General features: G+C 39.8%; 1 protein-coding gene across 1 annotated transcript; it reads left to right on the top strand.

Annotated features, from left to right (window-relative positions):
• Positions 1 to 93,023: 93,023 nt before the first annotated feature.
• Positions 93,024 to 284,397, top strand: LOC149162600 (SCY1-like protein 2 B). Its single transcript, XM_089435235.1, has 8 exons — positions 93,024 to 93,760; positions 141,572 to 141,676; positions 164,187 to 164,297; positions 238,511 to 238,693; positions 239,782 to 239,908; positions 283,682 to 283,743; positions 283,963 to 284,111; positions 284,328 to 284,397. The coding sequence occupies exons 1-8, from the start codon at positions 93,266 to 93,268 to the stop codon at positions 284,395 to 284,397; spliced, it is 1,302 nt and encodes a 433-aa protein (XP_089291361.1). The 5' UTR covers positions 93,024 to 93,265.
• The last annotated feature ends 3,961 nt before the right edge of the window (positions 284,398 to 288,358 follow it).

The raw sequence follows: 288,358 nt of genomic DNA, 5'->3' as shown, positions 1-288,358 counted from the left end.
AATTGGAAACTCCCTTTCCACATTTCTACTGATGCTTTAGATACGGCTCTAGGAGCTGTCTTGGGACAAAAGGATTTGATCCCTTATGCCATTTATTACACTAGCAAAAATTTGACTCCCACTGAGTTAAATTACACTGTGACTGAAAAAGAATTTCTAGCCGTTGTTCATGCAATTAACAAGTTTAGACATTATATAACCGGCTATGAAACTTTTGTCCATACTGATCACTCTGCAATTAGATATCTCATGAACAAACCTGTTACTAATGGCAGAGTTACAAGATGGCTTTTACTTTTACAAGAATTCAACATTACTGTGTTAGATAGACCTGGGAAACAAAACACAGTAGCTGATTTCTTGTCTAGAATCCAAAACACTAATGAAGATTCTCCAGTAGAAGATAAGTTTCCAGATGAATACTTGTTTGCAGTAACTACCAAGACTCCTTGGTATGCAGATATTGCTAATTATCTAGTTACAGGAAAGCTACCTCTACACTTATTTCCTAATGAGAAAAGGAAAATCATTCAGGAGAGTTCACATTATTCTTGGATTTCTAATGAATTGTTCAAAACAGGGCCAGATTGTATAATCAGAAGATGTGTTCGGGAAGATGAAATGCTTGACATCCTTAAGGCATGTCATGATGAACCATGCGGCGGACACTTTGCTGACAAGAGGACAGCCTATAAAATCCTTTCTCTAGGATATTATTGGCCTTCTCTCTTTAAAGATGCAAAGCAGTATATTAGAAGGTGCGACAGCTGCCAAAGAGTTGGGAGACCAACTCCTTCAAATGAAATGCCACTCCAGCCACAGGTATGCATCGAACCCTTTGAGAAATGGGCTCTAGATTTCGTTGGACCTATTAATCCACCATCAAAGCAAAAGAAGTATATATTGGTTTGTACTGATTATGTTACTAAGTGGGTAGAAGCCAAGGCATTACCTTCTGCCACTGAAAATTCAGTTGTTCAATTTCTTTTTGAGGATATTTTTACTCGTTTTGGTGTCCCAAGAGAAATTGTGACAGATCAAGGAAGCCAATTTACATCTAAATTGATGGAGAAGCTGATGGAGGAATATAAGATCAAGCACAGAACATCTACTCCATACCATCCGCAATCAAATGGCCAAGTGGAATCTACCAATAAAGTTCTTGAAGGCATTGTCACCAAGACTGTTCATCTTCATAGAAGAGATTGGGCGGAAAGGCTTCCTGAAGCCTTATGGGCCTATAGAACTACATGGAGGAGCACAACAGGACATTCTCCCTATGAACTTGTTTATGGGAAGGAAGTCCTGCTCCCCATTGAGTTCCAAATCAAGACCTTCAAGATGGCAGTCCAATTGGGGATGAGCCTCTCGGAAGCCCAAAAACACCGAATGGACCAGCTAAATGAGCTAGATGAAATAAGACAAGATGCAATTCTAAGGACCGATCTAGTTCAGCACCAAAGAACTAAATGGCATGATCGACACATCAAAGAAAGAAAGTTTCAGAAAGGAGATTGGGCTCTATTGTTTGATTCAAAGTTTAAAGACTTCAAAGGAAAATTTCAAACTCATTGGCTTGGGCCATATGAGATTGATGAAGTCTTTAGCAATGGAGCAGTTCGAGTGAAAACTATTGATGAATTTCATACTCCTCTCATTGTGAATGGCCATCGCTTGAAGATCTACCAGAAGCCACTCTCAAAAGAGGAATTTGTCAAGTTGTTTAAAGAAGATTCTGCAATCAGGTTGGTGGAGAAGGATTCTTCTCCTCCATCAGCCTAATCTTTGGTTTTTGAAAAAAAAAAAAAAAGAATAAATGTATAGGCCTGAAAACCAGTCTCTGATTGGCAGTCCTATGCAGAAAATCTGAGGTGAAAATCAGGGTCACCTGACACCTCACATTTTCCAAAAAAAAAAAAATCTCTCTCTTCTCCTTATTCCATCTCATTTCGCCATTTCATCCACTTCATTCACCATCTCATTCATCCAATCACTCTCACTCCACCTCATTTCTTTCCATCCATCCATCCATTACATTCCATCTCACCAATAAAGTCATTGTCAGATTTATTTCACACAGCTAAAGTTGTTTTGTGCAGACAGAAGGGTATCACTGCAGTTTCCGCAGCTGAGGAGCAATTCCGCAGCCAACATCCCAATTCCGCAGCCGATACACTTTCTGCACCTGCATAAAAAAAACACAGTCTGTTTTAAGAAGGAATCTGCAGTCCAAAAATCATCAGCAATAATTGAAAAAGGTTAAGTAGCAGCAATAAACAATGAAAGGTTGGTGTCAGATGAGAAAAAGGAATCAAAGCGCGGATACATAAGGTACGATCCAATTTCTAAACCTACGGTTATAACATTTTGCATGGTTTCCGGATTGTGTTTTTAGCCATTTAATGTAATGATTACCAATCCTCTCCATTACTCGACCGAAAATCCACGTATCTCTCAGCCTTAACGGTCCCTACTCATTAAACCCAAACACGGCTGCTCGTTCATTAAAACCCTCATACCAGAGTGACGTATACAACTGTACTACGGCTCTCTGCGTTATGATTCCGCAGCCAAATGTACACTCATGACCGATGTCTAAGGGACTTAACCGTTTCTTCCCATTATTCATAACCCTCCTACGCATGTATAATCTCGTTCACGCTGTTGATTCACTTCCGCATTTCCCTTATTTTCCACTGCTCTGCCTTATTCACTACTCTGCCACCGTAACCATACTCTGTTTCATTTTTTTCTTTCTCCTTTGCTAAACTTTGACCACTGTTGTGAGTGTATTACGGCTGTTATGTTGAAGCCGTAAATCTATTGTGTTGAAGCCACTGTTGAAGCCGTATAACCCTTTCTCCAAAGTATTAAAACAGAGCTGTAAGACAAGCCAGAGAGCTGATGGGTAAACTTTTGAGGGCAGAGCCAGAGGGCTCCAAATTTCTGGAAGGATATCCCCAAATCAAAGACGCTTTGCAGAAGGCAAATTGGCTCCAGTGCATCCAAAAATTCAAGGGTTACCATAGAGAGGTCACAAAGGCTTTTGCACGTTCTTTCAAAGACAAAGACAACCAAGTGGAGATAGGAGATCTGAAATTTACAGTCACCGAAAGCAGTTTAGCACAGGCCACTTCACTACCACAAACTGGGGAGAGATGGTTCAAAAACCGATCAGTAAAAGACCAGCAATGGAAGCAAATTCTGAAAAATCCAGGTATGGACACTAGCATTTTTACAAAGGGAATCCCTGTTAGTCTTGTCAAAGAAGAATGGACAACTTTGCTTCTACTAGTACAAAAATTCTTTACATGTGAGGGAAGGTTTGGAGTTCTATATGTTTACCATGCCAAAATTATGATGCATTTCTTAGGAGAGCATGACATTAACCTTCCATATTTCTTACTCTCAAGCCTTAGAAAAATGTGCTCAATAGTCCAAAGAAACCCAAGAAACATTGAGCCACATTTGTATCATCATGGGCTTGTCAAGATACTAGTTGAAGAACAGTTGAAAGCAAAAAGAGATACATGGGACAGATTTCTTGTAAGAAATCATTTCCAAGATAGGGGAAGCCTCTGGAGGTTCACCTCAAGTGCCTAAAAAGAGTAGAAGGAAAAGAAGAGAGGAAATTACCCCAGAAATTGTTGTCCAATTAGAAACTGTTGTCCCTGAAATTGTTGTCCAAGAAGAAACTGTCCAAGACCTTGTTGAAGAAGAAATTGCTGCACATCATTCTGAAGAAGAAAATGACCCTGAGCCTGCTGTAGACATTGACCAAACATCCCAAGAAATCATTACAGAAACCCTGCAAGAAATTGTCCAAGAGGCTGCTCAAAAGAAAAAGGAGAGTAGGAAGAGACGAAAGAAAGATAAAGGAAAAGCTATAGCCCCAGAAACCTACCTTACTCCTGAAAATTACAGTGAAGAGGACACTCAGCCATTGGCACATAGACTGGCCCAACTTCATGAGGCTGCCCTTTCCAAGAAGATGCAAAAACAAAAGCAAAAGCAACAAAAGGAAAAACAGAGCATCATCACCGTGAGGAGGAGCAGCAGGCTACAAGACAAAGTGGGGGCCACAAAGGATAAAGAGTCACTCATTATTGACTTGAGCACACCTGAAAAGGTTGCTACAAGACTTGACTTTGAGAAAAGCCCTCCACATGTTGAGCATGTTGAGACTAGTCCTCCACGTGAGGAAAGTCCTTTTGAGCATGAACCCGAATTTGAGCATGAGCCTAGTCCAAAGAGGTCACCAGAGATTGACCCAGATCAGCAAAAAGTTTATAACTACCTGGAGACGTTAGAACAAGCTGCTGCTGGTCCAAGCACTGTTCTACCTCTTGAGCAGCAAGTTCACTCACTCAAACAGGAAATTTTTGAGCTTGAAGTTTTAAATCGCCATATCATACAAGAGAATGAAAAATTGAAGGAGGAAGCTAAAGTGGACAAGATGGTCCACGATAATACCATGCTTCATCTGGGCCTTTGGCAAAGGAAAAACAGGAAGCTCAAGAAGAAATGCAGGAAGCTAAGCAGAGCTTTGGTCAATCTAAAATTCAGATGCTTGATGAGGAGACCAAGAGTCAATGTGGCCACACAGAGGAAGAGGAGAAGACTGGATGTCCTAGCAGAGGCATCTCAGCAAGTGGATTAAACAATGTTTTCGTTGCATGAGGACATGCAACACCCTCGTAGTGGGGGTATGTAGAGCCTCTAATTTGCACCTAATTATCTATCATTACCTACAGCTTTTCCTCACTTATCCCTCTCTTTTGCCCTATTTTCCTCATAAACCTATCCAGATCATTACATTTGATGTCTTTAAGCATGATTGGTTAACTTTGCTAATGTTTGACTGTTTGTCTAGATTTTTGACATATGCACAGAGATTCCGCAGCTGTCTGGCAAGTCCGCAGCCATTCAACAATTCCGCAGCTATCTAGTCATTCCGCAGCCTTTTCATTGATCTCTATGTTCCACGTGTCGTTTTGAAAAACGAATCACATGGGCACGTGGGAATGAAGGTGTTAAAGGTTCCTATGCTATTGGTTCGGTCAGCAACGCCACGCACACCTCTGGTCAACGTGGATCAAACTTCGGTCAACAAAGCCAGCTCAAACGGTGATGCGTGAGCTGAAAGGTCACGTCACTCCAGATGGCGATTCCTCCACGCTACGCAGGTTATGGGAGACAGGATCCAACCTTGGATTCAACCTCCATGACGATCGTACCCTCCAGATAACACACGGACCTGTTTACGTGTTGCTGTACCATTTAATTAGCATGACTGTCAGTTAATTTCTAGTTTCATGTTTTACGCAGTAGGCAGTTGTTCATACGCCTATAAAATCCAGCGTCTGCGCACGCTTAAGGATTAGTTTTTAGTTGCTTTGTTTATGTAATTGCTGCAATTTTAGTGTATACAGAAACTCTGTTTTGAAGTTGTTGTTTCAGCACTTTTTACTGTAATTTCTGCATATGAGTTAATAGAAGACTGTGCTGTTTTGATCCCTTCGAGTCGCTGATCTTTCCTTGGGTTTTGTGGATGGAGGGCCCCCATTCATAACAGCCTTTGTACAGTAAATTTACCTTTACGTTCTTGCCATTTCCTTCTTTTGAATTCAGCAATTTTCCTTTTCTTTAAAACATGTACAGTTTTGATTTACTTTCACTGTCATTTCATTTCCAGCATTTACTTTAACTGATCAGGATTGTTTTCTGCAGGTGTTAGCCCGGGATTGTGTGTCTTTGTTGTATTTGCTTTATCTCTAATGGTATTTTCAGTTGTCATATTCATAGTTGCTGCCTTTATTCTGTTTTTTTTCTAGCTTGATTTCTAGTTTAGTTTCTCAAGTTGTGTGCTAACATATTGATGGTCTCCTTATCATAAGTTGTTCATCTTTAAGAGATCAGAATACTAATAAGTTACAGCTTGCTTTGAGTAGTTTTTGACTTATATCACTAACTCTTTCTTCACTTGTTACACATTACAATGTATGTTGGAAGCAGAATGTTGGAGAAAGGCACAGTGGTGTTATAATTTGTCATCTTAGAGCTTGATTACTTTTTAGACTTATATCTAACTACTTCTTAATCGTGTTTCACATAGTACTATATGTTGGAAGCAGAGTGTTAGGAAGAGATGAACATTATAATTGGTCTTTAAAGTGGTTTTTCTGACCTTTTTATTGCAGCAGCATGAGTAGTGACTAGTGCCATTAGAAAGTGGCTTTTATGCTTTGCTTTCAGTTTCATTTCAAGCTATTTCTTTCAAGTTCTTTCTTTGCAAGTTTAGAAGGTAGTTAGAAACCACCAGTTACACACACTCACTCATTTAAAAACCACCATACACACACAAATCACCCATTTGTTTATAAAATCATCACTCCATCTTAGGAAGTTAAATTGACCACAACACCCCAAACGACAAAAAGATCTAAGAGGTTACTTAAGTATATATTGTACACCTTCACTTCATCAGCGTACGAGCCCCGGGTTGACAATTTATGATAGCAATTTAGACAACACTAAATTGACTAAACAGTTTATACGGGCCAATCCGGTGCTGACACGTGGTAGCCCGGATTTGCCCAATGTTGGCATGAAATCCCAAAATTTTGGGGTTAGGGAGGATCGAACCCCTAACCTCCCGGAGTGGCAATGTTTTCGCCGAAGGACCGCACCAGACGGGCTACTTTGGGGCTTGTTTAGATTTGCGATGAACTTGTATTTAAGGGGTATCGAAGGTTCCGCCGGAAAAAGGCCAAACGGTCGGGGTCAACCCCATGACCGTCGATCCTTTGATTTTATGTATCGCATATATCCCACATTCATCACAATCTCAACAAACATATGGTATATTATACCATACAACTATGGTATAAACCAACGGATCAGCAGAGTTAACATATATCATATCGCATATCCAATATATAACGACGAAAGGGTCGAGCGGGGCTTTTGAACACTCGACCCTTCCAAAATTACATATATGCTACGACTTCGCATACCTCCGTTAACCATCATGTCAGCAGTTCGGGCTTGAAACAAAGCCCAACCCAGTTTTTAATAAACACTTCAGGTGCCAAACCCGCCTTACCATTGGCGCGCAATCCGAGGTGGTTTTATGCAGGCAGAGGGTGGTTTTTTCCAAACGGAGGGTGGTTTTGCAGGGACAGAGGTGGTTTTGGACCATTCCATGGGGTCTAGAGGTCGCAGTGGCCAAATATGGTTGAGTTTATTCTCATTTGACTCGAAATTTCACGCTGAACACAGTGGTGAGGTCCATTTTCTTATTTAAGACTTGCTTTTCGAGCTCATACCTGTAACAGCAATTTGAAGACAAAATAAAGAGGTCAGCACTGGAAGCGAAAGGACCAGGAGACGTAGCTAGAGATTCTGGTGAACTCTTTTATTAAATTTGGTTGTGTCGATGTGTTTGAATGAGTTTTCAAATTGTTTATGTGTTTATGTTATTTGCAATCTTTTCAATCCGTTGCACTAAGTAACATAAGAAAATTCACACATAGTCTATAATACCTTTTTCATTAACGGATCACTGTCGACCCAAACACTAATTTGTGCTTCAATTTTCTTAATAAGACATGTATTAGCTTTGAGGTATGCATTTAGTTTTAGGAAAAAACCAAGATATTTTAATCCATCATCCAAATACCGAGTAGTGAAAGTGAAAAATCTAGGAGTGATATTCTTTAAAGTTTTTGAGACATCGACCCATGCAATAATAGACTTTTCCACATTGATCTTCATACTTGTTACCAATTTGAATTTGTCAAGAATGTCTGTTATGGGAGACAATTTATAAGCCTTTCTAGCTAGAAAGAGTAGAATGTCGTCTACAATAGGAGATGTGTGAGATATATTATCTAAAATCTTAATTCCCTATATATCTCCTTTCATAATAACATTTTTTATTAACCTTCTCAAAACTTCAATAACTAACAAGAACAAGAGTGGCGACAAATGACATCCTTTTCGTAAGCCACGAGATGCTTTGAAGAAATGGGAAAGCATACCATTGATAAAGACTACAAAGTTTACATAACTTATGCATCGCATAATCCAATTTGTGATCAAAAGAATTGTTAGGCCTAAGAATTATCCTTAAACTACATCCACTTTCACTCCATTCAACATCCACTTTCTCTCCATTCATACATTTTCTCACCTCTATTCCACCACCATGTCATCACATTAGCTTCACTTTCATCATTAAATGGGTTATCATTGTGTTTTCCAGAACATTATTAATTCTTAGTATTTTTAAGAGAATTTGTGGTTAAACTTTAGAAAATAATCTCCTTATATTTATACCTAACAATTGGAATGAGAAATTTGACATGTGTAGGTACAAATGAAGCTTCCAAGGCATCCTTATGTGGCACTCTATCTTCAAATTCGAATTTGAGGAGATCATGAACCTCATAGATAAGATCATGGACCTCATGGAGAAGATCATGGAGGATAGAGTTATGTGTCACCATTGGTTGAGAGATATGTGGATTTGAAGAGGGAATAGTAGATGTACATTTATGAGTTTGTTATCATAACTTTTGTATAAATAGGAGTGTTAAATCCTTCATTTGTAACTTTGGAATTTAGAATTTAGAATTGAGAAGTTAGAATTTAGTACCTTAGGATCTTATAATTTTGTAATAAGAAGTTAGAATTTGGAATCATTGTAATGGAGATTTTAGTACCTATTGGAATGTAGAACTTGTAATTGCAATTTGCAATTGATGATAAATAAAATGGAGCTTCTTTGATCTTCTACATTTGACTTCTCTTTTGATGTGCTTGTGAATCCTTGGAAGGGCCCCCATTGTCTAGCAAGTACACTTTTGTTTTGGTAAGCTTTCATTTTATGTTTGTTTGTAAATTTCATTAGGTTCATATGTTTGAAATATTAATGAATGACCTTTCGTAAGAAAGTATTAATGTTTCTTTCAATGAATCTGATTTGTTATTTAATGTTTGATTTCATTAGTTTAAATAGTTTGTTGATTAAGATGATTAGAAATATTAATGAACAGTCTCCTGTAAGGGAGCTTTAATATTTCTTACACTTGTCACAATGTCTTTAGATTTCATTTTGATTAAATGACTAAATAGGTGTTGGAGATCCCAATGAAAGACCTCCTGTAAGGGAGCTTTGGCATTTCTTCACCTAGCTTAGTTTAGTTTGTCTCTAAGTCCATATATATTGGATGATCCTCGAAGTTTACTTACCCGGATTGATAGTAAATGAAACTCTAATTTGCATCCGCATTTTAGACCAAACATTTTGGCGCCGTTGTCGGGGAGGATGATTTGGAGATAGACTTAGGAAGTTAGTTTTATTGCAATTTCTTTTTATGGACTAACTTGTGAAACCTGGTGACAACAAGATCTTCATAAAGGAGTTCAAGTTTGAGCTTTTTTAATTTTTTCGTACTTAGTTTCAAATTCAGTTTTTAAACCCCCCATTTCTTACTAATCCATCTGTGGATGAGAAAATTGAAAATGTCGAACAGGTACTTCTTGGAAAGCAATAACAATATTGAAGATTGGTTCCAAAAGAACCTTGCGCCAACTCCAAAAATAAGATAGGTTACTCACATGTTTGCAAATCATAAGGTAAAAATTTTAAATCTTGATATGAGCATTTTCAAATTCTTAGTCCGTAGGTGGCTTCGCTGGAAGCATTCTTTTACCGAGGAAAAAAAAAATCTTTCAAGTTAAAGGTAGAATAGATTAGAAAAAATAAAACAAGATCTCGCTAGAGTTTTTAGTTTTGTTTTTCTTTGAAAAAAAAACATCAACATTTCTCACAAATAAATTTAGGTAAGAGCCACTTCATCCACGCTAACCTGCAAAAATAAAAATAAATCAATAGGTTAGTATGCTCTCTTCCTGCGCTTTGAGCGATCAGGAAGATCAGAAAATCTATTGATTTACTTTCGAAATTAAATAAAAATCTCTTTCTAGGAATTTGCACAAATCATTAAAACTACAGCATTATAAGGAATTATAAGGAATCAAAATCATTTTTTTTTTAATTCATTTACTTTCGATTTCAAATTTAAAAATTAAATGTGTAGTTTAGTGATTTGATAATTGTGTTAGTAAGGACGAAATGACAGATGGTCTTTTCCACAGCATTTCTCACTCATTTTCCTTGACTAAAAGATACAATTTTTCACTAATGTTCCTTGACTTCAAGATATCATTACTGTAGATTGATAGAGATTATTTCAAATTTGTTCAGCTTCTATAACCAGGTTGACTCTGTATTATACTGTGAAACCCATATAAATAAGTATTATGAAAAAAAAACATTAAAATATCAAAGTAGTTGGTAACCTAACTGTTTCGTTGAAATCATATTAGGTTGCCACTATCAAGACTTAACATGAAAGACAGTGAAGAATGATAAGAATATGGTGAAATGCTTGAACTTGACATTTTCTTTTGGCCCATTTCAATGGAGTCCACAAGGCACTAAAAATTGAAAAAATGCATCTTATTAATAATATACTGAATAGATGTCTCCCAGTGCCCAGTACAAATCAAATCCAATGGCAGTATATATGAGTAGAATATGTGAAAGCGATGGTCATAGAAAAAATTGAATAGAATTCTTCAATAAATAGTGTACGCCTGATGCGTGGTCTTTCAAAACATCAATAACAACAAACAACATTCTTCAATAAATAGTGTACGCCTCATGCGTGGTCATTCAAAACATCAATAACAGTAGACAGCAGATCAAAACCTAGCAGCAGAGAGATGAAGATCTATGCCCCCATGAAGAAGAGGAGAGGGGAAGCAATTGCTAGGAAGAGGTTGAGGCTGCCCAAAACCCCGACGTTGAATGTTCTCATTCCTCCCCTGGGCATTCCAACATTATACCAAAGCAAACAATGTGATGTTCACCTGAGAAGAACAACAGAGCAGTCAATCAAGAAGCGAATACGGCCCTCTTGAGAAAAACGCAACCTCTATAAAAACGTCAGTTTTTAAAACACAGTTTCTAAACAAACCAAGGAGAATTTGAAAAAACTAGGACATGGGTTTTCTCCGAAACAAAATGAATTACATAACCCAGAAATCGTTTGCTTAGATTCCTAATGGTTTGAGAGGAAATCGCAGTTTTTTAGGACCCTATTTTGGGGACTACGTGAAGAAAAAACGGTTTTTAATTTATTTATCTTTACAGAAACGGGTAGTGGATATATTAGAAACTTGGCCTTAATGCCAAAGAGCGGATTACAAAAGGTGAGTCTAAAACGATAAGTGCCGAACAGCCTTGCAAGACCGTGACAATTATGTTTAGCTCACATCTCTTCTTAGCTGCAACTATGTGATCAATTTCAGAGATTTTCCCAAGCTTGTGGGTACAAACAAACTGATTTAACAGAAAGCAATAAAACATGACAATGTTCTAAATTAAGGAATTGGTTCCCATATTTCCTGTCCGCCTCTGAGTAGAGCACCAGCCGTAAGAAGGGCTGCTTTGTTAGCTTCAGTGTCCGCCTCCTTATTATTGGCTCTCAACACATGATAGAAATTTAAATTCTGGAAAGAGTCACCAAGGTCTGAAATTCTGTGAATCAGCCTTGCTAGCCTTAGGTCCATTGGCTTAGAATGAGTCACCATAGTGTTAATAATAACCTGAGAGTCTCCAATAACATTAACCTCCCTGATGTTCAGCACTTTCAGAATCTTGAGTCCTTGAAAAAGAGCCAAAGCCTTTGCTTGAATGCTGGAAGCGATGCCCAAACCCCAGTGGAAACTGTGAATCCTAAAACTAGCTAGGTTTAATATAACTCCTCTAGCACTAGCTCTTCCAGGATTGCCCTTCGCAGCCCCATCAAAAAATAGAGAGTGCCTCTGATGGTTTGCAATCCATCCCTGGAGCTCTTTTGCTGTAGCCCTTATTTGCCAAGCTTTGCGGTTAATGCACAGACAATTATGGGTTTTGCTGGTAGTGAAGCAAATTTGCTGGCAGTTTTTTTGGTTAAAGCACCGGTGTCTTCATCGTAAAACTCCACCAAATGTGGTCAATGTTACCAATTTTCATGCATTGTTACGTGGATCGTGCCAAGAACTTGGCATGTCAATGGTAATTTGCCACCGATTGTGAAAAAATATCATTGAATCAGGTATGACCTAACATTGATCACTGATATATGATCTATTGGATAGAAACCTTGCACTATTATCAATTTCGTGGAGAATACTCATAGAAAAAAATCTACACAAAGAGAACAAGCTGGCATGAGAGGACGATAAGGAAATGATTGGCTTCACATATACGTCACTCTAGAATCGATTGTAGTCGGAGGTAAGAGGTAAGCACACATTAAAATTTCTGTGCAATAATGACTGAAAATTCACCTACATTTTGATTTCTTCCGTAACAATGGTATACATAAAGGGCAATAATGGGAGGTACTATGTATTGGAAAGAGGTAAGAGGTAAGCACACATTAAAATTTCTGTGCAATAATGACTGAAAATTCACCTACATTTTGATTTCTTCCGTAACAATGGTATACATAAAGGGCAATAATGGGAGGTACTATGTATTGGAAATTTTGTAAATATACATATAAATATAATATTTTATATATGAAAAAAAAAATATTTTGATTCATTAAAAATTTCAAAAAGCCATAACTGGAATAGCTCATAGCTCCTATATTCTTCTAATTCCTTTATAATGTAGATTTTCATAAATATGATATTATAATCATAACCCTTATAATTGCTCGATCACAATGTAGATTTTTGCAGAATTTTAAAAAATATAATATTCTTAAAAAAAATGATTTTTGAGGAAGAAATGAAATAAGATTGGACAATTGCTCAATCAATCAAATAAGCAGTCTAACATTTAGTACATTGACATGCAATAAAAATGTTGAGAATGGCACGTCGATCGGCTATAATGAATTGTTGACAAGTGCTCTGCATTATAATTGAACAACAAGTCAAAGTGATTCAATACGTTCATAGTTGGACACACAGATGGTAACACACTTGAAAGTTAGGAGGATTCATTTATAGAACATTTAAAGGATTAAATATGGAATTAACAACTGTGCTTTTATTCTTGTTGTATGCTTTTATTTAACGTACTAATCTGCAGGACACAACAAAACTCTAATGCCAAGCTTTTTGCCATGCACATTCCATGAACCATCTGACACAAGTAATTTGTACTTCAGGGGTATTTATTAAAAATGGATTGTTATCAACATCGGGAATTAGACTAAAATTACACTTTTGAGTCTCCTTAAATTGTTTCATTTGGCATTAATTTTTGCGTAAGAATCATTAAGGAATTGGCCATTTCTTTTTTAACATACCTATGTTCTTTATGCCAAGTTTTTTTTGCAGATTTCGGATGATCAACTGATCATTAAGGAAACTAATTGTGCACACAATTGGTCTTCAAAAGACTAATTTCATGAGAAATTCTAAAGAACAAGTCCATGAACATAAACGAAATTTCCAGAAAATTACAAGTTCTTGCAACTTCCTGTAATAGCTTAATGGTTTGACATGTTGCATGACAAATTAGCAAATTCGAAGATCTGGGGTTTGTGCCTAAATGTCCAAGGATGGTGAATTACCTATCCACTCATCAATTCGAAGTCTACAGGTGGCTGGTCAACGCGTCTCAAACTCAGCGACTTTAGCATAAATTCCCAAATTCATGAGATTTGAATCCCTTGAATGCCAAAATTCACTTTTTCCCAGCAAGAGTCATTATCCACTTCTCATTATCCACATACACTTCATTACATTTTCATCAATCCTAACCCACTTCTCATTATCCACATACACTTCATTTACAAGCTTTTTGTTCCACGTTACATAATCATTGTCAGTTTCCGTTTCACTACCCTTGCAAATAAAACCTTGCTTCCATACACCATTGAGTCCATAGTCCTTGAGTCTAAATATTTTTCTAAAAACACCTTGAAGCTTGCATGCCTTAAGGGCAAGCTATCATGCCGATAAACAAGGGAATACATCAATGTCCCTCGTTCGTCGGATCTTCTAAGTATTCGACAACAACAAATTCATTCATACTTAGAAAGATGTGTTAGGGTCACCTTGACTCTCGTCCACATCAAAGATGGGAGCTCTCATGTTAACTAGTGGCATCCAATAATGGTCATTAAGTTAATAACTTCTTGTTATGTTCGACACCGAAACATTTATTCACATGACAAGAATTGTGCCAAAGAGCGTTGAAGACTTGAAGACCATCATTTTGTAGCAGAGGAAGCAGAATTACTTTCATTACTTTTCAGTTTTTGATGTAAATGACTTGAGGACAAGTCAATAAATAAGGCTGGGGGGGAGTGTAAATTCTAAATTTTGTATACCTTCCAAGCCTTATACATTTTCAACCGCAGATTCCGAACATTCAGCAGAAGATCCAGTAGCAGATGCAGCAACAATAAAAGATTCACTTTTTCAACTTCATCCACCATTTTCACAGCCACGTGAAGAAGACTATGATCAGAATTTTGCAGCCACACATGCACAACTCTCATCCATTTTTGAAAGGGTAAGTTGTGGTATGATATATTTTAACTTTTAACCATTTAATTCCTTGAAAGCTAGAATGATAATTTTTGGAAAAAAACTTCATTTTCTCATTTCATAAAATTTCCAAAACCATCAATTGGGGGGGGGGATACATTTACATTCATACTTTGTCATATTCATATTTTTCCATCTTCAAATATCACATTCTAAAACCCACATACTTTCAAAATATATTTACTATTACATCATCATGAGCATAAAAATGGCTCTGTAAAAGTATTTAAAAGTTAATTGGATGGCAACGCAATCATGGTTGTTACACAAGAACCAACCATGATGCATTCCAACAAAAATACTTTGCAATAAAAATCACATTATCAATATGCAAAGATCATACATTAAAATTGAATGCAACAAACAAAATATGGTTGAAACACAAGAACCAACCAAGTTGCAATTCATCAAGAACACTTTGCAAAAGTTAATTAAATGATATCATGCAAAGTTTAAGCCAAAGCTCAAGTATCAAAAGTAATGTAATAGATTGCATGAGGACATGCAATACTTTCAGTTTGGGGGTATGTTGGGCCTAAGAATTATCCTTAAACTACATCCACTTTCACTCCATTCAACATCCACTTTCTCTCCATTCATACATTTTCTCACCTCTATTCCACCACCATGTCATCACATTAGCTTCACTTTCATCATTAAATGGTTTATCATTGTGTTTTCCAAAACATTATTAATTCTTAGTATTGTTAAGAGAATTTGTGGTTAAACTTTAGAAAATAATCTCCTTATATTTATACCTAACAATTGGAATGAGAAATTTGACATGTGTAGGTACAAAGGAAGCTTCCAAGGCATCATTATGTGGCACTCTATCTTCAAATTCGAATTTGAGGAGATCATGAACCTCATGGATAAGATCATGGACCTCATGGAGAAGATCATGGAGTATAGGGTTATGTGTCACCATTGGTTGAGAGATATGTGGATTTGAAGAGGGAATAGTGGATCCACATTTATGAGTTTGTTATCATAACTTTTGTATAAATAGGAGTGTTATCTCCTTCATTTGTAACTTTGGAATTTAGAATTTAGAATTTAGAATTTAGAAGTTAGAATTTAGTACCTTAGGATCTTATAAGTTTGTAATGAGAAGTTAGAATTTGGGATCATTGTAATGGAGATTTTAGAACCTCTTGGAATGTAGAACTTGTAATTGCAATTTGCAATTGATGATAAATAAAATGGAGCTTCTTTGATCTTTTACATTTGACTTCTGTTTTGATGTGCTTGTGAATACCTGGAAGGGCCCCCATTGTCTAGCAAGTACACTTTTGTTTTGGTAAGCTTTCCCTTTTATGTGTGTTCGTAAATTTCATTAGGTTCATATGTTTGAAATATTAATGAATGACCTTTCGTAAGAAAGTATTAATGTTTCTTTCAATGAATCTGATTTGTTATTTAATGTTGGATTTCATTAGTTTAAATAGTTTGTTGATTAAGATGATTAGAAATATTAATGAACAGTCTCCTGTAAGGGAGCTTTAATATTTCTTACTCTTGTCACAATGTATTTAGATTTCATTTTGATTAAATGACTAAATAGGTGTTGGAGATCCCAATGAAAGACCTCCTGTAAGGGAGCTTTGGTATTTCTTCACCTAGCTTAGTTTAGTTTGTCTCTGAGTCCATATATATTGGATGATCCTCGAAGTTTACTTACCTGGATTGATAGTAAATGAAACTCTAATTTGCATCCGCATTTTAGACCAAACAAGAATCATCCCCAATTTATTCATGTAGATACTAAGGAAGGCCTAATTGACCTTGTCATAAGCCTTTAACAGGTCAATTTTCATAGCAAAGGTTGGGATCTTGTGAAGTTTGATGGTTTGCATGGATTCTTGAGTTAAGGAAACCACATCGTGTATCTAACAATCCTGAAGAAATCCAAATTGTTCCTCAGAGATAAAGGAATTGAGGGTTGGCTTCAGCCTACTGGAAATTATTTTTGTGGCCACCTTATAAATCACATTACAACAAGGTATCAGTCTAATATCATCATATGATGTTGGATCGTTCTTCTTAGGAATCAGTATGGAAGTTTAGTTCATAGAACCCGACATATAACCCTTTCTCATGGAATCCCTTACAACACTTAGCAAATCCATCTAAATCAATTCATAAAACCTGAGATAGAATTCAATGATATACCCATCAAGTCCTAGACTTTTTTTTTTGGCATCCCTCATAAATCTGAAAACAATTCTCCCTTCGAGATCTCCCCTTCCGACTCCTCATTTATCTCCTCCCTGAACACTTGAGAAAAATAATTCAAATACTCTATAATTTCTAAGATAGGACATCCTGATGTTTTACAAAAAAATCCACTAAACTGTTGGACCGATGCATCAGATTTTTCAGCAAAAAAATGAAACCTTATTACTAAACTGGTTTTTGATTTTCCATATAGAATTAGTTATTTTCCTAAAATTTGTCAAGTTATGAAAAAACTTCATATTATTTTTCCCCTCAATGATCCATACCACCCAACTTTTTTGATGCCATAGCTCTTCTTCCCTTGCAAGGAGTTCTCGCTTGGAGGATTCCAACGAATGCAAGGTATCACAATCGTCCTTAGAGAAAACACTATTGCATTTTTTTCAATTGTGGTTAACTGTCACTAAGTGGCTGCTACATCCGCAAGAAATAATTCGGGAAGATCTATCCATCGACTTAATATGTCGGGCCTAACCCCAAGTGTGTCAAGGAGATTTGACCCCGTGACCTCCCAATTGGAAAGGTACTTAGCAACGGGAACTTGACCAACTAAGCTATCCCTTGGGGCTAAAAACACTATTTCATTTGAACCAAAAAAATTGTTAATTTTTATTTCACTTCCAAAAGGGATGCTTCTTGGTTTTTTCTGGTGAAATTAACTCTAATTGTTTATCTTAAATTTGAGATATTTAAGACAGTTCGAGAACTGTTGCATGCATGATATTCCCACGTTTGGGTTGACATGAATGCAATTGGACTTTATTAACTCAATAAATCGATATTCCTTGAGCCAAGATGAATTAAACTTGAAAGGTTCAAGGGGGCCGGCTGTAGTTCTTTGGAGCTCCCCCCCCCCCCCCCCAAGAAAAAATTAGATGAAAATTTTCCTTAAAATATTGTAATTTCGCAGTGAATATGGATCGTTCATTAAGTGGAAGATCTGACTGTAGAAATTATGTTAATTTAGGGTTTTTTTTTCCTGGAAGAAAACCCTCAATTTATATGAGGGAATTGTAATGCGGTTGGGCATTATTCTATGCGTGAAGAAAAGAGGAGAAACTATGTAAGAGCGAAGAGGATATTACAATGGATTTTTTGTAAGTTGTATCTCTTCATTTTTTTCGATAATATTAAAGGAAGGACTAGTTGTTTCTCAATGGACGTAGCCGAAATTGGGTGAACCATGTATATATGTGTCTCTCTTATTTTATGCTTTTTTGTGTTTGTTTTTCTGCAATATTTTATATGTTCCATTGCTTTTTTATTTAATTTCTAACAACGAGCATTATTCCTAAAGGTTATAGTTTCTTGCATCAATAAAATGTTTGGCTTATGAATGGAGAGAAGCCTCTTGTGGGCAGCCCTGAATCCCCTCAAATTCAGTGATAACATAATTATTTTAGAGCCCGTTCCCGGGGTTTCTCCGCTCTAAGTGCCCTGGCGAAGGTATTTTGTTTCCCTGACAAGATGTCATCCTTGGCACGTTTTTACACCTTGGAGGTGTGGGCTTCCTCCCTGCATGTCCCACCATTGGAATGTCAGAGGCAAGACCACCATGGGAAGAGGAACACTCTTTAAACTTCGATATGAAAGCATAACTTTTGCATTCAGTAAATGCTACGATAGGGCACCTATCTATTAGATATATCCTTCCTTGTTTAATTAAAATGAAGCATTCGAAGAATTTGTGGATGAGTTTGAGTAAAGAACAATTTGGGAAGGGGGACAAGGGGATCTATTCCAATTCGTGAAGAATTGGGTGCAGGAGCGGATGGGATAAGAGAAGAGATAACTACAAGAATTTTCAAAACATTTGACAAAGATAATACATTTTTAGGAGATTTTACAACATCCACATGTGATAATGAATTGACTAAAGGGGAGGCCAAGATACTACCTGATTGCAATTGAGTATCCGAGATAGGAGTTCATTTGATAATTTCACCTACCAGAGAAAAAACCATTTCCTTATTATGTTGTTTCGAAGAATTATGCTCCTAGTTCGCCAACTTGGTATCTATATTTTACATGGAGGTGCATAATAAGCCAGTTTCTAGTGACGGTCTGTGGCCAGATGGCCTACTTTGTGATAATAAAAAAACCGAAACAATATTTTCCAACAATCAACAAATTGATTGCATTTCATCCCTCTGAACATGAGTTCTATCTCTTCATAAAGACCACATTTCATGTCAACCTTGATATCTATCAATGCAAAACGTCGATCTGCCTTGGAGAAATAATCATCTGAAACACCAATAAATTTACCTAGCTTATTTTCGATGGTTTCAAAATTTGCTTTAACCAAAATACTAGTGGGACCCTGTTGAGGCCCCGAAATCGGGTCGACAACAAGGGGGATACCCACCCGGTTCGGACCTTGGTTAGCAGCTCCTTATCCGTTTGGTATAGCGGGTCCGACTGGGGATAATGGGACCAGTTTCCCAATCTAAGGGGTGTGTGTGTGTGTGTAGAGTTGGATGATGCTGATCTAAGAGTATTTTAAGCTAACTTAATTCAAACTTCTAAACTAACTCTATGCTATTGTAATCTAATAAGAAACAACACATCTAATCTACGCTAACCCGGGGTGTATTTCTTCTATTATGCGATCTAAAGAGATTTCGAACAATAACTGGTAATAAAGATCATTCAGCTAACATAAGAATAGAAATCAATTAAGATAAACCACTTTGCATAAAAAGTTAATTAAAACAGTTGTGAACAGCATACCGCATAATAAGTTATTCATATATCAAGCACAAATAAATGACTCCACCGTACAGAAGTGCCAAATGGTAACCCACACATTCATGCATTAACATATAAACAACTGAAAACTGCATATCACTTTAAGAATATAAGCAGAAATTGGTCAAGAGATTAAAGTACCATTTATGACTGGTTCCACTCATAAGCTTCAAGCAATAACGATTTATCTCTACTTGTTCTAACATCTACTAAGAGTACAAAAGTGCAACATCAGTAGCAGACATTAAATGCAAACATTGATAAATCTCGATCCATCCATTCATCAAAAACCCCCTCCGAGGGTGCAAAAGTGCATGTTCTGAGGACAAGTTTTTTGACAAATTTCCGGACCCTTCTCCAAATGCCAGAGAAGGGTTTAAATACTACTAACTAATTAATCTTAATTACATAAATTTAGGACATGGCTTCAAATGACCGCCCTTCTACTAAAGCAAATTTATTTCTAAAAATTGAATCTAATTTCTAACCGTTTCTGTATTTGCTCCTTAGTGTTGTAAGCAATGCAACGTTCGCCTGGGAAGAGTCGGCTGGTTGTCTTCTCCTTTCGTTTGAGCAATGAAAATAGAAATAACAAGAGCTGGCACCGTTTTCTGACAAACTAGAAGATATTTTCGAAAATCTTCCTCTGGCTTGGTGTATTTGCTGTGCGTATACTTGGTATAACCCAAATTTCTTTCAAACTGATTGTGCTGTTGCTATTTCGGTTTCCGGCCGTGCGAATGACTGAATAGGTTAGGGACTTTGCTCTCTGAACAATTTTTTGTATTGAAAATTGCTTCCGTTCTTTGTTCCAGGCTTTTCTGGAGCGTCTTCCCTCTTTAGCGTTTTTCTTTTTGCTTTACCCAGTCTGAGCTTTAGGATCTTTTGTAAACATGTTGCTTTTGTGCGCCTTTGACTCTGAGTCTTGGATAGTCTATTTCCATCAGTATCTGTTGAGTGATACTCTGGAATCCGTGGTCCTGCTGCATGCGGCATCCGTTTGCGAAGGCATCTCTTCTCTGTTCTCCGAGTATTGATGCTTTCCCCTTTTCCTTAGATGTTTCCTGCACATTGATTTATATTAGTTGCTGCCTTACAGTTTACGCAAAGGAAAAGAGTAATGACGAAAAGATTGACATGAAAGCTTTAAGTTCTAATGAATGCATAATGACACTCATAATGACTTGACTCTTCGAAAAACACAACACAATCCTTCTTGGATACTTTGGCGTACAATCATTAATTTCTCTTAAGGCGCGCGCCCAATTTTGGTCTACAGACAGCTTTTCTTGAACACTATGTCGAGGAAATTTTGCGATGAGTGATTTCTGCAATTCGCATCGCAGTATCGAGGATTGCGATTTCAAGATGTGTCATCGCAGGAATTGATGGTCGCATTCATCGCAGATCGCAAGATCGCAGATCGCGAATCGCAAATCGTGCTTAATCATCCAATCACTGTGTGCTGCTTACGCGATGTTGCGATATGCGACGTCGGATATCTGCCGTCGGCGATTTCTTAATTTTTCATTTTAAGAGCGCTTCTCAATATATGCGATGCGATGAATTTCGCGTCGCTCCTTCGCAGCTTATTATTGCGCATAGGAAAACGCTTCACTCTCTCTTCGCGATGCGATACAGCTTTAGGGAGTTAAAATACAAAAATTTTGATAAAATGTTTTTTGGATTTTTTGTTAAGGGTCCCCATTTGCTTGGTGTTATTGCTAATACCAAACAAAGAGGGGGGTTGTTGGTGACCACAACAATGGCGATTCACTGTGAAGAACCAGTTATCTCTGCTTTTCTATTGAATTTCCACTTCCGAAGTAGAAAAATTTTCATATGTCTAAATTTTGTTATGGACAGATAGAGTACATTACTCCTTATCCTATCAATGATACTTTGTCTCAACCTTTTCATATTCCAATTGTTTGTTTCCTCAGGCTTAGTTCTTGTATTCACACCAGACATTACTCGGTCTTTTTTAAAGATAAAACAAGGTCTTCTCTGCGTGCTGGATTTTAAAATATGCTCATTTGTCGTAGGTAGAGCCTCTAGTGCCCGCAAGCGTCCATAGCCTCGACAGGGTTACCTGTTATCCAGCAATGATCCTTTATCCTGCTTGAGGTTATTTACAACATTTCAGAGAAAAACCCTTTTTGACACTTTTTCCTTTTTTATTCTCTAAAGAACAATGTCTTGGTTTGGTGGCCAAATTATGACACAGTCATTCACTCGATTTACACTTTTGCTGAACAAGCTGGCTCGTGATGAGACCCCTTGTCTTTTGATTGCAACAATCTTGAGTCGTTGCCCTGTTTTGGTAGACAGTATTGGCAAAGTCAGCAAGTTATAATATCTGTGATCATGATAAGCCAGCTCGTGATGAGACCTCTTATTCTTTGAGATATAGTGTTTTCTCGAATTGTTCCTCTGAATGCTGCGATTTCCTTTAGCAGGGAGGAAGTCATTGTTTTTCCTTAAGAAAGCTCTGGACGACAATAATAGAGTTTGAAAACAGCAGCTTTACAAAGAATATTTATTTTATTATTGATACCTTTCATTGTGTTGATATAAAACAATTTCTTACCAAAGGTTGCTTTCATCAAATTTTTGAAGTTGAAACTAGCATCATGTCTAGGCTAAAGTTAACTCTACCTGTCAATAATAAAAATCAGATTTTTCGAAAAATTTTGCTACTTGTACAAGCGAAAAGCCCAAAATCCGATAGAGAATTGGTGTCTTTTTCATGAACCCTTTTAGTGACCATATACAACTGGTTTTATTTATAAGAAAGAGAAAAACAAACAAAAACTAAAAACTATCCTACAAAAACAGAAGAGTGATCTTCTATGGAAAATACATTTTAAGAATCTGTCCATTAACAGGCAAAGAATCTCTTCTACCTGCCAAATCCTGCAACACAAACGTCGATGGGCCTATGACTTCTATAATCTGAAAAGGACCAAGCCATAGCTTCTGAAACTTCATATGTTTGCCCTTTTCTTCATGAGCCTTATCCCATTTCAAAGCTAAATCTCCCATCTGAAAGTTTTTTTTGGTCATTATGCTTGAGTCAAAAGAGGATTTTATCAGCGCTTGATGATGGGCATGGGTTTTCTTAGCTTGTTCTCGTTGTTCTTCTAATTTTATTATTTCCATTTGTCTTAGTTGTATGGAGGAGGTAGATACCTCATCGATGTGTTGTACTAAAGACAAAGAGGGAATGACTAAGTGAGTTGGAAGAACCACTTCTTTCCCATAAACTAAATTAAAGGGAGAAGTGTCGATTGAAGCTTTCTTCGTTATTCTATCTGCCCATAAAGCATTTACCAACGCTTTGTGCCAATTCTTTTGGTTTTGGTCGACTGTTCTTTTAATAATCCTGATCAGGTTTTTGTTTGTTGATTCAGCCAATCCATTACCTTGCGGATAGTAGTTGGCCGAATATTTCAGTTTGAACCCTCTTTTAAGTGCAAACTCAGTCATTGTATTTCCAGAAAAGTATGAAGCATTATCAAACATTAAGGCCGTTGGCAATCCAAACCTAGTGATTATAAATTGATCTATGAATTCAATAATGTTTTCAGAATTAGCTGTCTTGAGAGGAACTGCTTCTACCCATTTAGTAAATTAATCTGTTGCCATGAGGATGTACCTATGCTGCTTAGAAGAGTGAGGAACGATCTCACCTATTATGTCCAAGCCCCATTGACTGAATGGTTGCTCGATGTTAACCGGCTGTAGTGGCATGGACGATTTATTTTGTTTCCCTGCAGCAGTCTGGCAGACTTGGCATTTCCTCACGTAACTGTGTGAGTCTTTGAACAGCGTGGGCCAATAATATCCTGCACGTAAGATTTTATGTGTAGTAGCGTCTCCAGCATAGTGTCCGCCTGCTGGCCCATCGTGGAGTTCCTGCAAAACCTTTTCGGCTTTAGTTTTCTCAAGACACCTAAGAAGCACAGAATCGTAATTCCTTTTAAACAGAACATCATTTATGAGCTGGTATTGTTTAGCTTTCAATCTCGGAGCTTTTTTCTTGGTGTGATCCAGGTGTGATGGAGCATACCCGTTCTTAAGATAATAAATGGTATCAGCATATAATGATTCTGCGTCGTTTAGGCTTACCTCATACATATGTACCTCTTCAGATGAGTTCTCAGGAATTTGCGATGCTCCAGCCAACATCTTGCAGAAGCCTTGACCTCTTACAATGTTTGCTGGTTTGATCTCAAGATCGTATTCTTGTAAAGCGGTGATCCAATTTGCTCTTTTTTCGCCCACATCCTTCTGTATCAGAAGGTTTCTTACCGCTGGAAACAGTACTATGACTTTGGTATGGGTTTTAAGTAAGAAAGGTCTGAAATACTTGATCGCTTTGAAAACAGCATATGCCTGTTTCTCCACGTCTGAATAGTTGAGTTCAGCACCTTGTAAGTTCGAGCTAAAAAATGCGATTGGAGCTTCCGCCTTCTCTTGATTTGCTTGAGTTAGAATCGCGGCATAAGATTTCTCTGAGGCAAATGTGTATAAGATAAAAGATATTGAAAAATTAGGGGTCGCTAAAGATGGAGCGTTAATGATAGCTTGTTTGATCAAGTTGAATGCTTCATGCTCATCTTGACCCCATTTAAAATTTGAATTCTTTTTAATCATATTTTGCAAAGGAGAAACAATACGTGAGAAGTCTGGGACAAATATCTTCACAAAATTGATTTGACCAAGGAAAGATTGCATGGCTTTTTTGTTATGAGGCATGGATATTTCGGAAATTTCTTTGATTCTGTCAGGTTCAATGTGAATACCAGATTTTGACACTATGAATCCTAGCAATTTTCCTTCACTTAATGCGAAAAAAGATTTCTTTGGGTTAAGTGAAATCCCATACCTTAAACATCGTTGAAAGATTTGTTTCAAGTCTTTGAGATGGTCGCTTCGCTTCTTGGAGTACACTGTTATATCATCCAGGTAAATCACTACAGATTTATTGACTAAACCTTTAAATGCGATGTCCATGGCTCTCTGAAAGGTAGCGCCGGCATTGATCAGACCAAATGGCATCTTCTGATATGCGTATGTGCCCCATTTAGTTCGGAATGTGGTTTTTAACTGATCATCGGGATGTACCAGCACTTGATTGTATCCTGAAAATCCATCTAAAAAAAACCATTAATTCTGAGCCTGCTACTGCCTGTAATATCTGCTCCATAGGTGGGAGGGGAAAATTGTCTTTTTGACAGGCTTTGTTGAGATTTCGGAAATCGATACAGATTCTAATATCTTCGTTTTTCTTTCTAACGGGTACCATATTGGATACCCATTTGGAATGTCTGACGGGGAAAATTATTCTGGCTCTCAACAACTTATTTAGCTCAGTTTTTATCTGATTCTCTAAATTGGGGTGGATTTTTCTGAGTTTCTGCTGGACAGGTTTTTCATTGTCAATCATAGGGATAGTGTGTTGAATGATAGAAATGTCGTATGTCTTCAGCTCATCGTAATTCCAGGCAAAAACATTTTTGTATTGCCTCAAAAGATGGATATACGCTAATTTTTCTTCAGGGGCTAGGTCGTGGCCTAGATTAACATTTTGTGGTTTCTCATCAGTTCCTAGGTTTACTAATTCGTAGTTCAGAGTCGAAATGTAGAGTTTAGAATTGGCAAACCTTTTAAACCGACTTTTCAAATCATATAAGTCTTCTAACTTAACCACCGATTTAGGTATAGCATTATCAGTGCTATTTTGTTGTAATTGGTGATCATGATGGTCTTCGTCAATTATTTGATTTGAGTAGGATCCTTCAGAAGTGAGGAAATTTACAATGTCAGGATCGTCATTGAATACTCTCCAGCTTGTAATGTTGTGAGGGATGGATGGTCTAAAGATTAATTCTATTGAGAATCTATCTAGACTAAAATCTTTGGAGGGAATAAGTTTGGAGGCTACGTTAGCTAACAGGTCTGCGCTCGCATTTTGAAGTCTTGGGATTGACGAAATATTGAATGCTATGAAATGTGCAGTCAGATCTTGTACTAAAAATTGATAGTGTTTCAAATGACATGATAGGCAATGTATGGTGTTACGTACCTGTTTGACGACGATCCAGAGTCTCCGAGAACTTGCAGGTACTTAACGTTCAACCCGATTGCTTTGTATAGGTCTTGCACCAAGGCCTCGTATTCCGCCGTATTGTTTGTGCATCGAATTCAAGTCTGCATGTAAGCATGGTCTTATTTCCGTCTGGGCTAATCAGAACGCATCCTGCTCCTGCTCCCTCGTTAGATTTAGAGCCATCAAAATATAATTTCCAAAACAAAGATGTATTTACAGGGTTATCTAAAAAATTAACACACTTTGAATTATCAGTTTGGGAAAAAATTTCGACTTGGGACAAAACTGAATTTTCTAAGTAAGGTGAGATATGAGCATTGAAATTGCCGAGGAAAGAATCTACCGAGTAATTGCCTATGATACTGCTGTTGTATGCTATTGCTTCATTTTCTCCCTCCAATTCCGTCACTATGTACTTCTGGTGTAACTCTCGTTCAACCTTTATTTGATTCGGTTTACCATTGTAGGGTAACCACATGTGCGACCAGTCGGTTGAGAAGTATCCATGGAGTTTTTCGGACCAATCCCTGCTAAGAATTAAACCATAGAATTCAGGGATATCAGCTACTAGAATGTCAATAACCTGACATACCTTCGGGTTAGACGACAATCTTATGGTCACTTAATTAAGTTCACCAATCACTTCGACTTGAGATCGATCAAGCTGAACTATGCGCACCGCGGATTTTTGTGGTTGAACATTCAACTTGGCACATATTGATCTGGGTAAAATATTCGTTGAAGCACCAAAATCCACCAAACAATTGTGCACGTTTTTATTGAAAATTTCATAAGTGAGAAGAAAAGGGGGAGTGTGAGACCTTGATCTTCCTCCAATCAAGGCGATGTCATTTGGGTCAATCTTATTGATCGTGTTGGTTGGAGGTCTTCCCATGTTGTGGGAAGCTACAGCTGTAGGTAAAGATGTAGTAGGCACGGCATGTAATTCTTTCATCATTATCTTCTGTTGATGTTTCAATTTTCTCAACTCGTAAAGAGTGATATTAGCCCTAGTCTTTTTCATGTCATCGATAATGTTGTACTCCATTTCATCCGACACAATGAGTGTTCTTGATGGAGGTGTTTGATCTGATTGGATTGGGCTATATTGAGTCACTTTAGCGGTTGTTTTCTTTGTTGCGACTTTATCTTTTGCTGCAGGGCTTGCGCCCTTCTGCTTAGGGGTAGTTTGGGGAGGATCAAGTTGGTTTTTGCTTCGTGTGCTAACCGGAAATGCTTCTTGATCTTCTTCTTGTGGGAGGATGAAATCCCACATTCCTTGTAGTTCCACAACTTCTTCGTCATCGGTCTGCCCTTCAGTGGTATTCTCTTCTTCTTCCTCTTCTTCGGATTCGACGTTTGAGATAGCGTTGGGTGGTTTCACATCCATTGAAGGATTTCTTTTAAAAGCTCTGTAGGGCTTTTTTGAAGAAGTTTCTGCTACTTGTTTTTTTATGTCAATCATCTCATTGGACATGGTTTTTAACACTTTTTGTAATCCTTCCAAATCGAAAGGATCTTTCGTTTGTTTCTTCTTGGGGTCTTCTTTGTAGGAGACTTTCTTAGATTTGCGTTCCTCTATCGCAGATCTTTTTTCCAGGGCTACTACGCGTTTCTCTACTGCTATCGCCTCTGTCAAGTTTTCAACTAAGGTTGTCTTATTTGCCCTATCGACGAAGATTGCCAAGTTTGATGGTAAGGCTGTAATATACCATTCACATCTCACTTCTTCGCTGGGCTGGGAAGCAGCGGGAATTTTGTTGAGGATTTTATTGAACCGTAAATTAAAATCTTTGATGGGTTCTCTAGCCTCGGCTTTAAGATTGGATAGGTCATTGATCAACGTCGCTGTTGATCTGTCATCCCCAAACTTGGTAAGGAATTGAATTTGAAAAATGTCCCGACTTGTGATAGACCCGGAAGGTAATGAAAAGTACCATGACACAGCTGTCCCTTGCATTGTGTAGGGAAAAAGCCGGACAACAACATCCTCGTTGGTAACTCCATTGAGATTAACAGAAAGCATGAAATTATTGATATGCTCTTCAGCTAGCATGCCTGTTTCTGGATTGAATTTGGGTAGCCATTTCTCAGGATGGGCTGGTATTGGGCTCAGGGGTGGAGGCATTAAAATCGCCCCGGGATTGTTCCATGGAGACTGGGCCATCGTTGAGCTGCTAGTGAATGAAAGTGCAGAGGATGATCCCTGATGCTGGGAAGATGAAGATATTATGATCTTTGATGATTGAAGAGGAGGGGCTGTGGAAGATGGATGAGTGGTTTGGAATGAAGACGTGGGTGGTTGACTTCGTGGTGATGGAGTTGAAATGGACGACATGGATGAAAGAGTCTCACTGTCAGACTCTGGTGGTGTTTTCCTTGCTCTTTTCGTGGTGGGGAGAGGGAATTCAGTTGGCCTGATGCCAAAATTTTCGTTCTTTAATTTGGTCAGGGGATGAGCAGGATTGTACTGCGAAGTCACGCTGCTTTGAGATTTATCAGACCTCTGAGTAAAAATAGAGAATCCCTGGAGTTTACGAATCAGAGTTTGAATTTCAGGGGGTTCAATGATAAATTGGTCTGAAATATTAGGGTATGTAGCAGCGGTTGATACTCGAGCGACTTCTGACTCTGGATTTAAACGTACTAGGGAAGTCGGGGGAGTTGATGAGGGCGATTTACTCTCAAAATGGTATTTAGATTTTGATTTAGGTGCCATTCATAGTTCGGGCCCTCCTTCTAGCGCCAAATATGTTGAGGCCCCGAAAATCGGGTCGACAACAAGGGGGATACCCACCAGGTCCGGACCTTGGTTGGCAGCTCCTTATCCGTTTGGTATAGCGGGTCCGACTGGGGATAATGGGACCAGTTTCCCAATCTAAGGGGTGTGTGTGTGTGTGTAGAGTTGGATGATGCTGATCTAAGAGTATTTTAAGCTAACTTAATTCAAACTTCTAAACTAACTCTATGCTATTGTAATCTAATAAGAAACAACACATCTAATCTGTGCTAACCCGGGGTGTATTTCTTCTATTATGCGATCTAAAGAGATTTCGAACAATAACTGGTAATAAAGATCATTCAGCTATCATAAGAATAGAAATCAATTAAGATAAACCACTTTGCATAAAAAGTTAAACAAAACAGTTGTGAACAGCATACCGCATAATAAGTTATTCATATATCAAGCACAAATAAATGACTCCACCGTACAGAAGTGCCAAATGGTAACCCACACATTCATGCATTAACATATAAACAACTGAAAACTGCATATCACTTTAAGAATATAAGCAGAAATTGGTCAAGAGATTAAAGACCATTTATGACTGGTTCCACTCATAAGCTTCAAGCAATAACGATTTATCTCTACTTGTTCTAACATCTACTAAGAGTACAAAAGTGCAACATCAGTAGCAGACATTAAATGCAAACATTGATAAATCTCGATCCATCCATTCATCAAAAACCCCCTCCGAGGGTGCAAAAGTGCATGTTCTGAGGACAAGTTTTTTGACAAATTTCCGGACCCTTCTCCAAATTCCTGAGAAGGGTTTAAATACTACTAACTAATTAATCTTAATTACATAAATTTAGGACACGGCTTCAAATGACCGCCCTTCTACTAAAGCAAATTTATTTCTAAAAATTGAATCTAATTTCTAACCGTTTCTGTATTTGCTCCTTAGTGTTGTAAGCAATGCAACATTCGCCTGGGAAGAGTCGGCTGGTTGTCTTCTCCTTTCGTTTGAGCAATGAAAATAGAAATAACAAGAGCTGGCACCGTTTTCTGACAAACTAGAAGATATTTTCGAAAATCTTCCTCTGGCTTGGTGTATTTGCTGTGCGTATACTTGGTATAACCCAAATTTCTTTCAAACTGATTGTGTTGTTGCTATTTCGGTTTCCGGCCGTGCGAATGACTGAATAGGTTAGGGACTTTGCTCTCTGAACAATTTTTTGTATTGAAAATTGCTTCCGTTCTTTGTTCCAGGCTTTTCTGGAGCGTCTTCCCTCTTTAGCGTTTTTCTTTTTGCTTTACCCAGTCTGAGCTTTAGGATCTTTTGTAAACATGTTGCTTTTGTGCGCCTTTGACTCTGAGTCTTGGATAGTCTATTTCCATCAGTATCTGTTGAGTGATACTCTGGAATCCGTGGTCCTGCTGCATGCGGCATCCGTTTGCGAAGGCATCTCTTCTCTGTTCTCCGAGTATTGACGCTTTCCCCTTTTCCTTAGATGTTTCCTGCACATTGATTTATATTAGTTGTTGCCTTACAGTTTACGCAAAGGAAAAGAGTAATGACGAAAAGATTGACATGAAAGCTTTAAGTTCTAATGAATGCATAATCATGACACTCATAATGACTTGACTCTTCGAAAAACACAACACAATCCTTCTTGGATACTTTGGCGTACAATCATTAATTTCTCTTAAGGCGCGCGCCCAATTTTGGTCTACAGACAGCTTTTCTTGAACACTATGTCGAGGAAATTTTGCGATGAGTGATTTCTGCGATTCGCATCGCAGTATCGAGGATTGCGATGTCAAGATGTGTCATCGCAGGAATTGATGGTCGCATTCATCGCAGATCGCAAGATCGCAGATCGCGAATCGCAAATCGCGCTTAATCATCCAATCACTCTGTGCTACTTACGCGATGTTGCGATATGCGACGTCGCATATCGACTGTCGGCGATTCCTTAATTTTTCATTTTAAGAGCGCTTCTCAATATATGCGATGCGATGAATTTCGCGTCGCTCTTTCGCAGCTTATTATTGCGCATAGGAAAACGCTTCACTCTCTCTTCGCGATGCGATACAGCTTTAGGGAGTTAAAATACAAAAATTTTGATAAAATGTTTTTTGGAATTTTTGTTAAGGGTCCCCATTTGCTTGGTGTTATTGCTAATACCAAACGAAGAGGGGGGTTGTTGGTGACCACAACAGACCCCAGGAAAGAACACCCATATTTTCAAGGGTTTTAATGGCTCTTGATTTGAATAGAAATCCGCAAACCATCTTTTGAGATGGAGGCCCGATTTACACCATTACCATTCCTTACCCAAAAGGAATTTGATTTCTGCACTGGATTTTAGCAAAAAACAAAACCAACCTCTACACAAAATACGAAATAGAAAAAGCAAACCAAGTAATGGGGACCAAAATTCCTATAGCCATGTTTTCAATGTTGTGACCCTAATAATCTTCCCCATGAACCTCCCCACAAGAGTTATCTCCATTAGATATGGAACTTCTTCTAACCTATCATCTTTCCTAGTGATCATAGACACTTGTTTTTTGTTCATATTTATACAGTTGCCTTTCTTCCTGGCAGGGAAATGAGAAGGCCTTTAGTCATAAATCAAAACAAGCGACTATGGCTTGGGGTTCGAAAAAATCCCCTCATTACACTTCACTTTAGAAACCACTCACACACCAATAACTACGATATTGTCAGAAGCTGGGTAAACATGTGGATCTGCAGCGATAATTCTCCTGAGGAGTACACAATTTATGATACAAAAACGCCACTGCGATTAGGGGTGACAGTGACGTAATCCACCTCATCCTCGATCATTGTGGTGGCATCGGTAGGGGAAACCTCGCTCCTAGTAAAATATAACACCAATCCAAAGAATATAGGGTATACTTACATCATGGAGGGAGCACAACATTGGTGGAGACCTAGGGAAAAGTGAGTATATGCAAGATCCCAGGTTGTCCTTCATCACAAAGTGAAAGAAAACCCCTGAAAAAATTCTATCCATTGTGGTTGGTGAGAGATCTATACCTGAAAACGTCTAAAAAAAAACATTATTGAAAACCCTAATCACAGAGACCCCCTCCCCCTAAAGCTCCTATATCCTCCCTTGCTAATTAATAAAGTGTTTCTAATACCCACCAAAATTTATATGTTATGAATCCAGCTCACAAAAAGATAGAAAATATAGATCAACGCCTTAGAATTCAGCCTCTTCGAGGGGGCAACCTTCTTTACATTACACAAATGAACAATTCTTGGATGAGACAAATGACAAGACCTCCTTTCTATATATAGGAGTCTAAGGAGTCATAATATAATCAGAGCCAACATAACAATAATAATGTAAGGGCACAATAATAACAATAGTGGGCTTCTATGGGGCACAATAATAACAATATGGGGACTACATGGGCACAACAATATAATAAGGGGGTTGTACTAATAACAGTAAGGGGTTACACTAGTAGTATAGGGGCCTAACATGCCCCTCTCCTTCAAAAAGTGTTGTCCTCAACGCTTGAGTAGTTCTTGATGCTTCTATTTAAAATTCTTGTCCTCCCATGTGGAATCTTCAGCGGGTAAGTTCTTCCACTGGATGAGATACTCTGCAATTGATCGATTTCGTAGCTGTCGGGTTCTTATTTCTGTGACTGCTCTAGGTTCCAATATGATTTTTCCTTCATCTTCAAGTTCTGGAAATATTGTTTGAATTGGGATATTCTGCAACTTTTGAATAATTGGACACACTTCTTTGCCCTTCTTCCATTCATCCCTTGCCTCATTTATCCAATCTGGTTGGATAATAGAAATGGCACAAAACAATGCTTCCACATCCTCATTCTTTCTTGAGAGTGCATCTGCAACAAAAAATTTCTTCCCTTTTCTGTAGATGATGTCAAAGTCATAACCCAACATATTTGTGACCCATTTTTTCTGTTCTTCTAATGATAATATTTGTTCTAAAAAGTATTTAAGACTATCATGATCCATTTTTACCTTGAAGTGTATTCCCATTGGGTAAGGTCGCCATTTCTTAAGTGCATGTAGTATTGCCAATATTTCCTTCTCATAAATAGCTTGCTTGAGATGTAGCTGTAAAAATACCCAATCACTTGCATCAAAACTTTTTTCACTGCGATTTTTACCTACCTGTTGTTTCATTCGATTATGCACCAAAGTGGCATTATCCTTTAAAAGTTGGAGAACTTGTTGTTGATGGTTGATGTGATCTTTCACTGCTTGAACCTTTTTCTTCTTGATATGTTCTTCTATCTTGAGAGTTTGAGGAGTGGTAATTTCTTCCAATGTTTTACAAGATATGGTCGGATTCAATTCTTGTTGCTCGATGTGATCTTTCACTTCTTGAACATGTTTCTTCTTGATATGTCCTTCTATCTTGATAGTTTGAGGAGTGGTAATTCCGGACAATGCATTACATGATATGTTTGGATTAATTTCTTCTTTCTCGGTGTGATCTTTCACTTCTTGAACCTTTTTCATCTTGATATGTCCTTCTATCTTGAGAGTTTTAGGAGTGGTAATTCTTTCCAATGCTTTACAAGATATGGTCAGATTCATTTCTTCTTTCTCTGGGGTTGGTTCCTCGCGTATATCCTCTTATTTTGATGTTTCTTGATCCTTTTCTTCCTCCTCTTCATACTCTATGTAAAATAGTTTCTTCTTAGCACACTTATGACCTTTAGTGCATTTGCTATCACAATTGTAACAAAGCCCTTTTTCTCTTTTTTCTTCCAATTGTTGTGGTGTAACCCTTGTAGGTTATGGAAGGCTAGGAGAAGAAACACTTCCATAATTACAGTTGTGAGTGGTGGGATTCCTTGTTTCGATACTTTCGCTTTCAATTTTTCTTGCCCACCTAAATGCCTTCTCCAATGAATCAGGTTCCCAAAGACGAAGCTCATGTTGAATGTTATCCTTTAAAGTACCTATGAAGACATCAATCCTTTGCTTCTTTGGAATATCATTTACCCTTATATTCAATTTTTGAAAGTCCTCAATGTGCTCTGCCATTGAACACTTTTGTTTGAGATTTATCAATTGGCTAAAGAAGGTGTTTGTCTTTGTATCCTCGTAATGTGCTATCATTTCCTCTGTGAAAATTGACCACAAACAAGTTGTTTACGAAAACAAAGCCCTTTATACCATAAAAATTCATCTGGTTCTAAATATGAAGATGCAGTACATACCTTTTGTAACAGTGGTACACCATGTAGATCAAAATATTTCTCCATCTGTCATATCCAATTTACCAGATCCTTGCCATCAAACTTCCTCATATCGCCTTTTCTTGATTTTAGGAGCTCGATATTGAAATGACTATAACTCTATAATTTCGGCTCTTCCAGTTCTGAAATTGCGACCTGCAGTAGCCCTCTGTGTCCTCTTTCCAATGCCACCTGTATGATCAAATTTGGATTCTCTAAGAAAGAGTTATCCACAATCTCCCAAGATGACCTGATTATATACCTTTTCAGAAGAGCGAAGTTGTATGAAGTGCCACGTGTCACTGTTTTGACCTTAGGATCTAAAAAATAGATACATGAAACTACAGTCCATCCGCTTTCTGCAACTTCTTACAAAATTTCAATATGATGCTCAAAACAAAAGTTATGACGATTTTCCCCAGGCCACTTGTTTAGAATGTAATTCGGGAGGCTGCAAAAAGGCCAACTTCCTCAGATCATATCTCCGCAAATATAGTGTGAAAAACTCTGAAATTAGGACCCGAGGTTTAGAACAATTTCATCCCAAATGGGTTTTTGTTTTAGCATCTAAAATGTCGCAGAAAACAAGTTATAGCACAAATGCCACGATGACCTGTTTGGAGCAGCGAAACCCTAGAATCCAAAGCTCTGATACCAAATGTTATGGAACCAGCTCACAAAAAGATAGAAAAGATAGATGAATGCCTTAGAATTCAGCCTCTTCAAGGGAGCAACCTCCTTTACATTACATAAATGAACAATTCTTTGATGATACAAATGACAAGGCCTCCTTTCTATATATAGGAGTCTAAGGAGTCATAATATAATCAGAGCCGACATAACAATAATAATGTAGGGGCACAATAATAACAATAGTGGGTTTCTATGGGGCACAATAATAACAATATGGGGACTACATGGGCACAAAAATATAATAAGGGGGTTGTACTAATAACGATAAGGGGTTACACTAGTAGTATAGGGGCCTAACATTATACATCAGTATGAGTAACAATTAAAAATGCAAGTTACGAGAGGCTACTTCCCACCAAAATTAATGCAGTTCTTTACATAAATTTAGGGAGGAAGATTATGTAATTAATTTATTTGCTTCATACATCAATGACTCCTAACATCCTCTTGTTATATGGGATTAATATATATTAAAATAAACATTACAAATTTTAGTCTCCCTCGGTAATAACTAAGTATTCTACCAAATTTACCATGCCTTCATTAATTATATTATCCCTTGGTGTATATTAGATATTTGGGGTTATGCATTAATATATGTTTATTGTAGCTATACACTTACACTTCCAAGGGTTTCAATGAGATTTATAGCAAGACAGATTTACTCCTCATACAAGCTCAATGGTTCGCTTACACTTCTATGGGTTTCAATGAGATTATAGCAAGACAAGTTTACTCCTCATACAAGCTCAATGGTTCAGATTACACCAAACCCAGATCTTACCCATGTAATCGTGGAAACATAGGAGGCGTGAGGTGACAGACCTATACACCTTTATATCACCACACTAGAATTGTATGATAGTTTATAAATGTACCAATTCTAAATTTCATTCAAGAAAATACATGTTTTTGTCATCTATAATTTTACCAACAAAACTCAAAGAGAAAATGAATAATAATCATAAGAATCAAAGACAACACTTCTTTGTAATTTCACACTAGAAATTGACTTGGGAAGGAGCATTTTCCATGCAACCGTAGGCTCAACCGCACCAATTTTCTCTATAGTTTGGCACCCCCTGACTAGGTTATGATACCACAGGGGGAAATTATCAACACTTACATATTTGGGATAGGTGAAGGAAACTCTCTTTCACAAAACCAAAACATTAGAGAACTATTCTACTTGTTGATCACAAGGTCTCTACAAATCTTATATGCCTCTCAACTAGCCATCATAACAACACAAAAAACTCTCCACTGCTCTACTGCCCTTCAATGGTTTCCTTGCTTCACTACTTATTATATTGGCCCAATATGCATCAATTTATAATTTCGATTTCTCAGCTAAGTTCCAAAGCTCTCTAGTGAGTAACAAGCATGCAAAATTCATCTTTTGAGAGCTCAAAACACACAAGCAATGTTCCAATATGTCATTGGCACATTCTTGGGCATATCTGGGCACACAAAACTTTGTACAAACACTCAAAATAGACAAACGGGCTTCTCATTCGACAATGGTAGCTCTTTGCTCACAAAAATCACCACACGAGGCACCTATGTGTCTCTAATCTCTCTCATGTGGATTGAAATGAACTCGTGGATGTTTGATCCATAGGTTTTTCGCCATTTTCAAAGACCATTGTGGGTCAAACCTTAAATTCCAAGATGGGTACTTGCCCATTCTGCCCAATTAATTATGAGAGTACTCGATAACAACAATTCAACCCCCACAAATGTGGCAAGTGATTGCTTCAACTACCCATTGCTTCATTTGATGAATTATGGGCTGGTGGGAAAACAAAGTAATAAAAGTTTGAATTCAAAATTAAGCACAAAACATTGGGTGAGGTTTTTCTTACAATAGCAAGCATGGTTAATTTCTTGTTAGCCCCTCACCAATTTCCACTTGTGGTATCATAGTTTGTATCAGTGCTCACGTTCTCAATCAATTGCTCAATATTTTTAATTCTCAAAGAAAATGTGTACACATGTATCGTTTTTAAATTATTTTATTTAGTCTATCGCTATAATGACATTTGAACATTTTTATATTGACATAACTAGTTATAGTAATTTCAAAATTCAAAATGAAGCTATTACATTGCTATGTTTAATATATTAAATGCATTAACAATAACTTCTTGAAAGAATAGTAAATATTTTCTTTAATAAAATGTATTAACTTACCTTAAACTAATGCAAACCTTAATTTAACTCATTAATACCATAATATTTGAAGAAAAAAATCCGCTAAAACTTTTACTTATCCACCTCCACAAAAAAATAGAAAGTGAAAAAATATTTATGTAAAAACCCTGGCTAATTGATATTTTCTATATAATAGAAATACTTTTAAACACATAAATATAAATATATCATTGAATAATAAAATAAATATAATTTATTATAATAAAACTTTAAAAATAACCAACACGTTGAAAGCAATTGCAACTCAAAAGGCCAACATCATATGTTAGGGGTAACTTCTTAGGAAAACTTTTCGCAATTGAGTGCTTGGTACAAAGGACACTAAATAAGTCATTAAATGCATTATTGACATCAAAATCCATGATGCCTTCGCATCTTTTAAACATTCATTCCATATTCACCTCGGTTAAAATATTGACCGTTTTCTTTCTCTCTCCTTTTTTTCTTTTCTTTTTTTGAAATAATATTTTACAATGGAGAGGATTATCAATGTATACACAACAAATAAGAATAAAATATTAAATATTAATTGAGCCTTATTGAATTATATAGTAATATCATAATTATTATTAGTTATTATTATTTTTTAAATAAACAAGTAGATTTATATTGATTTAATTGGAAACATGTCAACTCTTTTACAATCAGAGATTGTTGTTCATCATCTGAGCTCTAGACTTGTTCACAAAAAACTTACTACTAGTTTTCTTGGTTCTAACTATGTTATAAATGCTAGTCAACTTCTAGAACCTCTAGAAGACTCCACAAATTACCACATATCTACATAACATTCAAAAAAAAAAAAATCATATTAAACTTAAAATCTACCTGCTTCTTGCCTTTTTAGTAGCAACGGATCATGTTGGCGCCTCCTAATCAGTTTCCATCTACATTCAGATGTCACTCCAAGAGCTTCAACAGGTTTTCAAGCGTCACGTTCATCCTGAGTAAAAGCTTATGCGATTCCAAATACCTCCTTGATCACCCCCAGGGCCGCATTTTCCATTGTAACATAAATGTTGTCCACTTTCATTGTCAAATTTTCTAGTTTGGTGGCCAGGTTATCCATTTTGCTCTAGAGACGATCAACATCCCCACGCATGCCCTCCAATTGATGAGTGACCCAAACAAAATGGGAGCGGCCTCTGTGATGATTTGTTCGTTGAACTTGTCAATCAAAGTCGATAATTTAGCCTTGATAGACTCCAATTGTTCCTCGATCATACTTCCATTTTCGTTACTCACAAAAGAGGCCATTTCACTATTTGTAACATTCTAGTGAGATGCGAGCATCCTTTATAAAACATACCATGATCCAAGTCACCTTAGAGTTTGAGCCTTGCACATTGAATGATGACATTCCATCTTTGTACTGAATTTCCTCAAAATGTCATCTCTACTACCGTCATTCTCTCCAAACTTACTTGCATAATTAACTTCTCCAAATCGAAAATGGTACCTACCATGCTTGGTTTGAGTTGAGGATTTAATGCTGCCAAAATTAGAATCCACATGTCCTTTGGCCTAACATTTTTATAACTTTACTTCCAAATGGAGCATTTCTCCTTGTTGTCCAGCACATGATTAGTTTGCTCTTTGAGGATCTGCGTGTTCTTGGGATTTGGGGAAATCATTAATAGCCTGGCATCCTTTGATTCTCCTTGTTGCCTCGTAGAGTGGAGCGCCATCCTTACACCTTGCATAATCATGGAATATGAAATATAGATTTTTCACCTTGGTCATTTATAATGACCCCTTGCCCAAGGTTCACTCTTATGTTAGCTTGCTCATCCGCTTCTTTATTATTCTCCCTTTTAACATGGTAGAAATCAAGTGCATCAAATCTCTTTGAGAGCATCCATATTCGATAGTATATCAGAGGGAGGTTCTCTTCAAGGGTTTTGGAGAGTTTATGGCACTTTTTAATTGTGATTATTGAATCTCTCACTACACATAACTTCCAGATTCCTCTCGAGAATGCTACATTTAATCCTTATCAAAGGGCTAAGACCTTTGCTTGGTTATTTTATGTTGTTCCTAGCCCCCAAGAAAATTTTCTCTCCATTTTTCCATCGGGACCATAAAGCGCCCCTCCCGCTCCCGCCTCCCATGGATTTCCTTTCAAGGCTCCATCAAAGAAGAGTTGGTGTTTTCCTAAAGAGGCTCGCAAATCCAAGAATTTATCCCTCGTCAAATGAATCAGAAAGGAGGATAGTTTTGATTGGGCCTTGAAGCTGCCATCATGACCAGATAAGATGCTAAGTTTTATCCATTCTTTTTCTTCTTTCGTTAGAGTAGCCAAATAGTTTAGATAGAACCCCCTTGAGGAGACGACTCCAAAAAGTTATTGGCTGGCCTTCGTAGTTGTTGTGGTAGAATTCGGTTTGATATTTTAGAAGATTGCCTGATTGCGAGAAATCCAAATTTCCCAATAGAGGTATTTAGGGATGCTTGTCCAACATCTAATTAATATTGAATCAAACTTTCTAGTAAGAGGGTAGGAGGATTTCCATTTTGTTGAAAAATGTGTAACTAGGTTCGGTCTTCATAAATATGAAGTGTACTTTTTGATTCTTGTAAATTGTAAAATGAAAGAAAATTAGATTTATTATTTTTGGAGCATGGGTTTCATTCTCAAGGTCTTTTATTTTATAGGTCAAGCACCCATTGAGTGCTTATAGGGTTTTTCCTAGGTCAATAATTCAAAAGAATCATTGTCATAAGTTGAAGACCCCATTGGGCACATTGTAACTTGTAAATAAAATTATTTTTGTCCTTAAAAGTGTCAAATATCATCCAAGATAAAGTTGGTCCGGCAGCCAGCAAGTCGGCCTAATTGAGAAGCTTATATAAAGGAGGAAACTTAGCCTCCTTGAAGCACATTCATCTCTCACTCATTCAAGCGAAGAAAGAAGGCAACAAAGAAGGAAGAGGATGAAGAAGACTTGGTTTTGGGCTATTTCTCTCTCACTCGTGTGAAGGAAGGCTAGGGTTTTTGCAACAGATCTAGGGTTTTCCTCTACAAGTTCGATCTTAAAGAAGAGAAGGCAAGAAATTCAAGCGAAGGTCACAAGAAGCCATCCTCGATCTCTGGAAGTCAGAGAAAGTTAAATGAAGTTCTAAGAAAGACCTGGGAGGCTAAAAGAAGCTCACATGTGTGGCAACAACAATTGCAGGAGGGTCAAAAATTTTAGGTCTATAGTGGAGGCCGAAATTCTGCAACTTGAGTTTGAAGTTGTGCTACTAGAATAGATTTGACTAGGTTTGACTTGGGCAAGGAAAGCACATGATCCGAAAAGGTTGGACTTGGTCTAAATGTCTTAGAATTCGTCAATTGAAGAAACTATAAGGAAGAGAAGGGATTCGCGGGTTTTCCTCTCAAGTAGAGAGGTTTTGGCCCTGGCTTCTAGCCTATATTCTGTGTTTTTGTTGTTCTCTTTTTGGTAGTTGTTTGATGATACACAAACATAATAATAATAAGTGAAGCTAATAAGTAAGATACGTAGAAATACATCACAAGAAGTTATCAAAGAAAGAGAAATCACTCTAATCATTGCCCTTTAGATTTCTCAACACATTTTTCAAACATGTCTAACCAATCCAATGGGATAAATTGGATATGACCCACTAGATGCAAAGAAAGACTCCAAACATCAGTAGAGAAGGGGCACTGATGAAACACATGATTGATGTCTTCTTCAGCCTCTTCACGGAGAACACAACATGATGGCCCTTGAATTTTCCTCTTTTTCGGGTTCTTTGTAGTCAAAATCTTCCCATGAACCAATTCCCAACAAAAGATGTTGATTTTTTTTTTTGAACAGAAACGGTTGAGTTTTATTTATAAGAAAAGCTTGGGCCTGAGCCAAACAACCTTTATTACAGTCAATTGAAATATTTCTGGCTTTTTAGATTCCACATAATTTGGCTTTTGAATTGGTATTTCGTTGTCGCATTTGATTCTTTTTGGATGGCTGAGAGTTCCTTGCTTTGCTCTTAGTTTCTGAATTACCTATCTTTTCCTTTCCGCTTTTCTTTGATGATTTGAGACATACCTGACTTACCCAGACTCATTTCCAGCAACTCGAACCTGTAGCCTTTGACTTGCTATTCGAGCGCAATAGTTGTGGCAAGGCGCAATGTGTGGTTTGAATTGTGTTGTTGGAGCAACGATGACCGTAATTGAGTAGCGTTTTGGGCTGTTGGAGCAACGTTGACTTTCCAACAGCGATTGTCAACTTGTGACGGGCGCATGAGCTGAGAAAGCCATTGCGTGGTTCTATTTGGACTGATGGAGCAGCATTGTGTATGACTTGCAAGACTGCGATGCTTATCTTTCCCATCAACATTTGTCTACCTGTGCCAGAGCCTTGGTTCAGCGTCATTCTTCTGCAATCAAATGTGGTTTTGGTGGATGTTGTGATCTCTAAGGTTTGCACTTTCATGGAGACAGGACTAATGCATAGGGATTGCGAAACAGGCCAATTGCCTTGGCTGCCCTATCCATGCTCAGCTTTCCTTCTCTGTTAAGGAATTGGGTGCCTTTCAGTTTCTTCATCATTCTTTGCTAGAATACCTTGTGCTAGTAGACATCCTTTATTAGCCATTATATCAGCTTCCTTGTTCAGAGTTCGTAGGACATGGTAGAATGAGCAGGAAGTGAAATTTTGTATCATCTTTCTTATTCTTTCAAGGGTCCTGTTAAGAGCAGAGCTATTGAGTTGGTCGCCTGTGTTAAGGATTTTAATCAGGATTTCGGAATCCCCGAAGATTTGAAGGCTTTCCCCTCTATTCCTCTGAGCAAGCTGACATGCTTTGAGAAGTCCGAGAATCTCGGCTTGGTTATTAGTGATCTGTCATAGGCCTCAACTGAAGCTATCATTTTTGTGCTCGTCTGAGGATTAGATTGTTCCTCCTGCCCCTGATATCCCCGGGTTTCCTTTGGAGGCTCCGTCGAAGAATATCGTGACTTTGCCCTGATTTTTCTACCACTTTTTAAAGTTTGCCTCAGAGATCCGAAGCCACCACTCTATATTGTGGCTAGGCAAGGAGAGGTTATTTCTTATGTTGGCCCATCTAAGGGATTCACCTAGCCAGCTAAGCTCTTCAGGGAGTAGAGAATTGTCAAGCTTGTGAGGCCTATTTTCAAAACTTTCCAACAGCAGGGCTTTGGCCTTGGCAGTCACTATATTGGTGGATTAAAGTTTGTTGTTGAAGATGGCTTCATTCCTTACCAACTAGATTCCCTAGTAGATGTATTTTGGGATTGCATTCCAGATTTTAGCCCATGTTGATTTTCTTTTCAGAGTGTGAGGATAGCGTTCTTTCCATGAGGCGAAGAGACTATCTACCGAAATCTGCTCAGGGATTTGGGCGTTGAGCCCCATAATTACTTGCAACCAGACTTCTTGAGAGAAGGGGTAGTCTATGAATAGGTGTTAGATCGTTTCCTGAGCCTTGCAACAGAGAGGGCATCTATGGGGGCCAATGGTTCCTCGTTTCTCTTAATTATCTCTAGTGGGGGTCCTGTTGTGCATGAGAATCCAGCAAAATAAGTTGACTTTGAGAGGCAAATGGATCCCAAACACGCTGCCAAAGCTTTATAGTGTGGATCTGATGTTGTTGATCTTGAAGAGCTGCCAAGCCCAGCCGTGCTGAGTAAGCTCCGGTCTTCCCCCAGCCCCAATTGTCCCTTGAATGGAGATGCACAGGAGCCAAAACATAGAGCTTAGCTAGAAAGAGATGGAGTTGAGGGAGCATTCGGTCAGGGGGGTGATGGAGAGCCCAATTACTCCAGTTTCCTGTGGAATCCTAAGTGCATATGTCAGCAAGTTTGTGGATACCTTTTTGGATGAGCCAATTATGCAAATCTGCAATTTTCGGTGCAAGATTTAGGGGTTGAAGGCCCATGATCTTGTCTTCCCACAATCCAATTCTTTTCCCATTTCCTAGTATTTTGTAGAGCTGGTCTTTAAATAACTCCCAACCTTGGCTACACAACTTCCACAGCGTGGTTCCTTTGTGGGAAGCTCCTTCTTCCATATTCTTTATTGAGAGTCTGTGCATATATTTTTTAATTAGAACTTGACTTACAGGATGTCTTTGATTTGAGAATATTTTCCAGAGAATGTTACCTCCCAAATCCAAATTGGCCAACTCGGGATCTCTTACTTGTAGTCCACCTTCGGATATTGGCCTTTTCACTATGTCCCAACGTACAAAGTGAATTTTTTTTTTGGTTCCCCTTTCCTCCTTGCCATAGAAAATTTTGAATCAGCTTTGCTAGTTGTTCAGTGATCATTTTTGGAGCTAAAAGGAGCGAAGCCTGGTAGATAGGAAGGGATGAGAGAACTGACTTAACCAGAGTGAGCTTCCAGGTTGTGGTAAGCCACTATCTGCCCCATGTAGTCATTTTTGCCTTGATTTTGCTGATAATTTCCATCCAATGAGGGGCCTTGCTGGTTCCCAAAGTTAAAGGCAGGCCAAGATACTTGAATTTTTCCCAAGAGACATAGCCGGTGAAGCCCAGGGCTTGGGAAATCCTGAGAATAGTTTGTTGGTCTACCTCCCAGCCATACACTACACTTTTCCTCTTATTGACCATAGCTCCAGAGACTCTGTAGAAGCTTTGGATTACTCCATTGAAGGCCCTTGCTATTTTAATGGAGGCTCCTCCCATAAGGATAGAGTCATCGACGAACAAGGCATGATTGATTGGGGTTGTTCCAGTTATCACCCTGATGCCAGGAAGTGTCCCATTGAGCTTCTCAACTGAGAGATTTCAGCTCAGAGAGTCTGCCATCAGAATATACAAAATGGGGGACAGAGGGCAGCCTTGCCTGATTCCCCTCGAAGCTTTGAAGTATTTTTTTGGCCTGCCATTTATCCAAGGTTCTCCACTGCATGCTTTTATCAATTTTACAAATTCAAAACTGAAACCAAATGCAGAAAGAACTTGGAGGAGGAAAGAGTGCCTTACTCAATCAAAAGCGGTCGCCATGTCCAGTTTGATGAGCATACCTTGCTCTTTGCGTTGATGGCTGGAATGGATGATTCCCTGCACCAGTATCACGTTGTCCAGGATATGCCTGCCTTTGACAAACTCTCCTTGGTTGGGTGAGATGAGTTTTTCTAGCAGAGGCTTTATTCTATTTACAAGTAACTTGGTGAGTATTTTGTAGGACGCGTTACATAGCGAGATTGGCCTGAATCAGTCGAACGCCACCGGGTTGGCTTCTCTGGGAATTAGAGCTAGGAAAGTGGAGTTTGTGCTTCCTCCCGCTTTGGCTTTTAGGAGGAATCCTTTGATCATTCTGTACAAATCAACCTTGATGATGTCCCAACAGATTCTATAAAAGTGTATGGAGAACCCATCGGGTCCTGGAGCTTTGTCTGGTTCCATCTTCCATATGACATTGTTGATTTCATCTTCAGTGAAGGGCTTTAGGAGTGTTGCGTTATCCTCCTCGTTAACCATCCTTGGAACATGCTTAAGGAAGTCATGAGCTTCCTCATCATCCTCCACACCTTCTTCTTTGAACAACTGCTAAAAATGAGAGGTTTCTGCCTCTTTTATCATATTTGTGCCTTTGAGAACAGCCCCATCTGGCGAGGTGATTTCAACAATGTGATTTCTAGAAAGATGGGTTCGAATTTGCTTGTGGAAGAAGGCTGAATTTTTCTCTCCAAAGGCAAGCTAGAGATTGTGTGACTTGAGCCTCAAGGATTCTTCCTCCTCTCTGAATGACCAGAGGGTGATGATTTGGATTTCTTGCTCGCTATGAATTTCTAAGCTGGTAATGGCTTGCATCTCCAGGCCCATTTGCAGATCCAGCAGCTGCTTTGTGCTCTGTTTTCGTTGGGTAGTGGGAGAGTCTGTGGGCTTTTTTATCCATTGTTTCAAGGCTGATTTGGTGGCTTTTATCTTTTGCTCCCAGACATAGTTGGGTGATCCAAGAACATGGATGGACCAGGCCTTCTTGACTGTATCCATAAACCCTTCTCTATTTTCCCAGAGAGGGCTGAACCGGAAGGGGATTGGCCCCAAGTTTTCTTCTTCTTCCAGCAGAAGGAGGATGGGTTTATGGTCTGAAGTCCACTTTGGCAGAATTTTTGTGGAAATGATCTTCTTCTCGGAGAGGAAGGTACTCTGGAGAAGGAATCTGTCCAACCTGGCTGAAATATGTTCCACCCCTACTCTGTTATTTGTCCATGTGTAAAGCCCTTTTTTTGGCTTGAAATCCAATAAATCCCATTGTTGAATCAGGTCTTCCACTAAGGGAAGAAAGCGGTCCCTGCTGCTGGTTCCTCCTCTTTTTTCCTTTGGGTCGAGGATTAGATTGAAGTCTCCCGCAATAATTATATTCTTGAGGGAGTAGGCTTCCAGGAAATCGGTCAGAGTTTGCCAGCATTTTTCCTTTTCTGCATAGAGGATAGGTACATAGAGATTAAAGAGAGCAAAGTTAAGCTTACTTGGGAGGTGTTGGAGTTCGGTGTAAATCCAGTGTTGCGTCTGAAAGGAGCTCTCAAGCTGAAACTTGTCAACCTCCTAGAGAATGGTTATCCCAGTGCATGTACCTCTAGCACTCATCATTTTTCCAGCTTTTGTTTTCCATTTTACTTTGCTAAGTTTGAGAAGGGCTTCGCCTTCTATTTTAGTCTCTTGGAGCATGAGGATCTTAGGGAGTTCTAATTTCAATAGGTTCTTGAATGCTTCAAATTTTGAGGGATTCCCTAGTCCTCTGCAATTCCAAGAGACTAATCGCATTATTTACTGGCAGAAGGTGGGGCAGCACCTCCCTTGGGAGGCCTGGTTCTAGTATTTCTGCCAACAGACATCTCAATAGTGGGCTGACTACCTTGCATTTTGTGTCTCTCTGCCTCTTCTTCTCTAGCCTCTCTATGAGATTTCCTCCCCACTCTTTTCGAGGGCCTCTCAGTTGTCTCATCTTTCGAGGATCCTGAAATCTCTGGGGTCTTCTTCCTTGTCATATTTGCATAGGTTGGGGGGCTATAGACACCTTTTGGGGTTTCGATTTGGGGAGGGACTGTTTCCTCTTGCCTTTTGTTTTCTTCCATGATGTTGGCCTGTTGTTCAACCTCTTTATCTGTTGGATCTTGGAGTTTTTCTGGTGTGCTAATTATTTCAAAGGGATTTGTCATATGTCTGCTCTTGGTGGGACTAAGCTTTCCTCTGCTTGGGCTTCGAGAGGAGCACCCCTCCCCGTGGACAAGGCTTTCCCTTTGTTCCTGTTGCTCTACTTAGTTGTTCCTGGTTTCTGAACCTGAATCCATTGATCTCCTTTCTCGTTCTCGGCTCCATCCTCTGATTTCTTTTTGCAGTGCCTGGCAAAGTGCCCATAGCCATGGAAATGTTGGCATTTAAATGGGAGTTGCTCGTAATCTAGCACTTGTATGTGTGTCCAGTTAGCCTCCGTGAGTTTAATAGCTTCAGGGAGACCTTCCTCCAGGTCTACTTCTACACAAATTCTTGCATAGGATTACTGATCTCTTCTTTCTGCTCGATCGATGTATTTACCAAGTTTATTGCCTATGGTTTCTAAGGATTTAGGGTTCCAACAGTGCAGAGGTAAATGGGGCAAGCACACCCGGACCGGGACAGCTGAGGGCACATCCTGTGTCGGATCAAAGTATGGAGTCCATTGATTCATATACAAACCCCGAGGCCCCATGAAATACAGGTCGTTATTGAATATGAGGTTCTTGTCTTTTGTTGCTTCAAATACAAATACAAAGAAACCTTTGCGACGAAATGACTTTTTATTCCTTCCTTGACCAGAGATCACCAGTTCCTTTGCACCCAGGCATCTACAGCTTTAGATGAGGGCCATATACTTGTGAACTGTCCAACAAGCCCTTGTTCTGCTAGGTTCAATGCCGCTTTGCAGGGTTCTTTAGTCGGCAGAGCAACTGTGGGGATGGATTCCATTCTTTTGACAAACTTTTGCTGGTTTTCAGTTGTTGGTCGTTTATTGCATGCCGCAACCAGATCCCGGAATGCAACTAGCTCAGGTGGAAGGGGAGGATCCAGTTCGCGGCCCCCTCCTGGGGCCATGGCTTTGGAGCTGCACGCAGTCTCATGGTTGGCTGTGGCTCCTCACGCACACCCCGGGCTCCCTCCTACCGACCTCGGAAGTAGCACCAGACTCCTGCTGTCTGGTTCCTCTCATGCAGAGCACTCCACTACCCTGTCTCCTCGCTCCGTAGATCCGCTCTTTCGAGTGCAAGAACTAAAATAATTTAATATTTTCTTTAAAAGATGTTGATTTGGGGAAGCCCATATTTGTTCCAATTGTTACCCCACAACCTAGATGGATGGGGATGAGGGAGATGCTTCACCAGCATTTCATGCCCTTCTTTGACAATATAGTATACATTCTTTCCTCCTGTCCAGATCCAACGATCAAGGTGTTGGGAAGATATAGCTATGTATCCTTTTAATGAGTTGACCAATGAAAGTCAAGATTAGAAGAGATGTGCCAGGCAGTTTGGGTAGTGCCATCCTTTCCAAATGCCACCACCATCTTGAACTAAGATGTCAGCTATATTATGTAACCCATGTTCCTCCATCCAAAGTGCAAGTTCTCTTACTATGTGATTTTCATTGATCAGGTTAGCTGATGGCACCCAATCTTTCCAAATAAGTATGTGTCGACTATTCCCCGTTTGCCAGCTGAGATGCTCTAATACTATTTGGGTTGTTGCTTTACAAAGATTCCATATCTTTGTTCCCTGCCCCTCCCATGATTCTTTCTCAGGTATGAGAAAATGATTTTTATGGAAGTATTTCCTTAAAAGGCTTGCTTCCACCACTCTTTGGAATCTAAGAGAAGCCTCCATACCAATTTTCCCCCATAGCTAAATTCATATATTCAAGATATTTGATTTCTAGACCTCCCAATTTTTTGGGCATCCATACTATATTCCAGTTCACCAAGTGGAATTTACTTTCATCCTTCTTTCCTCCCTGGCATAAGAATTTCTAGATCATGTTGCTTAAGTTATGAATGATGCTCTTTAGAGCTAGAAGCCCTCATCCAATGTATAGTGGGAGGGAGGAAAGCACTGATTTTATAAGAAAAATCTTCCCAACCATGTTCAACCAATATGCTCCCCAATATGCTCGCCGCAACTAAATCCTCCTTTCTATATTTTGGATTACTAATTCCCAATCATCACCATTTGAAGGGTCGATTGAGATGGGAACCCCTAGGTAGGTGAAATATTTCCAGTCTGTAACCGCTAGGATGCTCAGAACTTCAGATATTTCTTGTAACATTGCCTCAGAGCAGTTCCAACCAAACAATTGACTTTTTCTTTTCTTTACCAAGCCACCTGATAAATTCAAATATGTGTCCAAGTCTTTTTAAAAATGGGAAGCAATGATGTGAGAGGCACCACCCAACAAGAGAGTGTTATTAGCAAACTGTGAATGATTGATACATTTTACATTGCGGGCTATGCAGAGTCCGGGAGCATCCCTTCATGCCGCGCTACTTCCAAATTTATGGACAACCTTGGCGAAGTCCTCTTGGGGTGAGAAAAATGATGTTTGATGAACATTAAACAACGGGGCTATCTAAGGGGCCCCAATGCAAGCTTTTACCCATTGTATAAATTCTTGGTAGAACCACATTTTTTCAAGAATAAGAAATAAAAAGGAGTGATTTACCCAATAAAAAGTGTTTGACATATCTAACATGATGACCATGCCTCCTTCACCTACTTCCTTGCTAGAATGGATGGGCTTCTGCACCAAAATACTATTATCCAAAATATATATATGCTATAGAAAACCCCCTTGGTTCTTTGAGATGAGAGAGAGTAACAAATTTTTTAATTGATTAGCAATGGTTTTGGTTAAAATTTTGTAAGAGGAGTTGTAAAGAGAAATTGGGCAAAATCGAGAGAAATTGATTAGATTTGTTTCTTTCAGAATGAGGGCGAGAAAGGAGGAATTGTTTCCTCCTCCCAACTTCTTTTTTACCGTGGAGTGATTTAGCATGCGAAGCAAATCCCTTTTGATTGGATGCCAAAAATTACAAAAGAAGCTTATAGAGAAGCCATCAGGTCTTGGTGCCTTGTCCGAGTCAAGAGACTATTTCCTCTAAAACTTTGTCCTCCTCTATCACCTTTATGAGTTTGCAAGAGGCGAGATTGCACTAGGCATGACCCTAAGAAACTCTTGTGCCTGATCCATTGGAGTTGATTCTGCATTATATAAGGATTGATAGTGTAAGAATGCCTCTTACTTAATATCGTCGAAGGTGGAGACTTTCGATTGACCCTTTGGATTTATTTCTCTAATTTAGTTTCGTTGCTCTCTTAATTATCTGAAATTGGAGGAGAAATTCTCCTTCCTAAAAACTAATTGTCCTCTGACGCTTTGCAAGTAAAAATGTGTCTTCTGAAAAAAACAAGTTTTGTGGTCTCTTCAAGGATAATGAGTTAGTTTTCATGTGAAGTTTAAAAAGGCATAATATCATCATGAAACTCATAAAGGTAAACAAGAAAAGAGAAAAAACAAAATTTGGTGACAGAGTTCACCCCTCCTGGGCTACATCTCCGGGCCTGCTAACACAGCTAGACTGCTCCATATATTTCAGTGATAAAAGAGTACATGAAATGTGTTGAAAAATGAGTGGCTAGTTTCCCCTTCAAGGAAACATTCTCCTGCAAATAAATCTCACTCTAAAAAGCATGACAACCTATAGCCAGTCATGAAACAATCAACAAGAAAAGGGATTTCACATCAAGACCCTGTACTCCATCTCAAAATGAGAATACCTTTACAACAATTCCACATTGAAGTACTCAAAGAGAGCATTCCTAAAAAAGACATAATGAGAAAAGACAAACATGAGCTACACCATAGAAGTCACAATTGTTGCAGATAACATATGAAGGCTAGAAAACCCCCATAAGGTTCTCTTCATGATCAAAACCTTCAAAAATTGATTCAAACCACTGATTGTACCTGGCACCCTATGACTCAAACCTACAAAAATTCCTTCCAAAAGTGCTCCAATCAGTAACCAAAGGCTTACATTAGATTCAAAATCTCAAAAAAAAACCCTATATGGGTTCTTGTTGGGCTCAAAAAGACCAAAAATTCCTCAAGTTATGGCTCTCCCAAGTTTCTTTTGCTATATGTCCTACAAATTGGTTGAACCTGCAAAGAGAGCGACATTTTTGCCCTTTTCTCCGCTTGGGAGGCGAAAAATTCGCCCACATCCGATGCATTCTGTCGCTCCTTTAATTCGCCCAATAACCCTTATGAGCTAAACCAGGGAGACATGGGTGCCATACAACCGAGGGTTGGGCCAACGGTCCACCCCCGCTGGCCTGGGCACCTGATCCGTTGGACTGGTGTTCATGTGGGGTTAATGTGGCTGGGGGTCGGGGCTAACCACCCGCCCCTCATCACACTGGCTCCCAATTTCTCCACCTTTGATTACATGCCATCAATGTGGCTGAGGGAGAGGCCTAAAAATTTGCCCCTGTCACTATCCCTTACCTCCTTCATCCACAATCGCATGGACTGTAATGGAACCTGGAGCTAGGATCTACAACCCGCCGCCTCCGCCAAGCACCTAATCCTTACACGTGTATTCCAATGGGAGTTCTTGTGACCAAGGGATAGGCCCCATTCCTTGGCTTTGTACGTCTCTGTTGTGGTCGTGTAGAGATACCCTTGACCGAGGTTCAGGGCTCACTGCTCGGCCCCTCTCCCAAATGCACCAACACCATAACTTTAAATAGATGTGAAGAATTATATGGGTAAGAACCACCATGTAGGAGAGATGGTAGAGTGCTGGAGTTTGTTGTGGTAGGTTACTAGTTCGAATCCTAAAGAGGCCATTCGGCCCATAATAAAAAAAACTAACCAAGGTGGAGGTGCCACGTGGCGACCTCCAGTTGGACCACGTGGCAACCTCCCATTGGGCCACCAAAACAAAATTCGACCAATGAAAATGTGCCTACCTACACCTGTCCGAGCCCACCACTTGGCAAGCCGTGATTGGTCGGCCGTATGCCTAGTAGGCATGTTGACATCAGCATTACTGACTGCCCAATCAACACTCTAGTTAGAATACCTACAATTGTTTTGGTAGTTGAGCCAAATGATCAGAACATCATAACTTTGTCAATCGACATCAAATTAAGGTGATTCAGGTGTCGTTAGAATCAGAACAACGAACACTACGACTTGACACTAGTTTAGAAACATTATTGGCACTTTCATTTTTTAGCAAAATTTTGATCTCCGGATCATACGTACCCACTAGGAACTTTTGGACGCCAAAAGTTTATCTTCTCCTAGCAAACAAAATGAGGAAAATAGCTCAAATATTTCTAATTATAAATCCTCAATGTTATGTTTTCTATTGGTGCCTTCAAGCTATAATCAAGGCTCTCCACCTATCCTTTGCGCGAAGTCCTCACCTTGCTGTCAAGAACCGAGGCACAATTCTTAAAACATGCAGGAAAAAAAACATTGATGGATGGAATCTAAACATTCTATCCAAACCCATCTTTCATGGCTCAAACAACTTCATCTTGAAGTTCCCTTGTTGAAGATAAACTTGAATTTCCATCTTGGAAATCAAAAGAAATTCAATGCTTTCCATGCATTGATTCAAACTTTGCTTTACTGTCATCAAACTGTGCTTGTACACAAAAGTACTATGGCTGCAATAATTTAATGACACATTTGGCTTTGTCCATAAAAACATATCCATTCCTTATACATTGTTTATCAAAGATTACATTCACAACAAGCCTCATCTTGAGACACTTGTATCAATGAGTACATGACATAATTGTAGACATATTCGACAACAAACATTGTTCATCCCAAAAAGTCCTCAAACAATTAGACTCATAAACAAGCCAACATAACATGACATGTCAATGAAAAACATACTCTTCCAAATAGTGATTATTCTTGTTTCACTTTACAAAATACCCAAAACAAGGAATGAACAACAAGTATTCACAATTTACAAAGCAACACACTATACAACTAGTATACCCAATATTTGCCTCTCCTAGGCCTATGGGTTCTCTTTCTGCATCTTCTTTGCTTTGATGGATTCCATAGGAACCATGCCAGTATCCTCTTTTCCACCTGTTGCTTTCCTTACATTGGTGTGCATAACCTCTTTATCCTTCTTGGGATGAAGTTCTTGATGAAGTTTCCAACACCTTTCATTCCCATGCCCATTCATGTTGCAATGGGTACAAAAATACTTTCGCATGCCCATCGACAAGGAAGTCTTCAAATATGAGGGAGGTTATTCATGCTTGATGCTAAGAATTTATTCCATTCTTTTGACCATCACTTTGTGTTGCTCACAATCAACCACACAACAACTGCATTACAAAAAGTGCAAGGATACATGTCCCACAAATAATCAAAATTACCAACATTTGGAAAATTCCCATGACATTTATACCTGTCCCTTGGGCTGTAACTTTGATGATGAGGATTGGATGATGACATACAAAGTCTTTTAAAACATTCATCTCTCTTGGGAGACAAATTACCATTATCACTACCATCTCGGTGTGACATATCACCATTTGACGATTTCTTCACCTCAAAAAGTTTAGAACACTCTCCAAACTCTATATGACCATAACCCAATCCTTCATATATTGGTCTCTCCTTTACCTCGATAGGATTGGTAATACCTTGGCCATTGATTCTGAGGCCTCCTCCTTCATAACCCATCTGAGCTAGCAACTTCATACCAATGCCTTTAGTATGTTGTTCAAAGGCTACAAAAGATGTGTTATTAACATAAACTGAAGGATTTGAACTAGAGATGTTGATTACCTCCTTGGATTTGCCACCCATATTTTCTGCTTCAGATGTTGATGACGAATTTGAAGATGACTCAAGCCACCCACTTTTACCAACAGGCATATAATGAGAATCTTTGAGATGCTGACAAAACTCGCAAGCATCATTCTCCACATAGGGTCCATAACCTATGTTTGGACCATGCCCACAAATTGGTTTCACTTTGGAGGAATTCTTTGTTGCTTCTGGAGTGGAACTTTCACCAACTTGTTCCTGAAGCACATGCTACAACTGAAGGTGCATATGCCTCTTCAGTAACTTCAAACAATCTCCTCAATTAAACATTATCCATTCAAAGAGACAAGTTCATCTCCTCTAGCTCTTAGAGACTTTCAATCTTCTTGCACATACCTGCAACTTGGTCAGAACCAACTCTGATACCATTTGATCTGAAATTCTAGGAGAACTTCTCCTTCCTAAAAAATGATTGCCCTTTGACGTTTTGCAAGAAAATAATACGTATTATGAAAAAACAAGTTGTATGGTCTCTTCAAGGATAATGAGTTAGTTTTCATGTGAACTTTAAACAAGCAACATATCATCATGAAAATCATAAAGCAAAACAAGAAAAGAGACAAAACAAAATTTGGTGACGGAGTTTACTCCTCTTGGGCTACATCTTCATGCTTGCTAACACAACTAGACAGCTCCATAGATTTTAGTGATAAACGAGTACATGAAATGCGTTGACAAATGAGCAGCTAGTTTCCCGTTCAAGGAAACATTATCCTGCAAAGAAATCTCACTCTAAAAATCATGACAACCTACAGTCAGTCATGAAACAATCAATAAGAAAAGGGATTTCACATCAAGACCCTGTACTCCATCTGAAAATGAGCATACATGTACAACAATTCCACATTGAAGTACTAAAAGAGAGCTTTCCTCAAAAAGACATAATGAGAAAAGACAAACATGAGTTGCACCATAGAAGTCACAGTTATTGCAGATAACATATGAAGGCTAGAAAACCCCTACAAGGTCCTCTCCATGCTCAAAAGCCTTCAAAAACTGCTTCAAACCACTTATTGTACCTTGCACCCTATGACTCAAACCTGCAAAAACTCCTTCCAGAAGTGCTCCAATCAATAAACAGAGGCTTCCATTGGATTTAGAATGTCCAAAAACCCCTATCTGGGTTCTTCTTGGGCTCAAAAAGACCAAAAAATCATCAAGTTATGGCTCTCCCAAGTTTCTTCTGTTATTCGTCCTCCAAATTGGTTGAACCTACAAAGAGAGTGACATTTTCACCCTTTTATCTACTCATTAAGAGACAAATCCACCAGCATCCAGTGCATTCAGTCACTTATTTAATTGGTACAATAACCCTTATGCACTTAACCATGACCACATGGGTGCCATACGGCCGCGAGTTGGGCCAACGGTTTGCCCTTGCCAGCCTAGGCACTTGATTCGTTGGGTTGGTGATCATGTGGGGTTAATGTGGCCCAGGGTTGGGAATAACCGCCTGCCCTCGCCGCATTGGCTCCCAATTTATTCACCATTAGTTTCGTGCCATCAGTGTGGTTGGGGGCCAGGCCTAAAACTCTACCCCCATCATTAGCCCTTAACTCCTCCGTCTGTGGTCGCATGGACTGTAATGCGACCTAGGGCTAGGGCCTACAACCCACCCCCTTCGCCAAGTGCCTAATCCTTATGCACACGGCCATGTGGAGGTTCTTGTGACGAGGGGCTAGGCCGCATTCCTTGGCTTCCTTTTCCTCCTCCGTGGTTGTGTGGAGATACCCGTGACCGGGGGTCGGGGCTCACCACCCTACCCTTCTCCCAAACGCACCAACACCATAACCTTAAATAGATGCATACAAGTATATGGTTAAGAACCACTATGTAGGAGAGATGGTAGAGAGTTGGATTTTGTTGCAGCAGGTCACTGGTTCAAATCCTGTTGAGGAAATCTGACCCATAACAAAAATTTTGACCAATTTGGAGGCACCACGTGGCGACCTCTGGTTGGGCCACATGGCAGCGTCCCATTGGGCCACCAAAACAAAATTCAACCAATGAAAATGTGCCAACCTGCACTTGTTTGAGCCCGCAACTTGGAAATCTATGATTGGTCGACCGTACACCCGATAGGCATGCTGACATCAACAGTACTGACTTTCCAGTCAGTAGTCTAGTCAACACACCTACAAATTTTTTAGTTGTTCAACCAAACGTTCAAAACATCATAACTTTGTCATACGACATTGGATTGAGGTGATTCAAGTGTCGTTGGAATCAGAAAAATGAACACTACGAGTTGAAGCCAATTTCAAAACATTCTAGGCACTTTCATTTTTTGAGCAAAATATTGATCTCCCTACTAGGAACTTTTGGAATCCAAAATTTTATCTTCTCGTAGCAAACAAAATAAGGAAAAAGGCTCAAAATTTTCCAAATCTCAATCCTTAATGTTCTATTTTGAACTTGTGCCTTCAAGATCCAATCAAGGTACTCCACCTATCCTCCACGTGAAGTCCTCACCTTCCTGTCAAGAACCGAGCCACAATTCTTAAAACCATGCAGGAAAAAAAACATCAATGGATGAAATCTGAACATTCTCTCCAAAACCATCTTTCATGGCTCAAACAACTTCATCTTGAAGTTCCCTTGTTGAAGACAAACTTGACTTTCCATCTTGGAAATCCGAAGAAATTCAATTCTTGCAATGCACTTATTCAAACTTTGCTTTATTGTCCTCAAACTGTGTTTGTACACAAAAATACTATGGCTACAATAATTCAATGAAACATTTGGCTTTGTCCACAAAAACATATTCATTTCTTGTACAATATTTATCAAAGATTTCATTCACAAGTAGTTTTATCTTGAAACACTTGTATCGGTGAGTACATGACATAATTGTAAACATATTGGACGACAAACATTGTTCATCCCAAAAAGTCTTAAAACAATTGGACTCATAAAAAAGCCAACATAACATGACATGTCAATGAAAAACATACTTGTTGCAAATAGTGACTATTATTGTTTCACTTTACAAAATACCCAAAACAGGTAATGAACAATAAGTGTTTACAATTTACAAAGCAACTATACAAACAATCTACCCAATCTTTGCCTCTGCTAGGCTTATGGGTTCTCTTTCTGCATCTTCTTTGCTTTGAAGGTTGTCTTAGGAGCTATGCAAGTATCCTCTTTTCCACTTTTTGCTTTCCTTGCATTGCTTTGTATAACCTCTTTATCCTTCTTGCAATGAAGTTCTGGATGAGGTTTCCAACACCTTTCATTCCCATGCCCATTCATGTTACAATGGGTACAAAAATACTTTCGCTTTCCCATCAACAAGGAACTCTTCAAGTTTGAGGGAGGTTATTCATGCTTGATGCCAAGAATTTGGTCCATTATTTTGAACATCACTTTGTGTTGCTCACAATCAGCCACACAATGGTCAGCTGCATTACAAAAAGTGCAAGGATACATGTCCCACAAATAATCAAAATTACCAACATTTGGAAAATTCCCATGACATTTATACCTATCACTTGGGATGTAACTTTTATGATGAGGATTGGACGATGACATGCAAAGTCTTTTAAAACATTCATCTCTCTTGGGAGACAAATTACCATTATCACTACCATCTTGGTGTGACATATCATCATCTGATGATTTCTTCACCTCAAAAAGTTTAGAACACTCTCCAAACTCTCTATGACCATAACCCAATCCTTCATATCTTGGTCTCTCCTTTACCTCGATAGGATTGGTAATACCTTGGCCATTGATTTTGAGGCCTCCTCCTTCATAACCCATCTGAGCTAGCAACTTCATACCAATGCCTTTAGTATGTTGTTCAAAGGCTGCAAAAGATGTGTTATTAACATAAACTGAAGGATTTGAACTAGAGATGTTGATTACCTCCTTGGATTTTCCACCCATCTTTTCTGCTTCAGATGCTAATTACAAATTTCAAGATGACTCAAGCCACCCACTTTTACCAACAGGCATATAATGATAATCTTTGAGATGCTGACAAAACTCACAAGCATCATTCTCCACATAGGGTCCATAACCTGTGTTTGGACCATGCCCACAAATTGGTTTCACTTTGGAGGAATTATTTGCTGCTTGTGCACTAGAACTTTCACCAACTTGTTCCTCAAGCACATGCTGCAACTAAAGGCGCATATGCCTCTTCTCCTCTTCAACAACTTCAAGCAATCTCCTCAATTCAACATTCTCCATTCGAAGAGACAAGTTCATCTCCTCTAACTCTTGGAGACTTTCAAGCTTCTTTCCCATACCTGCAACTTGATCAAAACCAAATCTGATACCAATCTAACATTGGAGGAGAACTTCTCCTTCCTAAAAATTGATCGTCCTCTAACGCTTTGTAAGTAAAAATGGGTCTTATGAAAAAAACAAGTTTTATGGTCTCTTCAAGGATAATGAGTTAGTTTTCATGTGAACTTTAAACAAGCAACATATCATCATGAAACTCATAAAGGAAAACAAGAAAAGGGACAAAACAAATTTTGGTGACGGAGTTTACCCCTCCTGGGCTACATCTCTGGGCCTACTAACACAACTAGACCGCTCCATAGGTTTTAGCGATAAAAGAATACATGAAATGTGTTGAAAAATGAGTGGTTAGTTTCCCCTTAAAGGAAACATTCTCCTGCAAAAAAAAATCGCTCTAAAAAACATGACAACGTATAGTCAGTCATGAAACAATCAACAAGAAAAGGGTTTTCACATCAAGACCCTGTACTCCATCTAAAATGAGCATACATGTACAACAACTCGACATTGAAGTACTAGAAGAGAGCTTTCCTAAAAAATACATAATGAGAAAAGACAAACATGAGTTGCACCATAGAAGCCATAACTGCTGTAAATAACATATGAAGGCTATAAAACCCCTACAAGGTCATCTCCATGCTAAAAAGCCTTCAAAAGTTGCTTCAAACTACTGATTGTACCTAGCACCCTACGACTCAAACCTGCAAAAGGTCCTTCCATAAGTGCTCCAATCAACAACCAGAGGCTTCCATTGGATTCATAATTTCCAAAACCCCTATCTGGGTTCTTCTTTTGCTCAAAAAGACCAAAATATCATCAAGTTATGTCTCTCCCAAGTTTCTTCTAATATTCGTCCTCCAAATTGGGTGAAGCTACAAAGAGAGCAACATTTTCGCCCTTTTATTTGGTCGGGAGGCGACAAATTTGCCCGCATTTGGTGCATTATGTTGCTTCTTTAATTCGCCCAATAACTCTTACTCACAAAACCAAGGCCCCATGGGCGCCATTCTGCCAAGGGCTGGGCCAACGGTCCGCTCCCGCCAGCCTAGGCACCGAATTCGTCGACCTAGTGGTCATGTCAGGTTAATGTGGTCGAGGGTCGAGGCTAAACACCCGCCCTCGCCATGTTGGCTCCCAATTTATCTGCCATCGATGACGTGCCATCAATGTGGCTAGGAGGCAGGCGTAAAACTCAGCCCCAATGCTAGCCCTTACCTCCTCCGTTTATGGTCACATCGGCTGTAATGGGACCCGAGGCTAGGGCCTACAACCCATCCCCTCGGCCAAGCGCCTAGTCCTTACGCTCACGGTCCTGTGGGGGTTCTCATGACCAGGGGCTAGGCCCTATTCATTGGCTTTGTACGCCTCCATCATGGTCATGTGGAGATACCTGTGACTAGGGTTCGGGGCTCACCACCTAACCACTCTCCCAAACGCACCAACACCATAACCTTAAATAGATGCGGAGAAGTATATGGGTAAGAACCACTGTGTAGGAGATATGGTAGAGCACTGGAGTCTATTGTGGCAGGTCACTAGTTCGAATCCTTCCGAGGCCATCCGACCCATAACAATTTTTTTGACCATTATGGAGGCACCACGTGGCAACCTCCCACTGGGCCACTAAAACAAAATTCAACCAATGAAAATGTGCCAAACTGCACCTATAGGAACCTGCCACTTGGAAAGTCGTGATTGGTTGACTGTACTCCCAGTAGGTATGTTGATATCAGCAATATAGATGTTATGTAACCAACTCACAAAATAGAAGAAAAGATAGATCAACAACTTCAAAATCAGCCTCTTAGAGGGGGAAACCTCATTTACATTACATAAATGAATAATTCTTGGATGAAACAAATGACAAGATCTCCTTTCTATATATAGGAGTCTAAGGGGTCATAATATAATCAGAGCCGATATAACAATAATATTGTAAGGGCACAACATTAACAATAGTGGGCTTCTATGGGGCACAATAATAACAATATGGGGACTACATGGGAAAAACAATATAATAAGGGGGTTGCACTAATAACAATAAGGGGTTACATTAGTAGTATAGGGACCTAACATGCCCCTCTCCTTCAAAAAGTGTTGTCCTCAACGTTTGAGTAGTTTTGGATGCTTCTGTATAAAATTCTCGTCCTCCCATGTGGAATCTTCAGCGGGTAAGTTCTTCCACTTGATGAGATACTCTAAAATTGATCGATTTCATAGCTGTCGGGTTATTGTTTCCATGACTGCTTTAGGTTCAAATGTGATTTTTCCTTACACGTCAAGTTCTGACAATATTGTTTGAACTGGGACCTTGTCACCTATAGCCTTCTTTAAGCATGAAACATGGAAAATTAGGGGCACTAGGGAAGATGCAGGAAGCTCCAATTTGTATGCCATAGTACCAATATTTTGTAGCAATTTATGAGGACCATAGTACTTTGGTGATAATTTATTGTCCTTCTTAGCTTGCTTAATGGACATTTGTTGTATGGTTGTAATCATAAAAATACCCAGTCGCCTATGTCAAAACTTCTTTTGCTACGATGTTTATTTTCCTGTTGTTTCATTCGATTCTGCGCGAAAGTGAGGTTATCCTTTTTCTTCTTGATATGTCATTCTATCTTGAGAGTTTGAGGAATGGTAATTCATGCCAATGCATTACAATATATGGTCAGATTCATTTCTTCTTTCTCTAGGGTTGGTTCCTGGTGTATATCCTCTTCTTTTGACGTTTCTTGATCATTATCTTCCTCCTTTTCACAATCAATGTAAAATAATTTATTCTCAGCACACTTATGACCTTTAGTGTATTTGCTATCACAACTGTAACAAAGGTCATTTTCTTATTTTTCTTCCAATTGTTGTGGTGTCAACCTTTTAGGTTGTGGAAGGCTAAGAGCAACAACACTTCCATCTTTATAATTGTGAGGGGGTAGGATTTCTTGTTGCCATAATTTTGCTTTCAATTTTTCTTGCCAACCTGAATGCCTTCTCCAATGATTTAGGTTCTCAAAGATGAACCTCATGTTGAATGTTATCCTTTAAAGTCCCTATGAAGACATCAATCCTTTGCTTCTCTGGAATATCATTTACCCCTATATTAGATTTTGGAAGTCTTCAATGTGTTCTGCCATTGAACCCTTTTGTTTGAGATTTATCAATTGGCTAAATGTTTCTCTTTATATCCCCATAATGTGCTATCATTTCCTACATGAAATTTGACGAGGTGACAAGTGGTTTAAGAGAACAAATACCTTTATAGCATAAAAATTGATTCAGTTCTAAATATAAAGATGCAATATGCACCTTTTATAACAGTTTCACATCATGTAGATCAAAATATTTCTCCATCTGTAGTATCCACGTTGTTAGGATATTCCGACACATAGGAAATAATTAAGTATAACTTGGTCTAGTGTAGAGTTAGGTAAAGTGTGTTTCTTTACTATGTACTTTCTGTAACTTACAATCCGACGGTCATGATATGTTCTAGACACGAAGTGATCTGACAATTCATTCTCTCCTTGGTATTACCAACACTTGATCTGTGGCTTAACACCTGATTGGTCCATGATCTCTATTTAAAGAGCATGGAGGGTCACTTGTAAGGTGACTGTTCATGAGAGAAGCTTATGTAAACTTTATTTCTTTTATTAATAAATTGCTCAAAGTGGTCGCGTTGGCTCAGGCCGTGGACTATTTCCCTCCTTGAGAGTTTTAACTACATCAAGAATACTAGTGCATTTATCTGTGATCTGTTTGTGAGCGGTGTCCTTTGGTGTTCTATTCAAGGAACTTACCCTGTAAATTCCTACATGGTATCAGAGCTATTTGAGGGCTACATTCATTGGTGATCCAAATCTGAAGCCAGTACAACTGCATCCGATTGTCATTTCCTAGATCTATTGTTTCTTACTACTTTCGGGCCGAGAGGACTGCTCTATTGTGTTAGGAGCATATGTTCCAGTGAGGAACCCCTTTCGTTTCACACGAAAAGGTTTCTGGTAGCCCTAGCTATGTCATTTTTAAGATTTGGAGGTATACAATGTTTATTTGTAGTTTTAGTTATTCATCTCTCTGTTTATTTCAGTTTATTTAGTTCTCTATTTTTTATTACCAGATCTATACCTTTCATTTCTACATATGCCCTTTGCCCCGTGACTCTGTGCGATCTAGGCAAATCAGAAACAGAAAGAAAGAATTTTTCTCATGTGTATGCTCTTTTCCGCTGCGCCTTAGTGTGATCTTGGAAAATCAAAAACATTGAGTAAAATATTTTGTTTCCGACGAAAGCTAACTTCAAACCATAAGGTTTGGTTTTTTTTACATGTCCATGTTAGGTTGTATGTGTGCTTTTCTTAAGCACGCACTCCAAAGCTTCAGTGACTAAAAAAGAACCCATCCCACTTTCCTCTTTTCCAAAAATTTCTAGCTTTTTAAACTAGCTCACTTGGTCTAAAGTTACTTTATGAGAATAGAGGTTTTGAGTTCAAGTTTTTCTTTTTGTTGATTACTTTTTAAAAAACACATGTATCTTATGTTTTAAAGTTACTTTATGTAAAAGTGTTCTCACCCACTATAAAAAGTGAGTCACTTATAATTCTAAAGTTTTTTTTATCTTTTATTTAAGTTACAATTTAGTAGGTAGTTCATAAAGTACCATTGTAAAAGTGACTTTCACTTTCTTTTTGTTGATCAGTGTTTCAAAAAACACATGTATTTTATGTAAAAGTGTTCTCACCCATTATAAAAAATGAGTCACTTATAATTCTAAAGTCTCTTTATCTTTTATTTAAGTCACAATTTAGTAGGTAGTTCATAAAGTACCATTGTAAAAGTGACTTTCACTTATTTAAAAAAATGGGTCACATATTTTTTTTTAAGTGAGCTAATTAGATTAAGTTTGGAAAGAGGAGAGATTTTTTTTCTTTTCAATATAACATTATCACTCACTTCCCCACATTCACGTACTTCGTTGACATATTCAACAACTCTTCTTCAAAAAGCCATAACTTTTTCATCTGGAAGCCGTTTTCAACACCGGTTTTTTTTAATCGGCCTAACTTTTTGAGATCTTTCCACTGAAACTCTTATTTTCAGCATCTACTGTCAGAGCCTAGATTTACCTCAGGTTGAAAAGGTAAGATTCTAGGTCCACATCAAACCACGCTCAGCCTCGTAGCTAGCCCTACGAGGACAGGAGAGGGCTCTCTCTGGGTCAATCTCAGCAAAAGATAATCGATGGGGCTTGAGGTGACTGAAATACAAACTAATTTTAGGCTAGGTATGAAGTACAAAGATTTGATTTAATTTTTTGGGAGTTTTGTTGGAATCAAGGGAAAGGCAAATTTGGGTTCGGGGATCAGGCTAAATTTTCACAGAGTTCCAGTTGGGGCAAGCTAGGTAGTAGTTTTGATGCTTTAGATTAAATGAATGGATAGAAAAGACCGCTTAGGAGCTGAAGAGGGCAAGAGGGTACCAAGAATCCTCTTCAAACTGAAGAAAACATTGAAAATTAAACAAACTAACAGGCATAGCACATCAAGCTAATGAATTCTACCTTTTGTCACTCATTTGTTTAATTCAGAAGCAAAGAGAAGGGAATTGGCATACATAAAACATCAATGATCTTACAATTACATGAAGAAAAACACCATCAAAACACAGAGTCACAAGGATCCCAACAAGTGCTGCAAAACCCTGGTCTTTCCTTTGCCAAAAATGCAGAAATCAGATGTACAATGCAGTGCCAAGCAATCCCAAGTGTCCAACCCTGAAAATGACTGAGAAATTACATGATATAGACAAGCCTAACTCCTTCCCATGCCTCTAGGGGTCGAGCTCATCATTCTAGGAGTTGTTTTAACCATATCTAAACAAGGAACTGAAAAATAGGTAAAGAAACAACTTACCTCTATATGCTAGGAAACTGATTCATTCGCTCACATTTCACCTTTTAGTGAATGAATCTACTAAAACAAGTAAAAATGTGCCAAAATTACATCATGGTCATGAAATTATATCAAGTTAGATCAAGAGTAACATCAAAAAGTGAAACTAGTCAAAACTGGCCGAAATTCTTAGGCGGAGAGTGAAAAATAGGCCAAAATTCTCTATGTGCTGCGCCCAAAATCTCTATTCGTAGCGCAAATTTGGAGCTGATTTTGAGGCCCTTCCAAAGTCCAAATTGAGCTCATGATAGCTCATTGGAAAGCCCTGCCTGTCTACTTTCCAACCCAAGTGGAATTTCTGGATTTGGTGTCCATTTGCCCCTCCAAATGTCCTTCCTGTGTGTCAAAATAGGGGCAGTGAGGTCATTTTTTGACCTTTTGAGGGCTCAAAACCTGCCCAAATTTCTTGGCCATAGGTAGGCAAACATAATTTATCATGAAAAATCTAGAAATGCAAAATTTTTTGGATTTGGATCCCTCTAGCGAAAGCGAGCGCCATGTGGTGCGCGCATAGGGAGGAAAACCTTGTTTTTTAGTGCAAAAAATTTTCAAAATGCAAAAATTGCTCCAAATTTCTTGAAATTTGGGTTGGACCTTGTTCATCAAGAGCTATGATGGGCCAAGGATTCCTCGGCCAATATCTAGAGTCGATCATGCTCCTTTTGCCTCTTTTGCCTTTTTGATGCCTTCCTTAGTTTTGCCTTGCAAAGGATGGAGCAGCTGAAGCTTGGGAAGGAGACCAGGGTTGCCTCTGAGCTGATTTACATTCAAGAGAATTGAAAATACATGAATTAATACAATAAAAACCTAGAATACTCTGTTTTTCCTCAAAACAAAGTTTTGAGGAAAAATACATTGCTAAGCAATTTATTATCAACTTTATTGGTACTTGAACCTCCTCATGTGCCTGCTGACTGTTATTGGACATTTTGGAGACCTTTTTGATGAAACCCTAGACATAAATGACAATGAAACCCTAGAGAAGACTTCTGCAATCTTTAAGATAAAAAGGTGACTGTATACAATTTTTGATGAATAAACATGAGCCAGCAGGTAAATGACATGAGGGAAATTGTACAGCAAGCCACTACCGTCAGATGATCCATGTTCCTAATGGAATGTAGCTGACTAAGCGAGACACCTAATATGCAATGCAACAAGAGGATTTGATCTCTGACAGAGGGATGAAGATACTGACACTAACATTGGCTCCAATGGGGATGGTAGCTCCTTGAAGGTGCCAAGAACTACAGATATCTAAGAAAGCAGACAGTGTCTTTCGTCCATTGGGCTATGGAGTCAATAACTTCAAAACACCCAAAAACCAATTACTACGAAACTTTGACTCAAGACTCATAGTTGAACTGACTAATCCAAAACTGAAACAAGACTCTGAAAAGCTGAAACTGGATACTCAGCTGAAATTATCTTTAAACTGACTGAAACAAAAAATGACTCAAGACTGACTTAACTGAGTACTTACAAAGCTTTTAAATGGCAGCAGACCATCGAGATTTGAGAACTTCAAATCCTAATGACAACCAACCGCCTACTAATGAAATATGCACAATCATGTGTAGTGAGCCTTCCAATGTAACCAATCCAACAAATGACTACTCAATGAAATTTTGTTCTCACTTTCCCCAAGCAGGCAGAACGATGTACATGTAGGCAACTCACAATAACCATTGAAACCAAGGCTTATGATAACGAAACAGGCAACATTTATCTTCTCTAATGCTTGCAAAAGAATGTCAAAGGGATCTGGATAATCCTGAAGCACTATTTTGTCTTGAGATCCAGCAGCAAAAATACAAGTACTCCCTTCATTCTTATCTGAAATAACCACTGGTTGTTGAGTGATAGGAAGGCACAGAGAGGTATAAGCTTCTGCCATCTGAGTGTTAGCTGTAAATTCCTTGACCGTGAGAAATTCTAGCATATTGTCTCTCTCAAGCTCATATTCCTCAACTTCATGGTCTAGGTCATTCTTAAACAGAAAATAATCTTCAAGATCATCAAACATGACAGCCTTATCATCTTCATGAAAGAAAATATTATCTGTTTGCTGATCTATAAAGCTAATTACAAGATTGTCATCATTTTCAAAAGAGGAAGAAGTTCCACCATCACCTTCTTGACCATGTGCACACTGCAGATTTGTGTTAACTTGAGCTGTAACATGATCTTTCAAGAGTTGATCTATCTCATCTTCAGACAGAGGAGATAATACTTTTTGTTTTCTTTTTCTCAAACAGTGATTGTCTTCATTAATTTCAAGCAAAGGAGTATACAAATTTTCCTCATACTGCTGATTCATTTCATGTGTTTCATGTTGACTATCAAGATGCAAAATTCCTTCATCTTCAAGCAAAGAAAAACCTACTATATGTTGATTATGATCTTGTGTAACAAAGTGACTGGTTTCAATGATTTCCTCATCATCACGACCTGAATCTTCCTCATCATCATGATCTGAATCTAAATTTGAATTAACCGACTTGACTTTATCACATTCTGAGATTGAAACTTGACTTTCCTGCATGTTGTCTTCTTCTATGGACAAATCTGAAATAAAACCTTCTCTTTCATCATCTTCCACCGTACTAAGATCTTGATCCTGCTGCAAATTTTCCTGATCATCTTGATAAGTATCACTCTCTTTATGCTGCTGAAATGGATTTTCATACAGGGCTTCCATGATCTCATCATCCATGAAGTCATCATCTTCATAAACTTTCTCAATATTTTCAATAAAACTATAAGCATGTTTGCAACAGTTCTGAACTAGATTTAATGATGGATAAGATTCTTTATACCTTTCAAAGAACATGGTATGAAAATCTTTCAAACAGTAAATACAAGTAGGCGGCAAAATTTCATACCAAGATCGGGCTTCACCTTCTAGAGTGGCCATGAATATCTTCATCAAGAAATCTTCAGGAAAATCAACCTTCAACTTGCGAATATGCATGTGAAATCTAACCAGATGTAAAGCAGCATCCTTCCTATCATCATCTTTAAACGTAGGCAAATTCCTTTGCCAATCTACCTTAGGAATTTTATTTGGAAAACTTGGAATGTGATCTCAGCTCATGGGAGCATACCTTCGATCCAGCGAAACCATTTTGATAACAATGAATTCACCAAGAAATTCTTCAGGCTACTGATTTTTTGAAGGGTAGAGTCGCCATAAAAATTCTGAACCTTGGGATTCTTCGACACTGGAGTCTCCAGGCGAATGATTTCAACCTTCCTGTGTCTGACCGCTGTCCACCATCAACAATTAGATCTGAACTTGATACATGTTACTGGGGCAATTTGCAAGTCATATGTTCAGCTTATAAGACTAGACCGGAGATTGACTGAAGCAGCTTTTATCTACTTGCGCTAATGCAAAGCAAAAGCGTTTGGAAGGCTACCTGGCATAACTTCAGGCTCCGTCTGTAGTTTATAAAATGAAGAACACTAACAAACAAATAAGCTTTTCTTCCCTAGTATGGTCGCCACTATGTTAGTGCCTAGATTTACCTCAGGCTGAAAAGGTAAGATTCTAGGTCCACATCAAACCATGCTCAGCCTGATAGCTAGCCCTACGAGGACAGGAGAGGGCTCTCTCCGGGTCAATCTCAGCAAAAGATAATCGATGGGGCTTGAGATGACTGAAATACAAACTAATTTTAGGCTAGGTATGAAGTGCAAAGATTTGATTTGATTTTTTGGGAGTTTTGTTGGAATCAAGGGAAAGGCAAATTTGGGTCCGGGGATGAGGCCAAATTTTCACAGAGTTCCAGTTGGGGCAAGGTAGGCAGTAGTTTTGATGCTTTAGATTAAATGAATGGATGGAAAAGACCGCTGAGGAGCTAAAGAGGGCAAGAGGGTACCAAGAATCCTCTTCAAACTGAAGAAAACATTGAAAATTAAACAAACTAACAAGCAGAGCACAACAAGCTAATGAATTCTACCTTTTGTCACTCATTTGTTTAATTCAGAAGCAAAGAGAAGGGAAATGGCATACATAAAACATCAATGAACTTAAACTTACATGAAGAAAAACACCATCAAAACACAGAGCCACAAGAATCCCAACAAGTGCTGCAAAACCCTGGTCTTTCCTTTGCCAAAAATGCAGAAATCAGATGTACAATGGAGTGCCAAGCAATCCCAAGTGTCCAACCCTGAAAATGACTGAGAAATTACATGATATAGACAAGCCTAAATCCCTCCCATGCCTATAGGGGTCGAGCTCATCATTCTAGGAGCTATTTTAACCATATCTAAACAAGGAACTGAAAAATAGGTAAAGAAACAACTTGCCTCTATATGCTAGGAAACTAATTCATTCACCCACATTTCACCTTTTGGTGAATGAATCTACTAAAACAAGTAAAAATCTGCAAAAATTACATCATGGTCATGAAATTATATCAATTTAGATCAAGAGTAACATCGAAAAGTGAAACTAGTCAAAACTGGCAAAAATTCTGAGCTGGAGAGTGAAAAATAGGCCAAAATTTTCTATGCGTCGCGCCCAAAATCTCTATGCATAGTGCAACTTTGGAGCTGATTTTGAGGCCCTTCCCGAAGTCCAAATTGAGCTCATGATAGCTCGTTGGAAATCCCTGCCTGTCTACTTTCCAACCCAAGTGGAATTTGTGGATTTGGTGTCCATTTGTCCCTCCAAATGTCCAATCTCCCAAGACTGGTTCATGTGTGTCAAAATAGGGGCAGTGAGGTCATTTTTTGAGTGTTTTTTGACCTTTTGAGAGCTCAAAACCTGCCCAAATTTCTTGGCCATAGGTAGGCAAACATAATTTCTCATGACAAATCCAGAAATGCAAAATTTTTTGGATTTGGATCCCTCTAGCGAAAGCGAGTGCCACGTGGCGCGGCGCATAGGGATGAAAGCCCTGTTTTTTAGTGCAAAAATTTTCAAAATGCAAAAATTGCTCCAAATTTCTTGAAATTTGGGCTGGACCTTCTTCATCAAGAGCTATGATGGGCCAAGGATGCCTTGGCCAATATCCGGAGTTGATCATGCTCCTTTTGCCTCTTTTGCCTTTTTGATGCCTTCCTTAGCTTTGCCTTGCAAAGGATGGAGCAACTGAAGCTTGGGAAGGAGACCAGGGTTGCCTCTAAGCTGATTTACATTCAAGAGAACTGCAAATACATGAATTAATACAATAAAAACCTATAATACTCTATTTTTCCTCAAAACAAAGTTTTGAGGAAAAATACATTGCTGAGCAATTTATTATGAACTTTATTGGTACTGGAACCTCCTCATGTGCCTGCTGACTGTTATTGGACATTTTGGAGACCTTTTTGATGAAACCCTAATGAAACCCTAGACCTAAATGACAATGAAACCCTAGAAAAGACTTCTGCAATCTTTAAGACAAAAAGGTGACTGTATACAATTTTTGATGAATAAACATGAGCCAGCAGGTAAATGACATGAGGGAAACTGTACAACAAGCCACTACCGTCAGATGATCCATGCTCCTAATGGAATGTAGCTGACTGAGCGAGACACCTAATATGCAATGCAACAAGAGGATTTGATCTCTGATGGAGGGATGAAGATACCGACACTAACATCTACAACTTCAGTTTTTGTTAAAATGGAAAGTCTATGCCAAGTTATTCTTGACAACACCAACTACTTCCAATGGTTATCCTACATTGTGGATTTACTTAGAAGTAAAGGTCTTTATAGAATAGCCTCAAGCCAAGAATCTAAACCTAAAGATGAAGATAAGGTAGCCAAATGGGAAAATAGCCAAGATCAAGCACATGGGTTGATAGAAATGTCTATTTCTCCAGATCTTAGATTCCATATCACAGAATTTGATACCCCTGATGAAGCAATGAAACAACTCAATAAAGTTTTTGGAATTAAAAATGAAATTAGAGCCCATCAACTCGAAAATGAGTTGCTTACGTTGGACCCCAATAATTTTTCTTCCATTGAAGATTTTTTGTCCAAGTTCAAGACCCTTAGACTTCTCTTGGAAGATGTTAAGGTTAAAAAAGAAGAAAGCAACCTTATCTCTTCCATTCTTACTAAGTTAGGACCAGCCTACTCTGTGTTTGTTTCCACCTTCCATTCTACTAGAGAAGCATTTATTTCTCAAGGACAAGCCTACAAGTCCCCCTCTTTTGATGCCTTTTGTGACTCTTCAATAAGAGAACAAGAAAAACTTTACATCTTGGTCTTCTAAATCTTGGAAACTCTTCCAAGAAAGCCTTAGCTGCCCAACAACAACCAAGTTCAAAGAATCATAAGAAGCAACATCCTAAAAAGAATGGTCCTAAACCAACCAAGGGTCCTAAGCACTTTCAGTCTCAAAATAAAAGATCAATTCAACAAAATGATAAGGCAAATAAAAACAAAGGGAAGAAGACTGATAGACATTGCAACTTTTGTAATCGAAATGGCCACTTAGAATCCAAATGCTTTAAGAAGATGGAAGCTTTGGAAGCAACAATGAAGAAGCATAACATCCATTTGGAGCACTCTTCAACTTCAATTTCATATTCACGAATAACACTTTCTGCATGTGGTTGTCAAGCATCTCGGTCTGGTTATGCACTAAATGTATCTTCTTCTCATTCTCATGAGTGGCTCCTTGATTCTAGAGCTTCTTATCACATGGCAAAAAACAAAGCCATGTTTTCTTCTTTAAATGATTGTAACACCAAAAATATATATGTTGGTGATGATAGATCTCTAAGTGTTGTAGAGACTGGAACTATTCATCTAGACAATGGTCAATTTAATGATGTATTATGTGTTCCAACCATATCCTGCAACCTTCTATCTGTATATCAGATAACTCATTCAGGTGAAGGTAAAATCGTTGAATTTTCACATCATGATGTTGTAATTAAGGACCTAAGAGATCCTAGACAAATTTTAGCTACTAGCGTTGTTGATGATTCTACAAGGTTGTATAAGTTTAACAACTTTTGGTCATCAACTCTTCCCTTTGTATTTGTTGCTCATAATGATGAAGTGAGCAAACTTTAGCATGAGCGATTTGGTCACTTAAATTATTGCTCCCTTCAAAATCTATGTAAAGAAAATATGGTGACAGGTCTTCCTATGGTATCTTGCAAAGATGGTGTTTGTTCCGGATGTGTACTCAGAAAACATCATCGGGATAGTTTTGAAAAACGTGCCTCTTGGCACGCCTCAGCCCCTTTACATCTTGTGCATAGTGATTTATGTGGTCCACTTCTAGTTGTTTCATTCTCTAGCTACAATTATTTCTTAACTTTCATTGATGATTTCTCCAGACGCACTTGAGTATACTTCTTAAAACTCAAGAGTGAAGTATTTAACATGTTCTTGGCCTTTAAGGCTTTGTTGAAAAACAATCTGGACATCAAATTCTTAAGCTAAGATATGATAATGGCGGAGAATACGTTAACAATAAATTCATTAACTTTTGCACTGTCACCTGTCACCCCAATGCCTTCTTCAAGCATGATACATGAAAAACGTTATGAATCTTGCTGCCTTGGGGTAGCTCCAACTCATATGCAACCTGTCCAATCCTGCGTATCACCCAGTATGGCCCATAAAAGCGGGGCTTGAGCTTCTCAACCCCCTTTTGTTTTAGTTACGACTGTCGGTATGGCTGTAACCGTAGGTAGACCACATCCCCTACCTCAAACTGTCTTTCCACCCGACCCCTGTCGGCATACAACTTCTGCTGGTTCTGCGCTGTAGCCATGTTATCCTTGAGAGCTCGGAGGATATCCTGACTTTCTTAGACCCAAATCTTGGCTCTAGGAGCCTTGCTATCACCAAACATCACGTCAGCAAAAGATAAACGATGATACCCATATAAGGCATAGAATGGTGACATACCAATGGACATGTGATGAGAAGTGTTGTAGCAGTACTCCCCAGATGCAACCACTTCAGTCATGCTCATTGCTTCCCACTGACATAGTTACGCAAGTATCCCTCCAACCACTTGTTAACTATCTCTATCTGTCCGTTCGTCTATGGGTGATAGCTGGTACTCGGTGTCAACTCCGTCCCCACCAACCGGAAAAGCTCCTGCCAAAACCCGCCCATAAAACGGTTGTCCCTATCACTGACAATGGTCTTAGGAAGACCATGTAGCCTGAAGATCTCTCTGAAGAACAGCTCGACCACCTGTGCTGCTGTATAGTGTGCAGATATTGCAAAAAAATGTGCGTACTTCGTCAGTCGATCAATGATGACAAAGATACAATCCTTTCCCTGTACCATGGGCTACCCAGTGATGAAGTCCATCGAAATACTATCCCACTTCCCCTCCGGAATGGAAAGAGGCTGCAATAATGCCGCGGGATGGCTCATCTCTCCCTTGTTCCTCTGGAAAACATCACACTCCCGGATATGCTGGAGTACGTCCTCCTTGAGGCCCTTCCATGAGAACCTCTCTCTAATGGCCCTGTAGGTTTTGGTAAACCCCTGATGGCCTGCCAATGGTGAATCATGTGATGCTTGTAGTATCTTCTTCTTGAGCTGAGACCCCTCAGTCAAGAAGATTCGATCCCTGTAGTAGATGATCTCATCGACCACACTGTACCTGTCATCTGCCACCTGCCCATCCAGAACCTCACATGCGAACCTGTCCTTGGAGTACTCTACCAAGAGTCGAGCCCTCCAATCTGTATCCAAGCTCATAAGAGACAACGTGGCTGGTCTACGTGAAAGGGAATCTGCTACCATGTTGTTCTTACCCTTGACATACTCAATGTTAAAGTCATATGCTTGGATCTTACTGATCCACTTCTGCTACCTCTCCTGTAGCTGCTTCTACTCCAAAAAGAATATGAGGCTATTGTGATCAGTCCTCACCCTGAACCTATTACCTACCAAATACTGCCGGAACTTGGCCAATGCATGCATGATGGCCAGCATCTCCTTGTCATATATAGGATACAACCTCTCGTGTGGAAGGATCTTCCAGCTCTCATAGGCTATAGGGTGACCTCCCTGCATCAATATTGTGCCGATCCCCTCTCCCGACGCGTCACACTCCAAAACGAATGGTTGCGTGAAATCTGGAAATGCAAGCACTGGGCAGCTGCTCATAACCTCCTTGAGCCTGTCAAAGGCTTGTTGCGCTGTATCCGACCAACTGAAATCCCCTTTCCTCGTCAAATCTGTCAGGGGCACAGCAAGCTGGGAGAAACTCTTGACGAACTTCCGGTAGTAAATACAAATGCCAATGAATCCCCGGAGTTCTGTCACATTTCTCGGCTCCGGCCATTCTCTGATGGCCCTGATCTTCTCCTCGTGGAATCTCACTCCGTCCACCCCTATGATGTGTCCCAGATACAACATCTCCGTCAACCCAAACTCACACTTGGAGAGTTTGGCATAGAATCGCTACTCCTGTAGGATACGCAATACTATCTCAACGTGCTGGAGGTGCTCCTCCCAAGTCCTATTGTAAATGAGAATATCATCAAAGAATACCAACACAAACTTCCTCAAGTGACTACGGAAGATGTGGTTCATGCAGGACTGAAATGTAGCGGGGGCGTTGGTTAGCCCAAAGGGCATCACCAAGAACTCAAAGTGCCCATAGTGACACCTGGAGGCGGTCTTGGGAATATCCTACTCCCTCACACGAATCTGATGGTACCCAGATCTCAAATCAATCTTTGTGAAGAACCGTGCTCCTCTCAACTCGTCCATCAACTCATCGATCCTGGGTATAGGGTACCTGTCCTTCAGGGTCTTCTTGTTCAGGGCCCTGTAGTCAATGCACATCCTCAATGTACCGTCCTTCTTCTTCACCAACACCACGGAAGAAGAAAAAGGACTCGTGCTCGGTCGAATGTGCCCAAGAGCGAGCAACTCCTGGATAGCCCGCTCAATCTCATCCCAATAGGCATTGTGGTGCCTATAGGGGGTGGTAATCACTGCCTGTATACCCTGCTCAAGCTCGATGGTGTGCTCAAATCCTCGATCCGGTGGCTGTCTTGGTGGAATCTCCCCAAACACTATGGCATACCGGTCAAGGATGGACTGTATCTCTGGATGTACCGTCTACCCTATAGTCCCTGCCTCTAATGCACGTAGCTCCACTGCCCACTCTATGTCTCCCTTCCGAAAGACTGCCTCCATCCGATGAGCCGAAACAACCTGAGGTGGATACGTGTGTTGTCCCCGTATCTTCTCATGCCTCCCTGTCTTCTCATCATCCCACTCCATCTCTAGGGTCTTCCAATCCGTCGTGACCTTCCCTAGAGTGATAAGCCACTGAACACCTAGTATCATGTTAGTGTCCAGAATATCGACCACGAAAAATTGGTCAGTGAATGTGTAGGTGCCCATTGTCACTGAAAGCTCTGGAACATAACGAGCACACGTCATGGTCTAATCTCTTAGGACCAAGACTGAAAACCCATCGAAGCTCTCTATCTGTATACCTCTCCGCTCAACCATCTGTGCATCGATGAAGTTGTGGGTTGCCCTACTGTCAACCAAAACTGATACTCGCTGGCCACGTACTATCCCCCGCATGCGTAGCGTCAGATACTTGGGAACTCCTCGCAATGCTGCAAGGGCCCCTCTGGTGGGTGCAAAAGATGCGCCACCTGCTGCTGGCGGTGGAGGTGGCAAAGGTTCCTGTATGGCATGGCTATCTCTTGCCTCCACATCATCCTCATCATCCTCTTCTCCACTGCTCTCGGAGAAGACCTCAATAAAGTGTGCTTTGCCAGCAACACATATATGCCCTGGTGCCCATGGCTCCTGACAGGTGAAGCAAAACTGCTTCTTCTTCAGCTCCCTCCTGGCATCATTGTTAAGCTGTACTCGTCCTGGATTCCCCTTTGGAGGTGGAATCCTCACATCCTTCCCCTTAGACTGAAAAGTCTATCTCTGGGGGTAAGGTGTCTGGGTCCTGGGTAAGACATCGTGTAAGTCTTGGTTCCTACTGATAGCATCCTGGAGTGTGGCTAGTCTAGTGGATCGGACTAAACCCCGAAGTGGCTCTGCTAGCCCCTCAACATACATATAGACCCTCCGTGCCATGGATAGGTCTGGCACCTTCACGGAAACCATCAAGAAATCTGTAATGTAGGTCTCTGGGCTCCCTGTTTGTTTGAGCTTCGTCAGCTCAACAAAATGCTGCTTTGGATCCTTCTGATCAAATTGCTCCATCAATCTCCTGGTAAACTCAGCATATGTCGTCACTATGGAGTGCCCAAGTGTAACCATCCCATGAAACCACCAATCCTGGACCTCACCATCCAAATGCAATGTTGCCACCTTGATGGCCTATGTCTCCGACATCTGGTTGAGCTGGAAATAAATATCCAGCTTCTCCACCCAAGACTTTGCCGAACTGTTTGGTGAACCATCAAACATAGGCAAGTGGAATATACTCGCTACACGGTGGGTGTCACCATCATGGTAATGCCGGTACCCTCTGTGATGGTCGCGGGGTCTACTGTCTCGCTAGAGCTGAACAAAATCTTTGAATGAGAGGGCTTCCCTGAACTCCTGCCCATATGCCTGGTACTCTGCAAAATAATCGCCCATATGTCCAGGCTCTGCCTCCTACTGGGCTACGGCCACCTTGTCGGCTCCTAAGAAGGTGGGCATGGTAGAGCATGTAGGGGCATGTGAGGCCACCTGCTGCGCAGTATCACGCTGCTTTGGCAAATGGTGGGATGCGCCCGATCCCTGACCAACCTGGAAAACCCGTGGGCTCTCACGCTGTCTGGCCTCTACTGTTGTGAATCTCTGCCCCATCACCTCAATCTGCCTTAATAGATCATGCACTGATTTGAGGAGAATATCCGCAAATCTCTTCCCGTCATCTTCTGCCATCGGATCCTCTTGCTCTGTGTCCACCACATGCTCCTTCCGTTCAGCGTCCACCATAGGCTCCTCCTGTTCTGCGTCCACCACTGAAACACAGTCTCCCTCTCCGTAGGTGTTCTCCAACCTACACCCAATGCCTTTGTATCTCCTACCTCTGTAACAAATGTAGGGCTTTTCCCCCGGTGTCATAGATTGCTAGCTCCATAGGTTGAGCTAGATCTATGATCTGATACCACTGTAATATCCCTTATCAGGAATATTCCTCAAACACGAGCAAACTCCAACTAGAGATGGATTGGGAGGGCATTTACCAGATATGTTGCCTCCAAAAAGAGGACGAGATCTGGAGGCTACCTGGCCCTTTCCAGACTCTGTCTAAGAGTATAGGAGAAAACACACAAGTGGTATAATGGTCGAGAATGCTCAATGAGATAAAAATAACAATGGTGCAACATATAACAATATAACCATAATAGATACTCAAGAAATGCAGAGAGAAATACTAAGCCATTTTATTATATTGAGTAATAGAATGAGTATAGGAGGTGATAAAAAAGATGGCACCTTGACTTGCACAAGGCAAGTGAAGAAATACACTCAGAATAGCAAAGGAATGGCCCCTCTCTGCATTGCGTCCAAGCTGCTAGAGAACTGTCGTGCTGCTACTACTACTAGAAATCAAATGAGGATTTGGGGCTGCTCCCCTCCTCAGAAAAGGCTGAAACTCTAGAATCAGACTCTACTCAGAAAACCCAGAAAAGCCCAGAAATCTTTTCTGAAATGGCTGACCCCCGAAAATCACCCCCTTGGGGTTCTGCGCAGTCCATCAATGCTCTGCGCTGCCACTGAATGAAACCCTCCAGAAATCTTCTTGAAACCCATGCTAAAACTCTCCAACATGCAAGGGCTTATCCCCTGCTCTATCTCTCAGCACAAATCCTCCTGCAAACCCTCAACCCAGACTCCTGCCAGAAAGAACTGTGTCCCCCTCTCAGAGCTACGCAGTCCTCCAAAACGCTGATGAAACTGCTGCTGAAATGCTGATGAAACTACTGCTGAAATGCCAATGGAAATACCTTGCCCAAGCAGGCACTCGAAGTCCCTCGGGGCTAAGGGTGAGATCTCCGAACGAAGACACTCAATGCACTAAACAGTGCTGCAAACTAGCTAAACAACCAGTGTGCTCTAAGTCGAAATGACTATCACAAATGCACATAACTGAATGATCAAAATGAGGGGGCTTCTCTCTTCTTTATAGCCTTTTCCTCTCTCAATCCCAAGGCTCACCTTCTCCAACGTAATCCCCCTCTTGCCACGTGTTTCTTCCCTTCTGCGCAGTCCCTCCATGTGTTTGCGTGGGCTCCATCTCTGTGTCCCCCTTGGCTCCCCTTTAAGTCACAACGTTGTGCTACTAGGAAGTGACTTTTATTCTAAAAGTGAGTTATGTCCCCCTTCCTCACTTTTTTATTTATAAATAACTATAGAAAGCAAAAATTGAGCAAAATTGAATATTCCAATTAGCCATGGCTAATTAGGAATATTACAAGATTGAGGTGATTCAAGTGTCCTTGGAATCAAAATGACGAACAATATGACTTGATGCCAGTTTTGAAACATTCTGGGCACTTTCATTTTTGAGCAAAATTTTTGATCTCGGGATCATATCTCCCCACTAGAAACTTTTGGACTCTAAAAGTTTATATTCTCCTAGCAAACAAAATGAGGAAAAAGGTTTGAAACTTTCCAAATATCAATCCGTAATGTTCTACTTTCAATTGGTGTCTTTAAGCTCCAATCAAGGTACTCCACCTATCCTCTGCGTGAAGTCCTCACCTTCCTATCAAGAACCGAGCCACAATTCTTAAAACCATGCAGAAAAAAAAACATCGATGGATGGAATATGAACATTCTCTCCAAACGAATCTATCATGGCTCAAAAAACTTCATCTTGAAGTTCCCTTGTTGAAGACAAACTTGACTTTCCATCTTGGAAATTAGAAGCAATTCAATGCTTGCCATGCACTTGATTCAAACTTTGCTTTACTGTCCTCAAACTGTGCTTGTACACAAAAGTACTCTAGCTGCAATAATTCAATGACACATTTGGCTTTGTCCACAAAAACATATTCATTTCTTGTACAATATTTATCAAAGATTTTATTCACAACAAGCTTCATCTTGAAACACTTGTATCGGTGAGTACATGACATAATTGTAGACATATTGGACGACAAACAATGTTCATCCCAAAAAGTCCTCAAACAATTGGACTCATAAACAAGCCAACATAACATGACATGTCAATGAAAAACATACTTGTTGTAAATAGTGATTATTCTTATTTCACTTTACAAAATACCCAAAATAGGTAATGAACAACAAGTATTTACAATTTACAAAGCAACAAACTATACAAATAGTCTACCCAATCTTTGCCTCTCCTAGGCTTATGGGTTCTCTTTCTACATCTTCTTTGCTTTGAAGGTTGCCTTAGGAACTATGCCAGTATCCTCTTTGCCACCTGTTGCTTTCCTTGCATTGGTTTGCATAACCTCTTTATCCTTCTTGGGACAAAGTTTTGGATGAAGTTTCCAACACCTTTCATTCCCATGCCCATTCATGTTACAATGGGTACAAAAATACTTTCGCTTGCCCATCGACAAGGAAGTCTTCAAATTTGAGGGAGGTTCTTCATGCTTGATGCCAAGAATTTGGTCCATTCTTTTGACCATCACTTTGCATTGCTCACAATCAGCCACACAATGGTCAACTGCATTACAAAAAGTGCAAGGATACATGTCCCACAAATAATCAAAATTACCAACATTTGGAAAATTCCCATGACATTTATACCTGTCCCTTGGGCTGTAACTTTGATGATGAGGACTGGACGATGACATCCAAAGTATTTTAAAACATTCATCTCCCTTGGGAGACAAATTACCATTCTCACTACCATCTTGGTTTGACATATCCTCATCTGATGATTTCTTTGCCTCAAAAAGTTTAGAACACTCTCCAAACTTTCTATAACCATTACCCAATCCTTCATATTTTCATCTCTCCTTTACCTCGATGGGATTGGTAATACCTTGGCCATTGATTTTGAGGCCTCCTCCTTCATATTTTCGTCTCTCCTTTACCTCGATGGGATTGGTAATACCTTGGCCATTGATTTTGAGGCCTCCTCCTTCATAACCCATCCGAGCTAGCACCTTCATACCAATGCCTTTAGTGTCTTGTTCAAAGGCTGCAAAAGATATCTTATTAACATAAACTGAAGGATTTGAATTAGATATATTAATTACCTCATTGGATTTGCCACCCATCATTTCTGCTTCAGATGATGACAAATTTGAAGATGACTCAAGCCACCCACTTTTACCAATAGGCATATAATGAGAATCTTTGAGATGCTAACAAAACTCACAAGCATCATTCTCCACATAGGGTCCATCACATTTATTTCGACCATGCCCACAAATCGGTTTCACTTTCGAGGAATTCTTTGCTACTTCTAGAGTGGAACTTTGACCAACTTGTTCCTCAAGCACTTGCTGCAACTGAAGGTGCATATGCCTCTTCTCCTCTTTAACAACTTCAAGAAATCTCCTCAATTCAACATTCTCCATTTGAAGAGACAAGTTCATCTCCTCTAGATCTTGGAGACTTTCAAGCTTCTTGCCCATACCCACAACTTGGTCAGAACCAACTCTGATACCAATTGATCTAAAATTGGAGGAGAACTTCTCCTTCCTAAAAATTGATCGTCCTCTAACACTTTGCAAGTAAAAATGGGTCTTATCAAAAAAAAAGTTTTATGGTCTCTTCAAGGATAATGAGTTAGTTTTCAGGTGAACTCTAAATAAGAAACATATCATCATGAAACTCATAAAGGAAAACAAGAAAAGAGACAAAAAATAATTTGGTGATGGAGCTCACCCCTCCTGTGCTACATCTCCAGGCTTGCTAACACAGTTAGACCGCTTTGTAAATTGCAGTTATAAAAGAATACATGAAATGTGTTGACAAATGAGTGGCTAGTTTCCCCTTCAAGGAAACATTCTCCTGCAAATAACTCTCACTATTAAAAGCATGACAACCTATATTTAGTCATGAAACAGTCAACAAGAAAAGGGCTTTCACATCAAGACCCTGTACTCCATCTAAAAATGAGCATACATGTACAAAAATTCCACATTGAAGTACTAAAAGAGAACTTTCCTAAAAAAGACATAATGAGAAAATACAAACATGAGCTGCACCATAGAAGTCATAGCTGTTGCAAATAACATACGAAGGCTAGGAAACCCCTACAAGGTCCTATCCATGCTCAAAAGCCTTCAAAAATTGTTTCAAACCACTAATTGTACCTGACACCCTATGACTAAAACCTGCAAAAAAGTCCTTCTATAAGTGCTCTAATTAGTAACTAAAGGCTTCCATTGGATTTTCAATGTCCAAAAACCCCTATCTGGGTTGTTCTTGGGCTCAAAAATATCAAAACATCCTCAAGTTATGGCTCTCCCAAGTTTCTTCTGTAATTTGTCCTCCAAATTGGCTGAACCTGCAAAGAGAGTGACATTTTTGACCTTTTATCCGATTGGGAGACGAAAAATTCACCCCCATCCTGTGCACTCTAACACTTTTTAATTCGCCCAATAACCCTTACGCGCTAAACCAGGGTCACATGGGCATCATATAGCCGAGGGCTGGGCCAACGGTCTGCACCCGCCAACATAGGCACCTGACTCATTGGGTTGGTGGTCATGTGGGGTTAATGTGGCCGAGGGTTGGGGCTAACCGCCAGCCCCCACCATGCTGCCTCCCAATTTCTCCGTCGTCGGTTACGTGCCATAAATGTGGCTGGGGCTAGGCCTAAAACTCTACCCCCGCCGCTAGGCCTTACCTCCTTTGTTCGTAGTCGCATGGACTATAATGGGACCCCAGGCTAGGGCCTACAGCCCACCCCCTCCGCCTAATGCCCAATCCTAACGTGAGTAGTCCTAAGGGGGTTCCAATGACAAGGGGATAGGCCCCATTCCTTGGATTCCTCTGCCTCCGCCATGGTCCTGTAGAGATATCTGTGAGCGAGGGTCGGGGCTCACCGCCTGACCCTTCTCCCAAACCCACCAACACCATAACCTTAAATAGATGCAGAGAAGTATATGGGTAAGAACCACCATGTAGGAGAGATGGTAGAGCACTAGAGTCTGTTGCGACATGTCACTAGTTCGAATCCTACTGAGGCCATCCAACCCATAACAAAAATTTTGGCCAGTGTGGAGGTGCCACGTGGCGGCCTCCGATTGGGCCACCAAAACAAAATTCGACGAATGAAAATGTGCCAACCTACACGTGTACTAGCCTGCCACTTGGAAAGTTGTGATTGGTCGACCGTATGCCTAGTAGGCATGCTAACATCAGCAATACCGACTACCCAGTCAGTAGTATAGTCAACGCACCTGCAAATTTTTTAGTCGTTGAGCCAAACAATCAGAACATCATAACTTTGCCATACGACATCAGATTGAGATGATTCAAGTGTCATTGGAATCAGAACGATGAACACTACGACGTGACACTAGTTTCAAAAATTATAGGCACTTTCATTTTTGAGCAAAATTTTGATCTCTTGATCATACCTCCCCACTAGGAAGTTTTAGACTCCAAAAGTTTATCTTCTCTTAACAAACAAATTGAAGAAAAATTCTCAAAGATTTCCAAATCTCAATCGTTAATGTTTTGTTTTCAATTGGTGCTTTCAAGCTCCAGTCAAGGTACTCCACCTATCCTCTACGTGAAATCCTCACCTTCCTGTCAAGAACCGAGCCACAATTCTTAAAACTATGCAAAAAAAGCATCGATGGATGGAATCTGGACATTCTCTCAAGGCCCGTCTTTCATGGCTCACACAACTTCATCTTGAAGTTCCCTTGTTGAAGACAAAATTGACTTTCCATCTTTGAAATCAGAAGTGATTCAATGCTTTAGATGCACTGATTCAAACTTTTCTTTACTGTCCTCAACTTGTGTTTGTACACGAAAGTACTCTGGTTGCAAACATTCAATGACACATTTTACTGTGTCCATAAAAATATATTCATTTAGTGTACAATCTTTATCAAAGATTTCATTCACAAAAAGCTTCATCTTGAAACACTTGTATCGATGAGTACATGACCTAATTATAGACATATTGGACGACAAACATTGTTCATCCCAAAAAGTCATCAAACAATTCGACTCATAAACAAGTCAACATAACATGACATGTCAATGAAAAACATACTTGTTGCAAATAATGATTTTTCTTGTTTCAATTTACGAAATACCCAAAATAGGTAATCAACAACAAGTATTTATTATTTACAAAGCAACAAACTGTACAAACAGTCAACCCAATCTTTGCCTCTCCTAGGCTTATGGGTTCTCTTTCTGCATCTTTGCCACTAGTTGCTTTCCTTGCATTGGTTTGCATAACCTCTTTATCCTTCTTGGGACGAAGTTCTGGATGAAGTTTCCAATCATTCCCATGCCCATTCATGTTACAATGGGTACATAAATATTTTCACTTGCCCATCGACAAGGAAGTCTTCAAATTTGAGGGAGGTTATTCATGCTTGATGCCAAGAATTTGGTCCATTCTTTTGACCATCACTTTGTGTTGCACACAATTATCCATACAATGGTTAGCTGCATTACAAAAAGTGAAAGGATACATGTCCCACAAATAATCAAAATTACCAACATTTGGAAAATTCCCATGATATTTATACCTGTCCCTTGGGATGTAACCTTGATGATGAGGACTGGATGATGACATTCAAAGTATTTTAAAATATTCATCTCTCTTGGGAGACAAATTACCATTATCACTACCATCTTGGTGTGACATATCATCATCTAATGTTTTCTTTGCCTCAAATTTTTTAGAAAACCCACGAAACTCTCTTTGACAATAACCCAATCATTCATATCTTGGTCTCTCCTTTACCTTGATAGGATTGGTAATACCTTGGACATTGATTCTAAGGCCTCCTCCTTCATAACGCATCCAAGCTAGCAGCTTCATGCCAATGCCTTTAGTATGTTGTTCAAAGGATGCAAAAGTTGTGTTATTAACATAGACTGAAGGATTTGAACTAGAGATGTTGATTACCTCCTTGGATTTACCACCCATCTTTTCTGCTTCAGATCCTGATGACGAATTTGAAGATGACTCAAGCCACCTAATTTTACCAACAAACATACAATGTTTATCTCTGAGATGCTGGCAAAACTCGCAAGCATCATTCTCCACGTAGGGTCCATAACTTATGTTTGGACCATGCCCACAAATTGGTTTCACTTTGGAGGAATTATTTGCTGCTTCTCGAGTGGAACTTTCACCAACTTGTTCCTCAAGCACATGATGTAACTAAAGGCACATATGCCTCTTCTCCTCTATGGCAACTTTAAGCAATCTTTGCAATTCAACATTCTCCATTCGAAGAGACAAGTTCATCTCCTCTAGATCTTGGAGACTTTCAAGCTTCTTTCCCATACCTGCAACTTGGTCAGAACCAACTCTGATACCAATTGATCTGAAATTGGAGGAGAACTTCTCCTTCCTAAAAATTGACCGTCCTCTGACGCTTTGCAAGTAAAAATGGGTCTTATGAAAAAAACAAGTTTTATGATCTCTTCAAGGATAATGAGTTAGTTTTCATGTGAAATTTAAACAAGAAACATATCATCATGAAACTCATAAAGGAAAACAAGAAGAGAGACAAAACAAAATTTGGTGACGAAGTTCACCCCTCTTGGGCTACATCTTCGGGCCTACTAACACAACTAGACCGCTCCATAGATTTCAGTGATAAAAGAGTACATGAAATGTGTTGACAAATGAGTGGCTAGTTTCCCCTTCAAGGAAACATTCTCTTGCAAAGGACTCTCACTCTAAAAAACATGACAACCTATAGTTAGTCATGAAACAATCAACAAGAAAAGGGATTTCACATCAAGACCTTGTACTCCATCTGAAAATGAGCATACATGTACAACAATTCCACATTGAAGTACTAAAAGAGAGCTTTCCTAAAAAATACATAATGAGAAAAGATAAACATGAGCTGCACCATAGAAGTCACAACTGCTGCAGATAACATATGAAGGCTAGAAAACCCCTACAAGGTCCTCTCCATGCTCAAAAGCCTTCAAAAATTGCTTCAAACCACTTATTTTACCTGATACTCTATGACTCAAACCTGCAAAAACTCCTTCCAAAAGTGCTCCAGTCAGTAACCAGAGGCTTCCATTGGATTCAGAATGTCCAAAAACCCCATCTGGGTTTTTCTTGGGCTCAAAAATACCAAAAAGTTCTTAAGTTATGGCTCTCCCAAGTTTCTTCTGCTATTCATCCTCCAAATTGGCTAAACTTGTAAAGAGAGCGAAATTTTCGCCCTTTTATCTACTCTAGAGGCGACAAATTCACTTACATCTGGTGCATTCTATCGCTTCTTTAATTTGCCCAATAACCCTTATGCGCTAAACCAGGGCCACATGGGCACCATATGGCCAAGGGTTGGGCCAACGGTCCGCCCCCGTCGATATAGGCATCTGATTCGTCGGGCTCGTGGTCATGTGGGGTTAATGTGGCCGGGGGTCGGGACTAATCGTCCGCCCCCACTGTGTTGGTTGCCAATTTCTTCGTCATTGGTTACATGCCATCAATGTGGTTGGGGGCCAAGCCTAAAACTTCATTCTTGTTGCTAGCCCTTATGTCCTTCATCTGCGGTCGCATGGACTATAATGGGACCCAAGGCTAGGGCATACAACCTGCCCCCTCCTCCAAGCGTCTATCCTTACGCACACTGTCCTATGGTGGTTCTCATGACTAGGGGCTATGAACCATCCCTTGGCTCTGTCCGCCTCTATCGTGGTCGTGTGGAGATACCCGTGACCCAAATGCAATAACACCATAACCTTAAATAGATGCAGACAAGTATATGGGTAAGAACCACTATGTAGGAGAGATAGTAGAGTGTTGTAGTCTATTGTAGCAGGTCATTGGTTCGAATCCGGCCCATAACAATTTTTTTGACCAGTGTGGAGGTGCCACGTGGCAACCTCCCATTGGTCCACCAAAACAAAATTCAACCAATGAAAATGTGCCAACTTGCACCTGTACGATCCTTCCACTTGGAAAGACATGATTGGTCGACCATACGTCCAATAGGAATGCTGACATTAGTAGTACCAACTGCCCAGTCAACAGTCTAGTCAACACACCTACAATTTTTTTAGCTATAGAGCCAAACATTCAAAACATCATAACTTTGCCATACGACATTAGATTGAGGTGATTCAAGTGTCATTGGAATCATAAAGATGATGTTATATACCTAGGGGGGATAATATGGGGTAACAAGGGAGGTACCCAAGGTAATAATGTAATAATGGGATGGGCCATAGTAATAAATAAGGTGGTTAACCCATATCATGTAAGGGACCACAAGTAGCTAGTAATAATGTAATGGGCCCATGGTATTAGTTTGATGGTATGAGGGAACCATGGTAATGACCCATGGTATTGTATGTATGAGGCCTATATAGAGGCTAGAGACTCCATGTCAAGGAAGAGTGTCAAGGATTATTGTATGAACATGCATATGGCTTGTGGATTGTTCTCCTTCCTTAAGGAGTGAATGTATGGTGTTGCCCTACCTTAAGAGTTTGATCAATAAAGAATCATTTCATGTTATTTCTGGATTTATTTGCATTATCTTATATTTTCATATCAGATCTATAATATTCCGGGTTAGATCTATAACAAGTGGTATCAGAGCACTTTCTTGGGCAAAAGTGGAGAATTTTTATTTTTATTTTTTTATTTTTTATTTTATTTTATTTTATTTTTTGCAGGATTTCGGGAGCGACGAGTTTGCAGATCAGATCTATATGTTTTGGTGCAATATATGCAAAATCTAATTGCATATTTCGATTCTTTGTGAAAAAATAGCCGATTTCAAAAAAAAAAATTGGTTGAATCGGAGTCCGGATGAAGGAGATATCACTGATCTAAAAATCAGTGGGGTTGCAGACAATTTTTCAGGGCAGCGAGTTTGCGGCGCAGATTTGGACGTCCTGGTGCAAGATCTGCAAAATATAATTGTAGATCTGAATTCTATGTGAAAAAATAGCCGATTTCAAAAAAAAATCGGTCGAATCGGAGTCCGGATGAGGGAGATATAGCTTATTTAAAATCAGCTCTTTTGCAAAAATTTTGGTGACGAAGGGAGAGTTGCAGCACAGATCTGAAGTTCTAGTGTCTGGATTAGGATTTCTATCACATGGGCAGATGCAAAATGGCTGTTCCATTTCCGAAAACAGGTCATAATACAAATTCTGAGCAATATTGACGGAATTGTGACCATTTCAAATTTTCGCCAATTTTTTTGTGATGGCGGCCTTAGGTCAGAATTTCAAAGACTTGTATAAATTTGATGGCTCTCATCCAGCGAAATGGCTAGCACAAATGGAGAAATATTTTAGATTGAATTACATCATGGATGATGAGACTCAGTTGAGTGTGGGAAAACTATACTTGGACAATGAAAGACGGCAATGGTGGCAATGGCATCAACGTTGCTATCGAAGGCCTTTGACTTGGGACACATTCACAAAAGATCTTATGGACCACTTTGACCGTAAAACTAATCTTGTGGATAAACTCACATAGACAGACACACAGCCTAGCAAATATTTTATTTTTACAGAAAAGAAGGAAACCAAGGAACCTAAAGGGTTATTTTTTGCTGGTATCGCCTTATTGCAGGTTCATGGATTGATTCAGAAAGAGAAGATCACTGTTTCTATAAATCATAGTTGCAAGCATAATTTCATCAATGTTAATTTGCAAAAAAATTGCAAGTTCCAGCAAAACAAATTGAAAATACACAGGTTGATGATGAGGATGTTCAAATTTATAAGGATTTGAAGCTTTCTATGGATAAGTATGTGTTGCATGGTGATTTTTATACTTCAGAGATGGATAATATGGATGTTGTTTTGGGATATCCTTGGATGGAATCTGCGGGTACTATCAATATTAATGTGCAGAAGAAATTCCTGAAGCTCTGGTATAAAAAGAAGAAAATTACATTACAGGATATTTCCATCAATAAACAGGTAGAGTCCACGAACGTTGAAGCAGAAGATGTTCCAGGGTCTGACATATTAGATGATGAGCCAGTGATGATAGACAATCAAACACAAACAGAGGCTGAAGCAGAAAAGGTTACAGGTACATCAGATGAGGGCTCAGTGGTTGAAGTCATATTGGAAAAGAAGACACCACAACAGGCACCACAGCAGGGTGAATTAAAGAAAAAGCCATCGTGGGTTAAAACTTCAACATATCATCACCCACATCACCCCACAAGACAACCATCAAGATGGCAACCAATTAGCCACACGGACAACAACCCCCGCAGGACAGATAGAGAGGAGCGAAGATCCACCTACTACACATCAACACAGAAGAGCTACCACGGTCAACTTCCATCTCAAGCGAGCGAGGCACCAGCGAGACCGAGGGTTCACCTCTCTCTTGGATGGCTAGATGCACGTGCATGGTACCAGTGGACTACTCTTTTGAGTAGATCTTATTATTTGTGTTCTTCCCATGTTTCGGGGACAAAACATGCTAAGGGGGGTGGAATGTTATATACCTAAGGGGGATAATATGGGGTACCAAGGGAGGTACCCAAGGTAATAATGTAATAATGGGATGGGCCATAGTAATAAATAAGGTGGTTAACCCATATCATGTAAGGGACCACAAGTAGTTAGTAATAATGTAATGGGCCCATGGTATTAGTTTGATGGTATGAGGGAACCATGGTAATGACCCATGGTATTGTATGTATGAGGCCTATATAGAGGCTAGAGACTACATGTCAAGGAAGAGTGTCAAAGATTATTGTATGAACAGGCATATGGCTTGTGGAGTGTTCTCCTTCCTTAAGGAGTGAATGTATGGTGTTGCCCTACCTCAAGGGTTTGATCAATAAAGAATCATTTCATATTATTCTTGGGTTTATTTGCATTGTCTTATATTTTCATATCAGATCTATAATATTCCGAGTTAGATCTATAACAAGTGGTATCAGAGCACTTTCTTGGGAAAAAGTGGAGTTTTTTTTTTTTTTTTTTTTGCAGGATTTCGGGGGCAGTGAGTTTGCAGATCATATCTGTATGTTTTGGTGCAAGATATGCAAAATCTAATTTCAGATCTGTTTTATATGTGAAAAAATACCCGATTTCAAAAAAAAAATCGGCTGAATCGGAGTTTGGATGAAGGAGATATCACTAATCTAAAAATTAGTGGTGTTGCAGGCAATTTTTCGGGGCAGCGAATTTACGGCGTAGATATGGACATCCTAGCACAAGATCTGCAAAATCTAATTGCAGATCTGGATTCTTGGTGAAAAAATACCCAATTTCAAAAAAAAAATCAGTCGAATCAGAGTCCGGATGAGGGAGATATCGCTGATTGAAAATCAGCTCTTTTTTGCAGAAATTGTGGTGACGGTGGGAGAGTAGCCCAGTGTCTGGATCAGGATTTCTATCACATGGGCAGATGCAGAATGGTTGTTCCATTTCCGAAAACAGGTCATAATACGAATTCTGAGCAATATTGACGAAATTGTGACCATTTCAAATTTTCGCCAATTTTTTTGTGATGGCGGCCCTAGGTCAGAATTTCAGGGACTTGTATAAATTTGATGGCTCTCATCCAGTGAAATGGCTAGCACAAGTGGAGAAATATTTTAGATTGAATTACATCATGGATGATGAGACTCAGTTGAGTGTGGGAAAACTGTACTTGGACAATGAAAGACGACAATGGTGGCAATGGCATCAACGTTGCTATCGAAGGCCCTTGACTTGGGATTCATTCACAAAAGATCTTATGGACCACTTTGACCGTAAAACTAATCTTCTGGATAAGCTCACACAGATAGACACACAGTCTAGCAAAGATTTTATTTTTACAGAAAAGAAGGAAACCAAGGAACCTAAAGGGTTATTTTCTGCTGGTATCTCCTTATTGCAGGTTCATGGATTGATTCAGAAAGAGAAGATCATTGTTTCTATAAATCCTAGTTGCAAACATAATTTCATCAATGTTAATTTGGCAAAAAAATTGCAAGTTCCATCAAAACAAATTGAAAATACACAGGGTGATGATGAGGATGTTCAAATTTATAAGGATTTGAAACTTTCTATGGATAAGTATGTGTTGCATGGTGATTTTTATACTTCAGAAATGGATAATATGGATGTTGTTTTGGGATATCCTTGGATGGAATCTACGGGTATTATCAATATTAATGTGTAGAAGAAATTCCTGAAGCTCTTGTATAAAAAGAAGAAAATTACATTACAGGATATTTCCATTAATAAACAGGTAGAGTCCACGAACGTTGAAGCAGAAGATGTTCCAGGGTCTGACATATTAGATGATGAGCCAGTGATGATAGACAATCAAACACAAATAGAGATTGAAGCAAAAAAGGTTACAGGTACATCAGATGAGGGTTCAGTGGTTGAAGTCATATTGGAAAAGAAGACACCACAACAGGCACCACAGCAGGGTGAATTAAAGAAAAAGCCATCGTGGGTTAAAACTTCAACATATCATCACCCACATCACCCCGCAAGACAACCATCAAGATGGCAACCAATTAGCCACACGGACAACAACCCCCGCAGGACAGATAGAGAGGAGCGAAGATCCACCTACTACACATCAACACAGAAGAGCTACCATGGTCAACTTCCATCTCAAGCGAGCGAGGCACCAGCGAGATCGAGGGTTCACCTCTCTCTTGGATGGCTAGATGCACGTGCATGGTACCAGTGGACTACTCTTTTGAGTAGATCTTATTATTTGTGTTCTTCCCATGTTTCGGGGACGAAACATGCGAAGGGGGGTGGAATGTTATATACCTAGGGGGGATAATATGGGGTACCAAGGGAGGTACCCAAGGTAATAATGTAATAATGGGATGGGCCATAGTAATAAATAAGGTGGTCAACCCATATCATGTAAGGGACCACAAGTAGCTAGTAATAGTGTAATGGGCCCATGGTATTAGTTTGATGGTACGAGAGAACCATGGTAATGACCCATGGTATTGTATGTATGAGGCCTATATAGAGGCTAGAGACTCCATGTCAAGGAAGAGTGTCAAGGATTATTGTATAAACAAGCATATGGCTTGTGGAGTGTTCTCCTTCCTTAATGAGTGAATGTATGGTGTTGCCCTACCTTAAGGGTTTGATCAAAAAAGAATCATTTCATATTATTTCTGGGTTTATTTGCATTATCTTATATTTTCATATCAGATCTATAATATTCCAGGTTAGATCTATAACAGATGAACACTATGACTTGATGCTAGTTTCAAAACATTCTGGGCACTTTCATTTTTGAGAAAAATTGTGATCTTCGGATCACTTGTTTTGGCTTGTTTATGAAAGAAGGAGGTGTGTGAATATCCTACTTTTAACCAAAGAGTCCTTGACTTGAGCTACCATAGTTTATCCTATTGTTTGCTTTCCTTCAAAATGTTTCGGGTCAATTGCCTTTTTTTGCAGGTGTTTCTTTTCTATAATGATCTCTTCACATTCCCGATAATGTTCTTCCAACTACTTGACCAAATATCTTCATTGTTGACCAAGGGGGTGATATGTCTCCTTAAGCCACTTCCTTAGTGAGAGATTGGCATTCTGAAGCTTTGATTCTCAAACAAATGTCGAGGAACCTTGAACTGGCATGTTCCAAGCTTGGGTGATTAACTCCACCACTCCATCCTCTTGGATCCATGTTGGGTTGAAGCAAAATGGGATTGGGACGAGGTTTTATGGTCTCTCTAGCTCCAACGTTATTGGACAATGATTAGATTCACCCCAAGCCTTAAAAACTGAGATACATTCCAACCCCTTCAACAAGCAGCTGTTGTGGATTACAAATTTGTCTAGGTAAGCAACAATGTGGTTGTTCCCCGATCTACGATTCGTCCATGTGTACTTCCCTGCTTTCAGTATAACATCAAGTATGTCCTAATCAATGATTAAGTCTTCTATATGATCCCTAAAGGGGTCTCATATGATTCTCCCCCTTATTTGTATTTTTTATTTTTATTTTATTTTATTTTTATTTTATTTATTATTTATTTATTTTTTGGAATTCAAATTTGTATTGAAATCCCCTTTCGTGTAGGCAATTTTGATGCAAATATTTGTTCTTCAACTCATTTAGGGAGTCCCAAATTTTAGCTTTCTCACTATATAGAATATGTGCATATATATATATATATATATATATATATATATATATATATATGATAAATGGAATGTGCTCTTCGGATTCTTTGGAATCATTAAGCGCCATAATCCAAAACTAAGATTTCAGGCTTTTAGGAGGGTGTAATGCCTTTCTGACCATAAGATACCCAGCCCACCATATTCTCCTCTTGAGGGCTGAAGCAAGCCCAAACTTCTTTTCCAAAAAAATCAGTTGCTCTAAACACCTCTTGCTCATTGATCTTGGATTCTTGAAGAAATAGAACCCAAGGAGATTCTTGTTTCACTATATCTTTTACACGTAAGGTTTTGATAGGACTCCCTAAACCCCTTATATTCCAGGACAATACTTTCATTTGGAAGAAGGGTTTTGCAAAAGCCCCCCCCTTCATTTCCTTCTCTTCATTTTCCTCCCTTACCTGTAATTATTTATATGATGACTAGTTGACTCCTAAGCTTCTTGTTTTGTTCTGCTTCTCTTTCCCTCATCGTTTTTTGTTTTGGCCGACCCCTTTTCCTGGAACTTTATATCTCATGGCTACTGCCCTCGTCTACCCATTCCAAGTTTTGAGTCATGTGACGTGTTATTACCCCAGCTATTTCTTTGGCTACACTAAATGGAGAATGTTGAAATTGAGAAATATTTTGCGAGGCTTGTTGTTCCAGAACCGGAGGGTTTGGAGAAGTATTTAGTGTCTCATTTGTAACAGTCAAAGAATAAATATCTAATGTAAATAACCACAACCAGTCATAAGAATAAATCCTGATCAGCAAAATATATTAAAACTTAAAAGTTAACCCTAGAATCCGTGTTGTCATACGTATGGATCATAGTGTCATCAGTAAGAATCCTGTAATCTTTAAAGAAAACAAGTCAAGTTAAATATCCTGACAAAATAAAAATTAGATGCCCATAGGCCCTAAGGGTTGAGCCCTGCTCTGATACCATATGTAACAGTCAAAGAATAAATATATAATTAACTTTTCTAATTAACATTAATTTCAACTAAGAATAGTGCTTACCTGTCGTAGAAGTAGGCTTACCGCAACAAGGTTTTGGGGACGACTCTCCACCCAACCGTAGGCTCAATTGTGCAACGTCTTGCTACAACTGGCCACCTCCGAGCCCTCAATCAACATACTACTGCCAGTGACTCCTAGGTCTTAGTATACCATTCTCCAAAGAGAATGAAAGACAAAATCTCGGAAAGATGGAATGCAAGAATGCCTCTCATCTTCCTCACCATCTATTAAATAGAACAACATTGGAAGGGGAACCACATGCACACACTCCATGTGTCTACATGCAACTTTCTTTTGATTTTTAGCTTTCTTGTTTTATTTTTTTACTTTTCTTTTGATTTTTAGCTTTCTTGTTTTATTTCCTTCTTTTTGATAGTTTTCTTGTTTTTATTTCTATATATTCTGATTTAGATTTTTAGTATAGTTATTACTATTTTTATTTTTTTATTTTTATTTATTTTCTTGTATATTTTTAAATATCATTTATTATTTATGATTTATTATTTTTATTATTTATTATTTATATTATTATTATTTATTTGTATTATTTTTTATTTATTATTATATTATTATATTATTATTTATTATGTATTATTAAGGGAAGGGATATTACATCATTGATCTCCCCTTCCTCAGACTCTTTGGGCTCATCTTCATTTTCAGGTAACTATTCATTCCTGCCTAACTTTGGATCTGCAGATCTGTCGCCTTCTTGATTCCAAAGTGCATTCAAAGGGTTGGAAGAGGTGGCTACTTGATTGTTACCCTTGTTACTTTGAGAATTTTGGGCAATTCCCTTCCCTTTGTCCCCCCCCTCGTTGTGTTTTCCATTGTTCCTATTGAGGGTTGGATTGCTCTGGGCCTTTGTTGGATGGCATCTTGGAACAATCTCGGGCAAAATGGCCATATTCATGACAATAACTACATTTGAACAAGATCTACTCATAATCCAATATTTGTCGATGTTTCCACTCTCCTAGGGTTAAATTAATCTTTATAGGTAGCCCTTTTTCCAGATCTACTTCCACACAGATCTTTGTGCAAGCAAACTGGGAGCCCTTAGGTTTGAGTAAGATGTTTAAATCTTATACTTTTCAAAAATATTTTAACATGTGATATCAACTTCATATAAAGCTTGAGTAAGCCTAATGGTTAAAAGCATGTGTTTTCTCCTAAGAGGTCATATGCCTTTGTAGATTTAGTAGTAGTCAAATCACTATACAAAAGTGGGTCCCTTGTCCCACAAACAGGAGGTCTCACTTGCCTTAAAATTAGATAATAATAATAACAATATATCAATATACATAAAAATTTTGTTAAAATAAAATATTTTAATGTTATACAAATAAAATATCCAATATGAATTATGAGTAAGATCTTTTAATATGAATTAATATTGATATGTATTTAAAAATATATTAATAATAAAAAAACCAGTTTAATGGACACTTAAAATGACTTAATATACATGTTATGTAATCTCGATAATATTCAAAAATACAATTTAAATAATAAAACATTATATTATTTTTTGTATTTTAAAATAAATTTATACCTAAAAAAATTTGATCGCTCTTCACTTATGTTAAATCTATACTATTTAAGATAAATATATAGGCGTTATAATTAGATTAAATTTATATAGAAACCATATTAGTAAATACTATTATTAAATTATATAAACCTTGGTAAAACTTTAATGTTTTAAAATAGTTTAATTCTTTTGAAAGAAACTTGTGTCACTAACTCTTCTCCATATTCGTAAAGTTTGAAAATAAAGTCTAATAAAAACTAAACCCTTTCAAACTAACTCATAATAATCTTCTTGTAAACTTCAAAATATATCTTTTGAGATCACAACACACAAGTCTAATTAACTTATTAATACACACAAAAAAAATATAAATATAGATAAAAATTCAATATGTGATTTTAAAAATAACTTGTGATGAGACCTATGAAAATCACACCAGAAAACAAAAAATTAGTATCGATAGTAAGAGTACATCAATTATAAGTGAAAGCAATGTCCTGTGGGAAAAACAAGTAAAATACGAAGAACATACCAATTAGTGCATGCACATAATTAACTTATGCATTAAGTATGTGCCAAGGAAAATTCATACTCTCTGTTTGTGGTTAAAAGAACGTCGAAAATAAGTTTCTGAATTCCACACGGTCCGTCCCATATTCATTCAGACCAGACGGACATGGATCTCGGATCTGATTCGCCTTGTATCGATCGCTTCTAAATCTCAAATCATTTATTCTGCTGCAAATCCTGCGATCGAATCCAATGGCGCTCAATATGAAGAGCCTCACGCAAGCCCTGGCTAAAACCGCAGCAGTGATAGAAAAAACGGTGCATACGACGGTACAGGAAGTGACCGGACCCAAAGCTCTACAGGACTACGAGCTCCTGGATCAGGTCGGTTCGGGCGGACCGGGGTTAGCGTGGAAGCTTTATTCGGCTCGGCCGAGAAATAAAGGACCCGCACAGGGGCAGTATCCCGTGGTCTGCGTATGGTTATTGGACAAGAAGGTCCTCTCAGAAGCTAGGCAGAGGGCCGGGCTTTCAAAAACTGCGGAGGACGCGTTTCTCGACTTAATTAGGGTTGATGCGACCAAGTTAGTTAGGTTGAGGCACCCTGGCGTAGTTCATGTTGTTCAGGGTTTGGATGAGAGTAAAGGAGCCATGGCTATGGTTACGGAGCCAATTTTCGCGTCCGTGGCCAATACATTGGGCAAGTTCGATAATGTTAGCAAGGTGCCGAAGGATCTCAAGGGACTGGTAAGACTTTGGCTTTTAATTATTCGTTCTGTCAAAAAATTATTGCAAATTCTGTAATTTAAATGGAGAAATTTCTGTAAACGAGAAGGCGATGTTAAAGAGGTCATGACGGGCGTGTTAAGAGATTTAAATGGACGCGCATGAAAATTCAAGGTTATTCTGACAACTCTGGAATAATATAATCTGAAAAATGGTAATATTGATGAATGCCTTGCCGTTTATAAGATTTGTATGGCAAAGTATAGGGCCAAGTCAGGTTATCTTTTAAGGAATTATGCCTTTTCCCCGGGAAGTCCACCTTCTGCTGGACCTTTATATGATTGCTCTTCAAGAGATTTTGACAAATGAGAACCAAGATGAACTAGGAAATTTTACAAGTGAGATGTTCAAGCGCAGAAATGAAATCTTAAAAACCTGACATTTTTAATCAAATCATTGGTTGAATTGATTAAATAAAAACATCGATCAAATGCTGATTAAATTCACTCTCGTCTTTGATGCTTAATCTCTGTTTAAATTCAACTTTCAATTTTTGTTCCAATGAAAGAGGTCCTTTAGACCAGATAGGTTTCAAAGGGATGTTAAGCATTACTGAATGGTTAATGTTATTCTGTACAGCTGCTGATCCAAGTTTCTGTAGTATTTAATATCTCTGTAAAATAATCAGGTTTAGCTTTAAAGAGATTTTATTTTTCCTGGAAGTGTAATGGTATGTGCAATACTCATGCATTCCTTTAATGGAACTGTCGAAACTTTAAAGTATCACTGAATGACATATTTTGAGTGGCCTTTACCGAATATTTTATCGAAGGACCAAAATACAACGACGAACACCTGTTATGGATACATCTTTCACATTCTTGGCTTTTGTAGGAAAGTATTACTGAATATTAGAGATTATGCAGCTTCGCAGGAAGCATTCTTTATCTCAAGTTAATTTAAAGAGCACGTCTTACATTTTAGTTAGCTTTCCCATACAAGGAAATGGTGAACGAAAAATGTGCAGATCAGAATTACAGTTTACTAAGTGTTCCTTAAATAGCAGTATCTTTCCCATTGAGGGTTCTATCGTGTTCTACATCTGTTGCAGCAAATTTCTTCATGTATGAGAAGCACTTATTTTGGATCCATATCATTGATGAAACAGTGAAAAGAGATGGTCAATTTGCACATGCAAAGAAAATTGATGATTATGGAATCTAATTGTGAAAATGCGAGACTAAATAAGATAATTTTATCATTGTCTAAGAAATGACCACAAAAATAGGTCAACAGGGCTAAAGCCTAAGTTAGTACATCCAGTGCTGGTACAAAGTGGGAGTCCGTAAGCATTTCTGGGATTAATGCAAAAAACAGAAAGATATCAAGATCTAAGATCAATCTAGAAGCTAAATACTAAATGTCTAGCTAAGAGAACTTGTTTTCAGATACTGGAGGATGTTAAGAGTATTCTCGACCTAAATATCACACCAGAGTGACAAGTCCAAAGATGATAGAATTGTATCAGGAAGAGAAGAATGGTTGAGTTGAATTATTCCAGTTGAGTAACAATGCATGGTCATTCATGAGTCATGACTCATAACCAGGCTCAAACTTTATTTAAGGCCGCAATATTTCATGTTATTTTCATAATTTGGTCAATTTGGCTTGCACATTTTCCATGGTTGGAACTTCAAAGACTTCTTTGCTTCTATCTACCATGTCTTCTTATGTTGTATTCAGAAGATGAATAATTTAACTTCTGCAAGATCTTGTGGGATCTGTGAACAGAACTTGAGAACAATTGTTTATCTTTACAGTCCACTCTTTAAGATGGATAGGCATATGAAGAAAAATCATAATTTCAAATTAATTTGGTTGCAAAGGCAGCGTAAATTTTCTAATTGTGTACTTGTGTCCATGATATTTAAATGCCCATCACCCAAAATAACATGCCCTGTTATCTAGATTTTATACTATATAGGGATAATTTGTTAACCTGATGTACGCCACTCTATAACAAGCTTTGTGTTGACACCTAATCATTGGGATTGGGTGAACACTTGTAAATAATGTAAATAGTAAATAATGGAAAGTGAAGAGTTATTGGGAGGTGAAGCCCAAGAGTCACTCCCTCATGTATATAACCATGAGTAATCTTAATGAATAAACATAATTCATTTGAGGAGTTCATCCTGGCCTGACAGGGTATCAGAGCCAACTTGTTATGCCTTGATACCAAGGGTACATAGAAACAAACTTGGTGCAAGGAGTCGTAAGTGTATCTTCTTGGGGTATTCAAATACCTCCAAAGCATACCGTCTCTATGATGAAGTTAATAAAAAGTTTGTTGTATCTAGAGATGTAATCTTTCTTGAATCTTCCAAAGCTGACAATGTTGTTGAGCGACAACTTGATTGCTTGGATAGATTCGGACATGCAAAATCATTTCAAGAATTTGATAATCAGATTCCACATCTTTAAGGGGGGATTCCTATACTGGATCAATCTGCGGATCTTCCTCTGAAGCACTCTCTCCCCCACATGAAACTCCAACCACTGATGATACTTTGAGTGATGTGATTGACAACACTGGGAGACTCAATCTTGATTCAGTCCCAACTCGGTCAACTGAGTAGCCTGTACCATCTCAGAAAGGTCCCCCAAAGTGGCTGACAAAGACACTTGAAAGTGTTCATCCTGTTGATGTTGGAAAAGCAGGAACAAGAAATTCATCTAGGCAAAATGAAGGCGATGTAGATGATTCTGATACACTTGTTGATATGGATGTTTCTTATGATTGTGAATTGAATTTGTCCACAGATTTTGAACCAACTTCCTTTAAAGAAGCCGCTTCTCATGATGAATGGAAAGAAGCGATGCAAAAGGAGTATGATGCCTTGATAAAGAATGGCACTTGGAAGCTGGTTGATCCTCCATTAAGAACCAAACCAATTGGCTGCAAGTGGGTCTACAAGAACAATTATAAAGTTGATGGCTCACTTGACAAGCACAAAGCCAAGCTTGTGGCAAAAGGTTTTGTACAGAAGGAAGGGGTCAAAATTTCTCCTTCAAATAAGCTTGGTCAAACCTAGTCAACTCGGCCTCCAACAGTGATCCGAATTAGCCCAAAACAGTGCTGAAAATGATAGTCAAACTTGGTCAACGCAGAGGTCAAACTTGCGGTCAAACAACTCTGTTTGCCTCGATTTTTGTGCCCAGAAATGCGGCCTGCCCAAACAGAAAATTCCCCAAGAAAAATGCAGTCAAACTCGGTCAACTACAGCTCGGTCAATGTTGGTCAAACCCTTCCCACAATTCAGTCAATGCCCAAAACAAAAAATGCAATCTGCCCTTCCCACGTGTGGAGAGAGAGAAGGCTGCCCTGAAGTTGTACGACCTAATCAGATGAGGAGAGAGAGATATGTGTGAGAATGAATGATGACCAAATGAGGTAGATGCACCTTCTATTTATATGCAACATTGAGGATGAATAGACATGTGTTTTGAGCTTCTGAGCCTACATTAGATTGCTGGCCGACCTTGACAATTTGTCCATAAACAGAATAAATTCATAATTCCATTTGTACATGTCAGAATGAGATGACCTTTAGATCAATCCTACACCTCTCGGAAAGAGGAATCCAATAAAAATATCCGCTGCATCATATGAGCTGTCCAAGGTGGAGTTTGGCCCTAGTTGCCAAATTTAACACTCCCTCTCAACTAGGAAGAATTCCACCTGCCAAACCATCTGACAATCTGTACCATCCTTGTCATCTCTGCTCTGCTCCACTGACCCGAAGTCAGTCTCCAATAATCGAGACTGTATCATACTACTCTCTATTGACCCGAAGTCAGTCTTCATTGATCCTAGATCAATATCAAACAACCTAGCATGGGAGTACGGTAGTACATGATGTGTCCATTAGTAGTACTATGGTCCCTATCCTCATTTCCCTACTCATTGGCCAGATGAGAAGTACTTCCCATGAGTCCCAAACTACATGGCTAGGATGTATCGGCAAGAGAAGGCGAACCACTCATCCTGCTCATATGCCATAGGAGAAGGTGAACCACTCATCCTATGCGTATATCAACATGGGGTATCACAAGGGAAGGTGAACCACTCACCTTGTACATTGCGCACCACTAGGGGAAGGTGAACCACTCTCCCTATGGTCGCTCATTGCTCCAAGAAGTACCCCAAGACACTCTGAGCACCCAGAGCTCAATATTCAAATCAAACGGGACCCTCATAAGAGGTTCTCTCCACGACTCCAAGTCGTTCACGGAAGGTTAAGAATTTGACCTTCCCTAGGGGCTTCGTAAGAATATCTGTGACTTGATCACCAGTCCCAATATGACGAAGCCTTATTTCTCCCCGTTGTACCATATCCCGGATAAAGTGGTACCTGATATCAATATGCTTGGAGTAGTCATGAAACACGGGATTCTCAGAAAGACGAATCCCACTCTAGTTGTCGCAATAGATCACGGTGGTATCCAACACATGTCCAAACAACTCACTAAAGAGCTTCCTCAACCAAACAACTCCACAGGAGGCCATACTAGCAGCAGTGTATTCTGCTCAAAGCAACCGATTTCTGCTTTTTGCTCATCCAAGATATCGAAGCAAAACCTAGAGAGAAGCAACATCCAGATGTGCTCTTACGATCCACCACATTGCCAGCCCAGTCAACATTAGAATAACCATGGAGCCTCACATTCCCGACAGTGTATCTCAGTCCATAGGTGATTGTGCCCCGGAGATATCTCAAGGGATTCTTGGCAGTAATCCAGTGTATGTGATGAGGCTCGACCATAAACTGAGTCAATGTATTCACTGCAAAACATATGTTCGAACGAGAGTTCACTAAGAACATCGGGGCCCCAACGAGTTGACGATACTCAGAAGGATTTCCCAAATCGGGCCCAGCAACATTTCCACATAACTTCTTGAAGTTATGTTCAATCGGAGTTGTCATGGACTTGCAGTCCACCATCCCAAATCTTTCAAGTAGCTTCACAATTTATTTTCCTTGAGAAAAGAAAATCTCACCTGGTTTTTGCCTGACCTCCAACCCTAGGAAATAATGAATCAATCCTAAGTCCGTCATCTCAAATTTGGAAGCCAACTCCCTCTTACATTGATGAATAAGAGGGTCTGCACCTATCAGAAAGAGATTGTCCACATAAAGTACCAAGATGAGAGGCCTATCATTCTCAACCTTAAAGTAAAGGTTCACATCAACTTCACTTCTTGTAAATCCCAACTTCATCAGACAATTGTCGATCCTCTCATATCAAGCTCGGGGAGCTTGCTTCAACCCATAGAGGGCTTTCTTCAACTTGCATACATGTGTTTGACGATCTTGAACTTCGAACCCCTCGGGTTGTTCTACATAGACTTCCTCCTTAATTGAACCATGTAAGAAGGCGGTCTTGACATCCATCTGGTGTAGATTCCATCCTTGCGAGGCAACAAGGGCTATAATCGAACGGATGGTGGTATATCGGGTAACATGTGCAAATATCTCATCATAGTCCACACCTTCCTTTTGAGAGAAGCCTCGAGCAACAAATCTAGCCTTCAACTTTTCAACACTTCCATTAGCTTCATGCTTGATCTTGTAGAGCCATTTCGAGGTGACAATGGATTTGTCCTTGGGTCTAGGGACCACATCCCAGACATCATTCTTCATAATCGATTCATACTCTTCGTTCATAGCATCCTTCCAAACTTGGTGCTTCACAACTTCTTCTAACGTGCAAGGTGAAGATTGAACAATGGTGCTCATGGCAGTTAAGTACCCTTGATACCTATTCGGCTTCTTACTTTCACGAAATGTCCCCCTTGGTGCAACATGTCTCTTGGCATCTTCGAGAGTTTCCCTAAGCCATGTGGGTCTCCTTTTCGAGGAGGAGGGCTCATGAGGAGGTGGATCAACGGGATCCATTGGTCCCTTAGCATCGAGCATCGACTCATCCTACGGTTCCCCATGTTTTCTTGGATCCGCTTCTTTGTCCTTCCTTGAAATAGGAAGTTTACTAATCTTCCCAAGGGCAGCATCTTCATCGAAGGTGCCATCATGACTTATCTCCACTTGTCTTTGACCACACACATAGATTCTATATGCCTTATAAGTTTCACTATAACCCACAAATGTTCCTTTCTTCCCAGATGCATCCAATTTGCTTCTCTTTTCTTTCGGCACATGAAAATATACGAGACTAACAAAAATTCTAAAGTGAGAAACATCAGGTTTCTTACCAGTGAAAACTTCTTCAGGAGTTTTGGAATCCAACGCTCGATGAGGGCATCTATCTTGAACGTACACGGCAGTGTTTGTAGCTTCCGCCCATAAGAACTTCGGAAGGCTTTGATCACGAAACATGGCACGATTGACTTCTATAATAGAACGATTCTTCCTTTTAGCAACAACATTTTGCTCAGGAGTATATGCGGTATTAGTCTCCCTCTTAATGCCTGCTTCTCTACAATAGTCATTGAACTCATTTGATTCATATTCGGTTCCATTATCGGTCCTCAAGATTTTGATCTTCTTCCCGGTTTGATTTTCGACCAAGGCTTTGAAAGAACGGAATCATGAGAATACTTCGTCCTACTTCTTTAAGAAATATATCCAAGTATTGCGAGAGAAATCATCCACAAAGATAACATAATATAAATATCCTTCCAAAGAGTTCACAGGCATCATACCAGATAGATCAGAATGAATCAATTGCAATATGTTGGTAGTCTTGCTATCACTTGAGGGGAATGGTCCCCTTGTATGTTTTCCTTCGGCACATCCCTGACAAACACATTCATGTTCTACTTTAAATTCGGGCATACCTGTTACCATCTTCCTTGCATTGGGTAAGGCTTTATAATGAAGATGAGCAAACCTTCGGTGCCATAATTCGGATTGAAGAGATGTATCGCAAGACATAGCTCCCAGTAGACTTCCTCCAACTTGATATAAGTTTTCAACCCTGAATACAAGAGTAAATGCTTCTTTGAATTTTTTTTTCCAAACACGTACCTTTCCATCAATGAATGCCACCTTAAATCCTTTGTCCTCCATCGTCGAGATAGATACCAGGTTCTTCTTTAGATTAGGTACATATAATACTTCTTGTAGATGAATGGTGTTACCTTGATTCAATTGAAGAGTAACATTCTGAACTCCCTTCACGAGATAGGTGGCATTGTCTCCACGAATGATTACCAAATTTGTATCCTTTTCTATCAGATTTGAAAGAGCTTCCTTATACCAGTGAAGTGCCTTGAGGCACCATTATCAATCAACCAATTTCCAAAAGTACCCGAAAGAGAGGCAGTAGAGAGGGCAGATATAAGATAAAATTCTTTTTGCTTGTTATCAATAACATTAGATTCTTCATACCTGGAGTTTCTTGATCTTTTGGGAGGGCGACCATTTCCATGTTGAATAGCGGGAGCATTCCTTTTTCCTTTGTTGTTAATCCTGCCATTCCTTTGATTGTTATTGCCCCTGAAATTGTTGTTGTCGTGGTTGTCGTCATCATTAGGTGTATCCCTTCTATCCCTTCTATTAGGACACTCCCTAGCATAGTGGCCAAACTTGTTGAAAATGAAGCATCTTCCCTTCCTTCCATTTTTGAATCTTGGTCTTCCTTGACATTGCTTCTTTGAACCTGCATTGTTCTTCGTTTTAGCATGAGCAAAGAATGCAGTAGGATCATTCCTATTTGAAGGCATATCCATTTCCACCATCCTTGTTTCTTCTTGAGAACATCTAGTCAGCAATTTTTCAAAACTTGGAATCTTGTCGTTGTTGAGAATAGTAGTGTTGAACACATGCCATTCACGAGGGAGTCCTCCAAGGGCAATGAGAGTGAGCTCCCTATCAGCGATAACTTCTCCAATCGAAAGAAGATCATTTTTGATCTCGATAATCCTCATGAAGTAGGATTGAATATCTTCACCTCTTCCCTTCTTTATGTCCTTCAATTTGTTCTTGAGAAAGAGAACTTGGTTTGCATTGCTAGCTTTGAACATGCCAACCAACCTGTCATACATTTCCTTGGATGTGTTCAAATCGGAGATGTATGCAACCAAATTCTTGCTAATAGAATCCTTGATAATCTTCTTTGCTTTGACTTCGCCCTTCTTGTACTTTGTCTTCGTGGAAGTCGGTGCATTTCAAGGAGGTTCAAAAATCTTTCCCTGCACATAGTCCATAACATCTAGCCCTTCCAAAGTCAAATCAAGTGTCATCTTCCATGCATGATAATCAAACTTATCATTGAGCTTGTCATTAGGCTTGAAGTAAGATGTGGAGGCCATTGACTCTTGTCCTTGTCCAACAAATCTCGGTGATTGCTCTTCTCAGTGATTGCTCTTTTCACTCTTGCTTGGGCTTTGTCTTCATCTCAACTCCGATACCATGTTAATTTTAGATAACAATGGCTTGTTCTACGCTTAAGAGCAATTTACTTCAATTTTCTTATTAGCCCAATATCAATTTCTCGATTAGCAATCACATTAACATGATAGTAAATGCAGATAGAACATAAATAAAAACAGTAGAAGACAAGCCAAGACAAGAAGACACAAGATGTGGCGCATGCCAGGGACAAACCCCAATGTGGAGAAACCCTTTGATCAATTCTTCTTATTATTCTTCGAAACTTCAACAAAGAGAGAGAGTACAATATGCAAAATTCACTTGCCTAATCAAAGTCAAATCTGTCCAGTCAAACAACAACCATAGGAAGCCCTAACTAGAAAGTCAATGCTGGTCAACAGGGCAGAATTTCTCCTTCAAATCAGCGCAGTCAAACCCAGTCAACTTAGCCTCCAAAAACCATCCGAATCAACCCAAAATAGTCCTGAAAATGATAGTCAAACTTGGTCAATGCAGAGGTCAAACCTGTGGTTAATGTTGGTCAAACAACTCGGTTTGCCTCGATTTTTGTGCCCAAAAATGCGGCCTGCCCAAACAAAAAATTCCCCAAGAAAAACGCAGTCAAACTCGGTCAATTGTAGCTCAATCAACGCTGGTCAAATCCTTCCTGTGATTTGGTCAACACCCAAAATAGAAAACACAGTTTGTCCTTCGCACATGTGGAGAGAGAGAAGGCTGCCTTGAAGTTGTACGACCCAATCAGATGAGGAGAGAGAGATATGTGTGAGAATGAATGATGTCCAAATGAGGTAGATGCACCTTCTATTTATATGCAACGTTGAGGATGAATAGACGTGTCTTTTGGGCTTCTGAGCCTACATTAGATTGCTGGCCGACCTTGACAATTTGTCCATAAACAAAATAAATTCATAATTCCATTTGTACATGTCAGAATGAGATGATCTTTAGATCAATCCTACACCTCTCAAAAAGAGGAATCCAATAAAAATATCAGCTGCGTCATATGAGCTGTCCTAGGTGGAGTTTGGCCCTAGTTGCCAAATTTAACTATTTTGTTTCATAGATGAGTAGAGTAGCTGAGAGTGGATAGGGAGAGAGCAAATACAGAGGTTTTGTGCACTATAGCAGCCCACGGGCCATAGGCCTCACTTCTTTGTACTTGCATCCATTTTCCATTCAGAGAAAGAGAGTAGAACAACCTCATCTTCTTGCCGAAAGAATTTATGAGGTTATATCTTGTGTCAATTTTGGTTTGTGAGTTTTATTTCGCTGTTCTTTATTTTTTGCATAATTATTTTGCATGCATACGCAATAAACAATAATTAACAGATTTAAAGATCTAAGGAGAAATAAACCCTCATAGTGTAGATTTCATATTTCCTAATATATTATAGTAAATTTGTTGTGATGAATTGTCCAGTGGAATATCCACGACAGTTTATAGATCATATTGGTATCAGAGTAGGTTTCTTTGGTTATATTGTGGGGAGTTGCAGGGGATCCAGATTAGTTAAGCTAAAGGTCACAAAACCCCAGTCACGACTGGCGAATCTATGAATAACCCTTGTGATCTGCAAAGGAGAGTATTGTGTTGATTTTTTGTAGCTTGGGATGTACTCCAAGCCCTAGGGTTCGGGGTTTGGAGGTTGGTGCACCACAAAAGTCACTTGTGGGCTTGGAACCCACGGTTGGGGTTTTGCACCCATTGATGTTTGGGCGAAAACCATGAGGCAGTTTAGACATGTGATGGATGAAGATGATAAAGGACATTGAGGCGAATCCAACGCAACGAAAATCATCAAATTCCGAGTTGTCTACGATGAGTTATGAATTTTTGAAGTTTAAGATGGGTTTTTGGCACATAAGTCATGTTAGCTTGAGAGTGAATGTGCCAAAAGACATGTCTCTTTGTGAATTCGTGGAACCCTTGTAAAGAGTATAAATACAAGGTGATTTGAAGTCATTTGATCATCCAATGTGCAACAAATCACAAGAGATAACCATCTGAGCCAGTGGCAGCACTAGGAGGACAAAACTGAGGTTACAAAGGAGCGTTCAGAGGTTTGTTTTGGGTCTGAAGTGCAGCAGAGGACAACCACATGCCTTAAGGCAAGATCTGGGCACTTGTGTGTAGTTTTGGAGGGACCTTTCTCTTTGTTTTGGTAGGCCGAGACATGAAGGCAATTGCAGGAGGGACGCAACCCTGTTCAGAGCCACAAAAGAGGTGCCGCAAGACTTATTTTAGGGCTGGAAATAAGCCTCAGGACCAATGAGTGGGAGCTAGAGATTAAGGAGAGGAAGCCGCAGTTATTGGTGGACTGTTGTAGCAGTTTTGGAGGGTTGTAACACATCTGTTGGGTGCCCTAACCAATAAAGTTAGCTACAATAGTATGCACATCCTAGAGGTATGTAATTTTTGATGGTTTCAAGGTGATTTTTTTGCTAGGTGGATGGTGTCCAAGTGTGGACAGTTGGTAGCCTTTAGAAGCCAAAGAGGAGGGGGCAGACTTGGTGATTAGATGCCCTAACCAGTGGGCAAATTCTACAATGAAGTTTCAGAAGTTGGATTGGGAACTTGAAGAGTTGTTGAAGGGCAACGTGACAATGCTCAAGTGTAGCCCTTGATCAGTTGTCACAAAGGGATCTTGGCAGCTAAAGGTGGGTGATGATTGGAGCCTAATGTGCAGTTCTTTGATGGACAAAAGAGCCTGCTAAGAAGGCAGTTGGATAGCTTAGGTATTGGACAACCTAGAGGAGCAGATTGGATCAGCCTGTGTTCATTGTAGCAGAAGTGACTTGCAGCAGTGATAGGTGGCAGCCCTCCTAGAGTATCTATGTGTTGTTCCTTGATCAACTAAGGGGCAGGTAGAGAGTAAATTGGAAGCGAAGGATTGACAGGGCGAGATACGACATAGAGGTTGTGATTGTGCACTAGAGCATCGAGATTGTCATTGTATCTTGTATTCTTGTACTTGTGCATATTTGAGGGCCATTGTCCCTTGTACGAGAGTACTAGATTGTTGTATTATATGTTGTTAATATAATGAAGTTGGGTACATATATTGTTGTTATTGTTCTTATTGTGCATGTGATTGATTTACTGCATTATATTGTTCCGTTGTGCAAATTAGCTTTGTTGAGATTCTTGGTTTGGTAGCATCAGAGATTTAAGATTCTATCCTAGACACCAGGGTTGTAGAAACTCAACAGATTGCACCGCTGGAAGCACAAGTCGCAGATATAAACCATAATGTGAGCCTCCTCATAGTGGCCTTGACCAATAAGCTCGGGCTATTAAGAGAAGATGGAGGTTCTAAGTTCTAACATGGAGGTTAGATTGGAGGGGAAATTGGTAGATCGAGAAGAACTAGAGAGGGAATCTAAGAAAGAACTTGAAAAGGATTAAACCAGTTCGAGTGTTGTGAACCCTCGACAATCCCTATACAAAATGGAAGCGAAGGTCGACATCACATTGTATGAGGGTGAGATTGCTCTGAAGCTAAATCACGGGTTGCAACAATTAGAAGTTTATTTTGGTGTTTATCATATAGAGGAAGAACAAATGATTTCATTTGCTCAAGAAATTAGAGGGTCATCCCCTGACTTGGTGGGAAAGCCACACAAAGACCTTGAGGTTGGAGAAAAATCCTCCAATGACTAAGTGGGAGGATTTCAAAATCCTCAAATTTACAATTTTATTGTATCGAGTATGTAGAGGACCAATGGATTCGGTGGCATTACTTCAGGCAGAAGCAGGGGTAGTGCATATAGGAGTACACTACAAAATTTAGAAAGATGGACATAATGTTGGGTATCTCTCCAAAGAACCTAGACGTACTCCTCAAGTATCTGGGGGTGGTTTACACAACCATATACAAAAGCAAGTGACGTTGTTCAAGCCCAAATTGGTCTATACATAGTACTTGGAGAACATAGGCCAGGAGAAAGGGCAATCAAGTGGGTCAACGCAGAAAGAGCACTAGAAAGCTTCCAAGGAGGGGAAGAAAAATTGGAAAGGAGGAAAGGACAAAAAGACAACAACCACATCACATCAGTGCAAAGATCCCAACAACCACTACAAGCACTGTAACATTGATAATCATACAAAGGAGAAGTGGCAGAAGTTGCATCTAGAGTTTAACTTGAATAACAGAAAGAAAGATGCAAAGAAGGAGAACATGGCCATTGATTCGAGCAACTGGGTTGATAGCAACTCAGACATGGATGAAAAGATTGTTTGTACATTAGTGTAGAAGGAGGTGAATGTGAGTAGTCTTCAACAATAGGAAGAGAATGAAAAGACAAGACTCTTCGATATAAAGATATAAGTCAAGAAGAGAATGATTGATGCTCTGTTCAATTGAGGATTACAGGTGAATCTCATTGCAGGCTTGCAACAAAACTAATCAACAAATTGGGATTGGAAGTTTATGATCATCCAATCTCATATCTATTGGGATGGTTAAATAAGGATACGGAAATAAAGGTAACCAAACAGTGGAAAATTAGATTTTCTTAGTGTTGATTTTATTGGTGAAGTAGAACTAGATGTAGTTCCCCTTGATGTATGTGGAGTGGTGTTTGGAAGCCCTTATATGTACATGCAGAATGCATTCTTCATTCGAAGAGCCAACCAATACTGCCTTATCAAGGATGGAAAATCCTTCACCATCAACACACACAAGGGAAAGTCTAAAATTTTGCTGGCAAGTGCTAACCTATCCAAGAAATTGATTAGTTCTAGCAAGAAGTATGTTTACTGTTTTTAAGAGAATTACTTTGTAGAAGAATTAGTAAGAGCAAAGTCATCCCTGGAGGGGTGTACTAAGAAACAAAAATGGAAACTGGAAGAGTTGCTACAGGCATACAGGGATGTGTTCCAAGAGCCTAAACAACTACCACCTAAGAGGGAAGTGGAGCATGAGATCTAGTGATCGCTGGACTCCCCATTGCCAAACATTGGGCTGTACAAGTAGTTTATTGTAGAAGTAAGTGAGGTGAAGAAGCAGTTGCAACAGGTATTGGAATAGGGTGTCATTCGACCAAGTACCTCACCATGTGGGTCATCCATCATCATTTTTCCAAAGAAGGATGGGACTTGGCGGATGTGTATTGTTTATAGGCTGCTAATAAAAATAACGCTCAAGAATAGGTACCCCCTACCGAAGATAGATGATTTGTTGGATCAGTAGTAGCATGCTAAATACGTCGCCAAACTGGACTTAAAGTTTGGATATCACCAAGTTCAGGTAAAAGAAGGAGATACTTGGAAGGCTGCCTTTAAAACTAGACAAGGTTTGTATGAATGGTTTGTCATGCTGTTTGGCCTATGCAATGCACCAACTACATTTATGAGGTTGATGAATATTATACTGCACCCTTTTATAGATTCATTTGTTATTGTCTATTTGGATGATATACTGGTATATAGTGCTACTTGGGAGCATATTATTCAAAACTGGTTGGGTTGAACTGCTAATCGCTCAAACCGGTTCATTAGCCTCAGTAAAAAACCCGGCCAATAAACCTGGTTCATGGCCTTGTAGACTTAGAATTGGCATCAAACCAATCATAAACAAACCAATTAATGATGGAACCAATCGCTTTGGCCATAAATTGGTCGGTTCATTACCAATGTAGTTCAGGGAGTTCAAAACCATCAATGGCGTTTTTTCGAGTGGTTTTGGAGGAAAATCGAGGTGGTTTTCCTTCCAAAACAATCCCTCTTGGCCATAAAACCAACCCTCCCTGTCCTAAACCCTAAACTTAAACAAAAAACCTAACTCAACCCTAGCAATGCTAGAAATCAATAGTAATGTTAAATTCTTAAAGTAAAAGTGACATTTCCTTTATCTTTACTTAAATTTTTAACATTACCATGAAATGAGTTAGGATGGTTGAGAGTGGTTTTGACCTCATTGGATTTCATATGGAGAAACTAGAATTTTAGAGCTCACTCAAAATCCAATAGACTTAATGAATTTTAGGATTTAGGAGATTGTAATGTTTCCATTTGATTTTGTCATGTGTGAGGGTATGAGATTGGCATTTGATGAAGAGCATGAAGCTCCCCTTTAAGTACCATGATGTTGGTGGTGGCATTGATTGGTGAACTTAGTTGATGTTGGTGGTATTGATTGTTGAACTCCACTACCTTGGCCTTAACAAAAATGTACTCTTCACTCAATGGAAAATAATTGGTTAGACATGCTAAGCTTTTTCTACCATATTATAAGGTCGAGGAGATGAACCCTTCACTCAAACTAAAATCATTGGTTAGGCATGTTAAACTTTTTCAATCTCTACCATATTATAAGGTTTATTAATCCAAGTTTGAAGACATTGAGCTAGATGATGTTTATGTCACTCTTGTTGATGATCCCATTTCTAGTAGTGCTGAATAAATGAGGAGTTTGATGAGTGATCATGTTGATCAGTGATTTGTAGTTTTGATGTCTAGTTTTGTTGCTGCTACTACTACTACTGAGGTTGCAAAAAAGTCTGAAGAGTCCTTAGACTCTGAGCTAGATGATGTTTATGTATCTCCTTTTGATGATCCCATGTCTAGTAGTGGTGATGAGTTTGATCATGATGAAGAGTGATCACGTTGATCACTGATATGTAGACTTGTAGTAGGCCAGTGGCCCCATAGCTTGTAGCATTGTTTTTCGACCCTAGAGGCCATTTAGAGCCTCATTGATTATGTATTTTGCCGCTGATATGTATTGCACTTGGTGCCATTTTGATATATTCACCTTTACATGGTATATATGTGCACACTACAAACTTTGCATATTTTGTTTCTATTGGTTTAAAATCATGGTTTAAAATCTTAATTTTTTTTTTGTTGTCTCATTAAAAATTAATTATTTCATGTATTTTTTTAAAGATTGGTTCATTGAGATCTGACAAGTACGGGTTTTTTGGTTCTTGTTCAAAAACGGATTTGATAGGTGGACTGGTTCGATCATCGGTTTCAGTTCGAAAATCAGTTTGATAGGTGGACCATTCTAGTCAGTGGTTCCAGTTTTGAATACTATGCCTGGGAGGAGTTGTTGAAAATAGTAGTGAGAAAGGTTCCTTGATTTGTGCCTTAATCAAGGGGACCTCAACAAGTTCTTCCTTAGCATGCTCAAATTCCTATAAGTTCGGAGCTAATTCCTATAAGTTAGAACAAATTCCTAACATTTAGGATAAGTCCCTACAAATTATTACTAAATCCTATAATTTAGGATTCGTTTCTAAAAGCTAGGACGAGTTATGAAGCAGTTAACTAATGCGCTGAAGTGGAAGGCCGAGTTTATTGTCTTCTAGTGCGAGTTTGTTTGGGAAAAGGACAAGTGACTGAATCTCAAGTTCTAGAATTGAGATGAGATGAATTGCATGTGTTAGTTCAACTCAGTTAACTCATCAATCACAAAATCAATTTCCTAAAATATAATTCGCCAGATTTAGCCTTTCGAATTGCTATAAGGAGCGAAGGCACAATTGTATCATTCTTGAGAGCGAGTTTATGAGCTTGTCAGCTTGTGAAGGAAAGAACATGCAAGAGGAGTTTGTGCGGGTATTGAAGAAAGAAGAATTGCCTTGGGAATGCGCTAGGAAATAGGGGTTAATTCCTAAGAAATAGGAGTAGCCCAAGCGTTAGGAAATAGGTGCTTATTTCCTAGGATTTGTGCAAGGATTTCAGAGCTCATAAAGGCAAGGCAAGAAGGCATAAGGATCAGGGGTCTTACAGGGATTTCAAGCTTAGTTCAAGCAGAAGATCACTGTATTCTTTATTGAAACAATATTGTATTATAAGAGATCTATTGCTCATTCTTCTTTAATAAGATTCTCAAGCAAGTAGAGGGTTTTCTTAGTTGGGTTCCCTAAAAAAACTGTGTTGTTAAATTGTGTATTTGTTTTTGTTCCTATTCCGCTGCAAAATAAGTAGAGAAATTCTTTCTCTGTATGAAAAGAAATTAGTTTCAGATTGTTCATATTAGCAGTTGCAGAATTTTGTGGATTTTCTACATGGTATCAAAGCAGTGAACAAAATCGACTAGCACACAAATTTTAGATTTGTGAGATGGCGACAACAAGGTTGAGAGATCGGGATAGACTTGATGGCGCCTCGAACTTTTGTGTTTGGAAAGTTTGGATGTCATTCTTGTTGGAAGAGTTTGGACTGAAGGATTATGCAGAGAAAGGTGTTGCAGAACCTTTAGATCCAAACTAGTTATGACAATTCTAAAGGGAGATGGCCAAAGCAAAGAGGATGATCCTAGATGGACTCCAGGATCATATAGTTTTGCATGTTTCTGGTAAGGATATTGCAAAGGAAATGTGGGATGTCGTTGTGAAGCTATACCAGGATCCATTTGAGAATCGTAAAATGATTCTCAAGGAGAAACTAAGGGTCACCAAGATGCAAAAGGGTGAGAACGTAACTTCCTATATCACTAGAGTTCAGAATGTTCATAATGAGCTAGCAGCTGTAGGAGAGAAACCGAAAGACAGTGAACTGGTGCGAGTTGCTATAAATGGGTTTACCAAGGAGTGGACTATTTTCATTCAAGGGATTATTGGACGAGATAAATTGCCATATTGGGATAGCTTGTGGAGTGATTTCACTCAGGAGGAGCTCAGACCCCGTCTTGGCGAGAGCAGCAGTGGCAAGGGGTCGAATGTTGAGAAGGAAGTGGAGAATTTTGCTCTTGCAGGTAAGGCCAAGGCAAGAAGGACCAAGGAGAGGCCGAGTCTAGCCAGAAGGGCAAGAAGAAGGATCTAAGCAAGGTCAAGTGCTTCCATTGCCATGAGTTTGGACACCATGCCACTAAGTGTCCTAAGCAGAAGGAGTCTAGTAAGGATCATGTTGCTGCATCAATGAAGGTAGATGCATTTTCTGCCCAGTTCAAGAAATATTTCTCATTGATTGCTTGCATGGAAAGCTGAACAAATAACAATATATTGTATATTGATTCAGGAGCATCCTTCCACACGACTGGGAACAAGAAGAGTTTTAGCCACTTGAAGGAGAAGGACACGCAGTTTCAGATTGAGCTAGGAGATGATGGTCAACATGCAGCTAGAGGAGTTGGTACTGTCATTTTTCAGAGGGATTCAGGTAATCCTCTTCATCTTAGAGATGTTGTCTATGTTCCAGGATTGAGGCAGAATCTTGTTTTTGTAGCTACCCTTGAGGACAAGGGATATGATATCATCTTCATTAGAGGTAAGGTGTACCTCTAGCACCTAGCTTCTGGATATAAGAAGCAGATAGGTGTGAGGGTGAACAATCTCTACAAGTTGCAGGTTAGAGACAGGTGCAACCTTGAGCAGTAAGGCAGGGAGGGCTCTGAGTAGAAAAGTGGTGGTTGAGCGAGAGTGGGATAGAGATCTCAAGATGGAGCGTCAACTAGTATCTCAATTTGAGTCTAAGCTAGTTGGCAGTTGAGCTGACAAACAAGATGATGAGGAGCATAGCCAATGGTGAGTGGAGGCATCCATTCAGTTAGAGACTCCCAGTATAGGGGAGTTCGAGCCAAGTGGGTAGAGGATTTGGTTAAGGGAGATCAGAAGAGAGTTGAATCTTCCAATATCACTTCCAGCTAGAGGAAGTAACCACAAAGGTACACAGGGTACATGGCACTTATGATTGATGTGATCGACTCGCAAAACATGGTGGGAAAGAACAACCTTTAGATCAGGTTCCGCAAAAGAAAGCAGGGAAGTCTTCTAGTCCAGAGGGAGCAACTGCAACAACAAAGAACATGGTAGTGTTGGAGACAGATCCAGGTGGACGAGGTTCTTCTAGAAGGACCTTCCTCGCTAAGAGGGAGTGTTGAAAATAGTAGCGAGAAAGGTTCCTTGATTTGTGCCTTAATCGAAGGGACCTCAACAAGTTCTTCCATAACATGCTCGAATTCTTATAAGTTAGGAATCAATTCCTATAAGTAAGGAGCTAATTCCTATAAGTTAGGATGAATTCCTAAGATTTAGGATAAGTCCTACAAATTAGGACAAATTCCTATAATTTAGGATTCGTTCCTAAAAGTTAGGACAAGTTATGAAGTAGTTAACTAATGCATTGAAGTGGAAGGTCGAGTTTATTGTCTTCTAGCGTGAGTTAATTTGGGAAAAGGATAAGTGATTGAATCTCAAGTTCTAGAATTGAAGTGAGACGAGTTGCAAGAGTTAGTTCAACTCAGATAACTCATTAATCACAAAATCAATTTCCTAAAATTTAATTTGCTAGATTTAGCCATTCAAATTGCTTATAAGGAGGAGCGAAGGCACAATTGTATCATTCTTGAGCACGAGTTTATGAGCTTGCAAGCTTGTGAAGGAAAGAATGTGCAAGAGGAGCTTGTGCGAATATTGAAGAAGGAAGAATTGCCTTGGGAATGTGCTAGGAAATAGGGGCTTGTTTCCTCGAATTTGCTCAAGGATTTCAAAGCTCATCTAGGAAAGGCAAGAAGGCATAAGGATCAGAGGTCTTACATGGGTTTCAAGCTTAGTTTAGGCAGGGTATTCTTTATTGAAACAATATTGTATTGTAAGAGATCTATTGCTCATTCTTCTGCAATAAGATTCTCAAGCAAGCAGAGGGTTTTATTAGTTGGTTTCCCTAGAAAATTTGTGTTGTTAAATTGTGTGATTGTGTATTTGTTTTTGTTCCTATTCCGCCAATGTTATCATAACTGAACTGGTGATCGAACCAAAAAACCTTGTGGACTGGGAATCGGTCGGAACTGCTAAAAAAACCAGACCAAAAAACCAGTTGACCAAAAACACATAACATATTCAAATTTTAAAGAAAAACATATATATACATGTGCATCCATATGAATCCAAACCATTTATACACAAATAAGCAAAAATTCTCATTTATATAGCATGTAAGGGTGCACATAACCAAAATAGCATTGAGTGCAATCCATCCCTGAACCGAAAATACATCAACAAATAGGCTCTAGATGGCCTCTAACATCTAAAAGAAATCATGCTACAACAAATACCTACATATCATCAAATCATTGCCTATATTGGGATCTTTGGCATCAATATAACCCTCTAAGCATTAAAATAAGATAGAAAAAACGTAACATGTCAAGTCAAGATTTTGTTTGAGTGATGGGTACATTTTTAATAGATTCATCATAGAGGAGTTCGACAACCAATGCCACTAGCATCAAAGTACATAGAGGGATTGGTGCTCTTTGTTAAATACTATTTCCTTACCCTCGTACATGACAAAATCCAATGGAAACATTGCAATCCTCGCAATCCTAAAATCTTGAAAAATTGTTAAGTCTGTTGGATTTTGAGTGAAATCTAAAATTTTACTTTCTCCATATGAAATCCAATGAGGTTGGGACAACTCTCAAACATCTCGAGTCATTTCATGATAATGTTAAAAATTTAAGTAAAATGATGGAAACAATAAATTAAGGAGAATGTCACTTTTACTTTAAGAATTTAACGTTACCATGAATTGCATAGCAATAATAGGACCATAGGCTTGAGTACACGGAATTGGTCTCGAACCAGATGGTTCGATGCCGAATTGACCTATTCTAGTTTGGAGGCCCAATTTGGACTGATTTTGGGCCAAAAAAAGTGGAACCGACCGGTTCCACTGGTTCCGGTCCAATTTTGATACATTGTATTCCACTGCAAAATAAGTAGAGAAATTTTGTGTCTGTATGAAAAGAAATTAGTTTCAAATTTTTCATATTAGCAATTGCAGAATTTCGTGGATTTTCCATAGGAGCACAACTCACGTTTGATGCAGGTGCTAGAGACATTAAAGAAGCACTGACTAATGGCAAATCTCAAGAAGTGTTAGTTTGCACAACAATCTTTGGTGTATCTGGAGTATGTGATAGGTGAGGAGAGTTGAAGATTGATCCTGCGAAGATGGAAGCCATCATGAAGTAGTCAGTGCCTACTAATGTTTCTGAGGTCAAGAGTTTTGTTGGGACAACGTAGTACTTGAGGAAATTCATAGCCTTGTTTTCAACAGTAGTAGCACCATGTCATGCCATAATAGCAAGTGGCAAGAGTCTCTAGTGGGGAAAGGGTCAACAAAGGGCCTTTGAGGAATTAAAGAAGAAGATCAGTCATGCACCAATTTTGGCATTATTGAACTTGCAACAACCCTTGGAAGTGGAGATAGATGCGAGTGGGTATGCTATGGGAGAGGTCTTGTTATAGGGAGGAAGACTTGTATGCTACCATTCTGAAGTATTTCATGGGGCTATTCTTAACTATGCTACCTACGACAAGGAGCTCTATGTCCTGGTGCAAGCTGTGGAGAGGTGGAAACACTATCTAATGGGAAAGGAGACAGTAATCCACACAGATCACTAGCCACCACAGTATCTGCAAGCCTAGAGTAAGCTACAACAGACCAGGCATTACAAGTGGATGGGGTTTCTACAACAATTTTATTTAGTATCAAGTACAAGAAGGGAAGCACAAACGAGTTGGTTGACCTGCTTTAAAGGCCACCCACATCAAAGATCGCAACTTTAGAAACTCTAATGCGCATGGAGCCATTCATCCATGATGCATATAGAGAGGCATATTCAGAGGATGAAGACTTCAAGGAGGTGTTTCGACAGTTGCAAAGCCAGAGCCATGTGCATGATGGTGACGATTTAGTTGAGTACCGTCTCAAGGATGGGTTACTCTGCAGGTTGGATAAGTTATGTGTTCCTAAAAGTGAGTGATTGCAATTAACTAGAGAGGCTCACACATCCAAGGTTACAGGGCACTTTGGTGTAGGGAAGAGAGTGGCCAAGTTGCACTGGTATGTGTATTGGCCCAAGATGCAAGAACAGGTAGCTAGGTTCATAATAGGATGCATGCTTTGTTGTACCAACAAACCCAATAACAGGGAAAGGGTTTGTATTATCCCTGTCTATACCCACTTGTCCTTGGGAAAGCATTTCCATGGACTTTGTTCGAGGTTTACCAACAACTAGGAAGGGGCATAACTACTTGTTTGTGCTAGTTGACAAGTTCATCAATATGTGTGTTCTGATGCCCTGTAAAAAGACCATCAACAGGTAAGAAGCAACGAACTTGTTCTTTGGACAGGTTTGGGTGCAGTGTGGAATACCAAGGAGCATTGTTTCAGATAGGGACACAAGATTTCTCGTGCATATTGGACTACATTGTGGGAGAAGTTGGACACGAAGTTAAAGAGGTCTACAACATTCCATCCATAGACAAATGGGCAAACAAAAATAGTCAACAAGACTTTGGTGCAACTTTTGAGGGGGACAATTAGAAGCATTTGAAGACCTGAGATGAACATCTGGCATATACAAAACACTTAAAATAGAGTAGTCCATACTTCTTCTGGTAAGTCCCCATTTGAAACTCGTTTTGGATATTTGCCACCTTCACCTTTGGATATTGCATATGGATAGCAAGGAGGAGTGAGGGAGGATCTTACAGGGGATGCCTTAAGGGAAAAGGAATTTGTGGAGAATATCAAGTAGATCGATATACAGGTACATGAGACATTTTATAAATCCTAGGAAAAATACAAGGCTCGGCATGATCAACATAGAACAGAGAAGTCCTTCATGGTGGGAGATAGAGTATGGTTACAGTTGGACGAGGAGAGGCTACAGGGTCCCGGTAAGAAAATCAAGGCTTTGCGATATGGTTACGCTGAGATACTGGAAAAGGTAAAAGATAATGCCTATAGACTCTGTCTACCCCCATACATGCACATTTAATCAGCGGTGAATGCAGAGAATTTGAAACTCTATGAACATTTCATGCTAGATCAGGAAGTGGAACAGGTCTTGCCTTTTGTAGAGGATTTGGCACCAGATGCTCAAGCATAGTTGACAAAAGATACAATTTTGTACAGGAGGTCCAAAACTACAATATAGGGGCAACATGACCTTTGGTAGATTGGGTTGAAAGTATAACTTCCAGGCCAAACTAAATGGTACACTCGAGAGAAGGTGGAAGAAAATTTTCCTCACCTCATTCGGTATAAGCTTTTGGGGACCAAAAGCCTCCCAAAATGGGGAGATGTGATTCAGATTGTATCATTATATCATTTGTTATCCATCTTGAAGTTTTTAGAGTGGAAAAAGTGGAGGAATGAACTCACAAGACCATTGTTACTGGTGGGTTCTAGTTTGGAATATTGGGGTTTGAAATCTTTTGGAAGAGGCATCAAACAACATTTTTTTGGGGTAGAACTGTAATGTCCCCGTCCCCATGGGAAGCTTATGACTGAGTCTGCTAGCCTAAAGTGGTTCCCGTAGGCTAAAGCAGTGAAATAATTAATAAGGGGACTTAAATTTGCCTAAGGAGACTTTATTAAAGAAGGAGAAAGGATGATATTTCCTAGGCAAGTTGGATGTCACTTTACCTTTATATAATGGAGTATCATAAAGTGAATTTAATAAAAAGAAAAAAATAATAAAGAGAAAAAAATGGAAGGTGAAGATGAAGAGACAAAAGGGAAGGCGAAGATGAAAAGACAATCCTAAACTCATTAAATAAGGGAATTGAGGAGACTCTAATTCATTCGTGCATTTTGTGAGTTTGAAGAGAGAGCTCTTGGAGAGAGCGGGAAGAGGAAGCTGAGGGCTTTGGAGCCCTAGCTGCCATAGCAGACTTCGGTGTCACAACGAGACCCCTTAGTCTGGATATGAGAGTGAAGTCATTCAGATTTCATCATTGAGCTTCAATGGAGAGAGAGATTTCTAAGAAATATTGAGGTATTCATGTGTTATCAGTTGATTTTAGAGGCTTATTTGCTATTCTCTGTAATATTTTTGCAGATGGATGAGCTTCCTGAAGTCTGAGCCTTGGGAACTGAGTTTCAACATCAAATAAAGGTTGAGTTAGTGGTTTATAGTGGTTGCCTTTATCGTGGTAGCAGATAGAGGGTATCAGTGGCTCGATTTACAACTTTTGGAAGGCAGCTCAAACTCCCAGTCAGAGCCAACCTTTTATCTTCAAGCTGGACGAGTACCCCTGTACCTGGGTTGTGTATTGGTAGCAGAATGCAGTGTAATGCCTGTGGGATTAATTTGCAGGCATAACCAGGCCAAGTAGTGATTTTCTGGGCTGTGTATTTCCTATCTAGCTTGTGCATGGTACTGTGGGGAACTCAAGAAGCGAGTTTCCTCTTTCTATGCTTGACCATGACTCCCAGAAGTGTGTCCAGTCCCGTTGGGGAAGTACAGTCAGCGCTTTTCCCTTCCTGTAGCTGAACAAAGTTGGCTGGAACGTGGTACTCCTGTAGCACCATATGTCCTCACCTATATATCAGGTTCTATCTATTCATGTTCTGCATTTTCTAATCAGATTTGAAGAATAGTGGCAGAGGATTGATTTACATGAAAATTCTGGGTCTGCAATGTAATGAATTTGAAGCTTTAAACTAGCCAGCCTATGATGTGCTGATGTATACCTCTGGTTATTTATTTTCTTAGGTCTAATATATGGAGCAGTGACTAATTTGATGCCTGGTTTGAGTTCCATCATCTTTTTACTGTGGTATTGTGATAATAATATGGCCAAAATTATGTATAACGGCTGTGAGTAATTTTCTGAGTAATGAAGATATCATATTTGAAATTTTGACCTTTACAGGCTTCATTTGGATGTTATTTGTCCACTGTATATATTTTCTGTTAAGAAAACACCTACAACAGTTTTCACACAAACTGTTCGAGGAAAGGTCTCACAGAAGAACTTATCCAAACTCAGAATTTTTTGAAGAAAAATCAGAAGCTTGTCAAGGTGGAATCTTACAAGAACTTTGCTGTTTAAGTGCAACACCTTTTGTTGAAATTTGATGACTAAAAAAAAGTTTCTTGCAATCCCAACCCGGCTTTAATTTCACCTTATCACTCCCATTCAGTTAAATGCAATTTCTCATAAACATACATTCAACATATAGAATTCTGGAAATGAAATTTCCAGATTAAAACACATGGGACTGTCAACACAGGCTGAAAATAAATATGAACATAACCAGATCAACAACTGTTGGGAATGGGTCCCCTGGGGTCAATTTTTGGGGTTGAAAGCCCAAAGTTTGTAGTAAAGAATGTTAAGTTTCCGCATTTTGTGGCCACGGAGCGCGAAGATGTAAGCAGTCAAAAAGGGTTTCCGCCCTTAGTCTACATAGTTTGTGTCGGCTTGATGAGATCCGCCTTTGGTCCGCGAACCATGGGATTGTATAAAAAGGGAGTCTTAGAAGAGTTTAAGGCAGCTAAGTCACAAGTAGAGTTATGAGTAAGTTTATGGGTCTGTGAGAGCTAAGAGTGAAGAGACTTAGCGTAGGAAAAGGCTTTGTAGCTGAGTGCACAGAGGCCTAGGGTAGAAGTCCGCATCTGAGCGCGAAGATGTAAGCAGTCAAAAAGGGTTTCCGCCCTTAGTCTAGATAGTTTGTGTTGGCTTGATGAGATCCGCCCTTGGTCCGCGAACCATGGGATTGTATAAAAATGGAGTCTTAGAAGAGTTTAAGGCAACTAAGTCACAGGTAGAGTTCTGAGTAAGTTTATGGGTTTGTGAGAGCTAAGAGCGAAGAGACTTAATGTAGGAAGAGGCTCTGCAGCTGAGTGCGCAGAGACCTAGGGTAGAAGTTCGCCGTTGAGTGCGCGGGACCTTATAGCTGTGTGCACAGGGTAGTCAGAGTCTGTACTGGAAATCTGGGTTATCAATAAAGAGAAGTATTCTGGAATTATCTGTATATGCGTTATTTTACTTCTGTTATGAATGTTGTGATTATGTTATATTGAATATTGAGGTTATGAATTAATGCTATATTGATGCACAAATCTCTATATTTTACTTTGTCATATGAACGCAAGTAAGAATATCTGTTTACGCGAAGATAACCGTAATGCATGTTAAATTTAAACGATACTTAAGCGAATCTGAGTGAATACAGAAGTAGAGTGATTACAAAGGCACGCAAGTGCCTGATCTATCTATTTAGGGTCCACGAAGGACGATCAAAGACTTTTGCGGAGGCTTCAAGGACGAATAAGAGACGTACTTTGATAAGCCCTAAAGGGCTTATCGGCCTGCGCGAAGGAAGGGTTAGGGTATAAAACCGACATCACAACCATCTCAAGGTGCAGAAACTTGGTTCCTGCATTCCCCCATACTGCTTCGGGTGAGACTTCAGTTCACGCTCCGCGGATTGATGCTGAAAGGGCCAGTAGTGTAGAAGTTTGCTTGGCTGCTTAACGTTGAACCTGGGTCAGGGCCCATCAAGCCAACAAATGGTTCCGTTGTCGGGACTGAGATTTGCATAACAAGATGTGTGATGTCACATCATTGGAATCCAACTAAGAAGGAGATTGAAGACTTGTTGGATAGAAAGATCCACAAATTCGTGGCGCAAGAAAACATGAATCCGCGATTAATGAAAGAACAGTGGTTGGACAAATATCTGTACATAGAGATACACGAAATCTTCCTCTCTTCCTTCCCGGTTGAATTATACAAATGGATCGCAAAGTTGGCAGACGACCAAGGAAGGTGGAGACTTGACGATTTGATTGTTTGGACACTGAAGTTAGTGCGGAGATTGGAAGCCTCTGAAGATAAGATCGCGCACGCTGTCGATCATTGGCTCGATCGTATCAACAGAGGGTTTGTGACAGAGTTCGCGGTCGATACTTCAGTCAGTTACAGCGAAGCAGAGTGTCGCTTCTTCAAAGGGCCGCGAGGTAACTATCTGAAATCTTTAAATACTTGGATTAAGATGCTCTTGTGTGAAAAACAGGTTATGCAGTTACTTTGATGTTTGGGGCTACGTGAAGTGGAAGGACTTTCAAGGACGAAGGAAGAAGAGGCCTTGAATATAGCCCGTTGATTGAACCTCCTCTGAGTGACGACGAGGGAGCAGCACAAGCTTCTTCGTAGGGCGCTTTTCGGTTGATAAAGCAAGGGTTCCCACGAATACCTCATCCACCCACACTACCTCCATATTCACCCCCACCGCTTACACCCTCACACACACCACCACCACCTCCACCACCATTCAACATGGCGAATTCCATAAAGCTACCTGTGTTCAAGGGCGTGGGAAATGAAGATTCAGACTAGTTTTGATTCATCGTGAACGCTGTATGGAAAGCTCAGGGTATCACGGATGATCAAATGAAGATAGCAACGTTGGTTAGTGCTTTGCAAGACTGCGCACTAACGTGGTACATTAAGTACTGCACTGATAACCCGACGTCCGCGTTGGCGGATATCTAGACTGCTCTGAATAAGGAATTCAGTAGACCTAAGTCTGAAGCGCAATCAATTGTGGGATTCAAAGAGATCACGATGAACCCTGGTGAGACACCCTGGGAGCTGAACCAGAGATTGAAGTGCAAGATCTGCGAAGCTAACATGAATCTGACAGATGGGCGGCACCGCGAATGGTTTGTGGCTGCGCTCTTGCCTCATCTTAGGGTTGCACTATCACAACAGAAGATTGGGACTTAGGTGGAAGCTTTGGAGATTGTGATGAGACTGCACGAAACACCGATGCCAGATGCTAATCTAGGGGTTCAACACATTTATGCGCAGTTGCAGAACCTTTGCCTCGAAATGCAAAGTCTGAAGAAAGACAGAACAACTCGGCTAGAGGGGCGCGAAGAAGTATGGTGCTTAAGTGCCAAAAGCCAAGGGCATGACAAAGATCACTGTCCAGTTTTCGCAAATTATGTTGCAGCAGGGGGACCAATGCCTTTGAGGTCGGAAGCTGCAGCAGGGCCAAGTACAGGGCCCGCGCTATGGTGTGCTATCTGTCAGGTAGCTAGGAAACATGCGACAGACAATTGCCATTTGCTGCAGAAATTCGTACAAACACTGCAACAACTCTTTTGCAACTTCTGTCAATTTGTGGGTCATGATGAGCGCAATTGTCGAAGTTACGAATTAATGATGGACATGACACCTGCATACAGGGTGCAGGCAGAAACACAGCCTCTGGACCAAGGCGCTGGAGGAGCGCGAGGCGAGTATTAGGGGCGCAGACGAGGCCAAGGTGGAGGAGGACTTGGTAGAGGTCGAGGGCAGGTTATTTGTTACAATTGTGGAGGACCAGGACACTATGCGTGAGACTGCACGAATTTGACGTGGCTGTCATGCTGCTATTGTACTCAGTTTGACCATACAATGAAGGATTGCCCTATATTGTTAGCTAAGATATGCGAGAAGGGGGCGTAGCCTTAGCAACCGACTCACAACTTGCAGATGATGAGGGCTGAGCCTCGCGAGGAAGACTGTAAGGTAAATATTGTGCTGCGAAGTGGAGCGACGACTGGTGAGGATAAAGGGAAGCAGCTTGAAGAAGGTGAATGAGTCTGCAAAGCACCATAAAAGGAGATCGGGTTTGATCTAGACGGTGCAAAAGAAACATTTATCGAAGCGAAGAAAATTTTCGCTGAGGCCTCTACCTCAGAAAGTCAAGAGAAGCCGGTTGAAGAAATGGACCCGTCCATGATTACCACGTTCTTGGAGACCCGCATGAAACTGCTTCGTGATAGCAAGGCTATGAAGGGACTGCAGGAGCTGATCAATAGGTGCGCCAAGGAAAACGCTACTGACGGATCTGGCGTAGTCAGAAAGCTTGGTAAGCATAAGGCAAGAACTGGACGTGAGATGAGACTCATTGTGCAGATAGGAGAATACGAAATGGACCAAGTTATCTTGGACCTAGGGTCCGATGCGAATGTTTTGCTGAAATAGACATGGGAAAGAATGGGGAGACCTGCGCTATAGTGGTCTCTGATTCAGTTAAGGATGGCGAATCAGCAGAAAATCATCCCAATGGGGAGGTTGCAGGGGGTAACAGTTGATATCGAAGGTGCGAGCGCACTAGCTAATTTTGAAGTGATAGAGATTGTGGATGACAATAATCCCTACCCCGCTCCTTGGGATCGATTGGGCCACTGACATGAATGGAGTAATCAATCTGAAGAAGCGAAAGATGATATTTGAGAGGAAATCGCTTTGTGTAGTGGTGCCACTGGACCTTGCAGAAGGACCACGCTATACTGAACCGGTCCGCGATTATGAAAGTGATGATGATTTGGATCAGATTTACAAAATAATGGCGCGGGATCAGGATTGGGTAAATCTGATAGAAGACGGATGTATTGCGTGGGACCGCAAGAGTTCCTGCACATCAGATTCAGACGAAGAACTGGAGCACTGGCATAATCGACTACATGAAGTGTCTACGCTATGCTGTAATATGATGACCAAGTCGTTATGCTGTGTATCATCAGAGGTAAGAAATTTGCCTTACTATGATGGGTTAACTGATGTTGATCACTTTTTGGATGCATTTGAAAGGGAAGTACTAGAGAAGCATCGCTTCCAGGCATTGGATTGGGCGCTGCGCGCTACGCCTGCAAGATGGTGGGGTACGCACAAAGATAGTTTTGATGATTGGCGCGAATATAGGAGGATGATGAGGGTACGATTTGGTCATCCGAAGGTGCGATTAACAGAAAAGTATGATGGAAGAAATGATCTGCGCAACCATTTGGCCAAATGGACTGAAGTGTACGGAGCGAAGCCTTAGCCGGAGTGGGTCCATCTGTTTTATCATACCTTGGATGTTATAACAATGAATTGGAACTTGGCGACGGAACTCTGCCATGGCACTGAAGAATGGGATATTTTGTGCCAAGGATTTTTGATGACGTTCAGTTTTGACGATGGATTTGAGTCTATGGACGAAGCGTTGTAGGAGGTTAAGATGACAACTTTCAGGATACCGCAGGATCCTCTAGATTTGATTCAACCTGATTGGACCACCCAACTGAGCCACGCGCTGGAGTGCTACAATGTCACAGCGGAAGAAGAAGACAAAGACCTGAGGAAGATTAATATCCCAAAGACTGAAGGTCACCACGAAGTTGAAGGACCGCAACTAGAGAACCCAAACATAACTGAGTTGCTCAAAACCAGACAGGTGAACATTGGCACAGAGGCAGAGCCGAAGTTTGCAAAGATTGGGGCCTATTGGGATGATGTGACAATAGATAGGGTCGCCGAACTACTCTGCAAATATCAGGATCTGTTCCCCACGAAGTTTTCAGATCTGAAAGGGATAATAGGGGACCTAGGTGTCATGAAGATCACCCTAAAACCGGATGCAAAACCTGTGAAGCAAAGACCTTACTGCTTCAATCCAAAGTATAAAGAAAGGGTCTGCTTAGAGTTAGATAAGATGCTCGCGGCAGGTATCATTGAACCGGTCGAATAATCTGATTGGGTGAGCCCAATAGTAGTTTAGGAAAAGAAGCAGAAGGAATAAATAAGGATATGCGTAGATCTCAAGAAATTGAATGATGTCTGCGTGCATGATCCCTTCCCAACTCTGTTCACCGATGAGGTCTTGGAAAATGTTGGCGGCCAAGAAGCATATTCGTTCACTAATGGGTTCTCTAGGTTCCATCAGATCAAAATCGCGTCGAAGGATAGAAGTAAGACAACCTTCGCGATTGAATGTGGATGCTTCCAGTATACGATGATGCCTTTTGGGTTGAAGAACGCGTTGACGATCTTTTGGTGCATAGTCATCGTGGCGTTCAAGGACTTCATTCATAAGTTCCTGGAAGTCCACGCTTGATGCTAGATACATGTCGGAGGTATCAGATCGCGCTCAATTTGAAGAAATGTTTGTTCTGTGTCCCTTTGGGGATCTTGCTGGGTCATGTGGTATGCAGACAAGGCTTGATGGTAGATCCTGCGAAGATCGCGGTCATTATCAATTTGGAGGCGCCAAGGAGTGTGAAACAGCTGCGCGCAACGTTGGGGCATACGGGATACTATAGGAAATTCATCAAGAGCTATGCCCAGCTCACCGCGCTGATGGAAAAACTGCTAAAGAAGGATGTTACGTTCTGTTGGAATGAAGAATGTCAGAAGAGCTTGGATGTGCTAAAGGAGAAAATGGTCACCGCGCCGATCCTAGTCTTCCCGGATTAGAAAAAGGAGTTTCATGTGCATGTGGACGCATCATGTATTGTGTTGGGAGCAGTATTGACACAGGCCGGTGAAGGGGACTTGGATCACATTATAGCATTCGCAGGTAGGAAGCTGTCCAAAGCTGAGAAGAATTATTCCACGACAGAGTGCGGAGGACTAGCTATGGTGTACACGCTCCAGAAGTTTAGGTATTATTTGTTGGGCGGACATTTTAAGATGTATACAAACCATTCTGCATTGAAATACCTGGTCAACAAGTCTGTGTTGGGGGGGGAAGATATGCAGGTGGTTGTTGTTGTTCCAAGAATATGATTTTGAAGTCATTGTGAAACTAGGACGATTGAATGCAGGACCTGATCATCTGTCGCGCATTGAAACTAGCGAAGAGCCTACTAATTTGGAGGAAGGACTGCCTGACGCGCAACTCTTTGTAGTGCGCGTCGCGGACAACCACTTTGAAGATATTATACACTTCTTGACGACAGGTACGGCTCCGGAAGGATATACAAGCCAATAGAAGAAGGAACTAGTGGTGCGTGCGGTAAACTTTTCTGTCATTGCAGGGCACTTGTACAAAATGGGATCAGATGAAATATTGCGACGTTATGTGCCAGAGTTTGAACGAAACAGCATCCTCGCTGAGGCTCATGGCGGAGTTGTAGGAGGTCATTATGCAGGAAAAACAACAATGCAGAAGATTCTACGCGCTGGGTTGTGGTGGCCAACCTTGCATAAGGATTCAAAAGCATATTGTAGGGCATGTGACGCATGCCAAAGGACTGGCAGACCCTTGCGCAAGGATGAGCTGCTGCTGAATCCACAGATATCGTTACAGCCCTTCGAGAAGTGGGCGATTGACTTTGTGGGACCAATTCAGCCTCCAGGAAAGAAGACGGGTGTGCGGTACATCATCACCGCGACTGAGTACTTAACTAGATGGGCGGAGGCACAGCCTGTGAAGGACTGTACAAGCGCGACAACAACAAAATTTATCTTTGAGTACGTATTAACAAGGTTTGGTTGTCCAAAAATTTTAATGAGCGATTGCACTACACACTTTCTTAATGAGACGATCAGTGCAATGATGAAAGAGTTTCAGGTTTACCATCAGAAGAGCACACCCTATCATCTACAGGCTAATGGGACGGTGGAAGCGTTTAATAAAATCTTGGATAGCGCGCTAACAAAGGTTTGCAATGCTCAAAGAAACGACTGGGATGTTCGTGTGCCCGCGTTGCTATGGGCTTATAGAACGACTTGCAAGAAGTTGACTGGACAAACGTTGTTCAGACTGGTTTATGGCGTGGAAGCTGTGATGCCGATGGAGTACATTGTACCTAGTCTGCGCATAGTGGCATTCACAAGAATGGCGGATCGTGGAGCCCTGGAGGAGAGGCTCGTGCAACTAATAGAGCTTGAAGAAGATAGGTTTCTAGCTGGATTCCATAAAGTTCAAAAGGAGCGCGAAAAGGCATGGCACGATCGACACATCAAACTGTGCACCTTCAAGGTAAATGATTTAGTTCTATTATATGACAGCAAGTTTGATAAATTTCCAGGAAAATTTCGGATGCATTGGCTGGGGCCATATGTCATCAAGGAGATTACCGATGGTGGAGCAGTTCAGTTGGTAAAGTTGAATGGAGAACCATTCCCAGGGCGAGTGAATGGCAACTGATTGAAGCCATACACCGGTGATCCAGCTAGATGACTACATGGTGGAAGCACAGTCTTAGCGCTCTAGGCAGCTGAAAGGAGGCGCGAGACTATAAACTACACTGCCCGGGTTGTGGAGCTGTGCGATTGGGCAACTGCGCGGAACAAAGGAATGTCACAGTGTCAGTAGAAACGCGTGGGCAGCTGCGCTATCGAAGAAGGGACCGCGCAGGGAAGCTGGAAAGTGATCGTTATGGTCACTGTTCATGATTTGACAGTTGGAAAACGGCTAAATGGAGCAGGGGGCAGCATTTAAGTTGGAATTTAAGGGCAAGATCTTTGAAAATTTGTTGTCAATCCAGCATTTATGAACGAATTTTGGGGGGAACGGTCGGATTTGAATTAAGGTGTTGAGCTCTCAAGCGCGTATGAACTGTGAGTACTTTGAAGCTTTGATAGCGAGTTTAGCATTTGAGAAGTTGCCAAAGGAAATGCAGGAGTTGTTGTCTAGTATCATGTCGGCGCCTGCAGAAACTGCGATTGCTGGAGAAGCAATGGCAGCTGAGGGAATTGCCCCAGAAGTAGCAATGGTAGCTGAGGGAGTTGCCTCGGAGGTTGCGAGCATTGAAGTACTGACAGAAGTGCCTAAATCACCGAGGTCGCCCAGGCCGAGGCCTACGCCGACCAAAGAGGGTCCAAAACAAAGAAAGATAAGCAGAAAGCACCACAACTGGTGTGCACATCACCCAGAAAGCACCCACAGAAGGAAAAGCCCACCGTGCAGGAGAAGGGCAAGGTAGTTGACCTGGAGCCTGAAGAGGATGTTGAAGAAATCCATATGGGTGAGGAAGACATTGACATGGGGGTGGAGGACGTTGATGTTGAGGGGTCCGACCCTATCTCTAAATTGCCCGAGTACATTCCTCCACGCAGAGGCAAGACAAAGGTTCTGAAGGACATTGATGAAAGCAAGGTCACGCTGCATACACCCTTGCTGCTGGACAAAATTGTCTTTGAAGGATTGCGCCTGGGGCGCGTCCCCCATTTAAAATTGGAGGATTGGGATTTGGTTGATACGGAGCGCTTTCCCCACTTAGCGACAGATCAACTCATGCACCACGTCTTCTATAAAGACTCTGGTGTGACCACGTTGGAGCCAAGAAAGTGGGTAAAAGGGGTGGATAAGGCTGGTCTGTTAAACATGCTGTGGGTACCGCATTACAACCGCACGCCCATAACCATGATAGTGATCAAGCAGCTGCTGTGCTTGGTGCACGATGGGTGCCTGTGGCTAGAGGAGCCGATACCGATCATTGACATGCTGATCCATAGGATCACTCGGCTACTGCACGCAAGAGAAAATCCGGCCATGGCATTTGGCGGAAAGACAGGTGAGCGTGACCTCGCCGAAGCAATGAAGGATAAATTTAAGCTTGCTAAGAAGTCGTGCGGCTACTCCATCACTAGCATAACCAACCCTGCGGTCAAGGTAGCCACTCAGATCCTGGCAGGAAAGATTATGAGGAAGTGTCGCACAGATGAAGTGCCGACACCAGTAGTGTCATTAGCAACCCAGTGCGCGGAGGGCGTACAGTTCAATTGGGCGCGCTACCTCTGCAGCGAGTTCCTCACGAACTGTAGAGAGGCGCAGGATCAAAGCAAAACGTTTCACTATGCATGGCTGCTGCTGTCCATAGTGCTGGTCGTGTGGGAGTTACCAGAGGATAGTCAGTTTCCTCCGGTCGCGCAGGACCTACCAGAAGTGGCAAAGTTTGCTTCACTCTAGGCTATGAAGGACCCCCAAAGGGTCAAGGACAACAAGGTCTTTTGGATCTTGATGGAGATGAATATCCACATGGCCATCAACCGCAAGCCGTGGTTGTCGCCGACAGTTTGACAGAGTATGTGGAGTTCAAGGCGGACTTCCACCATGTCTCCATGTGCGCGCGGAAGGATCCTGAACAAAAGTGGTATGACCTTCCATACTTGGCCATAGACGACGCGATTGCAGCGGTCCTTGACCGCTAGCCGGCAGATTGGCGCACCGCTTTGGACTTGACAATTGGGTCTAGCAAGTCTGCAGCGAAGCAAAAAAAGGAAGAGGCCAGGCTGAAGATGGAACAATTGGTTGAGAAAAGGAAGAAGGAGGCTGAGGATAAAACCAAGGCGGAGTGCGCTGCTGCGAAGCAAACAGGAGGACAGGAAGAAGAGGAGGAGCGCGGCTCTGACAGGAGGCAGAGGTTGCGTTCTGTGGAGATAGAGGAGGAAGACCAGAAATCAGAGCAGGGAGAAGCGAACCCGGGGACTACTCCGTTCCGGATTAAGCGCATTAGGGAACAAGAGAAAGTAGGGTTGCGGAAGAAGTCCAAGGCCAGCAAGACTTCCCTCGACCCAATCACCTTGACTGAAGGTGATTTGAATGACATTGGTGATGCGATAAGGGATGCGACTGCGAAACTGTTGCAACAGTTCGATCAACAGCTAGAACAAGCCTTGGGCGCCATTCAGACGGGTCTGTGCGAACTGCAGATCCAGGCGTCGCAGGTACATACCAGTGGGATGGAGCAGCGCAACGTCAACTAGTTTGGCGCCTGGCACCTTAGAAGCAGCAGGGATGGTGCACACACTGGATCCCCGGGCAATAACGTTGCCAGATGGAGCGCTGACTATAGAAGCAGAAGCTAACAAGGCCACTGTTAGCGCCCTCAAGGGGGTTGGACTCAATTTGGCTGCGCTTCCAAGTGAAGCCCTTCACACTTTGTAGGATGGTGTGATCGCGGAACTTCGGGCCCGCGAACAGCGCGTGCTACACATTATCAATGAGCAGAGGGTGAACAACGCTCAGATGGCTGCACAAAAGAACTCCGCTATTGATCTCTTTAAGGCCATCATGAACAAGAATGAGTGCACGACCAAGGTAGTGGCTGAGGCATGCAGGTCTATCCCAGAACTGGGGAGCTGGGAGGTCTTCGCGACAAGATCTCCGCGCCAGTAGAGTGACTCGAGGGCGAGTCAACAGATTTGTGTTGGGGGCCTATTGGGAACGGGTCCCCTAGGGTCAATTTTTGGGGTTAAAAGCCCATGTTCTGGAGCAGAAAGCCCAAATTTTGTAGTAAAGAATGTAAAGACTCCGAATTTTGTGGTCGTGGAGCGCGAAGATGTAAGCAGTCAAAAAGGGTTTCCGCCCTTAGTCTAGATAGTTTGTGTCGGCTTGATGAGATCCGCCCTTGGTTCGCGGACCATGGGATTGTATAAAAAGGGAGTCTTAAAAGAGTCTAAGGCAGCTAAGTCACAAGTAGAGTTCTCAGTAAGTTTATGGGCCTGTGAGAGCTAAGAGCGAAGAGTCTTAGCGTAGGAAGAGGCTCTGTAGCTGAGTGTGTAGAGGCCTAGGGTAGAAATTCGCAGTTGAGTGCGCAGACCCCTGCCGTTGTGTGCGCAGGGTAGTCAGAGTCTGTACTGGAAATTTGGGTTATCAATAAAGAGAGGTATTCTGGAATTCTCTGTGTATGCATTATTTACCTCTGTTATGAATGTTGCGATTATGTTATGTTCAATACTGAGGTTATGAATTAAATGCTATATTGATGCGCGAATCTCTGTATTTTACTTTGTCATATCAACGCAAGTAAGAATATCTGTTTACGCGAAGATAACCGTAATGCATGTTAAAGTTAACCGATACTTAAGTGACTATGAGTGAATACAAAAGTAGAGTAATTACAGAGGCGCATAAGTGCCTGATCTATCTATTTAGGGTCTGCGAAGGATGATCAGAGACTTTCACGGAGGGTTCAAGGACGAATAAGAGACGTACTTTGATCAGCCCTAAAGGGCTTATCAGCATGCGCGAAGGAAGGGTTAGGGTTTAAAACCGACATCACAACCATCTCAGGGTGCATAAACTTGGTTCCTGCATCCCCCCATACTGCTTCGGGTGAGACTTTAGTCCACGCTCCACGGATTGATGCCGAAAGGGCCAGTAGTGTAGGGATTTGGTTGGCTGCTTAACGCTGAACCTGGGTTAGGGCTCATCAAGCCAACGACAACACACAAAAATACACAGATTTTTGGTCAACGTAGACCTAGGCAAAACCCCTTCAATCTTCTCCATGGAAAACCTATTAGAGAGCTCTTCAAATTTATTTATCTTTCAAGTTCAGGGAAAATACATTGTAGACAAAACAAAACAGCAAAATACAACTTATCTTTTCAACCCAAAACTCCTTGAAAACCATGTTCACTTTGCCTTGATTTTTCGTGTCCACTTGAAGCTGAAAATATGTACTGTACGGATACGACTTTACAAACTGTATTGTACGGACTCCATACGAACTGTACGGATTTCCGTAACGCTGTACAGACTGTTTGCATTTTTTTTCAAAATTTTCTCTCGAACGACGTGTAGCTCACAACATTCAATGTTGTTTGTACTGTACCTTCTGCTATCTTCTATGCCTTGATTTCCATGCCCAGCATTGCCCAGAAATCACTCCTTCAGCTTGCTGCAACAAATTTCTCTTTCATAACTGTTCTCCAGCTCTCAGCCTCCTTTCTCCAATCTGCTCATGAAGAATGAATGCAGTCTCTCTTTTCTTTTCCCCCTTTTGTTTCCCTAAATGACTTTTGGACAACCCTAAGATCTAATGGCTCAGATTCATTTAGATCAAGGGATGAGAATAAATGTGCATTTAATTCTAACTTTCTATTTTTTAACTCACCCATTAAATAAAGTACCCACATTGTACTTAATGTCTAAAGTCACTTTTCACTTTATAATTTAACATTGAATTTATCACTTATAAAGTCACACTTAGGAAAATAATTATTTTGGACACTTTTCCCTAGGTAGAGGCTAACCCATTGGAAACCACATGTCTAAGGTACATTAAAAATCAACACTCCCTCTTATCGAGGAAAGTGTTTCTCACCACACCCATTTTGTCCCTGAAATGGACATGCTTGCCTCTTGGCAAGGACTTCGTGAGAACATTGGCCACCTGCTCATCTGTTGATATATACTCCAGCTTCACTGTCCCCTTCTAAACATAGTCCCTGATGAAATGATATCTGATGTCAATGTGTTTTGACCTGTCATGAAACACTGGATTCTTCGTGAGTTTAATGCAACTCTGATTATCACAGTGAATAACCGTCGGTCTCAACTCTTGATCAAATAGGCCATACAACAACTTGCGAAGCCAAATGGCCTCACAACTAGCCTGATAGCAACCATATACTTAGCCTCAGAAGAGCTCAAAGCAACTGGCCTTTGAGTTCGGCTGAACCACGACACAATTGCCGAACCCAATTCGAAGCAACACCTTGAAGTGCTTTTCCTGTCAGAAGCACAACCTGCCCAATCTGAATCTGTGTAACCTGCCAACCTCACTCCATCTCCTCGCCTATAGTCCAGACCATAATCAACAGTCCCCTGCACGTAGCGAAGAATGTGCTTTGCAGCTACCTAGTGCAACTTCCTGAGCTCAACCATGAATTGGCTAAGTGTTTTCACTGCAAAGCATATATCTGGCCTAGTCTTGACCAGATACATCAAGGACCCAATAAGCTGCCTATACAATGTGGGATCCACCAAACTAGAATCTGAAGTATGAAGCTTCTTCCAGTTGGTGATCATAGGTGTAGACATGGGCCTACAGTCTGCCATGTGAAATCTGCTCAACACATCCACAACATGCTGCCCCAGCCCCAGAAAGATATGCCCCTCCTGCCACACCTCAAGCCCCAAAAGGTAATGCATCAGCCAATTGTCCTTCATCTCGAACTCCATAGCAAGATCCTCCTTGCAACCACTAATCAGTCTCTCTGCCCCAATAACGAACAAGTCATCAACATACAACACCAGAATGAGCGGATCATCCCCTACAACAATGTAGTATAGGTTCGGATCAACATCACTCTTCGTGAAACCCATCTGCTGCAAGTAAGTGTCAATCCTCGAATATCAAGCTCTCGGAGCTTGCTTAAGTCTGTAGAGAGCTTGCCTCAACTGGCATACATGGGTCTCCCGCCCAAGTACCTCAAAGCCCTGTGGCTGCTCAACATACACCTCCTCCTCTATAACTTCGTTCAAAAATGCGGTCTTCACATCCATCTGATGGATCTACCAACCCATTTCTGCAGCAATAGAAATAAGGGATCGGATAGAAGTGTACTGAGCTACGAGAGCGAAGGTCTCATCATAGTCAACTCCCTCTATCTGTGAGAACCTTCTAGCCACAAACCTCGCCTTGAACTTCTCAATGCTGCCACTGCAGCATGCTTGATCTTGTAGAGCCACGTGGAAGTCACAACTGACTTGGCCTTAGGCTTAGGCACCACTTCCCAGACATTGTTCTTAATGATAGAGGCACACTCCTCCACCATAGCCTCTCTTCATACCTCTTGGCTGGCAGCCTCCTCATAGCTAGTAGGATCAGAGTTAATAATGCTGGTAGCCTTGGCTACATCACTGCAAACCGCTTAGGTGGAACACTCTCCCTATTCACCCTCTTCGGAGGACCAACGAACTCCGCTTCCTTCAAGGTGTCTTGAAGCCACTTGGGCCTCCTCTTCCCTGAAGAAGCTTCCCCATAGGGAACCTCATCCTCTGCCCCCCAGTCTGGTGAACCTGAAGGTCTGCCAACTGACCTTGGTGTGCCTGTACCAGCATCTGTCCTCGAAGAACTTGTACTGGCATGTGTGCTTGTGTCAGTTGAAGTGCCATGTGAACTCTGTACTAGTGGACTCTATAAAGAAGTGCTTGGTAAACTCGCCATTGGTTCTTCCTTGTGTAGGGCCCAAGTCAAGTTACAATCACGTGACATATGTCCAATATTATGACACTTGAAGCACTCTATGTTGTTCATGAATAAGAATTCATGACTTCTTCTTGCAAAATTGTTTCTCAGAGATTGACGGGGACCATTATATTTATCTTTGTGATATGCCCTACAATCTTTTGCCATGTGCCCAAAGTTTGTACAAGAATAGCAATAACCAAGAAATATATTTTGGTACCTGGGAGAAGAAGGTTTCCTTGATGTACTTTTTAAGTCTTTTTGCCTTGGGACCCTTTGATGATAACCATTGCTTCTTGCATCCTTGACACCATCTACATTTCTTCTTGGAGTAGGATTTCTTCCAATGTCAACTTGACTCTTGCCTTTGCTGGGAGCATCAACATTTCTTCCAGGCTTCCTCACATCCTTGTTGTTTGAAGCATTATTGCTTGAGGATTGACCTGCATAGCCAAGACCTGATTTATCAAAGGAGATCTGTGATGACTCAAGATGTCATCTAGGGTTTGAGAGCTTTTCAAGTTCTTATTCAGCAAGTCAACTTCCTTTTCAAAAAAGACAATTTCTCCTTTCAACCTTTCACAATCTTCATCTTTCATAACTAGTTGCTTCACACGATTGGGCCTTAAGAGAAGTGATTTCTGATTTTAACTTGGTGATGTCATCATCCTTTTCTTCTAGTTGGCATATCATGGTGTTTCTCTCCCTTTCTGCTTCATCAACTTGTCCTTCTATGAGTGTCAAAGCTTCCAATACCTTCTCAGCTCCTTGTGCTTGTTTCCTTGCTTCTTCTAGTTGAAATCTAAGGGAGGAGACCTCTTCCTTGTATTGACCAATCTCTGCTTCAAGTTTGATCAAGCTTTTGTGCCTTTGTTCAAGGTGGCTTGACAAGGTATATTCCCGTTTCTTTGCCTTATCTAATTTATTTGTCATGGATATGACTTCTTCATGATGCTTTCTCTTGTTTTGATGAAATTCTTCCTTAATCTTGGCGAGTTCCTCATCTCTTTCTTGTACTTGAAGCTTGACAAGGTCAACTTCCTTCCTTGTCTTTTCTTAGTTACCAACTTGCGCTTTCTTCTTAAGTTCCTCATTTTCCTTTTTCAAATTGTTAATCTCTTCCATGGTAGCCATAAGTTTAGTGAGGAGATCTTCTTCAAAATCTTTTTCATTCTCTTCATCTTCTAGGTCTTCCTTAGCCTTTATGTTATCACTCTTATCTTCACCTTCCTTGATGGGCTTTGGATTTCCTTCTTGTTTTCCATCATTTTCTTGACTAGAGATCATTGTCAATGCTCCTTTTGAGTGAAGATCATGAAGTTTATACCATATGCCTTTTGCCGACGAACATTTTTCAAAACTGGCCTTCATAGAATTAGGTAGCCCATTCAAGGTTGCTTTCATTGCTCTTGTATTATGTTTCTTGGATTCTCCATCCATCATGCTATCAACAATCACCGATTTCCAGACTTCAATGCCTTGAGTCTTTAAGAAATTCCTCATTCTTGCTTCCCATATATCAAAGTTTCCATTGAACAATGGAGCCTTCATAAATTGATTGACTTCAATTTCGGTTGTTGAGGGAGACACATCTTTAGGAGGATTGGATACTTTCTTCCTTAGCTTCGCCATTTGTGTTCTAATGATCAACCTTCAAGTTGTTAGGCTTTGGTGAAGGTACTGGCTATGATACCAATTGTTGGAATACTGAGAGGGGGGTGAATCAATATTTCTTCTCAATTGTTACTTTTACCAGTTAGATCAGTTATATTTAAAACACAAAATGAACAATAAGAGTAATTGCTTTTATTAATTTCTTTAATAAATCAAGTACAATGTATATAGGGTTCCCACCCTAGATGAAGACACCGATCTTCAATCACCTAGACTCCAACCTATTGACAAGCACCAACTTGGACTTTTGTGAGGCTCTGACCTCTAGGGCACCAACCCTATCTTCTCAAGGCACCAACCTTGCGTTTAGAGGCTCCAACCCCTAGGGCACCAACCCTTCTCTGGTACAGGCTTCGACTTGGTTTCTTGAGGACACTGATCCTCTAGGGCTCCAACCCTATCCTCCAAGGCACCAACCTTGTCTTTTTGAGGCTCCAACCCACTGCAATACTTCGTCAAGATATGTTTGGTAGTAACTCACGGCTCCCAAAATCTTCTTCACTGAGCCCTATCAATCTTCAACTTCACTGTAGTCTTCACGGTATGTTATCAATGACAACCTTGATATCTTCACATGAAGGTGTCTCCGCTGTCCTTCATGGTACCCGGTCAGATTCTCCAAGTCACTTCATGATGGCTAGTGCATCATGGTCTTCAAGGATCTCCACAAATCTTCAAAGTCAGCTTCAAGGGCAAGGAAGGATGTGTACTCTAAGACTGTCTTAACAAACTGTCAACTCTTCAATTTTGCTTGAAGGATGATCAAGTGTGCTCCAGGTCTATTAAGAAATCTTTCAACAAGCTACTTCAGGTATACAATGAAGTCTTCCAACAAGCTGCTTCAGATCTGCACAAAAGTCTTCAAAAGTCTACCCCAATATACTCTCCAAGGATCACCAAGAGCAGCTTAAAGGTACTCTTCAAAACATTTTCTCCAAGGTCTTCTATTCTGATATATTTTGCTCCAAAGGTGCCTTCAAATCTCTCTCAAGACTCCCAAAATACTTTCCTCAAAATTCCCAAAACATTGTTACTAGGTTGCTTCAAAGAATGCCATAATCATGTCATTTATCAGTCTTCTCAATACAATAGATCCAAGCTGACTAATTCACAAGATCTTTGTTATTACTTCTATTATCAACCCTAAGACTTAAATTATGTATAGCAACCCAGGCTTAGCATAAGTCAATTATTGACTTGTCCACAGGCCCTGAAGGTCTATAATAAGACCTCCACCTCAGATTCTGCAATTGTAAGCCCTTGTCCACAGGTCTGGTATACCACAGTTCTGAGGCTAGTGCAAGTCCGAGCTTGTATATGAGTGTTCTTTTTCCCTGTCCAAGCTGTAATGGAATCTGTCACAGATCAAGCTTCAAACAGCCACCCAAATCTGAGTTAGATTACCACTGGGACAGTCTGAACTTCTTCCACAGATCTGTAATGCCACAGTTCCACAGAAATTATTACAGGTCCGAAGATTGTTTGAACACTGTAGGTCTGTACTACTGTGACACATCATAAAAACGAGGTTCTGAAGTATTGCTGTGAGCCATCAACACAATCAGAGTTGCTGTGATAGAAGTATACAGGTCTGAGTTTGATCACAACACTAATCTAGCTGCTGAAAGAAGGCTGCTGTAGCAACCACAGTCAAAGTATGCCACAGTCCACGCTGTCTTGTAGATTCAAACCCAAAACAGAGAATCGTTGCCCTATTTCCTTCACTTTTTGTGCTCCTCCTCCTTTTTTCACGAGTTCCTGTTATTCCTGTGATTCTGGCTGAGAAGGATGATTGAGAATGAAGTCGGATCACTGTATTTATAGTGGTTTTTTGCTAATAAAAGTGAAGGGAAATGTCTTCATAAAGTGGGCCGACATGGATGACAAGTGTAGGTCGGCTAGCCTGCAATGTCATATTTTTTACCTTAAAACTTCATTTTCTCATCAACCTTTGGGAGTTTCAGGGCAAGTAAAGGCTCACCGGAAAGCTAAAAATATGCTCTAAAGGATGGTGAAGGTCTCATAGAGAAAGTCTGCCTCTAAGGTAGTAAAAAATATTTTTTAATGTGCTTGGTCATTTATTAGTGCAGAAATGGAGGTAGGGCAGAATGCCTTCGAGTGTTGGGCTTCTTCATAGTTTGATTTCTTCATTGTTTGCCTTCTTCATCATAGGGTCATAATGTCATCGTCAATGTCATCAATTCACCATGTCATTAAGATGGTGCAGTGATATGTCATCAATCATATGCAACATCATGTCATCATGTAGTCTTCCATCATCAAGATCATCGGAGTTAAGGACCTTTAAGGTTTTGGCTTCACACCATCATCAAGACCATCAAAGGTAAGGGCATCATCTAGTCCTTCATCAAGTGTGGTCATTCATCAAGGTAGTCCACATAAGTTATCAAGAGCTTCTAGATCATCAAGGTAGTCCACATAAGTTATCAAGAGCTTCTAGATCATCAAGGTACATGATTGGTACTTGGTACTTGCCACTTCTTCATGAGTGACTTTGACATCTTCCTTGATGGACATCATCATCTGGCATCTCAAGAATATTTGCCATCCCGGTCAATGCCATATTGACATCAATGACAACCTAGATCAACACCTGTATAGTTTCCCCTGGGATGCATCAATACCTACCCTCTTGAGAAAGTGATGTCAAACCCCTTCTCCTCCATAGCAGACACTGAAATCAAGTTCTTCTTCATCCCCAGAACATACAAAACATCCATGACCTTCAAAGGAGGCAAAGACTCCCTCTCAAAGGTCACAGTCCCCACACCAACAGCGCTCACAATGTGGTCATCTCCCAATACAATCTCAATATCAAGTGCCCTCTCTGCAAGCTCTGAAAAGAACTCCTGTGCACCTGTCATATGGCGGGAAGCCCCGCTGCCTATGTACCACACATCGGATGATGTACTCCTACTAGATGTAGAAGTAATAAATGCAAAGTCTTGGCCAAACTGTGAAGCAAACTGCTCCACCTCTGTTGAAGCTGCAGTGCCTTTCTTCCCCTTGTTATTCCTCTCAGGGCACGTAGCAACATAGTGTCCCATCTTCTGATATGTCCAACATTTGACTTTGGACATATCCATATCTTTCTTCTTCTTCTTCTCCTTTCCCTTAGCCCCATCTGATGAGGTCCCTTTCTTGGCCTTCCCTTTGTTCTCCCCCCTGGCTTTCAAGACTACATCCTCCTCATCAACTATCTTGACCCCACCATTGCCAGTCTTCGTATCTCATGTTGCACACAATCATCCCAGATTTTGTCCCAATTGGGAAGATTCTCCCTAGAGGTAACAACATCTCCAAAGACCTCCCAAGACTTAGGAAGTCCCGCTACAAGAATCGTGACTAATCCTGTGGGTGCAACTGCCTCACCAATAGCAATCAAATCATCATGTACTTGTTTGACCCTGCCAAGATAATAAACTACACTTTCAACCTTTGTCATCCTGATGTTCTTCAATTGTTCTTTGAGTACCATCTTCCTGCTCTCATTGGTACTCTGATAGAGAGTGGTTAGAGCTGTCCACATCTGATATGCATATGTGTTTCCTCTCACCTAAGGAACCACATGATTCTTCAGACTATCCATCAAAATCCTTTTTTCCTTTGCATTATTTTTTGTGAATTCAGCAAGTTCATCTGCAGTAGTAGGAGGTACAACCACTTGCCGCACTATGTCCCAAACTGCTGCCTCCTCAAACATTGTCTGAATTCTATCATTCCAAACAACATAGTTGGATATTCCATCCAGTCTGTCCTCTATCCTTAAGAACATGGCCATGACCTTTTTACAAAACCAAAAAAATGGAGAAATGAACTTTCCAGCACACTTTGGTGTCCCAAAAGTTCAGTTTGTGTGAAATTTCACCTTGCCGTCCAAAATATCAGTTTGCCATCCAAACTGAGTTTGCTGTCCAAAAATATAGTTTGTTGTCCAAACCAATGTTTGCTGTCCCAAACTACTGTCTGCTGTTCAAACTGCATTTTTCAGCCTGTATCTCTGATACCATGTTGAAATTTGATGACTAAAAAAAGTTTCGTACAATCCCAATCCAGTTTTAATTTCAGCTTGTCACTCCCATTCAGTTAAATGCCCTTTTCCATAAACATACATTCAACATATAGAATTCTGGAAATGAAATTTTTAGATTCAAATACAAGGGACTATCAACACACGCTGAAAATAAATATGGACATAACGAGACCAGCAACACAGATAAAAATGCACAGATTTTTGGTCAACTTAGAACCCCTTAGATCTTCTCTGGGGAAAACATGTTAGAGAGCTCTTCAAATTTATTTATCTTTCAAGTTCAGGAAAAATACATTTGCAGACAAAACAAACAATAGAATACAACTTATATTTTCAGCCCAAAACTCCTTGAAAACCGTGCCCACTTTGCCTCGATTTCCGTGCCCAATTGAAGCTGAAAATATGTACTTATGGATACGACTGTACGAACTGTATTGTACGGACTCCGTATGGATTGTATGATTTTTTTTCAAAAATTTCTCTCGAACGACATGCAACTCACAGGATTCAATGCTGTTTGTATTGTACCTTCCGCTGTCTTCTATGCCTTGATCTCCATGCCCAGCTTTGCCCAAAAATCACTCCTTCAGCTTGCTGCAACAAATTTCTCCTTTAGAACTTTTCTCCAACTCTCAGCCTCTTTTCTCCAATCTGCTCATGAAGAATGAATGCAGTTTCTATTTTCTTTTCCCCTTTTTGTTTCCCTAAATGATTTTTGGGCAACTCTAAGATCTAATGGTTCAGATTCATTTAGATCAAGGGATGAGAATAAATGTGCATTTAATTCTCACTTTCTATTTTTTAACTCACCCATTAAATAAAGTACCCACATTGTACTTTATGTCTAAAGTCACTTTTCACTTTATAATTTAACATTGACTTTATCACTTATAATGTCCCTTTCACTTGTAAAGTCACACTTAGGAAAATAATTATTTTGGACACTTTTCCCTAGGTAGAGACTAACCCATAGGAAACTACTTGTTCAAGGTACATTAAAATCAACACCTTTTTGCACTATTCTAAACACAAAGACCTTGACCTTTCTAATGGTGCAAAAATCGCCTCAACCAAAGTCCATATGCAAAAGTTATACCACTTGAAAATTGACCTTCCTGTTTTGACCACCATGATTCGAGAGGATGTCACATCAACACACATTATTCATGGAAAAGGGTCTAGTCATGTGATTATGACAAAGAAGACTCTAGAAGAGTCCATATTGTAACTCTAGTTATGAAGTCAAACTTAACCAATAGGAGGCTTTTAGGCTGTGTTATAACCGGGTCACTAGGAAAAGGGGTTCCATTCTATTTCACTGCATTTTATTCCATAGACGACCAATGCAGTCGAGAGGGGATAGGGAGAGAGCAAACAGAGAGGGCTTGTGCATTGTAGCAGCCCACGGGCCACATGCCTTACTTCTTTGTACTTGCATCCATTTTCCATTCAAAGAAAGAGAGCAGAGCAACCTCACATTCCAGCTGAATTTTCTCCTGAAAGGCTTTCTGAGGTTATATCTTGTGTGAATTGTGGTTTTTGAGTGTTATTTTGATGTTCTCTATTTTCTGCGTAATTGTAATTTGCATATATACACAATAAACAATAATTAACAAATCCAGAAATTTAAGGAGAAATAAACCTTCACACTGTAGATTTTGGATTTCCTAAATTGTGACAATTTGTCGAGTGGAATATCCATGGCACTTTGTGCGACTAAATACTCTAGAATTGCAAGAAATTGCTTAAGAAAGAATCATATGCTTAAGAAAGCACATCATATTACAGTAATGATGTTCATTGCAGGTAGCTGTCATTAACAGGTGGTGCTGAAATAATGCCACCTTCAGAGATCCTCCAAGTTGTGTTCAAGGGAGGATGCTAGAATATTTAATGTAAACCCAATTTGAGGGGTTTATTGGGTCACTGGGACTGTTTGTCACTCCTTCGGTTATGGTTAACTACTTAGGTGTTATTGTGGTTCCACCTTTTGGGGTTTTATGGGCAAACCCTAAATCTGTTTATTGGTGAAGCTCTAGCCTCATTCGACAGACATTGCTCTTCATTGTTTAAAGGTGTTTTTAAACACCATCATTTCACTTGGTTACCTCGGGCTCATCCTCAATCCTTTTCATTTAGCTATAATTTGGTAACCTGGCATACACCATTTTATAACAGGCATTGTAATGAGACTTTGTGTTAGCATTCTAAATTATGAGAAGATGTAACCATGTAAATATGCCAAGAAAAAACTGAAAAAGCCAAAAATTCTCAATGAAAGTGAAATGTTTTAAAGTGAATTCTTAAGAGGGAAGTACGTAAAAACAATATCATGAAATGTTCCAAACTTGACTGAAGCAGAAATGCAGTCATGGGCTGCAATCATTGACATGGGTCTAAATGCTCTAGACTTGCTAGAAATTGCTAAAGAAAGCAAAAAGCCACTTAAAATTGGATAACTGCTAGAAATCTACTATAACTCTCGATCCAAAGTTTTGTCTGCCAGTGCTGTAAATGAATTAAATAAAGTCAGTTGAAGACCTGTTAGAAGAACTCAAAAGGAAGTTTTAGCATGGAATGCTTTTTCCTAAGATATAAGGTGACATTATCCAAGTGTCTTAAAACCGCGGTGGTGTGAGAGGAGGCTTTGATGATTAACCGGAGATCTTTGTGGCCTTCAGTCCAAACTTTGAAGGATTCTTTTACCTTGAATTGTCTAAGACACTGTACACTGTAAGTATGTAACTGTATGGCTTCCAAAGTGACCCCGAAAAATAATCAGATGAACCTGCAACAGACCTATCCAGGATCACTATATTAATGTTTTAATGTGTAATGGGGATTTTGAACAGCAAGAGGCTGACATTGAGACAAGCCCTAAGTGCTGCAGGACACACTCAATCTTTCCCAGCGAGTGTAGCTGAAGATTAAATTTTGTAATATACTAGTCATCTTTTTTGGCAGAAACTATTTTACAATGACGATAACATAATAAACACATTAGATCCATTTGGCATGTTGAAAAGGATTTAATCATGGAATGTTTCCGTGCCAGTTGTTTGATGATGATCATGTCTGTGTATACAGTGTCAAAGCATTATGATAACCCCATAAAAGCCTTTTTAATGTCATAGATGGACTACCTTTCTTGTTCAAAATATTTTGCATTCAGATGCTTCCTTATTTTAGTTTAAATCTTCCACAGGTTACCTGATTATGTGGCTAATTTGGTTCTCATGTTTTTTTACAGGAGATGGGACAGTTGGAAATAAAGCATGGTTTGCTGCAGTTAGCAGAATCACTGGGATTTCTTCACAATAATGCACGACTAATTCATCGTGCCATATCACCTGAGGTTTGTTTGTGTTGCATGCTTTTGTTGTCTGACTAGTCAGTTGCTTCAAGCTTGTTAATATGCAGGAGTTCATAGAAATTTTGTACCTAGAAAATTCCACTGGAGCTTGGAGAAGTGTTAATCATGTACATAAGAAAGACGTTTGATTTTGTACCAAAAGAAGCCTTAATGGATATTGTATCTTTCATCTGTAAAGTAACTGAGTTGAATATTTAGGAAGTTTAAGTTATCTAATTGTTCATTTTACTAGTGAAGTCAAGACTAGTATAGTTTTTCACAATTGATAACTACTTCTAATGATATAATCAGTCTTCTTTTAGTATTCCAATCATTAAGCAGCTATACATGAAAAACTTCAACCATATACATTCATCAATAGAGCAATATAGATCACAGTAGATGGTAGAACAATAGACAAGAGACACCAAAATTATGCTCATAGCCAGGGCAAAATCCACAAGGGCAAAACCCAACCAATCTTTCCTTATGAGAGAGAAATTTTGTTCATCATAGTACATCAGAATATTCCAACAAGATACCAAAATCTGACCTCAACAATATCCAAGTCAAATCAGTTGAAGGAGAGAGAATCTGGTCAATGCTGGTCAAAATTACAGTCTGCAACAGAGGGGCCGAATTTTGGTCCTGAAATTTGCCTCAGTAAAACTAGTCAACGAACCAGTCAAACTTTTGGTCAACGCTCCAGTCAAAGCCTACAGTAAACCCAAGTCAACAAGCCAGAACAGCGACGAAACTTCAGTCAAATAAGGTCAACATATTTCTGCAATTTTCAGTCTCTTCCAACAATCAAAAAGTTTGGTCAAACCAAATGCTAAACAGCCAAAGTCAATGAAAGTCAAACAGAGAAAGATGTGCTGGTCAACACAGAAAAGAAAGGCTCCTTTGACTTCCTTGCACATGTGATGTCTCTGTAATTTTCAGATCGAATGATGTATGTGAGGTGTGTCCAAATGAGCTCCAATGATGCCTTATTTATATGTGAATTAGGAGGTGTCTTTTCACACATGTGAGCCAACTTGGTCAAACACAAAATTTGAATTTTTCTCCATCATTTGTCAATGAAAATACCGACCATAGCTACCCAAATTTTCAACACTAATATAGACTTTAATGCCCCCATTTAGCTTGTAAGTCTCAGATATTCAAGTGAATTTGCATTTATCATAATTCAAAGAGGGACTTAAGGTTATTTATTAAGAAAAAATGTGGGATTAAGTCCTTAAATTGCCTTATTTAATAGCGTTAAGGCTACATAAGAATAGGTGGAACATTTTAGTCAGGCATGAATTTCCAGGATGGGATTGGGATGAGTTACCGGTACAGCTGGATGTTACCTTCCAAATTTATAGGGGATGACAAAAAGATCAACGAAATATATAGATTCTAAAAAAATCTAAGAAATAGTAAAATAGTCGAAACGCCCTGAAAAACTACCAGTAGATTTTAAAAATTAAGGATGGTACATCATACATTCCATTAATGATTCCTTAAATAGTAATATAAAACACTAAAACCTAAGATGCTAATCTATCTAATACAAGTGAGAAAATACATGGTCCAAAATGGAAAAATGCCTAAAATATCACATTCTCCAAACTGGCTGTCCGCTTCAAGTCTCCACTGCACATTATTGAATCTCCAATATAACAGTATCCACAGATCGAAATTGACTCATATGAATGCTCAAATAATGGGTACATATTAATACATATAGCTTGTTTGTTTGTTTATGTGCTTAGTAGACCAACTGCAACTCTGTTCTTGCTTCCAGAGTTCAAACATGTCAAATGGTTTATAAAATGCCGGGGAGGAATTTTTCTATGGTTGAGCTTAGAGTTAAGTATTTTTTTTTCCCTCTTCATTTTCTGCTGTTTTTTAATTGTTTTTTCATTCATTTTCCAAGTTGGTCCAGAAGGGCCATCCTCTTCTGAGTATGTGCCCAAACAAGTATGATAGAGGCCTGTTTTGGTTCCTGTTAGGGTCCAGCAGGCCAAGGGATGCCCAGATGTCCCTGATTCTGGCAGGGGATCCCTGAGTTGGGGATGTCGCTAGTGCCCTCATTCTTGAAGCCATCCTAGTCAAAAGAGGACATCCATTAGCTGTCCCCGCATACTCTGGGTGGGGGAATCCCAGGGATGGGTTCCTATTTTACATGTAAGGCAGAACGGTTATTCATAACCATCATAAAAGCTGCACTGCTGCAGTCATTATATTTCAATTTTAAACTATGTTGGTCAGGTAGTTTGGTGATAAAGTGAATCTGTATATAGAGGTTGTGCTTGGAATAATTATTCTTATGTGTCTAGAAGTTGATGAGCTTTAGAAATATGTATTTGTTTTGTTGTTTTTCACCTTTTGATGTATAGATGATACTATTTTGATGTCAAACTAAGTTGCACAATACGGGGAAACGGGTACGGGTACGAAACGTGACTGCCCCAAATTTTGGAAACGGGGAAACATGATATATATATATATATATATGTTAGGACATTTAAGAATTGTTATGTGCAATCATAAATCATATATTGTTATATAAAAATTAATTATTCTGTAAATTATTAGTTTAATTAGAGCATAGGGCATGATCTTTGATCATGCCCATTCACCAAGAAAGGGATGGGTTCCTATTTTACATGTAAGGCAAAACGGTAATTCATAACCATCATAAAAGCTGCACTGCTGCAGTTATTATATTTCAATTTTAAACTATGTTGGTCAGGTAGTTTGGTGATAAAGTGAATCTGTATATAGAGGTCTTGCTTGGAATAATTATTCTTATGTGTCTAGAAGTTGATGAGCTTTAGAAATATTCATTTGTTTTCTTGTTTTTCACCTTTTGATGTATAGATGATACTATTTTGATGTCAAACGAAGTTGCACAATACGGGGAAACGGGTATGGGTACGAAACGTGACTCCCCCAAATTTTGGAAACGGGGAAACACGATATATATATATATATATATATATATATATGTTAGGACATTTAAGAATTGTTATGTGCATTCATAAATCATATATTGTTATATAAAAGTTAATTATTCTGTAAATTATTAGTTTAATTAGAGCATAGGGCATGTTCAAAGATCATGCCCATTCACCAAGAGGCACTTAGGGCTGTATTTAAGCCCGGGCCCCTCACTCTGTAAATGTTAAAATTGGCAACTAGGGCCAAACTCCACATGGGTTATCTTCTTTATGACAGCTGATATTTTTCTTGGATTCCTCTCTTCGAGAGGTGTAGGATTGATCTAAAGATCATCTGATTCAACATGTACAAATGAAGTTATGAATTTATTTTGATTATGGACAAATTGTCAAGGTCGACCAGAAAACTTATGTAGGGTCAGAAGCCCAATAGTTACATCTATTCATCCTCAACGTTTGCTATAAATACATGATGCCTTAGCCTCATTTGGACATCAATCATCCACACACATCTCTCTCTTTCCTCATCTGATTGGGTACGCATTTTCTAGGCAGCTTTCTCTCTCACACGTGCGAATGAAAGGATGACGAAATTCTGTTTTGGGCGTTGACCAGCGTTGACCAAATTTCAGCAAGTGTTTTGACTAGCGTTGACTAGCAACGTTGACTTGTTTGATTGCATTTTTGGGTGAGATACTTCTGTTTGGGCAGGCTGCATTTTTGAGCACAAAAATCGAGGTCAAATGTTGACTTTGACCAGTGTTGACTACAGCTAGGGCTGACCACAGGGTTGGCTATTTGACTAGGTTTGATTGGACTGTTTTGGGCTGTTTTGAGGGCTGATTCATCTTGCTGTTTGGAGGCCGAAGTTGACTGAAGTTGACCATTTTGTTGAGGGTCAAATCTGCCCTGTTGACCAGCGTTGACTTTTCTGGTTAGGGCTCTTTTGTTGTTGTCATAAATTATCAGATTTGTAAATTGTACTATCTCTCTTTCTGCTGAACTATTGAAGAATATAAGAGGGATTGATCAAGGGTTTCCCCACATTGGGGTTTGTCCCTCGCTGGTGCCACATCTTGTGTCCTCTTGTCTTGGCTTGTCTTCTACTGTTTATGTTTATGTTCTGTCTGCATTCTACTATCATGTTGATGTGATTGTTAATCTGGATATTGTTATTGGGCTAATAAAGAAATTGAAGTAAAATTGCTCTAAAGCATAGAACATACCATTGTTGGCTAAAATTAACATGGTATCAGAGGTGAGGTAAAGACAAAGCTCAAGCAAGAGTGAAAGAGCAATCACCAAAGACACTGGGACAAGGACAAAAAGTTCAATGGGTCCTCATCCCACTTCTTGGCTGAAGACAAGCTCCATGATAAATCTGACTATCATGGATGGAAGATGTCTCTTGATTTGACCTTGGAAGAACAAGAAGTGATGGATTATGTGAGGGGTAAAATCCCAGAGCCTCCTTCAAATGCACCGGCTGCTGCAATGACCAAGTACAATAGGGCTGAAGTCAAAGCAAAGAAGATTATCAAAGATTCCATTGACAAGCGTCTGGTGGCATACATCTTCGAATTAAAGACCTCCAAGGAGATCTACGACAGGTTGATCAACATGTTCAAGGTTAGTAATGCTAATCAAATTCTATTTCTCAAAAATAAGTTGAAGGATAGTAAGAAGGACAAGGACGAGGATATTCAATCCTACTTCTTAAGGATCATTGAGATCAAGAATGATCTATTTTTGGTTGGAGAAGTCATTCTTGACAGGGAACTTACTCTCACCACCCTTGGAGGACTCCTGCCTGAATTTTATGTATTTAGAACCACTATACTCAACAATGATAGAATTCCAGGGTTTGAAGAATTGATGTTGAGATACATTCAAGAAGAAACAAGAATGGTGGAGCAAAAAATGCCTTCTAATAGAAGCAACTCCACTACATTCTCCGCTCATGCCAAGAGGAGAAATAATTCGGGGTCTAAAGGTCATTTCCATGGAAAGCCTGGATCTAAGGGAGGAAGGAATGGAAGGTGCTTTGTTTGCAATAAGTTTGGCCACTATGCAAGGGAGTGTCCAAATAGAAGGGACACATCGCATGATGATGATCACAATCATTCTAGGGGCAACTTTAACAACTATGATAAAAGGAATGGCTGGTCCAATGGCAAGGGAAAAAGAAATGCGGGACATCAAGGAAATGGTCGACCCTCCAAGAAAGCAAGGAACTCCAGGTATGAAGAATCAAATGTTGTTAACAATAAGCAAAAAGGGTACTATCTTATATCGGCCCTTTCCACTGCTGCTCCTCTGGACACTTTGGGAAATTGGCTAATTGATAGTGGTACTTCAAGGCACTTCACCAGATACAAGGAAGCCCTCCCTAATTTGATAGAAAAGGAAACAAACTTGGAGATCACCCTTGGAGACGATGGCACCTATCCCGTGAAGGGAGTAGGGAATGTTACCTTTCAATTGAATCAAGGAAACACTATTCATTTACAAGAACTACTATATGTACCTGATCTCAAGAAGAACCTGGTGTCCGGTTCGGCAATGGAAGACAAAGGATTCAAGGTGGCATTCATCGATGGAAAGGTACGTGTTTGGAAAAGAAATTTTAAAGATGCTTTTACTCTTGGGTTCAGGGTTGAAACTTTGTATCAAGTTAGAGGAAGTCCATTGGGAGCCATGTCTTGCGACACATCTCTACAATCTGAACTATGGCACCAGAGGTTTGCCCATCTTCATTATAAGGCCCTACCCGATGTGAGACAAATGGTGACAGGTATGCCCGAGTTCAAAGTAGAGCATGAAGGTGTATGTCCGGGATGTGCCGAAGGAAAACTTACAAGGGGACTGTTGACCCTACTGCCTAAACCTATCTACAAGTCAGTGAGAAAAGCCTTCAACCCCACAAGGTGTGGTTGGTGGCAGGGAACTTAGAGAAGGGGCTGTCACACTAAATCCCTTCGCTCTCCGTTTAAGCTATCTTCTAGGTTAGCTAAGGAGGGTGGTCCCTAATGAAAAGTTAAGTTAAAAATAAATTTGAGTTTCTAGGAGAATTGTTAGAGTTAAATAGATTATTTCTTTAAGATTTATAAGCAAAAACTGATATGAGCAATAACCATCATAAGATAAGCATGAAGTACATAAACAACCAGTGCCTTCCAAGTACTTGCCCTTTAAGAAATGAAATTGTATTTTGCTTAAAACAAAAGTAGAATGCTTAAAATTGAAAGAAAAGCAATCATGAAATGGAGACAAAGATGACATGAAATAGTCAAAATGATAATCTACAATTAGTGTACAAGAACTAGATCAAGACATGCAAGTAGAACTCCATACTTGTCTAGTTAAAACAATGCTCTAGGTGGCAAATAAAATCCTTGAAAACAAAAAATATTTATCAAGAAAAATATTTAATTTAAATTTATGTGATCTTAGTAGGCTAGAGGAAAGGAAACTCCCTCTTTCAAAATTGTTTGATGAAATCCTTGAGGCAAACAGATTCGGTCCTTATATTCTTGATCTTGGGAGTTAATTCATCTATTGGAGAGCTATCCCACACCCAAGTAAATCCTTCAACCAAATCGAAAGATCTCTACACACTTGGAAAAAGATGTTAGCAATCATAAGGGATTAGATTATATAATGGAGGAGAAGGCTAGAGATTTCATCAAATATCTTCTAGTGCTCCTCTTCCTAGATTATTTCTCTAACCCAAAAACCATACAAGATAGCTTGCATATGTTAATCCAAACAAGTGGCAAAATGATAACTAGCATAATCCAACATACATGTAGAATGTAAAGCACAACCATTGAAATAACATCACCTCAAGAAAAGGAAGGAGAACACCAACACAATAGTACCCCAAAGTCTCTTTTATTATATGAAAATGAATACAAAACCTAGCAGAGTCTCCGTAAGCCCAATAGCTCGTTACATGATACAATGTGAGAGCCATGGCTCTATTATATAGAGAGTTGGGAGCAAATCGCAATGAAGAATGACAATGACAAATGGCATTGGAGCCAATCCTAATGTAAAAGTGATTAAACAAGTGGCATGAGGTGACAATCCCAAAGAGAAATTCGAATTTGTTGAATGGAGCTCTAATGCCAAGTGTAAAAATCGAATTCTGGCAAGTGGACATCTTTTTTTCTTCCTTAATGTGCCAAATTCGAATTTTATGATAGAATGACAAGTGTATATGGGTGGTAATCCATGTGGGGACAATTTCCCACAAAAATCTCCACCAAATATTCTCCCAAATCTTTCCAAATGTGCATTAACTTCACAAATTCGAATTTCCAAGTAAGCAGCTTTCTCCTTTAATGCCAGAAATTCGATTTTATTTGAACACATGTCCTTTCCTTCATTTTAGGAGTCCACATCACCTTGGGACTTCACTTTAACTCCCCCATAATTTTCCACTTCATTTCCACAACATTTAACATGTGTGGATATTTATTTTTCTCCATTTATTTAATTTATGGCTTAATTAATTGTCAGATTTCCCACTAAACTTAGGAAAAATGGGTTTTGAGGGTTCAAAACACATTTTTAACCCAACAAAGTGTGTCATAGTAGAAAGTGTGTCATTTTTAACCCAACAAGTACAATTTCATTTGCAATTTTTTACCTGCGGGAAATCTAAAAAATTAAAAAATGACTACCTAGACCTAACCAAATTCCACGAAATTTTTTGTGTGATCTAGTATGGTAATATACATCGACTCTAGACACTAAGATGTGTTAGGGGCTCAACCTTCAAACTGTCACCCTGGCTTTGGGGTAAAACGTGAGTGAATAAACCTAGAAAATTATCCGCCTCTGAAAAAGAAGGGATAATTAACCAGATAAAAAAACACTCCAAGGTGTACTCGTTTGATGATCGAGTCCCAACATCTTAGGCCTGTTATAGACTCAAAACTCATCATTACTAGTATCATTTATTATAATTTCTCGTAGGATGTGGAATCTGGTTACAAGAAAGATGATGAGAAGATAGAAGTAGAGTTAAAAAACTCCGTTGATTGATGATATTTGATGGTACAAGTGTCCTCTGGAACATCCCTGGGCATGGAGTCTTTAATATAATCATCAGGTGTCATCCCAGTGGTCAACAGGGACCATTCCCCTCAAGTAATAGCAAGACCACAAATATATTGCAATTGATCCACTCCGACATATCTGGTATGATGCCCGTAAACTCTTTGGGAGGATACTTATATTATCTCACCTTTACAAATGATTACTCTCACAAGACTTGGATCTACTTCTTGAAGAAGAAGGATGACGTGTTCACCTGGTTCCGACACTTCAAAGCCTTGATCGAAAATCAATTCGAGAAGAAAATCAAGATATTGAGGACTGATAATGGGGTCGAGTACGAATTCAATGAATTCCAAGATTATTGCAGAGAAGCTGGCATTAAGAGGGAGACTACAACGCCAAACACTCCCGAGCAAAATGGTGTGGCTGAAAGGAAGAATCGCACTACTGTAGAAGATGTGCGTGCCATGCTTCATGATCAAGGGCTTCCAAAGTTCCTATGGGCTGAAGATGCAAATAACGCCATATATGTTCAAAACCGATACCCTCATCAAGCATTGGACTCCAAGACTCCCGAAGAAATGTTCACTGTTAAGAAACCCGATGTCTCTCATTTTAGAATTTTTGGAAGCCCCGTATATTTTCATGTGCTGAAAGAGAAAAGAAGCAAATTGGGTGCATTTGGGAAGAAAGGAGTCTTTGTGGGCTATAGTGAAAATTCTAAGGGATATAGAATTTATGTGGCTGGTCAAAGGGAAGTTGAGATAAGTCATGATGTCACCATCGATGAAGATATAGCCCTCAAAGAGATCAACAACCTTCCTATCCCAAGGAAGGACAAAGAAGCTGACATCGGAAAACAGGGTGCAAAAGAAGATGAAACAATGCCGGATATTGGTGAACCTATGGATCTTATTGATCCTCCTCCTCAAGTGCCCTCCTCCTCCAAGAGGAGACACTCATGGCTTAGGGAGACTCGAAGATGCTGAGAGACATATTGCATCAAGGGGGACTTTCCGTGAAAGCAAGAAGCCGAAAAGGTATCAAGGATACTTGACCATCATGAGCACTATTTTTCAAAATGAGCCTTCATCATTTGAAGAAGCCGTGAAGCAACAAATATGGAAGGATGCTATGAATGAAGAATATGAGTCAATTATGAAAAATGATGTCTGGGATGTTGTCCATAGATCCCGGGACAAATTGGCTGTCACCTCTAAGTGGCTGTACAAAATCAAGCATGGAGCTGATGGAAGTGCAGAAAAGTTCAAGGCTCGCTTTGTTGCTCGAGACTTCTCTCAAAAGGAAGGTGTAGATTACGATGAGATATTTGCACCTCTTGCCCGATACACCACCATCCGCTCGATCATAGCCCTTGCTGCCTCGCAAGGATGGAACCTACATGAGATGGATGTCAAGACCGCTTTCTTCCATGGTTCGATCAAAGAGGAAGTCTATGTGGAACAACTTGAGGGGTTTGAGGTTCATGATCAGGAATCTCATGTATCTAGGTTGAAGAAAGCTCTCTATGGATTGAAGCAAGCACCCTGGGCTTAGTATGAGAGGATTGATAGCTATTTGATGAAGCTAAGATTCACTAGAAATGAAGTTGATCCAAACGTTTACTTTAAGGTTGAAAATGATAAACCTCTTCTGGTACTTTATGTGGACGATCTCTTTTTGACAGGTGCAGACCCTCTCATTCACAAATGTAAGAGGAAGTTGGCTTCTGAATTTGAGATGAAGGACCTAGAATCGATGCACTACTTCCAAGGGTTGGAGGTCTGGCAAAAGCCAGGTGAAATTTTCCTATCTCAAGGAAAATATGTTGTGAATATATCAGAAAGATTTGGGATGGTAGACTGCAAGCCTGTGAGTACCCCGATGGAACTTAACTTTAAGAAGTTACGTGGTAGTACTACTAGACCTGAATTAGGAAATGCTTCTGAGTATCGTCAACTCATAGGAGCACTGATGTTCTTGGTGAACTCCCGTCCGAACATATGTTTTATAGTTAACACATTGAGCTAATATATGGTTGAGCCTCATCATATACATTGGATTGGTGCCAAGAATCTTCTAAGATATCTTCGGGGCACAATCATTCATGCATTGAGAGATAGTGTCGAAGATGTGACACGGCATGGTCATTCTGATGCTAATTGGGCTGGTAGTGTGGTGGATCGCAAGACCACTTCTGGATGCTGTTTTTCTTTGGGTTCAGCTTCGATATCCTGGATAAGCAGGGAGCAAAAGTCGGTTGCCTTGAGCACCACTGAGGCCAAATACATAATTGCTAGTATGGCCTCCAGTGAAGCTGGTTGGTTGAGGAAGCTCTTCAGTGAGCTGTTTGGACATGTGCTGGATACCACTGTGATCCTCTGTGACAACCAAAGTGGGATCCCATTATCAGAGAATCCCGTGTTTCATGATCTCTCCAAGCATATAGATATCACGTACTACTTTATCCAGGATATGGTACAACGAGGAGCTATAAGGCTCCATTACATTGGGACTGATGAGCAGGTCGCCGATATTCTGACAAAGCCCCTGGGGAAGGTCAAGTTCCTAGCCTTCCGAGAACAACTTGGAGTCGTGGAGAGACCCTCTTATGAGGGTCCTGTATGATATGGACATTGAGCTTTGGGAGCTCCGGGGGGCTTGGGGTACTTCTTGGAGCAATAAGCAACCATAGGGTGAGTGGTTCAGCCTTCCTCTAGTGGTTTGCTGTGTAAAGGGTGAGTGGTTCAACCTTCCCTTGTGATACCTCTTGGCGACATGTAGGCAGGATGAGTGGTTTATCCTTCTCCTGCTGAGACATCCTACCCATGTAGTCTGGGACTCATGGGAAGTACCTCTCATCTGGCCAATGAGTAGGGAAATGAGGATAGGGACTGTAGTACTACTGATGGACGCATCGTGTAGTACCGTACTCCCTATGCTAGGATGACTGATATTGATCTGGGATCAATTGGAACTGACTTCGAGTCAATAAGAGTGGTATGAGACACTCTCTTTTGATTGGAACTGACTTCGGGTCATTAAGAGTGGTATGAGACACTCTCTTTTATTTGGGACTGACTTCGGGTCAGTAGAGAATGGTATGATACATTCTCGATCACTTCTTCTTAATAGTTTAGCAGAGCAGAGCAGCGCATTGATGGTAGAGATAGTACAAATTGGCAGATGGATTAGGAAATGGAGTTCTCCCTAGTTGAGAGGTAGTGTTAAAATTGGCAACTAGGGCCAAACTCCACATGGGGCATCCTATTTATGACAACTGATATTTTTCTTGGATTCCTCTCTCCAAGAGTTGTAGGATTGATCTAAAGATCATCTGATTCTGACATGTACAAATAAAGTTATGAATTTATTTTGATTCTGGACAAATTGTCAAGGTCGGCCAACGAACTTATGTAGGGTCAAAAGCCCAACAGTCACGTCTATTCATCCTCAACGTTTGTTATAAATACATGATGCCTTAGCCTCATTTGGACATCAATCATCCACACATCTCTCTCTCTCCTCATCTGATTGGGTATGCATTTTCTGGGCAACTTTCTCTCTCACACGTGCGAAGGAAAGGAGGACGAAATTATGTTTTGGGCGTTGACCAACATTGACCAAATTTCAACAAGTGTTTTGACTAGCGTTGACTAGCAACATTGACTTGTTTGACTGCGTTTTTGGGCGAGATACTTCTGTTTGGGCAGGCTGCATTTGGGCACAAAAATCGAGGTCAAACGTTGACTTTGACCAGCGTTGACTACAACTAGGGCTGATCACAGGGTTGGCTGTTTGAACAGGTTTGACTGGACTGTTTTGAGGGCTGATTCATCTTGCTGTTTGGAGGCCGAAGTTGACTAAAGTTGACCATTTTGTTGAGGGTCAAATCTTCCCTGTTGACCAACGTTGACTTTTCTGGTTAGGGCTCTTTTGCTATTGTCATAAATTATCAGATTTGTAAATTGTACTATCTCTCTCTCTGTTGAACTATTGAAGAATATAAGAAGAATTGATCAAGGGTATCCTCACATTAGGGTTTGTCCCTGGCCGATGCCACATTTTGTGTCCTCTTGTCTTGGCTTGTCTTCTACTGTTTATGTTTATGTTCTATTTGCATTCTATTATCATGTTGATGTGATTGCTAATCTGGATATCGATATTGGGCTAATAAAGAAATTGAAGTAAAATTGCTCTAAAGCATAGAACATACCATTGTTGCCTAAAATTAACAATAATGCATCCATTCATTTTTTATTAATAAAATATATATCTTGCTGATAATTGCTAAGTTCTTCTGTTCCATGTGGTATCAGAGCAGGTTCAAATCCTCGGGCCAAACTGTGCAGACTGCTATGACTCCATTACTGCCCTCCTCGACCTGCAGTTCATCACTGTTCCGCTACCCCTGCCGTCACCAATTCCACCGTTGATTTTCCCTTACTGTTCCGTTGTTCTTCACTGTCGATTTTTTGTTCTGGCTAAATTTAGTACCTTGTCCATCGCAGATTATTCTATAAACCGTTGTCGAGTCCGTTGTTTTGCCAACATAAAAATTGTATGTGCGTTCTCATTGTTCTGCCGCAATCCGACTGTGTCCACTGCTGTGTCAAAAACCCCGACCACTCTGCAATCTCTCATTGTCTTCCACCACTTTCCTGTCACCGTAACGGCTACCCTCCCGCGTTGTATATAGTCTAACATATATATTAATTAATATATAGTTTATTATTAGTTGTTATATGATTAAAGTTATATAATAACTAATATTGAAATAACTATATATATTAATTAATATTTAGTTAAAATAAAGTGATTTATATAGATATATATATTATTATTATTATTTACTAATAATAAAAATAATAATAATTAGGTCAAATTAACAAAAAAGGGAAAAAAGGGTTACGCTGGATAAGTATACTCCGCCGCATACCAGATCAATGCCTGCTTCAATGACGATGGCCGATTTCAACAAAAAATTGATAGAACTTGAGCCTAAGGTGACCGAACATGGCGACAAAATCGAGGCATTGCAGGCCACAACAAAGAGAATAGAGAGTCAGCTCGAAGAGAACAAGAATGAATTTAAAAAGGATAAGGCAGACCTTTTAGCTAAAGTGGATAAAGCGATGGTGTTGTTGACCTATATTTGTAACACTATGAAGATTACACCTGATCAAATACCCTAGAATAATGAAGCTACTCAACATCTCAATTCTCCAGATTCGTCAAACTCGTTAGACTCACATGAGAAGCCCGAGTCTCCAAAGACATCTTCCACACCTAATCAAGGAAATAGTAACACAAATTTTGAAAATAGGCAGCTCTGGAATCCATACACCAATATGTCATTTTCAAATCAATACCCCTTCTTCGCTCCGCTGATAGCTACATATCAACGAAGAGCAAAGCTTGAGCTATCCAAATTTGACAATAACGAAAAATGCAGCGTTGCTTGGTTCAATAAAGCAGAAGAATATTTCAAGATTTACGGTATTGACAATGATAATGAAAAGATTAGACATGCTTCCATGAAAATGGAAGGCGAAGCATGTAATTGGCATATGTGGTGGAAAAAGACAAACACTGGCGATCAGTGGGAGGAAATTCAAAAACACGTTCTTTAAAAGGTTCCAAGGTGTCAAGGAAGAAGAATTCTTCTCAGCACTCACCAGATTACAACAAAAGGGAGATGTGGATGAATACACTCGAGAATGGGAGACTTTAGCAACACGAGTACCTGGATTATCAGAAACTCGTCTCACTCAATTGTACAGCTCGGGACTTAAACCCCATCTGTTGGACACCTAATCCTCTATGGGTTAGTGTGGAATGTGAACAACCACCGGAGTCCAAGAGACGTTGGAAGATGAATCCAACAGTCATGTACAATGTATTATAAATGAACATCTTGTGAATAGTAAAGGCAATCTAATGCTTATCTTTCATATAGCTGTTTGCATTCCATGTGAGTTTAACATGGTATCAGAGCTGCAGGAGAATTCTGGCCCTGCTCTAATTTGAGCCACTTGTTTTGTGGACTCTCTAAATGTCAGTTCTGCCTTCCTGTGTGTCAGAACTGCCATTACTATTCTTGCTGCATGCTGTCACCACTGCCCCTTGAAGGAACCGTTACAACCTTTCTGCGTACTGGTGTCACTGGTATATTCCTGGCTATAACATTCAGTTTTGTCAGCCACGCCAGGCTAGTGCTGTAGTGTAAGGCACAAGAAACTCGCATGATTAAGGGTTGTGCGAGACCGAACATTACTTCTTTTGCTGCGACTGGACTGCTCTGGCACGTTCAACTGCTCGTTCTGCATGTAATCTCCGCATCTGGAGCAGACTAAATGCTCGGAATCACTTTTGTGACCCTCGCTTTGACCCCATGCTGGAGGCTTTTGCATTTGGGTTCCAGAACTAATGTTTTCAATGGGTTTTGTTGATGATATAAGGATCCTTAGTGGCAGATGCATTAGAGGAAAGGCATTGTATTATTCAAGATTGACAGAAGGAAAAGATGTCATACCTCGAGTTGTGGTGAATACTGACAGCCTCTGCAATGCCGACACCTTTTTGCTTCAAATGAGAGCAATAAATCGATGAAATTGATGATGGAAAGCATTTTTTGGTCCAATATGTAGCGAGTAGCTTGCCATTAAGCTTCGCAACCCTATCGCTCTCCTCTCCTCCTGCACTGGAAGCCTATGCTTATGCCCATTCTGCGTGAGTCTTTGTAACTTCAACATTCTACAGAGTCATAGAACCACTCAATAAAAATGGCTCGAGGACACTTTTATTGACAATTTCAGTAACAAGGTTTTTGGTGAAGCCGACGTTTGACATACTTTGCTGGAGGCTAGAAATCCTTCCAGCTCGAGGTCCAGTGAATTAGGCGGCAAGGTGTTGAAAGGATCAACGAGCTTAGTGAAAGGACACTGGGTGAAAAAGGAGCGAGAAATTTAGATTAGTTTGATGATGTCGTTTGTATCCATAGCCATTGATCAGGTACTATAAAGTACAATTTTGGGTATTCTCCATTTTTCAGCTCATAGTGCGGTTGTTCCTCACTGTTTTGATCATTTATAGTGTGAAGTTATGTTGCGAGTTTGATTGGCCACTTAATCAACAGGTTGCCCACTCTTTGCAAACCCTTTTCTATCAATGATTCCCTCCAATGCCTTGTTGTCTTGTCACAGATAAAGAAAAATGACAATATTCTGAGATATTAGTGCCAAACTGTATCCAAACTCTGGAGGTCAATTCTGTCTCAAAATTACTGAGGTGTTGGGGCATACCATATATAGCTGCTGAAGATGCCGTAGATTTACTGATGGTTGGGTTTGGATTCCGTCTCGGGGTTTTGTATGAAAAGGACAAAAGTCTGATAAAGAAACAAGGTTACATCGACTTTCCTTATTCCTGTTCTTTTGTCACTTGATCCTCCAAGCCAATGCCGCTTGATCCTCTTGTTATAATGACGTGCTTCTTTTGCAAACTATGGATAATGCAGGGGTGCCTCCATCTTAAGACGAGAACAATAGTGAAAATAATGGTCATTGTTAATGTTATTTCTTGAACTGTAGGATGTTGGATATCCATGATTATGGTTGGAGTAAAATGGGTTATGCTTGTCATCCCTTTATATAATGGAAAATGGTGTGATATTGTAACTTAAGGACTCAAAGCATTGATGACCCACAAGAGAGATAATGGCATCAAAACCCTCAGTTTCCTTGTTTTGATGGGTTGATTTTGTATATATGAATTCTTTGCTTCTGAGTTGCTGCCATAGAAAATTTGATCCTAATTGTTGCTCCAAAGCCTACCATCAAGGCTTCATATTGTGTGTAGAAGAAGATAGTGCATAATTGCTAGAGAAGACTTTGGTATATAGTGATACAATTGAAGCTCACAATCTTTATTTGCCAGTTGTTAAGAAAAATGGCTAAGCTTGAAAGAATATTAGAGTTATTGAAAACTCTAATCAGGTCCACTGCTGACAGCACAGTCAAAATTAGCAAAGCCTCTCTTTCGGACATTCAAACCTGTCTGCAAAATGCACATGAAAAGATAGAGTTTCTGCAGCTTGAATCACAACTGTAGCAGGAAGAATTACAACAATGGAGTCATCGTTTTGAACCTGTTTCTATTCAGAACATTGAAACAGACTCCCGTAAGCAGCAAGTTGATTTAGATCCAGTGCCCAATGAAGAAGCAAAGTCACATGCATTTGCAAAAGTTCAGTTTGTACTTCCCAAGCCCATCATCAGACCTTGGGAAGAGCTTGTCCATAACAAGCACAAAACAGGTCTTGGATATGATAAGGAGGTTTCCTTTCATATTCCAGATTACTCAAAGCCCATTCAGTTTTAGAGTGCTGGATTCCTTCATGATAGTTCACCTTCAGTTGTTCCAGATTCTGCTCCTTTTCCACAGCAACAATAATAGATTGTTCAATGACAACATTGTGACCGAGTTGGCCATATGAAAGATCACTGTTTTGATCTTCATCCATGTAAGCACTGTCATAAAACCAATCATTTTTCAAACAGATGCTTCAAAAACAAACCTCCTACAAGAACAAAGATTTATCTTGGATGGATCGCTTCTTGGCAATGGGCTTCAACAACCAATAAGATATTTTGCTCATACAATAGGATTTGTTCTCGAATATTGAAAAGTCTTGCAGTTGAGATTTCTTCATCTTCTCACCTTGTATCTGATAGGGGGAGAAGTGATGATCATCTACAAGCTTCAAAGCCACATCAAGCGAGCCTGAGCCACAACCTGCCATACCAGATTCAAAGTTGTAGCCAGAGACAAAGATGCCCCTGAGCATGCCTTCGGTTGATGATCAACCTTAAGCCATCTATTTGGGGTTGAGACATCTCTTCAAAGAACTGGGGACACTTCCTCTAGTAGAATACTTCAACTTCTTGCTAGTTTTGGAAGAGTTCCAGGAATTGCATTAAGCATTCCAGAGTGGGTGGTCATCCTTAAACCACTATAGGTTGTAGACCTCCCTTTTTCAAGTTAAAGGTCTCTCTCTCCAAAGCATTAGGGACACTTCCTCTTGCAGAAGATTTCAACTTCTTGCCAGACTTGGAAGAGTTCTGGGAACAACACTAAGCGTTCCAGTGTTGGTGGTCATCCGTAAACCATCCCCCTTATACCAACATGTTAGAGAGCACATTCAGCCTAGTGTTGCCATGCATTTTGCACATTTTGTTTTACAACGCTCTTCTTGGACTCATACATACCCCTTCAGATTAAGGGGGGAATGTTGGACACCTAATCCTCTATGGGTTGGTGTGGAATGTGAACAGCCACCGGAGTCCAAGAGACGTTGGAAGATGAATCCAACAGTCATGTACAATGTATTATAAATGAACATCTTGTGAATAGTAAAGGCAATCTAATGCTTATCTTTCATATAGCTATTTGCATTCCATGTGAGTTTAACATCATCTACAAGCAGAACTTGAGCTTCATGACATTACCTCGATAGAAGTAGCAAGACAAAAAGCAAAAGCTGTTGAAAAGAAATTTGAAAATATGTTGTGGTCAAAGGCTGAAAGAGTATATTTGAGACGAAGATTTCCCCAGTCTGCGAACATGGATAATACAAAATATGTTCCACCACATCTTCGTGAAGGAGACAAAACTAACGTGGAAATGCAAAGGATGAAAGAGGGCAAGTGTAAAAGTTGTGGTGAAAAGTGGGACCCTAAACATAGGTGTGCTAAAGGAAAAGAGACCAAGAACTTGTATAATTGTGAAGCAACTAATGATTCAGGCAGTGATGAATCAGACGTAGAAGAAATCAAAGATGCCCCAGAATTCTCTCCAGAACTAGATGATGAGAGCATTCTGCAAGTATCATTATCAGCTATGACAAGTATATCACAACCCCATACATTAAAGTTAAAAGGACATATCAAGAAGAACAATGTGATGGTTTTGATCGATACGGCAGCACCCACAATTTTTTAGACTCAACCATGGTGAAGAGACTCAACATTTTCTCATTCCCCATGCCCAACATGAAGGTTATGGTAGCTGATGGTAAAAAAATTGAAAAGGTAGGGAAATGCCATAAATTCAAATTGTAGATTCAAGACTTTAATTTAGAATCCCCGTTCTACACTATACCATTAGGTGGAGTGGATGTGGTCTTAGGTGTCCAATGGCTACAAACCCTCAGTACTTACTCTGCCAACCATCAAAAGCAATTTATAAAATTTAAATGGGAAGGGAAGAAATACAAATTATATGGGTTCCAGCCACCTGAAAACCAAATTGTATCATCATCCCAGATGATGAAAATGATTCGGAAGGGAGCACCAACTTATGTAGTACAGTGTCATCAGTTAGAAATGTTAACTTCAAATATGGTCAACGAAGAATCACCAAAAGTATAGGAGCTGATTTAAAAGCACCAAAAAATATTCCAAGACCTGCTAATGAAGATGCCACCTAAAAGAGAAATTGAGCATACAATAGAGGTCAAAGAAGGATCAAATTCCATCAACATCAAACCATATCGATATCCACATCATCATAAAACTGAAATTGAGAGATAGTCCAAGATCTTTTAAAGTGTGGCATCATCCCAAAAAGTAAAAGTCCGTATGCTGCTCCAGTTGTACTAGTTCGAAAGAAAGATGGATCGTTCAGATTATGTGTCGATTATTGAGGGCTAAACAAAATAATAATTAAAAACAAGTTTCCATTTCCTTTTATTGATGAAATTTTGGATGAACTACATAGCGCTAAATACTTCTCCAAATTGGACCTAAGGTTAGGATACTACCAAATCAGAATAAGATTGGAAGATGTAGCAAAAAGTGCATTCTGAACACAAGAAGGTCATTACGAGTTTAATGTAATGCCTTTCGGTTTAACCAATGCACCGACAACATTCCAAGCTACTACGAACGAGCTATTCTGTCCATATCTATGGAAGTTTGTGTTAGTGTTCTTTGATGACATTTTAATTTACAGTAAAACTTGGAAGGAGCACCTACAACATTTGGAGAAAGTTCTTACTGTGTTGGAAGAGCATTAGTTCTATGCCAAGAAGTCCAAATGTACTTTTGGGAAGGAAGAAGTAGAATATCTCGAACATATAATATCGAAGGACGGAGTTAAAGTAGATCCTAAAAAGATCAAGGTTTCAAGGGAATGGCCCAAACCAGTTAATATCTCCAAGCTAAGAGGATTCTTAGGATTAACTGGGTATTATCGAAGATTTATTAAAAACTATGCCCATATAACCGCACCCCTATCGAACCTTCTTAAGAAGAACTCATTTTGATGGAACCATGAAGCATAAAAGTGTTTTGAAGACTTGAAGGGAGTTATGTTTAATGCCCCTGTATTGGCAACTCCAGAGTTCTCAAAACCATTTATAATTGAATGTGATGCTTCAAGTTTGGCATATGAGCAGTACTAATGCAAGATGGTCACCCAATCGTGTTTGAAAGCAGAAAGCTCAATAAGAACGAACGTCTCACGTCTACATACAACAAGGAAATGCTTGCTATTTTGCACACATTAGCCAAATGGAGACAATATCTCTTAGGAAGTAAGTTCTTAATACAAAAAGATCATAATAGTCTTCAACATCTCCTCCAGCAGAAAACGCTATCTACAGAACAACAAAAATGGATAGAAAAAATTGCTACATTTGACATGGATATATTACATAAGAAAGGGAAAGATAACGTAGTAGCTGATGCGTTGTCAAGGAAAGACGAAGAACCATCATTACTTGCAGTTTCAATGGTTGTGCTCGAATGGCTTAATGAGATTCGAAGTGAATATGCAAAAGACCCAGAAACAAGTGCTAATCTTCCTCAGAATTCATAATTTGAATGGAAGAATGATATTCTATGGTACAAGGGAAGAATTTATCTGAATGCAGATTCCAAATTTAAAATCAAGGTTCTCAAAGAGTCACATGATTCACTGTCAGCAGGACATGTAGGATTTTTAAAACCTACTATAACGCACACCAGTCATTCTTTTGGAAGGGAATGAGTAAATATATTAAAAAAATATGTAGCCGAATGCGATAAATGCTAGAGGAATAAAAATGAAAATATTATGACACCTGGACTACTTCATCCCTTAAACATTTCGAATCAGAAATGAGAGGAAATACCAATGGACTTTATTGAAGGTTTACCTCTGTCTGGTGGCAAGGATAAAATTCTTGTAGTAGTTGACAGACTTACCAAGTATGCTCATTTTATTGCAATGAGGAAAACAGATTCAGCAAAACAGATCGCTGACATATTTTGCAAAAATATTTATAAATTACATGGATTTCCCAAGGTCATTGTGAGTGATAGAGATGCCAAATTTAAGGGTAATTTATGGAAGGAATTTTTCAATCATATAGGAACCTACCTCAACATGAGTTCCGCGTACCACCCTCAAACAGATGGTCAAACAGAGGTTGTCAATAAATGTTTGAAAGCCTACCTATGTTGTTATGCCACAGACAAACAAAATAAATGGGTTCAGTGGTTACATCTCTCTGAATGGTGGTACAATTCCACTTACCACATGTCAGTGAAAATGACTCCTTTTCAAGTCTGTACGGTTACGAACCTCCAAAATGGAATGACTTTGCTATCATTGAGACGAAGTTGCCAGCTGTTAAAAACCAGCTAGAAGAAACCCAAAAAGTCGTCCAAACTCTAAAAGAAAATCTAAATAATGCAAGGAATTGTATGAAGCAACAAGTTGACTGAAATAGAACCGAGAGAGAATTTGAAGTTGGAGATTGGGTATTTGTCAAACTTCAACCATACAAGCAGCTATCTTTAAAACAAAAAGGAAAAAATAAATTGGCACCAAGGTTTTATGGACCATATCAAATCAACAAAAAGATCAGCCAAGTCGCATACAATTTAAGCTTTCCTGATAAAATTCGTGTTCATAACGTCTTCCATGTATCCTGCCTCAAAAAGGCACTTGGTGAACATCAATCAACACAGACAACACTTCCGACTTTAGATGACGAAGGAAGGGTTATTCTAGAGCCAGAAGGTATCATATCCAGCAGGGAAAGGAAGCTGCGATCACAAGTAATCAAAGAATACTTGATCAAGTGGAAGGACTTACCAGAAGAAGAAGCTTCTTGGGAGACTGAAGCGTTTCGTCAACAACATCTGTCGTTACGTATGCTTTGAGGACAAAGCATCTTTCTGGGAGGAAGGCAATGTTATATAAAAACTAATTATTCTATAAATTATTAGTTTAATTAGCGCATAGGGCATGATCAAAGATCATGCCCATTCACCAAGAGGCACATAAGGCTGTATTTTATGCTCGGGCCCCTCACTCTGTGAAGCATCCATTCATTTTTTATTAATAAAATATATATCTTGCTGATAATTGCTGAGTTCTTCTGTTCCATATATGATACATTATTAAATTATGATTACATTGTCCAATGTCATTGCATAAACTATAAGTCTATCAATTATACATGATGATGAAACATACTAACCTGAGGTTTACTCATGAATGATCACATAATGAAAGTAGTAATATCAAAAAACAGCTTTGATAAAGGAGGTTTATCATAAATATTAAATATATATCCAAAATCAGCCTTTATATATGAGGCTGCAAGTACAATGCTATATCAACAAGTATCAAACTGCGGACAATGAACACAGAGAAATAAAACATGAGCTCAATCTAGTAAACAATAAAGACTAATAGTCTTCAATCTTCATCCTCGTCATCATAATCCTCATAAAAAATAGAAGAAGAAGCATGCTCAACAATGGATGGTGGAATGGAAGATGATGATGGGCAAGAGTCTTTTTATAACTTGCGAGGGACATTTAGAAACATCCACACATTATTTAAATCACCAATAAAAAATGTTAAAAGGAAGAAAGAAAAAAGAAAAGAAAAGAAAAGTGTTTTTTTTGCCGGAAACGTGGCCGTGTGAGCCTGAAACGTGTTTCAGCCTCGTGAAACTCCCCCGCACGGCCTGAAATGTGTTTCAGGTCCGTACCAAATGCGTTTCAACGTTTTGTTTCTGTTTACGGGCTGAAATTCCCTCCTGGCCTGCATTTCCTGCAACATAGATGTCAAATTTTCAAATTAATAGTCTATTCCCTCTGGTTTTCCTTATTGCTATTTTTGCTTTGCCAGTGGATTGGAAGAATAATAACTTTGACATGCTTGTTGCCTATCGATGTTTTCCAGTATATTCCTCTGATGACTTGTATAAATAGGCACAATTTTTTAACTATCTAAAGCTGCATTTATGTTCATTGTACCCTTCTTTAATATGACAAATTGTGGCATCACCGTGCTTATGATATCATATTTTAATTTGGTGGATAAATAGCAGGAGTTACTTGGTCATTCTGTATTAAGCATCTTTAACTACCTTAGGCTTCTTATTTTTCTCTGTTTACCCACTCATGGTAGTGTTTGATGCCTAAATGCAGACAATCTTTATCACTTCCAGTGGAGCATGGAAACTTGGTGGCTTTGGGTTTGCTATTTCTGCCGATCAGGTTTCAGGAGACACAAGTACATTTCAGGCTTTTCATTTCCCAGTAAGTACATTTCTGATTCTGATAGGTTATTTGAATTTTTATGGAACAGTGTAAGAAATAAAATAATATTCCTTAAATTGTCAACATTGCTTTTAAAGGTTTATATACTATGCTTTACTATGTTATCTTACTTGATATTCCACTTATTCAGTGTACTTGATGGTCTCTAGCATTGAAATTGTTGACGGCCAATGAGTCCTAAGTGGGGATTCTATTGCAACAAATACATATTGTCCCATGCATTGTTAGCTTGTTTTGTAAATAATTAATTGGAATTTGGAACCATATTATTTTTTCTTATTTTTGTAAGATCAAAAATATTATATTACTGCTAACAACATAAATTTACAATAGTTATTGTCTCTACTGGTCTGCCACTAGGGAAACCAGACCAGCTGCATAAACAAAAAACTTTTAGATTGTTCCTATTGTTCATGATCTGCTGGTCTGACAAGATAAAAGAGTTAAAAGATCTGCAATGAAAATACTGCATAAAATAAAAAACATTGCTGCAATGCTGGATATTATACTGTGGGCATGAGCATGTGCCATGCAGTCTATCATTCTGCTGGATTGTTCCCCTGATCTGGCGGCTGAGGTTCACCATTAATGTCTGACGTTGAGGGATCTGTGCTTGTGATTCTCATGGTCAAGAGCATGACTTTCCTGTTAATGTTGTCCATTTTTTCCATAAGCTCAGCCATACAAATGATGATTTCTTGTTGAGTGTCAGCCTTGTGTGTGAGGACTCTTCCCATTAGAGTTTTTGTGTGCCAGTATATGTTGATAGTCTGCATATAAGCAAAAGCTCTGGCTCTGGTGGAGTTTCCTACATCTGTTATACAATCTCTAGTCTCCTGAGTCTTGATCCACGTGTGTGTCTGTGATTAACCTTCAGGCTTGTTTGACTTGTTCCTCTACGTCTGATATTGCTCTTTGGACAAATTCAGGGATTATATCCTTGGATCTTTCCATGGCTGTCCTGACAGAAGATTTTGCTTGGGAGCCTCGAAGAGACAGGGACAAAAATTGGGAGAGGGGGGAGGACCAAGTCGTCCCCATCTGCCATGAAGAGAGAGCCCAACAAGACAATGCCTAACCATACTGAGGTTAGGGAAATCAATGGATAGAACATAGAAGGGGAGAACGAGCTGATATGATAGAGAAGGAATAGGGAGAAACAAAGGAGGGCTAGGAGGAGGGGGAAGCTATAACAGGAGAGCAAAGCAGCGAAGGATGGGTTTGGCCAAAGGGGGGAACTAGAAAGAGCACCAACGATCAATAATGAGAAGATGTTTGGGGGCGGAATTCAGGGAGATGCAAGCAAAATGTAGCCTCCTAGATATACAAGCCCTAAAAGAGGGAGAGTAAACCAAAAGCTAAAGGAACCCATAAAAGAAAAAGAACCCGATTGAAGATGATGCAAAATTGAGATAGAATTGCAAGGAAAGAGCACATAAAAATTGAACCTGAGAGAGAAGGTCCCATTGTGAGGAATTGTGTGCAGAAGTGAGAGAAGCTTGGTGTTGTTGAGATGGACGAGAATGATCATAGCCTCTAACTCGAGATGCTCCATGAAATAGCTCTATCAAGCTAGAGTCACCAAGCTTGTTTGCTCCTTGCCATGGCTAGTTCGCTATAAATGGTTCCAAACACTTCCTGCTTGCCAAGCCCTCATCTCCTCTTCATTTCCCTGCATGATGGGCTTGCCTCGGCCTATATTCATCCATGATTGAACCCCTGCATTCTCGAATGTGTAGACCATTACATCGTCGTACCTTGTAGATTTTTCGCATGCTCCAAGCGTGTGCCGGAGTTGCAATCATAATTTTCCAATTTCATTTCGTCCTACGAGGGGGCCATGTAGGCTGCCAGGTGGAGGTGGCTTGCATCCTTTTATTGTGCCTTGGTAGCATCATCTTGTGGTTTATATGGCGTTGCAGATCGACACCCTCCTTGGGGAAATTGGAAACATATTCTAGTATAATGGAAGTATTACACATACATTTACATTTGCTTCAAATGTGGCAATGGAAGTATTACACTTGCTTCTAACTTACCTGAAGCATGACAATGGAATTTTTGTTTCACATCTTAGTAAAAAAGTATTCAATGTCTTTGGTTCCATGTCACACCCCATTCTAAGCAATTGTCATAACTAACATTCTAATTAATATGATATAAATAATATAAAACAAATAACAGTTTATGTAGCAAGTGAAAACCCCATAAATACTTCCAAAGTCCGTTATGAATGTGTTGGAATTTCCATGCACCCTAGGTCTGGTCACTGGTCTATGCCTCAGCTAGGAACACAAACACACTAGAGATGCCCAACTTTAAACCACTTTGCACAACGAAATATAACAACAAAAAAATCAACAACAATACACAAGATTTTGGCCCAAATAATGTTCCTTATTAGTCCTTCAGTAAGAAAACCTTAGGGCTCTCGTACCAGGGATCATGGCCCGTTACAAACCTTGATACAATGCTAATATACGCAATCTACCCTTTGACTGATACAACTAGGGCTGAGGTCTAGTCCATCAGGTCCTCATCTGCCCAACAAATACAAATGCACTTAGCTAGCAATGGCTTTCTTCCTTGTTGTAGACAAACTTTCTTCTCTATGCACAATAGCCCTTTGCCAACCTTCCTGTAGCTCTTAGCTAGTCCCTTCAGCAGCTACAAGCCTTTCTTTTAGCTCTCAGACTACTTTTTTTTGCCTTCTATTATTATTGGTTTGCTCCTTTAGGGTAAACCCTTTAGCCAGACTTAGCTACCTACTTGGCAGCCTTGGGCACATCCTCCAACAACAACTCCTTGCCTTGGGTTGATCCTTTGGCCCTCGGTCCGCTGCTGTTTAGCCCTTATACACCTCAGTCATCGACCCCTTTCTTCCTAACCTCAGATTACTTCATGTATGGTTGCTTCAGCCTTAGCCTTTATTGTCTTCCCTAAAAGTCCTCTGTTAGGTTTGTTTTCCTTAAGCAACCCCTCAACCTTGCTATCATTGGCTGCGACTTCACCTTAGACATCCAAGGAGCCTCCTACGCATCTGTTCTAGGCCTCAACTAGGCCTCCCTGCCCTTTTAGGCTTGTGGCCCCTTCACAATAGACCTCGGCCTCCTCTGGCAACAATCCTTGAGGCCCTCAGTCACCTGTTGCAACAACTCCTAAGGTCTCGACATCCTTCCAGCCTTGCGGTTCACCTTGGCCTTATGGCCAGGCTTACAGGTACCTTCCTCACTAGACATAACTCGACCTTTTCTTTTCTAGGATAGAACTCTAGAACATGAGCTCCCTCTCTTGCTTATGGGGCTTCTCTAGGGCTGCCCATGGATCCTTTGCTTGCATAGGCTAAATCCTTCTAGCCTTTTATTCTCCATAAGTGAAGTCCTTGTCGACTTGTGATTAGCGTATCCTTTGGCCTTCTATTTATACTAGTCCAAGGGGTGTGAAACCCCATGGGTCATTCCCCTTGGCCTTATTGGTCGACCTGATCCTACATGACTCGTAATCAAATTAAATTCATTTTTTGGGTTTCAAGCCCATTCCTTTGGGTCAAAACCCCAAACCTTGGGTATTTTGCTCACAAACTCTCTTTTTGTGGGTTTTCTCCACTTGTAAATACCTTTCGAGCTACCTAAATTTCAACTCTCCCTCTCAGTGAGGAAGGTATTTCCACCACTAGTTGGAAGTGGCCCTACCTCTGAATTTGATCCATATCCATGTCCTTCTGGAAGACCTGGATCTTTGAAGATACAATCCTTATAGAAATATCCAGCTCCATGACTTTTCCTTGTGTGTCCATGACTGTCATTGCATGTGCCATGTCTTCCCTTGCATGATCATGACTTTCCTTGCATGGTTCATAACTGTCCTCGCATGTACCATGACTTACCTTGTGTGCACCATGATTGTCCTCGCATGGGCTACGAATTTCCTTGCACTACCATGACTATCTTCGCATGGTTCATGACTTTCCCTGCATGGCTTGGAAGACTCCACTCTCTCGCATGAACCTTGAAGGTTAGACTTCCTTTAGGTGGATTTCGTAGTCTCCCTTTGAAGCCATACTCCCTCTGGGCCTACATTACCTCCCCTTGGATCACTATGCTTTCCCTCTTGAAAAATGCTGCAACTGAACTTGTGTCTTGTCAAGGCTAGTTTCGAGCTGTCGTTGAACACTAGTCCTAGTCATTGCAACTCAGCTTTGCAAGTGTCCTTATCTTCCTGGGTCAAACACCTCATATGCACATGGCTGCACCGTTGGATGTGCAACTTTGCAACTCAATAAAGATACTTTCTCATGATCAACCTGCCATCCACACAAAGCTACCTCGCCCATGCCAAAGCACTCCTTGCCAAGGTACCTAAACTGTCTCAACTTACTTTGACAAGTCAATGAAAGTCCATCAACGATGTCTGCAACTTGCCACACAACATATTTATATGCATCAAGTTCTCCACCAATCCACTAGAACTCCCATCCTATCTTGTCATCAAACCAGTCAAGAGCACATCTCCGTGTTCTCAATTGAATCTTTTGCTCCATGTCTAGCCAACTGTGAGTTGGCAACATTGTTGCTTCTTGCAACAGTCTCATAGCTCCCCCTAGAGCTAACACCTATGCACACTTTGATCTAGCTTCCCTTCAAAGTAGCTCTAATACCATGTTGGAATTTCCGTGCACCCTAGGTCTGGTCTATGCCCTAGCTAGGAACAAACACATTAGAGATGCCCAACTTTAAACAACTTTGCATAATGGAATATAATAGCAAACAAATCAACAACAATACACAAGATTTTGGCCAAAATCACATTCCTTATTAGTCCTTCCATAAGAAAGCTTCAGGGCTCCCGTACCAGGGATCATGGTCCTTTACAAACCTTGATACAATGCTAATATACATAGTCTGTCCTTTGATTGATACAAATAATGTTGAGGCCTAGTCCATCAGGTCCTCATCTGCCCAACAAATGCAAATGCACTTACCTGGTAGTGGCTTTCTTCCTTGCTATAGACATACTTCCTTCATTATGCACAACAACCCTTTGCCAACCTTCCTATAGCTCTCAACTGGTCCCTTCAACAACTACATGTTTTTCTTTTAGCTCTCAGACTGCTTCTTCAACCTTCTATGATTACTGGCCTGCTCCTTTAGGCTAAACCCTTCAGCCCTATGTTGCAAGAAACGCCAAATTAGTGGCGTACTAGTACTAGGGATGACCTGAAACGGGCTTGAAACGCCCCTGACCGTACCATATGGTGTTTCACGATTTCAAAACGCCGGACGGTACGATCGACAACGTTTCAGCTGCAATAGGTCGAGTTTCGGTGGCCAAAAAGAAAAATATAATTTTTTTGGAGCCTTTTTGGGCCATCTCAAGGAGTGGAAAGCGGGCGTAGGCCCCATCTAACACCAAAACACACTAATAAACTAATTTTTATGTGGCTGTTAGCTAAATTTAATAAAGAAATTTACAAATGGAATTCTCTAGAAGATGAGAATAATAGAATTCTCTAGAAACCCTAGGACTCTTCTTGTCTTTAAAAGGGCACTTCATTCACTCATTTCTCTCATATTGTTTTGCAAGAAGAGCTTCCTATAGCAGCAACAAGGAGTTTATTTGTGTTTTGGAGCGTGGGAAACAAGAGGAAGGGCGTGGGTAGCAAGAGGAAGAGTGTGGGCAACTACTAGTCGGGCGAGTTTTTCATTTCCTAATTTTATCATGGCTTCTCAAAGTAGTGTTTCAAGTGCCCCTAAATTGGGTGAGTTTTTCATTTTGTATTATTGTAATTTTACAGCAATCATGGCTTCTCAAAGTTGTGTTTCAAGTGCCCCTAAATCCACTCAAGCAAGCAGGTAACAAGAATATTATCCTCTATGGAAGTATGTTACCAAAGTGAAGCAGATGGGTTCTGGTGGTACATGGGAATGGAAGTGCAATTTATGCAAAAATGAAAAGACCTTCAAGGGCTCTTACACAAGAGTGAATGCTCACATTTTGCATGAAGAGATAGAGGGTATTGATGTGTGTGCACATACCAAAAATGCAGAGGTGAGGGTTAAATTCAAGAAAGAGAGATGATGCTCAAAGGTTAGAGGACCAAAGAAGCAAAATCGGCCTGGTCACTACCAATCCTCGCATGTTTGATAACGTTGAGCCAAGGATTGTTCAGGAAGCAAGAAAGAGGAGGGCACTAGAAGTAGACGCAGAGTTATCAAAGCCATCAACTCCAATTCAAGACAACATATTGTTGAAATTGCTTGATAGTCAAGGGAGAGAAGAAGGTGACTCAAGAGTGGCAAGGGTAATCTTTGCTTGTGGCATCCCCTTTAATGTGGTTCGATCCCCATATTGGCAGGATTTGGTGAGAGCGATTAGCAAAGTTCCTCAAGGTTACAAGGGCCCAAACTTTGAAAAAGTCAGAACAGTTTTGCTGAAGAAAGAGAGGCAATTTCTTGATGATGTTCTGAAACCAATTCGTAGCTCATTGGGTAGTACAGGGTTTTTTATTATCTTAGATGGCTGGACTGATACAAGACGCAAACCTTTGATTAATGTCTTTGCATCAACACCAAAAGGAGCCATGTTCATCAAAACAAAAGATTGTTCGGGTGAGATAAAGGATAATAAGTTCATTGCTGACATTTTAATTTATGCCATTGAACAAGTAGGGTTAGAAAATGTGGTGCAAGTTATCATAGATAATACACCTGTTCGCAAAGTTGCATGCTTGATTGTTGAGAGTAGATACATTCACATATTTTGGACTCCTTGGATTGTCCACAATTTGAATATGATTTTAGAAGAGATTAAGGCAAAAACATAATGGATTAGGGAGGTCATAGGGCAGGCTAGGGAGATTATAAAATTCGTCACCAACCACCACCAATCTCAAGCAATATATCGAGAATACTCCAAATTGGAGTTGTTGAAAGTCGCTGAGACACGGTATGCCTCAAACTTCATCATGTTGCGTCGCCTTGTTGATGTTAAAAATGCATTAATGAGTATGGTGGTGGGTCCAACTTGGGCTGAGTGGAGACATGTAGATTCAGAGAAGGGAAGTATGGTGAGGAGGGTGTTGGTTGATGAAGATTGGTGGAGCAAAATTGATTTCTTGCTCAAGTTCACATCACTTGCATATGATCTTCTCCGAGTTGCAGACATAGAGAAACCTTTCCTAGGAGAGGTTTATGATGGCATGGATAACATGGTTGAAAAAATAGTGGAAATTATTACACAGGACGCTCCCACTCTTATTTTTGTGGGTTTTGATTTTTCTGAACAAGTGAGGTCCATTATTGTTACTAGGTGGAATAGCTTCAACACTCCATTGCACACTTTGGCACATGCTCTGAATCCAAAATTTTATGATGAAAAATTCATTGCTGAAAGCAATGGGAAGAGTAAGGCTGCACATAAGGACAAGGATGTGGCCAATGGAGTGAAGAAAGCCTTTCAGAGGATATTTCCAGCTTCTTTACAAACTGATGTAAGGCAAGAATTTGTCTATTTTGCTGCTGGATTAGAGGATTTTGCAGACATATCAGCTTTGGATGAGAGGAGGACCATGGACCCAGTTAAGTGGTGGACTTGTCATGGGGCAAGTGGTGTTCATTTGCAAAGTCTTGCCACTTGTATTCTATCACAAGTGGCAAGCTCTTCATCAACAAAACGAAATTGGAGCACCTACAGTTTCATTCATAGTGTGAAGCGCAACAGGTTGGGATTGCAGAAGGCAAAGGACCTTGTATATGTGCATTCAAACCTACGCCCTGTGTCTTGTAGGGGTGAAGAATATGCAAGTGGACCTCATAAAGAATGGGATGTGGATGCAAAATGTCCAGATTTAGAGCTCTCTCCTTTTGCTCTTGATATTTGTGCCAGTGGTGATGCAAGTGCAACTGGAAGCATTAGTGGAGTTGCCTCTTCTATTGAACAAGCATCTTGTTCTATCTTTGCTGATGAGTATGAGGAGTTTTATTAGTAATGATATGTTAATGTAGCCATGATTGTCTTTAGTTCATGTTTTATTTTAGTTTTAGCACATATAGCCTCTCATATAAAGGTTGATTTTGGAGTATTGGATGTAAAGCCTCATCTATAAAGGCTAATTTTGGATATTTGCATCATGTAATCATCTGTTGGAGTTAATATAAATTTGGATTTCCTTCTAAAATGTCATTTATATGTCTCATTCTTTCTTTTCTTGCAAAATAATGTGTTATAATTTATTTAACATTGACTATATATATATATAGATATGACGTTTCGGTTGCGTTTCCATTTTCCAGGGGTCGCGTTTTGGGCCGTCCCCGTTTCAGCATCTTCTAGACGTTCAACGTTTCGTGCAACTTAGCTTAAGCTAAACTTAGTTGTCCACTTGGAAGCTCTAGGCACAGCCTCTAACAACAACTCCTTGCCTTGGGCCGCTCCTTCAACCCTTGATGATCGATCCACTGCTGTTTAGCCCCTATACACCTCAACCAATGACCCCTTTCTTCCTAACTTCACACTGCTTCTTGTAGGGCTGCTTCAACCTCAACCTTTACCCTTTGCCCTAAAAGTCCTCTGTTAGGTCTCTTTTCCTTCAAGAGTCCCTTAGCCTAGCTATCATTGATTGTGGCTTCACCTTAGACAACCATTAGACTTACTACGCAACTTTTCTAGGCCTTAGCTAAGCCTCCCAGTCCTTCTACGCCTATAACCCCTTCATAACAAGCCTCGTTCTCCTCTTGCAATAGTCCTTGAGGCCCTCAGTCAATTGTTGCAACAACTTTTGAGGCCTCGACCTCCTTGCAACCTTGTCGTTCACCTTGGCTTTGCAGTCCTCAGTCCTCGGCCCCACGACTATCTTCCTCATTGGAAAAAACTCAACCTCTTCTTTTCTTGGACAAAACCCTAGACAACAACCTCCCTCTCTTGTTTGCACCACTTCTCTACGGTTGCTTGCAACTACAATTCTTGCCTAGGTTGTCCTTCTAGCCTTTTCTTCTCCACAAGTGAAGTCCTTGTCAACTTGTGATTAGCCTCTCATTTGGCCTTCTATTTATACTAGTCCAAGGGGTGTGAAACACTAAGGGCCATGTCCCTTAGCCTTGCTGGCCAACCTGAGCCTACATGACTCATAATTAAATTAAATTCATTTTCTTGGGTTTCAAGCCCATTCCTTTGGGTCAAAACCCCAAACCTTGGGTACTTTTCCCACAAGCTCTCTTTTTGTGGGTTTTCTCCACTTGGGAATACCTTTCAAGCTACCCAAATTTCAACAGAATGCCACGAAAATAGACAATGAGTAGAGGGCATCATCTTTGTCATCAATCTTGCAAAATGGTCAAAATGTAAAACACAATACTTCGATCTTTTCTCTTTTATATGAAAGCTAGTTGAGTGAATATTTGCTCCAATGATATTCCCTAACTTGACATCATTTTTTTCTACCGTGCTATAAAATTTTATCTTACTTGATTTTACACTAATTCAATGTACTTGATAATTTTGAGCATTGAAAGTTTTAAATGGTGATTGAGTCTTGAGTGGGATCTTTATTCCAAAAAGGTCGTATTGTCCCATGCATTGTTAACTTGTTTTGCAAAGAGTGAAATGGAGCCATATTCAAATACAATGGGAGTATTACGCTTGTATCTAATTTTGAAGTGTAGTAATGGAAGTTTTGTTTCACATCTCGATGAGAAAGTTTATAGTTTCTTTGTTTTCATGTCACCACCTTGTCTTAATTGACTATTTCACAAGCAACATAGTAATGGCATAATATAAAATAAATAGCATATTGTTATGTAGAAAAACCAATTGTCTTGAAAATGGTAAAAAGTCAATGAATACAATCCACATCGAGGGGGAAACCTCCTTTTATAATGAATTCAATGCACACGACAAGATGAGATAATCCTAAAACTAGGTCCCCTTTGTGTGTGTGTATGTGTAAGAGACAAAGGGTACAATTACAATTAAAGGGTCTTGCTGACAACACTAATATAACAATAAAAATACAACTCACCATCTACGACTTTACATGGGGCTTTGTCTAGGGCTTAACATGCCCCTTCCCTTAAAACAAGCGTTGCCCTTAACACTTTACCAACTACGGGTGCTTTTGCACGAATAACTCGTCTTCCCATGTCGCCTCTTCCATTGGTAGATTCCTCCATTTGAAGAGGTACTTAGTAATCACTCAATTTTGAAGTTGTTTAATCCTTGTTTCAAGGATTGTTTTTGCTTCTCGTATGTTTTTCCCTTCTCCATTGATCTTTGATAAAATAGATGGAACTAGGATCCTTTCATCAATTACCTTCTTTAAGCAAGAAAAGTTGAAGCCTTGATGTACATGTGAAGATAGATGCAATCTTAATTTGTTGCCATACTTCTAATCCTCTACAACACCTTATAGGGGCCATGATACTTTTGTGCTAATTTATTGCCCTTCTATTGCTTGAGGGGCATCTTTGTATGGTTGTAGCCTCAAAAATACCTAATTCCCCACTCCAAATCCCCTTCCACTGTGATGTTCATCTGCTTGTTGTTTCATCTTACTTTGTGCTATAACCAAGTTGTTCTTCAATAGTTTGAGAATCTCTTGTTGGTGCCCTATGTATTCCACCACTTGAACCATTGCATTCCCTTCCAAGGGTGATGTAATAGATGGAGGAGGATGATATCCCTAAATTGCCATAAATTTGGACATTCTTGATGAAGTGTGAAAGGATGTGTCATACCACCATTTTACCATGGGCAACTACTTGCCCCATTGTGTCTGTTTATTAGATGCAAAGCAATGAATAGATCCTTCTAGACATTTATTCACAATCCAGTTTGCACATCAGATTGAGGATAGTAAGATGAGATATGAGCCAATTGAGTACCCAAACAAAAAATAATTCAATCCAAAATTTTCGCATGAAAATTGGATCTCTATCATTTACGAAAATATTGGGGATTAGATTTAGATTTTGAACTTTTTACATTAATGTTGTGGCTATTTTACTTGCTTTAAAAGGATTAGAAAGAGAGCAAACATGGGCATACTTGCCATTCAATCCACTACTACCATGATGACATTCATTACTTTAGATTTGGCTAAACCTGTAATAAAATCTGGTGAAACTTCTTCCCAACATTGACTTGGTATAGCTAATGGTTGTAGGAGACCTAGCGTCTTGATTGTCTCTCCCTTATTTTGTTGGCATATCACACATTTAGCCACTAACTTTTGAACATCAGCTTTAAGACCTTCTTGGAAAATCCTTCTTGATCCTATGGTAAGTTTTTCAGAGCCTTGAATGTCCTCCTATAGGAGAAATGTGCAATTACTAAAGGATCTTGTGTTTGAGTTAGGAGTTCTTACATATATATAGGCAATCTTGATATGGCAACAAATCATTCTTCCAAACAAAATTATCTAATGCGCATGGTTCCTCTTGTAGTTGTTGGATGATCTTGCATACCTTCTAATTGTGCTTCCATTCTATCCTTGTTTCTATTCCACCCAATTAGATTGTGGAATAGAAATAGAACATAAAAAAACTGCTATTTCATTTTTTTCCTTGAAAGTGCACACCCCATATTATGTTTTCCTTTTTTGTAGATAATTTCAAAGTTATAACCTTACATCTCTGTAATCCTTTTTTGTTACTCTTTTGAAGTTAATCGTTGCTCCAAGAAGTACTCCAAACTATCATGCTTTGTTTTTATTTTGAAGCACCTTCCTATCAGGTAAGGACACCATTTCTCAACTGCACGTAGTATGGCCAACATTTCTTTTTCATAAATGGTTTTGAGTTAGTTCTTTCCTTTAAGTTGACTTCTTTCAAAGGCAAGGGGCCTTCCTTCTTGCATAAAACTGCACCAATGCCATGGCCTAAGGCATCACACTCCATAATAAAGGTTTTTGTGAAGTCAGGTGTGGCCAACTTGGAGTTGTACACATAGCCTCCTTAAGTTTTTCAAAAACTTTGGTTACTTCTTGAGCCCAAGAAAATGCTTCTTGCTTTAATAATGTTGTTAGAGGTTTTGCTATTTGGCCATAATTCTTGGCAAACTTGTGGTAATAGCTTGTCAATCCTAAGAATTCTCTAAGTTTCTTCAAGGTTTGAGGATTGACCATTCCATCGTAGCTTTTATTTTGTTAGGGTCCACTTTTATACCTTCATGAGATACAATATTACCCAAATATTTCACTTCTTGAACCTCAAAGGCAAACTTGGAAAGCTTTGCATATAGTTGTTGCTCTTCCAATAATTTTAAGACCTTATCAATATGTTGTACATGCTCTTCCCATGATTTGTTATAGTTTAGTGTCACAAAAAATACTAACACACTTTTTTTAAGGGTGGGTTTGAAAATAGAATTCATCAAGCTTTTAAATGTTGAAGGTGCATAAAAAGTTTCAAGTTTTGCTCCATGGGGGTAAGAACGGGCTTGCAATCCTGCATTCCAAATCGCTAAAGAACCTCTGCGACATACTTTGAGAAATGAAAATATGATGTGGACATTGGAAGACTTCAACTCCAAGATAGTAGTGAAGTAACCCCAAATCTGTCATCTTAAAACCCGCATGTAACTCTTTTTTCACCTGGGCAATATGATGATCATTGTTTCTAGTAATGATCAAATCATCTACAAACATAACAAGAATCACCAGATATTTGCCCTGTTGTCGCACATACAAAGTATCATCAGATTCACTTCGGTGAAAACCAACTTTCCTAAGGTATTCATCCATTTTTGCATACCAAGCTCGGGGAGCTTGTTTTAACCCATATAAAGCCTTGATCAATTTGCAGACTTCATGTTCTTGTCCATCAATTTCAAAACCTGGTGGTTGTGTCATATACACTTCTTCATGTAAATCCCCATTGAGAAAAGCACTTTTCTCATCCATTTGATGAACTTTCCATCCTTTCTGAGCGGCCAATGCAAGTGTTAATCAGATGGTGTTCCATTTAGCTGTAGGAGCAAAAGTTTCCTCATAATCAATGCCTTCCTGCTGCGCAAAACCTTTAGCGACAAGTCTTGCTTTATACTTTTCAAGTTCTCCCTTTTGGTTATACTTAATTCTGTAAACCCATTTACATCCTATGGGTTTAACATTTTGAGGACAATCAACAAGTTTCCAAGTGTTGTTATCAATTACTGCTTGATATTCTTCAACCATAGCCTGTTGGCATTCTTTATGTTTTACTGCTTCGTTGTATGTGGAAGGTTCAGTAAAATCATGTGTTATCAATGCAAAATTGCCTTCACTTGTGTGTGACTTCCTTGTTCCTGTTTTATTCTGCTCATCAGGCCTTACATCTTTCAAAAGTTGAACTGCCCATTTTGGTAGTTGATGCTCACTTGTTTGAGATTCTGAAAAGTCACCATCATTGTAAAGTGGATTAATATAAACTGACGTTCGTTGATCAGTTGAAGACTCTGGAGGTGGAGAATCACTATCTGAAGAACTGCTGCTACTTGAAGATGCGGATGAACTGCTAGAAGATCCTGATGGTGTTGTTGAAGTAGATGGATTGGAGGAATCATCTTCAGATGAAGGAAAATCAAGTTCATACCAATTTGGTGAATTTGGTTGACTTTGCATATTTCCTTTTCTTTGACTGCCTTTAATTTCTAACTTTTGAAGAAGACTTTCGATTTCTTTTACTCTCTGTTTCATCAAAAATTACATCCCTGCTCACAATAAATTTTCCATTGGTCAAAAGACGGTACCCTTTATTCTCATCAGAATAGCCAATCATTGTGCATTTCAAACTTCTTGAGTCAAGCTTAGTTCGTTTTTCTTTCGGAACTAAGGCATAACATACTGATCCAAAAACTCTAAGATGTTTAACTCGAGGTTTGAAACCAAACCAAGCTTCATAAGGTGTGATTCTGTCTAAAGAAGCAGTTGGAGATCTGTTTCTTAAGTAGACAACCGTATGAATTGCTTCTGCCCAATATGTTGGACTTAACTTTTTAAAAGTTAACATAGATCTCGCCATTCCTAACAAGGTGCGATTCATTCTTTCGACTACATTTTGTTGTGGAGTGTAAACATTTGTAAGATGTCTTTTTATGCCATTTTCACTGCAATATGTTTTGAATTCATTTGAAGTGAATTCTCCCCCATTATGTGTCCTGAGAGTGCCTATCTTTTCTTTGACTTCATTTTCAAGAAGTTGGCGAAAATTTTTAAACTTTTCAAATGCTTTTGACTTGTGCTTCAAGAAATAAACCCAAGTCATTTTGCTGAAATCATCAATGAATAGTAAGAAATATTTGCAACCACCAAATGAAGTTTGTAGTGGTCCACAAACATCACTGTGAACTAGTTGCAGCAGCCTGTTTGCACGCCATGAACTTGTTGGAAAACTTTCTCAACTTTGTTTTCCATAAATGCAAGCTTCACATTTTGCATTTTCTTTCTTGAAAGTTGGCAGTCCCTTAACCATCCCTTGTTTCTGCAATTGAGAAAGACTCTCAAAATTTAAATGTCCATATCTTACATGCCATAATCTTATAGGTGAAATTCCTGTAGTCATTGCCCCTGCAAAATCAGAATGCCTTGGAATAACTGTCCCTTTCATCCTTAACAATTTTCCATCTTCATAACTTGTCATCACAGTTTTCAAGCTTTGTTTGACTGAATTAATCTTAACTAGGCCATCTTCCATAATTATTTGATGTCCTGCTTGTCGAATCATGACTAAAGATAACAAATTTTTCTTAAAGGTTGGTACATACCATACATTTGAAATCATTTTTTCTCCAATGCTAGGGAGAAAAACTTTAACTGCTCCTTTTCCATAAGGAGTATGTTTTGTATCATCTGCAAGAAAAATGGAATTAAGTTGGCAATCTTGAAAATTCCAAAAAAAGTCACGTCGACAAGTCATGTGCTGAGTTGCCCCTGAATCCAAGATCCAAGCATCTTCATAATCACTTCTAAGATGGGATGAAAGTTGTAATGCCGGCGAAGAAGTAAAAACATATTCTGAGTTATCATCATCTTGATCATTTGCAAATTGTGTTGAGTGCTGATGAAACTTGGGAATTTTATTAAGAGAAGTTCGACAATCTTCAGCATAATGTCCAACTTTGTTACATCTTTGACACACAATTTGACTTAAGTCTCTTCCTCTTCCTGGAGATTGTCCTCTGCCTCTGCTTTGACTTCTGTTTTGAGGTTGTCCTCTACCTTGATTATTATTTCCTCTTCCTTGAAAATAGCCTCTTCCTTGATTGTTTCCTCTGCCTTGAAAATTACTCCTGCCTGAACTGTTGCCACTGTTAAAGTTGTTTCCTCTGCTTTGGCTTCGACCTCGACTTTGTACATTATGTGTTGCTTGATTCTGATTGAAATTCCCTCTGCCTCTGCTTCGAGAACTGTCAGTTGATGATTTACTAGTGTTGGCCTCTGTGAAAAAGACATCTTCACCAACTTTCTTTTTCTTCCCAAAGGTTTTATCATGTTGGGTCAACATTTCGCAGAGCTCATCAAACTTTAGCTTCTCTAACTTTCCAGTTAATTGTAGAGTCTCCAAAAAATGTGTGTAGGAAGAAGGAAGTCTAGCAATTAAAATTGTGACCATAAAACTATCATCTACTGCTGGAAAACCAGCATTAATGATTTCCTGCCTCCAGCATTAAGTCTTGAGATATATTCAAGAACATCACCTCCTTTAGTCAATTTTTGTTGTAATAACAACTTTCTTTGATTCAGGCCGAGTATCGAAGAATTCTTTAAAAGTTCTCAAAGCAGACCATGCATCTGTAGCATTTTCTATATGGACATACATTTCATCATTGACATAAGATTTAATGAGAGCTAATGCTTTGGCATTCTTAACTTCCCATTTTGATAGTGCAGCTGCATCTGTGGGTTTATTTGGCTTAATATCACCGTCACATATACCCTGCCATAGTTCATTATAAATGAGAGTGCTTTCGATGAGGCGTTGCCACGTTTTATAAGATTTTGTACCTTCAAGTTTGTCAGAATCAGAAAACAAATTAATCAACTTTGACATTGTAGTGTTGAAGCTTCGCACCAAGAATCAGAATCAGAAAAAAAATATCAAGATGGGCAACACAACACGCAACACACTACGCAAAAAAGAAAAAACGATCTATCGGGGCTTGGCCTTGACCCTCGTATAGTCGTTGAAACAGGAAAAAAATGGCCGAGCTTTGCACTTGGCTCTAGTTAATTTCTCAAAAATTTACAAGGTAACTTTCGAAATTTGACTTTTACAATACTCTTGCAAATCCTGGTAAAAAAATTACCCCCCCTCAAAGTAAAATTACTGAGTTTCAATGCCACACTTATCTCTCCAAAGACAAATTACAAATAAAATCTCCTTATTACTCCCTAATATTTATAAATAAACCTTACACCTACTCACACCTTATTTCTCCAAAAATATTACAAATTAAATAGAAACTTCCTTATTTCTCCATATTACAAATTACAAACCAAAGAAAAAACCTTATCTCTCCATTAACATTAATCCATTTTAAGTTCTTTTAAAACTCTCATTCATTTAAAAGGACTTTATGAAAATCTCTAAAACTTGCATTTAAAAATGAATGGAGATAATTTAATGCGTATCTCCCCACTTTTTTGAAATGTAAAAGCACGCACTTAATTAATAAAAAAACATTTAGCACACAACACCCAATATGTATGCACAGCACAAAAGTTTTAACCCATTCAGCCACTTATCTCCAAGCTATTTTCCTGATAGATTTTCAAGCTGGCAACGTCCACGCATTCAGTTTTTGCACGCTGGCTTGCTTATTGGCTCACACTGTCTTGCTGGCTTCCACTCTGCTTGCTGGTTGGTTCACGCTGGCTGGCTGTGCTCACGTTGGCTGGATGTGCTCACGCTGGCTGGCTGTGTTGGCTGGTTGTGCTTACGCTGGCTGGCTGTCACGTTGGCTCTGAAATATTACCACGACAGAGATTGATTGTATTTTATATGGGGGTGTGCGCACAGGCAATATGCAAACTGAAGCAGAGATAATTGCAACATCTTCATAATTTTTAATTCCTTTTGAGCATTATCATTGCCAAATTTTTGCACAATAACACGTTTGTCGGTGTCCAAACTGTTTCTAACGCAATCATTCGCTGATCAATTCAAAGTTTTTTAAAAACTTGTAGAGCTGGAATCTCCTCCTCACATCAACTGCAGCATTACTGAAGCTCTGATACCACAATAATGGCAGAAGTGTCCTTAGACACGTAATTTTATTAATTAGAAAAACCAATTACATCTAGAATCTTGCAAGCGTTTACACCCGAACAACCAAACACTCTTGCAATGAGCTATTTATAAGCTCAATGTCCTAACTACCTCTAATTATGGATCACTTTGTAGAATAACAAGTGTCCATTTACAATAGAAGCTATTCAAACAACTTACTAACAATTCTCCTAAAATAGAGCCTAAGATACGACACATTTGTAGAGTCATATCTTTTACAACAATATACTAATTCTAAATGTCTCCATTAAATAATTAAAAGTTCTAGATTAATAATTATTAATTTAATATCTTAAAGTAATAATTATTTTATTCTAACTTAATAACCTATGATAATATTTATTTTTGGATCATCTAACAGTAATAGCTTGTCAATCCTAAGAATTCTCTAAGTTTCTTCAAGGTTTGAGGATTGACCATTTCATCGTAGCTTTTATTTTGTTAGGGTCCCCTTTTATACCTTCATGAGATACAATATTACCCAAATATTTCACTTCTTGAACCTCAAAGGCAAACTTGGAAAGCTTTGCATATAGTTGTTGCTCTTCCAATAGTTTTAAGACCTTATCAACATGTTGTACATGCTCTTCCCATGATTTGTTATAGTTTAGTGTCATAAAAAAATACTAACACACATATTTTTAAGGAAGGGTTTGAAAATAGAATTCATCAAGCTTTTAAATGTTGAAGGTGCATTAGTCAGGTCAAATGGCATAATAAAAACCTCTTAATGATCTTCACGTGTTCTCAAGGCTATTTTGGGAATGTCTTCTTGCCTCATTTTGATTTGATAATATCTCAAACGAAGATCCAACTTAGTAAAGAAAATTTCTCTATGCAATTCATCTACTAATATTCATAAATGATAGGAATATGATGCTTATCTTTGATGGTCATTTTGTTGATTTGTCTATAATCTGAACACATATGCCATGAACCATCTAAACATCACGACTAGTGAAGAGAAAGCACTTTGGCTAGGTTGAATGATGTCAACCTCTTAACATTTCTTGAATCATACGCTCAGTGTCACTCTTCTGTGGATATTGTTAGAAATCCACACACCCCAGGTTTGGTCTATGCCTTAGATAGGAAATATAAACACACTGAAAGTGCCTAACTTCAAACAATTTTATACAACATAATATACCAACAATTGGATCAATAATAGCACACAAGAATTAATGTGCCCAAACTTGTTTCTTATCAGTCCTTTAACAAGAAAACCTTAGGGCTCTTGTACTAGGGATTATGGCCGTTTATATCCATGTGCAAATGCCAAAAATACAAGTATATCCTTTGAGTAAATACCTAGCACCGAGGCCAATTCGTTTAGGTCCTCTTCTACCCAAAATACAACACTTACAACACTAAGATAACTTGATGTAACAAACTAGGGCTTAATCAACCCACCTTTAAATCAACAAAAAATACCAATTAACTTACCTGGCAGGCTGTTCTTCCTTGGTGTATCAAACATACCTCCTTTTTCTATGCACAACAACCCTTTGCTAGCCCTTAAATGCACCTTCAACCAACTTCCAGTGTTCCTAAACCATCTATGATCAGCCTTGGCCCTGTTGTTTAGCCCTCAACTAGGCTATTTTGCTACACGGGCTGCGGCCCTGGTTTTCTCTAGTTGCGAGCTGCTATAGCTCTCCAAAACCAAACTCTATTAGCCAACATACTTTGACCTTCATTGTTCTTCCTTCAGCAGCCCTACTCGGCCTCCACAAAAAAACTTGATTGTCCTTTGCGTCTCCTTCTTGGGTCTGCGACCTCTCTTCTCAAGACTGTGGCTCCTTTTTTGCCCTTTTTCACTACACAAGAGAAATTGTCCTTTAGTCTCTTGTCCTATCCCTCTCCATTGGCTTGCTATATATACTTGTCCTCAGGTCACCTTAGGAAGCCCTCATGTCCCAAGAACCCTCCAACACAACCTTTACATTAAACTAGAATTTCCTTCAGTTCCAAGCCCACTCACTTTGGGTCCAAAATCCCAAACTTGGGTGCAAAGCCCACACATCCATCTTTATGGGTGTTTCTCTCTCACAAGCCTAACACCAAGGGCATGTGAGAGTACCTCCCGATGCTACCGAATCTCAACACCCCCTCTTAGTGAGGGAGGTACTTCCTTTCCTTGGAAGTCTCTTCTTCCCACATAGGAACATAATCATCTTCCATTGCTGCTCTCCAACATTCATCATATGCTTCATACTTTGTCATAAAAGCATAACCTGTTGTAAGAACAAAACCCTTCTTGCTACTAGAAGTCTCTTGCCTCTTCTTCTCTTGATAGGCCTTTAAGTTAGTCCATTTCTCTTTCTTGTCAGTTATGGAAGTCTCCTTTCTTCTCTCTGACAATGCACTCTTTTGGGGTTGTTGACTCTCCCTCCGAATATGCAAACTCAGAAGACGTTCTGCTTTCCTTGGTCAATAGGCTTTTCCTTTAGCTTGTGTTGAAATTTGGTACCGGAGGACAGGTGGTTCCCTTAGGCTTTGATCTTTGGCCTAGGGAAAAGTGTCCAAAAGAATTTAATTTTTCTCCTAAAGTGACTTTATAATTTTATAAAGTTAAATCTAATTTAAAAGTGACTTTAAGTGATAAAGTTATTAAGTCTAATTTTAAAGTGACTTTTATAAAGTCAATGAAAAATTAGAAAGGAAAAGTGACTTTGGAAATAAATGACTAAGTGGGTCTTTATTAAAGTGGGGTGAATTAAAAAATAGAAAGTGAGATTTAAATGAGCATTTAATCTCAACCATTGATCTAAATCTATTTCAGCCATTGGATTTAGAGATCACCCAAAAGTCACTTGGATCACCCAAAAGTCACTTGGAGTTATATTAAAGGAGGAAAAGGAGGAAAAGGTCATTCATTCTTTCATGAGCAGATTGGGAGAAGGAGAGCAAGAGAGATTTCTGAGCAGGAAGGAGAAGGAGACAGCAGCTTGGCACACATTCCAAGGCAGCAGTTGAGCAGATTTGTACAGCTGATTCAGCACATAATGAAAGGCAGATTTTTGCACAAAAATCGAGGAGCAGTTTGCTGATTTTTCTGCACACAAAACGGAGGTCGTACAACATTTATTGCTGTCCTGTTTGCTGTAATTTCCAGATTGCTGTGAGGCACGGGAAAGGAGATAAGTTGTAAATTTGCTTGCTGATTTTTTGCTGAATAATTCTCACTGTAAAAAGACAATTTTCAGAAATAAAGAAGAGCTCTCAAACTGGTTTTCCCCAAGAGTTGTAGGGGGTTTTTCCAGGGTCAAGTTGACCAAAAATATCAGTGTTTTAATGGCTGTTTTTAATTGCTGATTTTTAATTCTGCAATTTCCAGCATTCTGAAAAATTTCCAGAATTTGTGTTTTCAACAATATTTATTTTTTTCAGTCTGTTAAATGTATGGTTATGGGAATGGGCATTTAACTACATGGGAGAAATAAGGAGAAACTGAAAACCGGGGTGGGAAAACAGAAATTTTTACATGGTATCAGAGCTTGAGTGCTGAAGGGCAGTTTGGGACAGCAAAAGGAAAAAATTACAGTTGCTGATTTTTCACTCAGAAAATTCCAGCAAGCTGATTTTTTCATAAACAACAGTTTTATCTTTACTACAGCAGTGCTATTTTTCAGTTTTAGGACAGCAGGATGTCATTGGTATTGAGGGTGGAGGATAGGTTGGATGGGCATATAAATTACAGCGTTTGGAAGGAGAGAATGCAGAGTATCTTTGAGGAGGCAGAAGTCTGGGATATCATGGTGCATACCGCACAGAACCCTGTTGTTGTGCCCACTGATGTTACTCAGTTGGCTGAGTATAAAAAGAAGAACAATAAGGGTAAGAGGCTGATTCTAGACGGAATCAAAGACCATTGCATTCCTCATGTGAGAGGAAAGAGCAATGCCCATGAGATGTGGACAGCATTGTCCAATCTCTACCAGAGTACCAATGAGAACCGGAAGATGGTCCTGAAGGAGAAGCTGAAGAACATTAAGATGGGTAATGATAGTGCAGCTGGATATCTCACAAAGATTACCAATGTGAGAGATGAGTTGGCAGCGATTGGAGAGGCCATTCCATCCACTGAGTTGGTGCGTATTGCAGTGAATGGCCTCCCCCGTTCATGGTTGAACTTTGCTGATGGGGTTTGTGCACGTGAGACCCTTCCCACATGGGAGAGGTTTTGGGATGATTGCATTCAGACAGAGATCAGGAAAGGACAGCTTGGGGCAGCCAAGCCAGTTGAGCAGGATGAGGATGTAGCACTGGTGGCAGGAGGCAAGAAAGGCAAAGGGAAGAAGCAGGCTTCCACAAGCAGTGGTGGGGGCAAAGGCAAAGGTAAAGGTAAACCGGGGAACACACAGAAGGACTATTCCAAGGTGAAGTGTTGGAATTGTCAAAAGATGGGACACTATGCAGTTGTGTGTCCGGAGAAGAAGAAGAAGAAGGGAAAGAACCAGGACGTGGCAGCTTCAGCTGAGATTGAGGACTTTGCAGGTCGTTTTGACCGGGAGTTTGCGTTCACTACATGTGAGTCCTCTAGTGCAGGATCACCTGCCACACAGGTTCAGAGGGAGCATGCTTTTCCCTCGATTAGCGGAGCATCTACAGGTATTTGGTATGTGGACAGTGGGGCTTCACGTCACATGACAGGAGTCCGTGAGTACTTCTCAGAGCTTTCAGAGAGTGGCACTGATATTGAGGTAGTACTCGGTGATGACAGAGTTGTTAGAGCAGTCGGGGTGGGGACAGTGACATTTCAAAGGGAGTCCAAACCTCCCTTGAAGGTGTCAGAGGTTCTTTATGTGCCAGGGATGAGGAAGAACCTCATATCCGTCTCAGCTTTGGAGGACAGAGGATATGAGGTATTGTTCAGGGGAGGACAGGTGTTGATGTATCCCAGGGACGCTCCAGCTGATTCAGCTAGAGTGATAAGTGTACGCCATGCAAAGGTGTACAAGTTTGCATTCCAGCCCCTTTTGGCATTGAGCAGTAGTACCGACAGCAGAGCTAGCAGTTCTGAGCTGTGTGAGATTTGGCACCGCAGGATGGGACATATGTATCATGGAGCCTTGAGGACATTGCGGGAGATCACTACAGGTGTGCCAGATTTCAGTACTGATCACTTTGATACTTGCAGAGGTTGTGCGATGGGCAAATTTGCCAAATCCCCTTTTCCCAGCAGTGACAGCAGAGCGACGGGGATACTTGATTTGATTCATTCCGATGTGAGCGGTCGGATGTCTCATGTTTCCTTGAGTGGGTATGAGTACTATGTTTTATTCATTGATGATCACTCTAGGAGGACCTGGATTTATTTCTTGAAGACCAAGAGTGAGGTCTTCAAGCGGTTTCAGGAGTTCAGAGCTCTTGTGGAGACACAGACAGGCCGAAAGATCAAGTCCTTGAGGTCGGACAATGGAGGAGAGTACACCCTTGGAGAGTTTGTTGACTATTGTGCGGAGGCAGGCATTAGGAGGGAGTTCACTGTTCCTTACAACCCCCAGCAGAACGGGGTTGCAGAGAGGAAGAACAAATCCATCATAGAGGCTGCCAAAGCTATGTTACATGATCAGGGGTTGCCATTGTTCTTGTGGGCAGAGGCCTGCAACACAGCTGTTTACTTGCAGAACAGGAGTCCGCATCGTGCCTTGGGGCACATGACTCCGGAGGAGGCTTTCTCTGGGAAGAAGCCTGATCTTGGTCATCTTCATATCTTTGGATGCATTACATACTCCTATATACCCAAGGAGAAGAGGACCAAACTAGAGCCCACCGCAGAGAAGGGTATCTTTGTGGGCTACAGTGAGACCTCAAAGGCCTTTCGGATTTACATTCCTGCACAGAGGAGAGTTGTTGTCAGACGGGATGTGAAGTTCGAGGAGGACAGGGCCTTTAGGAGGTCACGGGAGTTAGAGTATCTGGATCAGCCAGACCCTCAGCAGCAGTTGAGTCAGTCGCAGGGATCCAGTGGGCAGGGATCAGGAGGATCCGGAGGTACATCTATGAGGATGTCAGGTCCGTCAGTGAGCAGTGGCTCATCGAGCCAGAGGGGTGGTGCTCCGGGCAGCATGCAGAGCAGTTCACAGAGCAGTTCACTAGGGAGTCCACTGATGGACAGTTCACACGGTACCTCAGCTTCTACAGGTTCAGGTGCAGGCAGGAGGACAGCAGACAGACAGTCAGGAGTTCAGGCTACTGATGATGATGAGGAGGAGGAGTTTCATTCTCCGGTGGAAGAAGTGCGCTCAGGGAAGAGGAAGCCTAAGTGGCTTCAGGACACCTTGAGAGATGCCACATCTGTTGCTGAGCCGAAGAGGCCGGTCAGAGAGAGTAGACCACCTGAGAGGTTTTGTAGTTATATGGCGATGGTTACCAGCATCCTTGACTCTGAGCCTTCTAGCTATGAGGAGGCAGCTAGCCAGCAGGTCTGGAGAGAGGCCATGCAGGAGGAGTATTCTTCTATCATGAAGAATGATGTTTGGGAGGTGGTGCCGAGGCCTGAGGGCAAATCCGTGGTTACTTCCAGATGGCTTTACAAGGTAAAGCATGCTGCAGATGGCAGCATTGAGAAATTCAAAGCGAGGTTTGTGGCTAGAGGGTTCTCCCAGGTAGAGGGAGTTGATTATGAGGAGACCTTCGCTCCCGTGGCTCGATATACTTCGATCCGCTCCATTATATCGATAGCAGCAGAGATGGGTTGGAAGATCCACCAGATGGATGTGAAGACCGCATTTCTCAATGGCTTCATACAGGAGGAGGTGTACATTGAGCAGCCACAGGGCTTTGAGGTGCATGGGAAGGAGTCCCATGTGTGCAGATTGAAGAAGGCCCTTTATGGCCTGAAGCAAGCTCCAAGAGCTTGGTACTCCAGGATAGATGCATACTTGCAGGGGATGGGTTTCACAAAGAGTGAGGCAGATCCGAACCTTTACTTTATTGTGATTGGTGAGGAGCCTCTCATTCTGGTGCTGTATGTGGATGACTTGATCATTACAGGTGCAGAGAGACTCATAGAGCACTGCAAGAGAGATCTTGCGGCGGAGTTTGAGATGAAGGACATCGGCTTGATGCATTACTTTTTGGGTTTGGAGGTGTGGCAGGAGGAGGGGCATTTCTTCCTGGGGCAGGGGAAGTATATTGTGGACATCCTTAGCAGATTCCACATGGAGGATTGTAGACCCATGTCGACACCGATGATCACCAACTGGAAGAAGCTTCATGCTTCGGATTCCGAGTCGGTGGATCCCACATTGTACAGGCAGCTGATTGGTTCCTTGATGTATTTGGTCAACACTAGACCAGATATCTGTTTTGCAGTCAACACGATGAGTCAGTTTATGTGTGAGCCTAGGAAGGTTCACTGGGTGGCTACAAAACACATTTTGCGGTACTTGCAGGGGACAGTGGATTATGGTCTGGACTACAGGCAGGGAGATGGAGTGAGATTGGCAGGGTACACTGATTCTGATTGGGCAGGTTGTGCTTCTGATAGGAAGAGCACTTCAGGGTGTTGTTTTGGGTTGGGTTCAGCAGTAGTGTCATGGTTCAGCCGGAAGCAGCAGTCAGTAGCACTGAGTTCAGCGGAAGCAGAGTATATGGCAGCCAGTCTAGCTAGTTGTGAGGCCATCTGGCTTCGCAAGATGTTGTTTGGCTTATTTGGTCAGCCGTTGAGACCTTCAGTGATTTACTGTGATAATCAGAGTTGCATTAAACTCACGGAGAATCCAGTATTTCATGACAGGTCAAAGCATATCGGGATCAGATATCATTTCATCAGAGACTATGTTCAGAAGGGAGTTGTGAAGCTTGAGTATATTTCCACTAATGAGCAGGTTGCAGATATCCTTACCAAAGCCTTACCACGGGGCAAGCATGTCTACTTCAGAGACAAGATGGGTGTGGTGAGGAACACCTTCCTCGGTAAGAGGGAGTGTTGAAATTTGGTACCGGAGGACAGGTGGTTCCCTTAGGCTTTGATCTTTGGCCTAGGGAAAAGTGTCCAAAAGAATTTAATTTTTCTCCTAAAGTGACTTTATAATTTTATAAAGTTAAATCTAATTTAAAAGTGACTTTAAGTGATAAAGTTATTAAGTCTAATTTTAAAGTGACTTTTATAAAGTCAATGAAAAATTAGAAAGGAAAAGTGACTTTGGAAATAAATGACTAAGTGGGTCTTTATTAAAGTGGGGTGAATTAAAAAATAGAAAGTGAGATTTAAATGAGCATTTAATCTCAACCATTGATCTAAATCTATTTCAGCCATTGGATTTAGAGATCACCCAAAAGTCACTTGGATCACCCAAAAGTCACTTGGAGTTATATTAAAGGAGGAAAAGGAGGAAAAGGTCATTCATTCTTTCATGAGCAGATTGGGAGAAGGAGAGCAAGAGAGCAAGAGAGATTTCTGAGCAGGAAGGAGAAGGAGACAGCAGCTTGGCACACATTCCAAGGCAGCAGTTGAGCAGATTTGTACAGCTGATTCAGCACATAATGAAAGGCAGATTTTTGCACAAAAATCGAGGAGCAGTTTGCTGATTTTTCTGCACACAAAACGGAGGTCGTACAGCATTTATTGCTGTCCTGTTTGCTGTAATTTCCAGATTGCTGTGAGGCACGGGAACGGAGATAAGTTGTAAATTTGCTTGCTGATTTTTTGCTGAATAATTCTCACTGTAAAAAGACAATTTTCAGAAATAAAGAAGAGCTCTCAAACTGGTTTTCCCCAAGAGTTGTAGGGGGTTTTTCCAGGGTCAAGTTGACCAAAAATATCAGTGTTTTAATGTGTTTTAATGGCTGTTTTTAATTGCTGATTTTTAATTCTGCAATTTCCAGCATTCTGAAAAATTTCCAGAATTTGTGTTTTCAACAATATTTATTTTTTTCAGTCTGTTAAATGTATGGTTATGGGAATGGGCATTTAACTACATGGGAGAAATAAGGAGAAACTGAAAACCGGGGTGGGAAAACAGAAATTTTTACAGCTTGTACAAAACATTCTCTCTGACTCCAAGAACCACTTCTGGGCTAGAGTTGGATCCAATGGGCTTGAGCATCACTTTTCCACTCTGGAAAATAACTTAAAACCCCTTTGCCTCAATTGCCGAGATTGAAAGCAAACTGCATCTGAGCTCTAGTACCCAAAGTACATCGGGGACTTGCAACAATCCACCTGACTCCATCTTGAATAGTACTGTCCCTGCTCCTCTGACTCCATGCTGATTCTTATCACCATCTTCACATGTAAATTAGAGTACCACTCGGTCAATCTCTCAAATACTTCTCGTCTTCCTGTCCTATGCGCCTCGTTATCTAGGAACCGAGCACCCTCACGAATGGTGCTCCTGGGGAAATGAGAGATAATTGGGAATTCCTCTTAGATTTTCCTAGCGAACTCAAACCATTGCCATCTTTGGTTTCTTCTCTTTCCCTCCCTCCTTTTGTGGACACTTGCTTGCATAATGGCCATACTCTTCACATGCTAAACATTTCACTTTGCTTACGTCCTTCTTCTTGATGATGAACTTCTCCTTGCCCTTCTTCAACTTACTAGCAAGGACAATGTTCTCTCGATCAGTCTTCTGTTGAAATTCCTTGTCTCGAAGTTCGCCTTGGCTGAAATAATCCCATAATGTTAAAATTGGCAACTAGGGCCAAACTCCATGTGGGTCATCTTATTTATGGTAGCTGATATTTTTCTTGGATCCCTCTCATTAAGAGGTGTAGGATTGATCTAAAGATCATCCGATTTCGATAAGTATTCATGGAAATATGAATTTATTTGTGTTATGGGACAATTCGTCAAGGTCGCCTAGCAACCAAATAACCCCCATGTGTGCTCAACGTTTTAGTATAAAAGGAGGTGACTTGATAGTCATTTGAACGCACACTTCACTCTTGATTTCTCTCCACTTGTCTTGGGTTTTAGTGGGAGAGAAGTCTAAGAGGAGGAAGCCCTAAATGTAGGAGGAAAGGAGCCTAAATGCAGTCCTAGATGATGCCCTAGCAAGGAAGATGCAGTTTTTCCTAACCCTCTATGCTATCAAGGAAGACAATCCTCTAATATGTTGTCCCAAGGGTGACCCTAACCGCAGTAAGGAAGACAGGCCAGCAAGGGTTTGAAGGGACGTTTGGAGGCCAACTTCAGGTGACCGAGTGCTGGAAGGAGGGCCGAAGTTCCTTGCTGGAGGGCCGCAATAATTAGGGACTGTTCTGGGCTAGAAATCCTCCTGAAACAGGCGAGTAAAGCACCTTCCTATTGTGATTAAGCCGCAACAAAGAGGGACATAACAACGTCGGTTCTGGGGGCTGTTTCAGGGTCATTTTGTGAAGGTCGAGTGGCTGTTAGGAGCGCCGAGGTACCTTCCTAGAGGGACTATTTTGAGGACATTTGAGGGTGGGGAAACCCTTAATAAGGTTGTTGCAGGTCTGTGGAAGCTTGCTGTAGCATGCTGTAGGGATTGAGGGCAGGCCGGGGACTTTGTAAGGGCTAGAACCACCCAGGATTACAGTGAAGGGTCTCATCCCCACAAGGAAGGGCAATTGCATCACCTTGGAGCAAATTTGGGCGGAAAAGAAGGCTGGCAAAGGGACTGTGATATGCCCTAACCAGGCCTAGTTTGTAGCAAACAAATCAGACCTCAATACAGTGAGCTAAGGTATGTTATCTTTGACATTTCTTGTAGGTGTTGGATCCTAGATGAGGATCAGATTTGGATCGTGTTAAGGCAGCTTGTGGAAGTCAATGAGATGAGGGCAAATCTCATGATTAAAAGCCCTACACTAGTGACAATTTCCACAGTGGTTGGGCAACAAACTTGGAGTGAGAATTTGTCGTGTATTGGGTCAAAGTGTTGACTAAGGCAATGTGGTAGCATGACAGAAGTAATGGTGCAACATGGTGTAGATCAGTGTTGTTATACATGGTGTAGCATTGGTACAGCAATGGGACAACAATGATACATGATGCAGTATAGTGATGATTAGTGAAGCATGTTGAAATGCAGCATAGTGATGATGGGTGCAGCTTGGTGCAACACAGTGAGGTGCAGCATAATGATGAGGAGCAACACAATGATAGGTGCAGCATGGTGATGGAGTCATTTTGGAGAATCAGTTGAAGGAGCATGTCTTCAACTGAGTTCAACTACGTCATCATCTTCTTAGAAATGATCTATGCTCTTATTTAGATAAGTCAAAGTGTTGACTTCTGTTGTATATGTACTATCTCTCTCTCTCTCTGTGCTGAACTGTTGAAGAACATATAAGAAGAATCGATCAAGGGTTTCCCCACATTGGGGTCTGTCCCTGGCTAGCGCCACATCTTGTGTCCTCTTGTCTTGGCTTGTCTTTTGCGATTTATGTTTATGTTCTATCTGCAATTTACTATTATGGTAATGTGATTGCTAATCTGGAAAAGATATTGAGCTAATTGTAAAAATTGAAATAAATTGCTCTAAGCATAGAACATACCTAAATTTAACATGGTATCAGAGTTGAGGTGAAGACAAAGCCCAAGGAAGAGTGAAAGAGAAATCACCGAAGACAGTTGGGAAAGGACAAAAGGCTCAATGGATTCCTCATCCCTTTTCAAATTCACCAAGGGTGAAGTCGAAGCAGAGAATATTATCAGAATGGCGCAGCGGAAGCTTCTGATGACCTACCTAAAGATCACTTCAATGGGAAGTCCGGATCTAAGGGTGGAAGGAAAGGCAGATGCCTTGTTTGTAATAAGTTCGGCCATTATGCGAAGGAGTGTCCGAATGGTAGGGACACATCACTTGATGATGATAACAATCATTCCAGGGACATCTTCAATGATCAGAGGAATGATAGGTAATGCAGGTCATTAAGGAAATAGCCGACTCTTCAAAGAAAGCAAGGAACCCCAAGTATGAAGAATCAAATGTTGTTTCTGATAAAATAAAGAAGCATTATCTTATATTAGCCCTCTCCTCCAGACTCTTTGGGAATCTGGCTTATTGATTGTAGTGCTTCAAGGCACTTCATCAGATAGAAGGGTGCACTCTCTAATTTGGTAGAGATGGAAACAATCATGGGATTATACTTGGAGTCAATGCCACCTATCTTGGAAAGGGTGTAGGGAATGTTACCCCTCAATTGAATGAGGGTAACTTGATTCATTTATAAGAATATCTTTATGTACCTGATCGCAAGAACCTGGTGTCCATTTCGGCAATTGAAGTCAAAGGTTTCAAGGTGGCATTCATCGATGGAAAGATACGTGTTTGAAAATAGAATTTTCAAAGATGCTTTTATCCTTGAGTTCAGGATTGGCAATTTGTATCATGTTGCAGGATGGTCCAATCAGGACCATGTCAGTTGACACATCTCATTTATAGCATCGGAGGATTACTTATTATGGGGCCCTACCCGATGTGAGTCAGATGGTGACAGGGATGCTTGAATTCAAGAAGAGCATGAAGGTACATGTTTGAGATGTACCGAAGGAAAATATTACAAGGGGATCATTCCCCTCATATAGTAGGTCCACAGGTTTGGAACAACCCGAGGGGTTTGAGATTCATGATTGGGAATCTCATGTATGCAGGTGGAAGAAAGCTCTTTATGGCTTGAAGCAAAACAACACGGGCTTAATATGAGAGGATTGATAGCTGTCTGATGAAGCTGAGATTCACTAAGAGTGAAGCTAATCCAAACCATTGCTTGAAGGTTGTGGATGATAGACCTCTCATACTGGCACCTTATGAGGACGACCTCTTTCTGACAGGTGCAGACCCTCTCATTTGCAAAAGTAAGAGGGAGTTGGATTTCAGATTTGGAATGGTGAATTGCAAGCCCGTGACTACCTCGATGGATCTTAATTTTCAGAAGTTATGTGGTAGGGATGCCATACCTGATTTGGGAAATGCCTCGAGTTTCATAAACTCGTTCTTGCATTGATGTTCTTGGTGAACTCCCGTCCGGATATATGTTTTGCAGTTAGCATGTTGATCTCATATGTGGTCGAGCCTCACTGGATTGGTGCCAAGAATCTTCTGAGATATCTTCAGGGCACAATCTCTCATGGATTGAGATACACAACCAGAAACGTGAAGCTGCATGATTATTCGAATGCTGACTGTGCAGACAGTGTGGAGGATCGCAAGAGCACTTTTGAGTGCTAGTTCTCTTTGGGTTCTGCTACGATATCCTGGATGAGCAGGAAGTAGAAGACGGTTGCTTTGAGCACTGTTGAAACTGAATACATAGCTACGAGTATGACCTCGTGTGATGCTGCCTGGTTGAGGAAACTCTTTAGTGAGCTGTTTGACACATGATGGATACCACCGTGATCTTCTGTGACAACCAAACGGGGATTTGACTGTTGAGGAATCCCGTGTGTTATGATCGCTCCAAGCATATAGACATCAGGTACCACTTTATTTGGGATATGGTACATCAATGAGCAAGAAGGCTCCATCGCATTGGGACTGATGTGCAGGTCGCAGACATTCTGTTGAAGCCCCTAGGAAAGGTCAAATTTGTAACTTTCCAGAACGACTTGGATTCGTTGAGAGACACTCTTATGAGAGTCTTGTATGATGCATGCATTGAGCTTTGGGAGCTCCGGGGGGCTTGGGGTACCTCTTGGCGCAACAAGTGACCATAGGGTGACTCACCCTCCCATAATGGTGTGTTGTGTATAGGGTGAATGGTTCAACCTTCCCCTGTGATACCTCGTGGCGACTTATGGATAGGATGAGTGGTTCTCTTGTCGAGGCATCCTACCCATGCCCTTTGGGACTCATGGGAAGTACCTCTCATTTGGCCAATGCATAGGGAAATGGGGTTAGGGACCATAGTAGTACTAATGAACGCACCGTGTATCTACCGTACTCCCTATGCTAGGATGACCGACATTGATCTGGGATCAATTGGAACTGACTTTGGGTCAGTAAGAGTGATATAGCTCACTCTCTCTTGGAACTGATCTGGGATCAGTATGAGTGGTTTGAGACACTCTCTTTTGATATTGATCTGGGATCAATGAAACTGACTTCGGGTCAGTATGAGTGGTTTGAGACACTCTTGTGATATTGATCTGGGATTAATGAAACTGACTTCGGGTCAGTAAGAGTGATATAAATCACTCTCTTTTGGAATTGATCTGGGATCAGTAAGAGTGGTATGACACACTCTCTTCATATGGGACTGACTTCGGGTTAGTAGAGAATGGTATGAGACATTCTCGATCAATTCTTCTTCTTCATGGTTCAGCAGAGTAGTGCAGGGCACTGATGGCAGAGATAGTACAATCTGGTAGTTGGATTAGCGGATGGAGTTCTCCCTAGTTGAGAGGGAGTGTTAAAGTTGGCAACTAGGGCTAAACTCCATGCGGGTCATCTTATTTATGGCAACTGATATTTTTCTTGGATCCCTCTCATCGAGAGGTGTAGGATTGATGTAAAGATCATCCAATTTCGATAAGTATTCATGGAGATATGAATTTATTTGTGTTATGGGACAATTCGTCAAGGTCAACCAACAACCAAATAACCCCCACGTGTGCTTCACTCTTGATATCTTTCCACTTGTTTTGGGTTTTAGTGGGAGAGAAGTCTAAGAGGAGGAAGCCCTAAATGCAGGAGGAAAAGAGCCTAATCTTGAAGTCTAAACACAGTCCTAGATGATGCCCTAGCAAGGAAGACGCAGTCTGTCCTAACCCTCTATTTTATCAAGGAAGACAACCCTCTAATATTCTATCCCAAGGGTGACCCTAATCGCAGTAAGCGTTTGAAGGGTCGTTTGGAGGCCAACTTCAGGTGATTGAGTGCTGGAAGGAGGGCCGAAGTTCCTTGTTGGAGGGCTGCAATAATTAGGGATTGTTCTGGGCCAGAAATCCTCCTGAAATAGGCCCAGTAAGGCACCTTCTTGTTGTGATTAAGCCGCAACAAAGAGGGACAAAACAATGTGGGTTTTGGAGGTTGTTCAGGGTCATTTTGTGAAGGCCGAGTGGCTGTTAGGAGGGCCGAGGTACCTTCCTAGAGAGCCGAGGCAAGGAGGCACTGTTTTGAGGACATTTTAGGGTGGGCAAACCCTTAACAAGGTTGTTGCAGGTCTGTGTAAGCTCGCTATAGCATGCCGCAGGGATTGAGGGCAGGCCGAGGACTTTGTAAGGGCTAAAACTGCCTAGGATTACAATGAAGGGTCTCATCCCCACAAGGAAGGGCAACCGCATCACCCTGGTGCTGGAATTTCTAGGTCTAACTGTTAGAAACCCTTCATGTACTTTTCTGATTTATTTCTGCCTACTTGTTCTGATTAATTAACAAGTTATTTACCATGTAAACACTGAAAATAAATACAAGTACATGCTCAACACATTATAGATTGTCAACTGAAGGAAACAAAACAAGCACACAAGTGACACCATTGTTTTTGGACCAATGTCCCCGGAAAAACCCAATGTGGGAAAACCGGTGCAACTATCTGAGGGTTTTATTATTATGCAGTTTCTGAATACAATCTAGGTGCCAAAACTGGCTTACCCAACAAAGAATAATCTCGATAGTAGTACCTCTCTACTCGGACGCAGATATTCTGGCTGAAGCCCCAAAAAACACTCTGACAGCTCCCAACTCCAATCTTTCCCACAAAAATCCCAGCGTCAGCCTCTATGGACTGCGTCAACCCTTTCTGGCCCAACGTCACCCTGGCTTGCCTTGCGTCAGCCTCTCGAGGCCCTGCGGTAGCCCTTAGAGCCTCTGCGTCACCCACGCTGGCTTTCTGAAGCACTGCGCAGCTCCTGGCTGCCTCTGCGTGAGCCCTGGCTGGCTCTCCGTGAACCTCTTGCTGGCTCTGCGTCCCTCTCTCCCGGCTTTTGCGCTAATCCTCCTGGTACTCTCTTTGCCTCTCTGCTTCTGTATTCACTGCCCTCAGCTGCAACTCTGATCACTCCTTCGATTTCCTCAGCAAGCCCTACCCCAGAAGATCGAATTCTTGATCAACTCTGTGTGTTCTCCAAGTGACCCTCAAGCCTCCTCTTATACTTTTCTCGTTGACAATTCAATGGTCGAGATTAAGTCCCTAATCAATGGCTAAGATTAGATCTGGTTCGATCCATGACTTTTGGGCCCTTCTAACACAGTTTTATATTAATTCACATTAATATTTAATTTTCCCTAAGTTTAGACTTAGGGACTCCATTAAAAATATTAATCATTTTAATATCTCCCAAACTGTTTAGAACCTGCCCAAACCATTTTTGGGTATTGGAGATCTCATGTGCTTTAGCATCTCCACCAATTTCCGTGGCTAGAGCACATCCAGTGTTATCCCAAATCAACATTTGGAGCAAATCTGGGCGGAAAAGAAGGCTGGCAAAGGGATTGTGATATGCGCTAACTAGGCCTAGTTTGCAGCAAACAAATCAGACCTCAAAACAGTGAGCTAAGGTATGTTAATGTTATCTATGACATTTCTTGTAGGTGTTGGATCCTAGATGAGGATCAGATTTGGATCGTGTTAAGGCAGCCTGTGGAAGTCAATGAGATGAGGGCAGATCTCATGATTAGATGCCCTAGGCTAGTGACATTTACCACAGGGGTTGGGCAACAAACTTGGAGTGAGAATTTGTCATGTATTGGGTCAAAGTGTTGACTATGGCAATGTGGCAGCGTGACAAAAGTAATGGTGTAGCATGGTGTAGATCAGTGTTGCTGGACATGGTGCAACATTGGTACAACAATGGGACAACAATAGTGATGGGTACAGTGATGATTAGTGAAGCATGTTGAAATGCAGCATAGTGATGATGGGTGCAGCATGGTGCAACACAGTGAGGTGCAACATTGGTACAACAATGGGACAACAATGATACATGATGCAGTACAGTGATGATTAGTGAAGCATGATGAAATGCAGCATAGTGATGATGGGTGCAGCATGGTGCAACACAGTGAGGTGCAACATGATGATGAGGAGCATCACAATGATAGGTGCAACATGGTGATGGAGTCACTTTGGAGAATCAGTTGAAGCAACATGTCTTCAACTGAGTTCAGGTACCTCATGTATCATCTTCTCATAAATGATCTATGCTCTTATTTAGATAAGTCAAAGTGTTGACTTCTGTTGTATATGTACTATCTCTCTCTCTGTGCTGAACTATTGAAGAACATATAAAAAGAATTGATCAAGGGTTTCCCCACATTGGGGTTTGTCCCTGGCTAGCACCACATCTTGTGTCCTCTTGTCTTTGCTATAGCAAACAAACCTCCTTTTTCTAAGTACAACAACCCTTTGCTAGCTCCTAGCTGCACTTTCAGACAACTTCCAGTAGCCCTGAACCACCTCTGATGATTGATTAGCCTCAGTCTTGCTGTTTAGCCCATGGCCAGGCTATTTTTGCCCTGCAACTCTACTTTTCTCTATTTGCGGGTTGGTACACTCTCCAAAACCACTCTCTATTAACCAACAGACCTCGACCTTGGCTGTTCTTCCTTAAACAACCCTACTCACCATCCATAGAAAAACTTGGTTGTCCTTTGCGTCTCCTTCTTGGGTTTGCTGCATCTCTTCTCAAGACTGCGGTTCCTTTGCTGCCCTTTTTCACTACACAAAAGAAATTGTCCTTCAGTGTCTTGTCCTAAGCCGCTCCATTGGCTTGCTATATATACTTGTTCTTAGGTCACCTTAGGAAGCCCTCATGTCCTTCAAGAACCCTCCAACACAACATTTACATTAAACTAGAATTGCTTTGGGTCCCAAGCCCACTCATTTTGGGTCCAAAACCTCAAACTTGGGTCCAAAGCCCACACATCCATCTTTGTGGGTGTTTCTCTCTCATAAGCCTAGCACCAAGGGCATGTGATGTTAATTTTTGGTAGCATCGGAAGTGCTCTAGCCTTGAAAATTGGTGGAGAGGCTAAGGCACATGAGTTTTAAAGAACCCATAAACCGTTTTGTGAAATTCCACCCGGATTGTATTTTATTAAATTAATTAATATTTTTAACGGAGTTTCTAAGTCTAAACTTAGGGAAATTAAAATATAAATGGGTATTAATCAAAATATGGGTGAGAATGATCTAGAAGGTGGATCAAGTCATGTTTTAATCTTAGCCGTTGATTAGAGACTTAATCTCGGCCGTTGAAGACTCAACAAGGAAAGTATAGAATGGAGGCTTGGGGTTCATTTGGATACACACACAGAGGGAGAGAATTGATCTAGAGTTCGATTTCTGGGGCTAGGAAGCTGAGAAATTTGAACCATGGAAAATTTTAGGGGCTAATATTCGTAGGTGGGCTAATTTTCCATGATTTAAAAAAAAATGATTCGCCAATTTCCATTTTTTCTGAAATGATTCGCCCAAATTTACAGTATAAAATTATTTTACCCTAAAAATCACCAAAATATATAGAGTCTTCATATAAAATCATTAGAAATTCATATATATTTACAAATATATCAACAAACCTCTTATAGATTGCATCTTAGACACTAGTGAGATTCGCCAAAGTTTCTAAAATTTAAAATAAATTTTCATCCTTAAAATTTTCCCTGATTCGAACTAAGTGATCATTCAGTAGTAGAGGGGCAGTGAGAATCCGGAAGGACTTTCCGGAGAACATTGACAGAGAGGCGGAGAGAGCTTGTAGAGAGGCAGTGCAGAAGCCGAGAGAGTTGAAGTAGAAACGCTGCCTGCCACGTAGAATCTAGAACTGCCAGAACAACCAAAACTGTCGGAACAGCAGGGAGAGCTGACGCAGTAGCCGGGAGAGCTGATGTAGAAACGCTGCTTGTCACATAGAATCTAGAACTGCTGGAACAACCAGAACTGTCAGAACTGCGGGGAACTGCCGGAACAGCCGGGATCGCTGACACAGAGGGCAGAGAAGGTGATGCAGGGTTGATGCAGAGCCAATGCAGAAATAGCTAGGGTTAGCCAGTCTTGTGCCGGATCAGCTAGAATTCTGCCAAGTGAAGTGAGGTAAAACTCACTCAGATTTTCCGCCAGTATTTTCTTTGTAAAGGATTGCTAGATGAGCATCCTAGATTTGTATTCAGATATTTCTCTTGCATAATAGTAAAACCCTCGGAACTGCTGCACTAGTTTCCCCGCATTGGGTTTTTCCGGGGACTATTGTGTCCAAAAATAAGTGTCCTACGTATGTTGTTCCTTGCTCTGTTTTCTGTTTCATGAGATCAAATATTTAATTAGTGTAGGCTGCAGAAGTAATTTGCTTCAATACTCAGAAGAATAACTTGATGTATGTAATGTAAAAATCAAGTAGGTGAAGTAGATTCATATTTGCTCCAGTAGGGGTTCCTTCGAGTCTAGGAATTTTGACATGGTATCAGAGCATTGATTTTGAAACAGGAAGAGCAGATCCAGTACTGAGCAGTGAGGTTGAAAGTTGCACTTGGCAGTAATTCGAATCCCCTTGAAGGGATTGCGTACTCCTTGCTGGGAAGCAGATTTGAGGAAATCTCTCTCTGAGTGAGACAGATAGAGGTACGATTTCCAGCTTGTGAGTTTGCAGAGGTAGAGGGAGTGACATAGAGCCTTAGCGCAGTGCTTGTAGGGCGCAGTTTCTGCCGAGGCAGAAATCTGTTGGAAAAGAACGAAGACACGTAGAAGGGGAATTTTCTCCTCATTGAACTTTCCGCCAGAAAATTCGAATTTCTCACTTGTTGAGCAGTTGAGTAGTGCTAAGCAGTGACTAGAGGAGTCAGTTCGACATTTGGGTGAAATGGCATTGCATGGGCTCAGAGATCAGTTCTGGTTGGAAGGTGCTTCCAACTATGTCATATGGAAGACCAAAATCTTAGTTGTTTTGGAGGAATATGATCTCGAGGCCTACGTCAAAAGTGTTGTAGTTGTTCTTGTTGACAACGATTAAAAGAGGAAGTACAAGTCTAAGCAAGGGAAGGCAAAGAGGCTTATTTTCGATGGAGTTCGAGATCATGTGGTCTCACACTTGCAAGGCAAGGATACAACCCGAGTGATGTGGGAAGCCTTGACTTCTGTGTATGAAGGCTCTTCCGAATAGCGAAAGATGTATTTAGAGCAGAATTTGCAACAGACTTTGATGCAGAAAGGAGAAGGGGTGAACCTCTGTCTTCAACGTCTTCAGGACACTAGAGACCAGCTTGTTGTAGTGGGTTCCACTCCTCAGCCAACTGCGATGGTGAGGATAGCCCTAAATGGAGTCTCGGATGGATGGCAAGTTTTCGTCCAAAGCACATATGGGGCGGAGAAAAACTACCTTCATGGGAGGAGATGTGGGCGACTCTTCAACAAGAGGAGTTAAGGAGGGACCTAGTGAAGGTCAACCAAAGTGGCAACAGTGGGAGTGGCACAAAGACGAAGGAAAAGGAGGAGAATGCAACTCTAGAATCGAAGGGACAACAAAAGCCGAAGCGAAAGGACATTTCGAAAGTGAAATGTTTCGGTTGTGGCGACAGGGACACTATGCATCCCATTGTCCTTTGAAGAAAAAGGATAAGGATGGGAAACATGATCCTAAGGCTGCTTCAACAAAGATTGACGAGGATGATTTTGCCATGAGTGCCCATGCATATCCAGGGGGGAGATGGGGCGATATTGAGTTGTAGTCAGGAGGACTACATGTGGGCAGGATCCTTGAGGAGTCCACCTCTTGGATCAATTCCTTGCTATGAGAGACCAAGATTTAGCAAGATGGACTTAATGTTAGATGATGTAGTGGAGTGTTTGGAGGACAGATGCAGTAGATGGGGACCAGAGACTGATCAACGTAGAGCAAGGTTAGCAGCAGTGCAGTTGGCATAGTGCAACAATCAACAACACAAAAGATTTAGAGGGTCAGAATCAACAGCAGTCAGATGCCAACATTCATTGTATTATGATGGACACAGTTAAGTTCAACTAATTTGGGATGTTTTTCAGTTGCTTCTCTCAGCGACTGAATTGCAATACGGATGTAGTGTTAGCAGTGGCAGTGCTAGCAGCATAGCAGATGCATCATTTGAGAGGGAGCTGTAGTATAGATACAGTAGTGGCAGTGTCATGGGCAGCAGTGCAGTAGCAACATCAACACAATGCTAGTGGCAACAACAATGCAGAAAAGAGGTGCTTCAGAAACAGAGCAGCATGCAGGTGGACATTGTTGCTAGAGCAATTTCCTTGCTAAGAGGGAGTGTTAGTTTTTGGTAGCATCGGAAGTGCTCTAGCCTTGAAAATTGGCGGAGAGGCTAAGGCACATAAGTTCTAAAGAACCCAGAAACCGTTTGGTGAAATTCCACCCGGATTGTATTTTATTAAAATAATTAATATTTTTAATGGAGTTCCTAAGTCTAAACTTAGGGAAATTAAAATATTAATGGGTATTAATCAAAATATGGGTAAGAATGATCTAGAAGGTGCATCAAGTCATGTTTTAATCTTAGCCGTTGATTAGAGACTTAATCTCGGCCGTTGAAGACTCAACAGGAAAAGTATAAAATGGAGGCTTGGGGTTCATTTGGATACACACACAGAGGGAAAGAATTAATCTAGAGTTCGATTTCTGGGGCTAGGACGCTGAGAAATTTGAACTAAGTGATCATTCAGCTGCAGAGGGGCAGTGAGAATCCGTAAGAGAGGTAGAGAGAGCTTGTAGAGAGGCAGTGCAGAAGCTAGGAGAGTTGACGCAGAAAAGCTTCCTGTCACGCAGAATCTAGAACTGCCGAACAACTGAAACTTCTGGGAACTGCCTTAACTGTCGGGAGCACTGACGTAGAGGCAACGCAGTTGCTGGGAGAGCTGACGCAGAAAAGTTGCCTGTCACGCAGAATCTAGAATTGTCGGAATAGCCGAAACTATCAGGAACTGTTGGAACTGCCGGAACTGTCGAAACAATCAGGAGAGTTGACGTAAAGGGCAAAGAAGTTGATACAGGGCTGACGCAGAGCCAACGCAGAAATAGTCGTGGTTAGCCAGTCTTGTGCCGGATTAGCCAAAAGTCTGCTGGGTGAAGTGAGGTAAAACTCACTCAAATTTTCTGTCAATATTTTCTCTGTAAAGGATTACTAGATGAGCATCCTAGATTTGTATTCAGATATTTCTCCTGCATAATAATAAAACCTTCAGAACTGCTGCACTGGTTTTCCCGCATTGGGTTTTTCCGGGGACTGATGTGTCCAAAAACAAGTGTGTCCTATGTATCTTGTTCTTTGCTCTGTTTTCTGTTTCATGAGATCAAATATTTAATTAGTGTAGGTTGCATAAGTAATTTGCTTCAATATTCAGAAGAATAACTTGATGAATGGAAATGAAAAAATCAAGTAGGTGAAGTAGATTTAGATTTGCTGCAGTAGGGGTTCCTTCGAGTCTAGGAATTTTCACATGTGAGACTCTGAGAGTACTTCCTGATGCTACTTAATCCTCAACACATATTGATACCTGTAAGGTCTAATGTTAGGTGGTACACTGCTTGGTTGCAAATGAATAGCATGGTCATAATATTGAGCATGTGGAAAACCCTTAGGCATCTCTCGAAATACCTCAGGCTGATTGTTGATAACTTTGTGGAGATCCATTGGAGCAGAGGATATAGATGTTTGAACATGGTGCAATTACAAAATTGTGCAATTATAGCATGGTGTCTTTTTTTGAGTAATTTTGTCATGTTGTTAGAGCTTATCACTTTAGATGGTTTCCCTTGGATACCTTTAAGTTCAAGGTCCTTTCCTTTTGAGAACAATCTTATGAAAAGATGTTGAAAATTAAGGGCCATCGTCCCTAATGATTGTAACCATTGGACCCCTAATGCAAAATCATCACCATCATTCAGATTGTATTCATGGGACTATCCAATAAATACTCTCCCATACTATGGTGCTTCCTTGAACAATTTATGGTACCTTCATTTGTAAGCATTACTTGAAATTATGGTGCTGGAAATACAAAGCAACTGAGAATTTTTGCTAATTTGTAATTGATGTAAGTTTGGGTACCACCAAAATCAATCAAACATTGTTACCTTATTCTTTTTGATATACCCTTTTATCTTGAGGGTTTATGGAGTACTAATGTAGTGGCCTAGGGCACTTTACGCTCTAGGGTTTCGCCGGAGGTCCAATAAAAATTGCTACTTTCTCCCAAATTTAACTAAATACTTTCCTAATGAACAATCACAATTATACTCAATAGAGAAAAATAACATTTAATGGCCAATTCCTTAAATTAAACAATAAAATGGCCATTTCTTTAATAAAAAAATAGACTTACTTAATGGCCAATATTTTAATTAAATCGTAAAGTGTTTGACCTTTGTAACATATTGTCACCAGACAATGTAAGTCTACGATGAACCAAAGTCCCTCCCTCTAATTATTAAATGTGCTTGCTGGCCTTATTTGCTCCAATATAAATATCCCTGTGTTGGCACAAGTTAGCGCAATTCTACCCAACTGTCACGTTCACGAATTAAGTCCGTTACAGGATCGAGAGCTCGTACTAGCTGTTACAAATTGAGTTATCCAAGTTAGTTAGAATGAACGTCTACAAGAATTCGACTCTCTCGGATCGCTTGGAGTTTTTGAGTTTACTGATTACTATTGCCAAACCCAAGCTGCCAGGTTAACCTTCCCTTTGGTCAGAGTCAACGCTTTTGTTGTAGGGTTTGCTCTCTGGAAAATTTGTCTATTTGCTTATGGGATCCGCACCTTGGATTTGCTACAGGAACCATATGATTATAGAACCTGCACATACTCCAGGACTTAGACCGGCTATAGGAAAACATAGACTGATCATAGGGAAACTCGCTTGATCATAGTGAGACTCGTTCCAACTGTAGAGGAACTCACATTGTCTTTTGGAGCGTGGATCACCAACGAGTTACTTCAAGAATTTTAGATGCATCACACAACTTGTCACAACTTCAGATTGCCAAAATTTTTCCTTGTTTTGATATATCGTTCTACCTCAAGAGTTATTACAAAACTTGTTTGACGCTTTAGTAGTTGCTTGCGCAACCTTCGTTTAATCTTCAAACAACTCACACAACCAAAAATCTATGTGGTTTCTTCTTGCTTGATTTTTTGGTAGTTTGTTTTGCTAAAACGATGCAATTGCTTTAGAACTATTTTGGCTAGGACTCGATTTAGATCAACTTGCATGACGCGAAATGTACTCAGACTTGCTTGTCACAGATAAACTTGACTTAGGACGAAATTTGTCTTTTTTGATGAAACCCTTTAGACCAAAATTTCCCACAGCAGTTCTTGTGCCAGAACAAGGTAAAAGATAAAAAGGGTTTTATCAACTAGGGTGGAATCTTTCACCACAAAAATTGATAGGGAAAAGGGGTCTTGAAATCCTCAGAGCCTCAGGCTCAAGAAAAACGAAGATAAATTGATACACCAATGATGATTCAAATGAATCCAATCCTCTTGAATGTATAAATTTCTTAGAGGGGCTCTCCTTCCTTAATTGAGAGTAAACTTTACTCCAATCGCCATTTTTGGGTTTCTTCGCCCAACCACCCCAAAACTTGTTGAAAATGCAACAACCAAAAATCTATGTGGTTGCTTCTTGCTTGATTTCGGTATCTCGTTTTGCTAAAACGATGCGACTGCTTTAGAACTATTTTGGTTGGGACTTAGATTTAAATCAACTCGCATGACCCGAAATGTACTCGGACTTGCTTGTCATAGATAAACTTGATTTATGACGAAATTTGTCTTTTTTGATGAAACCCTTCAGACCAAAAATTCCCACAACAATTCCTGTGCCAGAACAAGGTAAAAGATAAAAAGATAAAAAGGGTTTTATCAACTAGGGTGGAATCTTTCACCACAAAAATTGATAGGGAAAAGGGGTCTTAAAATCCTCAAAGCCTCAGGCTCAAGAAAAACAAAGATAAATTGATACAACAATGATGATTCAAATGAATCCAATCCTCTTGAATGTATAGATTTCTTTGAGGGGCTCTCCTTCCTTAATTGATTGAGTAAACTTTACTCCAATCCCCAATTTTGGGTTTCTTCACCCAACCACCCCAAAACTTGTAGAAAATGCAACAAGAAATTCCTAATTTAATTTTGCGATGATTAAATTAGGAGAAATTCGAATGTCAATTTCAACATAACACTTGGAGGTAGTTAACTAAGGTGACATGTCTCTTGTCACTCAGTTAACTCAGTAAATTCGAGTTGGAAACACTTGAGTTCAGTTCTACATGATTGATTGCTAATTTGTAGCAATCTTTTTCAGTTAATTTGAGTTATTGTCAGTGTAACTATTTCTCACTATTAGTAGAACTAGTGGAGGTCCAGTTAAGGGTGTGTAACTTTTTTAACACTGAGTGACAAGGGTGTGTAGCTTTTTTCACACTGAGTGACAAGGGTGTGTATCTTTTTTTCACACTGAGTGATCATCCAATTAACTGATCAATCAGCTTAAATTAACTCATGCATGCAGAGAATTCGAGTTACCTAGTTGAGATTGGAGTTCAAGGGCATTGTACTATCAGTTGTAAACTATTCCAATTTGTACAGGTCATGCATGTAGTCAGACAAGGACCTATAGGAATTGCACAAACCAAATTGAGGAATTTCCTAAATAATAGAGGGTTAATTCCTTGAGGAACAACACAAGGAAATAGGGGCTTGGAGGCTCGAAATTTTGGCTAAGTGTTGGCCAAGGTCGGCCAGTCATGCAGAGGATAGAAGATACAGGTGCAAGCTAAGCTCAAGCTTGAGCAGAGCATATTGTATTCATCTTGATTCTTTGATTAATGCAATACAGATAGTAAGGGGTTTTTAGCAGTTGCTTTCCCCTAGATAAATCTCTTTAGTTGTGTGTTAAATCTTGATGCATGTTAATGATTTGTGTTCTTGATTGTGAATTTGCTTCTGTAGATCAGTATAGTAGCTTCTTGTCTTGTGATTTAGTAAATTTCATGAGTAGTTTAGAATCTACACATTAATTTCTACATGGTATCAGAGCTAGATTCACAGTAGAGAAGAGATTTCGAAGTTGTCATTGCAGGAGGTTCGAATTTGAAGATCAGTGTTACAGGTTTTCTCCAGGACTGAGAAGATGGCTTTCAATGGACTCAGGCTCGAGTATGCTTTGGAAGGAACCACAAATTTTGTGGCATGGAAGATCTGAATGGAGGCAATATTGGATGATAATGGGCTGCTAGAATACATCAAGACAAATGTAGCAAAACCCCCAGCATTTAATGCCCAGGATCTTGCTCAATGGAAGAAGGATGTGGCTAAAGTGAGGAGGATCATATTGGAGGGAGTTCGGGATCATATTGTCTCGAATCTCCACGGGAAAGAGACTCCGTTCGTGATGTGGAAAACACTGACCGAGTTGTTTGAGAACAATAGTGACCATAGGAAGTTGACACTCAAGGACAAGCTTCAAAGTATTAAGATGCAAAAGAATGAAACAATTCCACAGTGCTTGAGCAGGTTTACACAATTTCGTGATGAACTTGGTAGGGTCGGTATCACTGTCCCTGAAGAAGATTTGGTAGCTCTAGCTCTTTTGGGCCTTCTTAAGAGCTAGTATAGTTATCAAGGTTCGGTAAATGGTAGAGAGAAACTATCAAGCTGGGAGTGGTTATGGTCCGATCTAGTGCAAGAAGAAATAAGGCGGAGCAACAGAGACGAGACTTCATCCAAGGTTGAGGATGAGGAGAATTGTGCCTTGGATGGAAAGGAAAAGAAACGGAAAGGGAAGAAATCCCAATCCAAAGCAAAATCTGGTCAAGGGGGCAAGAAGAAAGACTTGTCCAAAATCAAGTGCTTTCACTGTCATGAATCGGGCACTATGCCACAAAATGTCCTCACGAGAAAGAGACTCCGGGATCATATTGTCTCGAATCTCCACGGGAAATAGACTCCGTTCGCGATGTGGAAAACACTGACCGAGTTGTTTGAGAACAATAGTGACCACAAGAAGCTGACACTTGAGGACAAGCTTCAAAGTATTAAGATGCAAAAGAATGAAACAATTCCACAGTGCTTGAGCAGGTTTACACAATTTTGTGATGAACTTGGCAGGGTTGGTATCACTGTCCCTGAAGAAGATTTGGTAGCTCTAGCTCTTTTGGGCCTTCCCAAGAGCTGGTACAGTTATCAAGGTTCGGTAAATGGTAGAGAGAAACTATCAAGCTGGGAGCGGTTATGGTCTGATCTAGTGTAAGAAAAAATAAGGCGAAGCAACAGAGACGAGACTTCATCCAAGGTTGAGGATGAGGAGAACTGTGCCTTGGATGGGAAGGTAAAGAAAGGGAAAGGGAAGAAATCCCAATCCAAAGCAAAATATGGTCAAGGGGGGCAAGAAGAAAGACTTGTCCAAAATCAAGTGCTTTCATTGTCATGAACCGGGACATTATGCCACAAAATGTCCTCAAAAGACCGTAGGAGGAGCAGTGGGTGAAGCCTTGGCTTCACAGTTTGAACTTGATTTTACCCTCATTGCATGCATGGAAAGCACAATAATGGGTAGTGTGTGGTATTTAGACAACAATGCCTCATTCCAAATGACGAGGAACAAAGAATTTTTCAATGACTTGGAGGAGAAGGATCTCCAAATGCACATTGAGATGGGAGATGATGGAAGGTATAGCGTGACTGACATTGGTACAATTACTTTTCAGAGGGAGTTGGCTCCCCTCTCAGGCTCAAGGATGTGATGTATGTACCGGGTCTGAAGAAGAATCTAGTTTCCGTCGCGGTGTTGGAAGACCGTGGCTACGATGTGATATTCAGCAAAAGGAAGGCTTTCTTGAGACACATGGCCATGGGACAAGTGGAGCAGATTGCTGTTCGAGTGAAGAACCTCTACCTATTAGATGTGGAAGACTGTGCAACATTGAACCCAAAATCAAAGAAGGTGCAGAGCCGAGATTTCGACGAATTATGGCATAGAAGACTTGGCCATTTGCATCATGGTGCTTTGAAGATCATGTAGCAGATTTCTACAGGCCACCCCAATGGAGCACTAGAGCAGTGAGATACATGCAAAGGGTATACATTGGGGAAGTACACAAAAGCCACCTTCAATGATCAGGGCAACAAGGTGCATGCATTCCTTGAATGGATCCACTCGGATGTATGTGGACCTTTCTCGACAGCCTCCACTGCCAAGCACATGTATTATGTTATATTTGTAGATGATTTCTCACATAAGTGCTGCATTTACTTCATGCAGAAGAAATACTAGACATTCTCCAAATTTGTTGAGTTTAAAGCACTTGTTGAGAAAGAGACTGGTAGGAATGTGAAGGCTCTCAGGAGTGATAACTGTGGTGAGTATGTGTTGAATAAGTTTAAAAATTTATGTGCAAAGGAAGACATTCGACGAGAGTTAACAACACCTCACAACCCACAATAGAATGGGGTGGCTAAGAGGAAGAACAAAAGTATTGTGGGAGCAGCACGATCGATGTTGCATGACCAAAGCCCACCTCTACACTTGTGGGCTGAAGCATGCAACCCAACGGTCTATTTGTAGAACAAGAGTCCTCACGATTTTTGGCATGAGTACACCAGAGGAAGCCTTTTCAGGGAAGAAACCTGATGTGTCACACTTCAGGATCTTTGGATCATCAATTTATTGCCATGTTTCCAAGGAAGTAAGGAAAAAGCTAGAGCCGACAATAGAGTTGGGCATCTTTGTGGGGGCACACTAATACACCTCACAACTATCGGGTGTACTTTCCACCCCTCAGGATGATAGTGGTTAGATGGGACGTGAAATTTGATGAGGAGAAGGGAATGAGGTGTTCTCTTGAGAGGGAGCTTCAGTTGCATCCCGATCAGGAGCTTTTGGCTCCAAAGGAAGAACCTCAAGAAGTTGTGGAGCAACCACAAGCAGAGGAGAGAGTGGAGACATCCACTTAAGAAGAGGCATCCAGAGAAGGAAGGAAGCAAACCAGGGACGCTGACAGATTCTTACAGGATGCTAGAGAGAATGTGGGAGCACCCACGTCATAGTTCAGGTCACTGAATCGGTACATTGGGTACACATGGATCTGATGACTGAGCTAGTTGAGACAGAACCATCCTCATTCGAGGAAGCAATACAACAACCAGTATGGGTTGATGCTATGGTAGAGGAATATGATTCCATTGTTAGAAACAGTGTTTGGGAAGTGGTCCCAAGACCGGTAGACAAATCCGCAGTTGGTTCGAGATGGATTTACAAGATAAAACATGCAGCTGATAGGAGCATAGAGAAACACAAGGCCAAATTTGTGGCCAAGGAGTTCTCTTAGGTGGAGGGTGTTGAAGTTTCTAAGTCTACTTAGTTAGAAACCCCCCATGCACTTTATTTGATTTATTCCTACCTACTTGTTATGTTACTTAACAAGTAATTTACAATGTAAATACTGAAAATAAACACTAGTGCATGCTCAACATATTACAGATCAACAACTAAAGGAAACAGAAACAATCACACCATATGACACCATTATTTTTGGACCAATGTCCCCGGAAAAACCCAATGTGGGAAAACCGGTGCAGCTATCTGAGGGTTTTCTTATTAAACAATGTCAAAGTACAATCTGAGTGCTGAAACTGGCCTACCCAACAAAGAATTTCCTTGGTACTAATACCTCTCAGCTTGAGACAAATCTCCTGGCTGAAACCTCGGATAATCCTTCCGGCAGCTCTTCAGCACCAATCTGCCCCAGAAACTCCAGCGTCAGCCTCTCTCTGGATTGCGTCAGCCCCTCTTTGCCCAGCGCTGGCCCTGCGTCACCCCGGATGGGTCTACGTCAGCCTTAGGAGGCCCTGCATCAGCCCTCTAGCCCTCTGCGTCATCATTGCTGGCCTCTTTGAGGCTTTGCGCAGCTCCCAGCTGCCTTTGCGTGGCCCTGCGTGAGCCTTGGTTGGCTCTGCATCACTCTCCCCGGCTACTGCGCTACTCTCACGGCACTATCTCTGCCTCTCTATCTCTCTGTACTCAATGCCCCTCAACTGCAACTCCCGATCACTAATTCTATCTCTCTTAGCAAACCCTGCTCTAGAGAATAGAATGACTGGTCACACTAGTGTATTCTCCAAGTGACCCTCAAGCCTCCTCTTATACTTTTCCTGTTGAGATATCAACGACCGAGTTTAAGTCCCTAATCAACCGCTAAGATTAGATCTAGCTTGATCCATGTCTTTTGGACCATTTTAACACATTTTAATATTAATACACATTAATATTTTAGTTTCCCTAAGTTTAGACTTAGGGACTCCATTAAAAATATTAATTATTTTAATATCTCCTGAATTGTTTAGAATCTGCCCAAACCCTTTCTGGGTATTGGAGATCTCATGTGCCCCAATCTCTCCACCAAATTTCGTGGCTAGAGCACATCTGATGCTACCCAAAATCAACACTCCTTCTTAGCGAGGAGTGTGCTCTAGTAATTCTCCTCACTGAGTATCACCCTGATCATCTGACATCGGTCCCTGTGCTGATGCTAGCCCTGTTGCCCACCATCCTCTGCACTGCTATATCCTGCACTGCTGCCCATGGTTCTGCCATTGCTACTGTTGCATCTGTGCGACAGCTCCCTCTACATCCGTGCTGTTGCTGGTCCTTTTTCCCAACACTGCATTCGCACTGCAACTCCTCTCATCACGCTGCATCGTGCTGCGCACTGCTGCATTGCAACTCAGTTACTGAGAAGTAAGCAACTGATTTGCCAATTGACTTCTCCGTTGGGCTAGAGACCCTCTTGATGCTGAAGATCACTCTACCGCTGACAAGGTGCTCCCACTCTGACTTCTGCGCTGCTACAACAACTCCCTGCATCTCGCACCGTTGCACACCTCTCGGTGCCATCTTGCATTGGTGCAACACTCCTGTGCCTCTCACACTGCTGCAGCCTACTAGCCTCGCGCTGTCTCGGGACTCCTGCACTGTAGCTCTCTCTGCCGCTTCATTCGCATCCGTCTCTACCCACATCAGTTAGTTCTTCTACTCCTCTTTGGGGCTCCCGTAGCAAGGTCTAATCCAAGAGGCTGGGTACCTTGAGGATCCTGCCCCTCATCGCCTGTAGTCCATTTGACCACAACTTGATGTCTCCCCACTTCCACTCAAGTGGCGTATGTGCACTCATGGCACAGTCATCGTTTGTCAAAACTTCCTTCTCTTCCCGTGCTGGCGCTGCCTTAGTCTCGGAAGACTCTCCCTTACTCTTCTTCCTTGGACACTGGGTCGCATAATGACCCAACTCCCCATAGTGGAAGCACTTGATCTTGGAGAGATCCTTCTTCTTTCGCTTTTCCTGCTTTCCTTTAGATGCTAGGGCAACATCTTCCTCCTCCTGCTTGACTTTGATCCCCTTGCTACTGCTACTCGTCTTTGAATGCTGTTTGATCTCTCCCTGGCGAAGAGCTGCACACATCTCGTCCCAAGGTGGGAGAGCCCCTCAGCCCAGTATACTCTGGACAAATACCTCCCAGTCTTCTGAGACAACATTCAGGGCTGTCCTCACCATCAACTCCTGATCCGATGTGGCTTCTATAGCAGTCAACTTATCTCGGATCTAATTCAGTCCTCCGAGGAAGGTGTTAATCGGTTCGCCCTTCTTCATCTGATACGACCTCAACTGATTCTCAAGTAGCATTCTTCTTTGCATAGAAGTACGATGGTAAAATTTCTTGAGGGCCTCCCACATCTCATATGCCGTTTCCTTCTCGGCAATGTGTGGTACTACATGGTCCTTGACCCCATCAAGGATGATGCTCTTGGCCCTCGCCATGCCTCCTTGTACTTGTCGTTATCATTGGGGTCGACTAGGATAGCTATAACCTTCAAGGCGAAGTTCTTGACACGATTCCTGTCAAGTACGGATAAGATTCTGGCCTTCCAAACTGTGAAGTTTGACACTCCGTCCAGTCTATCCTGGTCTCTTACTTCGTGTAGTGCCATGATGCTCTTCTACTTCCCTCTTGGAAGTTCTCTGTTCGCCTCCTCCGAGTCTCTACTTCCCGTCTGGAAGTTCTCTTCTGGACTCCCTCTGAGTCTCGATTTCCCTCCTGGAAATCTTTCTGCCGCTGTCGAGATGCACCCTACTCAGGCACCACTGATCCGGGTTCCTCGGCTAGAAACCCTCGGTGGCAACTCTCTACTCTTGGCCTTGCTTTGTAAGGTATTGTTCTGACTACAGTGCCTCACCAACTCTACTCTGCAATATTCCCACAACCTTCTAAACCCCAGCAACTTGAAGGTGAGAGCTCTTAGGCTCTGCACAATCCCGACACCAGCAACCGGACCTCCTTAGCCAACTGCATCAGCCCTCCCAGCTTCTGCATGGCTCTGCATGAGGCTCCCTTTGCCTTCCTTAGCCTCTGCGCTGCCTCTTCTCGGCTCACCCTTGATGACGCAGGCACTGCATCACCCTTCCCTTGTTGCTGCTTTGCTAGAAACAGCTTCTGTCACCTCGGGACAACTATTTTCTGCTGCTATTGCTCCGCTCGGCTGATGTCCTTAGTCCTCCTGTGATCTGCAATCACCCTCTGATACCATGTTGAAGTTTCTAAGTCTACTTAGTTAGAAACCCTCCATGCACTTTATCTGATTTATTCCTACCTACTTGTTATGTTACTTAACAAGTTATTTACAATGTAAATACTAAAAATAAACACTAGTGCATGCTCAACATATTACAGATCAACAACTAAAGGAAACAGAAACAATCACACCATATGACACCATTATTTTTGGACCAATGTCCCCGGAAAAACCCAATGTGGGAAAACCGGTGTAGCTATCTGAGGGTTTTATTATTAAGCAATGTCAAAGTACAATTTGGGTGCCAAAACTGGCTTACCCAACAGAGAATTTCCTTGGCAGTAATACCTCTCAGTGTGAGACAAACCTCCTGGCTGAAACCCCGGATAATCCTTCCGGCAGCTCGTCAACACCAATCTACCCCAGAAACCCCAGCGTCAGCCTCTCTTTGGACTGCGTCAGCCCCTCTCTGCCCAGCGCTAGCCCTGCGTCACCCCGGATGGGTTTGCGTCAGCCTTAGGAGGCCCTGCATCAGCCTTCTGGCCCTTTGCGTCAGCATTGCTGGCCTCTTTGAGGCTCTGCGCAACTCTCGGCTGCCTCTGCGTGGCCCTGCGTGAGCCCTGGCTGGCTTTGTGTCTCTCTTCCCGGCTACTGCGTTGCTCTCACGACACTATCTCTGCCTCTTTGTCTCTCTGTACTCAATGCCCCTCAATTGCAACTCCCGATCACTAATTCTATCTCTTTTAGCAAGCCCCGCTCTAGAGAATAGAATGATTGATCGCTTTGGTGTATTCTCCAAGTGACCCTCAAGCCTCCTCTTATACTTTTCCTGTTGACATATCAATGGCCGAGATTAAGTCCCTATCAATGGCTAAGATTAGATCTGGCTTGATCCATGTCTTAGGAGACCTTTGCTCTAGTAGCAAGGTACTCATCCATTAGGTTAATTCTAGCACTGTCAGTGCAAATGGGGTGGAAGATCCACCAGATGGATGTGAAGACAACATTGCTCAATCGAGTTATTGAGGAGGAGGTGTATATTGAGCAGCCGAAGGGGTTTGAGACCTTTGACAGAGAGTCGTATGTGTGCAGACTCAAGCGAGCGTTGTATGGAATCAAGCAAGCACCCTGTGCTTGGTATACTAGGATCGATGTCTATCTCACCAAAAGTGAAGCGGATGCAAGCCTTTATCACATTGTGGTAGAAGGTAAATTATTGATTATTATCTTATGTGTCGAAGACTTGATCCTTACTGGTGATGGGCAACTGATCAAATCTTGCAAGGAGGACCTTGCAAGAGAGTTCGAGATGAAGGACATGGGACTCATGCATTATTTCCTTAGTTTGGAAGTATGGCAAGGAGATGGGGAATTGTTTGTCTCTTAAGGCAAGTATGCCAACGAGATACTGAAGAAGCTCTGCATGGAGAGTAGCAAACCCATGGACACTCCTCTAGCAGATAACTAGAGGAAAGAGGATGCCACTTCAGGTGAGGAAGTGGAGGCTACCATCTACAGGCAGCTTGTGGGTTCACTCATGTATTTGGTGAACATATGACCGAGCATGTGTTATGCAGTTAACCAGCTTAGTCAAGCCATGGTTAAGCCAACCAAACTGTATTGGAAGGCAACAAAGCATGTGTTGAGATACCTTAGAGGCACTACTCATTTTGGTCTTTGGTATAGACAGACAGATGGGGTGAGGAGTCCATCAAACAGGAAGAGAACTTCAGGAGGAATTTTTAGTGTTGGGTCAACAACGGTTTTTTGGTACAATAAGAAGCAAAGATCTGTGGCACTCAGCTCAGTAGAAGCAGAGTACACGGCTGCAAGTCAAGCAACATGTGAGGCTATTTGGATAAGAAAGATTCTCGTTGGGTTATTTGGTCAGAAGATGGATCCTATAATGATTTCTTGTGACAATCAGAGTTGTATCAAACTCTCTGAGAATCCAGTATTTCATGATCGATCCAAGCATATCGACATCCGGTATCACCATCTACGAGATTGTGTGCAGAGGCGGATTATGTTGTTGCAGTACATTTCGATAGAGGAACAAGATGCAGATATTTTGATAAAGGCCTTTTCAAGAGGCAAATTCGAGTTCCATAGAAGCAGGATTGGGGTATCTGATAATCCCTTTATTGCGGAGAAGGAATGTTGAAATTGCAACAAAAAATTCCTAATTTAATTTTGCCTTGATTAAATTAGGAGAAATTTGAATTTCAATTTCAGCAGAATACTTGGAGGTAGTTAACTGAGGTGACATGGCTCTTGTCACTCAGTTAACTCAGTAAATTCGAGTTGGAGACACTTGAGTTCAGTTCTACACGATTGATTGCTAATTTGTAGCAATATATTTCAGTGAATTTGAGTTATTGTCAGTGCAACTAGTTCTCACTGTTATTAGAACTAGTGGATGTCCAGTTAAGGGTGTGTAACTTTTTTCACACTGAGTGACAAGTGTGTGTAACTTTTTTCACACAGAGTGATCATCCAGTTAACTGATCAATCAACCTAAATTAACTCATGCATGTAGAGAATTCAAGTTACCTAGTTGAGATGGAGTTCAAAGACAGTGTACTATCAATTGTAAACTATTTCATGTTGTACAGATCATGCATGTAGTAAGAGAAGGACATATGGGAATTGCGCAATCCAAATTGAGGAATTTCCTAAATAACAGGGGGCTAATTCCTCGAGGAACAATGCAAGGAAATAGGGACTTAGAGGCTAAGTATTGGCCAAGGTCATTTAGTCATGCAGAGGATAGAAGATACAGGTGCAGGTTGAGCTCAAGCTTGAGCAGAGCATATTGTATTCATCCATGTTCTTTGAGTAATGTAATACAGATAGTAAGGGGTTTTGAGCAGTTGCTTTCCCCTAGATAAATCTCTGTGTATGTGTGTTAAATCTTGATGCATGTTAATGATTTGTGTTCTTGATCATAAATTTGCTTCCTCAGATCAGTAGAGTACCTTCTAGGCTTGTGATTTAGTAAATTTCATGAGCAGTTTAGAATCTACGCATTAATTTCTACAAAACTTGCCCAACAGTGGGAATTTTGGGGTTTTTTCCTTTTTATGGAGGACTATAGCCTATGGGGATTGATAGGTTATTTTGTCCCATAAGCAATTAATTTCCCAAGAACATAACAATCCTCCCTTCCTGACATTGCTTGTCCTCAAGCAATGACAAGTCCTGCTGCTGCTTGCTTCGTCCCTCTTCTTTGATGTATGCAAGCATTTTCTGACATCTTTCATATACTGGTGTTTTGACTTTTGCATTTTGACGACTTTTTGTTGACTATTAATTCCCTTTTTAATGGACAAAGAAGGTGATTTCCTTCTTGCTTTTGCTGCCTTTGCAACTTCAGTTTCATCTTCATCCGTGGAAACAACACAAATCAAGGGTAGTAGAAAAGAATCAATAAAACTCTTCTGCACCACCTCCCAAAACTGTTGAGTAATAAGAGATGCTGCATTGCAATCACTAGGAATCAACTCATAGTCATTAACCTCTTCCCTCTTATACAATATCAATTTCTCTTCAAGCATATTCCTTATGCCATTCTTAGGCATCCATTTCATAATCGTGTAGTAAGTTGGATCCATAGCCTCGAGGTCATGATAAGTAATATTGACTCCAATAATGTGTTTGTAAAATGATCGTGTAAAGTGAACATCCATGAGATGATCGCTAAAAAAAACCTTTGCAACCATTCTCCCAATAAACTTGAAGTATCAGAGATGCTTTGTTTGATTTGGGTTCAGCTGGAATGTTACTCCATAAGTACGTTTATCAGAATTCACCCTCGACAATGATTGGTTCCATTCCCTTGTAAGCCCACCAACATCGATGCCTTTCTCTTCTTGGAAGTGGATGTTCAAGGGTCCTTTTTGATCTCTTGCTGAATGCATTCGAAATGGGTTGTATGAATCTTCCATGTTATATGCTTGACGAACAAATATACGAACAAAACTTAAATTTTGGTGATCCTGATGCCGTCACACTTTTGATTGAGAATATGCATGTTTGTTGCCAAATTCAATCAAGCGTGGATCCTTTAAGAGAGATAGAGATTTCTCAAGGAATTGAAGGTTTTGACGGAAAAAAGCATTCAAAGGCCTCCTGTGTCTTTTTGCAAACTTCATTAGTGTGATACCCTTCTCATCTACCTTTCTATGTGGAGCTATCAAGGACCTTGACAGAAAAGAAGACTTAGATGAACTGGCAGTTTCTTTTACCTCACTAGCAGTAGCATTAGTGTATTCTATCTGTGCTGGTGTCATTTGATCAGGTTGCAATCTTTCACATATTACAAAAATTGCTTCAATATTGATCCAGATTTAAACAAGAATGCAACAAATTACAGAGATAACCATAAACACAGAGATGCAACGGAAATAATACTTCATTTCATTAATGTAAAATACTGAAATATGCTTACAAACAGAAATGGAAATAAACCAGCTAAGGCGATGGTAGCTTATCTTTGAGAAGAGATGTGGTGGCTACATGCCTCTAAACTGCCTTACAATGAGGCTCAAGGGCCTTTTTATTATTGAACAATAACAAGAAACCCTAAACAACCAAAACCCTAACACGAGGAGATGTAACACCAAGAGTTTATGGGCCCGTTGGGGTGAGTTGGACAACCAACTTCCCGGGGTCACGACTTGGTCATATTATCTCTGTTTGACGCGCATGATAACAAGTTGGAAACATCTCTCCGAGGACTATGACGTAAAAGACGATTTTAGACAAAAAATCGTTGGCGGTAGATTAAAAAAAAACATTGTTTAGGGCCTCAAAACGGCTCTAGAAGTTTAGGACCCGAAAAACTGCTAAAAATAGTAAAGTGTGCTACAATTAAGGAAACTGAAAAACTGAAAAAAGCAATGGTGGGGGTCCAAGTGGAATTGGCGGGTGGCCACCAATATCCACCTGGATCAAATATATGGCAAGCTCTTTTGTGTGCCTAGGGGTAGAGGACGTAAAACCCCATTTGAACTATTGGATGCAGACACAGTAGCCAATGAAGACGACCTGTTCTCTATGATATCGAGATTCAGTTCTTGCCATAGAGGTTCAACAACTGAATTTAGCCGCTTGATTATAGTAACACTTTCACCGTGATCTCTATCAGGCCATACCTCATCATCCTTTTTCTTGTTAAGTGAGGAAGCAAGAGAGCTCAAGCCCCGTAGTAACCTAAGAATTTCAGCACCCAAGAATGGAGTTGGAGAAAACATGGTTTCAGTCTCACCAACACACCAGAGTTCACCCTCTGTAACCTTGCTTAATCTTTCTTCACACTTTAGCCAAGATGATAATAATCTAAGCTTTGCTTTAGGAATATTGGGCAGCATATTTCAGGAACAACTTTCTTTTCAGAAGAAAATGTTGAACCTTGGGAGGTCGTCTCCAAGGATGGTGTTATCACAATTTTAGTTGTTATTTTTTAAAAGCGCTGACAGTTTCAATGTCAATGCCGATTTGTAAAAAACAATGTTAAAGTGCTAACAACGGGAGTGTTAGTGCCAAATTGTAATGAATAGGGTTAAAAGCGCTGACAATAACAACATCAACGTTATTGCAGTTTTGAAAATTTAAAATTGCATTGACAACCAGAGTAATTGCGCGCATTTCTGAAGACAGTCAATTAAACTCTGACATCTGGAAAATCAATGCCAAATGCAAAATTCAAGCTTTTTCATGACCAAAGAAATGTGCCGATGGAATAGCATGTTTAATCTCAAGTGTTTTCGGATGGTGGAAGTACTTATATTACCACTGTCAGGCCAGGTAATAACTCCACGAAATTCAATTCATTGATTTCATTTAGGTTGGTGTTTATTATATACATGAGGGAGGCTTTTCATTTCATCTCCCGGTGACTATTCATATTCTCCATTATTTATTTACATCAATTTCAGTTATTCACCCAATCCTGATGATTAGGTGTCAACATTCCCCCCCTTAATCTGAAGGGATGTTTGTGAGTCCAAGCATCGTTCTGAATCTTTCAAGTTTTTCTCTTCCAAGCGCTTTGGTGAAGATGTCTGCAATTTGCTTGTTCGTGGAACAATGGCGGAGATGGATTGTTTTGGCCTCAACATGATGTCGAATCAGATGATATTTAGTATTGATGTGCTTCGTTCGATCATGGAACTTTGGGTTCTTTGCCAACTTTATTGCAGAGGTATTGTCAATCATGAGTGGAGTTGATTGTACTTGTTTTACTTGCAAATCTTCAAGAATTTTCCTGAGCCACACAATTTCTTTTGTTGCTTCAGCTGCTGCCACGTATTCTGCTTCTGTTGTGGAATCTGCTGGAACTGATTGTTTGCGTGATCTCCAGGAGACAGCGCCTGATCCAAGACTCATAGCATATCCTGAAGTAGATACCCCAGTTTCTTTGTCTCCATCGAAGTCTGAATCAGAGTATCAAATCAAGTTGAAGTCGTCCACCTGTGTATACTTGATTCCAAAGTCTTGAGTTCCATTCAAGTATCTTAGAACTCTTTTTGCAGCAGACCAATGTCCCTCACAAGGCTTTTGCATAAACCTGAAGAGGATTCCAATAGCAAACGAAATGTCTGGTCTGGTAGTAGTTAGGTAGTTGAGACTTCCTACAAGCTGTCTATAATTTGTTGCATCCTCAAATTCTTTTCCTTCAATAGATGTGAGCTTTAAGTTTTGTTCCATTGGAGTAGTAAGAGGATTGCATTCTATCATGCCAAACCTATTCAACAGATGTCCAATGTATCTCTTTTGAGAAAGAAATATGGGCTTCGGATGTTGGGTTACTTCAATACCAAGATAGTAATGAACATAGCCTAAACCAGTCATTTCAAAACTTTTCCCCAATTCCTTCTTTATGGATGCAATGTAGCTTTCATTGTTCCCTGTCATCAAATGATCATCTACATATACCACAAGATATACAACTGTTTTGCCAACTTTTTTGACAAATAAAGATGCATCATTAAGATCATAATGTTTGAAATTGAGTTTCAGAAGATGCTCAGTTAGTTTTTCATACCAGGCTCACGGTGCTTGTTTGAGGCCATACAAGGACTTCACCAATTTGCATACTTTATGTTCATGTACTTTCATAGCAAATCCTTCAGGCTGGGACATAAAAACATTCTCTTTTAGATCTCCATTCAAGAAAGCAGTTTTTACATCCATTTGATGGACTTTCCAACCGTTCTGAGCTGCTAGGGCAAAGAGTGTCCGGATGGTAGCCCATTTTGCTGTGGGGCAAAAGTCTCCTCATAATCGACCCCTTCCTTCTGTGCAAAACCTTTTGCCACAAGCCTAGCTTTGTGCTTGTCAAGTGAGCCATTAGCTTTATACTTGTTCTTGTAGACCCACTTGCAGCCAATTGGTTTGGTTCCTAATGGAGGATCAACTAGCTTCCAAGTGCCGTTATTTATGAGGGCATCATACTCCTTTTGCATCGCTTCTTTCCATTCATCATGAGAAGCAGCTTCTTTGAAGGAAGTTGGTTCAAAATTTGTAGACAAGTTCAATTCACAATCATAAGAAACATCCATATCAACAGGTGGATTAGAGTCATCCACATCACCTCCATTCTGCTGGTTTGAATTTCTAGTTCCTGTCTTTCCAACCTCATCAGGATGAACACTTTCAAGTGTCTTTATCAGCCACTTTGGGGGACCTTTTTTAGATGGTCCAGGCTGCTCCGCTAATTGAGTTGGGACTGAATCAAGTTGAGTCTCCCAATTCTGTCAATCACATCACTTAAAGCATCATCCGTTGTTGGAGTTTCATGCAGGGGAGAGTGTTCTTTAGAAGAATATTCCACATGTTGATCCAGTATAGGAATCCCCCCTTCAAGATGTGGAATCTGATTATCAAATTCTTGAAATGATTTTGCTTTTGCAAATCTATCCAAGCGATCAAGTTGCCGCTCAACAACATTGTCAGTTTTGGATGATTCAAGAAAAATTACATCTCTAGATACAACAAACTTTTTATTTACTTCATCATAGAGACGGTATGCTTTGGAGGTGTTTGAATACCCCAGGAAGATACACTTACGACTTCTAGCACCAAGTTTGTTTCTATGTACCTTTGGTATCAAGGCATAACAGGTGGAACCAAAAACCCTGTGATGCTTTACCGAAGGAACATGTCCATGCCACATTTCATATGGAGTCTTGTTTCTAATAGCATTAGATGGACATCTATTCTTTATATATGCAGCACATAGAACAACATTAGCCCAAAACATTATCTTTACATTTTGAAGAAGAGCATGGATCGTACCATATTTAAGATTGTCCTATTCATTCTTTCAGCTACACCATTATGTTGGTGATTATAAGGTATAGTTGTTTGATGTTTGATCCCATGTTGGCGAAGATAGTTTTCAAATTCATTTGATGTGTATTTTTTTCCATTATCAGTGCGAATAGACTCAATATGAGATTGTGCATCATTTTCAATCCATTTATGAAAATTCTTGAATGTTTGAAAAGCATCAGATTTGTTCGTCAATAAATAAACCCAACACATTCTGGTGTAGTCATCAATAAATGTCGTCATATATTTATTTCCATTTGCAGAATGAACAGGCATTGGACCACATAAATCTGAATGAATGAGTTCAAGTTTTCTATGTGCTCATGAATGTGAATCATGAAAACACTGTTTGCTATGCTTTCCTAGAATACAAGCATCACATTGCTTAAATTTCCTAGGAATTGTAAGCAAACCAACAACACCATTTTTCTTCAATAAGCGGAGGCTGTCATAGTTCAAATGTCCAAACCTAGCATGCCATAATAAACTTGATGGAAGTGTACCTTCTTCATGATGAGAATTGTATGAGAAATGTTGTGCACGAGCAGAGGTTCCTTGCAGCTTGAGAAGCCTTTCTTCTTCTATTCCCCTCATGACAAGTGAGTGGTCAGATTCTTTTCTTACCTCAAGCTTGCCATCAAACATATGAATGGAGTGACCTTGCTGGCGGATGTGGACCAAGGACAACAAGTTTCTCTTGAGCTGTGGGAGATATAGAACATGATGCAGAAGAAAGTCTGGAAGACCAGGCAGTTTAAGCCTGATTGTGCCAAGCCCTGATGGCTTGATTTTTGATTGGTCTGCAAAGTATACTGCTCCATCAACATTGTCAGTAAATTCTTCAAAAAAATCTTTTCTATGAGTCATGTGGCAGGTTGCTCCTAAATCAAGCAACCAATCATTTTTCCAAGAAGCAGGGGAAGCATTAAATAAATCTTCATTTACTCCAATGTCACATTGTGCCACAACAGAGTGAGCGGATTTAGGTGCTTTACCTTTGTCTGTATCATCAGTTTTACCTTTCTGTTGGTTTCTTTGCTGCTCAATTTTGTCCCATGGTAGCTTGCATGTAGAGGCATCATGTGATCCATTTCTTTTGTAGCGTATGCAGTACAAATCTGCCTTTTCTCCTTGAGAGTGTCTGCCCCCCTGCCTCTCAAATATTTTCCTCTTCCTCTTCGACCACCTCTTCCTCTTGAAGAATCTTGAGCAGGATGCTTTTCTTTATGAGCGAAGCACACAGCCTCTTCAGAAGATTCAGGGGTTGTCTTCTTTCCAAAAGCTTTTTCTCTTTCAGCAAACTTTTTCACAAGAGAGTTAAAGGTGATATCTTTGAGATTTCCATTTGCTTGCAATGACTCAAGATAATTGGAGTAAGTAGGATAAAGTGCCTTGAGAAAAGCGATAAGAGGAATATCCAATTCAACTTTAGTGGATTTGATATCATGCATTATAGACTTTACTTCAGATGCAAGAGCAAGAGGATCATTATTTTGCAGTTCAAGAGTGAAGAGTTTAATCATGAGTTGAACAACTTCAAGTGCAGAATGTGAGTCATAGAGTTCTTTCAGCTTTTGTAAGGCTTCAAAGGCAGTTGAAAATGACGAAATATGGCGACTCACCTCTTCATTTACAGATGCTGCAATTAATGCATAAGCTTTGCCGTTCTTGTTTTCCCAAATGATGAGCTCTTTGTCTGATGTAGGCTGTTTTGGCTCTTTGTCTCCGTTTCCTACACACACTCCTTTCCACAACTCATTGAAAATAAGCGTGTGTTTTATCATCCGGGACCACTCAAGATAGTTCTCTTTGCCAGTGAGAACTATTCCCACAAAAGATATGATTGTATGCATACTGTAAAAAATACTTCTGCTGATAGAAAAATACTTCTGCCAATATACAGTAAAATTGTACTTCTGGTGGTAATTTTTAAAAAATTACAATTCAAAGGGGCATTCTCTCCATATCAGGGATGCACTCAAAAAAATTTCAAATCTCTTCCTCATCAATTTTGTATTTTATTTATTTATTTTTTAATAGGTTCAGACTTTCACTTTTCCTCAACGACACAAAATATTTGAAAACCTGTGTTCAAAGTTCCACTTACTACCAAAACAGAAAGAATTGACTCCACGTCATATTACACACAAGGAACGTAAATCATATTACAGGCAGCGTTCAACATATGGGTGGACAAAACTGTGGTAAACAGTGGTAATGGCGGTTTTACATATTACGACCCAGCGATATAAACAAAACACTGTTTCCTCCTGCGCAGCGCATATTCATACCAGATACCAAAGCTTGGATAAGTCAGCAACGGCGCCACATATCAGCAATATAAACAACGTTACCAATGAGACCATAGCATTCACAACGTTACAACGCAAATGTTCTAAAAATGACGGTGATATCGGATCTGCTACCAGCTGAAAGTAAACAATTTTGCAAGGTATTGCTTGAACAGTTCGCCAAGCGTGGTATGAAACAAGTGGTCCCCCACGTAGCCGCACGTATGGTGGTCTTATTGGAGTAGCGCCCTCACGTTTCACGCACCATTCACTCAGGCAACGTTCCACTCACGCAAGTATGCCATTCACTCAGTAGGGCTCCCTCAAACTTCAACAACACACTCTTCGCATTTGCATTCCTCCACGCTCATACCTAGACTATGGCACGAGTTTGAACATTCAAGGGTGGTACACTGTACAAAGATGGGCGCAGGATTTCAGCCGAGGACGTTCAATCATGTGGAGAACGCCTTTTTTTCAAAAAATGCCCTCTGCACTGGAACGTTGTTGCCAGGTCAGAGGTGTCAGTTCTGAAATATGGACAAAACAGGAAAATAGGCAGAAAATGGAGTTACAAGGGCAGAAGTACTAAAATTAGGACTGGCTCTGATACCATGTCAGGCCAGGTAGTAACTCCACGAAATTCAATTCATTGACTTCATTTAGGTTGGTGTTTATTATATACATGAGGGAGGTTGATCATTTCATCTCCCGATGACTATTCATATTCTCCATTATTTATTTACATCAATTTCAGTTATTCACCCAATCCTGATGATTAGGTGTCAACAACCACGAGTTAAAAGTTGTGCAGAGTTAATCATGTGTATTGTTTTATCTGCCAAAGTAAAACAATGGTTATCCCACATTCTTGTAATCAAATCCCACTCCCATCTCTGTTTCCGCTGTTTCTGGACGGTGGAAGTTATGACACAAGCTCAACAGTAAAGGGAAAAGGTGCCAAAGCATATTTGTTTTTACTTGAAAAAAACTTTGTTTTTTAGACTATTTTTCCTGTACAACATAGTAATTTCGGGCACAGTTTCCAAACAAATGAGAACACATTTTTCAAAAGTGAAAGAGATTTTTTCGGAATGAACCCATTTAAAAAAACCTCTCTCGATCTTCTAACAACTATTACGGTTTGAAATATTCAAAGGGATATTTGAAGGTTGTTTTTCAGGATTTGGCAATCTTGTTTTAGTAACTGTTTTCTAAATCAGATCTCAAACAAATGAGAACTTATTTTTCAAAACCGAATGAGGTTTTTGTCCGTAACAGACCCATTTAAAAAAACCTCTCTCGGTTTCGGAGTCGAAAAGATCATTGGGCCCTATTTTTCCGGAATTCGTGAGGGAAAAACTCATGGACAGTTGTTGACTTGGATGCCACCTCATCAAATTCAACTTGGTGATCCTTATCTCCAGCCATGACTCCATCAACAACATGATATTTAGATGTAGATAGGATTAGGAAGTTTTCTATATGTATATATTTGATAAAGTACGTTATTATTTTTAGATTTTGTAATAAAGTTTTGTTAGAAAAATGTTGTAAGTTATGGTCTGTTCTATAAAGGGTTTTTGAAAAATGAAAAAGGGTTGGAACTTTTGGAAGATAGCCTCTTTATGTACTGTGTGATCAGAGTATAATAAAGTAGTCTATGTGAGCAGTTTACAGAAATAATTGTGGTTCCTTGACTATTTCTTGGTTTAATATTTTCTTCAGTGTCTGAATGCTAAGTGGTTTGAAATTGGAATTCATATTGCTTCGCTCCATTTTATTTATGTTTCAAATATTTAATACTTGTTTTTCACATATATATCACCCTGATCTCCTTCATTATCCTCCAACTTTCCTAAAAATTGTCAAAGGAATTGTAACTTTCTTGCTTTTGTGATGTTTGCTCACTGAACCCTGTGATTATATAAAGCTGATTGAGTCAGACTCCATGCCCAATGGTGAAATTTTCCTATAGTCCAACCAACCTCAATTTTGCTTAAATAAATCTGGCCATAGGATTTATTGCAAACCTTCTACCACTGTGACCTTGGGTAGCTGAGTTTTAGGGAGAGCTCGCTCTCCAGGTTGAAGGGCCAACTCTCAACCTTAAAGCAGTTTGAGTTTACCTTGGAGTTTTTCCCGCAGCCAGGGTTTTCTCTAAGTGATAACAGGCAGAGTATCAAACTGTGCATCAATTGTGACATCCTGAGAAGAAGGTTTTGGATCTGAATCTGAAGGCTGAAATTGAGACTGGTCATTGACTTCAACATTGTTTATTATGACTGTAAGGAGACCAATCCTCTGTTTGAGATGGCCAATGCTTCTCGGATAGAGAGGTTGATTAAAAGGTTTTGAAAGTAAAACTATAGGAAGATTGCTTGTTATCTCTTTATTTACAGTTTCGGGTGGACTTTTGTCAATTGTTAAAGCTTTACCCCTGTCCATAAGTTGATCTTGCTGAGGTTTAGAGGTTCCTGGCTGTTCTAGGTATTGAAGATTCATTAGTCTATCTTTCATCTCCTGTGAATGACTGCAATTTTGTTCATCTTGCATTGTATTGTTTGAACCATGCACACTAGTTTCCATAAAGTATGGCCGTTTTCTAGTACCAGTAGGAGTGACACTAGGGCTTGTGCTTGGGAATATCAAAACTGTAGTCTTTTGTGTAGAGCTTGATTGATAGTGCATGGAAACATTCTGATCAATATCAATGCTCTACAAGTTATCATCATCATCTCCTAGTTCCATGAATGTCAACTCTATCTCAGCTGAGCTTTGCCTACCCAATACACTTTGATAGCTAGAGGCCATGTGCTTATGACAAGAGGTAGAAGCAGCATTTGCTCTCACTTCTTGTGATGTGCACCTCCTTTCTCCATGCGACAAAGAACTAGAAGTGCTTGGACCATTCATGTAACTCATTTTTGTTCCTTGGATGGAGTTGTTCACATGAGCAACGAAACTTTCACCTGGAAAGGTTTGTAAAACATGAACATCGCTGAAGGTTTGACCTTGGTCATTATATATACTCTTTGAAAAATCATTTCTATCTTGTGAAAATTTGATCAAATGTCTTTCCTGGGTTGGCATTTCATAACATTTTTAGTGCAGGAGGAAAACTCTTCCAAAGGTTGGCATTCTGCTTCATTATAGCTTGTATCCTGCTTTGCTTTGCTTTGGTATTGAGCATACCATGGTATCCTGTACAAATACCTCATTCTCAAGTTTTTCTTTTGGGTTTTCTGGGCGACAATCCTGATCTTTGTCCCACAGCTGTTCATCAATCACATCTTCATATCTTTGAAATAAATCTGGTTGATTGCCAATCTCCTCCTTAGGGGGATACAACCATGTCCATGCTTTGGTCTTTGCTTCAAATTTCCTTGTACTTTGTTTTTCAGGCTTGGGCTTATGATCAATGTCACTTGGTTTGTTTTTCTTGCCACTATTTCAGAAATCATCCCAACATTTCTTTCTTATATGTTGGGGTATTTTGTTATATTCTTCTAGTCTTCTGTTCCATTCTTGCAGTATGTTGATATTTTATGCTCACTGCACTTCCATCTTCTTCAAAGTTTTTGCTTGTTGCTCTTCCAAGTTTTTTGCCAAGTTTGTGCATAAATGTGCTAAAAATTAGCTTCTAGTGGTTCCATTTTTAAATAACATTAAGGCTGACAGGATCTCTGCTCTGATACTACTATAGTGGCCTAGGGCACTTTACGCCAATGTTGCAGTAATCGTTATCGGGATGATATCGGCGAGGGAAAAATCGGGAAAAAATCGGAAGAAAATCGTAAAAATTGGGAAAAAATCATAAAATACAAAATATTCATTTTTTTTTAATATCTAAAGCATCTACAACATAAAATAAATACATTGACACATAAATATGATAAAAGAACTAATATTTAAGATGTGTAATATCATTTCTAGTGCTACATCATGTCCTGACTCTTGAGTCCCAACTCAGCCTCAAAATATCAACAAAAAATATAATAATGTATCTCATATCATGATTCATAATGTCATATACAATGAAATGAACCAAATAACTAATACCGCTGATTTCCTCTGCCCCTCTTGCGAGAAAATGCAATAGCTTTCCCTCTAGATGTAGATGCCGGTGGAGTTGGCAGTGGACTTTGCTGTTCTAGACGCTGAAGAATTAGGAGCTACAGGAGGTAGACCACGTCCTCTACTGGTGACAGGGGTAGCCTAGGTAGGTTGTGTCACCTCCTCCTCCTGTTGCTCCTTCTCCTCATCAAAAAATCGGCATTTTTTTTTCAAGATTTTTCCCAAAAAATCGTGATTTTTTCAAGTTATCGTGATTTTTTGCGAAAAAAAAATTAACGTAAAAATCAGGCGATGATATTGCCAAACTCAAAAAATCGTGATTTTTTGATATTATCGCGACAATATCGCGATTTTCGCAACACTACTTTACGCTCTAGGGTTTTGCAGGAGGCCCAATAAAAATTGCCACTTTCTGCCAAAGTTAACTAAATACTTTCCCAACGAACAATCAAAATTATACTCAGTAGAGAAAAATAACGTTTAATGGGCAATTCCTTAAATTAAACAATAAAATGGCCAATTCTTTAATAAAAAATAGACTTAATGGCCAATATTTTTATCACACCATCAATTGTGACATCCTGAGAAGAAGGTTTTGGATCTGAATCATTGACTTTAACATTGTTCATTATGACTGTAAGGAGACCAATCCTCTGATTGAGATGGCCAATGCTTCTCGGATAGAGAGGTTGATTAAAAGGTTTTGAAAGTAACACTGTTAATTTTAGGTATGTTCTATGCTGATAGCCAATTTACTTCAATTTTCCATATTAGCTCAATATCAATTCCATATCAGCAATCACATTTAGCATGATAGTAAAATGCAGATAGAACATAAACATAAATCGCAGAAGACAAGCCAAGACAAGAGGACACAAGATGTGGCGCTAACCAGGGACAAACCCCAATGTTGGGAAACCCTTGATCAATTCTTCTTATATGTTCTTCAATAGTTCAACAGAGAGAGAGATAGTACATATACATCAGAAGTCAACCTTTTGACTTATCTAAATAAGAGCAGAGATCTTCTCTAAGAATATAGCATAGCTGATCTGAGCTGAGTAGAAGGCATACTGCTTCCATTGATCCAAGGTGACTCCATCACCATGCTGCTCCTCACTGTGCTGCACTCAATCATCATGCTGGACCTCATTACCATGCTGCACACATCATACTGCTGCACCTTATCATCATGCTGCACCTCCCTGTGCTGCATCATCAAGCTGTACCTTATCATCATGCTGCACCCACCAGTGCTGCCTCATACTGTACCTCACTGTGCCCATCATGCTGCATCTCATTGTAGCATTTATTATCACTATGATGCACTTTGTTACCAAGTGCTGCACACACGTCATCATGATGCCCATCATTATGTAGCAGCATTCAACATCATGCTGCACCTTGCTGTCACATCTTATCATGGACTGCATTAGTTCACTGTTTAGGGTCTCTATTTGCTGCATTGGATGGTAGATGGGACAGCCTTCATCATGGACTGTTTAGGCCATCAAGACAGTCCTACCAACCCTCATACATAGGCAGCAACATCAAACTGATCCTTGCTGCTCCAACCTTGTTTGCTGTTGACTGTTTGTGACTGTCTGGTTAGGGCATATAGCTGTAGCCTTAGACTTCTCCAACAGACCCCAAACAACCCTTGAAAGACTGCGGCATGCTTTAGGTGAACTCCTCCTTTGCTACGTTGCTGCCTTAGGGCATATGACAGCTCTTTACTGCCCTATGCAAGCCCAGCTGTGGTGCTATGGCCTGCGGCCTAGCACAACAACATTTGGTCCTTAAAACATGTCCAAAGCATCAGCGTTTAGCCCTCAAGAACTCGGCCTAACAACTAGCTAAGGTGACTGCGTTTAGGTCTGCGTTTAGCTATGTATAGAAGACGGTGGCTAGGGCTCTTTTGAGGCTTCCTTTGACAGCGTATGGAAGTCTCCTTGCTGCGTTGAAGAGCCTTCTTTTGGGACAGAGGAAGAGTTTCTTTTGCTGTGATAATACCTGCAGCTAGGGCACATTTTACATCAGCTATGGCTCCTCCAAAGCTGCGGCTATAACCCTTCCTTTAAGACTGCGTTTAGGGCAGCGTTAGCCCTTCCTTGATTGCGGATTAGTGCACAACTTAGACAGCGGCTTCAACTCCTAGTCTGGACTGCGGTTAGGGCATCATACCTCTATTTAGGACAGCGTATATACCCCTTCTTGACTGCGGCCAAAACATCTCCTTTCCTCCTGCGTCTAGGGCTTCATCCTCTTAGATTTCTCTTGCCACTAAAACCCAAAACAAGTGGAGAGAAATCAAGAGTGAAGTGTGTGTCTAAATGACTATCAAGCCACCTCCTTTTATACTAAAACGTTGAGCACAAGTGGGGGTTATTTGGTTGCTGGCCGACCTTGACGAATTGTCCCATAACACAAATAAATTCATATCTCCATGAATACTTATCGGAATCAGATGATATTTAGATCAATCCTACACCTATACTTATTGGAATCGGATGATATTTAGATCAATCCTACACCTATCGATGAGAGGAATCCAAGAAAAATATCAGCTGCTATAAATAAAATGACCCACATGGAGTTTGGCCCTAGTTGCCAATTTTAACAAAAACTATAGGAAGATTGCTTGTCGTCTCTTTGTTTACAGTTTCGGGTGGACTCTTGTCAATTGTTAAAGCTTTACCCCTGTCCATAAGTTGATCTTGCTGAGGTTTAGAGGTCCCTGGCTGTTCTAGGTATTGAAGATTCATAAGTCTATCTTTCATCTCCCGTGAATGACTGCAATTTTGTTCATCTTGCATTGTATTGTTTGAACCATTCACACTAGTTTCCATAAAGTATGACTGTTTTCTAGTACCAGTAGGAGTGACACTAGGGCTTGTGCTTGGGAATATCAAAAGTGTAGTCTTTTGTGTAGAGCTTGATTGATAGTGCATGGAAACATTCTGATCAATATCAATGCTCTACAAGTTATCATATTCATCTCCTAGTACCATGAATGTCAACTCTATCTCAGCTGAGCTTTGCCTACCCAATACACTCTGATAGCTAGAGGCCAAGCTAGAGGCCATGTGCTTATGACAAGAGGTAGAAGCAGCATGTTCTCTCACTTCTTGTGATGTGCACCTCCTTCCTCCATGCGACAAAGAACTAGACGTGCTTGGACCATTCATGCAACTCATTTTTGTTCCTTGGATGGAGTTGTTCACATGAGTGACTAAACTTTCACCTGGCAAGGTTTGTAAAACATGAACATCTCTGAAGGTTTGACCTTGGTCATTATATCTACTCTCTGAAAAATCGTTTCTATCTTGTGAAAATTTGATCAAATGTCTTTCCTGGGTTGGCATTTCATAACATTTTTAGTGCAGGAGGAAAACTCTTCCAAAGGTTGGCATTCTGCTTCATTATAGCTTGCATCCTGCTTTTCTTTGGGCTCCATTGAGCCTACCATGGTATCCTGTACAGATACCTCATTCTCAAGTTTTTCTTTTGGATTTTCTGGTCGACAATCCTGATCTTTGTCCCACAGCTGTTCATCAATCACATCTTTATTTCTTTGAAATAAGTCTGGCTGATTGCCAACCTCCTCTTTAGGGGGATACAACCATGTCCATGCTTTGGTCTTTGCTTCAAATTTCCTTATACTTTGTTTTTCAGGCCTGGGCTCATGATCAATGTCACTTGGTTTGTTTTTCTTGCCACTATTTCAGAAATCATCCCAACTTTTCTTTCTTATATGTTGGGGTATTTTGTTATATTCTTCTAGTCTTCTGTTCCATTCTTGCAGTCTGTTGATATTTTCTGCTTGCTGCACTTCCATCTTCTTTTTGCTCTTCCAACTTTCTCCAAGATTGTGCATACCTGTGCCAAAAATTAGCTTCTAGTGGTTCCATTTTTAAATACCGTTAAGGGTGGCAGGATCTCTGCTCTGATACTACTATAGTGGCCTAGGGCACTTTACGCTCTAGGGTTTTGCAGGAGGTCCAATAAAAATTGCCACTTTCTGCCAAAGTTAACTAAATACTTTCCCAACGAACAATCAAAATTATACTCAGTAGAGAAAAATAACATTTAATAGCCAATTCCCTAAATTAAACAATAAAATGGCCAATTGTTATAATAAAAAATAGACTTAATGGCCAATATTTTAGTTAAACCATCAATTGTGACATCCTGAGAAGAAGGTTTTGGATCTAAATCTGAAGGCTGAAATCAAGACTGGTCATTGACTTTAACATTGTTCATTATGACTGTAAGAAGACCAATCCTCTGTTTGAGATGGCCAATGCTTCTCGGATAGAGAGGTTGATTAAAAGGTTTTGAAAGTAAAACTATAGGAAGATTTCTTTTATCTCTTTATTTACAGTTTCGGGTGGACTCTTGTCAATTGTTAAAGCTTTACCCCTGTCCATAAGTTGATCGTTCTGAGGTTTAGAGGTTCCTGGCTGTTCTAGGTATTGAATATTCATAAGTCTATCTCTCATCTCCCGTGAATGACTGCAATTTTGTTCATATTGCATTGTATTGTTTGAACCACGCACACTAGTTTCCATAAAGTATCACTGTTTTCTAGAACCAGCAGGAGTGACACTAGGGCTTATGCTTGGGAATATCAAAACTGTAGTCTTTTGTGTAGAGCTTGATTGATAGTGCATGGAAACATTCTGATCAATATCAATGCTCTACAAGTTATCATATTCATCTCCTAGTACCATGAATGTCAACTCTATCTCAGCTGAGCTTTGCCTACCCAATACACTCTGATAGCTAGAGGCCATGTGCTTATGACAAGAGGTAGAAGCAGCATGTTCTCTCACTTCTTGTGATGTGCACCTCCTTCCTCCATGCGACAAAGAACTAGAAGTGCTTGGACCATTCATGCAACTCATTTTTGTTCCTTGGATGGAGTTGTTCACATGAGTGACTAAACTTTCACCTGGCAAGGTTTGTAAAACATGAACATCTCTGATGGTTTGACCTTGGTCATTATATCTACTCTTTGAAAAATCGTTTGTATCTTGTGAAAATTTGATCAAATGTCTTTCCTGGGTTGGCATTTCATAACATTTTTAGTGCAGGAGGAAAACTCTTCTAAAGGTTGGCATTCTGCTTCATTATAGCTTGCATCCTGCTTTTCTTTGGGCTCCATTGAGCCTACCATGGTATCCTGTACAGATACCTCATTCTCAAGTTTTTCATTTGGATTTTGTGGTCGACAATCCTGATCTTTGTCCCACAGCTGTTCATCAATCACATCTTCATTTCTTTGAAATAAGTCTGGCTGATTGCCAACCTCCTCCTTGGGGGGATACAACCATGTCCATGCTTTGGTCTTTGCTTCAAATTTCCTTATACTTTGTTTTTCAGGCCTGGGCTCATGATCAATGTCACTTGGTTTATTTTTCTTGCCACTATTTCAGAAATCATCCCAACTTTTCTTTCTTATATGTTGGGGTATTTGTTATATTCTTCTAGTCTCCTGTTCCATTCTTGCAGTTTGTTGATATTTTCTGCTCGCTGCACTTCCATCTTTTTCAAAGTTTTTGCTTGTTGCTCTTCCAACTTTCTCCAAGATTGTGCATACCTGTGCCAAAAATTAGCTTCTAGTGGTTCCATTTTTAAATACCATTAAAGCTGGCAGGATCTCTGCTTTGATACTACTATAGTGGCCTAGGGTACTTTACACTCTAGGGTTTTGCAGGAGGTCCAATAAAAATTGCCACTTTCTGCCAAAGTTAACTAAATACTTTCCCAGCAAACAATCAAAATTATACTCAGTAGAGAAAAATAACATTTTTTGGCCAATTCCTTAAATTAAACAATAAAATGGCTAATTCTTTAATAAAAAATGGACTTAATGGTCAATATTTTAATTAAACCATGAAGTGTTCGACCATTGTAACATATTGTTACCAGATAATGTAAGTCTATGATTAACCAATGTCTCTCCCTCTAATTATTAAATGCTCTTGCGGGCCCTATCTGCTCCATCATAAATATACTTATGTTGCCACAGGTTAGCGCAATTCTACCCAACTGTCACGTTCATGAATCTGGCTCCACGAGTCCATTACAGGATCAAGAGCTCGCACTAGCTGTTATGGATTGAGTTTATCCAAGTCAGTCAGAACATACGTCTACAGGAATTCGGCTGTCTCAAATCGCTTGGAATTTTTTGAGTTTGCCGATTACTATTGCCAAACCCAAGTTGCCAGGTTAACCTTCCCTTTGGTTAGACTCGATGCTTCTATTGTAGGGTCTGTTCTATGGAAAATTCGTCTATCTACTTATGGGATCTGCACCTTGGATCTACTACAGGAACTGTATGATTATAGAACCCATACATACTCTAGGACTCAGATTGGTTATAGGGAAACACAGACTGATCACAGGGAGACTTGCTGGATCACAGTGAGACTCGTTCCAACCCCAGAGAAACTCACGCTGTCTCCAGGAACGTGGATCACCGGCGAGTTACTTCAAGAATTTCATATGCATCGCACAACTTGTCACAACTTCGGATTGCCAAAATTTCTCCTCGTTTCGATATATTGTTCTACCTCAGGAGTTATTATAGAACTCGTTTGATGCTTCAGTAGTTGCCTGCCCAGTCTTTGTTTAACCTTCAAACAACTTGCACAGCCAGAAATCTACGTGGTTGCTTCTTTCTTGATTTTGGTATCTCGTTCTTGCTTGATAGTAGTGGCAACAAAGGGGAAAGGCTTCATTGTTAGGTGCCATGGCCATGGGTCCAACTGATGGAGATCCATTATCTTGAGTGTATAGATTCTGTATGGAGGGAGCAATCGTGGAGGCATGAGTTAACCCTTTCCTCGACTTGCTTTTCCACCCCTCTTGTGTGCCTTTTACTTCTTTTTGATAATGCTTTGATAAGGAGCATAGCTCAGGTATCCAAGCTTGCTTTTAATGATATAGCATTTATTTACCCCTTAAGGATGAGTTAGTTTCTCGCTCATCAGGGTTGGGTCATGTAAGGGTTCCTTTATTATATGATGAAGCATCTAGTGCAAAAGGACCAGGTGATGGATAATGAGGGGAGAGAGCTCATGTTAGGCTTTTTCCCACATGCTAATCGATGTCCTGACCATCTTTTGCATTTAAAATTTTTTCTTTTTCTTTTGTTGTGGCCATATTATGCTTTTATCTTTCCTTTAGTTGCATCAACCTCAGAGGAAATTTTTTCCGGCCCTGCTCAAGGATGTGGATATGAGGGTTCCAAATCCTGATGAACCAATGACAACAAACCCAAAGGATGGATGTGACATCAAGGGAATGATGAAGGTGTTAAATATGGAATGGTTAGGGACACTACTTCAATCCAAGTTTGCTAAGTAATGCCCCTCATAAAACTCTAAGGCCTTAGGGGATGTACCACTGGCCTAGGGCCAAAGACTAACCCCCCTGGTAAGATGAGAGAACAAGTTTACAGTCAAGATTGATCAATAATTCAGATCACCCCTTTATTGATGTTAGAATGCCCAAAACATTAAGTAAAAGCACTTGAATGCAAAATGGTTAAAGTACTTCCCAAGTGGTAACCCACCCTCCTTCAAGAGGAATGCTGGATGGTGAGAGGTGTATGACCGGTGCAAATGGCAGAGGAGTGTGGCATATTGTTATAACTGAGCAATGTATAGGGCTACTAGCTGTCCATATTATGAGAAAAAAATTCTTCTATGGGGTTACCCACTTTTGGTGGGTAACAGTCAGCATTACAATATCCTTGGAATACAGGTTGTCACCAACTGCACCATCGTGACCCTAACATCTTGAATATATGTGATATAATGTCTAAGTTACCGGATCCGGCATCGAGAGGGTGAAGAATGGCGGTTCCGCAGATCTGAACTGGATCCGGATCCGGATCCGCCAAAATACGGCTAAAATACGTATGCATGCAGATTTTGTTATTTAAGAAACGTTTCATTGACGGAGGAAACGGATCCCAAGCCAAATTTGTCAAGTTGTCGGAACCGCCCAAACGGGTGACTGTTTGTCGCTTTAAGTTTACCTTTTGGGCTGACTGTTTGTCGCTTTAGGTTTACAGTTTTTTTGTTTTAGGTTTTACTTTTAGTTTTATAAACGTGGTCCCTCCCCTTTGTCCGCACTCACACTGAATATCCCACCTAGCAATTGTTGAATATTGCATTGGGCCCTGCTCCATACAGTAATAGTGAGCACAACGACATAGCCATCGAACAAGCCGTCGCTGGTCGGGACAAAGCCGTCGAGGCAGTTGCCATCAGTCAGCCGTTGCCGCCAGCCAGGAATGTTGCTGTCAGTCAGCCGTTGTCGCCACGCTGCCATTAGTCAGTCGTTGCCCCAGCCAGGAACGCTTAGCCACCGTGCTTAGTCACTGCCTCATTGCTGCTCAGCTGACAGGTTAAAATTTAATTTTTTCAAATGTCATATAAAATACACAGCAAATGGTCCGGTTTTTATTTTTATTTTTTGTTTTATTTGGAAGGTCGATTGTATGTTTTTTTGTTTTTTTTAAAGGCCCGCAAATGCCAAATGGTGGATTGTACAGTCTCAAATGCCAAATGGTCGATTTTAATTTTTTTTGTTTTTGTTTTTAAAGGCAAATGCCAAATAGTCGATTTTTTTATTTTGTTTTTAAAGGCCTGCAAAATTCAAATGCCAAATGGTATTATTGTTTATATAACAGTGAATGACATCCTATAGACTATATATATAACAGTTAACTATTTAGTATTATTTAGTCAATTTAAATTTTATAGTTATGAAATATTCAGAATTCTATTATATAGTCAATTTATAACTATTAGTAATTTTTTTTTTTTGTAAGCTTAGGTGGGACCTTCTCATTTTCGAGTTTTTACATGTCCGTTATTCACCCCATTTCCAGGGAGGGTAGCACAAGAATCGAACCCAAGATCTCCGGTTCGGTGAGACTTCATTTCCACGGCCATTGCCACTTGAGCTACCCCATGCGGACATAACTATTAGTAATTTACTAATTACATCAAATGCCAAATAGTATTATAATTATTATATTATATAACAACAAATGCTAGATTTATAACAATAGTATATTAGTATTCTCTTTATTTAGTATTAATATATATTTTATTGTTCTCTCTTATATAATATAAAGTTATAATATATATTATATATCTTTAATAAAGATTTTTTTATAAAGTTATAAAGTTATATAATTAATAATTATATTTCATATTATGATATTTGATTTTTTAGCTCTAAAGTGTTTTTTAAAATTTAAAAAATATTATATCTATATATATATATATATATATATATATATATATATATTTTGTACGTGACGTATCCTTGCCGTATCCGGATCTTGGATTTTCAAAAAACTGGCGGATCCGGATCCACATCCGTATCCGTATCTGTATTCGAATCCTGGTAACATAGTATAATGTGTGACACTCTTACCATCATCCATCCTTGATGCATACAATTGATTCCCCAACTAGAGTATCCTTGCATGTTCGAAGTCTCATACAAATTCTTGAAAGTCATGCTTAATACATTGCTATACCTTGAAAGCTGCTGTTTGTCTTTTATTATCAATGTAAATAAATTGTATTATCTTTTCAATCATCTATGTGCTTTGGTAAATTATATTTGCTTTGTGAATCATACCATGCTACTTGAATTCTATTGTGTCTTTATTTCATGTTTTTGTCATAAACCATTGATAACATATCTGTGATCTTTTAATATGCAGGAATATGATGTTGAAGATGCTGTTATTCCTCTTCAACCCTCCTTGGACTATACAGCTCCAGAACTGGTCAGGAGTAAGATGCCAACTGTTAGCTGTGCATCTGATATATTCAGTCTTGGATGCCTTGCTTATCATTTGCTTGCTCGCAGACCTCTTCTGGAATGTAACAACAATGCTCGGATGGTTTGTCTTTGCAACTTTCTTGCATTGTGAACTAAGATAGGCCGGAAATAATTTCTGATATTCATGTTTGGTTTTAAAATCACAGTTTCAAAGTTCAAGTGTTGGATGGGTTGAGGTATTTGATCACATATTTATATATAAAGGCTTTAATTCATGCATGCTTGAATGGTTACAAATTCTCTCACCTCCAAGCGACTACATAAAAAACTTGAGTTCTTGTTTAGATGGTTCCTTTATTCCTTTCAACACTCTGACACAATGTTGTGAAAATTTATTGAATTGGTCTGGGCTTATCCATCACAATCCTATTATTGAAACTCTGTTATTCTCATGCTTCCTTCCTGTCTTGCATTATTTTTGCACTAAATCTGGGACACTGCTCCTCATCATTCTTTTGAACAGCAGGGGCACCCTGGTAGTATGTACTGATCTGAAGATTCAAATGAATGATGAGTTGCTGTCTCTATAGGGGACTAGTTCCTTGCCTCCATGACGGCTTTCATCTTTGTACCACTGCCATACTGTCTAATCCATCCTTTCCTATTTTTGCATTAGGATTTGGCTGGAACTAGTTTACTTATTTCAGAAATAAATTTAATGAACAAAGTAGAGATAAACATACTGTCCAGAAGATTGACAAATAGGTACAGAACAATTTGATAGATTTGTCCTGTGAATCATATTCTAGGAATAATCAACATGTGTTAACAAATACTGCTATTAACATGGAACAAAGTGCGCTCTGCATGATGCATGCTGAACCCTTCATTCATAGGGGGCTTAAGAAATCTAGAGGAGAAGAAGAGATTTGGATTTGCCACTCTTTTAAAACTAGTACAGAATAGAAATATTTCTAAAGTATTGGGCATTTGAAATTATTATTCAATTCACGTTCTTAACTAAAAATGCATCTTTAGAAAGCGGTTCTCAACTAGAAATTATATTATACTCCCTCGCAGTTAAAAATGAATTACATCTCTTTTACTTTCAGCGTCATAATTGTTTTTCATTGTATTTCCTAGTTATGGTTGTTCTGTTTTTCCTTTCCTGGGCAAAAGTGATATATGGTTTGTTCTGAACCTTTGCAGTATACAAGTAAGATAACATACTTGTCCCATGAGAGCTTTTCAAACATCCCTCCAGAGCTTGTACAGGATTTACGGCAAATGCTTAGTGCAAATGAATCGTTAAGGCCAAGTGCTTTGGATTTCACAGGTATCATACGTGCCATAAACCTAAATTTTCTTGAACCCTTCTTGAACCCATTTGCCTTAATCTCTCTATTGTTTATTCTTCTTGCCTATCTTACTACAGCTATACAATCTTTTGTTTGTAATTTCATTGAGGTCAATGATAGAAATTTGACAAAAGCAGGGTTGCCTTGTAGATTATCCACATTGTTGCAGATATATCTGTATTGCTCTAGTAGCATTATCCTTATAAAATTGATGTTTTTGTGCATAATATGTTTGATTATGTATTTTACAAACAATTTGTCTGATTAGTGATTCATTTACTTATTCGAACTTTTGGATAATCCATGTGTATCTTAGAAGGGTAGTTGACTTGAATTAAAATATATCACGTCTAGCAGATGATTTGAGATTGATTTAATTTTAAACCGAACAAACATTTGAAAGACAATATTTTGCAATTTACCATGATGAAGAGTGTCCTATTTTGCAAAGGATTTAGCCATGGGTTGGATTTTAACATCTTGACTTCTTGGATTTTTGAATAATGTGCTCATAAGAGTGTGAAAATGACCAGCGTTGAAACTTGAAAGGATGTAAATACATCAGTGCAACTGATGTTATGATTCTGATGTAGAATGCTAGTTCGGGTAGATGAGATAAGATAAGTTTGTTAATGTCCTGTAACATCAAAATCTAGCAGGTCTACTACACAGCCCCACTAGGCAATCTAAGTCTTATGGCAACAAGAGATTGGCCACATCTGTCACCTCAATGGCTTCTCTCCAGCGATTTAGTGGTGCACTGAATCCCACAAGGGAGGCTTTTTTATAAAGATACCTAAGGATATACATTAAAGAAAGGCTTAATGGTTATACAAGGTCTAATGATTAAAGGAAAGGTACTTACTACTGATAGAGCCTAGAAGGCTAAGATAAGAGGTGCCCAAAGTTCAAGTACTCTTCCTTGAGACCTATGTAATTTAGAAAGGAGAAGCTACAAGTTAGGGTTTGTGAGGTATGCAAAACTAGGGCACACTTTGGCATGTAGAAATTCCACGAAAATTCTGAAATTTCTTATATGAACAAATCTGAAACTAACTTGTGACCCAAGACACAAAATTTTCTCTACTTAATTTGCAGTGAAATCAGAACAGAATTAAACACAGTCACACAATCTAGGGAACCCAACTGGGAAAACCCTTTGCTTGATTGAGAATTTTATTGATAGAAGAATGAGCAATAGATCTCTTACAAAAACAATCTTATTTCAGTAGAAACCAATGTAGTTTTCCCTGCTTGTACTGAGCTGAAACACCTTGCAAGAACCCTGATCCTTCTTCACTATTTCCTTGTGCAAACCGCAAGGAAATTCTCCTCTATCAGCTGCGCACAGGTTTCTCCTTAGTATGCCCTTCACACACACAAGATTCTGCACACAAACTCATGCTCTCTATTGCCTTGTCTCAACTCGTGCTCACAAAACAATGAATAACAATGTGCCTTGATCCTCCTTTTAAGCTTTTAGAGTAGGCTAAATCTGGCAAGTCTATATTTTAGGAAATCGAACTTCATGTTGAAGAGTTAACAAAGGCTATCAAACTGTTGTAACTCATCCTGCCTTAATTTAGAAGTTAAGGCTCTCTTAGCTCGTCCTTTCCCAAATTAACTTGCACTAGAAGACAACAACTGAGCCTTCCACATCTGCACTAGTCAAATTGCTTCATGCACATGTCTTAACTTTTAGGAATTTGCCCTAAATTTTAGGAACTTGTCCTAATTTTTAGGAATTAGCTCCTAACTTATAGGAATTGGTTCCTAACTTATAGGAACTTGTGCATGCTAAGGAAAAACTACTTCTGGTCTCTTTGACTAAGGCACAAGTCAAAGAAGGACCTTTCTCGCTACTATTTTCAACACTCCTCTGTCTCTTTGACTAAGGCACAAGTCAAAGAAGGACCTTTCTCGCTACTATTTTCAACACTCCCTCTTAGCGAGGAAGGTGCTTCTGGAAGAACCTCATCCACTTGGATTTGTCTCCAACACTACCAAGTTCTTTGCTGCTACAGTATGTCTTCTTTCCCACCATGTTCTGCGAGTCCATCACTTAGTCATAAGTGCCATGTACCCTGCTACCTTGTCGCTGCTTCCTCTAGCTGGAAGTGATAATAGAAGATTCAACTTTCTTATGATCTGCCTTAACCAAATCCTCTGCCCACTTGGATCGAACTCTCCCTATACTAGGAGTCTCTGACTGAGTGGCTGCCTCCACTTGCCCTTGGCTATGCTCCTAATCATCTTGGTGGCTAGCCCCACTGCCAACTCACTTAGACTCAAATTGAGATATTGGATGAGGCTCCATCTTGAGAGCTCTATCTTGCTCTTGCTCAACAACCACTTCTCCACTTTGAGCTCTCCCTGCCTTGCTGCTCAAGGCTGCATTTGTCTCTAGTTGCAGCTTATAGAGATTCTCCACCCTCACACCTATTTGCTTCTTACCTCCAAAAGCTAAGTGCTAGAGGTACGCCTTATCTTTGCTGAAAATGATATCATATCCCTTGTCCTCAAGGGTAGCTACCGAAATAAGATTCTGCCTCAATCTTGGAACACAGAGAACATTTATGGATGAAGAGAATTACTTGACTCCCTCTGAAAACTGACAGTACCAACTCCTCTAGCTGCATACTGTGTTAGGTCCCCTATAATGCCCATGTAGCCCACTATTGTTATTGTTATGTAGACTTTGATTATATTGTGACCCTTTAAACTCCTATATATACCAAGGAGGTCTTGTCATTTGTATCATCCAATACTTGTTCATTTATGTGATGTAAAGGAGGTTCCCCCCTTAAAGAGGCTTATTTTCAAGTCTTTGATCTATTTTTTTTTTGTGATTTAGTTATATGACATTTGGTATCAGAGCTTTGGATTCTAGGGTTTGGTTGCTTCAAATAGGTCATCTTGGAATTTTTGCTAAAACTTTTTTCCTATGTGGCTTCAAAATCTGAAATTTCGAGCATGTGGAGTCGAAATCCTGGTGAACTTCGTTTAAAAATTTCATATCTTGATTCGCTATATTTTCTAAGATATGGTCCGAAGAAGTTAGTGTTTTTGCATGCTCCAGAATTCAATCTCAAACATGTGACCTAGGGAAAATCATCATAACTTTCTGTACGAACACCAGATTTGAATTTCATAAAAAGTGACTGAAAGTGAATGGATTGTAGTTTGTTGTGTATCATTTTCAAGGTTGAAGGTTGAAACAATGACATGAAGTATTTCGTACAAGTTCGTTCTACTGAACCAATCCATAATCAGGTCATCGTGGGAGATTGGGCATAACTTTATCTTGAAGAATCCAATCTCGGTTTGACTTGTAGTGTTGGAAAGATGCTAAAATTGGCAACTAGGGCCAAACTCCATGTGGGTCATCTTATTTATGGCAGCTGATTTTTTTCTTGGATCCCTCTCATCGAGAGGTGTAGGATTGATCTGAAGATCATCTGATTCCAATAAGTATTCATGGAGTTATGAATTTATTTGTGTTATAAGACAATTCGTTAGGGTCGGCCAGCAATCAAATAAACCCCACATGTGCTCAACGTTTTAGTATAAAAGGAGATGACTTGAGATTCATTTTACACACACTCCTATCTAGAGTTCTCTCCACTTGTCTTGGTTTTAGTGGAAGAGAAATCTAGGAGTGGAAGCCCTAGACGTTGGAGGAAAAGAGGTTGCCCTAGCCGGAGCGAAGAAGGCAGGCCAGCGAAGCGATGAAAGGGTTCTATGCGTTGACCTAAAGGAGCTCAAGGAAGAAACCTAACGCAGTCCTATAAGGCAACCCTAATGAAGTCCTAAAAGGCAACCCTAATGCTATCCTAAACATACCTATGGTGCCCTAGACGCAAGACTAATGCGGCTGAAGAGGAGGATTGTTTTAAGGCCTAAAACAAGGCACCGAGCTGCTGGAAGGAGGCTGAGGGTAGGCCAAGTTGAACAAGGGTTGTTTGGGGCAGCGAAAAGGTGGGCTGTAGGTGACAGCATGGGACTATGGTAGGCCGTAGTCCCAACCACCTTAAAATAGGGACAACAGGGAGAGTTTGAGGGTTCAAACATGCCCTGAACAACAACGTGCTAGGGGTGGTGTCTCATGAGAGTATACCGCAGTGTTCTTGAGGGTTGTTCGAGGATTGCGTGAGGAGTTTACGGCTGCCTAGTGCCCTAACCAGATCAGTCATGAATAACAAGGTATGGCAAGGCTATTGGGACAACAGCAAGGTATGACAAGGCTATTGGACAACAACAAGGTATGGCAATGGTATAGTGCAATAATGGCACAATTGGGATAGCATGATTGTTAGGGACAACAACTACAACAATATAACTAGGCAGCGGCAAGCATGGAGCTGCATGGGACAGCTCCATAGTAAATGGGACAACAAAGGAATGCTAAGGCAAACATGGGATAGCAGCAAGCATGGACAACGTGGCAATCATGGCAAGCATAACAAGCATGGACAACATGGCAAGCATGGTGCTGCATGCAAATGAGACATGTTGTATGACAACATGGTTCAACATACCACATGGGACAACAGTGTGGCAACATGATGCAACAATGGCACATGGGACAACAGTGGCAGCATCAAGTGAAACAGTATGATGGGTGCAGCATGGTGCAACATGGTGAGGTGCAGCATGATGACGAGGTACAACACAATGATAGGTGAAGGAGTCACCTTGGAGAATCAATTGAAGCAGCATGTCTTCAACTGAGTTCAACTATCTCATATATCATCTTCTTAGAGATGATCTATGCTCTTATTTAGATAATTCAAAGTGTTGACTTCTGTTGTAAGTGTACCCTCTCTCTCTCTCTCCGTGCTGAACTATTAAAGAACATATAAGAAGAATTGATCAATGGTTTCCCTACATTGGGGTTTGTCCCTGACTAGCGCCACATCTTGTGTCTTCTTGTCTTGGCCTGTCTTCTGCGATTTATGTTTATGTTCTATCTGCAGTTTACTTTAATGCTGATGTGATTGCTAATCTGGAAAAGATATTGAGCTAACAGTGAAAATTGAAATAAATTGCTCTAAGCATAGAACATACCTAAAATTAGCAAAAGAAGACTTAGAGGGCTATGGTAAGACGAAATTTCAAACCTTGGAGATCATAAATTACAGAGATACAACAATTTCAATATTGAGCTCCTTAAAGCAAGATAAATGTGTGTATTTTAAAAAAGCATTATCTAATTTCTATTTTGAAAAATCAGTTTGAAGTGATTCAAAGAGCATAATGAAGCATAAAAAACATTATTTGGTCCCAATATGCTTGTAACAAGAAAATAGATACACCCAGTAAGGCAACAAAAAACTCTGGTATGACGCATGAAGAAAAGGAAGAAATGCAACATAATATATCAAAATTACGAGACCAAGTACAACAAATTTCGCTCTCACAAAGAGTAACAAAAAATGCACTGGGAGCTAAGATGGATGGTTTGAAGAATGATTTAAAATCCGATATGGAAACAATGATGAATGTCAAGATGGAAGGTTTGAAGGATGATTTAAAAATAGAAATGAAAAGGGACTTGGAAGATTTGAAGGAAGGTTTGACAAAGTTGCTACAAGAAATGCTTCGTAGTGGTGACAAGGTACTCTATGAAAATCATGACGAGGGTAAAAGGAATACGATTTATGATTTTAGAGACTCCAATAGTGGTTTGAAGACTAACCACATTCCAAAGGTCGATATGAAGAAGTTTGATGGCAAGGATTTGGTAACATGGATACTACAGATGGATCAATTCTTTGATCTACATGATATTTCACACACATAAAAGGTACGCATTGCATCTTTATATTGAGAAAAAAATCAATTTGTGTAGTATCGATGGCTTTGTTTTGGTAAATCAATTGTCACTTGGACAATTTTTATGGAAGAATTGGTAGCACATTATGAGGATACAAAGAGCAATACCTTCTTTAGCCATTTGATAAATCTCAAACTAAAGGGTTCAACAATGAAGCACATTGAGGATTTCCAAAGATTGAATATCAAGGTAAATGGTATTCCAGAGGTGCATATGATTGATGCCTTCATAAGGACTTTAAAGGATAACATCTTGTTAGTTTTTGTAGCATTGGATGTGTTCTAGTCATAGAATTTGGTGGAGAGGCTAGAATACATGAAATCTCCAAAACCCAAAAAATGTTTATGGAAATTCCACGTAGAGATGACTTAATTCAATTATTAACCTATTTTTTAATGTTACCTAAGTTTGAACTTAGTAAAATTGGTTAATCAATCAAAATTAATTAAGTCAAGGTGAGAAATCTCTAGAAACTCACACAGATCGACATAAGATTAATCTGGGCCCTTGATTAAGATCTAATCTTGGCCATTGGTGCTCCAATAGAGGATTATAAGGTGAAGTTGATGGGTAGATGGAGAATACACCAAACAGATACTTAATGATCTAGACAATTCGATTTTCCAGTGCAGGTGATTTAGCAGGAGAAATCGAGTCAGAGGTCAAGTTGCAGGTGGCAGAGGGGCAAAGTAGCAGATTTCTGGAGGAGTCTCCAGTTCTGAAAGAGTCAAAAGAGAAGGCCGAAAATATTCCTCAAGAGGCAGCGCAGTGACTGCGTAGTGCTTCAAGATAGGCAACTTGATTCAGCAAGGAGGGTCAATTCAGCTTCCAAAGGCCAAGAAAATTTCCAAGAGGCCGGAAGAATCGCTTCCAGTGGCAATAATAGGCTACATGTCACATCAAAGGCAATTTTTGCACAGTATGAGTTGGGCCTGCACAGAAACAACGCAAAAGGCTGATGCAGGGGGTTCTAGAGCCAGTTTTGAGGCTCAGTTTGTTGCGAGATTGCTTGAGGAGGGTAAATTCCCTCAGATATTTTTGCCGATATTTTTTTTCAGATAGAAACACCACTTTGGCGTCACTTTATTGTACTCAAAATTTTTGCTGCTGCATAAATAATAAGACCCTCAATTGTTGCACCGGTTTCCCATATTGGATTTTTTCGAGGACAATTGTCCAAAAATAATGGTGTCACAATTCTTATGTGTGTGCTAGAATTTCTTAGTTTCCAGTATTTACTTTCCGCAATATTGGTTGTCGTAACAAATAAACTGCATAATTAAATTTACAGTTAGGAGAATAATTTCCAGATGCTGCAATAGATGAATTTTTCACACATCCAACATGAAGTTCGCCTTTGGGAACTTAATTCATTGGAGAAAGCATTCAAGGTGGCAAGAAAAGTTGCAAGCAAAATTATGGCAACAAGGAAGTCTACCACTCACAACTGTAAAGATGGAAGTGTTGCTGCTCTTAGCCTACCACAACCTACAAGGTTGACACCACAACAACTGGAGGAACAAATAGCAAAAGGGCTTTGTTATAGTTGTGATAGAAAATGCACTAAGGGTCATAAGTGTGTTGAAAAGAAATTATTTTACAAAGATTGTGAAGAGGAGGAAGAAAAGGAACCAGAAACATCACAATAAGAGGATATACACCAGGAACTAACTCGAGAGAAAGAAGAAATAAATCTGACCATATCTTGTAATGCATTGGCAAGAATTAACACTTCTCAAACTTTCAAGATAGAAGGATATATCTTAAAAAAAAGGTAATAATGTTGATCGATTCTGGTAGTACCCATAATTTTATTCATTGTAAGATAACCAAGGAATTGAATTGCTTTCTATATCCAACACCAAAGTGTCAAGTGATGGTTGCAAATGGAGGAACTATAAATTGCTCAGGGAAGTTCCATAATATCAATCTAACCATGGGGGAATATGTATTGAATAGTCCAATGCTTTCCATTCCAATGGGTGGTGTTGATGTTGTATTAGGAGTCCAATGGTTACAATCTTTGGGGACGATAGCTTTTAATTTTCAAGAACTTTTCTTGAAATTTTCTTGAGAAGGAAAGGAAATTGAATTAAGGGGCATTGTAGGGAAACTGAGGACGATAATCAACTCTAATGTCATGACAAAGATTTTGAATAAAGAACAACAAGGCATAATTGCATAATTATGCTCACTAGATGTTCTGACATCAAAATCATTTGTTTCTCCAGATCTCCAAAGAATCATTGACAATCATTCCAAGGTATTTGAGGCTCCCAAAGGCCTCTGACCTATTCGTGATCATGATCATGCTATTCACTTGATTCTAGGAAGCATTCCTCCAAACATCAGACCTCACAGATATCCCTATGCCCAAAAAAGTGAAACTGAATGTATGGTTGCATAAATGCTAGAGGCAAGTATAATTCAACCTGGCCAAAGTTCTTTCTTTGCTCCAGTAGTATTGGTACACAAGAAGGATGGATCATGGCTTGTGTGTCCAAATTATAAGGAGCTCAACAAGCTCACTATTAAATATAAATTTCCCATTCCCCTCATTGATGAATTACATGGAGCAATTTACTTCACCAAGATGGATCTTTGTTTAAGATATCATCAAATTAGAATGAAGACTGCAAACATTCTGAAAATAACATTCAGAATTCATGAAGGTCATTATGAATTTTTGGTCATGCCTTTTGGCCTTACTAATGCACCTTCCACATTTCAAGGTTTAATGAATTCCATTTTCAAACCCTTCCCGAGAAAATTTTTGTTAGTATTTTTTGATGATCTATTAATTTACAACAAGTCTTGGAAGGATCATGTTCAACATGTTGACAGGGTGCTCAAACTATTGGAGGAGAAACAATTGTATGCAAAAACTTTGAAATGTTTCTTTGGGGTATAGGAGGTGGAATATTTGGATCATATTGTATCTCATGAGGGTGTTAAGGTAGATCCTAACAAAATTAAAGCCATCAAGGAATGGAAAATCCCCAAAACCCTAAAGCATTTTCGATGATTTCGCAGGTTGACAGGGTACTATTGCAAGTTTGTTAAGAATTATGGGAAAATAGCAGCACCTCTAACAACATTATGGAATAAAGATGCATTTTTTTGGACTCCAGAAGCAATTAAGTCCTTTGAACATCTTAAAGAGGCAATGTGCCAAGCTCCAGTTTTAGCTACACCAAACTTTACAAAAACCTTTATGGTGGAATGTGATGCCTCAGGAAATGGAATTGGTTCTGTTTTAATGATTTTGAAAGTTGTACAATCAAGGGAAAGTATTTACACAAACCATTTATGAGACAAAAATGTTGGCAATACTACATGCCCTGGAGTAATGGTGCCCTTACCTGATGGGAAAACACTTCAAGGTAAAAACAGATCATGATATTCTTACATACTTTTTGGATCAAATATTATCTTCAGAAGAGCAACAAAAATGGGTCACTAAGATGTTGGGTTATGACTTTGAAATCATCTACAAAAAAAGGAAGCAAAATGTTGTTGCATATGCACTTTCAAGAAGGGATGAGGAGGTGGAACTGGAAGTATTGCTCTATGCTATTTCTATTATCCAACTTGATTAGATAACTGAAGTAAGGGAGGAATGGAAGAATGGAAAAGAGGTGTAGACACTCATTCAAAAGTTGCAGCAAGATCCCAATACATTTGATACATTTATCTGGAAAACTAACTCATTATGGTACAAGGATTGCTTATATCTATGTAAGAATTCCCAACTCAAACAGAAGATTTTTTTGGAATTTCACACTTCTCTTTTAGAAGGGCACTCAGGATTTTTAAAAACTTACCACAAGGTCAAGAAAGATTTTTTTGGGATGGCCTTAGATCTGATATTCAGATGTTTGTGGTAGAATGTTTGATTTGCCAACAAAATAAAGTTGAGACAATTAAGACCTTAGGTCCGTTACAACATTTAGCCATTCCATTTTAACGTTCAGAGGAGGTCTCAATGGATTTTATCACAGGTTTACCCCACTGTTTTATAAAACGGCCGAATCGACTCCGACTCGGCCGAGTCGATGGCCTGGGCAATGAAACGGTGTGCAACCCGGCTCGGTTGACCGAGTCACATATGACTCGGCCGAGTCATCCAATGACTCGGCCGAGTCATATGTGACTCGGTCAACCCGGCCGGGTCCGTTATGACTCGGCCGAGTCAATGTAGGGACGGCTGGGCAGCGTAACAGCTAATAAAATTTCACTTTTTATGTGATTTTTGCAAAAGTTAAATGCAGTTAATGGATTCTAAAGGGTAATTGTAATTTGTTAAATGCTTTTGGGGTCCATTTCCCCCTCCCAAACCCTATTTAAGACAGCCAAATGCTCTCATTCACTCACAGCAGTCTTATGCATTTGAGTGAGAGTCTTCTTTGAGAATTAGTGAGCAGTTCTTGAGCTTGTTTTGGAGCAGCAGTGAGGAGTCTTGGAGGAGCATTGTAGCTGGAGTGAGGAGCTTCTTGGGCAGCCATTTGGCGCAGCATTGAGGAGCTGATTCTTGGAGCAAGCTTGAGGAGGCAGTTTGTGCCTGGAGGTATTTTTTTCCACCTCTATAAATCTGTTTTTGCTTAGTAAATTTTAGGTGCATATCAAGAAAGCTTAGAGAGTGTTTTTTGTCAAATAAATGAACATTGAATCAATTTTTTTTTTTTTTCATTTTCAGATTGTTTTCCTAGTCAAAAAATGGCACCTAGAGCAAAAGATCCTGCTTGGGCATATGTTGAAATGGTTGATAGTCAGATGCATTGCAAATTTTGCCATAGGAAAATTAAGGAAGGTCCTGGGGGGATTAATAGGCTGAAACAACACTTGGCAGGGATTAGAGGCCAAATTACCGCATGTCCCTCATCAGAAATTGAGGAGATTAGAAAGAATTTGTTGGCCAGCTTTGAGAAATTTAAAGAAGATAAGGCTAGGCAAAAAGAGATACAGGCTGAAATTGGGAGGAAGAGGGAGATACAAAGAATGATGGCTACCAACCCCCACTATGATTTTGAGGGTTCTTCCTCTATCCCTCAAACTGAGGCATCCAACCCTTTCCGTTATGTTCCTCCCTCTTTTGGTTCTGTTCAAGATAAGGGAAAGGGTAGAATGAATTTGACAAAGGGTGATGTGACTATCAAAAGTTATTTCACTCCCTCCTCTCCATCAGATGCACATGGTCCTGAAGTTAGTAAAGGTCAAATTCAGCCCACTTTAGATGACCATTGGAAGAAAGAATTGAGGGAGTCTGCTTGTGACTACATAGCTAGATGGTGGTATGATGCTGATATCCCCTTTAATGTTGCTCGTTCACCATATTATGAGCCTATGTTTGATGCCATACATGCCGCTGGAAAAGGCTTCAAAGGCCCTACTATGCAAGAGCTAAGGGGGTTTCGTTTGCAGAAAGAAATTCAATCCATTAATGAGTATTTGCAAGAGTTCAGGGACTCATGGGCAAGAACAGGGTGTACCATCATGTCAGATGGATGGACTGATCAAAGAAACCGTACCATCATAAACTTTCTTGTCTTCTGCCCACAGGGAACCATGTTTTTAAAATCAGTTGATGCATCTGATAAGGTAAAAGATGGCCACTTGTTGTTTCAGCTATTGGATGAGGTTATTGAGGAGGTGGGGGTGGCTAATGTTGTTCAAATCATCACAGACAATGCCTCTAACTATGTTCTTGCTGGTAAACTGTTAGAGGAAAAACACAAGACCATCTTTTGGACCCCATGCGCTGCACATTGCATAGACCTCATGCTTGAGGATATTGGAAAAATAGATTGGGTCAGAAACACTGTAGATAATGCCAAAAGCATAACAAAATTTATCTACAATCATACACTGGTTTTGAGTCTCATGAGGAAACACACTGGAGGCAAGGATATTATTAGGCCTGCCATCACTAGATTTGCTACACATTTTTTGACATTGCAATCTATGCTTTCCCAACATAGAAACTTGCAAAAGATGTTTTCCAGTGATGAATGGAATCAAAGCAATTGGTCTAACAAACCAGAAGGCAAAGAATTGAAAAGGAAAGTCCATGATGAAACTTTTTGGAGAAAGGCAGCAGAGATTGTGAAGCTTGCTGAGCCACTAGTTAAGGTGTTGCGGTTGGTGGATGGGGAAAGGTTGGCTATGGGCTTCATTTATGAGGCTATGGATCAAGCAAAGGAGCAAATAAAGACATTATACAAGGATAGAGTGGCAAAGTATGGGCCCATTTGGGCAATCATTGATGAAAGATGGAACAATCAACTCCATCGCCCTATACATGCAGCTGGGTATTTTTTGAACCCACGGTATCATTATAAAGCTAAGGAGTCAGGAGCTTTGAGGGGGGAGGTTAGAGATGGACTGGTTGATTGCATTGAACGCATGATCCCATCGGAGTCTGATCAGCTGGAGATACATCAACAGGTCACATCCTTCAGCAATGCAACAGGTACCTTTGGGAAGAACCTAGCAAAGATTGCAAGAGAAGCAGATGAGCCAGGTAAACAAAAATTTCAATTTTCAATTTCTTAATGGTTTTACAGTTTTACTTTTTTTATTAAAGTTTGTTAAATGATTTATAATTTGAAAGTTAGATATAATTTGTAATTTTGTTGAGCTTCAGCCTTCATCTAACTCATAATTCATTACACTCCTATGTTTTTTGCAGCACAATGGTGGGAGGCCTTTGGTGGCCAGTGCCCTCAATTGCAAAGGTTTGCAATTCGTATTTTGAGTCAAACTTGCAGTGCATCTGGGTGTGAGCGCAATTGGTCTGTCTTTGAGAGGATTCACACAAAGAAGAGAAACCGTTTGGAGCAAAAACGGTTGAATGATCTAGTTTTTGTCCAATACAACCTTCGGCTCAGACAGAACCAATTGCTGAACAAAAGACCTGATTCAGATCCCATTGTGTTGGAAGACATTGATCCAACATCAGATTGGGTAGTGGAGAGTCGTCCACCAGAGTTTGATCCTGATGAGGATCTTGATGAACTTGAACATCCACTTTAGCCTGTTCAGTTGAATGCAGATCCCAATCCACCAGCCTTAGTCTCACAGCCAGCAAGGAGTAGGACTCCAGTTGTAGGTGCTTCCTCTGCTCAGCCACGACAGAAGCGCAGCCGCATATCTACTCTATCTCAGCTTGCATCTGCTGCACAGCCTGCTAGTGGTACTGGCACCACTTCTACAGTTGCAGTTGGAGACGATGATGATGAGGAGGAGCCATGGGGCCCCTTGTCTGACTCTGATGATGATGATCCAGAGATTGGTCGAGATGATCTTGGCTCCTCTGGCAGTAGCTACTAGCCAGTAGTACTAGTATTGGAGTCTGGTCACCATCACAGTTTACTTTTGTTGTAGAGGCCATTTCTAGCCTCCTTGGTTATTTGTATTTTGTTTTGAGTCTTTGATCATGTATGACAGTTGACTATGTATTGCCATTGGGTACCATTTTGATATAATGGATTGGTTCATGAGCCTACTTTGATCATATGTTGTCTTCCATCTATATTATAATGCTGTGTGTTTGGAAACATGAATGAAAATCTTTAAAATTATGTTTAAAATATTTAAAATTATGTTTTTTTATAAAAAAAATAAATATTTAATGTATTTTTTACAACGACCGAGTCATTGAAATCGAGTCGGCCGAGTCATTACCGAGTCGGAGTCGGAGTCGGAGTCGATCCTCGGTCGAGTCGGAGTCTTAAAACATTGGTTTACCCTAGTCCAAAGGAAAGAGTGTCATCATGGTGGTAGTTGATAGACTTACCCAGTATGCACACTTTTGTGCATTATCTCATCCTTTTAAATCTAGTATAGTTGCTACTGCATTTATGGAAACAATTCAAAAGTTACATGGAAACCCGAAGATTATTGTAAGTGACAGAGATCCCATTTTCACTGGAAATTTTTGGACGAAATTGTTTTTTTTTTGGGTACTCAATTAGCTCATAGCTCATCTTATCATCCTCAATCTGACTGGCAAACTGAGATAGTGAACAAATGTTTGGAAGGATATCTTTGTTGCTTTGTATCTGATAAACAAGCACAATGGATCAAGTGGTTACTTCTGGTTGAATGGTGGTATAACACTTTCTTCCATACTGCAACAAAAATGACCCCATTTATGGCGCTTTATGGATATCATCCACCGTCCATCATGTTATCACAATAAACTTCGTTTTTAAATTTTTTTAGAAAATGCTGACAGTTGCAATGTCAACATCTTAATTGTAATAAACAGAGAAAATTTCTAATAGTGAGGATATCAACATTTTTAGCAATCCGATATGGTCTTGTGAATAAAATCGCTGACAACAGGGATATCAACATTTTTCATTTTTCGCTGATAGGCCAATTGTCAGTGCCAAACCAATTTTCAAATTCAAAAAGTGATCACTGTGCTGACCACGTCAGTGTCAATGTTTTCAATGAAACGTGTCTCCATTTATTTCGAGAGGGTAAAAGTACCAGTTAAATCATTTTTCCTCCACTCTAATGATTGAAATGTCATTTAACATGATCTTATCATATGATACGAATTTTATTCATAATAATAACCTGAAACGATGTGATTATTCACTCGCCACTTGTGTTATCTCAATTGCATGTCAAAGTTATCTCACCTTGTCTCATAAGTAGTTTGTTTGTGTTAGTTTGGGATCATTTACACTTGGCATTGGACACTGTTTTGTTTATAGGGATTTAGGATCGAATCTTGGGAAGACCACACAACGAAATGGCGAAAGGAGGTAAGATGAACTGAGCTGAGCCTAAAGCGCCGGAAATGGTCTTGTAGTGTCAACATCTTAATTATAATAAACATGGAAAATTTCTAATAATGGGGCTATCAACGTTTTTAGCAATCCGATATGGTCTTGAGAATAAAATCGCTGACAACAGGGATATTAACACTTTTCATTTTTGGCTGATAGGCCAATTGTCAGTGCCAAACCATTTTTCACATTCAAAAAGTGATCAATGTGCTCACCACGTCAGCGTCAACGTTTTCAATGAAACGTGTCTTCATCTGTTTCGAGAGGTTAAAAGTACCAGTTAAATCATTTTTCCTCCACTGCAATGATTGAAATGTCATTAAACATGATCTTATCATATGGTATGAATTTTATTCGTAATCATAACCTGAAACGATGTGATTTTTCACTCGCCACCTATGTTATCTCAACTGCATGTCAAAGTTATCTCACCTTGTCTTGTAAGTAGTTTGTTTGTGTTAGTTCAGGATCATTTACACTTGGCATTGGAAACTGTTTTGTTCACAAGGATTCAAGATTGAATCCCGGGAAGACCACGCAGCGAAATGGGGAAAGGAGGTAAGATGAACCGGGCCGAGCCTAAAGCGTCGGATTTGCTGGACATTTACACCGAAATCCTTGGGTTGTTTCAGCAGGCCGACTGGAGCGAATTCTTCCACCGCTATATCGACTACCATGATCTTGTGGCTCGATCTTTTGCACAGGGGTTCAATGGGAATCATGTGGAGGTGGGAGGCTTGTCATTTGCAGTTACAGAGCAAACCATTGCTGAGGCTGCAACCTTACCAGCAGACAGTGAGAAGATTTTTCACAGTCATGTTTTGGCAGGGATCAATGTCCCTTTCTTCTTCAAAGAAGAATTCAGAGGGAAAAATTGGAGGGCTGGAGTTCGAAAGGAGTGGTTGTAGGACCAATGGCATGTCCCTTTACGCCTCTGTCAGCAATATTTTATGTGTGAAGGCCGGTTTAATCGGGTAAACCTCTACCATTTTTATTTTCTCGCACATCTTGTTGGTCAGATTAGAATCAATCCATGTTTTTATTTGTTAGAGAGCCTTAAACATATGGCAGCTAGGTTCAGGGCCCACACTAATCCCTCTTCTCATTTTATATACCACAAAGCCCTGATAAAATTGATAATAGAAAGCTAGCTAGCTAAGGCAGAAAGAACCTGGAATCATTTCCTTTTCTGGGGAGGTTTTCAACCTCAACCCCTTAAGAGAAGAAGAGGCAGACCACAGACTGCCAAAAAAGGGAAAAAAGCTAAAAATCAAGCTCCTATTGAGCCCCCTCCCAGCCAGGAAAACCTAGGAGTTCCATCTACATCATCTGGTTCGAAGATCCCTAAGTTTACCAGAGAAAAAGTGCTTGGCTTCATAAATCAGAAAACTCCACCTGTTGATGTTGGCTCTTCCAAAACTCCCCTTGTAGACACCGTTAAAACAAAGGATCCTAAGAGAAAAGAACCAGAGGTTGAGAGCAAGGAGGAGGAGGCACTGTCTAAGGTCTTCAAGGGTGGCAATAAACATACTAGGCCAACTAACCAATTAAGATACTGTTGTCGCATAGATTGTCACGACAACGCTCAGACCGGGGGCTGTCACCTTGATCTCCGATCTCTCCGTTTAAGCCTATCTCTCGTGGCTAAGGGGGGTAGACCCTATAGGAAAATGAATGACCAACTGTGAACCAGTTGGGTTGGGAGACACGATGGGAAACCAACACTAAATTGATTTTATTAAGTTAATAGACCAGTGCCTTATGAAATGAATGATGAAACGATTATTTATCAAATGCTGTAGAAATATGAGCTCATTAACAATCATTTACCGTCAAATAACTCAAACAAAGAAAAACTTTTGCCAAATGCGAGATAATCAATAAATGCTTAATGGCTTAATGATACTCCAGCGATCAAAATTTTGAAAGATAAATGCTTTAAACAACCACGCAATTTCAAACGCTAACCAGATATCACATTCATGTAGTTAATCTTCAAATGAACATTAAAGCATGTTAAACATTAATTCCCATATCAAAATTTTAGCCTCAGCAGAAAAGATAAAACAGAAGAAATTCCTGAGCCAAGACTGAAATTGGTAAAAAATTTCCCAAAATATTTTTTATATTTTTCAGATAAAACAAAATTTAAAACTAAATGAAAACTTTTAAATCAAAAATCTAAATAATAATAAAATCTAAACTAAATTAAAACATTTTTATTTTTATTTACTTCAAACTAAACTAAATCAAAATCTAAACTATTATGAGAAAAGAGACTCTTTATGCTTAAAAAGTTTTATAATTTTTATGATTTTTTTTTAATCTTTTATATTTTTTTAATTTGATTTTTTATTTATAAAATAAAACTAAATTCTAAATGTCAAAACTAAAACTTGAATAATCAAAATTTAAATCTAAACTAAATACAATCAAACCCAAAGCTAATAAAACTAAGCTCTTACCAAAATTCTAAAGTAAGCTAGAACATTTAAGAATTTTTTTATATTTTATAGCTTTTTAGGATTTTTTTTTTCTTAACTTTTTCTAGATTTTAGATAAAGATTCTAAATAAAACCAAATTCAAAATTGAAACTACAAAGCAAAACTAAAATTAAATATGTCCAAAGCTAAAACTGGAACAAAAAAGTAAAAAAAAGAGTGCTATTCTAAATGAAAATGAAATATATACAAATAAGATGAAATCTACAACTAATAAAAATATGAATGAAATCGAAACAAAAATAATTAAATTTTAAACTGTGAATATAAAATCTAATAATACTAACGCTAAACTAATTATAATGAAAATCTGAAAGGCAAAGAAAACTAAACGCTACCCTTTATTTTTCCATCCTATGAAACCAAAAATTTGAAATAAAACTTGAAATCATATCTACGCTATACAAAAAAACGAAACCTACCCATGCATATCCAAAACGCAAAAACAAAAATTGATTTGCCGCAGGAAGGGAGAGAAACGACTTTTGCTTGACGACTGTAAAAAAAATTGCTGGAGAGGAAGCCGTAGATCAGGCGTAGATGGGTTCACGGGGCGTACACTACGAGCGTGCAGGTTTGCAGTGCGTTGGTGAGGCAAGAAACGACGACAACAAGGAATGGCAGCAGCGTGAAGGAAGAGATGCAGCGATTCTTTGCAGCTTTTAACAATTCGTTTTGCAGATTAAGGTGGAAAGCGAGGGTGATTTGCTGTGTGGAATTGAAAAACCGATAGCGGCTGAATGTAGAGCTGAAGCAGTGCTGCTGAGGAGCGAGGGGGATCATGCAATGAGGAAAAAGTGCTTTGGATACGGCAGGCAGCGTGGAACTGGAAGGAGCCGTGGCAACGTTTAGGAGCAGATGAGCAGCAAAAGCAAAAAAAATGATTGCGTGGAGAATGGAGAAGAAACACAAGGACAAAGAGAGGACGTGGGTAGCTTAGGGAGTTTCAGATGAGGCAAAAGATGCGTTGACAGCAGACGGATGAGAGGGTTTTGCAGGCTGAAACGTCTGTGGGCTTCTCCCTTGTATATATATGTGTTTTTCTTTTGACTTTCTGGGCTTGAGACCAACGTACACTTGAAAAAAAATTTCGAATTTTTTCCTGCGAAATGAAGCCCCAGGAACAGCAGACAGATGGCTTGAACAGACCCTCGAATTTCTCCAGAGAATTTGAAAATCTTTTTTTTGAGAATATCCCTGCAAAAATGAAACCCCGGATGGCAGACTGCTTGAGATTACCTGATGAAACCCTGAAAAATTCTCAAAGCCTGTGCCTGCAACCTGCAATGGGAAAACGAAAACCCAGAAAATATATGCAAGGATTGAAAATAAAACCCTACAAACCAGCTACAAATTTACAGCATTTACAATTTTTCGACTCTTAAACAGCCAGATTTATCAATAATCAACAGTGATATTATCAAAATTCCAGATTTACTATGAAAAACTTCAGAAATCTCTCATGCAATTCAGAAAAACAAACTTAAATGATAAACCCAGGATTGAAACTGGCTGGGCTCTGCAAGAGAATGCTTGTGGGAGTTGGCTGGTTCAGCCGAGAACTTCCCCAAACGCCCACTGATCTTCTCAATAAGGGTTTCCTGCACAGCTCACTTCAACCATCAATAAAGAGGGAAAAAACAATACTAGATTCCAGATACAATGGAGATACCTGCCATTATTTCAGAAATCTTATTACCATTCAAACCCTAGTAAGTGAACAAGATACCTGTGTTCAACAATACTCTACATCAAGCTATTACTAATGGTTGAAAAATAAAAAATATGTAGAAAATAAAACAGCTCACAACACTTAAGGAGAGTAACACCAGCAAGATTTCAACCCCAACGTCTTTCTTTATTAGCACCAGAAAAGGTTTACAAGAGAGCTTTCTTCAGCACAAGACTCACAGATCTAATTTGATCTCAAATGACCCCTAGCACCCTATTTAAAGGAAAAAAATTCCCAACGGCTAGTTTGAGTGATCCATGTCAAAATGATCTCGACCGTCGATGAGGATCAAAACATCTTTTAATCTCATCCGTCGAATTTTTATATGCATTTTAATATATTAAAAAATTAAAATTCTCCATTTATTTACTCAAAAATTTGACTTATTATTATTTTATTATTTTTTAATTTATTTTTAAAATTTTATTTTATTTTATTTTTTATTTTTTAATTATTTTTAAAATTTAAAATTTTATTATTATTTTTATCTATTTTTTAATTAATTAATTTTTTTAATTTTTATTTTTGGATCCTCGAACTTAGCCTTTGGAAAAATCACCTAGGACCTAGGACTTAGGCTTATGAGGGGATTAAAACATTTTCTAAACCCCAAGACACTTTACATCATGACTTTTACAATTTTACATCTCAAAGGGGAAAACCCATTTGACATAGACCCTCATAGACCACCCAGTTCTGCGACCAAATATAATCTAGCAGATCAACACACTAGGATTCCTCTAAGATTCTAATGACAAAATTCATTCCGGCTTTGGGGTTAGGCTGAAGGAGAACTCTGCCGATCATGGATCGGTGAGACAAAATACCTTCCGGAACGTAGATTATCACTAGAAAATTAGGTCCACCTAGGCAATTTACATACATGACTCAACTCTGCTAAGATTATTTACAATTCACACGTGCAGACTGGGTTTACAACATAAATTGATCAAGTCGACGATGACTGTCGAATGGCACGGACACGTCAATCAAACGCTATTCCTTTTGCGAAGAAAAGGGGGTGTACTGCTATGGGAAGTTGACACGTAGTGGTCAACAGATACAAGATCAAACTCAAAAATAACCCAGAGTTGGCCAAGGAGGTGATTGACGTTGACAACATGCCACTAAAGGACCTCATTATTAACAGGAAAAAGGCTATAGGCTCTAAGAAGAGCAGAGGTAGAGAAACTGTGAAAAAGGGACCCATGGAGACAAGGCAGAGCAAAAAGCAGAGATTGGAGAAGGTAGATGTATTGCTTAGAGCTGCTAGTACCCTCAGCTAAGATGCTTGGGGGAATAAAACTCAGAATTTTTCCTATCTTTTCATGAAACAGGGTTTTCATTTTATCGCTAACAGTCGGCCTTATAGCTTTTGCGTGCAACATAACAGTCGGGAGAGCTGACATTCCCATCGTCAACGTTTTTGATAAAGTTGACAGAGCCACTGTCAGCTATTTTGGGGCGAAAACTATGTGTGCCGGTTGATAGAAACGATACAGGGAAATGCTGACAGTTAGCTTGTTAGCGATTTTGGAGCAAAGAGGGAGCGTTGACATCTTCGTTGTCAGCGATATTTAGACAGGCGAAAATGCTGACCTTCTAGTTGTCATCGATTTTGAAATCAGGCGGAAACAAAATTGCGGACAGTCAGCCTGTCAGCGAAAGCTACAAACAAAAAAACAGTGAAGCTGATAGCAACAGTATCAATGTTTTTTCTTGGAGTTTCGAAGGAAAGAGGGATGAACAAAAAAGTGGTTTTGGAGGAGTTTTGGGCTTGATTTGCAGAGGGACCTGTTCTGCCAGCTAGGATGCTGAGCCACCAAATAGGGACCTGTTCCTTTTTCCAAGGAAGACAGTTTGAGAGATATTTTACTTCACCTACATATCAACATATTTTCCTGGAGTTATTTTAGGAAAAACATAATATATTTAAGTTTCATATTTTACATGCATGAACTTGAAAGAAATTTAAATATCTCAGATTTTTGTAATTAATATTGAGACTATTATTTTGCAAACATTTTATGTAAGTTCTATAAAACAATTTATGAGGAATGAAGAAGGGTTGGGATTTTATCAAAAAACATATTTGCATTCTGGTATATTTGAGCAGTCTTGAATATATCGGACCAACAACACTTTCACATAGCTTTTTGAAATTTAGTTCCATCTTTGTAGCCACAGACTTGCAATCCACCATGCCACATCTCTCTAACAACTTCACAATATATTTTCCTTGAGAAAAGAAAATCTCACCTGGCTTTTGCCAAACCTCCAAGCATAGGAAGTAATGCGTCAATCCTAGGTCCTTCATCTTGAATTCAGATGTCAACTCCCTCTTACATTGATAAATGAGTGGGTCTACACCAGTTAGAAATAGATCATCAACATAAAGGACCAAAATAAGTGGCATGTCCTTTTCAACCTTGAAGTATAAGTTTGGATCAACTTAGCTCTTTGTAAATCCCAACTTCATGAGATAGCTATTACTTTAACCCATAGATGGCTTTCTTCAACTTGTATACATGAGTTTTTCTATCTCACTCTTCAAACCCTTGAGGTTGTTCCATGTAGACTTCTTCCTTAAGTGAGCCATGTAAGAATGTGGTCTTGGCATCCATTTGACATAGGCCCCATCCTTGATTTGTTGCAAGAGCAACAATGGATTGTATAGTGTTGTATCGGCCAACAAGAGAGAAATTCTCATCATAGTCGATTCCTTCTTTTTGTGAGAAACCATGAGCCACGAACCTTGCCTTGTATTTCTCAACACTTCCATCAACTCCATGTTTAATCTTGTAGATCCATTTCGAAGTGACTACGAACTTGTCCTTGGGTCTAGGCACCACTTCCCAGACATTGTTCTTCATGATTGACTCATATTCCTCAGCCATAGCATCTTTCCATACCTGGTGCTTCACAGCTTCTTTGAAAGTGCAAGGTTTGGTTTGAATGATAGTACTCATGGCAGCGAAGTACCCTTGATACTTGGTAGGCTCTTACTTTCTCGAAAAGTTCCTCTTAGGGTAGCATGATTTCTTGTATCTTCCTTTGCCTTTAACTTTGAATCCTTTCCTAGATCCAAAAGCCTGCCTTCTTGAATTTGTTGTACTTGTTACCGCTCAAACTAGCAAGGGTCCTAAGAGGGGATCCTATAGAGCTAATACTAGGTCAAGTGGCAACAATGGAGCAATAGCCCACTGTCACCTCAGCTAAAGCTCCCTGCTCTTTACAAACTATTACCAATGGGAGGAGACCCGGTATAAGAGGAATCACAAAGATGAATAGATCAATGATGGGATGAAGAGTGATTCCCAAAGCCTATTCACAAGAGAGACTCAATTAAATGGCTTGCTTGCTTAAGAAGCAAGGTGATGGGCTCTCTAGGAAGGGCTAAGAGGATACTTAAGCCTAGGTTTGGAGAATATCTCTTAACAAGAAGGTTCCTAGATCTAAGAGTCCTTGCGGAGAAATGACTTTTATGCAATCCTTGTGGAATTTGAGTTATAAAGTTGTGGGACCACAAAGAACCAAATGGACCCAAACTAGGCCAAGGATATGGAGTTGATCAACACTAGAGGGGCTTGACTTGTTTAGGGAAGAGAATAGGATCAAGGGACAAATTTTCTTTTGAAATACAAATGTAATGACCCAAGTGAGGACACTAACCCAAATCAACCTAGGGAAAGAGATGGCCTTGTGGCTAGGGCTTGATATATCTCGGGATTGTTGAAATTTCTAAGTCTAACCCGTTAGAATTTTTTCCTGCACTATCTGGTTTATTTCACCTACTTGTTTAATTTCTCAACAAGTTATTTAACCATATAAATACTGAAAATAAACACAAATGCAGTCTCAACCATCTACAAATCATTAACTGAAAGAATAAACGAACACACAAGGGACATCGTTAGTTTTGGACAATCGTCCCTGGAAAAACCCAACTTGGGAAAACCGGTGCAACAGTTCTGAGGGTTTTATTATTAAGCAGATTTCTTGAGTACAACTAGGGTGCCGAACTGGCTCACCCAACAGAGAAATCAATCTGGCAATAATACCTCTCTTCGGAAGCAGATATTCAGCAAGTCTACTCCACGAAAATCTCTCCAACGCCTCTTTGAGGCTCTGCGTTAACCCTCTTGGCCTCTGCGTCAGCTTGGATTCCTCTGCGTCAACCTTCTAATGCTTTGTGCTGGCTCTCTGGCCCTCTGCATCACTCACGCAGGCCCTGGCAGGCTCTGCGCAATCCTCTGGCCCTTTGCGTGGCTTCTGTTGGCTCCGCGTAGCCTCCTCTGCCTCTGCGCTGGTCTTTCGGCACTATCTTTGCCTCTCTGCTATGCACTCACTGCCCCTTGTTGCAACTCAGATCACTTGTTCTATTTCTCTCAACAAACCCTGCTCCAGAAAATTGAATTGACTGATCAATCTTGGTGTCTCTCCAACTGACCCTCAAGCCTCCTCTTATACTTTTCCTGTTGAGTCTTCAATGACCGAGAGTACATCTCTAATCAACGGCTAAGATTAGATTTGGCTTGATCCATGTCATTTAGAACCTTTTAACCTAGTTTTATATTAATACCCATTAATATTTTTATTTTCCTAAGTTTAGACTTAGGAACCCATTAAAAATATTAATTATTTTAATATCTCTCTCACTGTGTACAATTTCCCCAAACTGTTTCTGGTCTTGGAGATCTCATGTGCTTTAGCCTCTCCACCAATTTTCATGGCTAGAGCACATCCAATGCTACACCAAATCAACAGGGATTCCATCGTCGGATTCGCCTCAAACTTGAGGACCTCTTGAGAAAACCCTAGCACAGTAGTGGACCGAAATTCAATGGTTTTGGATGGCTACAAGGAATTTCGCTTGATGCCCTAGGTGACCCAATAGGGTTAGGCCTAGAAAGAGGGGAAAAAGGCGAGAAAAATATTCGTTTTGGTGACCACCAAGAGGCTAGATCAATGTCTTGTCTTAGGAGAGATGGAGTCAAGGTGATTTTGAAATTTGGAGAAAATTTTACCCAATCAAGGAGTGCTTAGGCAACTTCGCATGGCAAACTAGGGCATGAACTCGACTATCGAAGGATTTTATCCTTACATGTGCAAGAATTGATGACTTATCAAGGTGCATTCAATGAAATTAAACCTCTAGGAACATTCATTCATCATACATGACACATGTAACATATTCAACACTTCAAAAGTCCAAAATTTCCACAATTTCGCATAAATTAGGGAAAATTTCAAATCTAGAGAACGGAAATCCCATATATTGTTCATGTGACAAGATAAATGTAAAAAATAGACATGAAAAAGAGCACTTACATGTACAATGAGTACATCCAATCATCAATTCAAGACAAATTTGAAGCTCAAACATCAAAATTCAGCCATGAAACCAAACTCGTCCTCTAAAGGGGAATGCGAAATTCTCACAAGAGCTACTAATCCAATCCAAGTGATGATGAGCGGAATGAATGGACCTCTCATCTATTTATATCCTTCCTAAAGAGTTCAATTTTCCTAATTAGGCCTAATTAAGCCCCAAATAATAAAATAATGGCCAACAATAACATTCCTTGGTGACAAGCCCACCAAGATACCTCCATAATACAAAAATAAGTCTCAAGAGATCAAAATAGTGAATACAATGAGTCGTTCGGCCCTTGAAGAGGCCTAGTGGAGTCTAAATTGTGCTAAGGTGAGAGAATAGGCTCCAAACATATTGATCAAGGGGGTAGCCCCTTGATATCCAAACAAATCCAATGTGGTGCCCCCAAGTGGGTGTGGGGGCACAATGACATCTTCGTGGTTCTCCAAGTGGATCGATAATGCCTGTATACCATCTATAAGGGCTAGAATGATGACATAAGCCCTCCCTTTGTCTCCCATGGTGAGGCACATCCTCATCTGGGTCCTAGAACATCTATCAAGTGCGTGGTGCAAGTGTGAATCTAGCTAGGCAGCGTGGTCTAGGTGCATCATCCTCATCCAAAAAGGTGGAACATGAGCAATCAATGAACGATGCTGAAAGATCCATGAAGTGGTAATCTACTTTTTGTTATGGTGGAGGCTCATGGCTTTCAACGCTTACCCTACAAGTGCCAATATGGCCCTCTGAAAGGCTTGGACCCCGTATAGGGAGACCAAACCCCAAATGGAGACCCACCTGCAATTCTTCATAAGATCCAATGCGTCCCCTTACCTTCCAGTACAACAAATCATTAGAGTATTCGAGTGAAAGAGCTTACAAATCATGGAATCAAATGGACACTTCATGGTGGCATGCCCTTCCATAATGGCCTCTAGCATGTACATGTGCGTCCAAGCTCAATAAGGGGGTTAACCAAGGACCCTACTAGGTGGTTTCTACCTCTAAAGGGGGTGATATGTGTTGAAGAATGTAACTAGTGTCGGTCTTCCTAATTATGTTTGAGTCATGATGTAATGTGTTTGTCAAAAGAAAGAAAATATTATTAAAGAAATTGACTTATTAAAGCATGGGTTTTGTACTTGGGTCAATTATTTTTAAGTCAAAGCCTCTATTGAAGGCTTCTAGGGTTTATGTCAAGTGTCCTTGTCCATGTCATATTGTAAAAGACTCTTTTTGGGCTTCATTTGTCAAGAAAGAAATTTATTTTAATGTAAAATAGGTCAATTAGACCTTCTCCACCAAGTCAGCCTAATTGAGGGGCAAAAACTCCTATATAAAGGCAATAACTTGACCTCATTTGACACACTCACTCATCAAGTTTGATCTAAAACTTTTGGGTCCGAAAAAAATGCAAAATTCAAGGGAAGAAGAGGAAAGGGCTAGTGAAGGAGAAGGGGGTCTCTATCAAGCACAAGAAGTCAAAATTCTCTCTCTCTCTCTCTCTCACACGCACACACACATGTGAAGTTGCTAAGTTGCTAGTGGGGCCGAAACTACAGTGCTGAAGTTGGGTTGAAATTTTGAAACTGCTAGGGGTTGAAATTATGGGTTGTTGTTGGGCTGAAGTTGCTAGACAAGAAAAGACTATTGAAGTTTGTTGAATCGTATTGGAAGGCTAACTTGGTGGAGGAGGAAGGTCTTTGGGTCAAGGGTCTTGGTCTATCTCAACTTGAATTTGCTAGTGGAAGAGTTTGACTGGGTTTTCCTGTATAGAAGGGTTTTAGCCCTGGCAGAGTGCTTATATGCGGTGTCTTTGATCTTCGTGTTTTGCTTTTGATAATTGCTTGATGAAACGAAGGTAAAAGATGAACATAAGAAAGTTAATAAGAACTCAAAGATATCACAAGTAATTATCAACCTAAGAAAATCTTTCTGCCTTTCTGATTTTCTAACATGTCCATGTTTCATCCATCAAGTGGTAGGTGGTATGTGATATAATGGTGGGAATAAAATGGGGCATTAGGGAAAGGCTCCAAGCCACATGCCACGGCACAAGGGAAGCCATAATAAGGGAAGCCCACATCTGGGTGTATGAATGCAGGAGGGAGCAATCGTGGTACATGAGTTACCCCAACCTTTGTTTTTCCACCCTTCTTCATATCCCTTTTGCCTTTTGTTAATTTTCTTTTATAATTGCTCGGGGCTCCAGGGGATGAGAGCATGATGTGTAGGATACAACAATAGATACCCCCTTTAAGGTGGCGCAGTTCATTGCTCACCAGGGGTTGGGACAATCATGGGTTCCTTAATGTGGAGGGGGCTCATCTAGGGCCCATAGGAACCAGGGTGATGGCCATAGATAAGGGGTAGTGCTAATGTTTGGCTTTTGCCCACGTGCTAAATGTGTATGTCTTGACCGTCTTTTGTATTTTATGGTACATTTCCTATTTAGAGTGGCCAAATTATGCTTTTTCTTTTCTTTTAGCGACATCAACCTCTTGGACATTGTTCCAAGCCTAACCCCAAGTGTGGACAAGTGGAGGGGGAGGCTAACTCCTTGTGGACCCATTGGAAAAATGTGGACCCGGATGGGAAAAGTGATGAATGGGGTTAAAATGAGTAGAGGGGAGTGATGTATATGGTGCCGGGAAGCGGGACCACGCAACCAAAATCGAGATTTACCATGTAGTGCCAGCCAATGTTGCACGAAGCGGGAGCGAAGCGGAAGCGCGAAAGCGGAAGCGGGAGCGCGGAAGCGTCATTTTCCAAAAATCTAGGAAGCGAAGCGTCCGCGGAAGCGTCTGCTATATATATATATTTTTATATTTTTTTGCATTTATACTCAAAACAAACATCCCAAATACCAAATTAATTGTAGAAGACATGAAAACATGCATATTTTTGCATAAATCAAGATAGATATGGCATCCATGATTCCATTGTAGTTACTAGTATGTACAACAATCATCTATATTCTAGCTATTACAAACATACATCAAATTTTTAAGCATATTATAAAACATAAAACATTTAAGCATATTATAAAACATAAAACATAGAGCATATTATGATTTATCTGGCAAGTGAGCAACTGTCAACATTTGTCATGTCCAAAATTCAAATAATAATGTTTACAAAATATGTCACTTGGTCACCGCCAAGCCAAAAAGGTTCAAAATTCAAATTCACAAGTCTACAAGTCTAATGAGTAATCTATGACAAAAAGTAGTAGATTGTGAATATATCTACTAATCTCTCCTCCTTCCACCACGAATAGAACGTGGTGGCAGGCCTCCACGTGGTGGCAATGAAGAAGATGGTGCCTGTGGAAGTCGTGGCACTGAAACTGATGAAGAAGAACCCCCTGCTGTTGGTGTTGAACCATGGAACCTAGGAACCAAGGGACCAGATGGGGGTGGTGGCATATCAACACGGTCATCATCATCCTAGAATCGCTCAAAAAATTCATGCAAAAAAAAAACACTAGTTAACAAAAAAATTAAAAACATGAATTAGAGAAATGCTTTATAAGGGAAAATTGGAAAATTAATACCACAATGGACATACCTGGAAAAGAGCATCCTCTAATTGCTCTAGTCGCAACACTCCATCCTCCAAATTGGGCTCCTCTGGATTCTTGTCCCAAATCAACAAGTCTTTATTAGACTTTGCATCTTCACAGTAATGGGACAACAATCGCAAGTTGTAATGAACATAAACCAAGCTCTCTGCCCGGTCTAAACTCAACCTGTTCCTTCTAACACTATGGATGAAAGAATAAGAGCTCCAACACCTCTCTGCAGAAGAAGTGTTTACCACCTGTGATAGCACCCGCAATGCCAAACTCTGTAGAAGTGGAGTACCCCCTCCATGCATGTTCCACCACTCAAGAGCAGAAAAATTCTCTCGATCTTTAATTGCATGCATGCTCCCAAATGGACCAGTGTTGAGCGTATAGTTGCTCACCTGTCTCCGTACCAATGCAGCGTCCTCCTCATCAGGGATTAATTTACTCAATGCAGCCATATATTTTTCGTGAACCTCTTTATCTTGGTGTGGTTTTCTCCTGCTTCCCCCCCTAGGTGCTGGTGTTGAAAGCCATGATGGATGATAGTATTTAGGTGTCAAAACATATGCTAATGCATGCAATGGAATATTTAGCATTTCCCATCGGTTTTGCACCTCTACACGAATATAATTGTACAAGGTGGTATCTCTAGGCTCAACAATGTCTTTAATCTGCCCCAACATGCTATCCATTTGCTCATACACCTCCCCAATTACTGGTCGATCTGAATCTGCAAACTTGATCATGTAATAAATTGGTTTGGTGAATTGCAAAACATATTTAACCTGTGACCAAAAGTAACTGTCAAGAACAGTGTCCTTGACTGCATTAGCACCATCTGTGTCAGTGTTAATTTCATCCCATGTTTCAGCACACACCAGATTAGTTAAAGCTTGTCTCACCCTCACTAGCCGCCTAAAGGTGAGGTAATAACTAACAAATCTTGTCTTTGCAATTTTAAGCAATTGCAACTTGGAGTAAGTGCCATAGAAGTAGTTTACCCTTGTATGCCCTGTGATGAATTTAATGAGCTGCTTCCCTTTCCTGTAAACCTCAGCAATCCACCCACAATCTTTGTGTTTCACAATATCATGCATCAAAAGGTTCAATGTGTGAACCAGGCACCTAGACCAAAAGATGTGTGGATGAGTACGCTCAATAATTTTTCCTGCTGCCTTACAATTTGCTGCATTATCTGTGATCACTTGAACCACATTATTCGGACCAACATCTTTGATTGATTTCAATAGGAGATCTGCAATGTTTTGTGCAGATGCAGTGATGGAGGAGGAGTCATGACATGCAATAAATACTGCACCACTAGAAGAAACACCAAGAACATTTATCAAATGTTGGTTTCTAATATTTGTCCACCCATCTGATACAATGGATACCCCAGAATCTATCCACTCATTTGTAAAACGTGTCAAAGCTCTTTGAACCTTAGCTTTTTCTCTTTCTAATAACACTGTTCTAGCTTTCTCATAGTTGGGGGCCTTGTATCCTTTTGGGGCTTCATTGATGGCCTTTACCATTTCATGCCAATAGGGAGAGCGAAGCACATTGAATGGTACACCGCAAGCACAAAGAAAACGGACTATCTTTCCATCCACATCATCCCTCCCAGCAACATTAAGGAAATCCCCTATTGTTCTTCTACCTCCAGAGCTTGCAGAAGTACCATGAGGAGATGAGCAACTACCAAATTTAGAGGTTGCACTTGATTCAGAATGAGTTTTTTGTTTCTTGTTTTTTTGTTGTGCAGCCATCTCTATTTGGATGTATTTTCTTCTTTCTTCAGTTGAAATGTTTGGGCAAATTTGTACCCCCACAGAACCCTTTTTTTCATCACTGTCCAGCACCCCACAAAGATGCCTCCTCAGACGGGTATATGAACCACAATATGGTTTTCCTCCATGACAACCATGAGGGCACACAAATTTGTAAGATCCACCACCCTTTCCCCCATCAAGTTTGGTCACATAGTTCCACAAGGGTGTTGATTTAGCTTTCCCATCTTGTGTTTCAGTGTCCCCTTCAAGTTCATCCCCTTCCTCTTCAAACCCTTCCTCCTCATCATACATTGGGTCACTACTATTAGGACCATCACCAATGTCCTCTTCTGTTTCTTCCCTTCTATTCCTCACCCTTGCCATCATTAAAACCAAGAGTGGAATGATACATAGAAGCCAAAAGAACACCATCTTGGAATATGGATATAGGTGGTGGACAACCTGTAAATAAAGGAGCAAGTAGAAACAATGGGAAAGAGTAGGAGAGGGAGGAGAAAAATACAAAAAAATTGTCACAAAAAATAAGGGAGTTTGGGGTTTGAACTTACCTCTTTAGCTCTTGTAGATGAAGTCCTCCAAGCTCTTGCTCCAAGCTCCTCCTCCTTCTCCTTGCTCTTCCTTCTTCACTCCTCCAAGCTCTCCTCTCTTCTCCTCTCTTTTCCTCTCTTCTCTTCTCCAACTCTCATAAACTCAAAGTGAGAAAATGAGGAATGAATGGGGGCTTTATTCTTTTCATTCCTCTCATTAACTTCACTCTAACCTCACCCTAACCCACCCCCTCAATGCTAACTTAAGTTAACTTAAAAAAAAATTAAAAAAATGATGTTTTTTCCCTTGGGCGCGCGGTTTTGGAGGAAGCGCTCCGAAGTGCTGCGTGAAGCGCACGCTTCCTGGCCCGAAGCGCTGCGCTTCGGAGGCCGGAAGCGCCATCCGAAGCGCGCTTCGGGGCCGACGCTTCCTATTTTCCAGGAAGCGCATTAAAAAGGCTGAAGCGCGCTTCCCAATTTTCGGAATCGCGCTTCCGGGGGCGCTTCCTGAGCGCTTCCGTACGGGGCGCGCTTCGGGCCTAGGATCCGGGGGGGGGGCGCTTCCTGCAACATTGGTGCCAACCTTAAAGCTAGTAACCAATAAAGGAGATCCCACGGGACATATACAAATCTAACCACCAAATCGGGCATAGGATACAAGAGTACAAACCTAACCTACTCTTTCCGCAAAATCCCCCCACCAATCCATGCCCAAAAGTGTCCATGATAAGTAAACAAAATTACTCAACTATACCAATGAAAAGCCATACCTTCATGGTCAGGAGGCCCATTGAGCTATCTGGTGGTTGCAAGCCACTGTTGGTTGCCGGCTGAGGACCATCTAGGAGAAAATTTTCTCCTATGGATACTACCCATTGGTGGTGGGTAATAGTACCAACATCATTTCTCCTTTTAGCTTGTGTAGAGAAAGCAGTAGGTTCACTTCCATTTACAGACTTGTCTAGCTCATCAAATCAGGTATCCTATCACTGTTGAGAATGGTGGTGACAAATGTTTCCTATGGCCTTGTAAGACCTCCAAGTGCGATAAGGGTGAGTTCCCTGTCAACAGTAACTTCTCTAATAGATAGCAAATCATTCTTTACTTGAGTTATTCTCATGAAATATGCTCGTATAAACTCCCCTTTGTCCATCTTGATATCATTCAACTTTTTTCTTGAGAAATAGAATTTGATTTGCATTGTTGACTTTGAAGTTTTTAACATCCCTATCAACTTATCATACATTTCCTTGGAAGTTTCCCATTCAAAAATATAAGAGATCAAATGCTTTTGAATGGAGTAAACTAAGATTTTCTTAGCTTTTACCTCTCCTTTTCTATACTTCGTTCTAGCGGCAGCAAGTGCATTTGAAGGAGGCTCCACCACTTTTCCTTACACAGAATCCAACACTTCATGTTCCTCCGAGGTCACAAATCAAGAGTCATCTTCCAAGCATGACAGTCTGATTTATCATTGAGTTTATCCTCTGTCTTGAAATAAGAGTGAGTAGCCATGGAGACTCGTTCCAATAGACTTTGTTCAACAACAACAATTATTCAACAATGATTGCTTCTCTTGTTCCTTAGACTTGTCTTCACTTGGGCTCTGATACAATGTTAAATTTTATGGTATGTTCTATGCTTGCAACAATTACTTCAATGTTTTATTAGCCCAATAACAACTTTGCTTCAAATTCCAATAGCAAGCACATTAAAACTTTAGTAGTATTCACTTCAGATCATCATTGACTGTAATTGTCGATATAACATCAACAATAAGTACAAGAAGATATGAGATGAGAAGTGAATTTAATACTCAAAATACCCAAGAGAAACGTCTCTTTGTAAATTGGATCACATATCTTTGTAAATTAAATTCTAGTAAGTTTGCACATTTATATTTTTACCCATATTTGTTAAAGTGTTGAAGAACTAGTAAATAATGGTGGGCAGTAACTCATGGTAAGTATATTTTACATATTTTTCCTTATCCCATATTTTACGCAAATACATGCTTAAATTATGGTGGGTAGTAACTTATGGTAAATATGCTATTTACATGAGTATGAGCTATTTTCAACATATGGTCATGTCCATAGAGACATGACTCTTCAACACTTATTATTAGTTAATTATTCATTATTTATGATTGTTATTACTTATATATAGAAGGAATTAGCCCCTAGTTGCACTCTTTAACACAGTGGGCTCCCCTTTTTCCTAGATTCTCACTTTTTCACATGTCGCCCTCATGGCAAAGGGGTGAGTGCTGTTGATTATGTCTTTTCCACCCAAAACTTACTCCCCTTTATTCAACACTTCATTATCTATCCCATCCCCTCGGTAGACCACCCTCTTCTTTCCTTCTATCTCTGGGCTAACAGCCTCCCCTATCTCGCCACACCCACCAACCTTTAGAGCCCACACCGCATTACTTTTTGTTTTGAGGAGGGAGGCCTAGACAGCTTTACTACCCACCTCTGCCAGATGCTCCCCTTTAACACCCAATTCCCCTCATTAGACTCTACTTCTACCAAGTACGCCTATCTCTCATCCACCCACTTCCACAACCCCAAATCCAACTCTTTTCCTATGAATCGTTGGTATGACAAAGAACACAAGGCTCTCCGTCATTAGTTTTGTTACACACTCGCACATGCTAACCCATCTTATCCCAACATCAAAGCCTCTTATCATCATCTTATCTGTCACAAGAAATGCTTCTTTGTCTCTCAGAGAAGACGAGACTTGTGTACCTCCTTTATTCACTCCCTTGAACATTTTTTGGCGCACAGTCTTCCCCCACAACCCCCCGTCCCATCTGGCCTTAACCTTGGTTCCTTATGCTCACACATTTCTACCCTCTATGATATCCTTGGGCAACCCTAGATTCAGGTTACATGTCCACCTTCTTCATGCCTCTTGTTCATAGGTAAGGACATCAAAGAGGTTGTGTGGGTAATGAAGAATAACAAAGTAGCAGATGAGGATGGCTTCCACATAGAGCTCTTTAAACCTGATCTTCATCATCTACTTCCTTAGTTGTTCCATTTAATGATGTGGTCCGGACATGTTTTCCTTTGACATAGTTACATCACCTCATTCACCCAATACGAAAATCAAGACCTAGTTCTAATCCCAATAACTATAGGATGATCATGGTGGGAAACACATTCTGAAATATCTATGCTACAGTTCTCCACTTGAAGCTCTCTAGGGAGCTTGAGCGGCGACACCTTAGAGGTAGGGGACAGGTTGGTTTTCAAGCCAAGCACCAAACCTAAGTTGCATGATACGAGGAAACGGGTACGGGTATGAAATGTGACCCCCCTAAATTTTGGAAACGGGGAAACACGATATATATATATATATATATATATATGTTAGGGCATTTAAGAAATGTTATGTGCAATCATAAAGCATACATGATACATTATAATTTATTACATTATGATTAAATTGTCCATTGTCAATGCATGGACTATAAGTCTCCAAATTTACATCACATTTACTCATGATCCCATAATGAAAGTAGCAAAATCCAAAATCAACCTTTATTATATATCAAAATTTCAAAATCAACCTTTATTATATATATGAGGCTGCAAGTACAATACAAACTATGAGGCTTTAAGTACTATAAAGACTAAAGACTAATAGTCTTCAATCTTCATCCTCATCATCATAATCCTCATAAAAAATAGAAGCAGAAGCATTCTCAACAATGGATGGTATAGGTATGAAATGTGATCCCCCCAAATTTTGGAAACGGAGAAACACGATATATATATATATATATATATATATAAGAAATGTTATGTGCAATCATAAAGCATACATGATACATTATAATTTATTACATTATGATTAAATTGTCAAATGTCAATGCATAAACTATAAGTCTCCAAATTTACATCACATTTACTCATGATCACATAATGAAAGTAGCAATATCCAAAATCAACCTTTATTATATATCAAAATTTCAAAATCAAACTTTATTATATATATGACGCTGCAAGTACAATACAAACTATGAGGCTATAAGTACTATAAAGACTAAAGACTAATAGTCTTCAATTTTCATCCTCATCATCATAATCGTCATAAAAAATAGAAGCAGAAGCATGCTCAATAATGGATGGTGGCGCTGAAGAAGATGATTTGCCAATTCCACTTCTAGGCTCCCGGTCCTCAATATTCAGGGCAACAAGAGAGAGCTGCAAATCAAGACTTTCTGGATCCACATCCCATTTTTTAGAAGGATCGCTGCTATATTCTGGACCCCTACGAGATGCAAGGCGAAGGTTGGAGTGCACATAATCAAGATCCTTTGCCTTCTATGAGCCCAACCTGTTGCGCTTCACAGAATGAATAAAACCATAGGTGCTCCAATTCCTTTCTTCTGATGAAGAAGTTGCTACTTGTGAAAGAACATGAATGGCAAGGTTTTTCAAATGTACACCATTTACTCCATGACAAATCCACCACCTAACTGGATTCATGGTGCTTCGCTCCTCCAACGCTGATATATCTGAATAATCATCTAAACTTGCAACAAAACTGGCAAATTATTTCTTCACATCTCTGTGTAGATGAGCTGGAAACATTCTCATAAGGGCTTTTTTCACCACATTAGCCACCTCTCTATCCTTATGGGGTGCCTTCCTGTTTCCATTGCGTTGAGCAATAATCTACTTATCATAAAATCTGGGGTTCATGGCATGTGCTAAAGTGTGCAATGGAGTGTTGAAATTGTTCCACCTATCAACAATGATTTTCTTGACTAAATCAACAAAATGATCATCAACAAATAAAAGCTCTCTAGATTCCTGTGAAATGATTTCCATAGTTTTCTCAACCATGGTATCCATGCCATCATATACCTCTCCTAAGAAAGGTTGGTTCGTGTCAGCGTTCCGAAGAAGCTCAAATGCAGGGGTTGTGAACTTTAGCAAGAAATCTATCTTGTTCCACCACTTCTCATCAAGGCACAATCTACACACCATATATCCCCGCTTGAATCTTCCTGTCTCCACTCAGCCCAGAGTTGACTCACCACCATAGAAACTAATGGTTGCTTAACCTCAACAAGGTGACACAACATTAGGAAGTTTGAGGCATATCTTGTCTCAACAAGTTTTAACAACTCCAATTTGGAGTACTTTCAAAATATTGCTTGATATTGGTGGTGGTTGATGATGAAAATAACGATCTCCCTTGCTTCCCCGTGATTTCCTTTATCCATGGAACTTTATTGTCGATCTCCTCTAAGATCAGATTCAGATTATGGACAATGTAGGGTGTCCAAAATATGTGGTTAGACCTCCCCTCAATAATTAAACCTGCAACTTTGCAAATTGGTGCATTATCCGTGATAACTTGCACCACCCTGTTAGGTCCTATTTGTTCAATAGATTTTATTACAACATCAACAATGAATTGTGCATCTTTTACGTCTCCAAAGTAGTCTTTTGCCTTTAAAACCATTGCTTCTTTTGGTGAAGTGGCAAGGGTATTTATCAATGGTCTATGCCTTGTATCTGTCCATCCATCTGAGACTAAGCTAACCCCAAAGCTACTCCAGGAAGAACGAATCGGTGATAAGAGGTCCTCCACAAGCTCCTTCTCATTTTTGAAAAGTTGAGTTCTGACTTGTTCATAGTTGGCCCCTTGTACCCTGTGGGAGCTTTGTTAACTACCCTTATCATATCTTTCCAGTAAGGAGAGAGAACAACATTGAATGGGATACCACATGCGCAGATGCACCTAGCCACTCTGGAATCAACTTCTTCTCTTGCTTGCACATTCACCAATTTAGCAATTCTGCTATCTTGAATTGATGCAGATGCCCCTCTGGTATTTTTGGATGGTGGTGGTTGTTGTTGTTGAGTGGCTCTCCTCTTCCTTGTTTCAACCACAACCCTTGGCTCAATGTTTGGTGGAGCTCGAGGAGTAGCGTTAGTAAGTTCTTTATGCCTTCTTTTAAGTCCATCAGCCTCATCTTGCTCTCTTTGATATGCCTCCTCACCATTGGGTTTGTTGTTTTTGTGCAGCCTACAATCCCCTATCCTCCTCCATGTAAAAGGTGTGCCTTCACTCTTGGGTAGGAGACCTTGTACGAATTACTACAAAGATTACATTGCCATTCCTATGAGCCACCACCTACACATCTTTGAAGCTTTTGAACATGCCTCCAAAGAGGATAACAGTCAGCCCTCTAGTTGGATTTGGGGCTGAACTTGCACCTTAGTTGGAGGCCATTGCTGCAAAAAAAACTGAAAAAAAAACAAATTTGTAAATAAAAAACGTTTTTCACATTTTTGGAAGCATAAACCCTCGAAAAATAGAAGAAATAATGGGAAAAAACTAAGAAAATGAATGCTTCTTACCCAAATTAATTTTTTGTAGTTGAAGCTACCCCAAAATGCCACAAAACACAAGAGAAAGATGGTTGTAGCTGAGCCAAAAACCAAGAATGCTATAGCTAGAAACTCCCCACTCCGAATCTACTTGTGAAATCTCTTTTTCTTGCTGTTGAAATCTCCTTTGCTCACTATTGAAAATGCCTTAGCTGAAACCACTGCTCTCTTCCTCTTTTCTCCTTGCTAAAATCGCTCCTCTCCAAGTGAAACGACTTGCTCAATTCGTGTGATGAGGGGGTGAGAGTCTTTTTATAACTTGCGAGAGCCATCTAGAAATATCGACAAAATATTTTAATCGCCAAATAAAAAAAGAAAAAATACAAAATACAAAAAAAGGCACTCCATACGACTTGGAAATGTGTTTCAAGCCATACTAGGCCAAGTTTCAGCCTCATGAAATGTGCCATTATGACTTGAAACGCCTTTCAAGGCTGTACCATACACGTTTCACCATTTTAGTTTCGTTTTTTGCCCAAAACGACCTCTTGCCTAACGTTTCTTGCAACATAGCACCAAACTATTGATCACATCCTTGCACTCAGGGCCATCCTTAAGGAAGCTCTTCATCACTCTTTGAAAGTTTACTGCTATATTGTAGAATTTTAGAAAGCTTTTGATTATGTCCCTAGGGAGGCTTTATTCCAGAGACTCAGAGGCATTTGAATCACAGAGACCTTACAGTCAACCATCATGTGTCTATACAAGTCTCTTTTTGGTCAATTGTGCGTATTAGATGGCCTATTAGATTTCATCCATAGTATGATTGGGGTTAAACAGGGTTGCCCCCTATCCCCCACATTGTTTGGGATCTACATTGATGAGCTGGAGTGCTTCTTGGCTGAACACATCTAGGATGGTGATGGTTGCCTTCTACACCATGTCCTAATTTCTATCCTTTTGTTTGCAGATGATGTGGTCCTTCTAGCCTCATCCCTTGATGGATTGCAGTGACAACTGGATGCCTTAGCCCTAATATGTGATCTTTGTTGATTGATAGTCAACCTAGGTAAACCAAGGTCATGATTTTCAATGCATTAAAGAAGATTCTTTTTGATCACCACTACTTCAAAGGTGAGGAGATTGAGATCACCATCACATGTGCTTATTTGGGGGTATTATTCACGGGTCCTTGCTTCAGTTTGTAGCATGCACATAAACTCCAAATCAACAAGGTCTATGGCTCTTTGGCTCTTTTAGAGACTGTTTTCAACATGCCTTTTAGGACATGTTGTCCAAGATGTTGCTTATGGACACTCTTTCCCACCCCACAGTTCTATATGGAATTGAGGCCTAGGGACTTGGTTTACTAGAGTGTGATTGGGCCTTTGTGGAGAGAGTAGAGACCATCCTCCGTCGCTGCTTAATTGATGCAACTAGATAGTTACTCAGCCCATCATCGTCATAGAGTTTGGCACTTGCCTCTTTCGACTTGAGGCAATGTTTAGTCTTATCTCACTTCTATAGTGTGCTCAGAGTTTTGCTGATACAATGCAGGGGTGTGACAAATATCCATACTTGGCCTACTGTTAATCAGAGTCTAGTGCAACAGTTAGTCCCTTAGCTTGGACTCAATGCTGGTACATCGAAGTCTTATATATCCTTTCTTCAATTGTTATTGTGTTAGATCGACTTCCTCCATTTATATATTCCTTATGTGCCCCAAGCCACCTCTTACTAACCAAACAGGGAATGAATGCAATCATTCACGAAGATATCTATAGGGAATATGTACAAGCCTTTTGGGTAAATACTTAGGTTGTTTTACATACGAAGATGGCCTTTTATGCTAAGCACTTCTTGATGATGAGGGACAGACTCATCATTCGTCTCCATTACACACTTCACCATTGGAAGCACACCCTTTGGATTCCCTAAGGACAATTAAGAGTTGGATTTCATTCTCTATGGATTGAGATGGACCACCAAATAAACCGTTCAAATAGGATCTCTGAGCTATAACACCTTCGAGAGATTGATATGGAGGAGCACTTCATCTTATGTTTCCCCATTTATTATGAGATCTGTGGGAGATATCATTGCCCTTTTGGGGGGATCTAGACCCTTTCTAGTTTCTTCTAGTTCTCAGACTAGAGATGTCTAGCCCTTTTTATGCAAGAGGCCCTTAAATCTTGTATCCACACTCTCTAGCCTTCTCCTAGGTCGGATCTTGTTCAATAGATTACCTCTTTCTTTATGTTGCTTCCTAGCTAGGGGCACTAAGAGACAGGTTGATGACAACATTACTTTTAGCTCCATATCAGTGTGGACTAGAGGGACCACTCCCCACAATGAGAAACCTTAAAGATGTTGTCAGACTAGATCGTGATTGTTGAACTCCTCTATCACGACCCTAGTAAAAGTGTATCCGTCACTCAAACAAAATCTGGGTTTGACATGCTAAGCTTTTTCTATCTTATTTTAATGCTTAGGAGGGTGATATTGATGATGATGATCCCAAGATAGGCAATGATTTTAATGACATGTAGTTATTTGTTGTAGCATGATTTTTTTGGACTCTAGAACCCATTTAGAGCCCTCTTTTTTTTTGATGTATTTTTGGTTCAGAGATGGATTTCACGCTGTTGTCGAACAAAGTGTCTAGGCACCACGACAATGCTCAGAGTAAGGGCTGTCACTCTAATCCTTATTCACTTCGTTTAGACTCTCTCCTAGACAAGTCAAGGAGGGTAGTCCCTGGGGTAAATGAATGAGGATAACCTGTAGAACATAGGCTCTAGGAGACTTAGAGATGGACAACTTGACGAATGTAAACGAGTCTTCAAATAAAATAAATAGATAGATCAAACACTAATACGAGCAAGACACAACCACAAGATAGAAATGATTATAGACTAGTGCCTTTATATTCAATTAACCATAGACTACATAAAAAAACAAGTTATCCAGAGCAATTTATAAATGTGACGAATAGTGATGATCATGAATGATTAAATGTGAATGCTCAAAACTTTAACATGCAGGATATTCTAGATTTAAAATAATTTTCATTAATAACTCAAATCTAGAATAATTTATCATTTTCCAATAGGCAATATAATTTTTAAAACATTAATCGCACTTGACAATAGAGAAATCACTACCACAAAATTTAAAATTTTACATTTAACACAAAAGACACCAAGGAACTTTAAATTAGAAGTTAATTATCCCTTAGGTAAGTTAATGCGATAAGCTTATGAAGCAAAGTTTAATGTGGCAATTATATTTTTTAATGTGACCAAATAAATAAAAAAAACAAAAGTACTTAATTAATTTCTTTTTTTCAAATTAAAAAAAAAATTAAATCTGAGGGCTTAATTCTGCTTTCGATTTATTTCATTAGCAATCAAAGTCACCAAATTTTTTTTTGAAAATTTTTAATTTTTTTAGATTTTTAATGTTTTTTAAATATTTTTTGAATGAAATAAAAAATGAAAATAAAAAAAAATCAAAACACAAAGTCATAAAAATGAAAAAAACAACCCAGAACCCAGATATACAAAAATAAATAAAACCCCAGTAACCCAAGTCAGAAAACAAAAAAAATTACAGATCTATGCAAAAAAATGGTAGATCTATCAGATTTGAGGAGTATGAGTCCAATTCCGTTCCCAGATTTGATAATCTAAGGCTTTCAATAGCCAGATTTATCAATTTTCCACACAAAAAGTTAAATTTTTAAATTTTAAAGGAGGTGCTAACTCAAAACCCTTTGTGAAAATTTCCAAATCCAAGAAATTTTAAACCCTTGGACTGCAAAAAATTTGAATAATATCCCTAAAAAATTATGTTGATAAACCCCCAGAGATCCAGATCTTACTGTCCTGGGCCTAGATTTGGACTCTACACAAATATTTTCCTCAGATCTGTAGCTGCATGACAACAAGAAAACACCCAAACGATATGTACAATGATAAAAAACTAAAACCCAGAAAAATCCACTTTAGAAAAATAATTACAAAATTTACAAACTATAGGCTCTAATAAGCCATATCTATCATTATGCTGCACATAAATTAAAAGATTTTTAAAATTTTAAAGGTGCTAACATGAAAACCTCGTGCATCACCAATAAAAAATCTTATGATAAATCCGGGATTAATTTTAGGATCGAGAGTTGGCTGGTCCAACTGAAAATCTCTCCTAACGCCCGAGGACCTAAAATCAAGATTTCCTTGCAAAACTCGATCCAACCATTAAAAATAGAGCGATAAAATAATAATAAAACTCAAACAAATAGAGATACTTGCTATTACATTCAAAATTTAGAATATTATTCAAACCCCAACGACTGAGCAAGATACCTGTACTCAAATCAATCTTTATAGAAGCTATCATCAATGGCTTTAGAAAAAATTATGCATGAAAACAACACATCTTACAGTATTCCCATGAAGAGTAACACCAACAAAACTTAACCCCAAAGTCTTTCTTTATTATCCAGAAAAAGATTACACAAGAGCTTTTTGCTAAGCACATGACTCAAAGGTCGGATAGATCGACTGACAAATGACTTCCTATTTAAAGATAAATTCTCCCATTTAATTCTTGAGAAAATTCGAATTTTTTAATTAAATGTATTTTAATTAGCTCAAAAATTAAAATTTTGAGTTAATTTCCCCAAAAATTTGACTTTGACTTAATCCCCAGGGATCAAAGGTTTAAAATTTAGCAAAATAATTAATTTACCTTAGTCCCGGGATCTTTTAAATTTTATTTTTAAGGACCGACGAATTTTGCCTTTGGAGAATTTAAATTTACCTAGGACCTAGAATTAATTAAATTTCTGGTTTAGGATTTTAATTAATTTTGGGCCAGAAAATTTAATTAATTAACCTATGAGAGGATAATTTTTTTTTTCCAACTTTTAAGACACTTTACATCATGATTTTCATATTTTTTACATCATAAGGGGGGAAAACCATTTGTAATAGACCCTCACAGACTACCCATTTCTGCGACGCAAATATAATCCAACAGACCAAACAATTTGTAATAAAATAATCTAACCAAATAGTTAGGATTATTCCCAAATTACTTTTACATAGATTCGATCTAAAACACTAGGATTCGCCTAAGATCCTAGCGGCAAAATCCATTCCAGCTTTAGGGTAAGACTAGAGGAAAACTCTGTCGACCATCCGAGAATGGATCGATGAGACAAAAACCTCTCAGAATGAAGATTGTCATTAGAAAAATATGTTTACCTAGGTCGTTACATACATGAAACGGTTTTACTGAGATTATTTACATCATATACATGCAGAATGAGTTTACATTATAACATGATGATTAGGCTGATGATGATAGCTGAACGACACAGACACATTGATTAGGCACTATCCCTTTTGTGAAAAAGAGGGGGTGTATTGCTATGGGTCGTTGACACGTAGTGGTCAACACACACAACGCTATTTTGGTTATATGCACTAGTTGTATGATTGAATTTGTATCATCATCATGTAAACTTGTAATTGTTTTAGTTTCTAAATTCTAAAGAGATTTGGATCTTTCATTGTTGTATGTTGTAATGATTCACTAATTTGTTGTATATATATATGTATATAACTATAATGTGTCCTCCATGACCTAATTTGTTGTATATATATATATATATATATATATATATAGATATAACGTGTCCTCCATGCCCTGTTTTTGGGGTCACCTTGTCTCATGTCAGACACTTATATTTCCATGTCCTTGTGTCTTGTGTCATCATGTTAGGTGACCTAGACAATGAGTTATAGTGGCTAGGTAGGAGCGCATTATAGTGTCTAGATCTTCCCTAGATCTTCAGGGCATCATGGTATCTTGAGTTTTCTTCGTTTAGCCTCAGATGTTAGGAGAGGTAGATCTAGTGGATCATGACCCAGTCCCTAGATCCTTTCCCTCTGCACATCTCCCTCCCATTGCAGCTGCCTACACCTGGATCCGAGGGTTTTCTCTTGTTTTTGTACATACACTTCATGTTTCTACTTTACTTCTTGTTCTTTATATAGGAGACATTTTAGTATTCCTGCTTGTTATTGACATCATTGTACTCAGCAGTCCCATTGACCTACTTTTGTGGTCATTTGTTGGACATTAATATAATTATTTTATCTTATCTTATCTTCTTACAAGGTTCTCTCTCTTAGAAGTTCAGTTTTGGTGGCCTCTTAATGATTCCAAAACCATATCGGCATTGTTCACCTAAAGCATCCCTTCAGGTTCAAAATGCTTTCTGCCATGATCTTCTGAATTAGTTGGGTATCCACGACATTGTCAACCCTTATCATGGATCAGCAGTCTTCACTAATCATCTTACAGTTATTGCTCCATATTTTTAGCTTCTGCTCGTTGCAGATCAAGTTTTCAAGATGAAGACTGCCACACTGATTAGGGATCCACCACTTCCTACCTTACTGCCAAGCAAGGTCAGCTGCTGCATTAGTTTTGATGGAGTTCTTAGCATCGCACACAACAATATTTTCCTTCTTGTCTGAAAGCATTGAAGTCCAATGCTTCTGTTGCTGGGAGCAATGATACGTATTGTTGGTAGCTGTTAATTTGTTTTCATGATTTCCATGTGTGTGCAATTATCATAGGATCAAACATATTATAGGTTTGGAGTGCCACTTCTTCGAGTGTTTATCTCCAAATAATAGTTAGTTTGTTTTTCTGTTATTGTAATTAGTTGATAGTTTCTCTCCAACTAACAGGGTAGAATGCTGCGGTAGATGCTTTTAAGAAAATGGCCTGTTAGCTGTGAAAGTAAATGTTACATAAGCTTGTGTATAGCTCCAGAAGAATTCAGTGAGAGATTTTTCATTGACACTTTGGTGTAGAACTCGGCTCTTAAGTGGTTTCGATCCACATCATGGAGAAAAAGAAGTGAGAGTTTTGCTTGCTCAACAAAACTTGCCAGAGACATTCGTGTATAAATATAGTGGCAATTAAATCTCGTGCATAAAATATATTCTTAAATAAAAGATGCAAGGGGCATTCCATTTTTGAAAAATATGCTTGCTATTTTGCATTAAATTTTGTTTAATATGATCAGTAGTAGCTTGTTTGGGTGGGCAAATAAATCAAGTGATATGTAAAACAGCTAAGTGAAATCATAATAACGTTTATTTCTTCATACGTCCATTTTTGTTGTAAGTCTTCTCTTAATTACATGGAGATTATGTCACCTGTTGTAGGTTCTCTCTTCTTTCGTGATGATACAAGATTACGTGCTCTCCGTTTCCTTGATCATATGCTTGTAAGTGTTCTGGTATCCTCTAATTTGATTCCATAGCAGGGGGTTATCACATCACAGAATTACATTAAAAAATCTGTACAGCAGATTAATTATTACACTACTAAGAGAAGGAGCCGTAGGCAAAAGTTTTTGGAATGTGAAAACATTGGACACTAAAAAACTATTGTAAATGTTTGTGGATTGGAATTTCTGTAGTAATGTGGTAATGTTGCATTCCAGGAGAGAGATAACATGCAGAAGTCCGAGTTTCTGAAAGCTTTGTCAGGGATGTGGAAAGACTTTGATGCTCGTGTGTTACGGTACAAAGTGTGTAGGCTCTCTTTTCTTTCTTGTTTTGGCTATGCTAGGGCAAGTACCATTTGCAAAATGTAATTGGTGTGGGATCTCACTCTTGCTATATTTTGTTGTAAAATGTCTCGTACAAAGTCTGAACAAGTGTGCTTGTCTATCCATCTGCTTCTTAAATCTTTTTAACATGCTTCCATGCTTGCTTGCTTGCCTGTATGCCAGCTGTCATGCTTATATGCCATCTGTCATCCTTGCTTGTATCTTTTCTATCTGTCACAAACTAATGAATCATGCAGGTCCATTGCCTATTTGAATCACACAGCATTTTATATGGATGAAGGTGGGCCAAATAAGCAGCCTCCATAAGTAAGGTATCCTGGCATCTAAGAACAAAATTGCTCTATCTCATGGTATAAAATTGGCACATTGGCTTAGAAGCCATATATAAACAGGAAAACAAAATTGCCTTATCTCGTGGTATAAAATTGGCACATTGGCTTAGAAGCCATACGTAAACATGAAGAAACAAGAACATAAGTCAGTTTGGGCAGCTAGTCCACTGTGAAAAGTCCAGAACTCAATAAATGTAATTCATGCTGCCAAGGGAATCAAATCCACTTTGGGTGCTTATTTCCCTTAATGCATTTAAACAAAATTTGTAAAAGCTAGCATAGATTCGTCTTAACCCTGGAACTATTAAGAAACTGAGAGGGATTAAAATAGGATCCATAAATGTGACTTGTTTTTTTCCTGATCCATCTTGGAGCTTAATAGATCTGGGCTTAAGATGGATCTATGCAAGAGGATTACTTTATCTAAAGATAAATATCAAATACCACTGGAGTGAGTGCATTCTTAAAACTAGCTGTGAGTTAGGGTTTTATAATTTAGAGCACTTTGCAGGGAGCTGTCAACTTTTCAGTGTCTACAAAAGCATCATCTATTTTTGGCAGGAAATACTTCCTTTAACTATTAAAACAAATTATGTACATAAACATCTTTTAACAAAAAATGGGTTGCAAGGGAAATTACCAAAAGCTCTCGCTATGAGGTCATTTCGTGTCCCAAAATCTAAAGCAAAATTACCCTAACTACCATGCTTCGTGTGTTACGGTACAAAGTGTGTAGGCTCTCTTTTCTTTCTTGTTTTGGCTATGCTAGGGCAAGTACCATTTGCAAAATGTAATTGGTGTGGAATCTCACTCTTGCTATATTTTGTTGTAAAATGTCTCGTACAAAGTCTGAACAAGTGTGCTTGTCTATCCATCTGCTTCTTAAATCTTTTTAACATGCTTCCATGCTTGCTTGCTTGCCTGTATGCCAGCTGTCATGCTTATATGCCATCTGTCATCCTTGCTTGTATCTTTTCTATCTGTCACAAACTAATGAATCATGCAGGTCCATTGCCTATTTGAATCACACAGCATTTTATATGGATGAAGGTGGGCCAAATAAGCAGCCTCCATAAGTAAGGTATCCTGGCTTCTAAGAACAAAATTGCTCTATCTCATGGTATAAAATTGGCACATTGGCTTAGAAGCCATATATAAACAGGAAAACAAAATTGCCTTATCTCGTGGTATAAAATTGGCACATTGGCTTAGAAGCCATACGTAAACATGAAGAAACAAGAACATAAGTCAGTTTGGGCAGCTAGTCCACTGTGAAAAGTCCAGAACTCAATAAATGTAATTCATGCTGCCAAGGGAATCAAATCCACTTTGAGTGCTTATTTCCCTTAATGCATTTAAACAAAATTTGTAAAAGCTAGCATAGATTCGTCTTAACCCTGGAACTATTAAGAAACTGAGAGGGATTAAAATAGGATCCATAAATGTGACTTGTTTTTTTCCTGATCCATCTTGGAGCTTAATAGATCTGGGCTTAAGATGGATCTATGCAAGAGGATTACTTTATCTAAAGATAAATATCAAATACCACTGGAGTGAGTGCATTCTTAAAACTAGCTGTGAGTTAGGGTTTTATAATTTAGAGCACTTTGCAGGGAGCTGTCAACTTTTCAGTGTCTACAAAAGCATCATCTATTTTTGGCAGGAAATACTTCCTTTAACTATTAAAACAAATTATGTACATAAACATCTTTTAACAAAAAATGGGTTGCAAGGGAAATTACCAAAAGCTCTCGCTATGAGGTCATTTCGTGTCCCAAAATCTAAAGCAAAATTACCCTAACTACCATGCTTAGTAAAATACGCATGGCAAGTAAATAATTTGAAGCATGATATAGCATATGCAGCCTGCAGGTATGTTCACAATTATAAAAATTAGAAGTGCGGCTGTGGTGGATACAATCCAAAAATTAAAAAGCATTAATATAATAATATAGAAGATTACGCTGTTGTCGGCACCATGGCAGTGGCTAGAGGATCATTGTCATCATTATGAATCAACACACCCCAGCCATGTAATTGAGTCCCATGCTTTGGGACCCCCTTTTCCTATTCATCATTATCTTTCTAAGGTTTCTTCTTGACTCTTACCAAGTAGGAAACCATTCATTTTGCTACTGATTATGGGGCTACAAGGCTAGCTATGGTGGCCTGTGGGGTTCTTTGCATTCTTGCATGAGCCAACTAGTCTCGTGTTTGCAACTTTTGCACCGTTCTGGTGAGATTATTGAGATCAGAGCAAAGGAGCTGCAAATGGAGCAAGAATCTCCTGACTTATTGTGCAGGGGATCCCATTCTAGTAATGTAACAATCACTGGAGGTGAGTGTAACGAACAAGGTTCGTATATTCAAAGGAATGCTCTGATACCAATGTAATGAACAAAATTCGTACTCTATGATAATCTTCAGAATACTTCAAAGACAAAGACATCCATTGAGGACAAGTAATTGTATATTGAATATTATATAAAAGAATTGATGAGATGATTACAAATTAGGGTGAGGGCTTGCTTATATACCCTAGGCAGGTACCTTTTCACAAACGGTCATGTCCTTAGAGACATGCCTCTTCACTATTAATTATTAGTTAATTAATCATTAATTATTATTATTGTTATTTACATTATTTTATATATATTTTATTCATAACATTGCCTTCCTCTTCAAAAAGCTTTGTCCTCAAAGCTTATTGCTGACAAGGCGTGTCATCTGTTTCTTTGTCTTGTAAACTATTTGCATCTTTCAGTATTCTTCGAGTTGTCATCTTCGTTGACATAAGATGATAAGATCCTTGGAGTGATAAATAAAATTGCCGAACTGAAAAGGGATCTGACCATCCTAAGTTAATCTTTTGTGGAATCTTGCGGTGATTGGAAACTTGTGATGAATTGTTATCACAGGACCGAATTGCATAAACTTTAGTATTCTTGGGAACATAAGTTTGTTGTTTATGTTCTGAGTGATACTGGTGCGTAGATTGATTGAAAAGTCTGCTCTTGTGATTCGGATGTCGATAATGATATCTTATGTTTTGACTTTTCCTTATCATGTGCGTGGCAATTTCTTGATTTACTTTAGGTACTAATGTTAATGAATTGGTTACAAAATATTCACTTTGAATTTCCATCGTCTAAACTGCAACATTTGGATATGTTTTTCTTTCAACTGGTTTGTCATTTTCTTGAGTTGTGATATTGATTGGATCGGTGTTTGTATCTTTTTCTTCAACGTGGATTGAAGACTTAGAGACTTCCTTCGTGATAAATTCTTCTAATTTGTTGTTCAATGATTTCTTATCATTACACCGAAGGTGTTCCCTCTATGGAGTTGGCTGGGCAAACATTGTTCATCCCAACCCATCCTAGAGTTCTATTTTTGTTGTTCCTCATCCAATAGTTTTTGACCATGCCGCTGCTCCATTTTCGTCTAGTCTCTCTTATTAAATTCGACAGTTAAAATCTAACACATGTCTGAGACATGGAGACATGTGGCTCTGACATATTTGCAGGCAAATTGTCATTAACTTCTAGTCGAACAACATTGGCATGGTATTGAATAGGTAACCTGTTGCCAGTTGTGCAACTTCAAGCTTCATGACCTTGACACTATCAATGCTATTTTTCCTTCCTCGGTTATCTCTAAATCATTTGATCGACATGATACCTTGGTTGTAGCCTATAATATTTCCTTCTTAGTAGGGTCGAAGTCTGATTCCTCTTTTCCTCTATTCCTTCGTCCAATGCGGGCATGCTCGGTTTGTTCTCAACTTATCGATTATTGGATGATGTGTTATAGGATCGATTCATATGCGCTTTAGCTTCTTTCTTGATATGAACGTTCCAATAATTCTGGACTTACGCAAGTGTGCAACAATATTATACCACCTCCAAAACCCCCATGAAATTCTCCTCAATTGC

Source organism: Pinus tabuliformis, chromosome 5_2 (genome assembly GCF_031772625.1).
Source record: "Pinus tabuliformis cultivar Carrire ecotype Pingquan chromosome 5_2, CPIR1, whole genome shotgun sequence".
Classification (NCBI taxonomy): Eukaryota; Viridiplantae; Streptophyta; class Pinopsida; order Pinales; family Pinaceae; genus Pinus; species Pinus tabuliformis.
Note: the sequence above shows the minus strand (reverse complement) of the source record. Positions and strands in the feature narration are given on the sequence as shown.

Bases quoted from the DNA above. Each gene is read 5' to 3' on its own strand.
- LOC149162600 (XM_089435235.1), top strand. From the start codon at position 93,266: ATGGCGCTCAATATGAAGAGCCTCACGCAAGCCCTGGCTAAAACCGCA. The intron at 93,761-141,571 runs GTAAGACTTTGG...GTTTTTTTACAG, and splicing joins CGAAGGATCTCAAGGGACTG to GAGATGGGACAGTTGGAAAT. The intron at 284,112-284,327 runs GTAATTGGTGTG...TGAATCATGCAG, and splicing joins GCAAGTACCATTTGCAAAAT to GTCCATTGCCTATTTGAATC.